Source organism: Strigops habroptila, chromosome 13 (genome assembly GCF_004027225.2).
Source record: "Strigops habroptila isolate Jane chromosome 13, bStrHab1.2.pri, whole genome shotgun sequence".
Classification (NCBI taxonomy): Eukaryota; Metazoa; Chordata; class Aves; order Psittaciformes; family Psittacidae; genus Strigops; species Strigops habroptila.
The window spans coordinates 13,375,645-13,662,152 of NC_044289.2; the positions used below are offsets into that span (position 1 = coordinate 13,375,645).

At 43.3% G+C, this 286,508-nt stretch overlaps 8 protein-coding genes across 18 annotated transcripts; 6 read left to right on the plus strand and 2 right to left on the minus strand.

Annotated features, from left to right (window-relative positions):
• The first annotated feature begins 3,335 nt into the window (after positions 1 to 3,335).
• On the plus strand, positions 3,336 to 60,396 carry NTSR1 (neurotensin receptor 1). The gene is made up of 4 exons (XM_030502700.1): positions 3,336 to 4,276; positions 41,860 to 42,061; positions 53,190 to 53,280; positions 55,643 to 60,396. Exons 1-4 carry the CDS (start codon positions 3,605 to 3,607, stop codon positions 55,890 to 55,892), a joined length of 1,215 nt encoding a protein of 404 aa, XP_030358560.1. The 5' UTR covers positions 3,336 to 3,604; the 3' UTR covers positions 55,893 to 60,396.
• Positions 60,397 to 111,245: 50,849 nt separating this feature from the next.
• MRGBP (MRG domain binding protein) lies at positions 111,246 to 116,368 on the plus strand. 2 transcript variants are annotated; one of them, XM_030502703.1, is made up of 6 exons: positions 111,382 to 111,470; positions 111,522 to 111,624; positions 112,164 to 112,285; positions 112,797 to 112,878; positions 113,799 to 113,873; positions 114,894 to 116,368. In XM_030502703.1, the coding sequence occupies exons 1-6, from the start codon at positions 111,402 to 111,404 to the stop codon at positions 115,082 to 115,084; spliced, it is 642 nt and encodes a 213-aa protein (XP_030358563.1). In that variant the 5' UTR covers positions 111,382 to 111,401; the 3' UTR covers positions 115,085 to 116,368. The 2 variants fall into 2 exon arrangements, with proteins under 2 accessions (XP_030358562.1, XP_030358563.1); XM_030502702.1 differs by having other exon boundaries at positions 111,246 to 111,624.
• Positions 116,369 to 117,745: 1,377 nt separating this feature from the next.
• OGFR (opioid growth factor receptor) lies at positions 117,746 to 129,038 on the plus strand. Of its 2 annotated transcripts, XM_030502682.1 has the most exons (8): positions 117,746 to 118,061; positions 122,007 to 122,051; positions 122,739 to 122,801; positions 123,139 to 123,223; positions 123,560 to 123,638; positions 124,125 to 124,191; positions 124,481 to 124,629; positions 125,603 to 129,038. In XM_030502682.1, the coding sequence occupies exons 1-8, from the start codon at positions 117,846 to 117,848 to the stop codon at positions 126,984 to 126,986; spliced, it is 2,088 nt and encodes a 695-aa protein (XP_030358542.1). In that variant the 5' UTR covers positions 117,746 to 117,845; the 3' UTR covers positions 126,987 to 129,038. The 2 variants fall into 2 exon arrangements, with proteins under 2 accessions (XP_030358542.1, XP_030358543.1); XM_030502683.1 differs by lacking the exon at positions 122,007 to 122,051 and having other exon boundaries at positions 117,753 to 118,061.
• Positions 129,039 to 130,426: 1,388 nt separating this feature from the next.
• On the plus strand, positions 130,427 to 165,811 carry COL9A3 (collagen type IX alpha 3 chain). Its single transcript, XM_030502684.1, has 32 exons — positions 130,427 to 130,713; positions 131,968 to 132,036; positions 136,149 to 136,184; positions 136,791 to 136,862; positions 136,953 to 137,006; positions 140,138 to 140,173; positions 140,773 to 140,796; positions 141,316 to 141,369; positions 141,751 to 141,804; positions 142,528 to 142,569; positions 143,927 to 143,983; positions 145,297 to 145,350; positions 145,822 to 145,875; positions 146,365 to 146,418; positions 147,153 to 147,206; positions 148,296 to 148,349; positions 148,747 to 148,800; positions 149,096 to 149,149; positions 149,710 to 149,763; positions 150,339 to 150,383; positions 151,297 to 151,350; positions 151,791 to 151,844; positions 154,491 to 154,544; positions 155,266 to 155,337; positions 158,931 to 158,966; positions 160,299 to 160,343; positions 160,708 to 160,740; positions 161,171 to 161,317; positions 161,976 to 162,030; positions 162,749 to 162,931; positions 163,194 to 163,271; positions 164,802 to 165,811. Exons 1-32 carry the CDS (start codon positions 130,648 to 130,650, stop codon positions 164,975 to 164,977), a joined length of 2,028 nt encoding a protein of 675 aa, XP_030358544.1. The 5' UTR covers positions 130,427 to 130,647; the 3' UTR covers positions 164,978 to 165,811.
• Positions 164,626 to 171,870, minus strand: TCFL5 (transcription factor like 5). 5 transcript variants are annotated; one of them, XM_030502690.1, is made up of 7 exons: positions 171,830 to 171,870; positions 170,548 to 171,277; positions 169,681 to 169,867; positions 168,897 to 169,056; positions 168,065 to 168,311; positions 167,498 to 167,639; positions 164,626 to 166,934 (listed from the first exon to the last, which is right to left on the minus strand). In XM_030502690.1, exons 2-7 carry the CDS (start codon positions 171,273 to 171,275, stop codon positions 166,815 to 166,817), a joined length of 1,584 nt encoding a protein of 527 aa, XP_030358550.1. In that variant the 5' UTR covers positions 171,276 to 171,277; positions 171,830 to 171,870; the 3' UTR covers positions 164,626 to 166,814. The 5 variants fall into 5 exon arrangements, with proteins under 5 accessions (XP_030358550.1, XP_030358551.1, XP_030358549.1 ...); XM_030502691.1 differs by lacking the exon at positions 171,830 to 171,870 and adding an exon at positions 171,600 to 171,788; XM_030502689.1 differs by lacking the exon at positions 171,830 to 171,870 and adding an exon at positions 171,596 to 171,788.
• Positions 171,871 to 173,052: 1,182 nt separating this feature from the next.
• On the minus strand, positions 173,053 to 225,570 carry DIDO1 (death inducer-obliterator 1). 4 transcript variants are annotated; one of them, XM_030502533.1, is made up of 18 exons: positions 224,696 to 225,566; positions 213,238 to 213,425; positions 211,449 to 211,650; positions 209,289 to 209,399; positions 208,036 to 208,942; positions 207,415 to 207,733; positions 204,283 to 204,495; positions 203,627 to 203,852; positions 189,819 to 190,287; positions 188,928 to 189,087; positions 188,112 to 188,228; positions 187,789 to 187,896; positions 187,196 to 187,331; positions 186,529 to 187,072; positions 185,531 to 185,684; positions 184,589 to 184,678; positions 183,739 to 183,934; positions 173,053 to 178,119 (listed from the first exon to the last, which is right to left on the minus strand). In XM_030502533.1, exons 2-18 carry the CDS (start codon positions 213,403 to 213,405, stop codon positions 174,761 to 174,763), a joined length of 7,479 nt encoding a protein of 2,492 aa, XP_030358393.1. In that variant the 5' UTR covers positions 213,406 to 213,425; positions 224,696 to 225,566; the 3' UTR covers positions 173,053 to 174,760. The 4 variants fall into 4 exon arrangements, with proteins under 4 accessions (XP_030358393.1, XP_030358394.1, XP_030358396.1 ...); XM_030502534.1 differs by lacking the exon at positions 213,238 to 213,425 and having other exon boundaries at positions 225,448 to 225,570; XM_030502536.1 differs by lacking the exon at positions 213,238 to 213,425 and having other exon boundaries at positions 211,330 to 211,650; positions 225,448 to 225,566.
• A 5,938-nt stretch (positions 225,571 to 231,508) lies between these two features.
• Positions 231,509 to 239,236, plus strand: GID8 (GID complex subunit 8 homolog). Its single transcript, XM_030502538.1, has 5 exons — positions 231,509 to 231,603; positions 232,779 to 232,908; positions 234,030 to 234,226; positions 234,858 to 235,055; positions 235,369 to 239,236. Exons 2-5 carry the CDS (start codon positions 232,791 to 232,793, stop codon positions 235,540 to 235,542), a joined length of 687 nt encoding a protein of 228 aa, XP_030358398.1. The 5' UTR covers positions 231,509 to 231,603; positions 232,779 to 232,790; the 3' UTR covers positions 235,543 to 239,236.
• A 3,095-nt stretch (positions 239,237 to 242,331) lies between these two features.
• SLC17A9 (solute carrier family 17 member 9) lies at positions 242,332 to 274,558 on the plus strand. 2 transcript variants are annotated; one of them, XR_003994031.1, is made up of 14 exons: positions 242,350 to 242,465; positions 250,522 to 250,719; positions 252,274 to 252,413; positions 253,070 to 253,169; positions 253,904 to 254,034; positions 254,854 to 254,950; positions 255,820 to 255,916; positions 257,924 to 258,011; positions 258,326 to 258,360; positions 258,913 to 259,028; positions 259,489 to 259,544; positions 259,681 to 259,710; positions 259,820 to 260,530; positions 274,542 to 274,558. XR_003994031.1 is itself a non-coding variant. In XM_030503456.1 (13 exons), exons 1-13 carry the CDS (start codon positions 242,371 to 242,373, stop codon positions 259,981 to 259,983), a joined length of 1,347 nt encoding a protein of 448 aa, XP_030359316.1. In that variant the 5' UTR covers positions 242,332 to 242,370; the 3' UTR covers positions 259,984 to 262,334. The 2 variants fall into 2 exon arrangements, 1 of the variants encoding a protein (XP_030359316.1); XM_030503456.1 differs by lacking the exon at positions 274,542 to 274,558 and having other exon boundaries at positions 242,332 to 242,465; positions 259,820 to 262,334.
• The last annotated feature ends 11,950 nt before the right edge of the window (positions 274,559 to 286,508 follow it).

Sequence of the window (286,508 nt, forward strand, 5' to 3'; positions counted from 1 at the left end):
TAGGGAGAGCTTGTCTACAGTGAGTCCACAGGGACCATCATTTACAGACATTTTAAGTGCTTGATGCAGTGGGAGCCTGCTCTAACAGGTATTTAGGGCTGTGTGTTGGGACCTCAATGGGAAAAAGGTTGATGCTGTCTCTCAGCACCTGCCTCTTGCAAAGCTTTCTCTCTCTTCTGTTTCTGGTGCCCTTAAGAAAAATCCCACCTGGTGAAATCAGATGGGAGCAGGATTAATATGAAAAATTCCTAGTAGTTCCCAACTGCGCCTGGAAAAAGCAAAGATGAAAAGCACTTGGGTCAATATAACAGGGAGTGAGGCAACCTGTTGGCCTCGCATCTTGGGCACTGTGGGACCCTCAGCTCAAAGTCCAGGCAGTTTTAATAGATGAGGTCTTTGGGTGACATTTTCCTGCAAGATTTTAAGTAAATGCCTTTTGGTAACATTTGAGATCAGGCGTCTCTTGGTTTCCATGATTCTTTTCCTTTTTAAGCCACAGACACACACATACAAAATACATTAAAACGAGCCAAGCTTAGCTAAAAGGTCGGCTAGTTCAGAAACAAACAGCAGGGATTTAGGTTGGAAGCTTTGGTGCACAAGAAGAGAGTGATGAATCTCCAGCTCCGCTTTTACTTGAAGGGGAATATGGATTAAAACCTTCCAGGGAGCAGAAGTAAGGCAAGAAGAGATCCTTTTGTCATTCATTTCATTATCCCACATGAGGAAAGAGCCTTCACACATCCTCAGGCCACACACCAGCAATGGGGGGGTAAAGAGGTGCTGGATAGATGTGCTGCGTGGTGAGGCAGAACTGGGATTGATGTTGTCCTTTGACAGGATAAACCTTTACCTATTCCCAGGCCAGGGTTTGCAGGGAGTGGACCAGCAGTAGGTGTCCAGCTCTGTAAATGTGATGTGAGGACAGAAGGTAGAACCTGCCCGAGTAAAAAGCTTTCTAAAAAGAGAGGAGAGGTTGGCCGCTTTCCTTATGGAGAGAGACAAGACTTCCTTTTACTTTCTCCTTTACAAGAAGTGACCCACACTTCTGCATGGGGCTGTATCCTTCTGTGAGGCTGCATCCCAGAAGATGAGCTCTTTGCTCAAACCTGTTCTATAAAAAACAGAACAGAGCAGATCTATCTGCCTGTGACAGTGAGGATGCTTCACGTGTGGCTGAGACAGACTTGCCAAGGAATTACTGGAATTTATTAATTAGCTCATAGAAACATGCTGCTGAGGGCTTTACAGATGGGAGCACCCAGCCCTTTTGCTGAGTGGTGGTACCCTTCCAGTGCACTTTTAGGAAAGAAGAGGTTTGGTTGGTACAAATTGCACCAGCCTGTGAAGTGTTGATTGTAAATCAACAGCCACATTATTTCCAGGTACGTGGTATTTCAGTGTGTAATTAGAATTATACTATATCTCTTGATATTCCTTGCCAGTACTTGGCATAGAGGGAAAGTGGAGGAGGCAGCACGTGGAGCACTCAGGAAGAGCTGCTGGGACAGAGCAGAGGGATGCAAAACTCTCCTTGTTTAGCAGTGTGTTTGTGCATTGCCTGTGTGCAGAAGCATGAGGCAACAGAATCCAAAACAGAGCATGTGTAGAGATAGCTATTGATATGAATGTGCACATCCACACTGTAAAATCAGACCAGCAGATGGGTATCTTGCTTGTGGGGATAGCAGTTGCTTTCTACAAGGCCAAAATTAAGTTACAGGACCAGAAAGGGACAATAACTCTTCATTATAAACAAAAATCCCACAGGAAATAACTTGCTGCCTCTGTAGGAGAAGTGCTTTAGTCCAGGAGCATGGGCTTGTGCTTGGAACATGGAGCCACAAGCTCCCCCCAGTTTGGATGTTAGGAATGGGGACACTGGGCAATGCCTCCCAGCTGAGTATCTCATTCAGACATCAGTATGACCCACCACTTCTTTCATCTTCTACTTTCCTTCTTCAGGACAAATATTCTCGATCCATCCCCAGAACCTATCCAAGGACCAGGAACAATGGGTGAGACCAGCTGACAACACCAACCCTGATAAACTTCTCTCAGCTAATAGAAATTTCATAACAGCTTTTTAAATGAAAGGAACATTGGTGTTAAGGGATTATTAGTCATTCTTTAAACCAGTGTGGGATGAGTACCGGAAAACATTTATCTCTGAACTTGTAGGAAAAATATGACAAAATATATCAGATTTTGGATAGTTTTCCATGATGATCCTACTGGATGGATTTAAGAGGAGGGAAGTTTGGAGGAATACTGACTTGGTGGAAAGTTCACTATTTGCACACAGACATGATTTGATTGACTGCAGGATTAGACATCTTGCATCAAATAGACCTCAGTCAGTCAGCAGGACCTCGGTGAACAGAGAGCCTACTGCCTGCTGGGGACCAGGTACTTAACATCTGCTGACGAATGGGACAAATTATGGCTGTCTTTGGATAAATGAGTGATTTCCTGAATGCTATTTTCCTACACCTCCTCTGTGCATTTGTAAAGATTTTATCAGGAAGACAAATGAGCGGAGGAACAGCTCGTTGGAGCTGCACAGGGCACTAGCTCTGTGTCCCAGGCCTGAAAGGGCAACCCCACCACAGAGTGCTCGTCCTTGGGGGGGTCCTTTCCTGGAGAGGATCCCCTTGTCACGTTGAGCATCCCCATGGCACCTCTGCAGCCCCTGCAACTGGTCCTCAGAGATGACTCCTCATCCCCAAATCTGAGGGTATAGGAATAAGGGAAAAGCCACCGATGGGGACCAAAGCAAGGCAGCTCACTGCTGTCACTGCTGTGCCATGGCACTGAGGGTGCCCTGGGTAGATCAGGACAGAAGTAGTTATTTTTAGCTGTTTTTTCCCCTCCTTTAAATGCATTTCTGCTAGCAGCAGCTGCAGGTGAGTGGGTATTTAGGGACTAGGAGGACATATGGATGTCCAAGAGTGATGGAGCATCCCTGGTGCTTCTCCTCTTCCTGGGGAAGGGAGTATCTGTGCTTGGACCCCCCACCAGCCCCGTTACCAGCCCTCAGCCATGCCTCTGAGTCTATTCGTGCGGGTGATGGACACCCCGATCTCCACTTTAGGGTCCGAGCTGGGGCTGCAAAACCCACCTCGGCTGCGAGGAGGGGTCCGAGCCGAGAGACCCCCGGGGCCGGGGGATGCCAGTGCCCGCGGGGTGTGCGCGGTCGGCGGCGGTGCTGCGGCTCCCGGTACGGCTGTGCGAAGCAAGCGGGGGGCGGTGTGATTGGGTGTGAGTGTGTGTGTGTTTTTAGGGGTGGTGGTGGTGGTGGGAGTGTTTGTGTGTGGATGCGTGCAGGGAGGCTCCTGCGCTTCCAGGGCACATCTGTGCGCCGGGAACTGCAGAGAGGACTGAGCCGGAGCTGCTCCGGGCGGGGAAGGGGAGGGGGCTGATGGTGGTGGTGCGGGGTGTGTGTCTCGCACACGCACACGCGCGGCAGCCCGGGACCGCAGGCGCCTCCTCCCCGCCGCATTAAAACGAGCCAAGTTTCCACGCCGCGGGCAGCGGTACCTCGGAGCGCGGCGCCGGGTCGGGTCCGGTGCTGCAGCCCCGCTGGGACCGGCCCGGCCCCGGGATGCACCTGAACGCCACGGCCCCTCCGGCCGTGACCGGCGGCCCCCTCCACCTGCACCCCATCGGCTATGCCAATGCCTCCAACCGCTCCGACCTGCTCCCCAAAGTGCCCGACGAGGAGGACCTGGACGTTAACACCGACATCTACTCCAAAGTGATGGTGACCGTCATCTATTTGGCTCTTTTCCTGGTGGGCACCGTGGGTAACTCTATCACGGCGTACACGCTGGTGCGCAAGAAGTCGCTGCAGAACCTGCAGAGCACCGTGCACTACCACCTGGCCAGCCTCGCCTTCTCCGACCTCCTCATCTTCCTTCTCTGCATGCCCATCGAGCTCTACAACTTCATCTGGGTCCATCACCCCTGGGCTTTTGGGGGGGCCGTCTGCAAGGGCTACTACTTCCTCCGGGACGCCTGCACCTACGCCACGGCCCTCAACATCGCCAGCCTCAGCGTGGAGCGCTACATGGCCATCTGCCACCCCTTCAAAGCCAAGAGCATCATGTCCCGCAGCCGCACTAAGAAGTTCATCAGCTGCATCTGGATCGCCTCCTTCCTCCTCGCTATCCCCATGATCTTCACCATGGGAGAGATCTATGGCAAGGACCAGAATCCCGACTCCATCATCTGCACCACCATCGTGGACGCCTCCACGCTGAAGACGGTCATCCAGGTGAGGGTCCGGGGTCCCCCTCTAGCAGCGAGGCCGGGCAGTCGCCTTCCTCCCGGGCTCGAATGGCCAAACTTTACGGGGACGGGCGGGCCAGGAGGGGGAGGCCTGGAAAGGGTGGACCGGCTCGGGAATAAGGTGTCCCGGGCAGCCCCGACGGGACGGACGAGCGCAGGGCACGGACAGGAAGGATTTGGGGCGGGGGGTGTGGGGATTTCGGCTGCGTCTGCTCCTACACTCCCTCCGGCCTCACAGCTTTAGGCTGAGACCCTGCACCGGGGTCAATCCTGCCCCGCGGTTAATCCGGCCTCGGGCTGATGCAGCCCCCCCGGAGCCCGGTGAAGCCGGGCCCCACTGCCGTGCGGCTGCTATCTCGAAGCGAGGATACTCGGGTCCTCCCCAAACGTGGCAGCTCATAGCCAGAAAAATCCATAAATCCCCACCCTTTCTCTGCATCTTCTTCATCTCCTTTCCTTCTGCTGGGAAGGGGCCAGCAAGATCGAGGGCAATAAAACCATCTTCCCCCTTCTCCCAGTTTCTTGGGTTGAGCCCATTTCCTCTGAGTAGCAACAGATCCGAATTTCAGAAAGTTTTGGGAACAAGGTGTAGCATAGGCATCCGAAAAGGAATTACATCTCCAAAGCCAGAGGCTGGTATTTTTGCTGGGTTTAGGGAAATCCAGAGCTGGCTTAACTAGCAGAGCCCCCCCTGACTTCAGCAAGGCTTTGCTGGTCTCCATGCACTACTCCATCTAACACACTTATGCATGGAAAGGGTTTCAGCATCAACACTTGCTGCGCTTCAGTGCTCTGAGGGGTTGAGGCATTTGTTTATTGGAGCATTAGGCTTGAAAAATGCAAGAGACATGGAAGGAGAGAGACAGAAAGAGCAAAACACCAACCTCCACAGTCACTTTGCTGCCAGGCTGGCATGTGATAGCTTCTCAATCTTTTATCTTGAACATGAATTTCAGCTGGGTTTAATCAGTGGCCAGTTAGAATTTAAAGCTGCAGGTGCACTAAAGCCTTTAAGATGTTCCCAGAGTTTATGAGGCGGTCTTTAAGGTCTCTTCCAACCCTAAGTATTCTATGATTCTATCATTAAAGGGGGGGAACTTAAATGGAAACTAATCAGAACCTTTTCTCCCACTAAAAAGCAGTTGAGAGCACACAGGTTTAGATTTAAGCCCAGAGCCTATGGATGTGTTTAGAAATGCCTCTCCAAGTTTCTCCCCGTACTGCTCCCATAAACCAAAATCCAGCCCCCACAGAAGCCCTGGATTCCCTCTGTGTCTTGTCTTGATACCAAACTTTCATTTTGAGATGATGGGGGCTTTATTTCTGCTGTAGGTGCTTTGTAGATGTTGTCAGTGGCAGCCCAGTTGTACTTAACCCAAATTCTGAGGAGACATGAGCTATCTGATTTGAGAACAATGTGGCTGAAATGCATTATTTCCAATCATCTTCCTCTCAGATTAAACTGATGTTCATTGCTACTATGGTAGGGCTAAAACCAAAGGATTATTTCTTAGCCATGTCTTTGGAGATTACAGTTTAAGAAATTCTTAACATATTTTATAGTCTGGCTATTATTCAGGCTATATACCTTATCCTGTTAGCCACATAGGCAGACGTGAATACACAGTATGTGAAGTTCACCTGTGGGTTTTTCCTCATATATTTTGTTTTTTGATTATTATTTCCCTGGTGAATGAATTCAAAAGTAAAAAGAAAGAGGCAGCTGTTGGGGAAGAAAAAAAGCCAAACCCTCGCCTACAGTTCCTTCTCAGGGGATCTGGCTACAGAAGTAGATTTGCTAAGATAGGAAGGTTGTTTAATGGCTTCACTCCGTTCCTCTGCGTGCAGGGAAGCAGCACACAATGTGATGCAGGGCCCTGGGCTGGGGAAGGCTCCACGGTGAATAAGCAAAGCAGCTGCAAGATAGGTTTGAAGTGTGTTAATGGAAAGCACTGTGCAGGGTGCGAGCGGGCGTTCTCACGTCGGAAGCTGTGCAGGGGCTTAGAGAAGGGCAAATAATGGAAGAGCTGTGAAGGAAAGGTCAGCGGCAGCATGGAAGGGACATGCAGAGGGCTCACCGGTTGGGAATCTGGAGCCCTGGTCTCTCACAGTGGATTCAAGATGGTTTAGAGCAGGTCTTTGCATCTCTTCGTGTTCATTTTCTGCCTTTAGATTAAGCAGAGCAATAATGCACTTGCTCGAGCTGGCAAATCACTTGTAATAAATCACTCAACATATTTCACTCCTCTTCCTGTTTGGCAAACTGTCTAAAGCAAATTCGGATTTTTTTTTTTTTTTTTTTTTTTTTTTGGAAGCCATTAGTTCTCTAAGAGGTTTTATTTGTTGACTGATTGAAAGCCAGCCCCAGAACAGAGCAATTGTAACCATTTATAGCCTCAGAGCCCAGTGTGAGCTATGGTTCTGCTGGGATCATCGCAGGAAAATGCTCCTCCCTGGACTGGAACAAGCTTTCTGGGATGAATATTTGAGAGTATTCATTTAACATCTCTGATTTTGAAACATTTAATCTGTATTTGCTTTGAATATTTAAGTTCTAATGAGCATTCCTGAGTGAAACTAGACTGTGTGTGAACAACCAGATTTCCCTATAATAAGAAAAAAAGTAACTGTTCAAACAACACTTGACATATGTGATTCTTGCCCATATTACTTAACTTGCACCACTTAACCTCCACAACACCTCTAAGAAGTAATTACTGATATTGAAGCAATTACAGGTTGCTCAGAGAGGCACATTGTGATAAGCAATAGGTGGGATGTTCTGTATGGTGTCACTGTGCGTCACTGAGGTTCGTACATCCGGGCATGACACATCTCGCTTCATGCCATCAAGCCCTGTGTGACCTCTGATACTTAATTCTTTAAAGCAGTATCATTTCCCAGCTTTATCACTATCCTTGAAACTGCTTAAAGCAGCCTGTGAGTCTGGTTTATTATATATTCTTAATCGCCAACTCGCCTGTTACTTCTGTCAGTCGGGGATGTCTGGTTTGAATATTGGCATCCGCGTGGGATCTGGTAGCAGGAATAAGTCCATTATAGCCACATTATTTAGGTCTAGTTAACACTTTGACTGGCAGGCATCCTCTAGAACACTCTGCAGCCAATTTTAGTTTGGCGGTTTTTTTTCCACGCAAATTAAACACCTCTTCAAGCCATCCCCATACAAGTAAATTTATGTTTTCATGCCACTTCAGCTGGAGGAGGTTTTAAAGCTGTTCATTGTGACAGCAAGAGATAAGAGAGCTCCAAGGCAGCATGAGATGTTTCCCATGTTCACTTGCAGGCCAGTACCTGTGGGTTTGGCTACTTCCCAGCCTTGCTGTTGGCTCTAGGGCCAGGTCCCCTGACCCTGCAGCCTGCCAAGTGTTCCATCCCACCACGTGCAGCATCACACACTCTCAGCCCTGTTTTCCGAAAGCTCTGCATTTTAATGGCCAGATGGCTCTGCAAGTCAATTTTCCTTTGTTGCTTCTTTCTTACCTTCATACCCCCTTTTCTGGAGAGGTCCTTAGTGGACCTGGGGAAAGAGGGGAAGTCGAAAGAAATATCTGGTACACCATCAGTACCATCACAGAATCGGGCAACATCTTGACCTAAAATCCCAGGATTTTAACTGAGCCTGGATTAGGCACACAGGTGAGGGGAGCCTGGGTGTGGGCAACTCTTAGGCACCCCATAATTGAAAGGAGAGAGAGGAATGTCTTTTCCCACCGGCATGGCACAGTCAGCACTTGGATGGCTCTGCTGCAAGATGTCCCCTAAGTTATGGCAACTGCTTGAGTAGGTAGCGCCTGACACATGCTAATGTTTTATTTGCATGGACATCTGGTGTGAACCCATTTATTAAAACACATGGCAGCAGGCCCTGAGCCTCTATAAACTGTCACAGCTCCATCAGCTCCAAGTTGCTCATTTGACAGGGCAACTTCTTGGGAAGTGCATTGGGAAATTCTCTAGATCTCAAACAGGTTTGGGTGGGCAGCTCTTCTGCTGTGGTTCTACTCTGCATCAGCCAACCCATGTGTGGCTGCAGCCCCCCATCCCTCTGCATGTTTAATATGTTTTATGAAGTCTGCTCATAGTTCAGGTGATTTGTAGAGTAAATAACTCTGCACATGAAACAACTGCTTGCCCAAGGAGGTCCCCTTCTTTGTTTCTTCCTATGTTTCTTCTTGTGGTGCCTTTGAAGGAATATCCAAAGAGCCCCAGGACTGAAGGGGAAGGAAGGACCAGGCATTGGAGCTGGTGCAGCTTGGCCTCTCGGCATCCATTAACCAAGTTTTCTATGCACTCTTCCAAGGACATATATTCAATTCCCATTTGTCTGAGAGGCCCACAAAGTTATTAATTCCATGCACGATGTTGCAAACACTCCCTTACACTTCCCTGTGGTGAGGAGCACCTTGGCAGGGCTGTGTAATGAGCTTTCTGCCACAATGCACATGGTCGGTGCTGAGGTTGGCAGGCCTCTGCCCACTGGCAGATCTGTGGTGCTGTGTAAATAAACATGACAAGCACCCCTCTGTATCACATGAAAACAGCAACCCATAAAACCAAATGGCTGCATTCTCTCCAGGTTTGTTGGCAACTCATATCCAGGATTATTCAATGGCTTTAGTTCAGGAATCCTGTGTTTATACTGATGTTGACTAGAGGAATTGGTTTCTTTTCCTTAGGTCACAGCCAAATTCCTACTATGGCTTTTAATAATGGTACTGTTTTAAATCAGTCACTACAGCTCCATGTAGTGACAATCCCACCCATGGCCTTGGCTGATAAAGCTATTTTGGCTACACACACAGGATCTCTGGAGAGAGACCCCCACCCCAGTGGGGAAGCCCATCTGTGGTGGTGTGAGCATCCCTAAAAAGCTGCCTTTTTTCCATCGACTATGCATGGAACGCAAGGCGTTAATTCAGCCTATGCATGTCAGCCCAGCCTACCTAATCCCAGCCCGTTTACACTGTGGTCCGTCTTGCAGCTACATCTAAATTAAATAAGCTCTTGTGTTCATTGCTTTACATAACCACTTGGCCTGCTGTGGTTTGCCAGTTCTTACATAATTTCTTCTCTTTTTTTTTTCCCCCCAATTGATTTTAATTTACTTGATTCCTTTTCCCTCCCCCTTTCCGAGATGTCAGCCAGAGGGATAATAAAAGAACAAGAAAATGTGGCCGATCAAGTCAGCTCTTAGGTTTTCCTCTTAACAGCAGTTTGCAAAGGCAGAAGAGACCAAGGTAATCTAGTGGCTCCTCTTCTGAGAGTGAAAAACAGCCCACAAAACCTGCAGCTGCCTTTAATCTTCTTCCAGATCATTTAAAAGAGCTATTTAATTGTCTTCTCCCTACTTCCCCCCTCCTTTCCCTTACAGGCTTTTGCTATCATCTCTGTGCAGCATCTGCTTGAGACTCACAGATGGCACTTTTGCTTCCTGATGTTTAGAAATGCTTCTGTGTCCTGCCTAAGGCACACGCAATGGGCAGCATCCCACCATGAGACACGTGGGTGCCTGGGCAGGGGACCGAGTGAGCTTGAGGCTTCCACAGTGTCACCGTCACGTTTTCCCTACTCTGAAGTTATCCCTTGCTGAGGGGCACGGGGCAGTGGGTGAGCAAAGGGATTTGGAGAGGCTGGGGAGTGTGGTGGGGTCCAGGGTGGAAAGTCGTGGCCATCTAGCCCTAAAGCAGGTAACATTAGATGCCAAAACCTTCAGCCCCAGTGCTGACATCCCTCCTTCCCCTTTCATTAAGCGGATGAGGCTGGGTTATGACATTTCCAATCTGGCTGGCTGCTCTCCGGTATAAGCCACTTGTGCTGTGTGAAGCTGGAGATGCTTCCAATGCCCATCCTGGCCGTATCTCCATACCCCATGTCCCTCTCACAGGGGTCAGCACCTTCAGTCTGGCATGGCAGAGAAAAGCAGATTGTAAATTCTGGGCTTTCCCAGCCTTTTCCCTACTTCTGGGGACACACAAGCACCCTGCGGTCACTTGTCTGGTGTGACCATCTGGGAGCATCCAGTCTCAGCTGCTGGCCCCCATCACTCTCTGTACAGACTGATCTGAGCACAGACCTGACCAAGCTGGTCTCCTGGCTTCATGAAGAGCTGCCTTTCTCTGAATGGTAGATTTTGCTGCTTTTATTATGAAATTTGAATGGATGTTTTTAAATTCCCTTACAAAACACAACAAAGTGTCCTCGCTAGTCCCAGACCTCTTTGAAATGCAAGCGAGGAGCATTTTGCATCATAATTAATGCTGGTCTGGCACCATGATAACTGGGGTTCAGCAGCTTTCCTCCAGCGGAGGGAGCATGGAGCTCCTCAAGCATGGCTGGGCATCGCCTCTGCCTCTCTTCTCAGGGGGCAAATGGCATCAAAAGCAGGGATTGCTCTTCAGCAGTGAATTAAGGGTGAATCCTGCAAGGCTGGATGAGCTTTGGAGGATGAGGGACAGAATAACCACACTTGCATGAGCCCTGCTGAATAGCTCCCTTCTGTAATTTCATGTGAGGGTGTGATCTCATGGAAAGGATTGGAGTTTCTTCCCTTAAACCAAAGTCTCAGGGGAGAGGGCCAGCTAACTCATCATGCTCCAGTAACATCAGCCCCCACATTTTGCCTCCCATGGATGACATTTCTTCCATCCAATTTCAAATTTATATCCCACACCTTAAAGCTGATGATAAATCAGTTGAGCTGATGAGTTATTCAGAAAACAAGTGCTTGGGGCTGGTTTAGAAAAGGTGGTGGTGATGGAGTACTGGATGGCAGAAAATCTCTGAGCTGCTGGTTCATTCCCAGTATTTTCCTGCATTCAAATGATGAATTGTTAAGTTTTCCATGGATAGGAGGAAAATAGCAGTGAGACGATTTTATATGCTGATACCCAAGTGCCTTCTTGGTCCACCTGTCTATGGAGGTCCCTCCTCCTCCTGCCTCCCTGGAGTACCAGAACCCCATCATCACCCCTTTCCTGCCAGGACAGAGGATGTTGTGGGACAGGGCTGTTCCTTACCAGGGAGCGCTGCTCTTGTTCTCATCCTTTGGAGAAGATATGTCTGGTGGGCAGGAGGAGCTGGTCATCCGCAGGAGGTTCGAGCATGTGAGATTTGCTTTTGGTCTCCTGTGGCTTTTCCATGTCAATAATTCTCAGTGCAGAGAGGGCACTGCTGGGCACAGCTTCACGGCAGCTCTTTTTCTCCCAAGGAAGAAAAGATAATAGAATGAACAAGGCCTTTTTAACAGAACTTCTTTTTTTTTTTTAAGAGAAAGTTCACTGAGGTTTCTTTGAAGCTTTTAAGTTCTCAGGGACTAGAAACAATTGTCAGTTGAAGACAGAGATCAAAGAGGTGAGATTTTCCTAGTGGAAACAGGAAAAAAAAACAAAGGGAAAAAGTAAACTTTCACAAGGTCTTCAGGATGTGAAAGGAGGGAAAAGGGCATCTCTTTTATTCAAATTGCTCATGAAAAAGCTGGGAGTACCTCTAAACTATAAAGCCACACACAGAGCAAAAAGCATATTTAGTGTCAGTAAATTAGAGGTTTTGGAGTGACAGCCAAGCTGGAGGACGTGCCCTGGGTTTGGTGCCCATGGTTGCTGGCTCCATTGGAGCAGCCCCTTGCTGTCCTCATGGGCAGCCTCCATGATTTACTCCCAGCCCATGTTGTACATCTCCCCACATGCTGAACCCTCTGCAGTAAATCTCTCCTTATGAAATCTTCCAGGTGTCTCTTTGCCAAGTGGATTCCTAAATATACAGAAAAGGAATATACAGCTTAGACAGGACTGGGTATATAGCCTGATTTCAGTGTTTGCCTTCTCTTTGAAAATACCTTCTGGTACTTTCCTGCCAAATATTACTCTCTCTACATAATAAAGAATAAATTTAGGGCCACTGCTGTTGCAGCCAACTTGCGCTCTCGAAGTGAATGGTTTACCTTGCTTCAAGAGATTTGTTCCTCCTCCAGAGGAAATGAAAGAGATTAGCAAACACTCCCTTAGCACGTGGTAAATCTCTGATAGACACTGGCTTACAGAGCCATTGCATGGACCTCTATTTTCTGAGCAGGCAGCGGGACTTCAGGAGAAACTTCAGTGTGTTTGCTTAGATTTCTGCCATGCAATGGGAGTGCTGGTTGCCTTCTCTTCCTGGGCATCTCAGCCCTGCTGATGGATCCTCTCCTGCCCTTGCAGGCGCATCCTGATGGATGCTCACTCACTGCCTTGGCTCTTCACCTCCAGGCTTTTTGGGGTGTCTAGCAGCAGGAGGAGCAATCTCATCCCTTAACTGACTCATTTTCTTCCTCCTTTAACCCTGAAGAAAGGGGTCTACCAACTTACCAGCTTCACCCAGACCTGAGGAGCAAAGACCTGCTCTGTATCAGCTATGAACTCTTTGATGCAGGATGGCATTTAGCTCAGCAAACCTCTTTTTTGGATCAAGACTCCAAGGAGCTAATTAATACAGTCACTGCAATGCCACATCCTATTAATTGTAACATAACCAAGAACAATGCAGGTCTGCAGTGCTGAACCAAATAAATGTGGTCTCAGTACTTGCTAGGACTGTTCTATCATCTTGTTCTCTCAGTGAAGTTGTTTAACAAGTCAATAACTATTCAAGTATGTTCAATACAAAATTAACCTGCTTTTCCCTCATATTCTACGGGGTTTTTTTCAAAACCATCTTATAAATATGCAACTCACAGCCACTGGGAAAGTTTAGCTACTTGCTTGCATCACTATTGATTCCTCCTGCAACGACCTTACATTTTATCCTCATAGGCACAATTTATACATTTTAATATACTCATTTCAGTCAAAAGAGAAACTCACAGGATTGACTTTCTCTCCCCAAAGCCCACATTTCATTTTTCATCCCTGACAGTCATGGGCTTATGACACTGTCATACTTGTTCTTTAACTCCAAGTGTGTGCAGTGTGATAAAGCACTGTAGGAGGGAGGGGAAATACAGGTTCAGAGCAGTGCAAAAGAGCTGCAGGATGGAAAAATCCCTTGGAAGGGCAAAAAACTATGCAGGAATTTGGTCAGAAAGCATATCACAGTGCAGCAGCCCAGGGCATACATCCAGCCTGAAAGTCCTGCTCCAGCCAGGACCAAGCCATGCCAGGGAACAAATCCTGTTATACCTTTTGCCTTGCTCTTGTCCTCAGCAGTGCAAGAGACACAGGCAGACCCTCATGCCTGCACCGTTGTTGTGGAGAAAATCCTCAAGTAGAGTGAGAGAAGAGGGAAAAGAAAGCAAAGGGATGGAGGTTTGTGGTTTTGTAGCAGGTAAAAATAAGCTAGCAGGGTCTGAAAGCTGCTAAGGGGTTAGAGAGGGATTAGTGGGCTGGGAAGCACCAGGAGGGCACAGAAATGTTGTGTGATGCTGCTTTATGTACCTTCCTCTGAATATCTGTGGTCTAATTTGTGTCCTGGGGAGAAGGTGTTCATGCCGGTGCTGCGAGAGAACAATGTTCTCTGCCACAGGTAAAACTATTGCTGGTGGCTGCAAAGCAAACCAGAACAAGCCCAAACCCTTCTTTCCTGTGCTCAGCTCAAGACAGTCATTCCCACCTTGTCCTCCTCCAGCCAAGGGTCCAAATCAGGTGATGTCCTCCTGCACCATGGAGCAATGGGGCCAGAAGCACTTCTTAATAATTTCTCATTTCTCAATAGTTTTCCGTTCCCCATTCTTAACAATTTTCAAACTGTCTGACTCTGTAAAAAATCACAGTACTGGCAGCTGTGCCAAAGGGTTTGTGCCACAGGGGTCATGGTCCTGCTGCTGGAACAACCTGTGTTTATTCCAGGGATTTTAGTTTTCATCATCCAAAGCTTCATTTCTTTCACTGTTATGCAGTTGAACCCATCTATCACTTCATGTACTCTGAGGCCAGAAGCAGTTTGCTTCAGTTATTTGCCTAAAATTCGTGATGAATTCATCTCGGTGAAGTTTAGCACAAACTTCTTTTTCCTTCCTGCCAGAAGAGCAAGGCTGACTGTGGTGCTATAATTAAGATGTTTATAGTTTCAGTGAAAAAAATGGTGCTCTTGAGGTATTTTGCTGAACATCTGCCCAGGCTAAAGTGCCCACAACACAGCCAGCATTACCAGAGGTTGGGCTGACACTACAAGCCTCACTCAGGGTGTTAATTGCCCCCCCAAATGAGTTTCTTAGGCCACTAATGATGGAACTTGCCACTACGATTTCCTTCAGCAAGTCAGGCAGCCACCCAAATCTGTACAGTCGACTGTTAACAGCTCTCATGCTTGAGCCTGCAGTCAACAGTGGGACAGTGTTGGACTTAAATATGGCCTTTAATTTATTTATAGCTCTATATCCAGCACTCGGTATCATATTTAATGCAAAAAACATTCAAGTGAAATCCCCACTGAGAGGCACATTATGAAGATTAACAGCCTGTCTTTTCTATTACTCTGGTTTTATATGGTGCTGATTTGTGTTTGGTGTTTTATAGGCAAGTGTTAAGAATATTTGAATCAAGAAATCTGTATCTAAAAATGCCATTTTGCAAAAATCAGTGCCTGAAAGCCTGCTTATGGCTCCGTGGCCAAAGGAAAGAGCTGGAGGCACAAAAACCTCTGGGAAATGCTGACATCCAGGTAGATAAGAACCTTGGAAGATAATCTCTGCTCATGCAATAGGCCGTCTGTTTTATTTCTTTTAATTATGTAGTCCACTTCCCTTTTAAATAAGCTGTTGAGAAAATGAATCTCACCAAGTTTAAGATGGCACTGAACGTATTCTCATGCCCTGCAATTACCTGGAGCTGTTTTACTCTTTTGTATCTTCATGTGATGACTTTGTCAGCTGTAATGCCATGGGCTCAGCACCTCATTATGGACTTTATTAATAGCTTGGTGTCTTATCTTTTGTCTGGGCTCCTCTTTGTCCTTCCTACCCTGTAGAGCACTGAATGCCCTGCCCAGGTCACTGCCCAACTTCACCTTTCATGGAGGAGAAATGTGGCCAAACCCATTAGTTGCCAGGACAGGAATCAGTTTTGGTCTGATTCTCACCATAGACCAGTCTCGCACTCCATCTCCACAGAGAAGCTACTTAGGGCTCCATCACGCTAAATATTGCAAAGGGCATTTTGCAGGGCTTTGGTTGAGATTTGTTTTGCCATCTGCTCTGCAGGATGCCATCGAGGTGCAGTTCTGAGATGCATAAGGGAAAGACACAAGGCTCAGGATCGGTCTAACCTTCTCCTTGGATATTGCAGTGAGACAGCCACGGCTGTGTACATCGGGACACCGAGCCCCAGGCCCCATCTTGCACAAAGAACATTAAAGGATGATGATGGAGGTGTTTAAAAGATGTGTAGATGTGGTGTTTAGGGCCATGGTTTAGCGGTGGACTTTGTAGTGTTAGGTTAACGGTTGGACTTGATGATATTAAGGGTCTTTTCCAACCTAATTGATTCTGTGATTCGCTGTGCCAAAGAGCTCACAGTCTAAATAATCACCAGAGTGATGCCACTTATTGCCCGTGGCATTGTGCAGATACTGGCTCTGTCACTGGTGTACCTGTTGCTCATTAAGAGATTGCCTCTTGTTGCAAAGGGGAAGGGAAACCTCTCTCCCCTTTTCTCTAAGACAGAGTGATGCAGTGCTAAGACCTCCTAATAAGGGCAGTTACTGCTTGAGAGCAGCATTGGGGTATTGGAAGGGAACAACTGGCCCAGCTTTAATGGGAGACAGGTCAATGCAATGGCAGCATGGCCAGAAAGACTGCCTGATCTGATCTTGTTTTCCAAGAGCATCCTGGAGCCAAGCAAATATCATTTATTCTTTAGTGTCTAGTGAGAAAAAGGTTTCGTTTGAAGACAGAGCACTAGCAGCTACAATAGCCATTCTTCTGAGAGTCAGAGAAAATGGCAGAAGCCCATTAGACATTCTAGCTCATTGCTAAACACACTCTGCTTGGGAGCAGCAAAAAGCTCAGAGAATTTCCAACAAGAGCTCCATTATGGATACATTTTCCCCCAGTTCACTACCAAGCCAGAGTACATGGGTGTCACTGACATGTGTCAGGGCAGTGAAAACAAAACCACTGTTATGCGAAGAAATGGACTTTTAAAAGGGGTGAGGGAAGAGAGGTGGAAATAATAATGAAACACAAAGTGGCCGTGGCTCCCAGCACCCAGCTGCCCATGCTCAGCTCCCAACCACAAAACTACCCTATCTACCTTCACCCTCCCTGCTCTTCCTAAATCCCATTGGGTCCTATCAGTGCTTCCCACAGTCTTGCCTTGTTTCACTGAGCTTTCAGCTTGGTGCAACCCCTTAGCAGCCTGCTCTTTAAATGCCCTGCATTAGTGGAAGGCTGGGGGCTAAAAGAAACGCTGGAAGCAAAAGGAGTATTTCAGGTTGCAAGCACTTGATAGGGCTTTAGGATAGAATAGCTGAGTGCTGTCAGAGGGAGCTACTCTGCTCCTTTATCAGAAAGAACAGGCATCTAGCTCACTACTGATATTAATGCTAGGGGTCCTCTAGGAAAAGAGAAGGAAGATGAAGCATGGCAGGAGCTATTTATTTTGAGAATGAGATGCCAGGTACATTACTGCTTGCCAGCTCTGTGTCTTCCAGCAAATGAGTTCTCCCGTCCCGGTCACTCCCTGCCTAGCCCAAGTTCCTCTAAGAAGTGTTAGATCTGCAGGGAACGGCTGTTTCACAGGGAGGTGATACAGAAGGTCTTCCACTTTCATGAATGCTTCTCATTTCCCTCTTCTCCCCCTTTTATCTATGGAGATGTTTCAGGAAAGACTACCACATGTATAGCGATGTTACAGCCAGCAATATAAAGCTGGCTTGTGTTGAAGAAAGTGTGTTTGGGAAAGGGGAAGATTGCAGGGCATACTCTAAAGAGGTTTTCTCATATCATGTAGTGCTATGCTAAATTACATCCTTTAAATATTGCCCAGGCAGAAGTTGCTATTCACATCTATCAGGGACTGCCCCCCTCATTGTGAGGTTATGTCCCCGTGCTCTTGCACAAAACAAGTTCAGATAATGTTTCTGTTTTCTGCTTTGAAGGTTGCTGGTTCCTTCCCTGTGAAATAATGGAAAACTTTGTTAAACTCATCAGCTATTTAGGGAAAAAAAGTAGTTTACTCAGTTTCAATTAAAACAAAAAACCTAAAGCAATAGAAAACCCACTGGCAGCCTGTTATAAGTAGAAGCAGAGAGACAAGGGCAGAAACAGGGCAAGAAATGACAGTTTTCTATACCTCCCGCTGGGCAGTGATAGAAAAGGCCTTTGTGTCTGTGAAACAAAACTGGTGTTCTGTTAAAGCAACTATTGACTCAGACTCTACAACTGCAGCTGTAGCTTTGCACAGAAGCTGTATGCCTGCAAACAGACCGACTTCCTCGCATCTGCTCGCCTCTGTTCAGCCCGTGCTCCTGTCTCTGAGCTGAATTCAGCTCTTTACAGAAGAGATGGGGGTTGGTCTCCATTGGTGCTGTAAATCAAAGTTGTTCCTTCAAATTCAGAAAGAAAAAACACAAACATTTCTGGTGATTTGCCAGCAGGAGTTGGTTTGGATCATTCGCATGACGTTTTACAGGGCTGGACCAGCGTGGCTGTCAGATGGCTTTTGCAGGGGCTGTGTCTGGCAGGGTGCAATCCCTGATTTTCCATGTGGATTTGCACGAACGCCTTTCCTGAGCCACCCTCATGACACCAGAGAGCAGCTTGGTTTTAAGGCCATGCATATCGATCCAGCTGTAGAGATTATTTTGACTTGTGGGTACTGGTGATATAAAAGCGAATCGCAGATGAAAACCTTCTGGACATTAATTCCTTTTCAGCAACAGACTTCTTTCTTTTCTGGGACTCTGGTCCACACCCCAATGCCTTACACTAAGGGAAAACCTTTATAGTTAGCAGATTTCCCTCTATTTCTGTCCTACAAATCTCACACAAGCACATTTGCAAAACCTGCTTGTGCCGCATGGAGCCATTACATTGACCTACTGGCTACTTCTCTTCAGATCCAACATCTCTTTAGTCGTGATGCTCTTCTGCCAAGAGTTAACCTGTGTCTTGGGCCTTTCAGGTCAGTATCTTGGCAGCAGGAAATCATTCAGGTGGAGAATGAGTCTTTCTGCCTCGCTGCCTCCACTTATAAACACACACCAATCCCAAATGCAAGGTTGGTGCTGCAGCGGTGCAAAGCTCCTTCCTCAGTGCTGGCTGAGCACAATGGTTCCAGCATCAATCCTGTACCAGCTTGCTAAGCTGCTTTTATTGCGCACCTGTGTTACACCAATATACCTACCGGCATAAAGCATGGATATGCAGTGAATCGACAGGGAGATTCCTAGGAATCCCACAGGGATGGGGATAGCAACCAAAGACCTCTTCACTCATGGTGAAGGAGAATGCCCAGTGTCCCATGAGGCTGATGGGGAGAAAATTGCCTAATCCTTTCTGGGAATGAAGCTGATGAAAATTATTACCAGCAAACATCAAGAAGAAGCTGTGAAAAATTACTCTCCAGGCTGGGACAGTCATTGTTTTGATAGAGTTTTCATCCCTTCATTCAATATTCCATTGAAGCTTTGCTGGAGATAAGCGATCTCATAGAAAACAGAGCTTTTGTGTCCAGTCACAAAGAATGAATTGCAAAGACTGCTGAGGAAAGCGGAGTTATTATCCAGGGAGACAAGAAATTCAGCTGAACATAAGTATGGCTTTTTTATTTAGAATTCTAGCAGCAACTTGTCTGAAATCTGGCTCCAGCCAAGTAGATTGGGCTGGAAATGGGGCAAATCAGTAATTAAATGAGCATTGGTCACCCCTAAGAAACCAGCTTGTTCCAAGACTTACAAAATGCTTCCAGCTTCTCCTTCTGCTCACATTCAGCTCTGTGTAGCACTTAACAAAAACGGGACGGTTTTTAGGAGCACATAGTTAAGGCAATAACATAGATATGGAGCAAGGCTGCTGCCCTGCCAGCCTCTCCCAGCTGTTGGGTAAAGGTTTGGGTTTAAATTGTTTTAAGGTGAATGAGCCAAGCTTGCCTGGAGCACCAGCATCTGTTCCAGAGCAAGACCAGACTGATTAAATAAACAGAGATTTCCCTGTTGTTAGTGCTGTTTAGATAACTTTGATATGCTTATTATTCAAAATAAATGAATTACATAACCTTTCCCCCTGTTTCTGGCTCAAAAAGGAGTCAGTGAATTTCCTTTTTCAGAGCAGAACTTTTGTGCTTTTTACCATGATTCAGGGACAGTTTTTACTTCAAAACCGGTGTGCGGATGATTCATGGTGACACATTTTGTGTTGGCAGTGGGCCTCATCTTGAAAGCCTCCGTACACCAGTGTGGTCCAGGCTGTGCCTCTCCAAAAGCTGAGATTGCAGCTGCAGTGACCCTGGGGAACCAGCTCCAAAGGGATTGATCCCTGGACCACACTAGAGGCAGTCTTTCATTACGTTTTGCAGTTAGAGTACATCCTTGTATGTGTGAAAAGTTTCATGGGTCACTTCCATTTTTTTTTTTTTTTTTAATTTTTTTTTTATTTTTTTTTTTTATCTTTTATTTTTATTTTTTATTTTTTATTTATACATCCAATAACCCCGTTGCTTAGCCTTAGGTAATGATGAGGATGATCCTCTCTGAGCTGTGGGGACCCGCTGCTTCTTTCTCTCTTCCTCCCCATTCCCTGGCTAAGTACACAAGACACACTGGCAATATGACCCAGCTCCTCTTTTAATCACCGTAGCTCCTCATGGTTTATGTGCTGTCCCCCTGTTTATCACTTTGTGGGCATCCTCCAGTTTGGAGCTGCAGGGCTTTCTTTCCTTCTTTTTTAATGCAAGGCACGTAACGTGGCAGGAAGGGTTGGAGTGTGAGATGGTTCTGCTCCCAGTAGGATGTCTGTTGAACTTCAGAAAAGTCATTTCCCACCCTGCTTGTCCCTGGTTTCTATCACTCTAAGTGAGAAGAGATGGAGCGGTGCAAAAAGTGCTGTGGAAACTCTGTTGTTCAACTCTCCCTTTAGTGCGTTAGTGGCTCGGGAACCTCAGCCTGCTGCAACGATATCATACTCCAGTAGCTTTTCTATTTCTATCTAATTAAAACATTATTGTTTCAGTTATGTTAGTGTGCACTTTAAACAAGGAGATAGGGACAGAGTGGCTGATTGGTAACTTCTTCCCTGCATGGGTAAAGAAAAGCATTAATCACCCTCTTATGCTGTACACAGACATCAGCTTGCAAAAGAAATAAGGAGTCTGGGTCTCAATGACACTTAATTTGCTTCCTCCGCTGGGTCTCAGGGAGGGATGGGGACATGTTCTTGCTGGCTTCCGGCTGCACATGAGCTGCATTTTGAGGAATGAGGGAACTTTCATCCCAAAACAAAGCTCTCCTTTGGAATTTAATGGGCTTCCATCTCCTGTTGTTTTTAATTTTGATTATGTTTTGTCACTGCCATACGCCTGCCCCTTTGGTGTCTGAAGGCAGAAGAGGGAGTAGAGCAAGACTGGGCATGTATGCAAACATCCGTTTTAGAAACATTATCTGAAATAACCTTCACCATAAATAATGTGGCTCAGCAGCCCCTCAGAGCAACGATTTGCTCCCAGAATGGCTGTCTTGCAGCAAGCCCACATCCACACCACGCTCAGAATCTCAGCAGCTTAAGACCCCATCATAGAATCATAGAATCACAGCATCCTTCCCCCCTCCCTAGCCATGAAGCTGCACCAGAGGTAGTCAATGGAGATCCAGGCATGTTAAAAGGGAGCAGAGGTGAAATACTCAACACAGCTGGGTTTTGAGGTGGGGAGCTGGAGCCTGACCATTTAAAAGCTCCCCTGCTCCAAGCATGCCTGAAGCACGTGTCCTTTTGTAGGGTATTTTTAGCAAGCTTCAGTTTACCAAGGGTCACAGAGAAGCAGAGCATCAGCATCTGGAAGAGCTGTCACTCCACTTCCAGTCTAGCAGGACTAACACATTGACTTATTTATGAGAGCAATCAGCTCCCTTCTCTCTGTGTATAACAATCTGCTTTACCTCGCCCAGCACAGAGAAATAATTCTATTGTCAACAATTCTGTGTCTTTAATAAAACCTTAAAGCAAGTCAAGCAAGAGTTGAGAGAAATGGAAATGTTCCCAGATTATTTTTTTTGCCCTATTCTTTCCAAAATATCCCACTCTTTCATTGTCTAAGCCAACGAACAGTGATCACTGCTATGGCCAAAAGGAGGTGAAGGAAATTATACAGCATGAAGGCTGCTAGATAAACCCTTTGGCCCAGCAATTCCCAGTGGCTGTGTGAGCCTTTGGGTGTTAATGCCATGGTGACGTTCACTGATTTTCTCCTGTTCTGGATCTAGCTCCATCTTCCACCTTGGGAGAGGAACTGGCAGCATCTCACCAACACCAGCAATTTGCAGTTAGTTTTCATTCCACCACTTCTGAGCTGCACCAAAAGCTCTCCCTTGCAGGAGTAAAGGAGCTTGAGTGCACAGCAAACTTCAAGCAATTCATTAAATCTTGCAAGGCAACATCCGAATACTTTGTGCCCAGTAGGAGAAGCTTTATCTGTTACTGGAAAATGCCCCTGTTCAGAGGAGTGAATGTACAAGGCCATGAAGGCTTCTAACATTCACCTGCAATGTTCAATGAAGTTCTGAAGTCTGACGGTGAGGTTTCTGCCTGGAGTGGACACTCTATCTATGGTTATGGGAATGCCAGACTGATTTAAAGGATTAGATTTTGGTGGTACATCAAACAGTGCTTGCCAGGAGAACGAACAGTCCAGAGCTGGTCAGTCAGGGTATGGTAGTTAGGACTGCCAACCATCAAGATGGGCTTGGCTGAAAAGCTGGAGACTCGAAGATAAGATGTTCTTGTGCTTCATCAATATAATTATTTTCATGAAAAATGCCAGTTCTTATTAAACAATTGCCTGTCACAATTGCCTCCAAAGCTGTCATTACCAAGGAGTCAGCTGTCACTTGCATAAATGTGCTTCTGGAGGGGTTTCTCCCTAATTCAAATGAAATTTCCTAGCTGAGCATTGCTGTAGAAGACAGAGATAGCCCTGGGGCACAGAGGAAGGTGATATAGCTCTGCCCTGCCTCTCCCTGGATACTGATGTGGTCTCTCTGGGCTGCAGTGGCAGGAGAAGCTGATCCTCCCTACTGTTCTTATTCATTCTTCAGTGCTGGTCACAGGAAAACTGGGGTTGGAGACTGGAAATTTATCTGCTCATGGCAAGAGCTGCACTCCTGCTTCCAGTGCTCATGGGCTGGAGCCACTGTTTCTCCTTCATCCTCTCTTTCCACTGGAAACGGTCCTCCTGCACTTGGGAGAACAATGGGGTTTGTGGTTTTGCAGTGAAATCATTCATTTTCAAAGGAGAAAAAATATGCTTGGGTCAAACCAAGAAGAAAGAGTGAAGAAACTTCTCAGGCATCAGATAAACAAAGCAATTAATTTGGGGCTGACTTACAGCACTTTGTTTGCAAATAAAACTTCCAGTTTGAGTTGAGGTGAATTGCCTCACTTCATTTTTGGCTTATAAACCATCTTCTTTTTCTTATTTTTTAGCTGAGGACAATTCTGAAATAAAACAGAAGTTCAGCAGGGTTTTTTTATTTAATATTTTGAAATGAAATGTGTTAGTGTTTCCAGCGAGAAAACAAGTGTTTGAAAACACTGAAACAGCTCAACATTTGCCCCCTTTTCTTTGTCAATACTCTTTATTGAATTGTAACACGAATCTTCAAGTAGCTTTTGGTGTCCTTCCAAAAATAACTGTTTTCATCAAATTCACCATTCTTGGAAGATGAGTTGTCTCAAGCTGCTGTATTACCTAAGCAAGGGCAGAATCCTGGACCTCCAGGCTTGTACTCCCCATCCTTTTGCGTCAGCGTTCACCTGGGTGACCTATGTGGGTTGATGGAGCTTGAACCAGGGAACTCCTGGAAGTAAGGAGCACAGAGTGCTACCACTTGCTTTAGAGGCTTAGAGGGGTCCTAAAAGGCTTCATTCTGTAGAGGCTTGTAGAGGCTTCATTCTGTAGGAGGGGTCCTTAAAGACACAGCTTTTGCAGCGAGGGTGCGTATAGCAGCTACTCACAGGTGTAACAGGCCTCAAAGGGCACAAGATTCGCTCTTTTTCTTAATCATGCTTCAATTATTAGAAACTCTTTGCAGGACAAAGACATTTTTCAGTTGTTATTTTAACTTGTATTCTTGCATCAACTCAAGCCCTGTACTTTTCCTCACCTTACAACAGCATGTAATATATCCTTAAATGCACAAAGCTTTTGAATTCTCCAAACAGATCTTTCTGGTTATATTTTTCTTACAGCTTGCACTCAAATGAGTCAAAGCATGAGCCAGGTTTCATCAAACCCTGAGCCAGGTTCCACTTCTTGTAAGCATTTTAATTAATGTATAACAAATAAGTAAAAATATACATAAATTGTTCCTTAAAAGTTAGGTCTTGGCATTCTCTCTTGATTCATTTTGTTTAAAGTATCTGTCTTTTTTTTTTTTAGCTTGCTCTTACTCCTTCACTGCTAAAGATCAAATGTTTTCCCTTCTCTGTACCACTTATGTGCCAGGGAGATTGTGGAGTAAGAGTATTTCGTAAGGTCTCTAATGGGCTCTAAATATAATCAAATACCACTCAACTGGCTGGTGCCTCTCCCTCTTTATGTTTGGTTCAGGTTCTTCATTTTTGTTCTCAGGTTGTGAGACTGACTGTATCATTAAAGATCAGACAAATCCCTTTTTTTTAAAGATCCCTGCTTTACCAAAAGCTGTGCAGCAGAGCAGAACATCTGAATGCCTTTTTGACAAGCCCCAGACAGGTCCTTGTCTGTGAGACATTTTGATGCATTTGATTTGGGTTTGAACTCTACTATTAGAATTAAAGCTGGGCCTGGTATCACATGCATGCTTTTACACAAAAAACCATTTCTTCATGCAAAAGGTGAAAAGCTCAGAGAAGGTGGTTTCACAATCACACTGAAAGAGCTTTTGCAGAGCCAACAGCCTTGGGTGCTTGTATCAACTGCAGCTATAGAGACCTGGATGTACCTGGATGCCCATGGGTTTGGGGTGCATGAGGACTGACCTACACTTCTGAGCTTCCTTGTACAAGCTGTAAACCCGATAAAGTGGTCAAAGTTGGGATAACCCTGTCATTGTAGCTGTGCTTTTCCAAATGAAGTACTGCGGGAAATAGAAGGTAAAACTGAATACAAGCTGTAAGTAATGGAGAAGAGAGGTGTTTTCAAAAACAAGCTGGGTACCCTCAGAGGGGGATTGCAGTGTGATTGGGGCTGGGGGTGGAAAGTTGCTGTGTGAACAAATCAGAGAGTCATAGAATAGCATCAGAGAATGGTTTGAGTTGGAAGGGACCTTAAAGCTCCTCAAGTTCTAATCCCCTGCCACAGGCAGGGACACCTTCCACTAGATCAGGTTGCTCAAAGCCCCATCCAACCTGGCCTTGAACATTGCCAGGACTGGGGATTATGACCCATTGCTTCATGAGAAAGTTCAGTGGAAAACAAACATATAAACTGGAAGCACTCATTTTCCTTCTTGCACATCCTGTTTTAATATTGCTCCTCCTTCTTCATCACTTGCAGTGTCAGTGGAATAACTGAGGACATGGATGTTTTAATTTCCATTATTTGGTTTCAGAGTTAGCAACATATGGAAATTAGAAGAGTTGTTTCTCCAAGATACACAAATTCCTTTAAACAACCATGAACATCACAAGCTGGCCAAATCCCCTCTGCATTGGTGAATAAGCATGATTTCTTCCTGAAATCTAAATCTTGCTTAATTCATTTACAATATCTGAGTACTCAATCTGCCAGCCTGGCATTTCAGCTCCCCTGTGGATGTTTTTATTGCCTTTAGTCAAAGCAATATTACTCAGGAGTTAGACTGAGGTATGGAAAATCAGGCTTCCCAGGGCTTCTTGAAAGCTTCATTTAAAAATAAACCTTGCTAGAAAACAGAGAAAATAATTATGACAATGCTTGTGAAGAAGAGATTTAGATCAGATCTATTCATTTTCTGCCTTAGTTTATTTACCCAAAGAACAGGAATAAGAAAAACTTTCTTGTATCCAAAAGGGAATGGAGAGTTTTGCTTAATGAATCACTTTGTCCGTAAAATGATGAATAAATTCAACATACTTCCACCATTGCAGTGCTATGCTGTTCTCTCTCCATGAAAATTCATTACAGTACCCGAATACTGAGAGCTAATGAGAATTCTCTGCACTTAAAGGGCTGAAATTAAAATATCGCAATTACTGAAGTATCTTCCATTAGATGGAATTATTTATGAGAACTTGTCACTTAAAAGACTCTCAGGTTTTACTGAATCAGAAATCAAGAAGTTTTAGGATCTTGTCATTTTTTTTTCCTACCAGAGTGAGTGGCACAGGAGCATCTCTTACTGTGTCACAATGAGTTATTTGGGAGAACCGTGTCCAAGATTTTTCATGTGTCTTCTCTAATCACTGTGGTTCAAGTGGAGTCTCTCAAAACAATTCAGAGCTAAAGAGCTTCATCTTCACCAGTTTAGATGCTCATCCTTCTCATGACTGGTCCTTCATGGGAAGTGAATCTGGAAGGAATTCACTTTATTGTCTTGGCATTCTATATAGTCCTGGGTGTTGACCATAGGGAACATCACCCCACCAAACAATTACAATTTTTAGTATTTTTGGCACAGACGGACCTGAACTTTGCCTCTCAGATCTTTTATGCCCTTCCTCACATCTCCAGAGCTTGGAGGGTGCATGTTCTAAGGCCATACTCTCATCCCAACTGAATAGGTCATCCCTCTAACACTTTGAGGCTTTGATTCAAGCAGATTCTTTTCAACTGGAAGAAATAAATAACATTAGAAACACGTCTGTCATCCATTGTAAGGCATCATTTTGTTTCTTTTATTAAAATAATGAACCGAACTGGAAAATAATCAAGAAAACGAAAGATCTTGGTGAGCTCCTGGGCAAGCAGGTCTGTCTTTGACATTAGGCAGGAGCGGACACCTCAGCTACATATCAGAAAATCAATTCTCTATTAGTTAAAATATTGGCAGTGGCTCATCTCAGAAGTAGGTGCTTATGCTTAAAATACATTCCTTGGTTTAAGGGTAGAAGGGTCACTGTGAATCTTGGTGGTTTATTAGCCTTTTTCAAATAGAACAGGTTTTGAGATGTGAATAGTAATACTGCTGGTTGTCTGTTCCTTTCCTATTGTTGAAGAGAGAAAAAAGACTGGAGAGATTAATTGTGTTTCAAAGAGATCAGATATAAAAAATTGCAGAAGCCATCGGTCACTGAAATGAGGAGAATGTCTCATTAGGAAGCCAATTTGCCCTTATTGAGACTGATGTGTGCAGGTACTGGCCTGGCAGTATCTGTCAGCTTTCGGCTGTGAGGCTCTGAGCACAGCCAGCCCTCCCTCCAACGTATGGGGTGATCCTGTCCCTCTTCCCACCCCACACCAACCCACGTTCTCATGAAATCCTGGAGAAAAATATAGTGTCTTTAAAACAGAGATCAGAAATCAGCCACCAGAGAGATCCACACCAGCGAAGGCAGGGGCTGGAGCATCTCACCTCTCCTGCTTCTCACCTGGGTTTCCGCCAGCAGCTGAACCTCTGCACAGGGAAGATGAATGGGGTTTGGCACATCACCCTTGGGAGGCTGCCAACCCCCACGTGGAGCAGCTCAGCTTTCTCCTTTGTCACCTAAATGGTGCCAAAGAGGCTGAATGAATGGGGTGGCTGAGAAGAGCTGCAGAAGCACACCTTGCCGTTCCTGCCAGAGGGTACAGGCGTGCTTCCTTAGCCTGGAGCCTGCCAGGTTTAACTGGGATGTTTGTGGTCAATGTGCTTAGGCTAACACAGTCACACTGGGAAGGGAAGGGTCTGTACATATGGGTGAGTTCATAGGGTAAAAGCCAGGAAGCACCAAAAAGGTGCTTTTCCACAAATCCCCAGGCATCTCTTTCCAGCTCATGCCAAGCTGGGGTTTGTGCTCACCGCGATGGCATTCAAGGCAAGTCAAGAACCTTCTGTTTGTATAACTGTGAAAGCCTAAATACTCTGCTTACCTGAGATGAGAAACCAGACACAGAGATGCTGGCTGAGGCACGTGGCAGAGGTTTGTGCCAACAGCTGCCTGGGGAGTTGCTTTTGTGATTTGTACTGACCTTTCCTCATTTCATGCAGTAATGGATATGGCACATACTAAAACAATGGCAGTGCTGCCCAAAAACTTCTACATAAAGGTGGCTCTTTGCAAACAGACGTAAGGAAAAGGATCAAAGGATGATTTTGCCATCCAATTTTGTTCAGCAGCAGCATCAAACAGAAACATAATGTGTCAGTTCATTGCTGGGGTAGCAAAGCCAGATGTTTCCTGTGCTCCAAAGAAAAGGTGCTTCAGTTCTCTCTGCTTGTTCTGAAACCAGAGTAGTGAATTAAAAATTAAAAAAATTAAAGACTAAATAGTCAATTCTTGGCTATGAATATTTATGACAATATTGGACTTGCAAATCTAAGGTAATTTAAATGTCAAAACTGGTGTAAAGTCTTTCCTTTAGAGGATAAGTCAGAGAAAATTAATCTTGATTACAAGTCATAACATTGGGAAATTAGCATCTTAGGGCATCAGTGATAAACACTTCTGTACATCCCCTGTTTAAGTCATGTATTTTACAGAGATGAGAATTAATTTTAATAAAAAAATAGCCCGTTAATTAAGCAGTTAGTTAATTAACAGGGAAATCCTGGTTGCATTCATGACACTGTGATTATTTCATCTTGGTAAATCAACCTCCCTTCTGCAAGGACGCTGCCTCCATAGCTGTTTGGAGAGGAACGGTTTCTACCTGAGGCTGAACCTTGTGTCTGGGAAGCCTGCCTTAGCGATAAAAGCAGCATTTGCCTTAGGGATAAAAAGCAGCATTTTTTGCACTGAAAGTCTTGTGCTTAGAAAACTCTTTTAGTTAATGCATAGCAAAGGCCAGTGTAAGCAAGTGCCGCTAACATCAGCTGCAATGCTCCTGTGAGCAAAGGATGATGTTACCAGCAGCCACGCTCAGATCCTTGAACAGGATCCTGAGTTCCTGGGTACCTACAGTGATTTAGCTCCTGATTCTTGCATTGCAGAAGGCAGGGTGTCAGAATCTGATTCCTGCTCCAGCTTCCAGGTCAATGTTTGCAGCCATTCCTCCACAGACCCTTGTGGGTTTTGAGAGAGATAAATCTGAAAAACAGCCCTAGTGTTAACAGGCTGCAAATTGCTATACAGGAGTTCGAACTGCCAGGGGGAAATAGAGATTTTTCTAAATTTGCAATCAGAATCTTAATATCAGGAATAGCAATTTCTATCTTTGCAGGCAGCCAGAGCTCCATGCAGAATCTGAGGAATTAGTTAACCTCAGACTTGCCTCATCTGTCAGATTTTGAGCCAATCTCTAATGCTAGCTGCAGCCAGATGTGTTGGGGTGAGGTCCAAAGAAATTTATTAGAGGAAAGAAGCCACCCCCCAGGCGAAACATCTTCCTTATACCAGTCATCTGGTGGTTGATTATGCCTTAAAGCAAAGTAGCAAAATAGCAAATTAAGGTAGCAAAAAAGCAAATATATAAATACTGTATTCAGTAATGAACTCCTCAGCAGCTGCACGAGAAACAAATCTGACATTTGGCCTACTAGTCTCATTAGCAGCTTTATCCCATAGTATTAAGTCCCACATGTTCATTTTGCACTTTAGAAAAAACCCAAAGAAAATAAATTTTGGGGAATGGAAATGCATTTGTCTTTGCTACGGTTTGCAGCGAGACCCATGACCTCTTGATAGGTTTTGCCTTGGAATCATTTTATGAAAGACCATGCAGGTTTGGGGTTATGGTGACCTTCCAGCTGACCAGTTAGGCTTTGGACATGCAGCTCATTTGGACCTGACCTATTCAATGTAGTGGATTTTAATTAGGCAACAGAGACGTTGTCACCAGGAAGGGATTGCTCTCATATCTGCTTCCCTCTTTATCTACGCTAGATTTAAGATTTCTCACTCTGCTCATCACTCAAGCCAACCTGTACTTCCATACAGTCCCTACTATATGTGTATTGACCTGCTGATTTACCCTCACGGTTTTGTGCAGCAACGGGTCAGCAGCCTGAAACCAATAGATCCTCTGAGCTTCCTGGAGGTGCCAGGTCTCTCTGCACCCCCTCTGTTTGTCTCATCCTCCTGGCAAAATGGCTTTTCTCCAAAAACATGTCCCCACACACACACCTCCTCAGGCTGACACCTGTAATTCTGCAGTAAGAGCAGCAGAGTGCATAGTATTACTGTAAAAATACTAAATAGGTCCTTTAAAGTAGTCTGGAAGTCTGTGCATGAATTATCACCCTGCTTTCTCTTTGGGAGTTCATGGTTTTCCATGATTCAAGAACCAAGTTGGTGCCTCCACAGCAACCATGAGTGCCCATCGCAGCAGAGGTAGATCCATCTCAGTAATACCCCTACTTGTGGACGGTGGTATTGGCTGTGGATGGAGATGTCCAAGATGACTATATCCACTCTGGAACCTCTTGCGGTAGCTGCTGTTTCCCCTGAAAGCCCCACTATTGCAGTGTGGCAGCCAAGCCAATGGTCACTGATGATCTCTCATGCCCCGCTGAGGCTCCAGCTCCCACCTGGGTCAACCCTTGTGTCCATCTTGCACGGAGAGTGACCTGTCTCAAAGCTTCAGGCATGGAAATTGCTCACTCAAATGTAAATGCATCATTGTGCCCAGTTCTCAAGCCTCCTTTGGAAAAAAAAAGAAGACAGCTCTGAGCATCTCTAGCTATGGTGCTTTCATTGTTGTCCCTTTCCACATTTATCTGAGTCATTTGTATTTCATCCTTACAACACAGAAAAGAAAAAAGAAGTGATACACACATTGACAGAGAGTGAATGGGCTTTTTTTTCCACCTTCTGGACAGATTTGTTCCCTTCCCTCCTCCAGCTCTTCTCATCCTCACCTTCCCATCTCTCTGTTGCTTTAAATATCCTTCACAACGGATGGACTTAGCAAATGTACTAAGGAACACGCAGTGCTGTGGAGAAACCAGCGGCCACACTCAGATCACATAGGCTGGGCTAGGAAAGGCATCAGGAACAGACCTAAAAAAACAGACTAATATAACAACATAATGATACATCTGGTGATTAAAGCTGCCTGACAAGGGCAGAGCTGATGCACTCCCTTTCATTCTGGGAACACAAGAGGACCAAGTCACTCCCAATTCATATTTTATTCCTATTTATTTCCCCACTGGCATTCAGCTTATGAACTGCGGAATGAAATGTAATTAATGTGGGACACACAGCAAGTGTGTGATACAGGAAGAAAGACAAATCTGGTTTTGTGTTAGATTTATGTGTTGCCTACAGCGAGAGTGAAAAACCGAAATGATATGGCCAGCATAACCGCGGTGCTCCATGAAATACAAATACATTTTCCTCCTTTGAAAATAGAAAACTGCGGGGAAGAGACTGAAATTTCTCAGGTTTGGTAAGATCGTAGAGAACCTGAGAGCATCATGAATAGTCCCATGATGATAAATCAGTAAAACAAGTCTATAAACAGAAGCGTGCTTCTTGTTTTGCCCTGGTCACACCGCTCAAACGCAGCAGAGGGAAATAATTCTAGTCTTCCTCAAGCCACTACCTAGTCAACACTTCTTTTTGGTAGCTCATCCAATCACTCTGACTAAATGATGCATAGTTGGGTCTCTCAGAGATGCAGGAGAGAGATTCAGGACAGATGAACGCACACTCAGTGCTACTTGACCTTGCTTGTTTTCGAGAGGTCAGCTGCATTTCCAAAGCAGAACATCTTGAAGGAGAGATGGAGATCTCTCCAGCCTGCTTCAAAGCCTGATGAGAAAAGGGACAGCTACCGCCTCCAGGGAAGGGCTGCCATGGAAATAGGGACCTCAAGAGGGTCTTACAGCATTAACATTAAGCTAAACTCTCACACTGCTTAATGTCACTGCTGTACCGAGGTTTTCATGTTGATCATATGTTAGACCAGGGTAGGTGCTGATTGCTACCCCTGGCTGTGGGACACTGCTTTGGGCTGCAATTAATTTATGTGAACTGGAAAACTATAAAGACAGATCTGCATGGCCACAGCTTAATAATGCAACTTGGGTGGGGAGGAAGTTGAGCATTTTCTCTGTAAATTGAGGAATGTTCAAAACTTCAGCTTTAAAGTTCAGACCCCCAGAGAGATTGTTAGATTTTAATTGCTACCTTAATCAACGTTTATTAGCACTAACCAAAGCTCCTCATGGGTTTAAAATTCAACCCAATTGTCAACTACTAATTATTTTAAGCAGACAAGCTGTTATTTTACCAGCTATAATAATGTGACTTTTCAGCATCTGTGAAATATTACAAATAGCTTCAGAAAATTTCATCCTGAAACATAATTCAACAGATAAATCATTCTTTTCCACGATCCCACTTGTCTCTCAGGCACCAATAGCACCTCTTACCCTCATCTGCCTCCACCTCACCTGCGGAACATGCAAAACCAGAATGAGATCCAGTGTGTTTTTCAATAGAAGAATAATTTGTTCTTTCCGTTTGTTGCTTTTTTTTTTTTAAACTAATTCTCCTCTGAATTCCTCTGTGGTGTGTGTGCCTCATGCATCAGGCTGAAGGTTTAGTGGCTGGCTTGGTTTATAGCAAAGTCTCTACCTTAAATCTTCAGTATCATCCTGGGGGATGGAGCTGGTTTATTAATTACCCTGCAGTCTCACTCCAATGAGTGTGTGCTCTCCTGTCATCCATCGCTACAAAGAACAGGAGAGGGGTATCACTGCAGCTTTGCACACCCATGCTCCAGCCCCAGTATGGGACTGAGACTTCCCCATGCCTGGACCCAGCTTGGAGCCCAGCACTCAGCTTCTGCTTGGCTGCAGCATTGCATATGCTGGGTGTAAAACTGAAGTTTGATAGGCACCACGTGAGCAGACCCACGTTCTTCTCTGTCATTATCCATCTACCAAGAGAGTATAGGAAGAAAGCAAGCAAGCACGACTTGCTTTAACTGTTTACAGCTCTTCACAGTTAGAAATCTTTCCTTATATACTCCCATGCTTGTGCCTTTTTTCTTTATTTAACTACTAAACACCAACTAGAAGTCCCCACGCTGGCTCGCTCCCTGTAAATGACTTCATACCCATGTAGGCAAAAGCCATCTATTTCGACTATCAGGAATGAAGTGACTCAGTATTACCAGAACAAGAAATGTTGGGGGATAATTGACTGTCACCATGGTTTGATTCTTTATTTTACATCATGTGTGCAGCAATATCCAAGTAAAAGTTTCCTCCTCAACAACTATCCCAAGCATGAACCAAAGAAGTATGGAATGACAAGCAGATGTTAGAGAAGCAAGGATCCAAGCATCAGCTCACAAAGTCAGCTGCTGTGATTTATTTACACGGGGATACACCCCTAAGACACACATGTACTCTGTGCTCTCATTAAGGCTGTGGTGGCTGCCACCCCTGTGTCTGTTCCAGGCTGCAAAACCTGCACAGCAGGAGCATTGGATGTGCTGAGCACTTGCAGTCACAGCTAACAGTATAGGAAAGAGGATGATTTTCTTAGTTTTGACAAGGACATCATTAGCTACCCTCAACAGAGAGCATCAGTTGCACCCGGGGAAGCACCAGCCGTGGAAGCACTTTCTTTGGATGAAGGTTCACCATGTGAGCCCCCATGGCTTGTGTAATGTCCAGTGGGAAAGAAGATGGGCAAAAGGATAGACACAAAATAACTGCAAAATCTGGATTAGGATTACTCAGATGCCAGGAGCATTAGGTACTGTATGAACATTTATTAAATATTTAGAGGGCTGACAAGCAGCTGGAGAAAACTGGAGGAAAGTAAATATATTGTGATAGGTGGTGGGCAATATCCCTTTGGTGAAAAGAAGAACCAAAATACTAACAGACAGTGAGACCTGAAATCCAACTGCACTGGTAAATTATTTAAAGCATATTTCCAACCTGTCATTTGAAGCTGTAGTATTATTTCCCCTTCAATAGAATATAGCTGCTGGGGAGGGTGAGGGGGGAATAGTAACAAAGACCTGCGTGTTCAAAGGGAAAATCCAGAACATTATTCACTGAGTTTTTGTTCAACCAAAAATATTGCTCTAAATAGGGCAATGGATAACTAGAGCTGAGGAGCAAAGCTGAGGCCAGTGAACTGACAGTGAACAAATTGACTTTATTCTTGTTTGCAAGCAAAATTGAGTAAATTTAAGTAATTTACCTTGTAGCTGAATGTACCAAATCACAGGAAACTAAGAAAGAAGGTTTCCTGAAGGAGGAAGAGGGGAAGATTTGAAGCTTTTGATTTAATGACAACGTGATGGAAGATCACCACTGCTGCTGTCGCTTCTTTCTCCTTCCCTCACCATAATTAGGGAGGCAGCAAGTGTCCAAAACCATTTCCATTTTAGCTTCCTCATATCCCTCTTAAATCAGTGGCAGGAAGCTCTAGATTAACTGAAGTGAGATGTACAAGACCCCCAGATCCAGCATCTTCATCAAGCATTATCCTAGTAAGCATTTTGTGGAATATTTTTGTTTGGAGTTGAGGGTTTTTTGGTAACTGCTTTACTCTTCATATTTTTTAAATCCACATTCTTTTATCCTTCAATTTTACCAAGTGGTAAAACTGAATATTCATCATGTACAACAAGGCATTCAGCAACACACAGTAGCAAACCTTAAAATCTTCCCCACTGCCCATTCTCCAGTCCATTACTTCCAGGATTTCCTCAATTTCACAGATTTTCTCTCTCTTTGGAAGCTTGAATCAGAAGAACCATTCAGGTCTGAGACTGGTGTCCAAAGATCAGGAGAGCAGGAAATTTTCTGTTATAAGTAGTTACAATGAAGAAAGTTCTCTGGCATTTAGAAAGGAAATGAAGAGCTCTGGGGTCCCCAGGGAGTTACTTAGGTATTACCCTTGTGTGCTATTAGAAGTAATAAGCTTTATATCAAGCACTTATGAATGAATCATACCTTTTTGCTATTACTTATGATAAATCTAAAAATACTTTAGGCCACAGGATTGTAATTATACATAGAAATGAGGCTAAATGAACTCTTCGGGTATCCAGTCAAGCTCAGGAATGCTGCCGTTATCCATCTTTGCCAACCCATCATGAGCAAGAGACCCATTTAAGTTGTTCTGCATCAGATGTTGTTTTTTATGAACAAAAGCTTTCTGCATGGAGGGAGATTTATGAATGGGAAAGCTGGTGGAATGTTTTTGCCATAGAGATATGATGGATTTTTTTGTCAGTATGCAGTTTATTTCCATCTGTTCCGAATCTGATTAACTCCTGCAGAGTATGTGATTAACTTCTTGAGATCATTAGCTGTTCTGCATTCCCATTATACTTCTTCAGTGTGGGACCACACACAGGCTTGAAAATGTTACATGTTGGTTATTCTTAATATCTTAATCCAGACTAACTGGTTATTCTCTCATGATAGCTATGGATCTAAAGAGAAGAGGCTTGTTACCAGGAAAACATCACTGCTCTGGAGCAAACACAAAATGCTAATGAAAAGAGTTTAAAATCTCAGTGCTAGAGCTAAATTAAGCCCTTTGGAAGAGTTCATGCTTGGTGTTAGCCAGTTGGAGACAGCACCAGAGGCATCCAGCCAGAGAGAGGAGAGAACCACTGGAACCTGAGAGCGGTTCCCATGTGTGACCGTGTTGTACTGAACAAGTCCTGTTTTGCAGTAGGTTGCAGGTACTTACACCTTGTGGATCTCAAAGTGCCAGCACAGACCACAAACAGTGCAGTGATTGTAAACCTTGCAGTAACATGTATTTTGTTCTGATGTACCTACCGATACAAACCCTGAAACATCTAAATAGAAGCAAGCAGCCAGAGCTCATGCACAAGTCCTTTGCATTGTCCCTTCAGTTGTCTTTTGAAGGGTTTTCCTTAAGTGAATAAGGCCAGCAAATGGATGTGTCAGTAACAGATGCTTGCCATGCAATGAATTACCAGTCTCATTGATATTAATGGCTTCAGGGCAGGAGTATCATAAGGACAGGACCTCATCCGGTCACTTGGGAGCATCCATCAGCTCCATCTGATAGTTTGTCTTCAGACCGGTCTGCTCTATTTCTTCTCAACCATACCTGCAGTCCCCTACTCCCAGGCCCCATCCAAAACAAGAAGAAAACTGGGACTCCTGCAGAGGTCTGAAATACACAGGTTTGTCCAACTCAAGCTCTGTGGTCAGTTCCGCCTGCGATCAGCAAAACTTGCTGAGTTATTCCATCTGAGACGGATTGGGCAGGATGCGCCCAGATTTGAGGCTTTTCTTGTCCCTTGAATGACATGTTTGATGTCTTGCTCATCTCCGTGTTTGGATCAGCTCACACGACATCACTGCCACAGCTCCCAGAGGTTTAGCTGTTTGTGACTGCCATCCATCCCCCTGTCTTCGTGCAGCTGTGTCCTAGCTTCAAGGTTTACCTCTATAATTCGTAGCTGATCAAAACATTTTGACATCAAATACCTGTGCCTGTGAGCAACGTTTCACATCACTGTAACCTTTATTTGAAATGTTTGGGTTTGGTATTTAACACTTCTGAAAAGGCCTCGCAGGGGCAGAACAAAGGTGCTCCTCAACCTCTCTGTTTAACAGCTCCCAGAGATGAACAGGGCAGCTCTCTGGGATGAGATTAGAGCAATTCACATGATCAGATTCTGTGAGAGGTGAGATGCTTCAGCCCCTGCTACTGCTGGAGTGGGTGTCTCTGGTGGCCAATTTGTGTTTCAAAATGTTTTAAAGATACTCCATTCTTCTCCAGAATTTCACACATGGATTGGTGTGGGAAGGGAAGAGGGACAGGATCAGCACATACATTGAGGAGAAGGCTGGCTCTGCACAGAGCCTCACAGCTTCCAGAAGCTTCTCACAGAAGCCACTCCTGTGTCCCCCCTGCTGTCACACAGACCCAATACAATATTTGTTGGGGTTTGGTATCTTGTCTTCGATTATCCATTAAGCTAATGATGGGATATAATGTCCCAACACCTGGATCTATATCAGATATTTGCATATCTGCTTGTTATGAGGCATGGGGATATATCCAGCTGATAAAGTCCCTTCTGGGCACACAGTGCAACCCTTCCACGTCACTGTCAGCCTCTGTCCGAGGGTGACGGCTGTTTCACACCGTATCACGCTGTCAGGGCTGCTTGAGATAGCAGCCACCAGAAATAAAACGTGACAGGCAAACCTGCCTGACTTAAAACTGGCAGTGTGTAAAGATTGAGCTCCTGCTCGAGTACGCTGTTAGAGCGCCAGATTTACACACAGGTTTCAGCACTTGGCCCTATTCCTATTTATCCAGGATTTGTGTTCCCACAGCAGGATGCACTTATCCGAGATAAGGACCTTCAAATTCCTTAGTTTATTCTCTCACTTCCACACTCTTTTAAGCTTCCTCCTTGAAGCGACAGTATTTATTAAATTAATGACGAGAGAAAGGAAACATTGAAGAGATTTTCTACTAAAATCCAGTGCTAATACACTCTGAAATTAATAAAATTCCTAAAAAAAAAATAAATCCAGAAGAGCTGAATTCCTTTCCTAGGCTGCAGTTTTTGGCTTCCACATTCTTCCCTGTAAGAGGCACTGGCTACAGAAGCAGTTGTTATTTGCTTCCATCACTCACAAATGCAGATCTCTCCTGCCCTGTTGTATCTAAGGAATGGCATTTACCTGATAACTGTGAGATACTTGGCATGGAAATCTGGAAAGCTATGCAGAGATGACGTTTAATTAGATGGTGACTCATTTACTGAGGGGGAAAAAAAAAAACCTTCGGATTTTTTGTCAGATGCATCCTGTGAACATTAAACACAAGTGCCATGGCCAAATGCTCCTTTTGGCATGCCAGTGCCATGTGCCTTTCCCCTTCCTGCTTTGTCTTCCGCAGATTGCTGTATCCAGGAATATGGTACTGTGCTTATTAAAGGCTGAAATTATCCACTGGGTGGTTAAAAAAATGCTAATTCCGGCCAATGAGTGAGATAACTGGTAATTTTGTAAAGTACTTTTAGTCAAATAAGATTTTTTGGCAGCCGAATGTTGATGTAGCAGAATGTGCTTTTCTGATTGGCATATGCTAACAATACTGCCTCCACAATCAGGGGGAGGATAATTTACTTTTCATTTCCATTGGAAATGAGGTGAACCAGAATGTGGTAGTTTGTTAAATCCCAGCTATGTGGGATTTGCTCAAAACCACATCTCAAACGATACTCTGCATCCTTGGTCCTCTCCAGCACCATTTCCAGGAAACCAGCAAAGACAAATTTCCTCCTGAGATAGTTTTCAGCTCCTTTTGGGTTTCTCAACCATTTCTCCAGGCATGTGCTCAAGGGGTGGCTGGACTGAAGCAGAGCTCCGCACTGAGAATCCTCCCCAGTGGAAAGCAGAATTGTTGACAGCCAGTTCATAGCACTTCCCAGCCAGAAGGCAGGTGCGCAGCAGGGAAACGAAGTATGAGAGAAGCTTATTCAGTCCTGGTGAGGTTTTACCATCTCACCATCATCCACACTTCTCTTCAATTTAATTGTCCTTCTCACATCCCTGAAGAAGAAGAGGGGAAAACTGCTCCGAGCATCCCAGCTCACAGCTGGAAGGGGCTCTGACTCCAGAAGATGTGGCACTGACAGAGAACAAGAACTTGGCTCTGCTGTCACCTCATTTATCAGGCAACAAGGGAACATCTCTGGTCTCTGCCACAAAACCACTGTCATAACCCAGGGCTGAAATTATCCCTAAATATTACTTGCTCCCCACATCCGCTCCTGCTGGCAAGGGATTCCAGCTGCTGCTTCGTGGGATGCACTATGCCATGCTGCTACTGTGACCAGCATTTCACTCTTCATTTGCTTTGTGGGACTTTATTTACTTATTTAGGAAAGAAAAAGCCTGAGGGAGAATACAAGACACATATTCAAAGATATTTTACGGTCTCAGTAATGGAACATTTTCTCAGCAAAACTCTTTCAATGAAAATATTATGAGTAGTTCTGATTCGTGGCTGTTTTTTATTATAAATACTTCCAGTGTAAGTGTTTAACTTGCTGCTGCAACTCCAGGAAAAACCTTTAGCCTAATTTTTTACTTTCAAACACTCCAGTGCTCCAAGACTTTGTAAAACCTCCTCAAACACACTCATTAGCAGTTCTGTACCCTTTCACAGCCACACGCTGATGGACGGAGGGAACAGTCATCTGAGGCAATGAGTTTTGCTTTAAATGCCTATAACTGATGTAGTATTTCCCCTCCTTTCCTTCAGATACATATATAACAAAAGTCTGGGCTTGTAGGAGGGATGGAAAAACCATCTTCTTCCAAGTGGTCTTTAAGTTTCTATTCTTCCAGAAGCTGCCTTGGAACACAAAAGAATAAACCTTCACAAAACTTCTGGTTTAGAGAACTCATTGAAGCCCCCCTGGGGAATCCCTACGTGAAGTTACACGCTCATCTTCTCCACCACCATTGTAAGTGGATGTCTGCTTTTAGTGGTAACCCAGGGAAACCACAGCAGCCAGGTAATTTGATGGACAACTTGGCAAAAACGAATCACATCAACATGAAGGTCAGCAGAGTCGGGGAGCAGTTTTCCTGTACAAAAGATTTAGGAAGAGTCACAAAGCCGAGACCTGGCTTCTGCTTTTGTGTCACTTGATTTTTCTGGTCCCCCCTCTCCGTGTCTCTCCCATATTTCTGTTTCAGAGGAAGAGGAGAGTGATTCGGGTCTCTGTGTGTTACTGCTCAGGTGGTTCTGGAAGGAAAGGCTGTTGTTCTGTATGAGACAGAACACTATTTGGTCCTGAGGACTAATTGCATCCCACAGATGCTGCCAGACTTTTAGGATTACTGGAATGCTGGCAGCATGCAAGTGGGTTAGTGTTTCATTCTCTCCTGCCAGTGGCAAACATTGTAGTATTGGATTTTCTCCTCTTTTTGGAGGATTTAGCACACAGTCACAGGGTTTGAGGTGCTGGGGTTTTTTACACTAGAGAGCAGCTGGTGCTAAGTCTTTCCATGCACAGCTTTGTGCTTCTGCACTGTGCTCATTCTGCTTGCCACTGTCCATCATGGTGGTGAGCAGAAACCTCGGATCAGGTGGGTTTACACTGATGCAAACACATGAATTGTAATGGAGAAATCAGACTGAACCATGCTTGGTGTCAGCAGTGATGAGGCCAGACCATCCTTGTTGTGCACCTAAACAACCCCGAGTACAGAATTAGTTTAGATTCAGCATTGCACAAGCTGTCCTTTCCATAGGGAGCTAACATAAGGCCTGAGACTTTCAAGCCAACAATGAACCTGGACACTGCCTAAATCCTCCTTCCCAAGGCCGAAGAGATCTGTAAAGGTACATAAGGACCCAAAGGCTCCCACAGGTACTCGTTGACAGCCATAGCCACTTTAGTCCCACTGATGTTAGGAGTTTCAGTACTGGGGTCCAAACTCGCACAACCCTGCAGGCAGCTTATTAGAAAAAACTCTGAATAAAGAGGGTTTACAGGAGGGGGATCAGCTTTTCTAGCCTTTCTAGTCCTCAAGAATTTGTGTTTGCAAATAATTCCTTCCACAAATTAAAACCTTCTGCTTCTGGGGAAAATATTGCTTATTTTTTTTAACTATAGGAAAGTTTTGGTGCAAATCAAGACATGGGGAAAAAATCTTTAAATACAGCAGAAAGCTTTCACTTTTACCATAACAATTCATAAAAAGGAAAGTCAGTGCTATTCTAGACAATTGGCCAAGCTCTTTAAAGACTTCACAATAGAATTATGGAGTCAATCCAGGCTTTAAAGAAAGCTCAGAAAAGACTTTTTGAGTTCTGTGTAATTACATTAAGCAAGACTAATTTATAGCTAGGGCAAAGGTTTTGAATGAAAGCGAATAAACTCTGAAGCTCAAGTGGCAGAGTGAAGCATTTTGAGAGTTGTTTCCTTTTACTGATGTGCAAACATTGTTCTGCAGTAGGAAAGAAGGACGTTCAGGTTCTAAACCCATAGAAATAGGAATGGGGAACTACAGGGCTCCTTTCTTAGTCTGACCCGGTAAGTCTGAGCAAATCATTCCACCTCCGTGTGTGCCAGCTCAGCGCAGCTACATTGTGAACAGATGAAATAGGTCCTTTACAAGCACAAATTACTTTCTCAGTGAAACCATGTCATTTTGTACCAGCTGAGAACTTGATCCTTACTGTTTAATGATCTTTCTTAGCATCTCAAGGTGACTCCAAAAGATAACTCTTCTTTATACTCAGGAGGCTTGTGAGATATCTTAAAAGCTTAGAAAACTGCTATATATATAACAAAAGAGGCCATTAACAGTGTGTAATGGTGGGGTGTATCTAGGAATTTCCGCAGTCCAAAGAGGAGCTCTACTATTATCACCGGCATAAATGAGAGATGATGTTCTTCTCACCATGTGGGTTGCGAGAGACAAAACGCAGCTGGTACTTTTGCTAAACGCACTGAGTTCTGGAGCACAAAACTGTACAGACACAGCAGCTCACCATCCCAACACAGCAGCTCACCATCCCACCATGGCACCTCACCACAGACATACAGGCAAATCCCACACATGCCTCTGTTTCCCTGGGCTGCTGTTTGTTAAGCTCAGCTCCAGCAGGGTTTCTAGACAGCCCACAAGGCCTGACTCACAAAGCCTTGTTTGAAATGAACATTTGAAATGAACAGCGACTTGCACTTGATTCAATCACTGCTTAATTTGATCTTCCATTTAATTTTATCAAAACTGTAGTAATCAAATAATTTGCACTAAAAACATTACAACTTCCACTTGTTTATTCTGGTCAATTTTAATCCTTTAAGGCACAAGGTTTATTGGGTAATTTCGTTATGAGATAACAAAACACTGTCATTAAATACACAAGGAAACGAGAGACCATAAAAAAAAGAAAGTAAAAAAGATCCCAAGGAGTGCTCATAACAAAGAAAAAATACAGTCACATGCTGTTGTTTAGGATTCATGCTAAGCACAATGAATGCTAAGAAGCATCCTGCTGTTCCTGAGATGAAAAGATCAATGGCATGTTTCAGTTGAGACATTTCTGGCAATGAACTGCACTGAAAAGGGGAAGCAACATAAATTACTGTGAATGAATTTGCTTTTTTTGAGTGTTGACCCATGTGAATGAATATATACCAGTGGTGTTTGAGTTTTCCCTCTGTGCAATAAGCCTTCAAAAGCCAAACCAAGCAGAGTGATAAGAAGGAAAAGATTTCCACTGCAGGCTGTTTCCCTGTTGCTTTGAGAAATAAAACCCAACCTCCTGCTCCACTGGTCCTGCTCATGCCATGACTGTGTCACATCTTTCCTCCACAGGCCAACACTTTCATCTCCTTTGTGTTCCCAATGGTCGTCATTTCTGTGCTCAACACCATCATCGCCAACCAGCTCATGGTCATGTTCAAGCAGGCTGCCCAGGAGAACCAGGTCTGCACCATCGGCGGACAGCAGACAATGCTCAGTATGTCCATGGAGCCCAACCGCGTGCAAGCTTTGAAGCATGGTGTGAGGGTCCTACGTAAGTACTGACGTATTTTGGCATGGAACTGGCTAGAGATGTCTTAAGTAAATACAACTTGAAGAGTAATAGGTTGAAAGTGATGAACACTTTCACCCTAAACCTATTTGAAATGAAAATTTGCTCTTTTGGGAAATCCAAGTTGCCCGCAAACACTGTGATATTTGTCAACATTGTCCAATTCTTGTCTCAAAGCCCCAAACTTTGGAAATTAGATTTGTTCTCTTGGTCTCTTTCCTTCTTCATCTTTTTCTTGCTGAGTCACTCAGAGTTTTTTAGGGAATTTTATCCTCTATTTTCTATTATTTTTTTTTTCTTCCAGTGCCATTTTTCTGAGTCCTAACCTTCCCTTAAAGGATTAAAAAAAATCATAGAGTGAAAGGAAGAGATTTAAATATTATTTAATTGATTGTGCTCAAAAAACCTCCCAACATTTAAATATATTTCATGTTCTGTGAAGCAGAAACAACTTGATAACACCAAGCTTTCCTGTTTCTTTTTCTATTTCTGACCATCTCCAGCCTGAACACCTCTCTTTCAGCTGGTGCTGGATTTAGGCTTTGAGTGTGACCAGGAGACTGATGTAGTTTTAAACCCAAACTTATTTTGTGGGATTGGGTTTGGAGAGATTAGGTAGAGTAGGCACATAGAGCAGGGTACACAGCTCCACTGGCATTGCCTGTGGAAAACCAGATGTGTACCAGATGTGGTAAACCCATCTCAGCTGTTAGAAGTAGAAATTTGGAAACCCAGTGTTGGTGGTTTCCTTCCCCTGCCCCCAGAAGCTGCTTTGAAGGTGTTCTCTGCTTCAGTAGAAGTGTGGGGAAAATCAGTTTTCCCCTGAAGATACACACATAGAATTGTGTGAAGATTCTTCATAGGAGAAAAGAGTTTCTCACAATCAATCACAGCTTTAATCCAGATTCAATTTTCCTTTCTGTCTTAGAAAAAAAAATGGCAGTATGACTCATTTTTATTTTTTTTATATATATTTTTTTTGTTAGTTCTGACTCTTCATGGTGTTTTTTCTCTTCAATACTCTGACAATAGCAAAACTGACTTGACAGCAAAACCTTCCTCATGTAATCCCATACACTTGATGTTTTATAATATCCCAGAAATAACTCCACTGCACACTTGCAAATGTGAAGCAAGAGAGTGGCAGGGGCGGTCCCTGTGTTCTCTACAGTGACAGCATTCCCCTGTTCCTGCCTGGCACAGAACATCTCCCCAGGTCAAATATTCAGTTCTGGAGTGAAGTGGCTCTGATTTATTGCCTTTCTCAGGTGCAAAATGTCTCACTATAATCTCAGCAGAGCTCCCAAGAGACATTGTACACCCTTCTGTGAGTTGTGCTTTACCTTCTCCCACCAGCTATTTGGCATCTAGTGTTTTGCAGACTATTTGCAGCCAGCTAATCACAATATCCAAAAAGACATTTTTTGTCCCAAGCCAAGTCAGTACGGCTGTGTTTAAGATTTATCAAAAATCCTATTTATTTATATAAAAAAAAATTTGCTGCTTATACGATTGTTAACTAAATTTTGCAGCCCTTTGAGGGCTGGCTATTGAAACATATTTCAGCCAAATTCCCAAGCCTTGTTCTGGAACATACCTTCACCTCTATTTCACGTATAACAGACGGTTCACGTCTGCACATGCGGTGTCTCAAACAATATTTACAGCTGGGAACACAAGCGGTCATTTATGACCTGCTTAGGTGGGTATTCATAACCTCATGGAGAAGCTACACAGAACTGTGAACTGAAGGAGATTCAGTTTAGGGGTTTTTATTCTTCCAAACCGCCACATTTAGAGTAATCACAAAGAAACTTTTTTTTTTTGCCTTTGTCTGTTGATATGTAGAGCTAAAGAACAGACCTGACCACAGAGACTCTCTGAAAAGCAAAACTAGCCCAGCATTTTAATGATTTAATCAGCAGCAACTTGAGCCTTGCATATATCTCTTTATTCTTTCTCTGCAGAGCTTTGGTTCAGATGAAGGTTAAATAAAAGATCCTGCACCCACGAACTGAGCTGTACTGCAAAATACTGGATGGCTTAATTAAATAAGCTAAGGAAAAGACCAAAGTGTCTGGTAGCTTAGACAGATAATAAAGCAAAAGTTGTTCAAAAATAGTACCCAAAAATAACTAACAAACTGTGATTGTTTGTTATTAACGAACTTTATACTGTGAGAGTCCTCATGCACATAAGATGGTGAGGGTTAGTTAGCAGGAAGCTTTCTGACTGGTGCTTTTCATGTCGAAGTTCTTGGTAGCTGAAGTTCTTTGGCCAAGGCCACATTTCCAACAAGGAAATAAATCCCTAGAGAAGGCACCAAGAATCTCCACAAGATTTTTCCAGCTGTTTTTCACCAGGGATGTGTCCTATGCAGCGCACTATTTCCACATCATGTGCATCCCAGCTCCAAACACCATGCTGGGAAATGCCTACTGAGAAAAAGGAGAAAAAAACCCAGAAGACATTAAATTCCCCATAAGTGTCTTGTTGGACGGTGATATTTACTGTTTCTGCACCCCAATTAACCATCATCTACAGGGGAATAAAGCGTGAGCCTTGCTTCAGCACTGAGCCTGCAAGGATGAGGCTCCCTGGTTCCCTGCTATCTTTATCTGCTTCTAAACACTTCCATCTGCTGCCATTAAGTGAGAAGATGCCTTTTCTCACTTGCGCTACAAACATCTCACACCTTTCTCTCTCCTGTTAGTATTGTATACTCTTTAAACATCAAGAAGAGAGAGCTTTTCATGAATAATAAGTGCGAGACCTGAATTTACACCTGCCATTTCCTGGCATTGCTTGGTGGTGGTGGAAGAGCATCACTCACCAACAGGTCCATGTTTCTTCTGAGGCACTGAACAATAAGGTTAATTTTCTTCTTCTCCTTCCTCAGGCAAACTTTTCCTTTTGTTATGTACTGCAAAAGCTGAGAAAAGTTAGCAAAAGTGAGGGCTCCAGTCTGGAGCCTGAAATGGTGCAGAAGAGGGTCAGACATGGCACCATGGGGCCACACGGGCAGTGATGCACAGATGTTAAAGCATCTCTGCAGTGCCACCCCGGCAGCAGGACTGAGCTCACTTCCCTGCTGGGAAGGCAATGAGAGAGCGGCTGCTTCCTCCTTCTCTGCACTGAGGAAGACCCAGCAGATAAGAAATTCATCATCAGTTTTGTCTGTGATTCACCACATCATGCAGAAAGGCTTTTTTTATCTACCAAGTGTGAGTGAAATCCTGCTGCATTTCATTTTTCAGATGCACTTGATTACTGGATGTGCTTGGTTCACATTTCCTTTTGTCACCTATTCCTCGCAACTTTTTTTTCTTTTAATAAATCAGGCCTTTGAGCTGTCTGAAAACTAGCAAAACACAAGGATGCACAGGATTTAACCTGGGATCCATGGCAGCCAAATCCATGTACACAGTCTAGGCTCGTTTATGGAAGAGGATGGGAAAAGAATAATGACACTTGTCTACACTAATAGAAATGTTGGCACAAAATCAGAGTTTCATAGGGGGCAAAGTATTTTCCATTTCCAAAAGTGAACTTTGGCTTGAAGTACAGAGAGCTTGATATGCCTTTTTAAGGGTGAAATGTTTCAGAACTAGTGCTCAGAAAAGACCTTTTTTGCAGTTCATGGTATGCAGAGCTGTTGGATGAGATCAGAGCAGCAAACACTTTCCTTCCTTCCTCCAGGTCTGCTGAGATTATGTATTTATTGACATTGAAGTAGGAGCTAAATTGGTCAGGTTAACAGCTTCATTCAAAACATGCACAACATAATTTGGTAGCATTTATGTATTATTTGGGTCTGTTTGACTTTGGTCATGTACAAAATAATTAGGGAGATCAGGATCAAGGAACGCATCAGCCTGGCTGCCTGGGAGCCACCTCGTTAATTCAGTAAGCATGTGATTCCTGATTGTAATTCCCTCTCTGCTGTCAGCATTCACCGGGCGTGATGATCCATATTCAGGCAGCTCAATGCACTGGCAGCTTCCCAGCCCTTTTGTGAGGATAACAGGGAAAGTCTGCATCAGCGCTGCTGCTAAATACCTCCCACCATGAGATTTCGTACCTTTCTTCATCCATGCAATATTCCATTTTTCCAATGACAAACCACCTCCAATCTTTGTTATTAGTCCATGGCTATACTGCAGTGATGGGAAGCTGATTGCTTGGGTGATGTGTTTTGCTTCACGGAAGGGTGAGTATGCTCTGATTGCCTGATGAGTTGATAACATCCTAAATAAATCTTAAACACAGCCGTGCACACACACACACCCTTCAAATAAGCAGCCTTCAGAAGGTAAAACCTCATGTATGCTGCGCAGACCATTGCATGCTGTATCCAGACATAGAAAGACAACATAAATCTTCCCTATCTGTCTCACATTTCCAAACAGCACTGAAAAATCAGGGGATATTTGAGCTCGGTTTAGGCTCAAAGCACTGTTTGGAGCAAAACTGTTTTGAGAAGCAAAACGTCTTCTCAAAATGGGACGGTTTTGTGACAAGGACTAATTGTCCCATCAATACACCAGCCTGCAGCCCATTCTTCCCTGAGCAGCCCTCAACACCTCCCTGACTGCCTGTCAGACTGGTTCTGGCCATGGATGGAAGGAAGAAATTATTGGATGGCACAGCTGAACTCTGATAACAACGATGAGACAAATTGATGGACATCAGGAGGAGGCTTTGCCTGTCCCTGGGTGGACATTGGCTAAGCCTATTAAAATGGAATCAGTTCCAGGTAGCGTTTGCTCCATTAGAGAAGCTGCTTAGTGAAAGCAATTATAAAGGACTTAGAAAGATTTAACCAATTAAAAGAATACCTTTTGGTCTCCCACAGCTGCCTGGGTGATGCCTCCTTAAGGTGTTTCTTAGGAGATGAAGTCAGACTATACACTTTTACTGAAATCTAAGAATTTGTAAATTACGATTTTGGGGTCTCTGCATTTCTTCAAGTAATACTAGACAAAGGCCAAGTATTACTGAAGCATCCATGCAGCCTGCATTTCATTAACTTGTGCATTAATAATTCCCCTTCTGCAGGAATGTTTTGAAGAGTTCATTCATTTCTCCTCTCCGATGTTCCAAGTCTGAGCTATTCGTTACAGTAGAATATTGCAAAGAGATTTAGTGTAATCATCTCACAAACAGGAATAACAAATAGCTAGGGCTTTGCGGCCACAATACACGGAAGAGCACCAGTCTGCAAATGTGCTCCTTAAACAGATGTAGCTCATAATTTCTACATACTAAGGAAATCAGATTTGTCTATGAATCATTTCTTTTGGAAGAAAGGAACTAAATTCATGGCAGTTTGTATCCCTAACAAAAAGTCTGAGCAGCTCCAAGTGGATTTCAGCAAAAGCCCTGTGATATTAAGAGTGAGTGGAAGCTGGGTTTAACAGCTCAAGTGTCACATTGAAATTCAGGAGGATAAATTAGCTATAGAGCAGTTGTATATATTTCCCCAAGATGTTTGTACATGTAGGTTTACTTTAGAGCCTGCCAAGTGACATCAAGAAAGCAGTATCAGAGCGCTCTATAAACACCCTCTGAGGAGCAGAAAGGGGTGATGGCTGCACCTCTCGGGACAGGGGGACTCTTTGTTCTCCTCTCCTAAGCCGTGTCTCTTCTCTGGCACTGCAGCTCTGGCTGCAGTGGATTCAGCTGGGATTCAGGCTCCCGTGGCTCCACCTCTGAAGGCAACTCTAGGGCTTGTCTTGCCCAGCAAGTAGATTTTCCAGGTGTAGAGCCCTGTCAATGTGAGCGTTTAAAAAGCTGACTGATGTGTTTTTAAACATGAAGTCTGGCCAGGGCCTTAGTCATTGCAGAAGCATGCAACAAATACAGCTCCAGGGTCCCTCTGGAAAACAGAAACCCTTCTTGGAGGAACAAAGGACACTGGAAATTCAGAACTGGAGAGAAAAGAAGAAAGGAGATGCAGAGGATGCTAGTTCAGGTTATACCTGATCTTACCAAATAGAAAGAGCCTTGAACCTGGTGAGGAGAAGGTGGGAGCTCTTATCTATCCTTCAAAGGTGAAATTTTCTTTCTTTCTTCTGTTTTCTCCTTCAAACACCCAGACATCCCCAGGGGAAATGGCAGGGATAAAGTTTAAATGGAATCAAGCAACTTTTTCTTTAATTTCCCAAAAACATAGTTACTTTAGAAGGAAACAAAGGATGAGACCCCAGTTTGCAGTGGGTCAGCAGTGATGTGCTGCTTCTTGGAGCCTGTTCTTGGGTTAGCTTTAACCTTCGTTTTCTGCCTTGCTTGTTACGGATGAAACCAGTGGGCGATGTAATCACCAGCGTGAGCAGCGGCAGGAATTCACATCCATTTTCAAATCTGTCAGCTAAAGCCATTGAAAATCAGGGCTGGAGAATATAGTCTGAGTAAAATATGCTGGTTTTGCATGCTAGAAGGTTTGTCTATTCACTCTGCTGTCTCACTGCCATTAACAAAGTGTTTAAGGGAACATGGCTTCTTTCAGGAGAGAGAGCATCTTCTACCTTTTTATCCAAAAAAGAGACAATCCTCCTGCAGTAGAAAAAAAAGAAGGAAAATGAAACAGGAAGATAAAAAGCAGATCTCTGGCTGCTGGGAATGGAAAATAAGGAGTCAAATCTGATGTTTACACTGCCCAGTAATACATGCAAGAGCAGAGGGGGATTGTATCCAGCAAATGCTCTGTGTTTTCAGGGGTGTCTAAGGGAGCTCAGGGCTCCCCAGGCCCATTGTTATTCCCAATTTCTCCTTGTTTGCTCTCCTGAATACTACTGGTGCATACTCGTGCTCCCCAATCTCCGCTGGTTATCATTGACTTTTATGGAAATCCTTTCTTCTGCAGCCTTGTGACCCAAATAGCAGCATAAGCAGTTTTAATTTTACTAGGCTCATACCCACCCTTGCAGCTCTCATAATCCCTACTTTGGGGCCCACTGGTATAAACATTGCCTACGACCCGTCAGGTAGTGCATCATGTTAATATAAACAGCGCCTCGAGGTTTAACTAGGCAGTGCCAGCTACATCTACACTTGGCCCAGCTTTTGCCATCTCTCATATCAAATGGCACAGTGACTCTTGCTCTACTTTGGGAGAGATTCTCTTGTAACAGCATCAACTAAATAAGCATATTAAACCCAAGAGCTTTGAATACACAAGAACTGTTTCTCCCAAAATCAGCATTAATGCAAATCTCTGACATGAGCTCCATAACACTGTCATATATGTTAGTAGTACCAGCTGCAGCACGTATTCCTTGGGCAGCATTGGAGGCACACGGCTGCTGATGAGCTGAAATGCAGAAAAGGCTGAGAGATGCTGTTCGGATGGGTCCATATGTATCCAAACAGCTCCTGCCTCTGCTCAGAGACTACAACGTGCTGTTCCCTAGCTGTATGTGTTACAGCTCCCCTTGAAATGCAGAGAAAAAGAAATAAATTGGCCAAAATAATTCGAATGAAACTATCAAGGAAGGGTGGATCTGAGCTTCTCTGGAGGCCCCATCAACAGCAGAGGTAGTTAAAAGAGGGAGTTGAATCTCTCTTCTTCCTCTTCTGGACAGAAAGGAGGCGAGATGAAGGGATGTCCTCACTAAGGGCCACCCTAAACCATGGAGTTGTGACTCAGCATGACCCTGGAGGGGATAGAAGAGCTAAAGTAAGGAGGAAAACACCAGCCAAGTGCTTTGTACTGCAGCAGATCCCTGGGGTCCCACATGAGTCAGCAACAGTGGCACATTACCCATCACTGTCCCAGTGCTTTGAGTCACACCGAGCCTCTGATGGCCGCAGAAGAGGGACCAGAGCTGAAGATCCCTCCCAGGCGTGGCTCCTGTGCTCAGTCAAACCAGCCTCCGAGCACTTAGCATGGTATTTTTACACGTGATATATTGCTCTGTGCTCATGTTAACCCAACATGAGTTTTTTGAGATGCTGGCCCTGGAGAAGGGCTGTCTCCCAGCCTCAGCCACAGGATACACACACGGTAAAATGAAATACTCAGTGCAACCTAATACAATTTAACTTCCAGAATTGCTTCCACATCCAGTTTAGTCTGAAAATCGAGACTGGCACAGTTTAAATCTCCTTTTGCACAATGAAAAGGATGTCACACAAAATTTATGTTTCCTTCTGCAGGACTTCCTGAGCAATAAACAAACAAGGACTCATCCTCCCCTGCTACTCCTTCCCCCTCTCCCCTTCTTCTTTGGGATGTGGTTCAAATGGGCAGAGAGTAAGGCCATTATATGACAAAATAGAAAGAAACAGGATGTAGAAATTCAGGTTTTAGTACACATTTACAGCAAGAGTTTGATTTAGAAGGATAATGAAGATACAGCTCATATGAGACTAAAACTAACACATTCACATGTTTCATATCTATCCATCCCTGGGGAGGGGAAACAACAGGGCAGGACTGCCACCTTAAATCTTCTTGATCTCTTGTATGATAAAATTGAAACATACAGATTAAGGGTGACAAATACAGGTCAGGGTCTCCTAATCTGTGCAGCAGAGGCTGGTGGCACAGAACCGCACAGCATGCTACCCAGCTGGGATTGCCAAATCAGACCATAAGTGTCTCTGATGCACTTAGCAATGTGTTTAATAGAGTTTTAATTGCAGAGTGATTGCATGTGATATTACAGAATTACCACAGATTACTTAATTGACTATTTGTTTGCTGAGGTTAAGCAGATATTTCTCCCAATATGTGTTGTTTCTGCTATAGATCCTTGCCTCCATATTATCTAGCACAGCATTGTCTGATCCACAGAAGCAGAGATCCTTTACCAGGAGAAAACCACTTTCATTTAATGTGTTGGTAAATTTAACAGGCTGATGTGTGAGACTTAAAATTGGCTGTAGAAAGAATCCAAATCCTGCTGTTCCTAAAGAGCTACATGCAGAGGAAACAGCTGGGAAGAGCCAGTGCGTGGAGGTTTCTGCAAAAATTATACTGTGCACAAACGAACTTGTGTTGGGAGCCCTTTGGAAAGCTGCTTGTGCAGCCTGAAAATCCAGCTAATCCTGTAAAGGCACTGGGAAAGCAGATGGACTGGAGCTGTGATGTTGGCTCATTCCTGTAGGCCCAAGGCTGATGGATGGAGGGGAAGATGCTGGAGAGCATCACTTCTCCTGTGACCTCTGGGAGGGATCTCTTGGGGGCTCATGGGTGGACTGCTCCACCTTGGGGAAAGCAAAGGTCCATCCAACAAAGAACTTAATGCATGGAGGCGGCCAAAAGCAGGTGCTCAGAAACATGGAAGGGCAAGGCAGGCATCCAGCGCTCCCTCTGATCTTCCCAGTGGATATCCTCACTTCTCCCGTGCAATGTGTCATCTAGGGGCTGTCCCCATCAACGTCCCATCAGCGCTCCTCAGGGCAGGATCAGATACAGGTCAAATTCATTCACTTGACAGCATCTGAAAAGCTGCAGGCCATCTAGTGATGAATTACATCTGTGATCACAATGACCATATAGCAGCCAGAAATATTCGGATTGAAATAATGAATTCACTTGGAAAAGAGAATAAAAACAGACCCTCTAGCCTTCTTTCCAAAACATGTCCCTTCAGTTACCTAAAACTTTATTGAATAAATGGCTTTTGCAGCATTCCTGGAAGATGCTCATACATCATGCAGGCTGATGCTAAAAGAATATAACCATCTGCTTTGTTAGTTGCGTGTTTAACATGAGAGACAGCACATGGAGTTGAAGTAAGGCTGCGAGTACTGAACTGGACACCAGGAATTACTTAATTTCTGCACAAATTAGGCAGTGACTCTGTTAGTGATGATACCCACAGAAATAGGGCTAAAACACTTCCCTCCCCACTATACTACCGAAGCCTCCCCTGTGCCTCTTGGCCGAGTAATGGTGATGGGGAGATGCAACCACAGCCAGACTTGATTTTCCTGGACTGTGTGTTTAAAGGGAAACACATCTTTCTACATGTCTCCTCTACAAGCTACAGCATAGTCCCTGTGGGATGACAGTGTCTGGGTTTGAGACATATCCACATAAATATTTTCAATCCCAAGGCAGAAGAAAAAGCAGCCTTTGCCTCTAAGTGCCAAATCCGCATTGCACTGGTGGTGTGTAGCTGTGTAAGAGAGCTCTGCTGCTTCCTAGCCCCTTACAGGTCACATAAAGGACAAGAGTGATGTGGCCCTTATTCTCCGTAGAGCAAATTTGGGATAAAAAATTAGCATAATTATTTTATTTAGCCTTGATTTTCTTCTTGTCTTTTATTGTGTTATGTTTTAACTGAGATTTCTTTATTTCCTGCTAGGATTCTGCCAGAATCTTGTCATTTCATGCAGAGGTTGAATTGCATATTACAAAATGAAACAAATGTTTCTCTCGATTGCCTGATCTGTCTAGTCTTTAATCTAGATTGACAAACGCACTCTATCCAACAGCACTTTTATCTTTCAGAGCTGTTGCATTTTATTTTCCATCATTTGATGTCCCTTGGCTAGAATTGGAAAGGAAAAAAAACATATCATCTTTCTCTGGTTACCCTTTAATTTATCATTTTTATTACGGCAATGTCTAGAGCCAAACATCTTATAATCAGTGTCTCAGGAATTGCACAAATGTAGAACAAAAGGATGAGCCCTGACACCAGAAAGCAGCTTCTGAGGCTGTTTAATGATCCCTAGCACCATGGGGACTGAGGCCAGTGGCTCCACATAACAAACTAATGGGATTACAGTGTCCCTGGCTCCCTGTCTACCTGGAGGAGAAAACATACACTAACGTCTCTGCAAGTAGTTTGGACGAAATACCCAGTGCCACAAGGGCATGAAGCACAAGGACAGATGCAAATACAGTTTCATAATGCAAAGCCTGAATTAGGCATCAGCAGTCCTTTACCTGTAACATCTTCTATTCATAATGTCATTTCCCCTGTGCTTATTGTCATTTTCTATTATTTCTGTTATGCTTGTTGTTCCTCAGGCTGGTTGTTCCTCAGGGTTATTAATTCTTTGCAATAGTGGGGCTTTAGAAAAACAGTTTACAGCACCACCACCCAGTGAAGAATTGCTCACAAAAAGTAATGGATTTTTTCATACCTTGCAGGTGCTGTGGTGATTGCCTTCGTGGTGTGTTGGCTCCCTTATCACATACGGCGCCTCATGTTTTGCTATGTCCCCTCCAGTCACTGGACAGAGTGAGTGCCGACATAGGCGACCAGCTCCCCCCATGATGGGATGGGGTTTGGGGATGGGATGGGGCTGCCAGGGTACCAGCAGACTTGGGGATGGAGATGGGGATCTGTGAGCAAGGGCGTTATCTACACGAGGGGTTAAAGCCTCAACTTCTTAATTGTTGGTTTGGTTTATTCTTTTGTATTTCTTACCATGTTTACCAGCCAAATTAAGAGTTTTACCATCTAAATCCCCCAGATGTGCGTGAAGGAAGCACTAGCTTGAACCAAAATGCATCATCAGTCCCTCCTTCTTCTGTGGCTGTGACCACAGCCTCGCCACTGTTAACAACAGCAATGGATAGTCACCTCTGACAGACCTTGATGAAATGACATTTGGACAGGGGGGGTTTATACATCTGAAGTGGATTGCTGTCTCTGTGACAGAGGTATTGATCACCAGCCTTGAAATGGAGCAGCTCCTGTCAACACATGATTTAGCTCCACAATGCCACATTTCCTTAGTGACAGGAGAGATTACACAGGTGGGGAAATAACTGCACTGCTCACTGAGTCTGGGGCAGGTTATTCACTGGGACTTACAGGGATTGGATCAAAATTAAACACTAGCAGTTGCCACTGATTGGAAAACACCTAGATTCTTGGAGAATTTAGGGATAACTGCATGCCTATGCTGAATGCACATGCACTGGTCACAGATGTGCAAGGGCACACATGCAGCTCCATGTAGCCTTTCTGTTGTGTCAGGCCAGGTTCCTCAGGAAAGCAACCACAGAACTAATTACTCATTTTAAACATGCAATTAAGCGCTAATGCTGTCTGGGGATACAAACCCAGGTAGCCTGAGGCAGCACGAGACGCACTTTCCTCCCATGGTGTTACATCCCTGTTCTCCCTGGGACCTGGTCTGTTCCCCGCGATGAAGAGGGAACAGACAGGGAACAGGAGAAGAAAAGAATCCACAACACCAAAAAGCAGAGGAACTATAAGACATTAAAATTTCATAAACTGCAAGCACAAAAAAGAGTAATTTACAATACAGCAGTCTATTGAATGGAATTGTACATCCATCCGTAGTAAAAACCACAAACTTATCTTCAATCATGAAAGCAGAGCTCTAGGCACACACTGGGACAAACTGTTTTTTCTTGGTTGCTTTCCTATAGGAAAAGCACTTAAAGCTGCAATCAATTATGTGATGACTGCATTGGCTTTGAGCGAAAGGGGTAGAGAAGTCTGTCTGCAGTTAGTGTGGATTTATGCATTGTGGTTGCATTCACATATTATTTGTTTCTCCTGTTAAAAGCCATGAGCGATTTTAGGAACACATTGAATTTACAGGCACATTAGGAATGGTGAAGTATCAGTATGGTACCTAATCAAGAGCTTGCAGCAGCTTGATGCGTTCATTTATAAATGCATTCTGCCCATGAAGATAACAGATTTTTGCTATATTAATTCTTCACATCTTCATAGAAAAACTGCTTGGAAGAACTGGATGGGTCACGCAGTACTTGGCAGTGCTGAAGGGGTGTGGAGGGATCGGTGATATACTCCAGCACACATCTATTTGTCTTTTGTTAGGCAGCGCTCAGCTAACACAAAGGTCTGCAATTTCCACTGAGATGAATGATCCTGGGGAACATCTTCCTGAAAATGAGACCCATGTTGTTTATAAATGTTTCAGCTCTGAGCTGTTGATCTCAGTTGTCCCAAGGAGAGGTATTTCCAAAAGAAAAGAAAAATAGCGAAGCATTTTCAACCAATTCTAGTTGAAAACATTATATTGTGATGGTCAGGGTGTGTTTCAAAAGCATGCTATCATCAGCTTGCCCCCTGAATAGAGAATGCTATCCCAGATACAGGATACAGATCCCAACCCAGAGGCCCACTGAATGAGCTGATGCAGATCTCACTGCTGGGAGGAGGAGACAGCTGCATCTGTTCCTGGATCTTGGCTCTTCTGTAGGCTCTGTACACTGAAACTGCAGCCAGAAAAGTCAAGCTAATGTATATGCATGACACAGAAACAGATTTCCATCTGGCTTCTCCTTTTCTAGAATGTCTATTTTTGAATTCAAAATGAACGCACAAGGTAAATACCACGTCTGGACCCAGCACATAAATAAGTTTCTAACTGCTAGTGATTGGGGTAAGACTGTCGTAGAGACATTTGACCTACGTTTGGCCAGTCCAAGTCGAAACTATAGATGTTTTCCTGGTGGTTCATGCACCATTGGTAAGTTCATGTCCCCAGCCAACGAGGATTAGCTGTAAAAACAGCTCGTGCTTTTCTCACCCGTGTGACTTTGAATTGAGTTCTCCACACTCTACTTAGATTTTTATCTTTCATCTGTTCTTCCAGTTCCCTTTTCAACTTCTACCACTACTTCTACATGCTGACAAACGTCCTCTTCTACATCAGTTCGGCAATCAACCCCATCCTCTACAACCTGGTATCTGCAAACTTCCGACAGATCTTCCTCTCCACACTCACGCTCCTGTGCCTGCCATGGAGAAAGAAGAAGAAACGACTGGCCTTCACCAGGAAATCCAACAGCATCTCCAGCAACCACACATTTTCCAGCCAGGTCACAAGGGAAACTACATACTGAAGCCAAAGGAGGAAGGGAAACGCATTTCATCGTGGAGTCAAAACTTGAGAGAGGCCTCTGTGACTTTCATGCATGGTCTCCAAATTCACGTAACACAAATGTGTTTAGCAAAGTCATTTCTGTTGGAAAAATAGGCTTCATTCTGCCAGTAACTTTGAGGTTATTTTAAAGCATTGGCCTTGCCTCTTGTGAGTAATGTCTACACGTTTTGTAACTTCAGTCTGGCATAAATCAAGATGCAGTGTTAACTGGGAAGCCAAAATATGTTAAACTTAGGCAAAATCATACTGCATTCATCCTTTTCTCAATGCAGAGATGCCATGTTCACATCCAAGGGTTTGAGATCCCATCTCTTGGTGGCGCTGAGCAGAGAGTCTGATGAGGAGAAAGCAGTTTTGAACAGAAAAGGATGTTTTTGGAGAATGGACATGCTCTTCTATGGGATGTTCAATGAACGAGGAGTGAAAACTCAGGGAGCCAGGTGGTTACTTTAGGAATATATCTACATTATGAGTAATATGACCTAGGTGCTCAAGAGAGCCTCTCTGGCTCCTTGGAATTAAATAACAACGTATGATGCCTTACCTAGGTTGGGGTGGCTGTGGCCCCGGGGAAGAGGGGTCACCTTTCACTTTAGGGCACCTATAGTGCCTGGCACAGTGAACCCCTTCTCTCGCTGGTATTGGTACTGCAACATCAATAAAAAACGAACTCTCTGGCAAAGTCAAGAATGCAGAAACTGTGCCCAGCTGGAGCACCAAAAATGAACAGAAATGGAAAATCTTCCTTTTTCCATACAGCCAAATCCTACTTTTAACCAGAGAGAGTGGTTAGCTGGCCTGCATTAAGAGGTGAGAAAATGTCAAGCTCTGTGGACCTTCAGATTTTTCCCATTCTTATTCCAGTTTTACTTGTTTCTTCACCATTTTCACAAAGCTGATGGCTCAGAGGTCACATCATTTGTAGGCAGCAGGGCCTCTTGTTCCGCCTATTATTTCTTTTTGCTACCAGACCTGTTGTCACCCTGATCTGCACAAAAGAATCTTCAGACAGTGCAAATGGAGAACACAAGAAGGTCTAAACCGGGGAGTCTTAGCTCTAAAATAGCTTTCTTTTAACAAGACAAAGGAACAGAAACAAGACCTGAAAATTCTTTTTGACATGTCTCAGTTGGTCAGGAGAGGTAGCATCAGCTTTTCCCCTATATGGTTCCACCTCTAACAGCCCACTGTGTGGTGTAGCAAATTGCTCCAGAGCCTTTGGTACCAGAAATCACAGGCCTCTGGGACAAGCTAAAGGGCTTTCCCTGCTGTCACATCACCAGATGGTGACCTGCATGAACCTGGAACCAACCCATCATCCTGAGCAGTCTCTGCTGTGATTTTGCTGGTGGTGACCTTGCATCTCCTTTCACACCACACTTTGTTAGGAGAGCAGGGCTTGCCTCTTTATGATGACATATGAGAAGAGCCACTTGGCTCAATTCTGCTTTCTGGTCCCATGCCACTCTTCAGCTAACAAGCACCCTTGGTACGTAGCAGAAGTCTTAATGATGGAGATGCGGATCTAGTCCCAGTGAACTACCACAGTGATGGAGACCGCTTACTGATCCACTGGGTACCGGTGAATTCTCCTGCTATAGATGTACTATCATAGAATATCTCTGGTTGGAAAGGACTTATGAGCATCATCGAGTCCAGCCCCCTGGGCTAGTGGTTTAAGTCTTATTGGGCTTAGGATGTAGAGAAAACAACCATGGGGCATTTGTTGTAAGTCGTTAGTGAAAGCCATTTGCTTTTGAGGAATTTATAACCTGGCAGTTGTAGAGACCTAGCTACCATCATAGACCTGGCTACCATCAGCCATGACCCCCAGCCACACCAGCGATGGGAGATTACTTTAATGCCTAGTACAGAACCACTCCAAAAGAAAGGGCTCAAAATAGAAGTCAGTGAGGCTTCAGTTTCAGTTTCTTCTGATTCAGCCAAACTGCAAGCTCTGTTCTGTCATGCCTTCTAATTTCTTGCCCCTGGTTGTACCAGAGGGCAGAGATTATAGCTGAAAAAGCACTTCAGTTGTTCATGCACAGCTGACTCCTCTTTGGCAAAAAAAACAGGTAATGGCACACACAAAAGAATAAAGAAAGAAGAAAGCAAAAAGGTGACTGGTCTCTTTGGAAGGAAATCAGAGAAATCAGCAAATGTCATCTGTCTGTGTGTTAGAGATGGCTTGGGCAGAATGGAGAAAGCTCTAGAAGATCTATACATACTGCCTTGTACAATGAGCAGAAGAAGAAGAGTATTCATGTCACACACTTAAAATTGGCCTTCCAGACAAGACACTTTCAATGTTTCTGGAAAGGACCCACATTTTTTAACTTCACCTCTAAAATGAGTCAACAGCTGGGAGATGGTTTTGGAAACCTCCCACGGAAGCTGTAACTGTTGCTTTGACTTTCTTTAGGATTTAACATCCTGCGTGTCTCAGTTGCTCTTGAAATGTTAAACATTATTAATATACTCCTTCAACACCAACCAGCCTGCTGAAATGTGCTGGGTTATCTTAGAAAACACTGTACAAAAAATTGTTGTTTCACAGAAGATGCTTGTTTTCTTAGATTTTCATTACTGAGATACACAGGCAGAATACAGAATATTTGATCACAGCTCAGAGAAACTGGTGGGTTTATTTCTGGTTTGACATGAAAATGGGAACAAGCTGGAGTAAAAATGAGCTTATCATAAAGTCCACAATGTTTGTTGGGCCACTCGAGTCCTGAAGAGATGACTATGTGGGGGGATTTATCCAAGCGGTTTGCTGGCTTCTCCAGCTCTGTTCCTGCAATTTAACATGGGAGCAGACCTAAGTCTATGGCCTTAATCTGAGATTGCAGCTAAAAGCTACCTCTTTCACTGGCCAAATCTGACTACCTTGACCTGAGAAGTGTAAATCACAGCTGATTTATCCTCTCCTCCCTCCTCACCTAGTTTTGCTATGTTCAACCTTGATATTTAGCTCCCTTGAGCTCAAAGAAGTGAGGATAACTCACTGCAAGATGCTGTGGTTTTGTAAAGGAAAGCATGATACCATAGAGAAGAAAAAAGTACCAACTGCCCAGTATATACCAGAAAAATAGTTCTTTCCATGCCTTTTAACAACAGTTGAACTACTAACTCAACAAGGTTTAGCTTTAAACCTAATTGAATATAAGTGGCTTTTGCCATTAGGCAAAATGCATACTCCCATCCTTTGCATTCCTGTCTTGTCTGGGGCAGAGGTGAGTGTTGGAGCAGCACGCTGTTAATCTATGCAAATTTCCTGTAAGTGTTTTGAAATGTTTGTTCCCGCTTTAAGAAGTATCTGTTGAACCCACAGATGTGAAGTGCTGCCAGATGGATCCTGAGAAATTCCCATCTGAAGAGGGTCTATCGAACCACCTCTTTCAAATACTATTTTGAGGTTTTGTTTCTCTTCACAGTGTTCTTGCTAGGGCCATCCATTTGGCAGCGTGTGAAATCAGCTTTACAAAGTCATGATGCTATTTGGAAATCTCCTCCAGACAGGACTTCCTCACCAAAGGCCCAGCACACATCAGTGTTTAAATGCTCTGCTGAGCTTGTCTATTTTGTAAAGTGCATGAGACCTCGCTCCAGTGACTGCGCCTGTAAAGGAGAAAACTAAATGGAAAAGCCAGAGGAGGGTTAGCAGGACACGTGCTGTAAACATGGCAATAGCAGGACCTTTGCATTTATAGCATCAAACATTCAGTGAAATAAAACCCAAGGTGTGCTGTTTCTACAGACAGCTTGCGTTGCTGGTTTGAACCCATCATCATGTGGCTGCCATCCCTACCATGCCCCTGGACAGACATCCACATGACATGAGAGCGCTGGAGCTTTCCTGTGAACACCTTGAGTGCCAGACTGATACCTTCTTGGCTGTGTGGTTTGGTAGCTGTTTAAACAAAGGTGTATCTGCAAGAGCTCGGGCTGGTTCTTATCATTACAGCTCAACCAGTTCTTCTCTTCTCGGTCTGGATTCGTTTAATATGACAACAGGAATTGCTAATCCAAAATCTCATGATGCTGTGTCCTGGCTTTGTGGTCAAGAGTCCTTCCCCAGCTGTGCCACCTGATAGTCCTGCACATATTGTATCTAAATGGCAAGTATTTTTTGAAGTGCACCTTTTTATTTTCTGAGAAACAAAATGTTAATGTGCTTTATTTTCTGTGGCCTGCTGTGCAACGGGGAAAAAAAATGAATGTTACAAGTGAGTCAGCGTCTCCTTTGTAATATTTTCTGTGATAAAAGGAAGGAAGAGGGTGTAAAATCCTTTTGTGTAGCAATGGGAACCACTCTTTCAATGTAACATGCTGTTATTGATACTGTATTTACTGATCAAGCTGTAATGAAATGGTTACTTCTTGATATAGCCTTTGTACTGTATGGTATTTTGTTTTATTTTGTCATTTATTGATCCTAAGAAATAAACATCCAAACTTAAGGCTTGGGCTGGTTGTGCTTGGCATGGCAGCCGTGCCTTTAGCATACAGCCTGCTTAGCAGTGCAGGCTGTCTGGTTGTGGTCTAAACTGGTGAAATCCCATCAAACTCGAGCTGACCTTTGCATTTCCTCTGCAGGAGGGCCCCTGGGTCCTCCTCTCCTACAGTTTCCAAGCAGGCTTCAATGCACTAGGAGCTGTAGGTACAGAGCAAAGGAGACAACCCTCACCCCAAAGAATCCGTTGCTGGAAAACAAAGCAGGTTTATTGTACCCTAACAGTGAGATTTCCCTTCCTACTTTCACTTCTTTTGCATGATCCACTTCCTCCCTGGCATCTCTTTTTCTGACAGGGATATAAATTTTGTGGGAACAGAATACTTGGGTATTGCCCACTATATTAAAGTGTCCTTACACTTAAAGAGCAAAAATCAGTCCTGTCCATTTCCCATGCAGCTCCCGGTTAACACCCTGTTGTGAAACAACTCAGCTGAGCACCAGGAAAATCCACAAAATATTCATAGTCTTTAGCCATTCAACCCTATTGCGTTGATTTCTAGTAGAGGGAAAGTTTGCTTGGAAAGCAGCAACAAAATAAACATTAAATATTTGGAATCGCTCATGCTTGGAAAATCTTCTAAAACCTAGCTAAAATCATTGCCTCTCCAAAAGCATTTTGGTGCTGCTTCTAGAGGAGAAGAGCAGGAACCTCTATTGTCCTTACACCATCAATTATTAAAGAATCATATCATTTATTTTATGGATCCTTTCATTTGGTGTCCAGCCCTGCTCTGTGAAAAGGTGTATCTTCAGTCCACTGCCTGAGTTGCTGCTTTCTTGCCTTCAGTAGTAAAAACCCACACCATGTGGCAATCTCCTTCTTTTCTGGCTGCAGGAGATTCTTGTGCAGGGTACGATGCTCCCAGTGGAGCCTCCATGTCTTAAGCAGAAACCCAGACCACACGAAGTGAAACATGTTGCCCTCTGCTCATGACTTCTCTAGCTCAGGGCTGACTCCTTGACAAGGTAAAACTCCTGGGAACCAGAGCTTCTCATTCCTCCCATGCAACTCTCCCACTCAATGTCACGCAATAGAGCATCACATCACACCCCACCAATGCAAAGGAAAACAAAATGCTTCATACAGTCAATTCATTTCTGCCTTTTTCTATTAGAAAGGCACAAGGGCTGTGCCTCAAGCAATGAGGAATGCCCGTATTTCTCATTTCAATTATAAAAGTAATTTCCATAATTCACAAGAGGAAAATTTCAGGCGCCTTTTGAAACAAATGTTACGTTTTAGTAAATGGCTTCATGAAACGTAATAAACATCCATCCAGGAGTTAATTTATTTAAAATGTCTTTAAATCCTCCTCTGCCTTATTGGATTTGTTTGAACTGTAGATCAAGTTGGAGTATATTCATGAGGGTATTTAAGCAATAAGGCAGCGCATCCTGGTTATTATTACAAGTCTCCTGTGGGCTATGAAGTATGAAGCAGAGCGTGAAGTGACTTTGGGCACTCAAGTGCGAAACCCCTAAAGAAGTACACAAGCACAGACACAGTCCTGAGTGCTGCGGGGTGGCCATACTGAAGTGATGGGATTGTTTCCCAGGAGTAAATCCAGGAAGGGGGAGCACAGAGGGTCCAGCCCAGCCTCTACCAGCTGTAAGCGCAGCACTGGGCTCACTCCGCCAAATGCTGCAGGAAAGGACTGTAAGTATCACAGATGGGTTTGTGTTGGAAGGGAGCTTAAAGCTCATCCATTTCCAACCTTCCACTAGAGCAGGTTGCTCCAAGCCCCTGTGTCCAAGCTGGCCTTGAAGACTGCCAGGGATGGGGCAGCCACAGCTTCTCTGGGCACCCTGTGCCAGCGCCTCAGCACCCTCACAGGGAAGAGCTTCTTCCTAATATCTAATCTAAATCTAGGACAGTTCAACTGACCCCACCAGGGACCATAAATACCAAAGAGAAAGAAAACATGATTGTTCTGTTCCTGAAAACAGACATACTGAAAGCAAAATAAGTGGGAAGAGTCAAACAAACTTAAATTAAAAAACCTCAGAGATGGCTAGAATGTCATCACAGGGGTGAATATGCAGCCACACACTCAAGTGTGCGTACATTCACTGTAAATTGTTGGTCTTTCCAGCGGTGAGCTCTTCCTCTTGAACATACAGGCTGGCTTGGCTGGTTTGCATCGCCAGTGACATGATATTTCATTACTCTTGGCTGCTTCTCTATGAAATCCTGAAGAAATAGGGAACAAAATCCTTCACCCTTTTAACACAAAAATGTAAAACCATCTTGTAAAGCAGGGACAGTCCACTCTGTGCTTTCACACTGCTGCTGTTCTGCTGCACACTGCTGGGATGTCCAGCTTTGCTGTAAACTGAAGTTACATAAAGGAATGATTATGAACTCAGAGCCTGGAAGATCTGCTTGAAGATCCACAAAGGTACAGAGAGAATAAAGCACTCCTCTCCTGCAGGTGACACTGGTATCTTGGATGGACCATTTCATCTTGACGAAATGCAGCATGAAGATGAAAGGACAGCCACACCATGTTTTGCCATCACATTAGTTTCAGTCGCATTAAGAGCTGAACTAGTTAGCCTGAGATTTCTTTGTTCCTTTCTTCTGCTTCTCCTTTCTCCTGTCATTGGAAGCTGCTCTGTAGGTATGTTCAAGACTTCTGCAATGCAGCTTTCAGCCTCAGGCACTACTATAACACATTAGAATTATTCAGCTCTGATTGATCTATATCTCGTCGCTGCTCCATAACTATGTAATCTCCAACGGAAACATTCACGTAGCATTTTAATCAGTGCTGAGGAGGTATCAGTACAGGTCACATAGGCCTGTGGTTCATCTCCCTGCCAAAACCAAACATGCAAGGGAAGATTCCCAGTGCCAGAGCTACAAGCAAGGTTTGTAAAACTCCTGTTTTCCCAGAAATGCATGAAGGGAAAGCTGCTGCACAGCCAAGCTGGCGCAAATGTAGTAGATACTCCGAATAACTGGAGTGTGGGTTGCACAACATGATACTCCTCTGAAATCACATTTACTGTAGAATAACCCCTCCCAGCTCAGCTGGAGAGCAAACACTGGGCCACTTCTGCATCCTGCATGCTGCACAGTCACTTGGGGACTCGCCAGCACCTCAGCATCTCATGAACATCATTGAGCTCTAAGAGCCATCATTATCAAGATTTAACAGTGTTTGTTAGCCCACTGCTAACAACCCAACACAGACCATACCTTCATTGCTGCAAGGCTGCTCTTGTTTTATGATACAGATTTCAGGCACAGAGAATTTAAGGGATTGACTCAATGACTGTAATGAAATCTTACAGACCAGAGAGTCAAACCCCAGTGTTTCCGGCACAGTCACCTCTGATTCATCTTTCCCTTCATTCAGCATAAGCGGGTAGTCTATGAGCTATTTTAAACCTCCATTCCAAGACATACATTAGCAAAACATGCCAACATTCAACCATTTAAAAGCAACTTCTTGCTGGTTGTCAGCAATAGCAACCACTTTGGCACAACACTTGGCAGGTCTCAGAGTGTTCTTGACTATGCTGTTATCCGTGGTGTCTTCATACAGACTGCAGGAGCAGGTGAAGCACTGTGCTCTGAATTTAAACAATATCCACAGAGGAGCAAAATCCATTGAATGCGAATGACCTTAGCAGTGCTATGGAGAACTACAACAAAATCTGTGACACCTGACATTTTCAATGCTTTAGTTCTTCTGTCCACGTGAAAAGCAGCTACTGCCGTCTACAGCATTTTTAGTACAGTTCTCACACAAGGTATATATCCTTACAGTTCCACATTACTGCAATAAATCATTTGTTTGTGTTCCTTCAGGCTGGCAGTTGGGTTAAGTCTAATTTCTCTTTGCCATCATAACAAGCATGAAATTACATTTTTTGTAACCATCCCAGAAAAACACCTTATGTAGCCAATGGTGTTCCCTGACTCACAACTTGAGACTTACCCTTCTCCTTTCTCTGGGCTTGATCTGGATTTGGACAAGCAAAAGGTACAGGCATTTTAAAGCTGGTCACCAATGACACCCCAGCAAAGCAGGCAGACTTGCCCTGAGAAGTGAGCATCCTTCCCGAGGAAGCTGATCTAGGAAGACGTGTAAGCACAAGCCTATAGGCTTTTGAAATTAAATCTTTTGCATCTGCAAAGAACCCAGTTTGTGTTTCAGTGACCAAGCCTACCTTTGTTTGTGAGGCTTTTTCCTTCAAACATCATTTAGCAGAAGACTGAAGCAGTTCATTATGTTCTCAGCTCCAGAGCCAATCTTAAATGCCAGAGGCACTGATCAGATTAAAACAGAAATCACAGTTCATAGCTTGTGCCTCGAAGGAACAAAGACTCTGTTCCTGATTTTAACTGGATACAGAATGATATCTGTTGCTTAATGTATATATTACAACTGCAAGGAGGGAAAGTATTTGTCACAGCACGCCTCAGTGCGTTTTAATACACTGTTTATCATATGGAGCTCACTGACATTCACAAAACACCCTTGCAGATTTCACATTATATCTTATTAAGTTTCATGGACTTTGGGAGATAGAGAAAAATATGTGCTCCCATGCTGCCAGCCTTACTCCATTTACACACAGCTAAAACCAGCTCCTCATCGAAAAGCACTGTCCTTGGCTTAGTATAGCTCACTGGTAGAAATCCCTCTCCCCCTTGCCCTAGGGATATGATCTCTGTGGGATCAGACATGTTGTTATAATCTGATTCCCGGGAAAGAAGGGCTGCCTTCTACTGGGATAACGTTTCATCAGTAAATTGAAGAAGAATACGTGTGTGAACGGCAGCTTTATACCTGTGGTGAACAGGAAAGCCAAAGCTACCCATAGGTGAACACTAAGATTGAATTTGTGGAGGGCTATTTCTGCTCAACTGATCAGTCTGGAAGGCAAATGCAAAATTAATGAAGCTTTGTACAGGGAGATAGAGGCAAGAAAGGTTTCCGCAGGAGAAAGTCTTGCTTTATTTGGCCCCCTGCTGAAATGCACGCCAACCCAAAAGCTACTGACTTTCCAGTGCTCAGCTTTAAGATAGATTGTGCCATATCAGCTTAAGATGTAGGAGAAAAGGTAAAAAGGACTCCAAATGTCTTCAGAAAACACGGGTGAAATAAGAGCAGAATAATCCTATTTGCTTTCTGTGTTTCTATATACATCATGTCATCAAAAGGATTTGCAGACTTTTTCCAACTGAAGACAGTTGTGTCAGCAACACCAGCATGTAACAAAAACACATGGAAAACGGAAAAGGAGGGGGAGAAAAAGAAAACATTCTGCTCCTGTCTGATTTTCACATCTTCACAAATCAGTCAAAAGCTTTCCTCTTCAACCAAAATCTCACTTCCACTTGTTTATGACAATTCATCCCCCTGTGCTATTCATTTTCCTTGCAGATTGCCTCCAGGGTTCAGGGTCTGCCTATTTTTTATCTTCATCTCTCCAGGAGGCACCATAGGGTTTGAAGATCCGTTGTCTTAATCAACACAAAAGGGCTGGTTTATGTCAGAAGGGGCTGTGAGTCACAGTAAGACTTTGATGAGCCCAATAGACTTCCTTAGTGGTTGGCACCAGAGTACTGGAGATTTAGGAGGTATAGGGCTGAAATGAAATACTGAATCAGATAATAGGATGGGAAAGATGTTTTGTTGGGGAGGCAATTGATAAAGATGAAGATACCACATTTTTATTTGAAATGGAGCCTACTTTCAGTAAGGCACAAAATGGAGTTTCTCAGGAAGCTGCTCAATTGTGCACAGAAAGAGAAATATAGAATAGGACCATGACCAAATGAGCTAGAGGGGAAAGACGGCTGCTCAGACAATGCACCCAATGCAGTGGAATAGAGGAAGGGCATTGGTACAGCCCAAATAACCTGTTCAGTAAAGCATCCCCTCACTAAGCATCAACCTAAAGCAGAGAAGCAAAGAGTTAAGTTTGTTAATGTCTCCCAGCAAATGCTGTTCCTACAATTGCTGTCTTTTTTTTTTGGCCAGAGTTCTGTATTTTTTAACTGTTCTCAACTCTCTTTCAGAGCGATTATTCCAAAGTGCAACTGAGGACATTTTCCCTTCTGCTCAGATGCAATTCATTTCTATTCAGTTTGGTAGCAGCTCCTTGGACCACCTAACAGCATCTCCTTTCTTTGATTTCTAATCTGCACATACCCAGCTACAGGGAGAGCTGCCAAGACACTTGGAAAGTCAATGGGAGAAGAGAAAGTGAGAAAGAGGATCTGAGCTGATGCTGCGGAGGCTGAGGAATGGGACATTCACCTGGCTTACAAGAGAAAGAGGGAAGTGGGATAGCAAGGAAGGAGCTAATCATTCAAATTTGCAGAGGTTTGCAGAATTATCTGCTGCCAAATACAGCTCTAGAGCATGTCAAGCTGCATCTTTACCAGCACCCCCCTTCCCACATCCATTTTTTCAGTTGTTTTTACAGTCATCCCTATTCTCCAAATGTTAAATGTGGAAAAAAATGGTCAGACCCTGACCCTTAAAATAAGTGCGTGTTTGGTTTGATGTATTTCTTCTCCACTGCAAATATGTTTCACATCTTTTCAACCAGCTCCTTTTATTCAGGATTAACAAGCAGAAGTTTCACTCGAGCAGCTGTGGTTATACCCCATGAATGTTTAAATTGAGGATAATTTCTGTTTCTGTTCATATCAAAGTATCTACTCTATAAAAAGGCTTAAGTCAATTCTACATTTTGACTGTTTGTGAGCAGAAACACTTCTGGCTCATTGGCACTGTGGACAGATTTATTCTTGGCTTTGTTTTCTTTAATAAGACTGAAACTTTAATAAGATTTAAATACTGAGATTTACAATATACAGATTTCAGATAAATTGTGCCTGGTCAAGGCACAGAAGAGAAAATATGTCAATTAAATTGACTGCTGGCTTCTAACTACTATTCTACCAGCAATAATGAGTTTCAATCTAAAATACAATTCAACCCTAACCATAAATATTCATAGCTAAAAGTCCTTATTTTCCCTTAAACTGTCCAGGGCTACTAGAAAATATAATGTTTCAAAAGTCAAGCACCGAGACCTCATCATAACCAGATGTACCCAGAAAATCTGTGATGCAGAAAAGTGGATTTCATCTCAAATAAATCACAAACTGTGGTGGGAGCGATGCTAAATACTGAGTTAATGCATGTAATTTGCATAGATATATAGAAAGTAAATCTGAGACAGGCAAAGCTGGGATTGCACAGACAGGATTAGGTGAAGATACTGAGGTATCACAGACATATTCTAGCCTCATCGTGGGATCATGAGCAGCCATTTATGGATACCACTTTTGCAGTTCATCTGAAGAACAGCACTTCTGTAAGCAGAGGTCAGCTTCTTTTTAAGCATTTTTTTGAAAGAGGAGCTCACTTTCCAGGTGAAAAGTCGCCTTTTCTAACATCTCCAACAGCTTCTAATTGTGGTTTCCCATCCAAGAGCTGACTCTGGCAGACCTCGCTTAGTTTCAGAAGTGTCACAACCCTTTCTATGAGTGGCTGTAATAGAGAACATACCAGTCACGGAAAGCAGGGGAAGATGCATCAGAGATTTCTGATAAGGGAGAAACAAGTTGAAAGTTCATGTTCTTCTTTGCAGAAAAGGAGATCAAGCTGCAAACAGCCAAGTTTCCACCCAAAAACCAGCCTCCACCACTGGAAACCATGAGCTGTTACTGCCTGTGTTGAACATCTGTGGCCAAGGGCACAAGCTCACATTCCCTGCAGCATCCTGGAGCCATCCCTGCTTGCTCACTTAATGCTGCCTGATGGTTGGAGGCGTGGTGCCAAGCAGGAGTGCCAACCTTTTCTGGGTGCAGCCCAAGTGATGGAAAAATATCTAGAAAAGGCCAAATCTAACTCTGTATCTCAGTCCTGTCAAACTTCAAGAGGTGATGTGAGATCCTGATGCATGAACCTTGTATTTTCTCCATTCTGCTCCCATCCCCTTGGCTGGCAGCTCCCCATCCCTTTTAAACCACACCAGGAGTTTGCAGTTTGGCATGCCCTGGAAGCAGGTAGGGGACCAAATCATTTTGAGCCAATGGTCCAATCCTTGGATGCAGAAACAGAGGCACATCAGGCTATTAGCTGTGCTCGTGCTCACAACTGCACGGGGAGGGGGGAAAGGAAGAAAGGGTGTCCTATAAACCCCATGACAAATGGGAACTCACAGGTAATTCAATTACTCTGCTCAATTATGTTACCAAAAAGGATGAAGAACTTAAGTAGATAATTGTTTATCCTTTGTTTTCATTGTTGATTCAAAACTAATACAATTATTTGTGCAGGTGATATCTCAGTTCTGATTCACATGGGGGAACAGTACCTCTTGTGCTTATGAACTGTTAATTCAACATGACAGGTTTGACCTGAGAATACTAATAATGTTGTTATGTCAGTTGTCTGTTGGCACAAAGCTGGACCAATACACTCTGTTTCAGGAATTCAGGTAATCTTGTGGAAGCAAAGATCTCTCAGGTGACAACTGTGTACACGGGGAATTTCTTTCCTCTTTAAACAAAATAATTTTCCCCATAACTGAAAGTTTTGGTCCTTTTTTGCTTTGGTTTCACCACCTAAGTGTTTCCTATATTATAGCTCCATTAAGGGAAGAAATGTAAGCAAGGAAGTCATCTACAGAGTGGACTTTGGAGTATAGACAACACGGCTGTGGCTGGGTTGTTCACTCCTCTGCCTCTGTCCTCTACTGCTAGCAGAAGAAAATTGTTTCCTTTCTCCCCTAATCATCCCTGAAACTCAAATGGCAAAATCCTCATGCACGTGTTTTCCTTTATTTAAATGCATATTCCTTTAAATGAAGGAAAACAGACAAGGAAGAGAGAATCCTCTTTACTTTCAGACCTCTCTCTTGAAACCTTTGCTTGGCGATCCTGCTCAGCAGTAGAGATGAGCATACACTTGCTTCTGGAGTACTGAGGAGAGGAAAAAAGCTCTGTGCGCACACAGAGCTACAGCTGTTGCTTCATGATCTTCCCTGCTGGGAACAGCTTCAGTTATTACGTCAGATTTCCTATTTCCCCTCATTGCCCCTAGCTGAAGTCATTATCGTGTCACTGGATGAAATGGATAAAAAGCAAAAACATACCCACACGCAGTGGGTATTCAGGACAGTTCCTCTTTTCTAGCTGATTACTATCCCTCACAGACCAACATTGTGGTACCTGGGACTTTCTGAAGATGGACAGCTCATCCCAATCATCTCACCCTACCTGTGCAGACCTGCAAAGCTGTTGTTAAAGCACCAGCGCATCTCAGAAGCTACTCGAGCCTAAATGCCAGGGTGTGAATCACAACAGGTTCCCAACAGCATCCAAAGGAAACCATTCCCAAACACAGAGCAGACACAAAATTTCCGCTAGGAACCAGAGCCGTGGGATGCCTCTTCGCACAAACTCCTCCACTCCTGCTGACAGCAGATGCTGAAATAAACTTGCTCAGATGTCACATTGGAGCCTGGAGACAGGCCAGTGCGAAGGGAGGAGGGCTGGGGGTGGATGAGAGGGAAGGATTTTTTCCTCTTTGCAAACATCCAGTTTCAACACTGACAAGCCTGGCAGGGGGAAACCAGTTTATAAAAACCCTACTCACTGATGCCCAGCTTCCACGGAGAAGTTCCTCAGTTCTCCCCACTCCTTTGTAGCAACTTTTGGGTGGTTAGAGGGCAAGTGAACTAAAGCAGCCTTGAACACCTGGTTTCACAGCCCTCTTGCTTAAACAGGGATTACGTTGAGGTTTTTCTCATTGTCGGCTAAGGGGGCAATGTGACCACAATCCCTCCATTTGCACACTTTGTGGGATGACACAGCAACCCCTCTGCTGCCCACACTGTTCAGAACAATGCTGCAGAAAGGTTGATTGCTCCCATTTTCCCATGAGATGCTAACAAATTGTCTCTGAAAGACATAAGCTATTTCAGCGTGATGCTTGGCAAAGCAAGGACAAGGACTAACCTATTAAGATGGGTCAATTGACTTCAAAATTTAGTATTCTATCACATACTAGAAAGGACCTAAGTGAAAATGTCTCTGTCAGAAAGGCAGGTCCTGTCAATTCATCATCAGACAGGCTTGACACAAGAGCAGAAGATGGGTTCTTCCCCTCCCAGGGTCAAGCTTGTATTTAAACACATGTATTCCTGGGAATCCACAACAAAGATCCTAATCAGCTCATAACAGAAAGAGCAAGATAGGGAAACAATGGTATTGTTGAGCTGCATTTACAATACCCCTATGCAAAATAAATGCACATTAAATTACTGCTGCAGCTTCTATGAATCACAGGCACCTTCATGTTTTAAAACTCCCCGATGAGCTTTGCTCTGCAAGAATCTAACAAGTTTCCCCCTGTCCCCTCAAGTCAGTAAAGAGCTGCCAACACTTCATAGGATGAAGTTTTCCTGAGAGACAAAAGCTTTTCCAGAAAAACAACTTGCTTTTTGTCACTTGCACTTCAGACAAAAGCCCCAGGAGATGCAAACCTTGCAGACCCAGGGAGAAGCAGTCTGGGTTTAATGCTCCATGTACAGATCAGACACCAAGGGTATCAGCTCCTCTTCAGCTCTGCAGCCTTCGGGAACATCTCACTGCTGGCTCTCTGGTTATGGTGCATTTCCAAGCTGCTTCCAGGCAGGCTGCACACTGAAATACAACAACTGTTCGCCTCTTTCCCATGGCGTCTTCTCACAAATGAGGTGAAGCTTGATGACAAACAGTTGGGTAACATCAGCAAACATAGAATCACAGAACTGTTTGGGTTGGAAGGGACTTTAAAGATCCACTAGCTCCAACTCCCTGCCATGGGTAGGGACATGGTCAACTGGCCACAGTAGTGTCAAAGAGTTTGTTTTCTTAGTATGTAAAATGATGGACTCAAATCCTTTCCTGTCTGGAGAAATCAAGTCACCTTTTAAATTTCTCCTAATGTCAGGACAGGAAAGATGATACTACTTATGGGCATAACAGCAGCAACAGCACTGTGAGTTGCTTCTCCTTAGGAAAGTATTCATATTAGCTGTGGAGACCCTGCTAATAGCAACCACAGAAATAAGCCACTGGCTTCAGCGAAGTAGTCTCAACTCAAGCAAAGGAAGCCCTTTCTCCCCCTCCAATAGCCTTGTTAGAAGCTCTATTTTACTTAGTGTTTGATCAGGGATGTCTACCTCTGAGGATGCTGCCCACTCATCCTTGCTCACATGTGAACCCATGAGAAATCTTATGCTGTGAGACATTTCCTCTTTAATGAGAGCCACTTCTCTGCAAGGAGCCACCGTGGTGATCAGTCAACATCCATCACCAGACACAGCTGCATAGCTTTATAACGCAACTTGCTGCAGTGAAAAGCTCAGTAACACAACCTGCATTCATCACTGGTCACTACATGTAGGGTCGACATTCTGAAATGCTTGGCAAATCACACAGCAAGGTCCCCCAATCCCGGCTTACTCATTCCTTCCCCAAAAAAAGGATCTGCAGAGTAATGACTGACAGAAGGTCTTATTCGGCAGTGTCTCTGAGTCTGCACTCATGAATTTTCACCCTGATGCCTTCTTCATAGGGCCTTCAGAAAGCCAATCTGATTTTATTTAATGCGACAGGAGATAACAGTGCCTTGTAATAATTGTGATGTTTTTCCATCAGGAAAACTATATAATGTAGCAACCTCCAGCTCTCTGATGAGCAAAGGGATACTTTCCTATGCCACAGGCTATAATGTAAGCAGCTAGGGCTCTGCTTAACCTCAGTACACCCCAGGTAAAGAGGATGACCCAGGAGGTTAGCACTGTCATCCAAAGCATCTTATTAGTCCCCTTATGGACAACAAAGAAGAAATAAGAATAGGAGAAGCAACACACTGAAGTGCACCTCCCTTCTGAGGGACATCCTCCTAACATGGAGAATGAACAAAATGGCTTGCTTTACCTAGTTATCCTGATTTATTCCTGGAGATAGGCAGCTAACTTTTGGATAATGGCAACAAGGGAATCTACTCCCATGGCCAAGAAAAAGCTTGCCTTCATTTGTGAGACTCAGAGGAATCAGTTGCTGAAAAGGTAGCCAAAGCCAAAGACAAAACTTCTGCCTACAACATCTGCCTCCCTGAGATGGACATCACTCACCATGTATCAAAAAGACAGGAGATGGAGCAGGTTGGAACATGGAAGGCTTGAGAACAAAGGAATTGGATCCACATATGCTTGAATTGTGTGTCCAGTTGCATGTGTTGATCAGGTACTTGGCTGCACAGCAGCTCCCAGGAGTGTTTGCAGTTCATGCTACAAGCACAGAAAAGAATGGATGCACGTTCTGTTAGAAGTAACTCAGGCAGTTTGGTGAAGATCAGAGCCAGAGCAGGAAGCAACATCACTCCCGAGTTCTGGTTTTTGTACAAAACCACTGGTGTGGAGATAACAGTGTTCTAGAAGAATGCTCTCATACTTCATTTCTTCCTTTCAGCCCCATCATTCTCCAGTGATTCTCAGTTTGCTCCACTCATAATATCTTTCCTCCAACAATGATGAAATTTCTGCTATTTTCATTATCCTTCAATTTGCTGCACATATTAATCAGCATTCTTGGCAACTCGTGCAGGGCGTGTGCTGCTGTCATTTGAAAACGAGAAATGATTAAGGGGTCTACAGCCAGCCCTCACATCTACTCCTTGCCTTAGCACAGCCCAAATGTGACAGTGGAAGGATTACATCTGGAAAAGGGAACAGAATCACTCCTACAACCTATAGCATTAAGCTCCAAATAGACCATGGCTGATTCTAGGTGCGTTCATTCAGCAAAACATTTTCTGATGCTGCATGTGGAGGGCATTGTGTGAGATTAATTCTACTACATTTAATTAGCGCTGTCTCTTTTTCAGGTCTGCTACACACATATTTCCTTTCTTCCTGTTCAATTATTCTACATTACCCTCTTTCAACTCCTTTTGTTATTTGCACTGTAGCTAATTCTGTAGCTGGTTTTTTACTTAGGAAAGTGGAACTGAGGCAATTTATATGGGGGAAAAAAAAACCAACATTCTGTGCTACAATATGCATTTCTAGTGGCAGTCACCAGACACAGACTCTTTCTGCCTTCGCCTAGACCCCAGACAGCTAAAATCATCCCTGGCTGCACTGCATGAAGCAGGGCTGCAGCCTAGCTTAGCTCTATGCCAATCTTACCTCCTTGGCAGCATTTTAAAATCAGGAGGAGCCAATGTCAGTGGCCTTCTGTCAAAGCAAAAGTAGTACATCTATTCACCTTTGGATAGGGAACATGTCCAATTAATTTTCAGCTAAATACCATTCACAGTGGAGCTGTGTTAATCCAACTGTTTCGACACTGTATCCTTGTTTGGATTAGCAGAAATTCATATTCCTGTGCTGGAGTGATTCTCAATACTCATTTTTCAGCTGTAACATGTGTCTTTCACCAGGCAGAAAGTTACCTTGGCAGGAACAGCAATATCATTAACACAAATACACCACATCCACAGACTGATGCAGGAATTATTGGCGGCAGAAGGACCAGGGGAGGAATAATCCAACGAGTGTTCACTAACTGAGGGGTTCGGATGAGCGAGCTCCAGGAAGGTGGTTAATGAGATGATGTGTGCTATGTAATCAAGGACAATGATACATTACCTTCTACAACTATGGGCAAATACTGGTTAGCAAGCATATACCAGTGTCTATTATTATATCCCTAGAAGCAGCCCAACCTGCAACCATCACTGTTGGATGACATTGTCTCATGAACCAATGACAAGAAAACCTGTGCAGCTTTGTTTTGCATCCACAGTGAAACAGCTCTGCTCCCCTCCCAGCTCTCACTCTTTAAAAACAAAACTTTGATGGGACCTTACCTATTTCTCCCTTCTCTCAGTTTTGTTAGAATTTCTTTGAGACATAGATACTGCCTTAACAACCAGCTGGAGTGACCTTCAATAAGCTCATATGTAAATCCAGGCTTCCAAAACTGGAATTTATGCAGAAAAGGAGCAACATTTCGAGTTCTTTTTGCTGGAATTTTAACTTTGAGGTGCACAAATGTATTTGTTGGTGAAGAAGTGAGTCAAGGTAGCAGTAGATGAAATTGCACTAATGCTCGCTTTTTTTTGCCAGTAAGAATTACAGCTTCAGGGCAAAGGTCTATTCTTCACTTGATTGTATTATGTGGCTTGGATTTAATTGTGAGCATCCTTTATCAGCTCTGTTCATTCTCGTCGTCAGACTCCAGATGCACACATAAGAACACACATTAGTCTTCCTCCACTATTTCGGCTGTCTCTGAAATGCTGAAGCACCAGTTTTCAGGGCAGCATTGATTGCTCCTGGGATGCCAGAGGGCATCTTAAATGAAGCTGGACCAAACATCTAGCCAGTTCAAAAACTGCCACCTTATAGCCACATTAAATAAACATTGATACGGTTGGAACAGGAGCATTTCCTAACATCAGGGTATAGTCCAGTGAGGATTTAAAAACATAAGGAAAGGATCTGTTACTGAAAAGCCAACCTGGGGAAATGATCACCTATTTTGTTTACCCAGGTTTCCCTACAGATCTGCTTTTTGTTTGCTTATTTCTCAGCTCTCTTATGTACTTCCTCCGTCTTGCTGCCTATACACTATCCAATTTGTTTGGGTTTTTCTCTAAAGTTCCCATCACAGGCTGCGATAAAATGATAGTGACAACATGATTTTGTAGCACAAAATTTCACGAGCTCCTTTTCCTGCACTGCTCCAAGCATATTAATTCAGAAGTGAAAGCCTCAAAATAGCACTACTGTCACAAGTTCATACTGAAAACTGAGGCCAAATACACAAGGAGTCTTTATTTATGAGTTCCAGTAAGTGTTAGTAAGCACAACCTAAACTTCAAATCCAGAATGCAAGGAGAGCATTTGTAATACATAAATACTCTTGGTCAGTGACACTGAATGTGGTATAAACGTACTGTAAGAGACCAGCTTGTCATTTTGGGTCAGAGCCAACTGAATTCAAAGGATGATTTCCTATCATCTCTGATAGGCTTTGGGATCAGGCCCAATTTGCTTTAAATCAGGCATCTGGCACTTAAATAAACTAAAAGGTTTCTTCGTTTGTGGGTTTCCAGCCAGGCTAGCAGCAATATGTTCTGCAAAGAGAAAGCTCCCATGTAATACTCCTTCCTGGCTGTAGCTTTGTCCCAAGATGACAAATGTTTTCAAATAGATTCACATGGTATAATTCTATTACAGATGCTCTGTGCATGTTTCATGATGGGTCTTTCTACTTCTTTATAATCCTTCTGGAAGCATATTTTCTATTAAGTGCATTGATTTATATATGTTAAAATCCATATGTTTAAAGGAAAAGGACAAAATAATTTCACTTTTTTGTTTAAAAAAGGAAAAAAAAGCAGGATATAGCAGAAAATGACATCATTTGTAACATGTTAGAGTAATTACCTGCTGAAAGTAGAGACACACCTGTTCCAAAGCAAGCTCAGGTAGATAGGAACAGATCACCCCAGCATGAAATTAGCCCTTGTCTCATCTGCAGAAGTGTCCTGTCAGGGATTTGTTTGTACAGTTGAAATATGGTTTCAGCTCAAAAAACTGGCCAAGCATTTGCACAATCTGATTGGCACAGATGACATGTTCACGTTGGCCATGCAAGAGAAGGTTGTCAGCTATGCTCCAATATACGCGGTCTTGCCTGACTCGATGATTAGAGACTCCTACATGTTGAGAGGATTTTGACAAGACCCTGCTGACACTGCTCTTCCATCAAGCTCTGCCAACTTCAGGGGCTGGTTATTTCAGTTCTACACATTGGGCATTCAAACAGTTCCTCAGCTGCTGCTGTTTTATTGGGAACGAACCAGCACAGCTTTGGTACGGGATCAAGCCCATTACTGCCAAGAGGCTTTCATCTTTGTTTGTGTATCACTAATCTGCACTTACCCTTTTTCATGCTGGGATGATCACACATAGAAATAAATGTATGCATAAAATAAATGTATGCCCTGGCACTCAATACCTACAGGATCTGGTTTTGACCAAGAATATTGTGCAAGGAATTTCATTTGTTAAATTCTTTGGATCCTAATTAGAAAAAGCAGTCCCTAATATTTACTCTTTTTCACATATATCTTTAGTTTTCACAGCCTCTTCATTCCCAGTGACCCAAATACTTTCTGGCATGTCTTGCTGATAATGTGACTGTGATAAAAACCTCTCTTAGTGTTATTAATCTCTCATGTGGAACCATGTGAGTAGAGCCTTACCAAAGCCTGTTTCAAGAGCCTTTGAAAGCAATTCTCTTGCTGCATCTGTCCCATAGGTCAGCCTTCAAATATGAGAGCAAAATCTCAAGTTCGTGTTAATATGCATAAGGAAGCTACCGAAAATTATATATACTAAGGTTAGGTATGTGATTACCAACTATCATTATAACAAAGGCATTCATAACTACTTCAGCTTTAATTATTTTGATTAAGCAACACAGGTACGAAGCAAAAGGAGTTGATTGCTGAGCACAGTGAAAAGCGCCTCCTTCATCTCAAGATCCCCAAGAAGATGCAGGTTAGCCCACAGTGCCCAGACTGTGTTAGGGCAATGGGCTGCCTTTTGCAATTTCTATTATACATCAGATTTGTCTCCCCTTGTTCTTGCTTCTCCCGGGTTTGTAGTGGCACCCACAGCAAGAGCTACTGAACCTTTGAGCTTTCTGCCATTCACTTGCTTTTTCTGATGTGAATTGGGTAGGGAAGAACTTAGCAATCAGCAATCACCTGCTGCAAGGATGAAACCATCTCAAGTAGATGTGTGTGGGCAGTTAGAAGGGCTGGTTTTTTGAATGAGGACTCTTATTGTGCTCTTGAAAGGGGGATTGGAGGGCAAGGGTGAAATGGGATATTTCTGGGTTGGTTATTTTGTTGTTCTTCTGTTCCCTCAGCTTCTCCTTTCAACAATGACAGGATGTAAGGTACATGATGAGGGCAGAAGTTGGAATAGAGGTCAAGCCAAATCATTCTTTAGAAGAAATGAAATTTCTCTGAGTTATATGTTTTTTTCAGTGTCTTTCTTTTGCTTGAGTAGGTAAAGAGAAGGAATCGCTTTCTTCACCTTTTGGCTAAATGGCCAGGTCTCCTGGTGCTGCTTCTCCTTCACTTCTCCTAGATGAGGAGTTTTTTCTGGAAGTGGGCTGTTTTCCAGGGTTTGTAGTGGCTCTGTTCAGCGTATAGCTGGTGTCTGCCTTGGAGGTGGAAGCACTACTGGTGCCTTTGGGAAGCAGGGATATGAAATGTATATGAGCCACAGGCATATGATGTCTCCATCCTGGCATAGCCAGTTAATAAGAAAAACTGGAAAAATGTTGATGCTATGGCCATTGACTTGCTGGTAGAAGCTGTTCCTCAGAAGGGTTATTTAGTTTACTATGGCACCTAAAGACAACAGCAAAGCCAGAGTGTCTCTGATTTTCTGTTGGTTTAACTGGACCAGTCCCATGCCTACATTTGGTTTTATCTTTAAGATCTGGAGGTCCAGGAGCATCAGATCAGGAGTACTATTTTTGGCTCATCACTGTGACGGGAAGGGGAGTTTTCTCCTTCGATGGTTTGAAGATGACAATTTTTGTCTCGAGTATCAGCATAACTTTTATTGAGTCTTCACAATAAAGATTCTATTGTTTAGTCAGTGTTATTGTTTCTAGAACAAGAATGACTGTCAGTGCTGCTGTGGACTGGTATTTTCTCTGGATTGGTACTGAATGAAAAGTCTAAATTAACAGTCTGCTATAAAAATGAAGAGATGGCAGCAGCTGTCATAAATCTGTCTCTCTGTGGAAAGAAAAGGGGAGTTTGCTGCTGATTTGCAGATGTTAGATCCGGGGTTCAGACTAGTATACAGTATACCGCATAGAGTTACACTGAGGTCCAATGAATTAAACAGCTGTAACTGCATTGGCGAGAGGATTCAAACCCTCTATTTTATTTATTATTATTTTATAATAGTAAAATATTTTATTATAATAATAAGATAGCCAGACAAATTATTTCCACCTTGCTGTCTCTTCTGGCTCATGGTATAGCCTTGTTCTTAAGAGAAATAATAGGTTGGAAGATGACAATCTGTATGACTCTAGAAACAATTGGATCAATTTCCCAGACATAGTGTATCATTTTGCATCGATTTCTCTCTCAGCAGATCCAAGGCAGATGGGGGTGATTCCCCCATTATAGAGGGATGTAATGGTGCCACAAGTAATGACTTGCAGTGACCTGCAAGATAGGGAGCAGAAAACTGCCAAAATCTAAGGATCTTTTATTGTGAGCACCCTGGGGAGATGGGGGTAATGCAGAGTCTGTCCCAGACAGACATGTGTTGTGGGGTCTGTGCATTGATGGGCAACGCAGACTCTGCAGTTCTAAATTCAGTGGGACATGTGGGGATGGATGACAGAGGCAAAGCCAAGGCACTCAAATTTTCCACAGAGTTGTCTCTCCGCATGAACTTTAGAGACAAAAAAGGGAATATGGGATTGAAAGAGCTATTGACAGAGCTTGGGACCCAGAAGAGCCATGGGATGTGCCAATGTTTTTTACCACAACATAAAAACTTCATCTTCCACCCCTTGCCTGCAATGTGAGTTTGTTGTGTCCTCTGCTTAGGAAAGGGAAAAAAACCCCGCAAACAGATAGATGCTGTTCTGCTGTTGTAGCCCATAGGAAAACTTCACATCTGATATGACAGCTGGGAGCAAAAGTGGGTCACTCTGCTACAGCAAGTGACTTTCATTAAAACTTCTTCGCAGGATCCATGAAGGCACTGTGTTCACACCTCTAATTTGATCTTTTTTGGGAAGTCTGCAGATGGTGACAGGATCTTCCTTTCTCTCCATCCTCTGCTGGCACCCTCTGCACCCTCTACTCTCTCTATCCAACCCATTTTCATATAAAAGTTGTGAAGAGTAAAGCTTACTGAGCTCACTGGCAGGGGGATGGCTTGGTGGCATCCTGAGGTTTCCTCTCTGACAGCTTTTCCTCCCTTCTCAGGGATGGTCAAGAGAGGACAGGGTGGCACAGAAGCAAGCAGCCATCCAGCTGATACCAGCAGGTGCCTGTATCAGCCCTGCAGGAATAGGCAGCCTCTTTACATTGGCAGGAGATGCTGGTGGAGAAAGAGAGCTTTTAAGTCAGGCCTCTGCAATTTTTGCAAGATAATGCATCCTGGTATACAATAGTGAGTCGTGTCATGGTGCATCTGACATCACATTGGATTAGATAAAGCTCAGCAACAGGACAGTATATTACACAGCATCATGGTGTATTAACCTGAATTTGTACTCAGTCTGTGTGCATCATATGATAATGGTTTGCTGTCAGCAAAGGTTGCTGGGAAATGGAAGACTATTAATACAGACATAATGAAAATAGAGAGAGTGGGAATAATGGAGTTTCCTAGCTCTTGTTAGAGGCCCGCTGGGGCTCAGGGAGGAGCATGCACAGCCCAATCATGGCAAGAAAGGAGCAATTAAGGGAATTTAGAATGAGGTGAAAAAGGAAGTGTTGTCACAGAAGTTGAGCCCAGATGGACAACTTCTTTTTCAATTAGAAAGGATCCTACTTCTTTTTCTATAACTACACACCACCAAGGAAATAACTATTCATGGAGATGTTCTTTGGAAGTAGCCTCATTTAAAAGCCCTGTCCCCAGTAACAGACAAGCATTTATTGGGTTTATAGGAAGAACAAGGTGTTTCTTGGGTAAGATCTAAAGTTTCAGCCACCTTATTTCTGTCTTCGATGGTTCTCGTCAAAGGAATGAAACTTAATTTAGCACCAGATCGCTGCCTATGTGTCACCTGTAATTTAGCCATCATTGATTCAGAGAGACATCAAGCATAAGTGGACATGGAGGAAAAGCCAATATGCAATTGATGTTTTTCTGTCAGGGATAAAAATTTACAGTACTGAAAACAGGACACAGCTGATTTTAGAGTGATCTCACTCTTGCAGAAGCAGTAAAAACTTTTTAAACTGTATCTCCTGCAGATATATTTTCAACATGTAGATATTCAGAAAAACCCAGAGGAACAGATTAAATAGATCAAGTTTTTAGGATGCCACCTGACAAGTGAATTTTGTGGTCAAGATAGGAGACTGTGAGCTGCAAGACTACGTTTTAGTTCCTGATTCTGCAAGACATGCTCCCTGTCACCTTTAACATCTCATTTATTCTCCTGCTGTCTCCAAAATAAATAACATAAAAATCTTAGTATCATTGGCCAACCTCCAAAGGGCACTACAGAGATAAATACATTCATGCCACTAAGGCACCCAAGTATTGCCATGGCTACAGCCTTATTACAGCCAAGACAGATGCTTCGTGCTTTGGCCCATCACTCACCTATGGGTCACCAAGTCAATCCCTTTCCTATAAATGGCAGTGATAGTTACACAACAAATTGCAGGGCTGTGGGAGAAATGGATCTGTCATGTGCTTTAACCCCGTCACCTGCCCTCTGCCCGCAAACGCATTGGTTTCATCCTTCCCATCTTTGCAATCTCCAACCTGCTGGTATTTGACAACTGAATCTCAGTGCTGATGAGAAATATTTAGGGAGCTGTTTTGTGGTAGCTGCAAGATGAGCACTCCTCGAATTCAACAGTGCTCAGATATCAGTGTAGCAGGGTGGGAATCATGTCCCATCTTTTTTTTAGCAATAAATTATTGCTTTGCATTTAAAGAATATACAAATGAAAACCCTGCAATCACCAACAACCAATTTCATTTCCAGTGTCATGGAATAAGTTACTATACATTATCAATAAAGAGAGGGAGAATGTAATAATACTAGTGAGCCATGTTGTGCAGAAGGAACTCAAGTGGACTCGAATGGAATAATACAGCACAAAAAGATCACTGCCTCTACCCTCATCACCAGCTATTTGTAGCAAGCTCAGCGTCAGCCATATTACCCCAAGGCAATCCTGTCAGGATCAATGACACCTTTAATTAATCCAGTCAAGGCAAAAACAGAGGAAAAATCTCTGCATTCAATATTTTCTTTGTGCTTTTTTTATTCCACAGAAATGAACTTTGGGGAAAGCAGTGTAATGAGGCATTTAGGTACCCAGGCATCTGTCAGCACTCCCTGCGCTTCCCTTCCAACTGCCTTTCAGGTTCTAGTCTTTTAAAAGCCTGTTTAATCACAAAGATTTTATCAGCCCTTTAATAAGGGCTGACCTCCATCACTTTTGGGGGCTCATCCCCTTCTTATGAGGATATTTGCTTGTGTGCATTCAGTATCCCACCTCTACTTCAGTTTCTCTGAAGCAATCTAATGAAATATATTAATCTCTCAATCTCTAGTCCCTGGCTTTTCTTTTTAATTATCTCTTTGCTTTGCACATGGAAAGTTTGAGAAGTGAAGCCACCAGAGGCCAAGATTTAATTTGGGTGGATCACACATCTAAGCAGACCTGATAAACCAGGGTATTGGCAACACTACCAGCCCCGAGACGATGCTGCAGACGGCTCCATGAGCTCAGGTAGGCCAGGTTGTTATTAAACATGATCTCATTGCAGCCAACGCTTTAGAAACTAGAAGTTTATTAGGTTCTGTATTGACATTCCAGTCTCCAGCAGTTGACAGAACAAGCACAAATTCACCTTCTGGCTGACTGGGCAACCCTCTGCTCCTCTCATGTTGACAGATCTCAGCTGAAGCACATTTTCAGTTTTCTTGGCAGATAAGTCAGGGATTTTTGCCATCTGAGCTGTCTCAGACCAAATGAATTCACCGCCAGACACACGCTTGCCCAGCTCAGGACACTGGGCATATTATCTTGGTGCCAGGAAGCATGTGCTAACTGACGGGTAAAGGAGGACAGCTCAAAACCCAGCTGACCCTATCCCACACCTCTGAAGTTAAAGTGTGGTTCCAGTCCTGCCCAGTTGTGGGCACTGAAAAATCAAAGCATTTCATTCAGTTTTGTTTATGCACATACATATGTATGTAAACGTACACTCAAACACACACACGCACATATGCAGAGGTTTGTATGTGTTGGAGTATACTCATACAAACAACCTAAGTAGAAAACAGAGCACTCCACTGAAGTTGATTGGATTATGAAGAAATACTGCACGGTACACATATCTGAAGGAAAGAAACAGTAATAGAAAGCGTTTTCCCAATTGATCCAGCCTCCCCTGATGCCATTCCCTCTACTTAATGGAGTATTATTTTATATTATATTTCATTTTCTATTATATTTGGAGTTGTTGATAATTTCTAACAATTATCTGCATGACCATGAAGGCTCTGGATGGATCATGGGGCTTCATGAATGGTGCAATCAAAACATTTCAGATAGCTCAGATGGCTATAGGTAATGAAATGATTAACTAGGGCATACAGCTATTGAGAGAGCCTGAGGGGCTTAAGAAGTTTCTCTGCTTTTAAAAATGATCATATTTTGCCAGAAGAGCTTGTTATAAAGCACAGTTTAACAAAGCGTATCTCAAAAAACCTCTTGCCACCACCACTTCACACCTTGTTTCACATTGTACAGGGTCACTGTATGAAGCTGAGCTCTCTCTGGCGCCTTGGGTTTATGTGATTTCTCAAGAGCAGGCAGAAAGGCAGATCTCCCCAGGAAGTCACACACAGGAGGTCCAGACAAGGATTTTTCTCATCAAGGGAACTGCCTGCTGTGTGTCTGTGCTGTTTGCTGGAAATTTGTGTATATCTTTCATAAATTAATGTCAAAGAAGATGCAAGTCAGACATCAACCACTTCTCATCCTAATGGAAAGAACTCTAAGAAGCTGTGAATATTGGCTAATCACACAAGTGAAAAGGGCAGCAACTCAATTAGCCAACCCATTAATTATTAACCCAGTATTTGCTTCTTCACTTTTCTGAGGAAAAGCAGCAAAACACTATCATAAAAATCAAAATGCATGATAAAAGCAATCTCTCAGCATTTTTGACATTCAGTTTTTAATTTGCATAGGGCTGCCACCTATAAGGAATAAAGTCCTTGTTTGAATCTCATTTCAATAAAACCTGCACGATGTGCAGAGGGATACCCATCCTGCTGAACGTTGGTGTCTGGCAGCCACTTAAGCTGGTTCTACTTCCAAATACCTGCTGGTGGTAGCAACAGCTTCATCTGCAGGATTCCTCTCTGGCTGCTTGACTGAGCTTTTATACCTTGTCATCCCTGTGAGATGAGGATGGTCCCATACTGCCCATCTGCCTGAGGCTCCAAGAATCAGTTGTCCATTCTTTTGCCTCTTACAGCACAAATCTGTGCAGCTCACTCAACTCACACCTTTCCTGCATTCCCTATGTGAGTCCCATAGTAACAGTCACTGCACAAACTTCTACTGAGAAGCAGGACCTGCTGGAAACATGTTGCAAACCAAAAGGAGATGGTACCTAGGAAGAGTATCTTCATTTTATGAGTGCACAACTGAGGTACGGAAACAGGGTCTACAATCTCACTCAAGTTCAAGAATTAAGCTTAAGGTTAACTCATTTCTTGACTCTCAGCCCAGGGTCTTACCTAAACCCCATTTTCTGAGCTGTGGTTATGAAGGGATAATTGAAAAACTACCCTTTTGTTAACTTCATCATTTTGGATCCCATTCTGTTCCCTTTCCCTAGATGGGACAACATTTAGCTCTGCAATTCATCTCACTTAAAGCCCGGGAAAGAGCAAGTCACTAATCAACTTGAGAGCAGACAGAATTTGGCCTTTAGAAAGGGATAGAATGAAAATGGGAAACCAGAGGATCTCTAGGGAGTTTAAAGTGTCTGTCAAACACACACCAAAGCTCCAGTTAAGTGGGCTGTGGAAAGTTTAATCGGATGGCATTATCCCAAACTGAATTCATTTGCTAGTGTACAATGTTAATGAACCTCGGCTGCTCTTGCTGAAAATAGAGTATGAATGTGCATTATTTTGAGTGCATGCATTAGCCACCACTAGTTCCTTAATTAGTTTTTCAAAGACCATGTCTGAACGGAAAGGTTATGGAATAATAAGTCATAATGGACTCTTATTTTATTTGGTGCTCTTTCCTAATTTATGCGACATTAAAAGAACGGTAAAGAGAAAAAATTTCATTTCATCAAAGGTATCCATGTTGTGGGCAAAATGAAGCATGTGTGTTTTCCGCAAATGATTTGAAACTCTCAGACCCAGACAAGTGCAGCTTTGATATAACTTCCTTTTCAAGGGACAATTTGCCTGCCAAAAAGGAGTGTATTTTTCATAAAGCCTTTGGGACCTGCCAGCTTCGCTGTAATCCACTTGACTGATGCTCCAGTTCTCTTTAAAGAGCAGATCTGCATCTAAACTGCTTCAGATGTAAAGACAAAGGAAACAGTGAAATTCCAGGAACTGAAAGCCATCAAGGCACTGGCACATGCATTGACGTCCATGAAAAGAAATGGATCTGGAGCTACAGGGCCGGCTTTCATGGAGAAAGTAGGCTGATTGATGGAAACACAAAAAAGGCCAGGATCTTGGACAAAGACAGTGTCAGATTTCCTGTAGAAAATGGGAACAGTTCTTGAAAGAGGGGTTTTTTACTAGCAAAGACCTTTGCATTTTTGTAAACCACATTATGTAGCAGTGCTCACAAAAGCAGAGACAATGATCTACCTGAAACAGGAGACCCAAAGTCTTACCACGGAGCAATCTCCTGACAAAGGCACTGAAAAGGCACCTGTTCTTTCCTGACTCCTAATAGGAATTACTACTCTACAAGAGTTCAGAATGCAGAATGCAGATGCCCATACACTGTCTTTAATCTAGTTTATCGTGGGTTTGGCTCTCCCCAGAAAATTAGAGGCACAAACTACACCCGCAGGAAGGTTTGTATGGATGTCCATGTATGCTTCCCACTCTCACAGAGCCACCTTTAAATCACATAGAGCTTCCTGCATCAGGCAGGAATTAATCAGATCCCAGGGCTCGTCTATGCATGTGGCATGGGAGGATATGCTTAAAACTCCGCCAAGGGATCATCCATTCCCTGTGCTCCCTCTTTGAGGATCTCACAGTGCCGGGTGAGGTTGTCTCCACTGGATTGCCCTGATGGGAAAGTTCAGATTATAATTTTTGATATTAAAAAACCCCAACAAAATCCCCAAAACCCCTCAACAATTCCCAGGCTGTGCCTCAGACTCATGAAAAGTACTTTATCAAATGGTACCTTATCAAATAACATAAGGATCATCAGCTTACACCGACACAGCATATGGCTTGATAATAAATGACTTAATAAAACTGTAGTAGCCATTTCTATTTGTACAAACCTCTGTTCTGCACGAGAGATCGTCATTCTAGAAATATTTGCAATTCAGTCCCATACCCTCTGGTATGTCATAGCTGTTCTGTTCACATCCATTTCCTTCACCCTCATACATAACCTCTTTTACCTTCCTTCACCCTCATATATAACCTCTTTTACCTTCACGCCTTTTGCTGTCACTTCCTTAATATGAACACTTTACTGATGAAGCAAACTGTGTTTTGACTGAACACATACAAAAAAAATTAAATGTCTCTATTTATTCCACGTAACTGTGCCTCAGCTTAATTGTGTAAGGCTTGATGTTGCTTGTAAGGGGTCCATTTGCACACAAAGACTCCCTATGTCTGAGCTATTTTCCTTTGCTTTATTGCTTAGAATAAAATATAAGCCCCACAGTGCCTGCGTGGTTGTGCATTTCATTGTACCTCATTTCCATACTTCAGGCTTGCTAGCAAGTCACACTCTGTGATTTATAGCAACAGAAAAATATGAGACTAGTCTGTCAGCCCTGTCACTGAAAACCTGACACATTATAATGTCTAGAGAATTGTCCCAATCAAACAATTAGTTAAATTGCAGTGTATTTAGTTATTGGTAAACTTTCCAGATACTGTAGCACACAGAGCAGTCAAAACCCCTTCAGAAATCATTTTCCTTTGCAAAGCTGCTTTCTTTTGTCAGGATAATATTTGCCGTGTTCAAACTTCTCACCCCTGGCTAGTAAAGCCTTTACTGTAGACAAGGATTACCGTATGATTTGCAAACTTAGTCGCCAAATACTGATGCCATGATGAATAGAAGCAGTATTTTCCTGAAAGTCTGGGATATAAACTAAACCCCGAGGGAGGCTAATATCACCCCAGGCTGTTCTGAAGATCATGAAGGGACAGTGAGGCTTACATAGATGCTCTTTCATTTCAAAGAAATGAAATTTAATTTTATAGAACACTAGCACCAATCTCTGACAAAAGCTTTACACAGACTGGTTTTTAAGGCTCCTGTGCAGGAGTTCTTTCCAAAGGACCTGCTTTTTCCACCAAAAAAATATTTCCCAACAGCTCCTGTTCACAGTCATGTCCCAAACACAAAAGAAGTAAGGGGATGCGCAGTATCACCCACGAGAGACAAAACCACCTGCAGCCAGATGCAGTGCACCCTGAAATGCCCCGGCTATTCTGGAGTTTAAAGATGAATCACAGCCACCTGGAACTGGCAAAGAGGAAGAGTGAAATGACCAGATTTAAGCACGGAGAGCTGCAGTCTTACAGGCTCGCTCTCATGGTTAGAAAAGAAGCCTTATCAGCTGACAGAAGGCATCCTTGTTACTCCAGTCTCATGGGCCTTTCACTTCTAATACAGGACTTTAATAGAAGAGGGGAGAAGAAAGGTTGGAAACAGGAGATGAAATGAAAATCCCTTCTTAAATCCAAGTGATTCAAGGATAACATTTTATTAAGGTTTTTCCTGCTTCCACCTGCCAATTAAAATGACAGTAGGTTGTACCAGATGCTTTCTCCCAGAGTGTGAGGACTGAGAACTGGGAGATGCACATACATACGCAGCTACAGAACCTCCTATGCAGCACCTCCTTTGTCTTGTTTTGCCACACAATAGTGAATTACTGGCAGAGGAAAAGTGGAATTGCCCGAAACCTTCTTTAAGGGTGACCATGGTGGGGCATCTCAGCTGCCTCTAATACCTGATGCATACTTGGTTCTGGGTTGCTGTCCCAGAGGCACAAGCCGACTTAACAACTACAAGTTGAAACCAGACACCGCAATAAAGTAAATAAGATCTTGTTATCTTCAGATTAATACTGGGTATCTTCTGAGCCATGTATCAGTCAAACAAAAAGAGGTCAAAACCAAGGTAAATGGGTGAATTTTCATTTTCTTCAAACTAACTGTCATACCTTTTTAGTGTTGCAACTCTGAGAAGGAAGGAAACATCTGGAAATTTCATTTAACAAACTTAAAAACTAGGCCTGTTTTTTGGGGCCGCATGTTCTCACTGGAACACCTCCAACTCCTTACTCAAGGCTCTTTTTGTCTCCTCTGGGAAAACATTATAGCAGTGCTGATGTCCTGATGGATTAGACAATTTCTTAATAATTGATGACAGTTTCACTGTGCAGCTTGGTCAGCATCCCACTAAATAGCACAAAACAAATGAGGTAACAACAAAATAGTTAACCGGTAGGTAATGCATGGCAAGAGCTCTGACAACTCCTTGATTTTCCCATGCACCTTCCAAATCCTAGAGCGGGAAGCCTGTTTAGGGTTGTATTTTTTTAAATAGGTTATTAAAGACCATCAGGAAAATGAGTTCAATAATATCCCCTGAAGTACTGTAATTTATGTCCTTCGGTGCAATATGCTGGCAAACCTCTATAGAGACTTCAATGCAGTGTTCTTCCCACCTAGAAGATCTGTAGATGGAGTAGGGCTGACTGCCTGCAGAGGAAGAGCTGAGCCTCTCCATAGGACAAGTCAGAGGAGTCTAACCTAAGCTACCCTATGGAAAAACCTCTCCATTTCCCTTAGCTGAGCATTTTCTTATAGTTATTATTTCCATTCTTATGATTTCTATTTGTTATGTTTCTTATATGCACCTTTTGCTGTGTAGAGCAGAAGGTCTGGACACTCTTTACTATTATCTCATGGGGGGGGCAACTTTCAATGAAAAGAGCTGCCTTTTTGCCACTAAAAAGAATTCTCTTGTATCACAGGTGCTTCCATTGCCATCTCATGAATAAATAAATATGATCACTGATTAGACACTAATAACAATCTCATGCAATTTTCACGCAAAAACTGGTGCCACCATCTTTCTGAAAGCATTGGGATATTGTAAACTTGGTGGGAGTTTGATTAAACTGGAAGTGCTGAGCACCACCACCAAAAATCTCCCTGCAGCTGTGGTCCCAAGTAGTGCTCAGTCACCTGCAGCCATTCCGTATAATAGCAATTATAGAATTCCTCAATCAGAATCAGGATTCCTGGTTTCCCAAGCAATACTCTGACTGAGAAGTCTTCAAATATGTGACAGAGAAGAGGCAGATCCCTCTGCAGATGGATGGATGGATGGATGGATGGATGGATGAAGCTGAGCTGTTGCACTTATGACTGGGTAGGTCCTATTTGTGGCTGTAGCTCTAAATAGGCTTGAGCTGGCTTGAAACCACTGAAGTACCCTGAGCACTATAGAACTCAATGGGGGCTGGGAAACTCCCTGGAGAAATTAAGTGTGTATTACAGCTGTCAAGTAAATTATATATTGGGGCAATGCCTCCAATTACTCCTGATTCAGCTAGTTATAAAGTAATCTACATAGAACTGTGTGACCTGACAATTTTCATAGTATAAATATAATCAGGCATAATTAGGGAAAGATGCCAGCTGTTTGATTTAAACACAGGTATCAGTTAAACCCATTCTGTATAAGAAGAGGGCAGTTCATGTCAATTGGTTCTTCAATCTTTCCTCCACACTTGCTGTTTGCTCTCTGTCATGCATTCTTCTCTGCAGTGAGCTGGAATTTCATACTCCAGTTCATCCAGCATTTACTTTTCAGGTCTTGCCAGTTCTACTGTAAATTCACAGGTTCTGGAGGATGCCCTTAGTGTATTCCTGTTCTGGAGATGAATCCTGGTTGGTAAGTGCCATTACAGGATAGAAAAGGAGATGAAGCACTGAACTACATAGCACTGCCCCAATCTTTGCAATGTGCTGTAGCCGTGCACTGTCTTTGGGGAGTTGCCAGCACTGCTTTGTGACTGCCTTTGCTTTGATTGATGGTTCTCGTGTTGTGCTCTCTGGGACAAGAGGTTCAGAGAGAGGTGCCCAGCACTGGCTAAAGGGGTTAATTCACACCATTTAACAGCCATCCACTTGGCTGACTCAGGAGTCATGCTCCCCTGAGAGCATCATGAGACAGAGCTTCACAATATGTCTCTGTCAAGCTATCCCAAGCCTGAACAATGCCAGTTCTGGGAGAAAGTTTGAAACCAGGGTCACGGATTATGGCTGGGGGAATGCTCCCAGGTTATAGAGCCCTGCGGCAGATCCTGAAGGAGCAGGGAGAAAAGGAAAGTTCCTTTTGATGTTCACCAGGCAGAATAATCTCAGCCAGCAAGATGCAGATGACAAAGATGCGCCGTGTTCCCATGTTCAGTAAGATACCTGCTTCATAATTAAAGACTTTCGCAGCAAGAAGCAGTGCACAGTGGATTTTACAACAGTCTATAAAGAAGCAGAAGGGCACTGTTCGCCTTCCAAGGTCAGCTGCGAAGCCTGTACTTAGAAAACTTGTCTAACTGTGCCTGCTTTCCACCATCTAATGCCTCTGCCCTGAGTAGCTCATGTGCAAAATCAAAGTACTCATGGGATAATAGCTGGGGAGAAGAAACCTGAATGCTCCCAGGGTATTCATAGGCATGTTGTTCTGTGAGCAACGAAGCCTGGTAGCTTACAAGCTGGTGTTGTGTGGCTGGATTCTCTAGCATTTATTAAGGCATATTCCTTTACCTGAAATTGTCCCCAGAGACTGCAGTATTTATACTGAGTCCTTTTTGTGTGTCTTTTCTGATGTCCCTTTAGGGCTGTGCTCGTACTGCAACCATTCCCCAGTAAGAACACTAACAAAGTCCATTCCCCTTGCCAGGCTACCTTCTGCTGAGAGATTTGTCAGACATTAATTTCTTCAGGGACTCTTCCTATCATGTGAAATGAAATAAATCCAAAACTGACCATTTGGGACAGAAACTCAGAGTTTGTTTACACAGGAATTCCTATGGAAAATGAGTTACAAGCTGAAAGATGTGAAATATATTTGATCCACCCGAAGTCAGCCTTTCCTACTTTTCAGTACCTTCAATACCCAAGGATTTCAAGTCTTGTAGGGCAGCCATGGCTTGCTGTAATACCTGGCTTTATCCACCCTTTTTCTTTCAGTACCTACAGACTACAGGTCTTTTTGGTCACAGGATAAGGCAAAAAATCATTTGGAGTGTAGCTGGGGCAAAACAGAATTAGTGCTTATGATCTTTTTACTTTTATATTAAACACTCTCTTTGCTACTCCTTCCCCCTTGAAAAATGAAGTAACTTAAAGATTTTTGAAAGTTTCTCTTTTTCTGGCTGCTTGAGAATTGCCTCAGGTTAACAATAATCAGAATAGAGCATTCTGCAAATGAGCTCAGGATACTTTCCCCAGGACATCTCTCAATCCATCCTTGGCAGACCATCGTTTTCAACTTCCCTGTCTGTGGCTCTGCAGTAACAAGATTTATATGGGTTTCACTCATCTTGGACAGGAGAACCCCCTTTGGTCATCCATCACTGCTTTTCACTGAGTAACGTCAGCAGCAGCAGTGTGTATCCTTGTGTTGGAAGAAATAATGCACTTGCTAGTCCTTCGTGGTGTTAATTTACCAGATAAACTCAATGAAAGCCCACAGGGACTCAAGAGTAGTCAGCAGTAGCCTGGGGAAAGGGCTACAGTATTGAAAAGGACATTGTCTTGAATCCATGGCTGCACTGTGTAGATAGCATGTGTTGCTTATTTAGCTGTCAACAGTAATGAAGATTTTCTTCCTTGCAAGCCAGTATCAGTAAGTGTTAGCACATCACTGAAGTAATTCTGGTTTGGATTTTGTTCTGGTTTGGGGTGTTTTGGAGGTTTGTTTTTTCTTGGGTTTCTTTGTTGGCTTCGGTTTTTCTTCTAAAATAACCTAACAGAGTGGGCAGGGAGAATAAATACCTGCAGAAGCCAATACAGAATGGAGTGTAAGACAAGCAAAGGGAAGGATAAAGGAAAATCCATCCTGAGGACACTTCTGCTCCTGTTTTCATTGGTAACATGACAATTTTGGACTCAGACACGCATGCAATAGACTTGCTGACTACACATGCTGGTATTCAGTTTGCAGAAATTGAATAATAATGAGTTAGCCAGAAAAGGCAGAATAAATGCATTCAAATGTATCTAAAAACCAATACATAACGAGAGTAATACATCATTAATTCAGGAAGAAGCTTGAGAACTGTTTTGATTTCAGAAGAGTTGCTCTTAACACACACCACTGAAAGCCACATGTGGTGTTTAAACAGTTGCAGGTGTCTTTTTAAAGCTTCTGGAGGAATCCCTTGTGGTTTGTAACATAAAAATTACACCTCAAGTGAACTTCTGCAATACCTGACAGAACCAAAAGACCTTATTTGCCTTTCATTTTTCCTAGTAGAATTACTCACAGTAAATAAACCCAGGTTGTGCTCTAACACTCCAAAGACTCATTAATCATAGAATCATAGAATGGTTTGGGTTGAAAGGCACCTTGGAGACTATTTTGTTCCAACCCTCTACCACAGGCAGGGACACCTGCCACTAGAGCAGGTTGCTCCAAGCCCCTGTGTCCAACCTGGCCTTGAACACTGCCAGGGATGGGGCAGCCACAGCTTCTCTGGGCACCCTGTGCCAGCGCCTCAGCACCCTCACAGGGAAGAACTTCTGCCTAAAAGCTCATCTCAATCTACCCTCGTTCATCCTAAAGCTGTTTCCCCTTGTCCTGTCACTACAGGCCCTTGCAAAAAGTAATCATGGCTTGGAACTAAATGATCTTAAGGTCCTTTCCAACCCTAGCTATTTGATGATTCTATGCTAATTTTGGCTTCTTCACAGGGGCCTGATTCCAGTCTCACCTTCCTGTCCCTAACCAGCATTGCCAGGAGCAGCAGAGTTTGTTTTATGAGCCCAAAGCTAGCATGAAGATAAGTGCAAAGGAAAAGCATAGGACAACTGAAATGCAGCCCAGCAGTAGTTTTAATACTACCACACTTCAGTTTGCTCCCCATGCATATGCAAGAATTGTAATGTCTGCAAAGCACTCAGTGGGACCATATTTCCTCTGAAATGTTTATCACAGGAGGCTGAATTACGTCTCTTCATTCAACCCAGAGCAGTGAAATCTGCATTTGCAAAATGAGTACCAATTTCTTGGTGATTTTTCGCTCCTCAGAGACTTCTTCAGGGATGTCACATTTCCATCACACGCGCAAATTCCCCACCCAGAGTTGTGGCTGTTTATTTACCACAACCTTGTGCGCACAGGCCAGTTACCTAATGGAGAAATAGCATCTCTATTATAAATACTAACATGCAAACCTGGCATGTAGATATAAATGTTAGTCTGAAATGCAGGATCTGTGTACCTTTAATTTTAATGCAAATAAACAGAGGTGACCTACTTCAGTGCATCAGCTCATCCCTGGTATAGATGGTTCTTCCAAGCATTTCTTTCCACTCTAGGTTAGAGTTTAATCTTCATTACACAGATGTGACTATGGATCTATTTAATTGACTTCACCAGCTATCCCAATTGATATCACATTGATCCCAATAAGGAGATTTGGACTGTACGGACTTGCCCAATGTGTCATAGTGGATTTGTGACAGAGAGGGAAAGAAAATCCATGAGTCCTGATGCATTCCCTGCTGTTCTCCTTACACAACACTTTGTTACATAAAACTTTTGCTGGAAAAAAAGAAGAAAAGGAGGAGGGGGGAGAGATGGAAAAAAATAACATCTTTCTGGTTGTAAGCCAGTTTTCTGTATCAACATGGCAGTAGCGTGTGAAGTGAAGCAAGATTTCCTTATAGCACCATGTGACAAGGCTAATCAAAATAAACATCTAAAAAATAAAGGAATTAAGGATGAGGTAGCAGACTGTGGGGAGAGCAGATGGTTATTTAAAATAACAGCAAATTTTCCATGCTGACTGAAACGATAGCTCTTGTCACAAACCATAGTTGTTAATGGCAAAAGAGAAGGCAGAAACATCAGCAGAGTATTTTGTGGGGTTGGTGGAAACAGGAGGATGAAAAATATATGGGGAAGAGGGTATTTTTAGCTTTCCACATTATCTGCCCCAAATATCAATGGCAGTAGAGCAGAGGCAGGGGAGACTGAAACGCAGTAGGTGGAAAGAATTGATTGTATTGATCAAATTTGTCACACAATATAAAAGGTCTCCCACAACCCCAGGGATCAGACACTAAGCTAAAGGAGAATCTTTTGTCTCCCCAGGAAAAGAAAACCACAAAATCTGTAGTTTATAGTAGTCTGAAACACAGAAACGAGGGTCCAGACCCTGAGAAAGAGCTGGGAAACCAGGACTTCACTAGCAGCTTAGCTCAAGACGTGATTCAACTCCAGCCACTAGCACAGTTCCCAGCCCTGCACTCAAATCTTGTGAGGGTTTTAATGTCCCTTCCAACCCAAACCACTCTACAATTCTCATATTATTGCTAGGCTGCAAAGCACATTAAATACAAACTCTGTACCCCTAAATTTGTATCCTATAATCAAGGTGGCTCATAGACTCTGATCAGGAGCAAAACATTCACTCAGAGAGGCTACCACCACCTCGGATGGGCTCCCAGTCATCTGAATATCCCCTATTCATCTTGCAGATGCCATTGCTTGGGCTCGCTCCCTGAAAATTACACTTGAAATGTGCCTGGTTGAAGAAAAAAAGCAAACACTCTCCTCCTGACATGACTGTTGTGACAAATTGAACTGCAGGAACAAAAACTTCTCTCTGTACAAACCAGCCATTTGACAAGTGTGTGGGAAGGTGGGCAGGAGCAGGAGGGGAAGGAGGCTCAAAGCACCCCCAAAAAAAATCCATCTTTCTCTACTCCAGCCTGCAGCAGCTGCTGTGGGAAGTGCTCTGGAATAGCAACCTCCCTCTGCGCATCCTGATGATCCATCTGCTCTTGGAGACCTGATCTTCCAATGTTCTGCAATCCAGAGGAGCTGCAGGTCTGAAAAACAAGGCAATGAAGAGTTTATCTATGTGGTCATCTCTGACCAGGCCATGGTTCAACTCAGATCAAGGAGGAGAAAACACTTCACTGAAGACCATACCCAGATAATTCCATCCTGCCTAGAGCCACTCTCCCTATGCCTAAACATTCCACATTGATCTCTGAATCTTTCCTAGTGAACTGCAAAATAATGTGTCTTTGTCCATCGAAAAATGGGCAGCTACCAATCTGAAATAAATCCCTGTGTTTTAAACTCATACTTATTTCATGCTGCCTAGCCACTGCTAAGTGCATTCTCCCATACAGGCAGCACCATTTCAAGGGCAGTTTATCCACCAGGATGTTCTTTGTTTACAAATTCAAATTTAAATGTGTTGCTGGAATCTCAGGTAAAAACAGGGAGATGCATCTTCCTAAAGGATGTTGTCAATCAGCTGCCAAGCAGCATCTTGGATGTCTCGGATTCAACAGAGGGGACCTGGGAGCCTCTGCCTGCAATTTCTCTCTGCCCTGGCATGTGCTGTTTGCTATTTGTCTGGTTTTATCTCTGTTAACTGTGAATTCATTCCTGACCCTCTGGCAAGGAACGCCAGCATATTGCTGTTGTCCCACCACCCTGTCCCCTGGGACCAGCCATCCAAGTGGAGGTCAGTGAGCAATGCTATCAACTCAACAATAGACATACATGCTTTTACAAGCTCACAGAAAATACCTGTTTCCTCCTGAGCCGCTTTTTACCATGAATCCCCCTTTAAGGCTGAATAATAAAAATAAAAATCAGAAATTGCAGACAAATTTCTTCCTCTCTACAGTTAAAACTTTCAGAAGTGAGCTGTCAGCACACTGAAAGAATGGAAAGCAGCCGGCGCTGCTCTATGCTATTAAGTGTTTTTAGCACACCAGACACTTTAGGATCCTGGCACAGTGAGTGATAAATGCAAAAGAAGCATCTTTTCTGTCTCCTGCAGAGGAGGGGGAAGTAGAGGAACACAGTGTAAAGCCCCAAAAGCTGGAGACGACAGTAACATAGAGGATGCAGCTGTATGCTTTTCCCAAGGATGATGGGTTTCCATGGAGTTCATACCACACATCATCTGCAATTCCACTGGTCATGTGTGGTGTTTTCCCATCCTTCTAGCTGGTTTTCTGCCCTATCTAATGTAAACATTTGTTTCCCATGACTGTGAGACAGCTTTTCTGGGAGTTATTTCACTCCTTTATATAGATAAAAAATAGGGTTCCTGAGTTTTCCATTGAATGGCAGCTTCAGATCTGTTGCATCAGCTTCTCCTAACTCAGACAAATCTCAGTTCTTGTCTCACACAACTTCCTAGTTAAAAATACTTCTAGCAGCTATCTCAGCAACAGAAAGGACAAAGGCAAAGGCTTATTGCCTGCCCAGAAACACAGAAATGTTAATCTCTATCCTGATAAACTACCGCAGCTGAATAGCAAATGAAATTAAAGCATTTGTCTAATTCTCTTCCTCCTAAGTGATCATCCTTGCAAAAATGAACGGTGTGGATGCTCACAGTGTTTGAGATCATGGTCTAATCAAAGATGTTTTCTGAAGAGAGAGGAAAGTTTTGCTGAGTCTCAATTCCTGGTGACTGGACTTTATACAAGATCCTTCCGCAGTATTATGTAGATAAATTATAAGTAAATTTCCTCAGAAGTCATAATTTTGTACTGGCTTTGTACACCCTTTGTTTTAAACCTCTGATACTACACAACCATTTGATAACATCCCTCGTCAGCTGAGATTTAACTCAGTAAAACTGAGAGTGAATGTAAGCTGCAGTTAATTCTCTGTATTTCTTGCACATAGAGATAAAAATTCAGCTTTGATGTCGGTTTTATTTTCTTTCGGATGATATTATTTCTCTTTCATTTAATATTGCTTGAATAAAAGGGATTAATTGAATAGAACTGTTGTTTCCTAAAGCTGATTGTGTTTACTGGGGCTCAGAGCAGGATAAATCTCATCACTAGCCGACAGAACAAGGATATTTCCAGGGTTATGATACATGGGTGGGAAAAAAGATGCTGATAATCCAGAGCAGAATCCCACATCCACAGCTTGTAAGGCAGTTGAGCACAGTTAGAAGGACCCAGGACAAAGAGCAATAAGGAAAGCTGACAAGGACAGTGTTTAATCAACTCAGGAAGCCTTGTCTGCTGTGTGTCAGAGTCAGATGTCGTGAGTCATCACCCTGCTCCCGGGGAAGCAGAGCTGTCGTACGTATATATGTATGCTAATACCCAATTTTCTAGTTCCTGCCAGAGGATTTGACTGGAGCTTTTTAGTCTGTTTAATTCAGTTTTGCAAATATATCCGACCTCTATGGTCTAATGAAACAAAAGATTATTTCTTTCCCCATTGCCAAAGGCTTTGAAATTCAGCACGGCAACTCCATTACAGAATCAGTCAATCAGATTACATTAGAGTCCTTCAGATTCCAAACATGGACACCTGGTGAGCTTCTGTATTATTTCCAAAACTTAGCAGCATTTTTCAATCAGTTCCATTGCAAATGAATTGGCAGTGTGATTAAATCCTTACTCAGTACTGTACACAATGATGCACGCGCCCATGTGAATATGTAATGAAACATAAGATTAAGACTCACTATAGAAGCAGAACAGGAACATTGACTGGCAATTTTTGCTTGGATTTTTTCTTTGGAGATTAGAGTTCTTGGCTAGTTTTACTACTTCCAGAAAGTTACACATCAATGCCTCTAACACTCTAATAAACCATTGCTTTGCAAAACAGCAGACTTGAAAGATAAAGAATTAAACTCAACCCCACTAGATATAATGGAGGCTGTTGCCATGTTTAGACTTCAGTTTTTGTTATGAAAATTAGGTCTTCCCATCTAAGTTTTCTGCCTGCAGCTCCCTGTCCTGCTCAGTCAAGTACCATCTAGGTAACAGGTAACCTTCAGTTTATTCTCAAACCATCTGGCCTTAGGGGAACTGTATACTTAAAATATCCACGAAACATTGTTCTTCCCTCTGCTTATAGGGCCTGAAAAATAGAAGGAAATGACCACGAATCCCCTGCCCATTGTCTAGATTTGTCTGGGTTCCTCCTGCTCAGTGCCACATCTCCCACCCATCGCAGGAACCAGGAAGGCCAGACCATCAGGATTTTCCAAAGGGAAGCACCCAAGTAATTCATGGGGCAGAGAAGATGTCATTCCATTTTTCTCTTAAGCTCAAATCCCCCCTCTCCTTTTGCTTTGCCACTCAGCAAGAAACCCCTCTTGTTATTAGTGGCATCTCTCGTTGATAGTTAACAGGGATTATTCCATGCCTGTTTACAGAAAGATATGCAAAAATACCTAATGCTTTCTGGCTGGAAATGAAATCACCTAATCTGCAGACAGCTTCTTTGTAAATAGCCTGATCAACAGTCCACAAGCATCTATGGAAAGCCGTCATCTATTTCACTAACTCCCAAACTTGGATGTGGCTCCTCTGAAACCTGTCCTTAAGGTAGCTATCTAATGTCACAAAGCATCACCAGCACTGATGGCAGTGTAAATGCAGGTAATAGCAGTCTCAGACTACACAAGAAAAACAAGTGGTGGTAACTGCCCATTAAGCCTGATGAGCGGTGCTTATCCTCCCAATTAAGGGAATAATAAAGGACATCTGGATTTGTTGTTGCTACCAGAGCTCAGGTGCCAGGCCTGAGCAAAGCCGCCTCCTTGGTTTTATCTCCAGGCACCTAAACTAGAATCATTTTCCCCCTTCTTGCTGCCCACCAGGATCACAAACACACTGGAGGCATCACGGAGCTGCTGTCACTGATGCCACCCATCCACGGTAAGACAACCACAGAACTGCTGTTGACATGCCAGGGCTTTGGATTTGCCTGGTGAGCCGATTCCAGTGCAAAGCTGCTGTCATTAAAGCCTGTTATTTTCACAGCACAGCCACACATGGCACTTTGTAATTTCCCTCTGTATACTAAACTGTTGTTATCTCAGTGCTATGTGTCTGATTCACATGAATGCTGGGGTGTAGTTTGTTATGGAAACAGAGAATGCAAAATCAGTGTTTAGGAGGGCTTTATAACAGAAAGACCATGTCCTGGGCAGAGAGAAAGTGGAGAGATAAGAATGAAAATGGAGCTGTGGGAATACCTGAATCCTGCCCCACTTGGATATTAGTGTGGTATCAAAGAAAGGCAGTTATGGGTTTTCTTCTGTTCATTCGTTTGAGAAAGACTGGAGTGTTCTTACCTGTGAAGCCTTTGAAGCTCTTCTTGTCTAGTGGAAGGTGTCTCTACCCATGGCAGGGGTTTGGAACTAGATGAGCTTTATGGTTTCTACCAACCCAAACCACTCTGGGATTCTATGATTAATCTGTTATTATGAATTTTTAACTATTACAAATTATTTGAAAGTCCTGTAAGCAGGCTTTGTTCTCTACAACTTGCTTTAGAACAGGTTTACTACCAGTAACAGTCCAGCAGAACCTGAAATACAATCCATTGCCATGGGATAATTTGTAATAACAACTCAGAACCCAGACCCTCGCTCTTCCCAGCAGGATTGCTCCTAAAACAAATGTCCTTCAAGAAGGTTTCTCACTTCTTGTGGCCGTTCATTTGGAAAACGCTTGTAGCGATCAGATAAACTACTTAAAGAAACTGTGATGCCTTTTATAATAAGGCATCACATAGCAAAGGTAGGAACACATCAGCCCAGGGCAAGGCATGAGGAACAGTCCAGAGGCAGGGAGCACTGAGAACTGCACAGCCCGCTGCTCCAGAAACAAAGGCACCTCTGGGGCTGTTTCCAAATGGCTGCTAATGCGACCAAGGGGACTAAAAATCAGTGGTTTGCATGTAAAACAGCAGTCAGAGGCAGTTCCACTTAAATACTGTGAAACCAAGTATTTTCCACTTATGATTACAACCCATAATGTCATTTCCTAAAGGATCTTACCGTGCTGTTGACACAGGCTAGAAATGAATAGGATAGTCCCAGTAAAGCTGATGTCCAGTGGGTTGCTGGAAATTATTTATGCTTAATGATTCCCTGTAAAGCCTGTTCTGCAGGCATCAGGCAGGAGCCTATCTCCAGTGTGACTTGGCTACTTCATCTTGCTGTGCCCCTCCACATGCAGCTCAAAGGAACACAACAGTATTCAGACAAAAAAATGCCTAGTCACAGACTTCCATGTAAGGATGTGTGGGATTAGTTATATAGGAAAAGTCACACCTCGGGAGTCATAGGCCCGGGCTATTGTGGAAGAAAATCACAGCAAATTAGAACATTTGTTTTCATTAGAGGAAGCAGAGCATGTAATCATCATTTTTACTGCACTTCATCAGTGCCAGGAAGATTGACACTAACACCTCTCTTGCAGCTTCTGTTTTAAGATGTAACCCTGCAGGTATGATAGGGCTGTTGGACAAATTCACCCCTGCCACTGATGCCAACACAGCACCACTACTGCTGTGACTTCTAAACCTCCAACACAAGTGCTTCTTTTCTGCCAAAGCTGCTCTTTTGCTTGTTTGAGAAGTTTAAGAAAACTCCATGCAGACACTAAAATCTCAATCCAAATTCCCTTTGAAACTGTTTATTTGTATTAATCAGACTTCTTAAACATGTTGTTTGTTACTTAAAACAGTTTCACTCCAAACATTTGCAGCTACATAAGCGTTACCTCTGTGCCAGTATTTCTTCCTAGAGGTGGATTTAAGCGTGAGGACTAACACCAGATCTTTTCTGATGTCAGATATTTGAGTCCAAACCCAGGCTGCCTGGCTAAAATCTATTCCGGCAAGAACACAAATCAGAGTACAGTTCCAGCTTATAAACCAATGAACTAGGCATTTGGATTTGTACCCCAAATTCCCTTCTGCACTTCAGCCTCATCCCTTAAAATCAATGAACAATCGTATTTTTCAACCACCCGTATCATCAGCAGAGCTGCACTGAGCTGCTTGACTATTCTTACAAGAAAATAACTTCTGCATTATATAGTCAGAGCTATGTTTAATAACTTGCAAAGTTACACTGAATTTTGAAAGGAAGAAACTCTCAGACTGTACCAAGAAGCCAACTAATGTGCTCACATTAATCTTTGCTTGCCCCCACTTACTAAGGTGACTTGAATTTGTGAGTTATGTGAGCTCTGAAATCTCTGTAACCACTAGGTCAAGCCATGAGGATTACAGAGAGTTTTTATTTTGAGGCTGAATGCAAATGCACAAAAACCAAATGATGATTCTGAAGAACATTCAGGTTTCCAGTTGTTGACATCAACAGAGCTCATAAAGCAGCAAAAAGACAGCTGCTGCCACCAAACAACATCAATTTGAGATCAGATGCTTGATCCCACTTACCTTAATTATAACCTTTCATTAACCATCTAAAGAGAAAAACAATTTTAATATAGTAACTCTTGGCCAAAGACTCAATTGAACGGTAAATTGAGGAAAAAAATCAGACTCACAATGCAGTTAATAGTCATAATGAAAAGCTTTTTCCCTCAGCTGCCCTCTCATTAGTATAGGTCACAAAGGTTTTAAATTACATTATCTTCAATGATAGGTTATTTTTTGCAATGTAAATAGCAACCGTTGTTCCAGACTGAAAATTAAAATGTAGGGTTTGGAGACAGAAGTTTCTTATATTAGGACAATTATATCGATACCACTATTACTTCTTAACAGAGTTTTAACAATCTTTATTGTCTTGTCTTAGACGTTTGAGGAATAAGGCAATTTAAACCTCTTGGACCACCCCTGCCCTACTGTGAATCCATCAGAATGAAACTGCTCCCAGTGTTGTCCACTTAGGAGGTTGTTGTCTCTCACGCACAGGGAAGGGTGTTTTCCAATCCTTTAGCTAGAGCTGGACTTGGACATGGAACTGCCCAAAAGAGCAAATATCAAAGTCTGAGGGGTTGAATTAGATCCACCAATAAATAGAGGATAAACAAAATAGCAATGTGTAAAACAAGTAGCTACATGGTAGGAATGGTACTGCCATCCAGACACGGCACCTCCTGTTTGCACCGCTGGGAATCAGTTCCGATGACTGAACTTAGTAGATTTAGTCCAGTGTCATAAACCACACGATCATCATCACGTTTAATTGCCTGTTGTTTAAAGCACTGTCTGTTTGTAACTAAAGAGTAAAGGGAGCAGCACACATTGTGTATTCATTGTTCCAGTCAGCTTGTGATTTTCATTTTCTAGAAATATATTTGTCAGCAACTTCCTACGATGAACCTGAATAATTCCTGTATTAGAATCAGGAGCTTCATACAGCTGCTGTCAGAATTCATTTTAGAAATGGGTCTGGAAGACAAGTATAAAGACACCTAATCTGCAATCCTATCTAATAAAACTGATTTGAAAAGCACCATTTGCATGAGCCCACCTTGATCACAGTGAGAGCAAATAGGAACCATGCTGAATTTGGAGAGATTAGAAACAATTCCATCAGGGTACTGAGATAAGGTAATATACAGAGATGAATTGCAGCAATAAATATAAACTGGAAAATGAGATAAGATTATTTTTCTTAACAACTCAACTAAGTTGATCCAAGAAGAATAACTTAAAATATTCAAAGTGGTAAATACAGCTTATTACGTTCTTGGGTTCCTCTTCCAGAACAGACTATAGATACAGAGGAAAATTCATTAGCTTTCCCTAACTTTCCCACCTGTGTTGAAGACAAATTACACTTCTGCACTTGCATACATAAACAGCTACACACCTTATATATGAAGCTATTTTCTAAGGGTAAAAAGGTTCCAGTTTCATCCCACCTTTGGTCATGGAAAATTTTCAGATGGAATCAGACTCCCCTTCAATGGAGAGAAATGAAGTTTCTTTCAAAAGTAGGAAGACTTCCAAAACAGCTTCAGAAACCGCTACATACAAAATGGGGAGAAACTGCCACTTCCCTTGCTGTCCCCCTGTATGAAAGCCACCACAGATCACCACGGCTGGACACTTAGAAAGGCAATGGCAGCTTAAATGTTGTCCTGTGTAAGAGCAGAGCTTCTGAGATGAGAATACTATCAAAATCACCTCTGAGGATGAAAGTCTGGCAGCTGTATAAGGACAGCAGTAACATAGACCCAGTGCTAACTCTGTATCTATGTTTCTATCAATTTCACTGATGAAAATCCTTCCCATTAAAATCAAATATAAAAAATATGAGAGTAGTTTAAAGGGCATCATTTAACAAAGGCAAGGAATGACCCAGCATTTTCAATTTACCACAAACATCATTTTTACCATCTCTCATTTTAGGTCTTTCTCCAACTATTGAACATTTAGTCTTCAGGCTAAGAAATAAAAGGGAAGACAGCAGAACCAGATATAGGGAAAACACAGCAGCATGAGAAAGGCCACTATAAAAGGGAATTTCTGAGACACCCAACTGATAACCAGATTTGGTGGAAAGTTATTGTACGCAACAGAGCTGGATGACTCTGTCTGCTGACCACAGCCAGGTGGTTCCTCTAAGGACACAAAATTCTTCCTTTAAAAGCATTCAAACATTGGTAGATACAAGTTCTCTTCCAAACTAACCACAATTATAAATATTTTCTAGTGTAGACTTAGTCATTCAAAAGAAAAAATGGTGATGATTATGTTTCACATCACCAAAAGCAGAGAGTACTCCAGGTAATAGCTTACAGGAAGGAGAAATAAAACACTGGGAATAAAGCCATCCTTTTAAACTCGTAAGTATTTATTATCATCGCGTAAACACAGAGTTCTGGTGTGCAATGTTAATAGGACCCTTTATAGTTCACCTGAGACCCAAATTTCCTACTCTTCAGGCAAAACTGATTTTTTCTTTTATTCTTATTGTTTTCTTACAGTCCATTGTACTCTATTATATGGCAAGGTGTGGGTGGATTCCAAATGAACTCTCATCTGCTTCTAATGCTGAGTAGAAAAAGAAAATCTTCTGAAATCAGAAATGTAATGTGATTGAATAACTCCTATCTCAGGACTGCTGGTGAACCCAGGGCCTAATTTTGTGTCTCTGAAGTTGCTGCAAAAAGAATTCTCTATTTATTTTTTAAAGGCTTTGATATCTCATAGCGGGAAAGAGCTGTGCTCCCAAATACCTGGAGTTAGCTCTGAGGTATGGTAAGTTTGGCAAATATAAACTAAAGACATGGAATTTTCCTTCACATATATACAGTCCCTAAAATACAAAGCACACAGATAGCTGATTTGAGGAATGTGAGTTAACAAATCATCCCTCAATCAGGATGATGTTAGCAGTTAACAAATGCATTGATTTTGTGGGAATGAAAGGTCAGCTTTGCCTCTACCCCATCCAGCCAGATCATAGAATCATAGAATAGTTAGGGTTGGAAAGGACCTTAAGATCATCTAGTTCCAACCCCTTGAGACACCTTGGTAAATATGAACACTAGTCAGTGAAGGAAAATGAGAAAAAAAGGAGGATTTTTCTCTTCCTTAATTCTTTAGACCATGCAATAGCATCTCTAGTGTGCTAAAGGACCTGCGGAGCCAAAGATTGACAGAGAGGTATAAAGTGGTTGGGGAATCACAGAGCTCTGACGTTCCCCGGGATATTCTTAAATTACTTCTCCAACTCTAAGAGGACAATCTGTAGCAAATGCTACTTCTCTACCCCCCACTGTTAATGGCTTCCTAAGGGCTGAACTTAAGATCAGGAGAAAGACCCCCACAGATATCAGTACCTTCTGTATCAGCATTTCCTTTGCACAGTGGAGGTCCCTTTCTAATGGGAATGTAAGTGTGAGTAATTCAGATCAGCAGAGGTGGTTTTAAGAATGGGATAAGAGCAAGAGACACTTGATTACTCTTACATGGGCTGGAGGATGTGACTCAGTAGCACTGGGATGTGTAGGTGGGATCCAAAGCCAGCCAAAGCATTATATGCACCCGAGCATCAGTCTCTCCCGGCTCACCTTCCTGTTCCAAACTGTAAAGAAACAGTTAGCAAGCTTTTAAAAGTATGTTCCCCAGCACACATGATAAAATCAAACAGATATTTTCTTTATAAATTTCTAACATATTGAAGTTATCTATTGTGAAAGAAATAGGGGCCTTCCTACGGTTTAGAAAATTGCTTATATTTCATAGAATTATAGACCAGTTTGGGTTGGAAAGACCTTTAAGATCATCTAGATCAAATGTGATACTTTGCCTCTGATATTGTCTCAACGAGCATAAAACCAGCATGAATGGATGAGGCAATTGAGAAATCCTGAATAGGAAAAGCTCTGTGTCTTTCTAAAAAGCTTACTGCCGCAGCTTGCTGGGACAAGCTGTGAAATGCGCTAACGGGCTTTGTCACTAACATGATTATGCAAAGCAGACGATAGCAATAGCACTGCCCTGCCATCACTTACAATGGCATCTGCTCTCTTTCAATTTTCTGTAATTTTCATTGAATTTAGGTCCGTCAGGTTGCCCTGCCACAGGATTCATGTGAAAATGAAATCCTTCTTCTAAACAGCTGATGCAGTTGAAGAAATGGGAAGTGTTAAGGCTGATATCCATTATGCAAAGGGAGGAAGATTACGCAAAAAATGCAGAGATAAAATCTATTTAAATGTGTAAGTTTTCAATTACTTCTATTTCAGAAAAAAAAACGAGGCTATTCTAAGTGAGAGGTCTGTGTATCACAGCTGGCCTGAGAATACTCTAACATATGTGTTCAGATGGGAATTATAATACATATGTAAAATTGCTTACAGGCCTGACCAAGCAAGGAATGCATTTTGATAGAAATCTGAGTTGGAGTTTGGAGTGAACACTTGCTTCTGCTAGCTTGAGATAGCAACTTTGGGGTAAAGGCCACCGAGTGAAATAACTAAGGGATAAAGCAGGACCCGTAATTTAAAGACGGATGGCGATCTTAGTGGCAGAGCACATTGGCCTGTATCAATCTACTACAACTTCCTCCAACATAAGAGTCCAGTTATGATGGTGTTCCTAGTAGAAAACAGTGCAGAAGGCAGTGATTAGAAGCTTGGAGTGTAGTAGAGAACTGCTGATCCAGTGGGCAGGGTTATGCAATTAAGTCTGTTATGAAGGTAACACACAGCAATAGCCCATTGGCATCATAGACTTCAACTTATATCACCTCTGCAGAGTTTATAAAATCACTGAGTTATTGTGTACAAGCAGCAATGCACTGAAATAAAGTTCTGCCTGATGAATCAGAAAACAAAAAGTGGCCGAGTATATCAGCCTGTAACAAAAAGAATTGCACATATTACCTTGGTAATACCATTAGACGTATCTGTTCCTTTTTACAGGAACAGATTTTATGTGTATATATATATATTTATATTCTTAAATAGTGATGTCAGTCATGCCAGTGTTGTCTGCAGCTTTTCTTTAAACCTGTTTATTTATTTGAGGTTTTTTTTTCCCCCTTGAGACGCCCTAGGCATGCACATGGTGAAAACTGACATTTCGTTGGCTATGAAGATGGAAACACTTCCATGCTACAGATCTAATCCAAATACTTTAAATTACCAATATAGTTACTTTGGTATTTTTGTGTTGTTTTAGAAGGAATAACTGGCTTTGAAATATGTGCTGTAAGTTAGAGCAAAAAAAAATAAGAGTCACAGGCCTGAAATATCAGCAACCAACTGTCTCCTGTCTCCTCTTCCAGGTGTCTCATAAACTGTCAAATAAATAGAAACAAGAATGTAGTCTATATGAAATTACACCTTCACTGAAATCAATGGAATTTTCCCCCTTTGATTAACACTTGAGCATAAGACAACTGTTTTTTCTAGTTTCTTTCTTTTAGTGGGTCTATTTTAGGATTAATTAGTGGATTCATTGAAAATGGTGAAGGACAAACTCAGAGACCTTTGGCAACACCAGTCGAAGTTCCTCCTGATCCAGGTCAGTAGCATCTGTCTGGTTGAAAAACTATGACCCACGTTAAGAGCATCTTCTACCAATAGAACCACTGCAAATATACCGGTGATTTCTGAGAATCTGATTTCTTCTCCTTGTGATGGACTTCACACACAGCGAGGAATTTGGCTCAAAGATGAAGATCCATCATAAGATACGTTGGTTTATTAAGCATTCCCTACTGAGAGTAATTATATTCTTTGCACATAACGATAAACCTGGAATTATACAGCTGTGGTTTGGTTCTAGAAATCAAATGCAGGCTTGAAATTTTGGAATCAGAACAGAAGTGTTTGTAAAACAAAACAAGAGACAGGACAGGCCTCTTTTCCATGAGCAATGGAGAAAAAACAGCCTGTTATTAGCACTTAATGGACTCCTGTTTCAGAGACATGCTGAATCTAGAGACACATTCCTACAAATCAGACAAGTTCAGACATTCCTTACAAGTTACTTAGGCCTGGATGATGCTATTGACTTATCATGATTGCAAGCCGAACTTCAAACTAACCTGTTGGTTTCACAGCTTTCTGTAACAGCAGCATTGCCTGGCTGTGGTTTGTTCCTAACACATCGTCTATTGCCAATGCATAGAGCTTATCATAGAATCATAAAATTATAGAATGGCTTGGGTTGGAAAGGACCTTAAGCTCAATTCATTCCAACCCTGCCATGGGCAGAGACACCTTCCACTAGACCAGGTTACCCAAAGCCCCAGGACTAGGAAGCAATCTTAAATGTCACTCAAATGTTGGAGCTTAAAGGATGATGCTGAAGGCTACTTGTGAATGCCTCCAGGTAGTCAAAGCCGACATGCAAATAAGAGGGTACTAACAGAATCTCCCAAACCCCTGACATGAATAGTTTTGTCAAGGTTTGTATGTGCTTAAAGGAGCACATGTACTTCATGAAAATCTGCTGCCACCCTCCGCCGCAGTGAAAGGCTGAGCGCGGTTGTCGTTTTAATGTCAGCTAGGCAGGCTTAGCGCTCCTCTGCTTGCCTTCTGAAGATCCTTTCTGTTTTATTTTATTATTTATTATTTATTTTAAAAAGTAGTATTTTTGTTTTGAAAATGATGATCTGAACAATCCTGATCACGACACTGAAACTGTCAAGGAAGGGAATCCCTTCCTAATTTTCTGACCAGCTAGGCTAGCATTATAGTCTGGCAGGCATGTTAGTCGCTCTCAATAAAAACCACCTTCAGGAAAACATGCTGTGGTCTTCTGATGTTGGCCAGGGATTCATGAACCAGTTCTTGTACTCACCTTGAACTGGTTCATTCTAAATCCACTGGTTCTTTATGCTTCTCTATAAGCCTGGGATATGATGGATTTATTAAACTGTAAAATCAATAAGATGGCTTTTCCTTCTCCAATCACCACTCTGCACTGGGATATTTTAAAGTGCACAGCACAGTTAATGAACAGCCTCTGTGTGTGCTTCAAGATGATTATTTGCACTGTTTTCAATCTATTTTTCTAAGGCTTGCCATCTGATGCCCATCTAGTATGTAGCCTCTCTCCGCTGGGAGAAAGAGCACAACTGATCACAAGGGAAAAGTTCAGCTCAAAAACATATGTCTTAGCAAACAGAACATATCTGCTGGCTGACAGCTGCTTCCCTCCTCTTTGCTGCTTCTCCCCCCTCCCTTATTTTGAATAAAGTTCCCTATTTTTGCCCCTATAAGAAGCCACACATGCCAGATCTGAGAGTGTACCCCCCCCCCCCCGTTCAATGTTCTTGTTTAAAATAATCCAACACACTGTTCTGCTAAGAATTTAGGTAACTGAAAGTAAGCCGGGAAATATCTCCTTGCCAACCCCTGGAAGGGGCAATGCTGCTCTAAAGATAAGATTCTAATAACAAATAGGTTTATCTTTTTGATTCTTCCTCCTTGACAGGTTTAAGAGGGAGAAAAGCATGTCTATATAAAGCTGGGAATGCAATCTGGGTGTCTCAGGAGGTTTCATTCACCTATGCAAGCAAGATTTTGTTAGATTCTATGTCAAATATGCCCTAAAAACGCCCAGCCAAGTTTAAGTGATTGGTTTTAATGTGAAAGTATGCAGATGATATTCTTTTACAACCGTTCATGTGGCATACCAGAAATTAGCCAGGATTTGGAATGAAGTTTTTACTTTAAGGGCAGTAACACATGGTGTTCTAAAATAATGACAGAAATAGTTGTAGTCATATTGCTCATCCCAGAAATCCAACGCTTCTAGAGAGAATGCCAAGTGCTAGGCGTTATTTCTCAGTTGTTGCAATGTCTTATGAAATATCAGATTGTCTCTCCGAGGGACACAACCTGATCCAGCAAACGACTGAGCACCCTTAGATGATCTAAGAGGCAGACGTGTTTCTAGGGCTGAAAGCAGTCTGAGGAGTGGGAAGGAAAAGAGAGGAACTGAATTCTGCACGTCTGACACAGCCAATATCAGCTTAAAACCAAAAGTAAGATTTAAACTTGAACAAGAGGAGGGTAAATTTTCAGAATCTGAAAAATCTGTTCAGTGAGAGTGAAAAAATCATCTAGAGTTTAAAGGGAGAAAAAACTAACTCTGGTCTGACTCCAGGTAGAGGCTGTATGTGGCATTTTTACAGGCTTCCGTATGTTTCCTAGAGGCATCGGATGAGACAAGGAAATTCAGACACAGGGAAATGTAATTATTTGTGATTGAAACAAAAGAGCAGCCAGTTTATGCATATACTCTTCCTGTTGAATTAACCTTATTCTACTGAAATGAATTATTTTCATGTTCTATTGTACTTTCAGAGGTAGCCATATGTTTTTTCACATTCTGTTTCACATGCTACTTCTTTTAGTGATCAGAACTTAATGACATAAAAATTGCTATCTGAGTTGACACGGTTATTCCGTCGTGATGATAAAGTAGAAGCATAATGTGACAGATGAGAGTGCTGTAGCTCAGTGTTTCACACAGACTTAAAAATAATAATACATAAAACCCACTCCTGCAGAACTTGGAAAACTATTTTAGAGGGGAACAGTTTTTATACTCTGTCATTTATTTGCTTTGTATTTCTACACCTAGAAACATGTGTATGAAAACAGGAATTTAGTTGTTCAGGAGCTCATTTACTCCTGCTGTGCAGTCATCACAGGAAATCACAACCCTCTCTTTGGCAGCAGCTTAAGACTAGGTAAGAGTATAGATCAAACAAACATTGGGAGATTAAAGAGGTCTGAGATCCACACTGGGTTTAGGACTGGGTTTAACTGGAAAAAGGATGGATGCTTGTATTTGATATTGGCAGAATCTTGTTAATAGCTAATTTTGGCTCAAAATAAGGGAAGTTGTGTGAAGCCTGAGCTGTGTAAAGGCAGGTTCAGAACAACCAAGACTTGTTGGTACAGAGGTGACAGCAGGCAGAGGAAATATTTCTGGAGACTCCATCGCTCTGAATGGAGCTCTCACAGAAACAGTTATTCCTGGAAAATGTCAACAGCGTCTAAATCAGAGTGGAGTGAAAGAGTCTTTTCAGGAGGGTAGCCTGAACCCCGTTGGAAATGAGGATTTGTACCCGGGCATTCAGGATCTGCACTGCCGAACTTCCCAAGGCTTCACACGTGAGGTTTTGGGCTCACGTGTGAATTTCAATTCAATTTGACATGAGTTGACTCATGTTAGATTAATCTGTTTTGGGTAAAAACATTACATCAAGCCCCAAAGAATGATAGGAGTCAAGTTAATTCTTTGGGTATCAAAGGTACAGAAAGTTTTCCATTTCAGAAAATTGCATCTTTCCTTTCCTGCTTTTCATTATTTGCATAATTTGCATGAAAATAATATCTCCGCTTGTGAGCTTTTGCCCCCACTGCTTTATTATTCACTCAGAACAGTTGTTCTTTGCACATGATAATATTGTTATTTGCTATTGAAATAATTTCAATGTCACTAAAAGGATTAAGATTTCAAGTGAGGAGTGAGCAATAGGAAAACTTGATCACCTCAGCAACAGAAGTCCTGTTTCATGCCTGTGTCTAATTATACCTAACAAGGCAAAAAACCCTGTCACTGAGGGAGTGATACATTCTCCTTCCTGAACAAAATGTTTTTCTACATGATGGGCAAAAGCTGGTGGGATGTGCATTTAATTAAACCTGCCAGGAGAAGTTATTTGTTAGGTTTCAATGTCAGGTTGATATAAAGGGATCCTGTTGTGACAAGGTTTGTGGGATTTGGGGTGCTTGGGCCCTTCCCCAGAGCAATCTTCCACCTTGGCAGCAACTTAGAATCGGAGAATCAGACTGGTTTGGGTTGAGTTTAAGGGATCTTAAGCTCATCCAGTTCCAACCCCCTGCCAGGGGCAGGGACACCTTCCACTAGAGCAGGTTGCTCCAAGCCCCTGTGTCCAACCTGGCCTTGAACACAGCCACGAGTTGAACCGGGAGGGTGAGCGCTGGGACGAGCGTGGCCCTCCTAGTGCCACCTTCCCAGTCCTCCATTCATCTCAGCAGCAGCAGAACAAGCCCACAGGGGACATTAGGGATGTCGCATCACGCTGCCCCATGACCGGCCCAAGAAAGCCTTTAGCTTGACAGCGGTGGGTACCGATCTCCCCCGCAGCACCCTGTAGCCTCGCTTCATCCCTCAGGGAACTGGCTCCGTGCTCAGCTCCCGCCCCCCGCGCTACGACCGCGGCGCTGCCCAAACCCGAGGTAAACTCCCCTTCCCGGGAACCTCCCCTCGCTGCAGGGAAGGGGCCTAAACGGGCCCGTCCCGCCCCTCCCCGCCCGAGGCGCGGCCCGCCACCCCCTCCTCCCGGCCGGCAGGAGCCGCTGCGGGCGGCGCGGCCATGGGTGAGGCGGAGGGCGGCTCGGCGGGCGCTGTGGAGAAGCCGCCGCTGCCCGCGGCCGGGCCCGGGGCCGCTGCGGCGGTCGCTGCCGCCGTTGCAGCCGCCGCCGCGGCAGCGGCCGCCGCTCCGGAGCCCGGCGTGCCGGCGGAGGAGGCGGTGGTGGTGTGGAGCCCTGAAGTGGAGGTTTGCCTCTTCCACGCCATGTTGGGCCACAAGCCCGTAGGTGAGAGCAGGCCGCGGCCTCGAGTAGCGGCGTTAGCCGGGGAGGAGAACCAGGCGCTGGGCCCGGAGCAGCGGGGACACGGGGCGGTGCTGCGGGCCCGGATCCGCTGCGGCTGCTGGCCGAGGGCCCCGAGGCTTCTACCGAGCGCAGCGGGGCCTGCGGGGAAGGCGGTGCCGTGCCCTGCCGCTGCCCTAGCCGCCCCTCCCGGGGCACGGAGCCAGCCCGCTTCGCTCCCCCCGCCATCGCCTGTCTTGACTCGCTGCCTCATGCTTTATTAACCTCGGCTGTTATTCACACAGCCTCTCTAAAAGCTCTGGTGGTGGCTACATGTCAGCGTTACCCAGTGGGGCATCCTCAGCCCTTCTCCAGAGCAGCACCTGTAATGCAGGGTGAAATACCAGCCCCGCAGAGCTGCCCATAATGTCACACGTTTCTTCTATCATGTATGACTTCCTTGTAACAATAGGATGGGCGGGTTATGATTATGTGGCGTAAATAAAGCTGTTAGTAGTGTTAATTGCATTGAGTTCTTCCCCCAGGTGTGAATCGCCATTTCCACATGATTTGTATCCGAGATAAATTCAGTCAGAATATTGGACGGCAGATTTCATCCAAAGTGATTTGGGACCACCTGAGCACCATGTATGACATGCAAGCTCTTGTGAGTATAAAGAGTGGATGCAGCCACGTTCTTATTTCTTACAGTAGGCCAAAATCACTGGGCCTGGCATACCTACTAAGAATTACATGTCATTCCAGTGAGTTGATAGGGTTTTCCCCATATAAAAGTGCATTAGGTGGGAGACAATAAAACCTGCACTGCTTTGTGTTTTGTTCTGTTTTCCATACTGTGTTGTGACTTAGTTTATTAAAGTTGCTTAAGTGCTGATCCAGGAAATGTTTACATGGGTAACCTGACTATCAAATAAGGAGGTTATAGTGTGTTTGCATAAGAATTTGCCATGTTTGGTGTCCAGAAATTATCTCAAGTATCTTAACCTTAGTAATCAGTTTGACATCAAGAGCCTCCTGATTCTCTAGTGTCTGAAGTGTCCTGTTAGGAATGATTTAGCTTCTAGTTGCATGTAAAATAGAACTTGAGATTGCACTTCTAAATCCAAGTTAAAGTTTTTACCAAAGTAATTCATAGAGACCTTTCTTTTCTTTCTCAGCACGAATCTGAGATTCTTCCATTCCCTAATATAGAGAAGAATTTTGCTCTTCCTGACGAAATGATTCAAGAAGTGAGAGAAGGTGAGATGTGATAGGAGTCTCTTATTCTTGGTTGCTTGGACAGGAAAGGATCACAGTGCTTATGCCATTCATATTCTCAGCCTCTGTGATTGACCGCTGTAGGAGACAGGCTAGCATGAGATAGAGACCTTTAGTCAGGTGCAGCACAGTATTTCTGTATTCTTAAATATAATGTTGATGTGATGCTAATGTAACACAAACAGCTTCTATTTATACCATTTACATTCAGCTTCTCCTCCTGGCTATACACAAAAGATGCTTCACTGATGTTCATTTGCAGAATGAAAGGCAAAATGTAATTCATTGCACTGTGAAATGATCTCTCAGTGGTTTTACCTTCTTGGGATTCAACTACCTAGCTCTTCCAGATCTCTCTCACTCATAAGCCTGTCTGTATTATCTAATCTAATAGAAATGTGCAGCAGTTTGACAGAAATCTTAGGTTCAACAGCAAGAGCTGGATTTTCAAAGTTTATCTGTATGTGTGTTGCTTGGTACTGTTCTCCAAGGTAGGAGCTATGAAGTTCAAGCATCACCAAAGGAGTCCTAGGGATGCTTTAGACTACAGTGGAATGCAGCCTCAATTACTGGGTACACTAAGCTTTACGCTAAAAATTCAGCATAAAAATCACAGCATAGCTAAGACACTGCAATATGTTTTGCCTAGTTAGCATTTCACTTGGTTCCTGTTAATTTCAGTGGAACTTCTTGACATGAGACCATCTTGTTCAGTGTTTCAGTATGCCTGGACTGTTAGCTGTATTTTTCTGGCACAGTGCTGAGAAACCTTTCTAAATTACTGCTGAATATTCCACTGAGTATTTGTTAACACCATGCACATATGCTGAGGCATACTAATCCTGAAAGAACTACATGGCTCTTTAAGACAGTCTAACCATTGCTAACACTCCTTTCTGTAGGAAAAGTAATGATAGAAGAAGAAGTGAAAGAGGAAATAAAAGAAGAGATGGAAACACATGCAGGTCCAGAAGAAGGTAAATTTGTAACTCTCTACTGTGTAATACGAGATTAAAAACCAACTGTAACTCTGAGAAATTAATGTCAAAATGTAAATCCCAAATCCAATGTACTTTGTGATTTGTATTCAGACTTAGCATATGCTTGTGCCAAGAACTAGCGTAATTTCAGAATGCACAGAATAAGCAGTTGCCAGTATCTGATACTTTGAAAGATTTCTCCTTTGCTCCTAATTCGTATGTGCAAAGTTGTATAGCTTTGGAGTTCTTTGGTTTTAATATGTACATGACAAAACCCTGGGAGCCTGAAGTAATCGAAGGATCTCTGAGAGAAAGTTGAGACTGAAATACTCTGTGTTAGGATCTTTGTAGTCATGGGGAAAAACATGGGCCTATAAATCAAAAAAGATGCTTAAATGGGAAGGTGGGGAGAGTGGGGTCTTATCTTATTTGCATTATCTTGCTTCTTACAAATCTAAGGCTTATTTTCCTAACACTTTGCTGTAGAACAAAGTCAAATGTGAACAGTAGAGATCCTGCTATTTCCCTTAACAGGCCAAGCCAACTGTTAACTATATAACTTTATAATATTTATATCACAGAATAAGTGGTGTTCTAAGATATGAGTGTAATAAAAGATTTAAGAATGTATTTTAAAAAAATATATTAAATTTCATATTTTGGGTGTTCAGCTTTAAAATCTGTAATACCAAATGTACTGACTTCTGCTGATGATAAATCTCATAGATCGGTCCTCTGTTCTGTAAGTGTTCCTATTAAGTATTTTAAGTGCTGTTTAATTCCACTTACTGAATTTCATTCTTTGCCTGTCTTTAAAGCAAATAATAAAAGCAAGATGTGCCTTTCTTACAGAAGATTTTTCCTTGAAACATTAAAGTAATATTTAAATGGTGGTTAATTATGCTGAGAATTGCTCGGTTTGGAAAGTTTGATGTAATATAAAGAAGTTTGATGTCACTTCTTGTTTGCCTATGTGTATGACTCTGATCTGGAATCATTACTTTGATCCTATTTCAGTTTTTGCACCCTCTGGAAGTTTAGGAAAAACAACTGAAAAACCAAGCAGCAAAGAGAAAGAGAAAACTTCATCAGATCCTGGGTCCAAAGAAGGATCTGATAAGAGGAAGCGCAACAGAGTCACTGAAAAGGTCTTAAACGCGAACAGTAATCCTTCCAGCCCCAGTGCTGCAAAACGACGCAGAACATGAAGCAAGCTGTGAAAGAGAGAAGTAAAAACTGGAATGTGAGGAGGGAACAGTAAAAACGAGTAGCAGGATACTCGCTACATAAACTTTTGGAGGAGGGAAAAGAGATCTGAGCCAGGTATTTGAAGAATCTGCACATTGGCTTTATAGACGCAAGACTTGGGTGTTCCTGATGCGTTCTCTGCTCAGCAGCGAGTGGCTGAGTGACAGCTACCTTCTCAGGGCACTGGGAGAGAAAGCTGGCAGTGTCCAGTGGTCATGAGTATGTAACAGTTCCTGTGGCTGTGTTTCAAATGGGTAACACACCCTGTGTCAGCATGGTTCCTCCAACAAGTGCTCAGTGAAACACGGAGCCTTGGTTCCTGAAAAGCAAAGGTTGTCTCTGTAAATCTGGCGTGGTTTTTTCTGCCTTTGCTTTGTTGCTGTCTTTGAATCTTACAGACCCTTTGTGGGTAACGTTTGGCCATTTTACTTAATGCAGACATAGTGTTTGTATCAAATGTCTGAATTTGTTGCTTCACTAAAACCAAATTCTTCTAAATCCACATAACCACTGAGTTATTCTCACTGTATTCTCTCATTCCATTTGTTGGAGGAACCTTTACTTCTTTCACCCTTAGAGATGTAACATTTTTCAATCTTTATAAGTTTATATCCCTAAGTGAAGTGAAAATAGTAAATGCCCCCAGATAGAATAATTAATAACTGTGCCAAGTAAAATACCCCGTGATGTCACGTGTAAGGGATCTGATGAACCTGGAGGTGTTGCTTCATCCATTTATAACACAGTAGAATGTAACAGCGAGGTTTGTACTTCATTATTTATTGTTTTTTTTAAAGCAGTTTTAGTAAATGTTAATGGAATTGGTATTCCAAAATGTTACTTTAGTTGTACAACTTAAGAATCTTCCTGATGTTGTAACGCTTATCTTTTATATGCTAGAATATAAAGATTTGATGAAGTTCTTATTTTTGTGTTGTGCAAAGATGGACCGCAGTCAACAAACGTGTTAAATGGTGAATGAAGTAGACTGAAAAGTTACTGAATTGGTTTCACCATGTTAACTACCAGTTACTAAAAAGAAGAATTACTTCTTAATCTGTCAGTGTTGCCTTCAAGGTGAGGAACTAGGAACCTACTAGTTTTTGCTTGTGTTCTAGGTACATAGCCAAGTTCTGGTCTGCCTTATTTGCTTCACTTGTTTTATACCAAGAATAAATTTGACTTGTTTTTATTTTACCAAATGGTAATTGTTGTGCAACTTGATTAAAATTTGGTCCAACTTATTCTGGAAGTTATTTAGATATCATGTGCCTTTAGTGAAATTGGTTTTACTAACTTTGCCTGAGTCTTGCGAACTATTACCCTGTTATTTCTAGAAGATACTTGATAAGATGTCCTTGCCTGCTGAGCTCAAGAGTCAGGTTGCTCTAAGCTTCCAAACTAGAGGATGTTCTCTGTTCTAACTAGCAAGATGCAGTTATGAAGTACAGAGTTAGAAGGTCAGAACTCTTGTCAGGATGCCAGCTGTAACCACTTACAGCCTGATTCAGGCTCACTGGTTTAGGGTCTGAAATAGTGGTGTTCATGTCACCAAACATGAATGAAATGCTGTGAATTTAGGGCCACACTCCGATAAGCCCTGCAAAATGTCCAGTGAGGTACCTGCCAGCTGCAGAGTTTGTGAGGGAGATGCTTCTGGTGTCTCAGAGATTTTCTGGGTGGGTAGAGACTGAACTTTATAATCGTGAGTGAGGAAGCTCCTGGGCTTAATTTTAAAACGAATATATTTGATCAGATCGGGTTCCTAGAGGTTGTCACTCCTCAATGTCACTTCTCGATCTACCATCAGAGCAAATGCTGGGAGATGAATGCTGCTGTTGAGTTTTGCTGTTGCCTTAAGAATTAAAGTGCTGGTTACTTTGTCATGATCTACATACATCTTGGCCATAAAGCGCAGATTTTGTAACTTCCAAGCCTCACAGCCTCGGGGTAAATCCTTTGCATCCTTGGGATTCTAGTCAATTTTTATATATATACACACTAATGAAATGTCTGTAGAGCTAGAATTGAAGCAGGGAAAAGCCCACTTGGGATTTCATGGTCAATCCAGCAACACAGATATTTTAGGAATTGCTTGGTTGAGAAGCTAGGTGTTGGGCAAATGCGAGTGCTTTAAATGACCTGCATGCTGCTGCTCCTTCACTCCCTTCCCTGACACCGAGTCCTGGCTTCTTGGGAAGGTTGTTCTTGTATTCATTTTCCTGTGAGAGCAATATTGCCTCATGTTGTGTAAGGAGTCAAGTTTTTAATGTGTGGCGAAGTTGAACACCCAGGACTTGCTGAACTCCAAAGGGAAGAGGAAGCTCCGTTACTCCAGTGTCGTTTCCATCAGCAATCACCCGGGGCCACACACACACGCAGCCTATTCGGGACTCTTTACAGCTGCCCATCGCCGAGTTGGATGGCAAAGAGCAGGAATACGTTTCCTCCCGTTTTTCCCTCGGGTGGACACACCGAGGGGATGGGAAACGCGGAGCCACTGGCAGCGTGGAGGGACGGCGCCGGGCGGGCGCAGGGACCGCGCGGCGAGCCGGGCGGTGGCCAATGGGGCGCGGCGCCGCAGGAAGGGGGCGTGGCCTTCCAGCGCTTCCTTCCCTCCTGTCCCGCCCCACGTGTTCGCGCTTTGTGCCGCGCCGCTCTTTCGCTTTCCCTTTCCCGTCCCCTTCCCTTTCCTCTTCCCGTCCCTCCCGCCGCGCTCCCATGGCGGCCAGGCACAGCTTCAGGGCGGAGGAGGACGAGGCGTGCTACTGGGAGTACGACTCCACCTGGGAGGAGGAGGAGGGCGAAGGAGAAGAGCAGGAGGAAGAGGATGGCGGCGGTGGCGAAGGCGAGCTGGAGGCAGCAGCCGAGGAGGAGCCGGAGGATGAAGCCGAGCAGTCGGTGCTGAGCTGGGCGCAGGGCTCCTGGCAGGCCCAGGTGGGTCCGGGGGTGCGTGGTCCCTGCGGTGAGGAACCTCCTCCTGTCCGCGTCCCGCTCGCTGCAGCTTTCCTCACGTTAGTGCTCCGCAGCGGGGTCGGTACCGTCAGGGTTACAGCGACCCTCGGGATCAGCTCAGATACTCGCGTGTGCAGGTGATGTGCACCTTGGATCCTGCTCAGCCACCCCCTGCTCTGCTGTCAGTGTATGTGGGCTCCTCGTCTCCAGTTCCTAATTTACTATCAGGAACTGGAGCATCTTAAATTACTTGCAAAAAGTAAATCATTTTTTTGCCCTGGCAGTGATTTATAGCGTAGAATTTTGTCCTCATCTCCATGAAGCAAATCCTCAAGGAGACATGACCTGAGGCCCGTTCAGAAATGAGTTCTGGGGTGGTGAAGGCAGAGGTGTGATGTGACTTTGTGACTCTTAGACCACCATGAGTTGGGTTTTAATATTTTTCCCGCACCTTTCCCTGTGATCCGGATACTTTATCCCATAAATACAAGTTCTGTGCCGCACCTGCCTGTTTGTCACATCCTAATGGCTACTGGATGTGATAACATTGATGTTCTTCAGCTGCTCCTTGCTTTGAAGCTCTTTGTCAGTATCTTCATCTCTGGATGGTGGCCTTTCATATGCTCTTTCATGCCATCCAGAAGAAGCCATCACATAACATGTTTTTTCCCTAGGGAACATATTTAGAGCCACTCCGAAAACAAATACCCATCAATGTTTTAAAACCTGCAGGTATGTGCGCAGCAGTTACAGTAAGTGAGGTAGTGCTGCATAATGTGAGTGCTTGTGCTCGGTGCCTCAAAATAATCTTGATTTGAAATAAAAGGAACTAGTTAGTCTTACCTGAGGTTCCTATCTTTGCCGTCAATGTGTTTGAGTTTGACATGGAGTGTCAGTAATTTCTTCTACAGCATTGCTTTGGTAAATGCAGAACTTGTGTCTCTGTTCTTCAGTATTTCTTGGGTCACTCAGAACATACTGATTTTAGTCCTTTAACTCCTCCCGTTTTGGGGAAGGGGAAACTGATCATTCACTTGAGTTTCATTTCAGCTACTCATCCCTATTCTTTGACTATAAATAGGCAGGTAAAGCTTTCGAAGTAATACACTTGTAAAGGAGTTTAATATTAAGCTTTAAATTTTTTTAGTAAGCGTTAAGATATTAAAATAACCTCCCTTTAAAAATAATAATTCTGTACAACCTAGTATTCCAATAACTCATGACTCCTACAAAAATACACACTCTATCCTTTGCAAATACAATCAAAGTTGGAATGCAGCAGATGGAGATGCCCATGCATGTCTCTGCGTCTTCATGGAGCTTGCTGCAGGGAATGTGGTGAGGCCTTGGCTGTGCACCCAGGTCTGGGAAAGGTCACAGGTATTTCAGGTGGAATAGTTGTAAAAGTTAAAGAAAGAGGCAGAGATTCCCTTTGAAGTGTTCTGCGTTGTTTGAGGGCACACTGACAACTTCCTTCTGTATATTGGTGGAGTTCTGGTCTTGTCCACAGGTTTTAATGCCTCCACAACATTCGCATTCTTCTTGATGAGTTTCTTCCTCAGATGTTTTTGTTTTCTTAGAGCTACTTCTGGATTGTGACAACTCTAAAAGCAAGGACCAGTTTCTCACTCCAGTGAGTGGACTCCTCAAACTTTGCCTCACAAAGGAGGATGTTGTCCCTGAGACTTCCAGCCCCTGCAATACTCTTCTGCATCTCTAAAGAGTTCTTCCATCAGCAATGAATGTGTAGTCACCTCTATCTGACAGTGCCTGAAACATTTTTAAGGCCAGCAAGAGTGGATGCAGAAAGAAACAGTAAATTCTGTGTTATCCATTTATGCCTTTACAACCTGCCAAAGGCTCGAATCAATTTCCTGAAGTAGTTCCTACTTCTGCTTTTATTGCACTTATTCTTCTCCCTTCTGCTTTCATGGTGTACTTTATTGCTGAAGCTGCTAATGTTTTTATTCAATATTGAGGTTAGAGGTTTTTATTATTCTTATTTTCACTGCGTGCTTTCAAAACCAACCCAAAGTTCTGCTTTTGTCTTTGCATTTCACTTGTGTCTCTGCAAATCCTCCATAGTAGTGGTTTGAAATTCCTGCAGGTGTATCTTTTCAACTCTTGCATTTTGGGGCTTTTAGTGTCTTAAGAGTGAGCATTGACAATCTTGGGGTTTGTGCTCACTTTAAAAAGGTCTTTTTAACTTGGAAAGGGAAGGTTATGTTTCTGTGTGGTTTAAATAGAAGCTTATAGAGACCCAGAAGCAACACCTGCTAAGAGGGAGGGCTGAGCTTTGCTTCCCCATTCTGTTCTCTTCTATGCTGAATTTCAGGCAGAATGCCTTTGTGCTGAATCTAACTTCTTTCTAGATAATCCATACAGCACTTTGCATTGCATCTGTCTTGGTATCCGCACTTACTCTGCAGTAACCCAATTGTTTTTCAGTCTACTGTTAGCTCTCCCACCTGACTGTGTTAAAGCATGTTATTTTAGAACCTGAGGTGCAAAGAATATCAGGAAATTGATGCTTCTATAGCTGGGAACAAAATGTTCATTAATTCCACATGTGTCAGAATTTCATCCTTGCGGTTCAGAAGTCAATATCTTTGATGATTTTCAGAGTGGTAAACCCCAGCCTCTGCTTACATCTTGAACAAAAGAATGGTATTGATCTGTTCTGGCTGAACACATTTCTTAGTCTTGTGTTGGCAGCCACTTGCTTTTTTAGCTGTGTAGCAAAGCTTTTTATAGGTGGGTGCATTTCTGCAATCTGGGTGGGTTCTGGGGATGGACACCAGCACTTGGGATTGGGCCATGCGCCTGTGGGAAGTTCTGCCACCTATTTTGGTCTATGTTGTCATGTATAAAATAGAAATGTGTTGCAATACAGGCAGGCAGTATTTTAGGTCATCACAAGTTGCTACATTTAAAAACCAACTTGAGCTTTGTTTAATTCCTGTCAAAAAGTATGGGGGAATCATAGTGCATCTATGATTAGTAAATATATGTTGAAAACTCTGCGTTGATGACTTCCCTCTGTGGGTAAAGGTTTGATCTCCCAAATGTTGTGCGTGCTTCATGAATTAAATATTAACAACAACAAGGCAGCTGAATGGATGACTTTATTATAAGGCATTACAAAATCTAATCCAGTTCCTGCCTTAATAATTAATGAACCAGTGATCAGTGTTCACTAGACAGTGGTTTTGTTCTAAGAAGTATCTCATTAAATTAAGGAATAACTTAGGAGAGCATTTGCTGCTTCTTTCTTCTAAGTTTCTTAAAATGCTTGTTTTGCAAGAGTTTGCCCATCTTATCCCTGTCTCACAAAGACCCTGCTCTTGCTGTGAGCTGATGTTGAATGCTCTAACTGCACTGTGCTTGGCGTTGGGTGCATCCTTATATTCATGAGCAGTCTGGTTCATTTTGGTGGTTCTGCCTTGACAGAACACTTTGAAGCACTTTAATGGTTTGGGACAAGATGCTTCAGCACTCAGCGATGTTAAACCTGTCTGCGTGGCTTGTGAAGTGTAACAAAATCTCTTATCATTCAACTAATCCACTGTAAAAATGCATTTGAAGTCAAGTCATACTTGCAACTTCTATTTCCATGGAATTCAGAGGAAGAAATGAAGCTGGTATTTGTGATTTCTGTCGAAGTGCTCCATTTGAGATGAGTCTAGCACATGTGTAGTGAGGAGAAGCTGACACCTAATTATCAGGTGGATGTGGCACCACAGGTTTTTCTCTATAGCAATTTGAATTATGAATAGAATCAAGTGAATTCAGCTGTAACTAGGTAAATCTGTCACTTGGCAACTGGTAGGGATCATGTGAGTCACTGCTGTGGGTATTCTTATTTCACTTGTTTTATTAGTCAAGTTTGGTTTCGGAATGTTTCAACTAAATGCCTTTTATTTGTAGGAGCCAAAATCAAATTCGTCACCGCTGTTTCAGAGGAGGTTTCAGGTAGGCTTGACATAAAGTTTGGTTACTTGGAGACATGAGCAATGATGAAGATGATAATTGGAACAGAAGTCCAATAAAATAAATATCTTAATGTGACCATATGGCTCTATTATTGTGCGCTGTCTAGATCAGCATGGTGTTGAATCACCAAGGCTGCTCTTGAGTGTAGAGCAAAGATGAAGAAAACCTTATTTCAATGTTGTCTACAGGGAATGAGAACCTTGAATTTAAGGAATATTTCTCCACCTTCAATTCAGCAGTTTTAAAGTCTGATCTCTGTCTTGCTCAGACACAGACAGACAAACAACGCTTAGTTTGTCTTGTTTTAAAACCATTCAGTTAAGGCAGAAAATGATATTTTACTGGTATGGATTTCCAGCTAGTTCTGAGCGTATCTATAGGAAAGCCCAACTGGGATAAAAGATATGCATAAAACATGAAGACCTTGCCTTATAAGATTAGAAAGAAAAATAAATGTTTTGGCTAAAGGAGACAATGGGAACTTCTCATAGTCCAAAGTTGTCTTCTGGAATGTAGAGAAAGGACTGCAGTAACAAAGTGGCTGGTTTGGGGGAGTGGAGAGTGATAGGGGAACGTGTGAGAGGTGCCAAATTCAGTCAGCGGATTTTATTTCTTTGGGTTTTCTTCAGAAGGCAGCTTTATTCTGGATCTGTCTCTTTCCTCTAGTTCTCAGGCAGGCGCAACTGGAATGCAGCAGAAGACTTGCAGAGATACAGACATCAGTACCCGGTATGGACTAAACGATGATGGTCGGACTCTTGCGGCTCTTCCTCATCGCATGCTCCCTTTAGGAACGCTTTCTAGATTTTAGTACACCTTTTTGTCTTTCCATTGACAGGCTCAGAGCCTTTAAAGGATTCATTTGTGAGAGGGAAGGGATGATGTGCGTGTGGGTGCATCAGAAACAAGCTGTTACTTCCCCAAACACATTTCAAGGATTTAGCTTGAAATGTTTAGGAAGAGTGAGGGAGTGCAAGGAGAAGCGCTGAATAGTGCAGTAAATAGGAGCAGTGAATACTGCCTTTTAAAAGATTGCTGCTTGTTGATTTCTTGTTCTCATTTCCAGGATTTGATGGAATCAGAAAATGAGGAGGAAGAAGAGATGTTGAACTTAAGGTTTTATAAAAATAAGACTCGCTTTTTGCCCCAGGGTGAGTACCTTGTGCGATAACAGATGCAGTCTGCTGCATCTGGTTGCATTGGTGAGAGAATAGCTTGATCCTTATGGGACAATTACTAAAAAACCCAAAACAAACAAAGCACCACCAAAAAAATCCCCCACCTGAAAGAAATTCCATTTTAAAAGTGTCCTTGTCCCTTCTCTATGTTCCTTAATTTTCTGTTTGGTGATAGAAAACTAAGGTGTTTTTCCTGGCTGTCTTGTTGGAAAAGCTAATGCCTGTATGCAAACACCTTGGATAATTGGCTAATTGTAATTCTTATTTGGTGTCATTTCTTCTTGCCTGACTTTTTCCTTTTCTATTCAGGTTTGTTTATTGAAACTCTGCTTGAATCTTGGTGGGACAACTATGAAGTTCTGGAAGAAAACCATTCTTACATACAGTGGTAAACTGTCTGCATGAATATAGTGTCTCTCTTTAGCTGTGCCTCTTAAGAGTCACTTCTATCTGTATTGCTGGATTCAGCTTCCCAAAAGACCCAGAATTGCTCTTCAATGAAACTTGAGTCCACTTCATTTCAATTGAGTTATATTCTTCTGGAAACAATGCAGTGGAAACCCTGAAGACACAGGTTTCCAGCGTAGCTGTGGCAGTAGATCTCAGTCATCCTTGGTTTTACAGCATACTGCAGAACAAGGTATTAGGTCAAGGAGAGAGATCTAGATAAGCAAAGTATGTTATCATTGGTGTAGACAATGCTTTTATGGGAGAGATTTGCTGTATAGTAAACTACTTCTGTGTCCATAAGAATGTGAGTTCTCCAAGAGATGTCTGATATCACAATTTCTGGAATCTTTTTAGTTTAAACAAGTGGGTGCCCTGGTTGGATGTCATCTTTGCTCATCTGCACTGAATATTTCTTTCCCTTCAGGCTATTTCCTTTACGTGAACCTGGGATGAACTGGTATGCCAAACCGCTCACGTGTCGAGAAATCCAGGTATTTAAAGCTTTTGTCTTTTGAGATCTGAAGGATAACGGGATTTTCCCTAAATGCCTTATATTTGAAGCAATTTTAAATTGCTTCCTTGGGCTGTAGTGAGAAGGGAGCTCACTTGAGCACTGTTAAGCATTCCTCTGTCTTGTGTCTGCCAGTAGCTACACAAGCAAATTAAACACTTAGTGATACAGTAATAAAATAAGCCTTGTTTATGATTTAGGTGCAGCTTAAACTTGTGCAGGTCATTCGGGAGTTGCACCTTGTACTCATCGCCCTGTCTTGTTTTCAGGCCTTTAAGAAATCCAAGGAAGTTATGCAAAGATTCATCCGTGCTTATCAGCTCATGCTGGGATTTTATGGAATCATTCTGCTCAACGAGGAAACTGGAGAACTCAAGAGAGCAGAGAATTGGGCTGAACGGTTTCAAAACTTGAACCGGTGAGTGTTTATACTGCTGCTCATTACTACAGCCAGGCACTTTGAGAAGAAAAAGGAAGTCAAGAAAACCCTCAGCCCTTGAGGAATGGAGGCTTTTATTACTGCTAGGAAAGCTAGTTAAAGTCTTAACTTTGCTCAGCTGCTGTAGGTCATCATGATCTCAGTGACCTTAGGTGACAAGTATAATAAGTAAACCAGCTGAGCCTGGTGTTCTTTTTTATCCAATGCAGCTCTTAAAAGCAGGCATTCTTCATGCAGCTCTGGCTGAAATACAAAATACGGACTTGGAGATGTTAACATTTGCTCTAGCAGAGCTTATGTTTTAAACCATATTTTAAGTGAGAATCACTGAAACATTTTCACAGGTAGGCAAATTGCCTTTGTAGTATTTGGTTAAGCTGCAAAATGGGAGTGTTACCATCTGCTTCCCTGCTTGTTTATAAAGATGCCTTAATGTGTGTAAGATGCTTGGAGTCCTTGGTTGAAAAGTGCTCTGCAACTTGGTGGTAATGGATTTATATTATTGCAGGTGTCATCACAGAGATCGCAATGACCCTTTATTCTGGTTCCCCTCATGATATTAAAAAGGGCTCTAAAAGGACTGGGTATACTCACAAAATAAAAACCAACTGCAGGGTCACTGTCAGGGGCACGAGATTGGACTGCATGGACTTGTGTGTCTGACCCAGTATGGTAGCTGTGATCTACTGGTGGGTGATGCAGAAGGGCAGAACCTCCGGCTGCTAGGTAGGGTTGATCACCTCAACTACATGGAAAGAAGGGCTAGGAAGGTGCTGCTGAAGGCAGCAGTAGGTGCTTTAAAAGTAAACCCACCTATACTCCCATCTGCATTGTCAAATTGTCTTTAATAGGTGATGGTCAGTAATGCACAAAACGTTTTGCAGATAACCTGGCGGTTCATATTGACTTATAAGACTTTCTCTTAACAGCTTTGCTTCTCTGTTTCGTCCAGGTTTGGCCACAACAATTTACGGATTACTCGCATCCTGAAGTGCCTGGGGGAGATGGGATACGAACATTATCAAGTGCACTTGGTAAAGTTTTTCCTAACAGAAACTCTTGTTAAGGAGACGTTACCAAATGTCAAGAGAAGTGCCTTGGATTACTTCCTGTTCACCATCAGGAGCAAACAGAGGAGAAGAGAACTAGTCCACTACGCTTGGCAACACTTCAGACCTCAAGACAGCTTCGTGTGGGGGCCACACCACAAACTCTTGAAGTACAAACCCCACTCTGCCAAGTCACAACTGCACCAAAAGGCTGAAGAGAGACAGGAAACTCCTGGTAGAAAATGTGATGATTCTTTGGAAGATCAGAACCAGTCTCCAGAGGAAGAACAGAAAGCTGGAGATGCTGCAAGCTTGCAGCCTGAAGTGAATGATAAAGGTGTAAAAGAGAAGATAAGTGAATGTCCTTTGAAAGGAGGAGGTGATGAGGAGGCGAAAGAGGCTTCGTTTACCCAGCAGGAGGAGGAGGATTTAAACAGCGAGGCTGAAGAAGTGCAGGGTGCAGCAGAGAATGATTGCACGAAAGAGAGCAAGAAGAGAAAACTGGATGCAAATATGGTAGATGCTAACAGTGGACCACTGAAAAGCCCTACTGATATTGAAAACATTTCCCATAACCTGGGAGAATGTGCAATTGATGCAGAAATCCCCTCCTCAGCTCCACTCGTAGAAGCAGAAGAGGGCGAGGAAACATTGAAAGAAGACAATGCAAGCACCAAAGACTCAGCAGTACCAGAGAGCACTGATGCCGCTGTGAAACGGAGGAAAGTCGATAAAAGAACGTCGAGAAACAGAACATTCAACTTGGCCATAAACCTGAACATAGGGACCTGTGCCTCTGGTGCCAAGTTAAATCCTTCTGTTGCAAATGCTGAGGCTGAAAATGACAGTGAGAAAAATGCTGCTGTGGAAGTGACAAGTGAGAAGAGTGGTGGTGATGCAAATGGTGGGACTGTGGGACCCCCAGTTGATTCCAGGCTGCCCAAGACTGGCTGGACTTCTCCAGTAAGTGATGGCTTGGAGTCAAGTGGAGATCAAGTCGCAGCAAGGAGCGATCGGCACCACTGCAACAGCACGTTCTTGCAGGGTGAAAGTAAGGTAGATGGGGTAGAACAGCATCAAGAGGCAGAAAATGCAAGTGAAAAAGGGCAAGCAGAAGTCACGGGCAAGAAACAACCTCCAGAGAGTCTTAAGCAAAGCGTGGCATCCCCTTGTCCTGAAGAAGACAGTACTGAGGTTGCAACACACAAACCTGAAAGCTCTGAGTGTGCAGCAGAACCTGATGAGGAGCAGGTAGCAGCAAGTGACACCAGCACGGGAAGCACTTGAGCAAGCAGAGATGGCACTGCCCTAACTGCTAGGAGCCAGCTTGGTGGTTTGGATAGCAGGAGTACATGGAAGAATAAACTTCCATTGGGCTGACCCAGGCTAGACCCTGTTTGACTTCCACTCTTCAACTCCTTTTTAATCATCTGTAGTAACTTCACTGAGATCCAGCCCTTGGCTACACTAGAGAGGAAAACTGATTTAGTCATTCCCGGTCAGGCTGTGTCCTGATCCTGGTTTTTATCTGATTTTCAGGACTATCTTGGAGCAACAGGGATTTTTGCACTTTGATTCTGGTATGTCCCCTCTTAAAGAGGCGAGGAAAACTGGTCTGTTTCCTTGTTTGAACTAGTCAAGTTCTTATTAAATACATGGTGTTTAATGTAAGACAGCATGACCTTATTTGCCAAAACTTTCTATTACCATGTAACTTCTGTTTGTTATTTTGGAAGGCTGTACCTTCCCAGGGGATTTATTCCTGGCAAAGGTGCAGTTCCCCCAAAAGAGAAGAGTATATATATGCATTTCACATCATGTAAGAGTATTGTTGCCTCTCTTCCTATAAAGAAAGTAGGTTTGACTTTAGGCTGGGATAAAATGCATAGTCAAAACAGATCTCTGACCAGTATTAAACTTTGCGTAGAGATACTGTTCTCTAGGGTGCAAAGTGCTGAGTAATTTGTTCCCTTTACCACTGCTGAAGCTGCTTTGTAGTGCTTGTTGGAGTCAAGTATGAATTGTCTACTGGCTTCTAAGAGAAAAACCCTCAGACTTTGCATAAAGCTTTCCATTTATAGCCACTGTTGGTTCAAAGACCTTTACTTCATTGTCAAAATAGAACAAAGATTTGTCACTGCATCTTTTCAGACTTTGCTGTTAATTTACAGTGGCCTGTTGGGGATTTATCTCTTTTCTGCAGTCCCATTGCATGATGTCAGATGTGTCAGATTTAACCCAGTTCCTAGGAAGGGCAGGATTGTTTTGCCATTAATGATCAGTGAGGGCGTGTTGGAGCACAGCATGTCTGGAAACCACTGGGCTTTGTAGGGCAGATAATTGAAGCTTTAATTGCAGGGGGGGCACTTGTCTGCTTCATTTATTTACAGCCCTCAAGAATTTACTTTCAGACCTTGCCAGCTATTTGCCTGCCTTAATGTTCCTGACCTCCCTGTTAGCTGTTTTGCCTGACTTACACAGCATTCAACCAAGTCTGAAGGAGCATTAAGCAATTTAGCACTTTGGCTCCTAGAGATTCACAAGAGAGGACCTGTTTCATGAAGCAGAGGAAACCATTTCCAACAGCCAAAAGGTCTGGACTTGTTTGCTCAGATGGTTTGGTTTAGGTCTGGGGGTTTTAGGTGCTGTTTGTTTTGTGTAGGAGATGGCTAGAGGTTTGCCCACGTTTCCAGGGGAAGAAGCAGTAGCCTGTGCAATGTTAATGTTTTTCCTCTCTGCTACAGCTCTTAAGAAGCTTCGTCTTTCAAGGAGTTTGATCTGTGATTTTCCTTCCCAGACTAATAGGTACTGGTCCAGCATGCCATATACGTGTGTGGGGGAATAAAAGTCTGCAAGCTTAACATTTAATGTTCATGGTCACACACATGCTGGCAAAAGGCTTTAATGTTTTTAAAATAATACTACTTTTTCTTATGGAGTTGCACAGTCAATGAGAGTACACTGAACTACAGATATAAATACTTGAAGATGTTGAGTGAAAATTCTTTCGTAAAAGAGTCATAACAAATTGTTAATTGTGGCTTTTGTACAGATTTGTAGTAATTTTCCTATTTAATGAAGTTTTCATTGTGAATACGTGCTCAGCTGGGGCACAGATCATAACTCTTGTTAGGGTGATATGTGGTTTGTCATTGTGTTTAATAGGATTTCACTGTGAGCCCTGATTTGGAGTACTCAAACCAAACCATTCCCTATTGTGATCAGGTTAATTTTGGCTGTAGGTGTTTGCAGTGAGTTCACAGGATGTTTCCAGCACTCAGAGCTGTATCACAGAGTCTGTTATGTTAATGTCACCTATTAAAGCATGACTTTAATGCATATCAGTTTCCACTTACGGTTTTTTCATCTTTGAGGGCAGGACATGACCATCTACCCCATCACCACCACAGGACACAAGCACAGGGGTGTCTTTGTGGTAATGGCTTCTGTAAGTCACTGTGTCCCTTCAGCTGTGCTCCCTCTGCCTGGGGATATGGAAGGAGAAGAGCACTGGTCCTTCTGTTGGGTGGGCTTCATAGTGAATATTCCCAAGGTTCTTCTCTTGTTGGTCATAAGCAGGCTCCTCTTGTAGCAACCCTCGTTCTGGCTTGACATGAGCAACGTGTGGCTGAGGAACTTGAATATTCTTTACCTTCTCTCTTGACATAATTGGCCTCAGTGTGAAGGAGGAGGTGCAAGCTCTGTGCAAAGAAGTTGTGACTGCGCTGCTTGCCCTCCATGGGGCTTGTGGTGTCTAATGAAACATTCAATTTACTTTGAAGCCATCCAAACCAGACACACACACACTCCCTTTCTGTCCCCAGCTGCCTGTTCCACAAAATCCCGTAGGAACTTAGTAAATCTTTGAGCCCTTTATTCCTCTGTCAGGGTTAATATTGGCTGCTGTGCAGCTGGACAGGCACACACAGTGTGCTCATGCAAGCCTCCTGGCGCAAGGATGTCAAGCTGAAACCTGGTATTTCATCTAAGCTTCGCTTTTCCACTTCTGCTCTCCTCTTGCTAACCAAATGGGCTGTGTCATTTCAGTCCTGATGATTCTTGCCACTGTTCCTCTCTGCTTCCCAGCCCAAAGAGTGAAATTCTTTCATCAATAAAGGGAAGCATGAAGTTATGTGCAGGAGGTGCATCTTCGTGAATATATTGCCATTTGGGATCACCTAGCTGGGAACTGTCATCCTGTTCCTTTCTTGCAGCTATTTCAAAGGCAATTCTTCCTTATATATTTTTGTGGCTCTGAGAACGTTTCTCCTTTTTTCTTCCTCCTCGTATCCATCTGCAATCATCTGTTCTCTGCTCGGGATTCATCACTTCCTCGAGTTGGCATCCTTCAGATCTCCCTGCAAAAAAAAAGCAAACCCCAATCAGATGTGAATGCACCTCCAGAGCTAATAAACAATCTCACAAAGCAGTAAGTGCATTTCTCTGTAGTGCATCTCACACTCGTTACAGGCATATTAATCTCCCTAGTGAAGTTGAATAGCCTCCAGCACTGAATAACTCACTTTGTGTTGCTTTAGCATCTGTCCAGCACAGAGGTGGTGATGGGCTTTGAGAAATGGTCCGTGTGAGACTTAAGGAACATCTTTGTATCTCCTGCAGCATCCCTAAGTCCGGCCCATCTGTAGGCTCCCTCTGTGCTCAAGGCTGGGGCTGCTCAGCAGGGCATGAATGAGCTGCTCTTCCTGACTGCCTGCTGCTGGCCCTCCTGCTCCCACCTCCTTCCTAAACCTCCTCTCTCCCTCCTCCAAGCTCAGCCCCTCTTGCCTGTGCTCCTGAGCTCTGCCCCTCGAGCTGGAGCCGCAGGTTTATCTGGAGGAGAGGAGTCTCTGTTTGTAAGCTGAGACCCAGGAGGAGGGATCTGCTGGACCCTGGAGGAGAAAGGGTTTAGCTGCCTTGGAGGAAGGGAGAGAGGCAGAGCCTGGGCACCATGGCTGGATTCTCTGCTCTTGGGCTTCTCTTCCTCTGTCAACTATTAGCCACAACATCAGCTCAGGTAAGAAGCCTCATTGATGTCTTATGCTGCAGAAAAAGGTCCATAAGATAATGTGGTGTGTGTATGTTTTACCTGCAGGGTGAAATGTGGCAGTTTGCAGGTTATTAGAGTCTGAAGTTTATTAAAAATGTGTGTTGCTTGCACTGTTACACACAGAGTGCCAGGCAAGCACATCTGGGTTTGTCCCTGCGTAGGTAAGACTTTCAGTTTGTGTTCTCATGTGTAGAAAGTGCTGCTTTATACTTGATGTCAAAGTATTGTCATCCCATTCAGGACTGCAGTTACAAGAGAGAAAGATTTGAGAAAGGGGAGACCTGTGGATGTAAGAGAAAGAGTTTTCTTTTACAGTGAAGTACAGGTTGCCAGTGAGACCGATTTGATCTGGGTCTTATCTGAATCAGAATTCCTTACTCCTTCCCTCAATTAACTTTCAAATTTTACACTTATAAAAATAGCATATTTAACCCTTGGTCACTTCAGATGTGAAGTTATATTAAACTCCTCTGTATGTTATTAATATTATTGCCTGGGGAAGTAACTCCTCAGTGAGGTTTTTCATTGTGTTAGTGAGGAATTTTTGCAGTCTGGCTTGGGAATTCAGAGCTACCCTCATCTGCTGCGAGCAGAGCTGCTTCTACAATGAAACCTTTGTCTGCTGAAGCTGCAGCAGTTGCTCTCTGGAGCCCTCTCCATACAGAAGTCATTGATTGGACCTTTCTTTCCTTCCCCCCACCTCAGACCTGCTCCAAAATCCCAGATTTTCAAATGGCATCGTGCTCAGAGAGGAGAATTTCCCTTTCTCCTTCTGTTTTCAGCAGTGTCTGCCTAGCTTTTCCATCATCCCATCAGACTGAGGCTATAAATTAGTTTTTAATGCCATGCACTTGGCACCTATTTTCCATGGGCTTTGCATTTCCCCCTCTGCCCCAAATGAACCATGCTTGTAGGCAGTGAGAATTTCCTATACAACCAAACCCATTTGCCACCCAATGACCAGCTTTGATTCCCAGTATAAGCCACCAGTTAAACAAGCTGGGAGCCCTGAGGATGTCCTCAGTCAAAGGGTTTTTCCAAAGCACCTTACACCTGACCTGAGGTCCTCCAAGTCCACCCTGTTTCGTGATGGGCCCTGAGGGATGGAGGGTTAGTGCAGGTTTAGGGTTCAGCTGTAGGATTTAGCCATTGCTTTCTGATATAGCCCATTTCTGATGCGAAAACAAACTCTTCTCCCTCTCTTCCCCCCAATCCTTTCAGAGAGTAGGACCACAAGGCCCTCCTGGACCACGAGGACCCCCTGGACCATCTGGGAAGGACGGCATAGATGTGAGTGACGTATGGCAGAGGGAGGGAAGGGGAGGAGCAGAAGCAGAGCCAGCTGAGCAGAGAAGCTGCTCCTGTTCTCCAGAGCCCCAGCCTTTGGGCCATCCTTTGGAGGTGGATGGACCTGGAGAAGCAGCCTGCTTGCAAGAGTCAGCGCAGAGGGTAGAGGTGCTGAGTGGCATCAGGTTCTTTGCAGGATCAATCCCCTGTCTCAAGAGACAGTTCAGGGCAAAGCTAATGAATACACAGGGATTTGTGACCCTGGCTGCAAAGTGGAATATTTCTCTATTGGTGTCTAGCGAGGAAGGGGAATAATACATAAGGTTGAGTGCATGGGTATGATGTTTGTTGGAGTTACTGTTCTGTAGCTCAAGGAAGGTTTATGTGACACTTCAGAGCATCCATGTTTCTAGAGAGGCTCCAAGAAACTCAAATTTGCAGCGCTGGACACTGCTTTTAATAGTATTTGGTTTATTTCATCATTGTCGGTATGGTTATCCCTAGTTTACATCAGCACGTGAGAGGTCAGAATCTGGCTCGTGTGTTGCTAGACATGAGTTGCCTGTAGTGGCACCAAAGGCAACTGAAATGGGCAACCTTTATTTCAGCAGCAGTTCCTTATTCGTACACCTCCTGCAGAGGTAGAAGGCTGCATACCACAGCACTTACCGGAGGAGAAAAGCTTGTCCTATTACATTTAATTGATGTTTCCGTAGAAATGAAAGATTTTTCTCCTGTGCATCTGTTGGATAAGGACTGAATTGTGTCCTGTAGCTGGCAGAGGATAAAAAGAGTATCAGATGGACCTTCAACAAGACCACATCAAATGCAAAAGGCCAGATTCCTGCTTCGATACTCAGTTTGAGTAGTACTTGTGTCTCTAAGCTGCCTATGGAATAGGGCAGGGTGTTTAAAGCTCGTCTGAAGGAAGTTTATTGGAATTGGGCCTTTAAGCAGCCTTGAAAAAAATCTGTTCATTCTATGCAGGTCATTTTCTTTTGGATAAGAAGGTAAAAAAAGATGTAGGAGTTCCCTGGCATATGGTGAACAAGGAGCTTTTTTGTCTGCAGTGGTGAGCTTTCACAGTGGCTCTGTGAGCAAGGCTGAAGAGAGAACCTCATTGATTGCAACTAGTCCCTGTGAAGTGTCCTTTTGACTAACAGGCTGTTCTACTGAAAATCTCACTCTGGTTTTGTAGCATGAAAAGTTCAGAGCTGGTCCTTGATGGTTTCTCTGCGCTGTTTTTCGTGGTGTGATAAAAGGCTTAAAGGACACCGTGGAAGAGGGCAGAGGATGCGTGTTCACATTGGGAGCAGTGAGTGTCTGGAGTCGCTGCAGCAGGACATCAGCATGGCCAGCGGGCTCTGGGGAAGGCTGGCTGTGCTTCTGTACAGAGTGAAAAAGAAGGGTTTAGGAGGGATCAAGCCCTCCAGATGTCAAGGGCTATACAACTTCTGTGTATAGGCAATGGGAAAGAAAGAGATCCCTATAATTGTGTTGTTCAGTTCCTGCTTTCCACAGGATCTTTTACACCTTAATTCCGGAACAGCATCAGCATCACTCCTGATTGCTTTTGGAAGCAGGATCCTGGAGAGATGTTGGTCATGTGAGCCTGCTCCCTTTTATCCTCTGCCAAAAGCTTTGGAAGCTCCCTGTGGGATAGAACCAAATAACAACATCTAATTATCATGAAGAACTTTAGTCCTAATACATCAAACGGCTGAGTGAAGTATTTAAGGTGCTGAGTCTTGTAGTCCCAGCTTGAGCCTGGAGTTTATACTGTGCAGGATCAGTGTTTCTTTTGAACAGACCTGATCTCCTATGGATATAGGTTCTCAGGTGCTCTGTTCATATGAGGTGGTCCAGCTGGTCAAGGACAGGGTCTGGGATGGTTTCTGCCACTCAACAGGACATTGAGTCCTTTAAGGAATTGCACAGGAGAAGAGATGCAGGGCTGTGGCTTGTTTGAGCACAGTCACACACTTGCAGTACCCTCCAAAATTATGGCATAGAAAATCCAGCACTGCTCTGCATTTTCATAGTGCTGCATGGAGAGGATCATGTGGAGCCCAAGTGGAAGCATCAATTCCACCAGTGCAAAGAATGAAACCCGTTATTTCTTTAATGATGAGACTTTTTCTAAAGCACAACCAGAACTTTTCTGTACCGTATCTATGCAAGTTCCCTGAACTCTGCAAACCACCAGCTGGATCATCTTCACAGATGGCTTTGGATGAATGCTGTGTGGGAAGAGCCGCTGAATGGTCTCTGAGTTGGATGAGCACTGCTGAGGTGTTCAACAGTCCCTTACCATTGGATGCAAGCAGTGAACGGTGCATAACATACAGCTGAATTATTCAGGCTATCTCCAAACAAACCCTGGATGAACCCCATAAGCACAATTTCTAGAAGCTCCTGCTTTTATTCCTGCCTTTCCTCAGAAACAAAAGTGGAGTTTGCAACGTGAAGTCCCTCTGAAATACTTTATAATTACAGCCTTTAACACGCTTCACGTTTCATACTCGCTAACAAGCAGCATCTCTCCCTCCCAAGAATAGAAACAGCATGTTGTGAGTGAAAAAATTGGCTACAAGTTCCTGTGAATTATTTCTGGGGATGTAATTCCCCAAATTGCTAATGAGCAATTGTCACTTTGCAAAAATCAAGTTGTGTTTTTTCTCCCCACTCTCCGTCTCCTGGCTTGACTTGCTGAGAAAGAGTAACCCTCCCTCCCTCTCGCCTGGCACGAGGAGAGCATTTCCTCTTGCTGACAGCCTTTGCCTCTAATTCCCAGTGATCTGGCGTTAGGGGTATAAACTCTGATTAGGCTTTTGATTCAGCTGACTGAAGTTCTGGTACTCCTGCAGAGTCCCACAGGGGTCCACGATGGCAGGGTCAAGGTTTAAGATGGTCCCAAACAGCCTTTGCTGATGCTGTGACCCTGCTGCATAGATTGCCATCACACAGGCAAGAAAACATGCAAGGGCTAGCAATCTCAGGTGATGGAGGAGGGAGTAAACCACCTCTGCTGCCATTTCTAGCTGCCTTTTCAAACCCTTCATTGCAAAAGAACTGGTCCTTTCATTTCCTTGGCAGGGGACCTTCCCCACCTATGATAATGATAACTATTTATGGAAAAATCTGTGGGCAAAGGAGTTGCTTCAGCAAGACAGAGCATAAAGATCCCTCTGTTCAGTGACCCTCTGGTCTGTGTTGATCAGTCACCAATGCAGCACATAAATCCTCGCCTGAGCAAATCAAGGCAGCCAGTCTTGAGAGATTTGACCACAGACTTCACAGTTGCTGACACAGTAAATATAGAAACACACTATAAATTCCACAACTTTGCTGACTGCCATCTGACTCCTAATTATCAGCCCCACGGTGGGGAGGGTGTTCTTTCTGTTAATGAACTCTTTTTCCATATAGATTTTCTTCCAGGGTATCTACATGCCCCTTCCCCTTTGCTCACCCTCCATACTTGAGCCTCTCACAATATTTAGTGCACTTCTAAAGCCAGAAGGGGAGGGAACCATCCAGACATTGGGAACTGGGACTGCAGGATGAGATGGGAAACCAAGCTGCTTCACTTTCTGATAGTCATGAACTCCTGGTAGTGCCACAGTTCATGTTGTGTCCTGGATACCTGGAGCTTATCGTTGCATTCCCCTGTTTCATCAGGAAGATGTTTGAAAGCCTTGCTAGACGCCCAGCTTCCTCTCTGCCCCACTTGCAGACAAGCCCAACCGCACATACCTGGATAAAGTTGGAGGTGCTGGGTACCATTCGGAAGCACTGGTTCTCTCTGGAAGGCTGAGGATGTGGGTTTCACCAGATCTACTATCATGGATATGGAAAAGGCTATATTCATAGAATCATAGAATGGTTTGGGTTGTAAGGGGCCTTCAAGATCATCTAGTTTCAACTCCTAAATTTATCCTGCTTTAGGGGGTAGCAGGATTTAGAGCATCAGCTTCAAAAGACTGAGTGTGGTAAATCTTGGAGTGGCCATGAAGGGGGACTTGGGTGCTCTGACAGTTGGAAACACCATTGTGGCAAAAAGTCAGCAGAAGTAGGTTTAGCACTAACACTGATGTCTTTCTTCTTTCATTTAGGGAGAGCCGGGCCCTCCTGGTTTGCCAGGCCCACCAGTAAGTATTCTCTGGCTGACATTGATTTGCTCATCCTTTGGGAAGGGACACGGTGTGAGAGCTAAGACTGGCTCACCTTCTGCTTGATCTGCAGCAGAATTTCCTTAAGGGATACACAGGAGTGGAGATGCTCAGCACTGGTCCTGGGGACAAACACATTCTCCTACTTCTTTGCTAGCGGAGGATATCCATGAAATAAAGCTCATCTGTCACCAGTGCAATGAAACTGGCACCGAGCCGCATACGTGCGGTTGGTTTTGGCATTGGTCTGAGTCTGCTTCAGCTCCTCAGCCTGCCAAAGGCTGCTCAGCACTGTACTATGTGCCACTGCAATTTGCTTTGGACCACTTGCCCCCCAACCCTTTCTACCCCTCTGCTAGGAACAGCTTATGAGTATGTGGAACTGAGCCAAAGCACTGAAGTGAATTTAGGATTTAGATTCATGGCAAGTTTCATCTCTTTGCAGGAATTCTTCCATGTTGCATGGTTTGAGATTAACACATCGACAAATGAACTTACATGTTGTAGCCTGTATCAATGCTCACCACATTTTTCTTGTTACTGTGTTAAAAATAACCTTCATAATCACAGCTTTATCTGATTTAGGGGCCAAAAGGTGCACCAGGGAAGCCTGGAGCAGCTGGTGAAGCCGGATTGCCTGGCCTTCCTGGAGTGGATGTGAGTATTTTGTCATCTTCTCTTAAATGTCTCATATAGGCATGGGTGTTTTCCCAAAGTGCCTCATCAGCTTTCTTTGTGCTATTTCAGGGTTTAACAGGAAATGATGGCCCACCTGGCCCAAATGGGCCTCCAGGAGACCGTGTGAGTAGCACGTTAGATCCTAAGTCCCTTTAAATGAACGTTATCACTGATTGCATTGATGATTTCTCATCCCTTTGTAAATTGGTGACATTAAAGTGTTGATTACAATGCTTTATTTATCCACAAACCCTGGCAGAACACTTGGGCCCTTGAAATGAAGCCCCAGGTGGCTTTTCACTAGGTAGGGCATGAAATCCATCTTTCTTTCACGTGGCTTTGAACGGGCCTGGGTAGCCTCAGTCGTGGGAGTAACAGTGCAGAACAGCTCTGGTGGTATTTCAAGTGTCTAAAAAGTTCCTTGAAGCAGTCACTAGGCTTAATGATGAAGTTTATCAAAGTGAAGCTATTTTGGCCTTTGTTTGCAGTCTGAGTACGCAGCTCTGTTATGTTTATAATTACTGCTGCTGTGTGTTAACTGTTTAAACTTTTGCCTTTTGCTAATTCTGGGGCTGTCCATATGGTTGACATTATTAGTTGCTTTGGCATAAACTTCCACAGCCAGCGCAACAAGACATAAGAGGTTTTTTTCTTGCTTCTTGCATATTACTGCTCTGCTAAGGGGCACCACAGGGATAGAGAAATGGCTGCCTGAGATGTTACAGATGTCCTTCAGATCATCATAGGGCTGTAAAGGCCTCCTTGTGACGTTAAGAACTAAACATTAGTGAGCCATTCAGCACTGATTCTTATCCAGCATGGCTATTTTCCTGTCTCCTGGTGTGGAAAGATAAGGCTTGTATCCACAGCTGGTACACCGGGCTCTTGAGCTCGAGCCTGCAGTGATGGGATGAACACACATCACAGCATGCAGAGGTTAAAAACTGGATTTTCTAACATGTTCAGTATATTTCAATAATCCATTTGTTGCTCCAAGGAGTTACCCAAAGCTCAAAACTCTGTGAGTTGTCTCATTTAGTTAAAAGGATGAGTGATAGAGCCATGTATCCTTGATATGTTCTTTTACCTTTCCCATGTGCAAGGCAAAGCTTGTGGCAGGACCCCAGCATCCTGGTCACAGCTCCAAACCTCCAACCATTGGCACTGCACTAAAACCCTTCTCCTTTACTTTTCCTTGTGCCCATCTTTCTCCCTAGAGATCCAGGGCTGCAAAATCTTGACAACTCTGACAGTCTGTGGCAGGAATCCAGCACCTTCTGGGAACTGATCCCTGATTTCTAAAATAAAAAAGCTCAGGACTGCACACAGAAGACTCTGAGCAGTTTTGTGCCTTTGCTTTATGTTCAGTGGTAGTATTTACCCATGCCCACTTTAGCACACAAGCTCCTAGTTTGCAGGGTAATTGAGCAGATAATATCTAGGCACAAGAACTTCCTCTTCAGCTGTTTAGTAGAAGCACACAAGCACGGTTACCTTAACTACGTGCTCTGATTTCGTGTGCTTTCCTATGTCTCCTAACTCAATTCGTCAGCATGGGGCAAACCTGGGACCTGTTGTCGTTTATGGGAGCTTTTCAAGGTCAGTGATCCATCTGGAAAATTGTTTTAATTGGTCTAATAAAAGCCTGGAAAAAAGAAAAAACCTCTAAAAGCTTTAGCACTCTAAAAGGACACCATCGTTATCCCAACTTTCTTTCTTCTCCCCAACTTTTAGAACATATTTCAGTCTCCCAGGCATCACTGAAATCAGCAGGTGTCTACCTACTGTTGTGGGATTGAATCCGTGCTTAACACTATGACTTCTTTCTAAATAAGCATATTTATCTAGAGTGTCTGAGAGCGAAGGTGTTCAGCATATGGAAGGGGGCTCATGGAAGACAGTTTTTAGTTATGTATTATTGCTAAACATTTTTTTTCCTCTGTATGCCATGCTTCATTGGTCCAACAGCGATTCATGTGTGACCAGAGCGAGAGGACTGGAAGGCAGCATACCAAGATGGGTTTTATCTTAAATATCTCCTGCTGCTGCCATCATCCATTGGCTTTTCTCATGGTTCTGCTTCCAGAGTGATTAGATTGAACCTACTTGTTTTTCCAATCAGAAATATCCTTTATTTTTAGCCAGGAGCGAGCTGGGTTCTGACCTCAGTGCTAACTGAGTGTCCTTCATTAGAATGTTTTCAAAGACCAGATTGAAATTTGGTGCTTTACATTATAAACAATGAGGAAAACATAATTATTCATATTTATTTATGAATGTCACATCAATCAAGTCTTCCCTGTGCTCCATAGTTGTGTATTCATAAAGTACGTTACTTTAAAGTGAGAAATTATGGCGAGATTGTTTTTTAATCAAAAGAGAAAGAACATTGTTACCAGGAGAATGAGTTGAGTCAGACAATGTTATTAAAATCAAGGTGTAAATTAGAGTCTCTCCTTTGAACTTAATGGAATCACATCAGCTCGCTCAGGGACTTGATGATCTTTTACCATGCCAGGAACATTCACTGCTGCATGCTGCACCTTAAACACACAAAGAGAGCAAAATTAAGAAGAGTAAAGTGCCAACACTTGGCACTTTGAGTACTCTGCCAAACTTTAGGCATGTTGGCCAAAGCAGAAAGGGGCTGTGCAGCTGGTTTCAGTGAGGGCAGGATTAGGGTCTAAGTCAGTAGGGGTCAGGAATTCAATGTTTTCTTTGCAAGAGGAAATCCCAGCTTGTCCCTTACAGCCATCACTAGTTGTAAGGACTTCAGCCTAAAGATGAAAGTGAGTGGAAGCAAAGCAGAGTAACCTGCAGCAAGAGGAATGAATGAGCTGACATTCGCAGCAGAGTTGATTTTTATTGGATTACAGCCCTCTCCTCACAAGGCTGCTCTTAATGAGGCCCTGGGTCCTCTGTATCTTTCTCCTTAAGCTTAACAAGGGGAAATGTTTCTAATCTTGTTTGGTATACACAGAACATTAGGAAAGGGCCAGCGTCTTCCCTGGGATCACAAGTAGCAGTGTGTTGGGATGTTTTCCAGCTCCATCAGGAATGACAGAGTCATTATCCATAAGTTTCTGTCCTATTTGTGAATGCAGCTGAGCATCTCCAGGTAGGTGCTGTTTCTGTAAGACACTGCTGGAGCTCTCAAGCAAAGATTGATGTCAAGGAGGGCAGGCCTTGGTGCCCACCCATACAGAGGTTTCTCTTTTATCCCTGCTAGTTTTCACTCTGTTTTATTCCTGTAGGGTGCATTGGGACCTGCTGGGCCACCTGGACCTGCTGTAAGTAACTCCTACAACTGCATATGTAAAGATGGTGTGTAGTATTATACCAAACCCATCACCAAGAGCAGATAGGAAGCCTTGTATCCTAAACAAAGGGATCAAAGCCTGATGAGTGAAAACATTGTTTGAAGTGTTTAAATATGAACATATGACCTGTTCTGTTCATACAGGACCTGGGTTTAGTCTCTGAGATGTTATAAAGCAAGCCAGCTTGGGATAAAGACTAACATATTAAATGCTATCAAAATTATTAGACATTAGATAATGTCTATTTAAAATTAAAAGCAAAAAAGGAAAAGTAGATGAACTAGAATGTTGTTTTCAGAACTGTCTGTGTCCCACTATCATGTCATTGTACATGGCTTTACTTTGATATGTCTCATAGGTAACAGCGATGTAAAGGGAATACAAATTGCTAGAGGCAACAAAAGGATTCATCAAGACTCCAGCTTTGCTCTGATTGCAAATTACAATAATTGGGGACAGGAGAGTGCTAAGGAAACTTAAAGAATTCAGCAGCATTTTCTGATGTTTGCTTTTCTTCCTGTATGTTCAGTTTCTAAATGATCTTTCACTGGTTTAAATGTTGTTTCTAGGGAAAAGGACTACCAGGACCTCCAGTAAGTAATGAGGCTCTTTTTCAAAGAGTTTTAAATTATTGTACTCTCTTTATGGGATACCCTGATTGTTACAAACCTGTCCCAGGCCTTGGGTCCCCCTCTTGTGCCAGACAGAGGGATGTGGAGTCCTGCAGGTTGGCAGCCTTATGGGGTTTTTATGCTTATCCTAACCCCAGGGAGGCTGGCACTGACGTGAATTCAAGACACAGCAGCCTTGTAATCACTGAAAGCAACCAATTCTGGGGCAGCTTTTATTTAGTGGGTTCCTAAGGCATCCCAGAGCTGCCCTGTGTTAGAGGGGATGCAGATGCTGGCAACATGCAGCAATGAGAAAGACCTTCCTCTGTGGGAAGGTGGAGTAAAAAAAGATGGGCATGGGTAAACTGATTGTCTGGGTGCAGGATTGAGCTCCTCAGGGGGATTAGACAGTGAGTACAACCAGGCTGTTTGGCTGCTCCTGGGCTTTGGTAGCTATGCAAGGTCTCCATGGGTATAAAGGCTCTTCTCTCTGTTCTACAGGGGCCTCCAGGACCCAGTGGGCTCCCAGGTGGAAATGGATTTCGGGGTCCTCCTGTGAGTTTCTCCTACCATTTGATCCTCATTTACTGAACATGCCACGGCCACAGAAGAATGAGGTTCATTTCTGGTCTCTTATCCCATTGTGGAAACGTGATGCACAAGAAGCAACACATGCCCACATGCAATGCTATTCCTTGCATCAGGTTGTGTAGGGTCACTCCAATCAACCAGTGCCTTTACTTCCATATGCATCTGCTGTTCTCATTCCAGTCATAGAACCCTCTGCATAAAGAAAGGTGCAGTTTAGTCCCGTTAGAGATATCTTGTCCCACATTCACAAATCTGCAGTGGTGTTTGGTAGCCACCTTCCTCTCCCTTTGTATTTTCACTGAAATGGTTAAGAAGGGGAATTCTGACTATTTGCACTCTTTTTAGGGACCTTTTGGTCTGCCGGGATTCCCAGGGCCTCCTGGACCACCCGGACCTCCTGTAAGTTGATACTTGCAAATGAATGTGTGAAAATTCCCACAAGGCATCCAGAATGTGCACTTCTTATTTGCTGTGAGTGCCATGAGCGCTCCCTTTCCAGACTAAGCTTCAGCAGGCCATAAACACTGTACCCCGAGGAGACCAGTGACTTTTCACTGGCTGCACTTCAGTGTATTGATGATCTCCTGGTTATTATTTGTGCTCTGTGGGTGGAGGAACCCAATGACATCCAGGCTTTACGGCATAAATGGATTACAGGGTGGGCTTTCTGTTCTCTCCAGGGTTAATATGGTTTCTTGGATCATGATGTGTTCTTGTAGGACCAACAAGTGGGGCTTGAAACCAGCAAGTCTCTGGTTTGGGATTGCTGTGGTCTCTCTGGAAGGTTGAGTAGTGGGATCTGGAGGTCTTTCCTAAGGAGTTTTTCCCTAGGTCAGGAGGAGGCTGTGCACAGCTGCTCTTCTCAAGTTGCTGCCTTCATCACCTAAGGCTCAAAGCTCTTCCCCATGCTCAGCTGTGCATCTCCAGAGGGTGATCACACCCCTGACATGTCTGTTTTGAGGACTGTTCTGGGTTGAGGGGCTGCATTTTACCCTGTGGGGCTGGGTACCTGCCTTGTGCTCATCCAACTGAGCTGAGTCTGTAAAGTCCATTTCCTGCAAATTTTGTTTCCTCCTGGTGTTTATCTTGATGTATTTAAAAGACCACATTTCTTTACTGCAGGGTCTTCCAGGCGCAATTCCTGATGGCGGTGGGGACCTTCAGGTAGGTTTTCTTTATGGAAATACACTTTTGGTTTAATCCTTGCTGTGACTTTTCATTAGCATACTTGGGTGACCATTTATTGTGCACCATTCAGACCTGCAGATGTGTGTCTAAACTGCCTTATTGCAGAATGCATAATCCTTGTGTTTGTATTTACAAGACTGAAATGTTCTTTTGAGGAGGGAGATGTCCTGGGTTTGATTTTTCCCTTATCTTTACTTTCCAGTTTGCTTTTCAACAGGCTTTGCATACATTCTTGACTTACAAAACAACTTTAGCATTTGGTAAATGACAACAGCTTTTCATGCCTCTGCTTCTAATCCTGCTTTACAAGAGAAAAGGTTGTGCGTGTAGCACTGTTTATTTCCATGGATGGTGGCACCGGGTTCCTCTGGGCATACGCTTTGTTTAGACATCCTTACGAGAAAGTCCTGATTCCTTTCTTTCAGGGGAATGAAAGGCCTGTAAAGCCCATGAACGATGGAAGTGACATTTCCAGATTTCACAGCTGTTGTTGTGACAGCATCTTTGGGTTTCTAATTGGTGTGCCCCAAAAAAGCTCAATTTAGACTGCCTAATGGCAAGTCACGTGGAAGGTAATAGAAAATGATACTGTTTCTGCAGGTTTAATTTAAGTTACCCTGTAGAATATACCAGAAAATTAGATTTCTGCTACAGAGGTGTTGCCTGAGCTTTTATTAAAAGAAAAATCCAAAGAAATGAAAGAAAAGCTGCAGAAGAAAATCTCATTCCCTTTTTATAAAGTTTTTAGAGTATTGCGTTTTGAGCTCCCATTACATTTCCATGCATGTTCTGATTTGTTTCCAAACCAGAAAGTCAAATTCCCACCCACCCCTAGACATCTGCGGGTCCCAGCTTGTAGGCATTGGGGTTATTTTTTTATAGGTCCCCTTCCAATATGCTCTAATGCTTGCTCTCGTTTCAATTAGATGAGTAGTCCAAAGGAAATCCATAGGGGTGAATTAATTAATGCATAGGATAAAATATGTTCTTAATGATTTACAAGGTATCGATTCAGCTTCGCTGGGGAACTGTGATTCTTCAGCATTTTGGCCTGTGAATAACTGTCAGCCTTCAGAATTTCTCACAGTCCATGCTCAAAGTGAAGCAGACCATAAATCATTCTTTTGTGGGTTACTGGGGGCCTGAGGACCTGTTTAGGACCCTTTGCCATGAGGAAATGCTGGTCAATACATGATGCTGTAAGTCCATTAGATTTAATGGATTTATTGCTGAAACCCACGTGACTTTTCCACCTCTCCCTAATAATGAAACCAGCTTCCCTGGCTGTGTTGTATGTATTTGATAAGCCAAAGCGTGTTTCTGTTCCTTGCAGTGCCCAGCTCTGTGCCCACCAGGTCCTCCAGGTCCCCCAGGAATGCCAGGGTTCAAGGTAAGGAAAACAACACCTGCAGGTACAAGAATAAACACCACTATGAACCCCTGGGATTAAACTGTTTTACACACAATGTATAGCTCCACACCTTCAAATCAGCCACGCATTTGCCTGCATTTATGCTGTTGAAACAGAAAATCCTTAAAGCAGCCAAATATGAGACAAGAGAAGGATGGAGGATGTGATCCTGCCCCCTTTGCATGCTGTTCCCACGCTCATAGCAATAGCTGAAATTAATACTGTGAAGTGTGAGTGCTCTCCCTTCACCTTCAGCAAGAGGCTTTACATCCTTCAAGTACCTGCCTGCACTTACAGGCACGTTGTTTTGTGGTTCCATCCCTTGCAGCCTTTGTTAGATGGAGGATTTAACTACAGTTGCTTATTCCTACAAATGAAATTCAACCCTCTGCATAGGGCGAGCAAAACCAAGCAAGACATAACTTACATGATTAAATACAATTTAACTGTCGTTTATACCCAGTGTAGCACCAGCCAGCTCTCTGATTATGTTGTTTGATTCTGGTACATAAATTCTAGGTTGCAACCCTCAGGAAACCTCACTCAGGAGTTAAACTTCTCCTTCTCTGTCCCCTCTATGATTCACATGAATTCTGTGCAGGTCTATTTGGTCTCTGAGCTGAGTCATAAATGTTGTTCGAAATACACAATGTTTAGGATAGAACTATTCAAAATTCATAGCTTATGAAATGGGAAAAACCTGTGTGGGTTTCCAATTATGATGCAAATGATGCCCGGGACCTTTTGCGTGGTGAGGAATAACATCTGCCATGGCTGAAATTAGTCTGGGGCTCTCCCACAGTCATAGGAAGGGAGCCAGGAAGCAAACAGGGTCTGAGTTTATAGAAGCGGTTTCAGTGGGACATGGATTTCTTTGCAAGCTTGAGGCTGCAGACATTAAGGTGACTTAAATGAAAAGGGAGGTTAAAGACGCAGAATGGGGTTTTCAGAAGCATCTCAGCCCCAGTTTCAAAAGCGATGGGAACCAAGTTCTGGTCCCTAATCTGTAACTGAAATCCAGAGACCTGTAGCCTTGTCTCACCACAAGTCACTCTTGAAAACCAAATCTGGGCATTTCCTGAAACTAGACCAATTCTAACACAGTGATATCAAACACAGGGATTGTGCGTGGCCAACTAGCCCCAGAATTGACCTCCATTCACATGGTTACAGCACAGGTATAGGTTATTTCCCCAGTAGGTCATGTTGTGTGGATTTAGGTCTTACAGCTACCTTTACATTTTGAAATGGTCCTGTACTAGAATGTGAATAATCAGAGCTCTCATTTCTAGGGACACACTGGTCACAAAGGAGAACCTGGTGAAGTAGGAAAAGAAGGAGAGAAGGTAAACTTCGATTTAATGGGTACAGGGGAGGATTTTTCTCTTTAAAAGCAGCATAACAAGTGATTTCTTCAAGAAGACAGGGGGAAATGATGCAATTGGCTGAACAACAAGAAGTTACTATGACTGAAGTGCACTGGCTTCCGTTGCTCTGCATGTGTGCTAATACTTCAAGAAAATCTATCTTCCCAATAATCATAATGCTCAGCTCAGTTTGAGAAGTTAACACCTATTGTTTCACATGCAGGGATGTCAGCTCAGGAAAAAGCCCTGCATTAATCACTCAGGTAAATTCCTGACTGATCAAGTGTTCTTGCATGTAGAAGAAATTGCCTGTAAAATAGAGATGCAAATTCTGAAGCACAAATCTGGGTGGGAGGGAGCTCAAGGAGGAATGAGATGGGAAGCTCCCTGGCTTTGTGCTGTCAGGCTCGTGCTGTCTCACCTCTTGTCTGATTAATCTTTCTCTCCCAGGGTAACCCTGGCCCTCCAGGTCCTCCAGGCATCCCCGGCAGCGTTGGCCTGCAGGTAACAACTGCTCTTCAGACCTGTTCCCATGACCTTCTTACTGTGAAACTCAATGGTGCCATCAATCACCTTGTGTTACACAAACAGCTCTTGCCTCCACAGAACAGATGTGAAAGTTAATGGTGGTGAAAAAACAAATTATGCTGCTTTCACCAAACTTTAATTCAGGCCCTCCTTTTGGTACCTCACCTTGGTTGAGACATCCAAGTGATGGCTGCTCCAGTAGAGTGCTGGACACCTTTCGGGTGGATCTGAAGCTGAGCTCTGAGCTGGCTTGTCAGCTTGGGCAGGCACTCTGTTTGCTCAGTCATCACTGAAGGGGAAAATGTCTTGTCTGTGCATCAGAAGTCTGAGCTTTCTGCTGCTCCTTGCTATTTCTTAATGTTCTCTGTGTTGATGAGTTGTTACCTCAATCTGTTCTGCCATTTTATGTGTAACAGTTTTAACTGTTTTTAACTGGGGTTTTAACTGATCTGTTTTCTTAATTAGGGCCCAAGAGGACTAAGAGGACTTCCTGGTCCAATAGGTCCAGCTGGTGACAGAGTAAGCAAAAACACCTTCTGATTTTATTTCCTACTCCCTTCACCACCAGTTTGTCTTGTGCAAGGTCCAGGTTCTATTTGTCTTTACCACTGGGGAACTTGTAAAGATGTAAAGTGCTGGCTCTTTCCTGTACCCCCTCAATAGAACAACCTTCCAAAGGCAGGAGGAGCCTTCATACCTGAGGGGTTGACAGGATCAGACGCAACCTGGTTTAAGCATTTAGATCAGAAGGACAAAGTGCTGTTCCTGCAAGACTGACAGTGCTGAAGAACCTTGTAAAAACCTGAGAAACGTTTTGTGAACACTTCACTTTCTGTTCTGTCTCTTTACAAGAGAAAACCAAAGTCACTGATGGACAAAGGTTTTCAGGACATGAAAAGGCTCTTCGGTGAGAACAGGGTCAGTCTGTAGCTCATCCTGGCTTTGGACTTTTGCCAGGGTCCCTTGACCATCAGCCTAGAGGCTGAATTGCTCTAAATTGGATAAAGTCATGCATTTATTTAGGAACAAGTGTGTTATCAAGATAACAAAGCCGTGAATTGCATCAGTGTATCACAGAGATAATGGTGGGAGATCAAGAGTAAAAACCTGCTATTTCAGAGTTGCAAATTAGCAAGAAACATGGGGTTTTTTCCAGGGCTTTTGTGTTTGCTTAGATTGCAGTATAAGGTAGGGATACTGTTACTGCACCCTCTGCCAACCACAGCATTACAGTGATGTGCCATTCTTTGCAGGGTGACATTGGTTTCCGAGGGCCGCCTGGAATCCCAGGACCTCCAGGGAAAGCTGTATGTATCTGTATCATTATGACACTGCCTTCCACAACTAAAGCCTCAAGTTTCTTCCTCCTGCGCTAAGCTTTGCTTCCAGTGAGCAGGAGCGTGCTCGCCATCTCCATCAGATCGTTCCCTTTGCCTTTTCCCTCCAGTTAGAGTGACGTTGTTTCACCCGACCCAGATCTGATGATCTTTCCCTCAGTTGTACCCCATGCCAGAACAAGTTCACCACATTTCCATTGCTCTCTGTTCCTCACTGCTCTTCTCTGAGCATCAGCAGCTTGAGAAGGGCATCTATGTTGTTCTTGGGAAGGAGAGCTTTGGGGAGGGATCAGTAAGCGCTATCCTGAGCTTACATTCTTTGAGCCTGGTCTATTCTCAAGTGTCCACAGCTACCAGCAGAAATAGTTGTGTATTAAAGATGCAATCCTCATCCTCTTGCAGAGCTCTGGGGTGAGGTGTAGAACACTGAACCTGCAGACTCCTGTACCCTCCATACTGTGCCCAAATAGGAGACGTGAGCGGCATCTGCAGCATTATCACCTCTCTGAGAGCATTTCCCACTGGCCTGCCACCCAGGCTCTCCTTAGTGTGGGTAGTATGACATCTGCTTTATATATGCATATGGCATTATAAGATTCCTACACCAGCCAACACATCACAGTCTGCATGGACCCTGAGGCAGTACCACCTCTGGAGACGCCTACCAGGTCTTTGCAATTATAGAAGATATTAATCTGAACTAAAATAACATGAGGTACTTGCTGTCCACCCAACGTTTCATTACGCCCAGCAGGATCTAGACAGACAGCGTTAAAGCTTTTCTCCCACTCTGCTTCTGGTTAAAGAAGCCACTTCATTAAATGATGGTCTCTGCCTCGAGGGATTGTTGGCTAAGCCCCTGCTGCAATTCATCTGTGTGTCAGGAATTGCAAAGTGTAACTGAGGAAGTACAGCCGAGCTCCTAAGGGAATGTGAACACTCACCCCTCTGCTAACACCAGCAAACAGCACAAAAACCTTCATCATTTACACCATTGAAACATTAGTCCTTGTCACTGTGTGGTGAAGGTGCTTAATGGCTTTTCCTCCTTTGTCGCAGGGAGAGCAAGGAAACAAAGGACCTCAAGGATTCAGAGGGCCCAAAGGAGATACTGTAAGTGCAGTAAAACACCCGTCTGCGCAGATTTTGGGTGTGACATTCAAAGGTGTCTGTTTCAGGGGTTTATTGTGGCTTGTCCCCACCTTAATTCAAATGGGATGAAAGTATTCCTCTCAAAAATGAGATGCTTGAGTCTTGTTTAAGATGCTCAAGTGCTGCTTACAGCCTAGAGCACAGGGATCAGATCGATCTTCTCCACCTCTTGAAATGAGCAAGAGTTACAGCCAGCACTGGGCCTGTTTTCTGCTGTGTCCTAAAAGAGCAGCTGTGCCTACCTGAACAGGATAGGAGCCAATGAAATGTCCCTACAGACTTTGAGTATTATCTTTGTGGACTGATTGTTCCTAAGGGTTATGTCCTGGATAACACAGGATTTGTTGTTGATTTCTAGGGTAGACCTGGACCGAAAGGAAACCCAGGGGCTCGTGGACTCATAGGAGAACCTGTAAGTCAACGAAATAGGTTGCAAGTCTCACTACTGTCTTGCTTGCAGATGATGAGATAAAACATGATAGGAAAAACTTACATCTTAATCTTTGCTATCAAACTTCTCCTCTCTGGGTCTCTGTAACCTCCAGTGTAACCCCAGTTGTACTAAACCCTAGTTGTATTGCTGTTAATGAAAAGTCTCCCAGTACAACTGTAGCTGGACCCTTTGCCAAAAGGTTCTTGGATGTGAATGTATTTTGCAAACCACGGAGTCTCCTTATAACCTTAACCTGTGTTGTGTGTGGTTGCAGGGCATGCCTGGCAAGGATGGACGGGATGGGGCTCCTGGACTCGATGGTGAGAAGGTTTGTAAAGTCCTACTTAACCACCGCAGGGAAGAGTTCCATCCCATGTGCGCTGCAAAGCTCCTGATGCTTGTCAAGACTGTGGCTGGAAAGCTTTTGCTTCTACAGAGTTTTCCAGTAGTGTGACTAGTGAAGAAGAATGAAGTTGGCTTCTATTAATTAATCCCAAGGAAATTCTCTAAAGAGAGAAGATGCACATATGGGCCATGCAGAGATGACTTAAACTCAACTGTGTCCCTGTACTTAGTGGTTCCTACTGGCTGACTCTAGGCCTTCAGAGATGCCTTTTCAGAGCTGTTTACAGAGACATCTGTTTATTTTAATTGCCTGTAGACAAAGTGCTGTCAGATACAGCACTGGATTTTAAACAGTGATGCCACAGGAACGTGGACTGTTTGCTGCACCCTGTGACCCGTGGGTGCCCACCACCTGTAGACACAATGTGCTCTTGGTCCTGCACATATGGGGAGGGATAGGACAGCAAATGCCTGTTTGGGAATGTGTCTCCTACCTGCGTCAGACCATTGTCAAAGGTCCCTCTAACCTCTCGGTATCCACAGGGTGATGCAGCTCCCATGGGTGCTCCTGGAGAGAAGGGGCCAAATGGACTTCCTGTGAGTATGGCAGCAGGACCTGTCCTTCTGGGTGAAGCCTTTGGCTGCTTTGGTTCTGTCTAAAGTTAAATTTGAGAGGGGTTTTTCACATCCCAGTGACTGCATCCCTTATGCAGGGAGATAAGATCTGGGATACAATATCCTCAGCTCTGTCCCTGTCTTACTAGTGTTCATTGGCAAAATGTTTCATCTCTTTGGTTTTCCACCTATTTAAATAGAGGTAAAGTATCCTTCTCTCCCTTTCTTCCTGTCTTACAGAATATTCTGAACACCCTTGTAGAGAGGTTTCTGCTGTGCAAAATGTTGCTGCTGTTGCTCTATTTGTGTATTCCTTCTCTTTGATCTGTCAAAGATTAGTGCATGTAGAACTGTCAAGGATTAGTGCATGTAGAGCTGCGAGGGCAGTGAACAAGAGAGAAACAAAAGCCATAATTTTCATGGTGAAAGCTGAGGAAATGTAAATCCTCCCTTGCTTCAAGAAAATCCTGCTCCTTGTGTGTCAGATCAGACCAGAATAACAAATTTAATAACTCTTATTTCTTCTGACATTGATTTTTTTTTTTTTCCCCTTTCAGGGACTGCCTGGAAGAGCAGGTCTTAAAGGCTCAAAGGGTGAACCAGTAAGTGAATCTCTAATGATGAGTTTTGGTGGGGAAGCTACTAAACTTGTCACTGCAAGGCTTCTCAGCTTTGGGGGATTGGTGCTCACAGGTAGACAGTGAGAGGACTTACCCCAAAGTGATGGGGGGCTGAGCTCCCCTGGCAGTGAGGAGCAGGCTTTAGGTACAAACATGTTCCTGCTCTTGCTGACACAGCACCTGGTTCAGCAAAGACGTAGCAGATACACAGGAGAGTCATCAGTGGTTTAGTAGCCTTCAGAAGGAAGCGTTCACCCTTTTGTCAAGGCTTCGTCTTTGGGAATCAAAAGGCTGAGCGTCTGCAAGCAGGAGCAGGAATGTTTCATCTTGCCTTTGGGGGACTTTCCCTCTACCTCAGGAGCAAAGCTTCCACAGAGCTTTAGATTGGCACCTACCCGTGAGATAAAAGGAAGTCTCAGACCAAAGCAGTCCCGCACAGAGCTGTTCTGGAAAGTGTCTTTTCTAGTGCCCCCCACCCCTTCCTCTCTGAATTTCCTGCTCTGCATCATTGTTCTTGCTAATCCTCATCCATGAGAGCACACTGCAAGGAGGAGTTTCTCCTCGCATAAAGGAATGAATGAAGTGAGGTGTCCCGAGCATGCCTCCAAAAGAGCATCCCTGTATCATTGGTCCACTTCAGTTTGAATGAGCTGTGGTGGCACTGCCCTGGGGCTGGCAGCCCTCCCTAGGCCCTGGTCCCAGGACAGGATGCACAGTTCTTTAAATGTCTGTTGCTGAGAGTTTTGTCATCTTGGTCTTAAAGCTGTAAAAGCTTAAAGCTGGTTTTTATTCCCCGATCCAGGTTTTAACTCCTTCCTCTGTTTGTTGCTCTGCATTAGGACACAAATGACTCTGAAGTTATGCCCTAACTGAGTGTTTGCTTCCTCCTCTGCAGGGCAGTCCTGGAGAGATGGGAGAGGCAGGTCCCTCTGGAGAGCCAGGCATCCCTGTACGTATCCCCATCATTCACACTTGTCATGAGCAATGTTGAGTGTGTTTTAAACCAAACTGCAGCGCTGGACCTTGTGTGCTGCTTCCCTGCAGCAGGTAAAGCTGTAGGTAAAACTTTCAGTAATGCAATAGGTGCTGTGCTGCCTGCAGTTCATGGAAGTCATAGTGATGAGCACTCCCAGGCAGCCCCATGGTTACGTGGAGCTACCCAGGGATGCAAGTTGGATGGGAGGACACCTCCATGCACAGATACTGTGCTGCAGCAGAGATCAAAGCCCACCAAGGCACGTGGTGTGACCTAGTGGATGGGCCAGTGGGGCAGGAAGTTTGGGGCTGAAGTAACCTGGGATCTGGGAATACACTGTGGCTCTGCAGGGGGTTGGGAAGGGTGGATTCATGACTCCTAAATGGCACAACTGACTTTGGTGTTATTGCCAGGGCGATGTTGGTATTCCTGGTGAGAGAGGTCTGCCGGGCCCCCGAGGAGCAACTGTAAGTACAGCACTGCTTGTAGGTCAGATAGATACCAAAATAGAGTTCAGTACATGGGGGTGACTCTCTGGCTAAAGTAAAAGGCCACATTCTCTCAGTATTGTACCTAGGGAGGTTTGGCAGCAGAGGAATTACTCCTTCAAAGAGGATCAGATCCTGCTCTCACTGACAGCTCAGTACAGATGCAAAGTGATTCCTCCCATTTTGTTGGCAAAGAAAGCTGCAGTTGTCCAAGAGGTTTGTGGAGCTGCTACAGGCAGATGGGAAAGACTGGACAGTCAGCAATTCCCTCCTTAGGCAGTAATAACAACGTTCAGCTTGTGCTGAATGCAGATCATTAGTGAAGCAAAACTCCTGGTAAGCTACTGCAAGGTACGCAGCACAAGCACATGGAATGTTAATCCTTCCCTTTCTTGTATCGCTTTCCTTGGAGCAGTAGAAGTTCACTGCAAAACCCAAAGCCATACAAACAGCATAACTGGAAAGCCTGCATGTCACCATGGTGAATGACAGGGCTTGAGAAGTCTATCTGGTTGGTATGAGCCCCTCAGAAGCAACTCCCCTTACACACTTTTACTCTGAACTGATGACTTTTTGACGCTTCTGGGTTAGAAACCGCTGTAGTGACCAGTGGAACATCTTGTTCCTGCTTTCATTGTGTTCCTGCATCATCTCAGCCTGAGAAATAAACTGGGGTTGCAGTGCAAACCTGAAAGTAACTGCATGGCTACCTGTTGTGTCCCTGCTGAATAGCAGAGATGGCAATAAATGATGCCAGGACAATAAAAGCCTGATTCTACTACTCAAAATGCTAGGATACCTTTTATTTTGTCACTCCCCATTTAGTGCTGCTGTTGTGGTTGGACCTGACCTTCCAGTGGGTTTGTTGGGCTTTTTTCTTTGCTTTTTTTCCCCCTTTTAATCTCATTTTGAAACCCAGAAGCCTGCTGACATGATTTCTGGTATGTGCCACTTAGAAGAAATTGAACTGTATGATGATTTATTGTTTGGGAGCAGCTGCTCTTTAAACTTCCAAGGAGAGGGAAATCAGCCTTAGAAATCACCTGAATTCATAATGTTTGCTTTTATGTCTGCAGTTTTTCATCAAAATAGCTGACCCCACAAAAGGTATCATAGTGTTATGGCCAAAAATCAAATGCAGTCCAGCTAATTGCATTGGGGTGGGCTTCTGATGTGGGTGCAATAGCAGCTGAACCAGTGTTTGGTTCTAACCTGAGTTTCTAATTTCTGATTTGCATTATTAGAGTCCTAATTCGTCTGAAATATAGTTAATCCTGGACTATTCTGAGAGTTGCAGGGTTTGTCTAGTGTTAAGGCTTTTTGGCTCTGAACAGTCTGCCTTTATTTAGCATAGCACCAAGGGTTTCTTCCCATTCAGAGGCTGTTGATTCTACGAGGTCCCACCACTTCTAAAGACACCAGCAGAGTCAGTTTTGATGCAGTTTAATGTGATCTTTCCTACCTGTATTTATAACTCTCACAAGTTTATTACTGAATTACAGGCAGAAAACAGAAGTGGAAGCAGAAACCACAAATATACCTGAGCAGTTCTGTAGCCTTTTGAAGATGCTGCTGCTTTGTTTCAATACATTGGCTCCTTCCTCTGGGCAGACCCTGATAAGGGCAACTGGTTTACATCATGCACTGGGTCACACATCGCATGAGGGTTTCCTCTTTGTGATGACCAGGAAAAATTATGTTCAGATACCATGGACAATTTGTAGAGCTAACAATGAGGGAAAACATACTTGAGGGAAAACATACTTAAGGGAAAAACACATCTGCTATTTTAACACATACCCACTGCAATCCAGTGGGCAGCTGGTTTCTTGGCTATGTGGAACAGTCCCTGCTGACTGATCCTCTGCCTGGGATGGCCAGTTTGAAGTTCATTTATGTCCCTTAACACTACATTCAGCAGAGGCGGCTGTGAAAGGAGACGAAGGTGAAGTCCCACCTTGTGACAGGAGCTTGCCAAAGGCATCTATTTCAAGAAGCCACTTTACAAATGGAATTTAGATGTCTAAATTACTTAGGGTTTTTTCACCCAAGGTCTTCATTGTGTATGTGATTTTTCTCTGTAGAAAGCAATAGAGACTCCTAATGGTAACATTCATGTTCTGGCTGGTGAGCCAGGCTCTTAAAAGCACCTGCACTGACAGCATAAGATATTGCCTTTTTCTGTATTGCTGCTACCAAGTGTGTCTAAGCAAGTGGATGCAATTGCCATTTTTCATTTCCAAGTGCCTGTAGCATATGTTTTACAGTAGTTTCTTGCGGATCTGGATCAATTAAAAGCATAATATTGGGACAGCAGATCCCCTTTGATGTATATTGTCTTTGCTCTGTCAAGCTACCACTTTCTGTTGTCATTGATCTGTACTTCTCATGAGTGTGGCATGTTCTTAAGCATTAATATATGAGCATTTCTGTGAGTATTAACAAAGCTCAGTAAACATCAGGCACCACTTTATGGTGGCTCATGAGGTTCATCAGCCATGGCACTGGGCAAAGTCTGCTGCAGTACAGAGCAAGTCTCTGTTAGAACTGAGCCAATTGAATTACACAAGTGACTTACCTGACCTTGTATTATTTCCTTACCAAAGCTTGTCTTTCTCTTTCCAGGGACCACTTGGTCTGCAGGGCCCAGTGGGAGCCCCCGGTGTCAGAGGTTTCCAGGTCAGTGTGCTCACAAGGGTAATTTAATGTACATTGTGTTTGACAGGCCATTTCTCTGCAAACCTTTGGCAGGACAATTGCATGATGGCAACAAGCAATAGGAAGAAACCTTTATCTATTTGCCAGAACCAATCTGACACCTCTATTAACACAGTGCAATAGGAAGAGCAGAAGCCCAGATAAGCTGCCTGCTGGAGCTATTTATATTTAGTAGCTGTTGGCAAAGGGTTTTAAGTTTGACCTTTGTAAAGACAATTTAATTCCTCCTCAATCGGGATGCTTCCAACCTATGTGACTTCAATGAACTCCTCCTCCCTTCTGCTGCACTGGAGACTCCCATATTCCTCCCTCCCATCTCCAAGGGAGTGCTCACAGACATTCCCCCATGAAACTGGATGAGACACAGCGTGTGGTGCTACCTGCTGGGAGCATCGCTTGGTCAGGAGTCGCAGATGGGATTTTACTAGTGAAAGACCCAGGCCAGGCAAAGCTTGGAGCACTTTGCCAGGGTGGTTGACCTTGGTGGTGAGTGCTGTAGAAGGTGGAGTGAGCTGTACCAACCAACACAAGTGATCCCAGCAGTCAGCAAGCGGTCCCTAGGTCCTTTGGGGAGGCAAAGGAGAGACGAGATCTGAGTGACCTTAAACATGTTATGGAGACTGGTGAACTTTGAGGGTTCCTGGCACTGTAAGCTGTAGCTTGGTTTTTGTTTTCCTAACAGGGTCCCAAAGGTGCCAGCGGTGAACCTGGCCTGCCTGGTCCAACTGGAATTCGTGGAGAGTTAGGTGACAGGGTAAGGAGAAGACATCTGCAATTCCTGCTTGGGAGAGATGAAATTAAGGTGTAACGGGGCCTCAAACATGGTGTAGCTGGTGGCACCCCAGCAAACACAAGCAGGCTTGATAGAAGGTGGGTCCGTTGGGTGCCCTGGTCTATCCTCTGTGGCTGCTACAGAACCTACAGCAGGAGGCAGGATTCGTGCATCCTTTCTCTTCTGCTCCTTGTTTCTGTTTCAGTTCAGGAGCTCCCACTGTTTTTAGTCAGGATGGATTGTTTAAAAGAGGCTTTGGAATCCTATGCTAGCCGGAATAGATGATAGGTATTGGTGTTTTCCTTGCTCTGTATGCTGATTTCAACAAAGCCTTGCTCCCCGTGAGCAGAGAAGAGCTGATTGATGCATTTTTATTACTCAGATCCTTGATCAGGCTTTCTGTATCTTCTTAAAAACACAATTTGCCCAGTGATTTCCTTTCTGAAGAGCAGCACACCTGAGCCCCACACCTCAGTAAATGAGACTATTTCAATGAATTCATTCTCATTTAAAAGAAGCCAGCAGGGCAAAGTGAACACTGTTTTTTGGGGGTTTGCAGGAGAACAGGAGCCCTGTGTTCACCATTCCTCAACTCCAGCTCTAAGGTGAAGTTTCTGTGTAAGCAATCACAGCGGCACCACGGGGCTTTCACAATGGCCCTTCTGTGACAGCTCCAGGCAGGTTTACAAAGGCCTCTTGGAAGGGACTGTGAGCCTGGAAGTGTGAGACAGGAGGGTTATTGTGGAGCTGCAGGGTTCTGACTGCAGGCAGGGCTTTGCTGTGGTCAGAAATGTATGTTCTGAGGGGAAGAGGCCCCTGCATAGAGCAGCCTGGCACCCCGAGAACAGCTCAACATCCTGAGAGCTGCTCCGAGAGAGGGAGGGAAAATGTTGTGCTTAAAGCAAAATATAATCAAAAAGTCTAGGTTTTATATAGGAGCAGCTCTGCTCTGGAGACAGGCTGAGAGAGCTGGGCTGGTTCAGCCTGGAGAAGAAAAGGCTCCGAGGAGATCTTAGATCAGCTCCAGTGCCTAAAGGGTCTCTCTGGAGAGGGGCTTTGGACAAGGGCCTGTAGGGACAGGGCAAGGGGAATGGCTTTAACCTGCCAGAGAGGAGATTGAGATGAGCTCTGAGGCAGAAGCTCTTCCCTGTGAGGGTGCTGAGGCGCTGGCACAGGGTGCCCAGAGAAGCTGTGGCTGCCCCATCCCTGGCAGCGTTCAAGGCCAGGTTGGACACAGGGGCTTGGAGCAACCTGCTCTAGTGGAAGGTGTCCCTGCCCGTGGCAGGGGGCTGGAACTGGATGAGCTTTAAGGTCCCTTCCAACCCAAACCAGTCTGAGAGTCTGATTTCTGGCTCTGAAGTCAAGTTTAGTTACTCTAAGATAAAATTGTTGATTGTTTCTTAACACCACAGCTTGTTAATAGGAAAAACCCCAGGATAGCACGCTGTAGCAGGAGACTTTTCCCCTCCACATACACAACTGGTACTTGGAGCAACATCCATCTGCCCATCCCATCCCTCTGGTGTCAGTGACAGCCATGTGTGCCCACAGTCCTCCTCCATGCAGGCAGTGCCAGCAGCCAGCACTGCAGAATTCCACGCTTATTAATGGGCACAAGATTTGGGCTGGAAAAGACCCTAAAACCTCAAACCGTGTCTTTATGCCTAAAACAAGCAGCGTTTGCTGCGGGGGTGATGATGGCTGCTGGGGATGTACAAGAAGCACAGCAGACACTGCCCTGGGTTTGCTTTACAGCCAACGCAGCCTGCTGGTCCTGATGTGTATAGAGACAACTGCCAAGACAGGATCAATACAATCAGAGCAGCCCACCCTGGAATCCACTGTGGCTTTTATTCTTCACTTAAGAGACAAAACTATTCCTGCAGGCCTGTGTTAACAGGTTCTAATCCAATTTTCACAGTCCTCGGACTGACTGTGGCGAGGAATATAAACCAGCTTATCAGTAAGTGTGTTTGCTGGCATGAAAAACACAAGAGGTTTAGTGCATTTGATCATAAGATATAAAATAGCATTGAGATGATGTATAAACCATCTTGTTGGGTGAGATACTGGGGAGGGGTTTGATGGTTATTGCTGATTCCTGAGGATTCTGGATGGTGGCAGCCACTGGGGCAATGTCTCAGCTCCATCCTGGCATCATGAGATGCTTGGCCAAGAATGTTGGTTGTGTTTAACTGATGGGGTGCCACCAATGTGAGGGCAGCCAGTGGTCCTAAAGTCCTGTCACTTATTCCTGCTTCTGGGAATCACCACTGCTGTAAATTGCAGTTTGAATCTGAGCTTTTCTTGAAGGGAGTTCCTCACAGGACATGGCCTTTGGTGACTGAGCTGTGTTTTATTGCCATAAACTTCCATGGAGCCTTGAGACTCTGTGAAGGCAGAGGTACAAATCCAGATGATAATGTTCAGAAAAGAATCTGTCATCTCCTTTGTCATCAGCAAACACAAAACGGGAGTTATAAATAGCTGTGGCCATTTGTGCGTTTCCACATTCCATTGTCTGCTTGGCTGAGGGTTATTTTTTTCTTTAATAAACTCCCCCTTTTTTAACTTATTCAGTGCTTGACTTGAGCAAAATGGCATGCCCTGGTTATATATGATTCTCTTCCTCGAAGCTTTTGTTCTGCTGAGCCATCTCCAGATTTAGTTATTAAAAAAGACCATTTTGCAGATGCCAGATTGATGAATGTGCCATAGAAATCCTGTTTGAATGGTAAAATGATTGAATTTCCCATTTGTTTGCAGTAGAGAAAAAAAAACCCTGTGGTTCTGAACTCCTTGTTGGCCCCTATGGACCTAAAGACAGGAATGGGGTTGAAAAGGTCTCATGTCCTCTCTGTGAACGCCAGGGAGATAAAGCTGGAAGGATTGTATCTCCTTCTCACATCTTCAGGAGTGAAAGGCAGGGATCAATCCCCACCAGTCCCATCCTGGACCTCGTCCTTTAGCTTGGGCATTAGTAAAATTGCTGTTTCAGTCACGATAGTGACAATAATGAAAAGCAGAGGGGAAAAGCAGAGTTCCTGCCCCTGGGATGGATGTGAGAGATGGCTTTTGTAAACGAGGTTTTAAAGACTAGGATTAAAAGCACAGAATTCGTTGTAGTTTAGTATCGGAAATTGAGGAGGATGGTCTGAAAAGGGCCAGCGTAGGTAACCTGTGCCAGGCAGGTGGGGAGCAGTGCGTTGCTGAGCCATGACAAGAAGGTATCTCTGGTCCGGTTGATGAGGAGCTGGTGGGCAGAGGACCACTGTGCTTGAGTTGGGAGGTCCTGCCTGGTCTGGCAGCAGCAAGAGGCCTGAGAAATTGCCCTATAGGGCCCTATAACCACCCTATAATAAGTGGTGATTGCACAGTGCAATGAAGCTAGCAAGGATGCTTAAGATCTCTTCCTATTTCTAACAAGTACGAATGAGATTCAAATGAGATTCAAACCATCCTACTTGGCAGCTGGGGTACTAATTCCCAACCCCTTGCTGAGCGAGTGAACGTCTGACCACATCAGGAACTCGCAGTTTGAGCTAATTTGCCTGCTTTCTTTTACTTATTCTCAGGGTCCTACTGGTGTTCCTGGTCCCAAAGGTAACCAGGTAAGTGATGACTTTCCTGCTGGAGTCAGCAAAGGTATATAAAGTGTGCCATAGGCGCAGCCTGTGACAGCACAAACTGCTTTTCCTCCCTCAAATGAAACGATTCTGGAGCAGGCACCAACTAAACCCTCTTTGGTCCCATTTTTCCTGTGTCAGTGGAAAAGACGCAGTCTGCTTTAATGGAGACACATGAAAATGCTGTCATAAAAACACTGGTTTCTTGCTGTGTATTTCATGACCCCGAGGCATGCTGTATACAAGCTCCTCACCTCATACTCCTGAGTTATGTTGGGAAGCACATCTTTCCACTGAACTTCATGTGCCTGGTGAAGAAGATTCATTGTAGCCTCAAAGCTTGGTGCACTAATAAGACTTTAATCTAGTAAATAGAACTTAATCTTTCCCTTTCGCTGCTTAATTTCCATAGTTGGCTTAATCTCAGCAGTGAGTTTTTGAGCCTGTTTTCAGGCTTTTGTTAATGCCTGACTGTGTTTTTGCAGAAAACAAGAGCTTCTCCAGGAAGTTGCTTGTTTTGTTTACCAGTGTCAGTGCCTGTGTGATCCCTGTGTTGTTGCTAAGGGAAAGACCAACCTAATCACTGCTTGTCTTGAAATAGCTTCCTCTCTAAAACTATAGAGGCACCAGAGCAATGTTCATTTTCTGCTCTGGTTGCTGTGTAACAAGCTCTGCTGCAGTGTTGGGGTGGGATTCCTGCTGCCCCCAGCGATGCTCAAATGGCACACGCTGCTGTTGGCTTCATGGAGGTGAGCAGCAAATGGATGCTCCTTGTCACAGCTGGTAAAGAGAATGTCAGCAGAGCTTTAGCTGCTCCCCAGCCAGAGCAGAGAGGGATGGTCCTCACTAGGTGATGGGTTGCTCCTGTTTAAGGGTGGGATGAAGCTGTTCTGCAGATGGCTCTATTGAGGAAGCCCAGTTACACTGAATATTCAGCTGTCATTGCAAACCCACATTTTTTTTGTGAGACCCAGAGCCAGCGAATTTGAAATTTAGATTTAGTGTACGAGGAATGCCAATAGCAGCCCAGTCTTTCACCCCATCAGGGCTCTCATCTGTATGAATTGAGCCTTTCACCCAGGTGCCAGCTTGTTGCAAAGGGCATCAAGTCCTTGCACCGCAAATGCTGGTGTCAGCAGGGGAACAGCTACTATGGAGCTCAGATTTGGGAAGAGAGAACTTGCTTTTGCTGGAGCAGTTGTATAAACTGCCATGTGTCCCCATCTCCCTTAGGAGCTGAGGTTATCCAAGTCTCAGTGAGCATTATTGTCAATAATCCTTGTGCACCAATAATTGTGGTATCTATCTGACTTTCAGGGCATTGCTGGAGCAGATGGTCTCCCAGGGGACAAAGGAGAACTGGTAGGTGTCCTGAAGTCCAGTAGAATTGACCCCTCAAATAACAGAGAACCATGTATCAAGGACTAATATGGTCAGTCAGAATTAACCATCATGGGTTTTGTCCATCCCAAGAAGTAGCCAGGTTGCTGCACCTGCATTCAGCATTGGTACCCAGGGCAGGTCTTGGCGTTGGAGTCCCCTCCCTCTTGTGCCAGGGCTCAATCTGGTCTCCAGCATCCTGCTGTCATTCCTGGCCCCTTTGCTAGAAAAGCACATGAGGTGCCACGTGTGGGTGATCGGGGCTTCCCACAGCTTGGGGGATTTGACTTCAGATGTGTGTTTGCTGAATGATCATTCTTTCTTATTTCCCTTCTCTTTCTAACAGGGTCCCTTTGGTCCCCCTGGCCAAAAAGGAGAGGTATGTGTCAGACATTGCAGGCTCATGCCCTGAAAGCTTTGGGATTAAACACGTCCATCACATCTTTTGATGATGTATCTCCATAAACTATGTTCTGGCCTCATTTCCTAGAAGCATGTTTTCTTCCTGGTCATGCTATAAAATCTATGTTAAGGATGACTTTCTGTGGCATTCAAAACACTGAGATGTGTTTGATAATTTTGCTGTAGGAACGACTCCTGTTGTCATGACCTATGTATGTATTGACCTACGATGACATGACATACATGATTCTATAAGTGTGTAAAACCACCCATACATTGTAGGAAGTGTACATGCCAGATGAGTCAGGGAAACCTGGAGAAAGGCTTAACTAATCCCCATAAGAAATGAATGGGCCATGTCTTCTCGTTTAAGTGTTAGTGTTTTTTAATCTCCTTCTTCATTACAGCCAGGAAAAAGAGGAGAACTTGGTCCAAAAGGTGCCCAAGGGCCTAATGGGACAGCTGGAGTACCGGGAATCCCAGGACATCCAGGGCCCATGGGCCGTCAGGGAGAGCAAGGCGTTCCCGGCATCACAGGAAAACCTGGGCCTCCTGTAAGTATTCCCTGCTTCCGGGCACAGACAAGGAGTCTCCCAAGTGAATAAATAATGGATTTTGGATGCACATTCAAAGAGTAGGGCCCTGCATTTGGGCAGACAAATGTAGGTAACTGCATGCAAGAGAACAGTCTTGCACTGGGAGTTTACCAGTTGCAAAAACGTGAACAGGTTTGCAAGCTTCAGAATTAAAGTCTCTGTGGAGAATTAGCCTTTTCTCACAGTGATCCATGAGCAGATTATCTGTGTCCATTGGCACAGGCTGCAAGTCCCTGTTCTCATTACAAAAGTGAGTTAGAAGTTGGTCATTTAAAAATATAACTCCTATTTACCACTTCAAATGTTAGAGCTCTGTCTTGGTCCAGAGCTCACGTTTCATCATTCAGGAAAGGTCAAATAAACCCCAGATTAATTTTAACATCAGGCCAGTTATTTAATCTATGCCATTATTATGGCATCTATTATGAATAGAGCTTCTGAATTGAAGCAATCATCTTTCAAAGAGTGGGGGAAGAAAACCACTCCTCTTCATGCAGGATCCAGTGCTTCTTACTGAGCTGCTGGCAGTGTGTTTTGTGTCCTGAAGCTTCTGCCAGGGATGATTATGGACAGCATGGTTTGTAGGGAGGTGTCCTCATTCTTCTGTTAATTGCAGGGCAAAGAGGCCAGTGAACAACATATAAGAGAACTCTGTGGGGAAATGATAAGTGGTGAGTATTACTGAGAGCAAATGGACTTTAATTACCACGCTTAGCTGAAGATGGGTAGATGCTGAACAGAAGATGGCTCCTGAGGGTTGCTGGTTTTGTGTGTCAGTAAGAAGAAAGAAGCTGACCTTTAACGTAAGAAGTTATTCAGAGGTCACTTGTTGTCTGGGATGAATTTCATTCTTCTAAGATTAGTATTTTTAAGTGATTCATCATGGCAACATGCAGCGTGTGCTGAGAGCAGCTTTGACACAAGTACCACGCACAGATACCGCAAGCGCTGACTACAAGTGTCTGCCCTAGCCTGTGGTGTTGTGAACTTCCATTGCCTTGGAGCAGGGGTCAGGCCCAAGGAGGAGGGTTCTTCCTCCAAAGTTCTGCATTTAGAGTTTATGTTTGACCATTGGGGTGAAGTTAAACTCTGAAAGCTTGTTTCAGAAAACTTGTTTGAAGTATTTTCTAGAATCCTTGATATTTTTTGAAGTGGTTTAGGAAAAAGGAAATATCAATGGCTTAAAAACCTGCAGATTTCTGACCAAAATCTGAGTGTGTAGGAGTGCAGGGAGCAAGCTCTGCCCAAGCACTGCTTTAGTGCCAGGCACTTGCTTTTCTGCTCTCACTCAATTAAGCACACTCAGTGGCAGACAACAGCCAAGCAAAGAGTGAAGGTGGTGGATGTGGGGTTTTTAATTGTTCTTTTTGTTTTAATTGCTCTTTTCAGATCAAATTGCACAGTTAGCTGCTAACCTGAGGAAGCCCTTGTCTCCTGGAATGACGGGTCGGCCCGGCCCCGCTGGTCCCCCAGGTCCACCTGGAGCTGTGGGAAGTGTTGGGCATCCTGGTCCTCGTGGTCCCCCGGGATACAGAGGGCCAACAGGAGAGCTGGGTGATCCTGGTCCCAGAGGTAAGAAGGACTAAACCAACCTGTTTCTCTTTTATGTCCACATAAATAAAGTGCAAACATGTACTCATTTCAGCAGTGGAAGAGGCAAGGGCAGCCCTCGGGGTTGTAGAGGACAGTGTTGCATCTTTAGGGATGCAGTGTAAGCAAAGATCCCAGCAATGTCCTGAGGATTTTAAGCTTCTCCTGTTCTTTCCCCCTTCCTGACCTTGGATCCAGCTGCAATTCACAACCCATTGTTGAAATTGTCTGTTTATGATTAAAGGTGACACTGGCGAGAAGGGAGACAAGGGACCTGTTGGTCAAGGTATTGATGGGCCTGATGGTGATCAAGGACTTCAAGGTAAGGCTGTGCAAATAACTTCAGTCATGGCTTAAGTGAAGGCTTAAGAGGGACAGCTCTGCGTAGTGTCAGCAGTGCTTTACAACCACTTTGTCCCTGTCACTGTTATAGTGGGGTTGTTCTCCCGGGGTTGGAGTAGGTGGGGAGAGTTGGAACAGCAGAACTTTATTAATTCAGTTCATGTTTCTGGACATATTTAACTTTACCAGAAACACACCTTCCCAGCACAGTGATTTTGAGAGGCAGTGGTGCTATTGCTCTGTGCCTGGCTCGAATCCCAGTTCCTGAAGTCATGAATCCATTCGCAACAGATTCAAAGATTAATTTATGCAAATTAATGAGTATCTGTTAGCAACTTGCAAGAATAGTCTTTATTTTGCTCACCTATTAAAGCAGTTTCTCTAATTGTGATTACATCTGTACAATGAATAAGCTACAGGCAGCAAAAGCAGGCTCTGCACTCATATGATTTCATAAAAGCAGAATATTTATACCCACTTGTCTTAGATCCTTCCATAAAATAATTGCATTAATCCATAAATGTTTTCTTTTCCAAAGCATGTAAAAAGAGGCTGTTTCACATATTAGATACTGAGAGCATTTGTTCTACTCAGGAAACCTAAGATCAGCAGCAGATGCAGCTCATCACTTCCATGGATAAAAAGAATCAGGCACCATCTCTCTACCATAATTGAGACAGAAAAACAGGTTTATAGCTGATAGAAGTGTCCCTCAGGGAGACAGAATCCTATTTTAGGAAGCCTCAGTAGCTTGCTGTTAGAGCAATTAGTGTTTTGTGAATTATTTTTGGCATCTGAAGGAGAAAAAGAAGTAACAGCTTGAGTCACCCAAAGCAGAAGCTATTTTTGCCAATAAACAAACCATGTATTTCACTGTGAGCACAGTTTTGAAATCGGATGCAGGTAGAAAGGAAACTCCTGATCTGTAATGGCAGGGAGATGTTCTTTATCATCATTCTCTCCACTCTCCTTCCCTCACTCAGAATCTGAATTACAACTAGACTTAAGGAGGTGCAATGAACTGAAGCAGGTGAGGGCCACAGCTTCCCACTAAGGAGGAAGCTGGTGGCTGGGAAGGAGGGACAGTTGTGAGCGCTGCTGCTGTCACAATAGTAAGGACATCCCTTGAGCAAACTATTCAGGATGCTGTAAAATAATCCTGGTTAGTAATTACTTGGTACTACTATGACTGAGGCAGTACTGAGATGGAATCCAGTTCTACAGTGGTCAGCAAAAGTCAAATTAGACACACTCAATACTAAACGTCCATCCTCAACTAGACCAAGGTGAGTCCAGTCAAGGCAAAGGCACTCTAAGAAATCCAATGCACATACTCCAGAGTCAGGCTAAGTTTATTCAACACCTTGTACTCAACAAGTCTCATGTACAGACACTTAAAAGTATTTTAAGACTTCTAAAAGTAACACATATCTTTACACATGTATTAAAAAAGGAAAAAAAAAGGAAATAAGGAAATCATTCATGTAACCTCTTTCCCCTTCTTGTTTAGGACCACCTGGTGTACCTGGAGTCACTAAAAATGGTCGTGATGGTGCTCAGGGTGAACCCGGTCTTCCAGGGGATCCTGGTACTCCTGGTGCTATTGGGGCTCAGGGAACTCCAGGAATATGTGACACGTCGGCTTGCATGGGAGCTGTCGGAGTATCAACTTCCAAAAAATCATAAAACAACAGTACAAGAAGTGGAGAAGTGACTGAATATTTAAATAAACAGTGCATTGTAAGAAAACAGAATCCTCCTAGTGCTAAATGGACAGATGTGCCTTCTATTATATTGAGTGGAGACTTTGACACAGTTCTATGAAAAAGAAAGCATCAGATGAAAACTTTTCATTAAAAGATGCTTTATGAGTATTTTCTCCTCTCCCCCAATTATTTTCCAGAATTTTTACTGCTTAACAACCTCACCTTCCCTTTCTCCCTTTGTTCAAGAGACCTGCAAGAGGAAGCAGTGTTCCTTTTCACTGTGCGTTAAAGATCACAACTTCTCTGTATCAATCTCTGAGCCTTGTCGCTTGAATCCCTTGGTGCTGCTCCCACTGACCTTGGTTGTTGCAGGTTTGTGCACTAAGACAGATGCTATTAAGGTGTTCAGGCACCAAACTGCTCCTTCCATCAGTGAAAATTAGGCATTTAAATATCCTGTATTTCAATGTCTTAAGATTCTAGCCCTAGTAAAGCCCACAGCTTATTTCTATGCTGTCAGTTATCAATTTTCAGATTGCACCTCAACTATTTGCCAAGACCAGTAACTAGTAATCCTCCTGCAGTCAAATTCTATCAAAGGTGAAATGTATATATTTTAAGTTACAGGGGAGAATTTCTGTATATTTCCATATGATAATAAAGGAAATGAAGTAACAGCATTTTCATGACCTCTACTTAAGCTATTTGCACAGTAATTGTGAATGAAACCCCCGATAAGAAAGGATGCTCGTCTCAAGTCCAGCCAAAAAGCCCTGTATGAACTGTTGTAAAAATAAAAGGAGATTTTTTTTAACCTTTGTGATGTTGTAAGTGTCGTTATACACAAACTAACTCAGCTGAATTCCATTTTCCAGAACTGGTTTTACTAGGATGGTTTGGAAATAAACTGGTGCAAAATTGTCCATGTCCGTGATTTAAAACAGTATTTCTTTTGGGAGACCTTTTTTGTCCTTTAAAACCTACTAATATCATCTATTTTAAAAAGGGAATAAAACCACTCTCAGCTCCCACACTATTCTGTTTCTGCCCTGTATGCTAAAGCCTATGAACAAAGGAGTCATATTTAGCTTTAAATATGAAAATAGTTTGTGCCTTTAAATAATCTACTGTTTAAAATGTGCCACTCTTGGAGTAAAGTAACAACACAAGAACCTTTTCGACAGTTGTGTGATAGACATTAAAAACAGCACTGTATTTACAGAATAATGCTAACACCATTGTATTACTTTTTGGGGCCAAGCATGTTAAAATGTGTATAGCAAATGTACACTTCATCATAGCAGCACAGTTTAGGAACTACGCACTTATTCCATTAAACAATCTAACCTTTAATTTTTTAATGGAAAAAAATGGGCATTCTAATAGAGTAACTTCAATTTCTTTTTACACTTGAAGAGTACATTTGCATCTAGTCATTAAAATAACGGGACAGATGGATGTTCTATAGCTATTCCTAACTCTACTGGCTCATCTCTTAAATAAAACAAATGAAAAACCCCCCAAAGTAGAATGACAAACAGAAAAAGAACATGTTTTTTTATAACTAAAGGGGAAAAATACTTAGCTGTCATAACATTTTCTTGTAGGTCCCAAAGCCCCTTTAACAGAGCACTGATTTCTATTGCTAGTACTTCACTCTCATTTCCATTTTGAATAAAGAATGTTTTCTTTACAGCTCTATTTATATATTTTACAAGTTACATTTTGTAATTCACATTCAGCATGTAAATGGAGAAAATAAAACACAGTGTGGGCCATTGTTAGCCATGCCTGTCATACAACTCAAGGTGGTCAGGTCAGGCTACTTGGTCTCCGTAGCCATACGTATTTTCCTGCGCTGGACACGTTACAAATGAGTCTGACCTTGGGATTTTTAGTCTCCTGCCTGTTTTACCACAGAACACAGTCTCAAATTCCTACAAATCAAAATACAAAGAAAGAAATAACAATTATGTTTAATGTAGATATTTACTAGAGATGTGTAGTTTTTGTTTCACTAGTATCTTGGGGGGAAAAGAGCTGAGGGGCCATCACACTATCACACAAGCAAGTTATCCTACACAGACTCCATCAACTCTCTTAAGATACTTAGCAGAGTCAGAATTGCAACTACTGATGTGGTTATATGGGAGCTGCTCGTACAGCACATAATCCTTTACTACTGTCATCCCCTTTGAGGTGGGAAATCAGAGAAAATTAAGGGGATTAGAATGACTGAAGAGAACCTCAGTTCTACATTGTTGTCCAGATAATATCATGCTCAGGAATTAATATCTGACTCGAAAACCCTGCCTGAGGACAGCCTATGATTTCACACTGCTGAACTGAACCAGCTAACAAAAATAAACAATAAAGGAAGGTTGAAGGATACAGCAGTCCTTCACAAACAGCATCACGCAGAAGCATTCCACGTTGTGATAGCTTTAAACCGTTTCATGTTTTTATCAAGAACAAGAATGAAGTTAGTTAGAGTTCAAACCTGTTTCAGAGAATCCCCGTGCCTCTCCTGAATGTACTTCAGAAACGCAGTTGTCCACTGTAAAGTTGTTGCCTTATCAGTATCAACAGTACAGAATGGAACCAGAAGATTCAGTTCATCACAGCAAACCCGGATCCTGCGCCTGCAGGCAAATACAAAAGGTTAGCAATGATGGGAGAGAAGAAGGGAAAAATAAAAGGAGACTACTCGCATGCACTACAACCTGTGGGCTTTGGGGATTTCCTTTTGTTTGCTACAAGCTTTGTGTTTGTGTATCAGTCATGTTTACACAAGTTACTTTGTCTTTATAGAATTGCTTAAATGTTTGGAAATCTCTCTTTTTGTTTGTTTGTAGAGTAAAAACCAACCAACCAAGACAATCACAACGAAACATACATCATGATTTCCTGTAACAAACACCCAGCCCTCACCACCTGCACTGCTTGTCCTTGTAGGTAAACCAAAATGTGCCCTATTGACATTTGACTCTGGAGAATGACAGGAATATTGCAGCGTCAGGATTTTAGGCTTCAAAACCTTTGTTCTGCCACTCCTCCTAGAAATTACCTCCTGTCTCTCTCCATACGGTTATGCCTTTCTCTTCGCTGAGCGATTCCATCCTGAATACCACTTTGCATCTGCAGACTTGAACTGGACTGTGCTGCCTGCCAGGGGCCCTGGGCAGCTGTGGCACTCTGGCTACCATCACGGGTGTTCTGAATCTCACTCAGAGGTTTGCGATCTACATTAGGATCCAGTGGGCTTATTTTGCTGCAACTTCTTCTGTTTATCGCTTGCTTGCACAAGCTGTCTTCTTGGAAAAAACAAAAGAGGAAAAGAAGAATCTATTTATGACCCTCCCATCGATCATGGGATTTTTTTTGTGTTGCTTTATTTACGTGGAATAATCTTTGCAGTTTTATTGCCAACCTAGATAGACTCATAGCTTCCTTCAGAAGCCCTAAAGCACCACTTGCTGTTTCAAAATCCACCCAGCTTCTGTTTTCTGAGCAAAACCACTGAGCTCATGCCTGCCTTTGATCAGCACTTGAGGCAGTCCTTTACAGGTTCCTCAGTTTGATACTGAGGGGCAAAACAGTGTAGAAAAAAACCGGTTGCTTACTCTAGACCCAGATTTTCCAAGGCACTTTGCAGCCTCTGGGTTTTCTCATTTTGAGCTAGAAGTGCTAAACCATTTTGAAAGTACAGCTAAACTCAGAGGTGTTGAACCTTTCTGGACTAATCTAGTCCCATATTGCCTATAGCACATCTCGGACATAAAACCCACGCCTGAGATGATTCGCTAAAATCATATTCATCCTAGAAAACACACAAACTCAGAAAAATTGTAGATCTAAAGCCAAAAGAAAGCGAAGTGAAAAGAAGATAAGTGGTTTACCTCCAACTTTAATCCAAACTTCGTCAGGCAAAGCTTTATTCATAGCACCTGCTGCCTGTTTTGTGGAGTCGATTTCCTGATAGCAGAAAGAGAATGTCTTGGATATCCCAAGGTCTTGATGTTTGGCAGCTTCCAAAATAGCACAGGAGGCTCCAGAGCTCTGTGAAAACCAATAAGGAAATACTTAGAGGACTAAATACATAAGAAAAGAGACTGTTTTGATACCTTCATGTTAACTTCTTAAGTTTTAGCCCTGTGATTCAACGATGTGCTGTGTCAGAATAAATCCCCATTACTTCTGCCTGCAACCACAGAATTTTGACAGACACATGCTTTTTTTGGGGATACCTCTGACACTTCTAAAAGTGCCACACTATCACTCTTGATTGGGGGGGGGGGGGGGGGGAATCTATCTTTTTCATCAGAATTGATTAGAAAGAAAGGAATCATGGAAAATGGTATCAAGTGTCTCCTTGTCTTGCATAGATGAAGCTGATGATGCACTGATGAACTTAAATTAATCTAGTAATAAATCTAACAACAGCCTATTGATCATACCTGGATGCAGGTTGTTACAAATGCCACACCATCGATTTGAGCAAGGATTTTTGATGGTCTTAAAGATTAATATAAGAATAAATAAATCACATGACAGCTCGTTCTGACCATCCCTGTTCAAGTCACGCTTCAACACAAACCTTTAGAATTACATTACACCTAAGAAGTTAACGCTATTAGCTTTTGAAATCAGCAGAGCACAACTAGAGGTGACTACATTACCTACCTGTGCTTGCGAAGGGTTGGCACCTCCAGCAGTAGAACATGCATTCATAGTCAGTACTGGGTATGGGAACTGTGAAGAAGGAGAGGCAGGGGATGTCTTATTTTTCCCTAGTGCAGCACACTTTTTTTCTTGCTGATGGAGAGGAACACCGATCAATTCGGACGGCTGTCGAATCAATGTTACTAAACTTAAAAAGAAACACACACACACACACACAAAAAGAAACAACACAGAAAAACATGCCAGGCTGACTACCTGAAAATGAGCACAAAAAGATGTACAGCTACACGTACTTCTAGTAACTACCACTACTTCCATTTACTGTAAAATCATTCTTATTGCCATACTGCCTACTTCGGGGACAAAAAATCAGCTGAGCAGGTATTTCATTCTGTGCAGTAACACAGGCTCTATGCCTCAATAAAACATTTCATCAGCACACTAATACAGTTACAGGGCCAGGGGTGAAACAGTATCTTTGCTCAAAGTTTTCCCCATGGTCAGGCCTCCATGTTATCACACTAATCAATAGCTCTTAATATTTTATAATGATTAAAAAAATCTCCTTTGTTTCTAGCAAGCTGCATATTAAATGTTCTTCTCTCACCTCTATTTACATTGCATGTTGTTACCAAGAATAAAGCTGTAAAGTAATTCAGTTTGGAACTATATGCTGCACCATTTATGCAATGTACAGAGGGGCCTAATCTGAGTCAGCGGAGTTGCAGCCACCTTTTAACAAGCCCAACCCATCATTCTCATGTATTAAAAAGAAATACTGTTCTTAGGTTTCATTTAGAAAATCAGTTTTGAACTCTACGGTGATACACAGTCTAACAACATAAACTAAAAGTAATTGCAACACACTTGTTAAGGGTTACTCCAGATTCTTGGGGTTCTTGACATCTGGGGTTTTCTGTCTGGATGCTGTTGAATCTGTCTTCCAACCGAACTCTGACTGCAGATTTAGATCTAGGTTCTGGTGCCGAATTTTCAACAAGTATGTTTCCTTTATTGCTCCCAACAAAATTTTCACCATGTTTAACTTTTACTAAACTCTGTCCTGGGACTTCTACAGAGCTACTGTTTGGCGTTTTATCTGTTTGGCTCGAAGGGAGGTTAGACTCGCTAAGTAACATCATTCTGAGCTCCTGAAGGTCAGCATAGCCCAGCCGTGGGTTTGAACTTGGCAAACTGCTGTCAGAAGGTAACCCTGACTGGCAGCTAACCGGGTACACCGGCGGGTTCCCAGAGCTGTTTGGTAAACACCCCTCCTGACTGGTGTGCGGTGAGGTCTGCTGCAGAGGGGGGTCTGCAGAGTTACCAGGCGAGGAGAAAGCACTGAGCCTGGCTTGCGCTTCACCTTCGCTAGCTTGTGCCTCGGCGTGTGAGTAAAGTATGTGCTGCAGCTGGGTGTACTCAATTTCCATCATCTCCACCAGGCTGACGTCTGGGGTGGTGAAGCTAAGATTTTGCTCACCAAAGGAAACGTCACTTGAGCCTCCAGGTCCGACAGCAACCGGAGCGGGATCAGGAACACTAGCTGTGCTCTGAGGGATGGAGGTCTGAGGCTCCTCCGGGGCTGATCCTGACATGACTACAGTAAACCTAATCAGTTACCAACGTCTCTTTCAACAGTAAACCACAAAACCCTGAAAGAATTAGCAGTGCTATCCATTTAAAAAGGAAAGCAAAAGGGCAATAAGAAAACACCCATGCACGTAAATACCGAGCGTGCAAGTCGGTGCAACTTGTACAACACAACGCTCGGACAGCGGGGTACCACCACACACGGTCTCACCACGTCTCCCCCCACCTCCGAGGCGAAACCCTCCCTCCCGCTCCAACGCAGCCGCTCACAGACACGGATCTCCCCTGCCACACGCCCCGGGGGAAGAGGGGCGGCTCCGGGTACCTACGGCTCCCTCACAGCAGCAGCGCCCATGGGCCTGCGGGCCCCAACGCGGCCCCAAGGAGAGAGAAGGGGAAGGGGAAAGGAAAAGGCGGAGGGGCAGGCCCCGGCCGGCCGGGGGTAGCGGTGTCCCCGCAGCGCAGGGACGCGGAGGGCCCGGTGTGGAGGCGGCAGAGCGGGACCCGCCACCCCTCAAGCCCGCCCCAACGCTCCGCCCCAACGCTCTCCCGCACCGACCCGCCGCCCGCGCGCCGCCGCCAACAGCCGCCCCTCGTGACCGCCCCGCGCCTGCGCCCCGCCCCGCCCCGCTCCGCTCCTTGAGGCAGTGGTTGAGCAGCGGGGAAGGGGAGCGGTGGATCCGTCGGGAATGGTCGTTATCGATCCCGATCGTGGATGGGGACCCGGTCCTGAGGGGTTCGGGCTTTGTCCGGGTCAGGATGTGGGAAACAGGCCGGGAGGGAACGGCCGGGAAATTGACAAGAGCAGGGAGACACCCGGCGACCCGAACGCAGCTGCACAGCAAGACGTTAATCACAGAACCATAGAGTGGTTTGTGCTGGAAGGGAGCTTAAAGCTCATCCAGTTCCAGCCCCCTGCCACGGGCAGGGACACCTTCCACTAGAGCAGGTTGCTCCAAGCCCCTGTGTCCAACCTGGCCTTGAACACTGCCAGGGATGGGGCAGCCACAGCTTCTCTGGGCACCCTGTGCCAGCGCCTCAGCACCCTCACAGGGAAGGGCTTCTGCCTAAAAGCTCATCTCAACCTCCCCTCTGGCAGGTTAAAGCCATTCCCCTTGTCCTGTCCCTACAGGCCCTTGTCCAAAGCCCCTCTCCAGGTTCCTTGTTGGCCCCCTTTAGGCACTGGAGCTGCTCTAAGGTCTCCCCGGAGAACACAGGAACTGGCTGCAAGATCCAAGTCCATGTCATTATAAACTATTTAAAGCTGCAGTTTAAAAAAGTCATTAGTGCCTGGCTCTATGCTGTTGATTTTTTGGACACTACATCTGTGGGAGGATGGATTTACTGTTCTGAAACCAGAAGAGATTCCCCAAACTGATCTATGATACAGGAGTGGTCTTAGATGAAAAGCCACACATCTATTTCATAAGAACATAAAGTTAAGGAATTCATAAATGGTGTGAATTGAGTTTTTCTTAAGCTCAAAGCTGACCTGAATTTATTTTTATTTTAGGTATTTTTGGTGTAAAATCTACAAATCACAAACTTTCCAATTCAAACGAACAAAAAAACCCCCTCTTCAGAATAAATTAGAGGATGTTTTAGAACCCAAAGAAAACTCAGATTTTCCCATGCTTTTTAGAATGCCTACAACCAAACCTCACTTGGTAGTGATGTCCTGCAAAGCATCTTCTTTTGTTAAACAATGAGGAAATGAAACCTGTGTGCTATCAGTCTCCTGTTGTCTGCTGAGAAGCAGCAATAGCCAGTAACATTCACACAGAGATTTAAGAAGAGGACAACAGTTCTCCGTAGATGTTTATTCTACTTTACAGTAACAAAAACCTGCCAAGTCCCATATTTTCATGTACAGTGATATATCTTGCCATATAAAATACAATTTACAGAAATTTCTATCAAGTAAACCTAACCAAACACACCTCTTGCATACGTTTATGTATGTCTTTAAATTAGAAACATCTCATTAAGAAAAGAAATCTTACACCGCAGTAGATGTTTGCATTTCATACCACCTCTGCATTTAAATGTTTTGCCTACAGGTGCAGGATATGGATGATCATTTCAACCAGCAAATGCTCAGTGTAGCAGGACTTCAAAGATGCACCAATGTGAACTGTGATACACGGCTTACGCGCTACTCGTAGTCTCCAAGATGTCAATGTTTATAAGGAATCTCATTTTACATTTCCAAAACTATCTTATAAAAATATCAAAATATTTACCCAACTGTCCATGTACACGGTCAAATAAATTAGTGAGGGTTTATTTCATACTTCAGAATGATGTACTTGAAGAACACATTTAAAGTAGCCGCGTGATGGATTTCACAGTGAAAAAAGTCCCGCTTGAATCCCAACACGAAGTTCCACCGCTCTTCTTTCCAAGCTCAATGAAGTTATACCTTTTTCAGTGGAGAAGTTTATATACACTACCAGGCTAAGCAGGGTCTAACAAAAAAAAAACCCCAGGGAATTTCTTACATGTATGGGAAAGTTCTAGAAAATCAAAGCAAACCACGGAAATGCTCCACTAAATCAGTTCCATCAAAGGAACAGATTTAGTGGCCTATTTAACCAACTACTTCCCTTTGGTAAGCCAATTCATTTGAGGCTTAGCCTCGTTCAGAGAAATGTCTGATACTTTCCTAAGTTTTGCTGGTTGTAAAGGTGCTACTCTTGTATGTTAATTACAGATCTGTAAAAATGGGACATTTAAAACCCCTCACCCTCATGAAAAACCCCCAAGGACGACTTGTTTCTTTGCTGTACACTTAACAGATGGATTCCAAACCACAAAATACCTGTATATAAAAAGGAAGATAGTGCACTTTAAGCTTATAACATTCCATTTTCAAATCCTCCCATCAGTCATGAGTAATTATTAACACTGTTCTTCTGCAGCCTTTTCTTAAATAGACACAACCCTTCTGTTATCAAATAAACAAGACAGCAACGTTGGACTCCTTTTTATTAAAGCGTGTGCTGTAGGATCAACTTTTGACACCAAAATATCACGTAAATGAGATGTAAAGGTATGGCTCCTAAGGTCTGGATTAAATTCTCTTATAAAATTACAATTCAAGTTACTGGAAAACATAACTTTATAATCTTAAAAAGCAATATGCTCTTCTTAGACTTTTTCCATTTCTGTATTGTAAATGGAAATTTTAAGATAAAGATGCAAGTAGAAAAAACAAAATTTCAGTACAGGTAACGCTGTGAATTCCGATAAGAAAAACATTATGCACAAAATGCAGCAAGTGACAGTCCGGTGTGTTCTTGCCTTTTACCTATTCGAGTAGTTGCATTCACAGTTGTTCAAAAATTGCTAATTTGTCAGGACATTGTGTAAGGCTAGTTTTACAAAGGGATTCCTGTAAAGGTGAGAATATACAGTATGTACAAGATGTTGCTTCAGTCCTTGCTGTGTTCTAAAAGTCTATTATTTATGGGTAATAACAATCATATTTCTATGATTGATTAGTGGAAGACGAAGCTTCTGTTTCTGACGGTTTCTGAGCCTCCTTCGGTGTTTCAGGCTTCATCTCTTTACCAGTTTCCCTGCTCTTACTCCGATCTTTGCGATCTTTTCCTCTGTCTCTGTCACGATCTCGATCTCTTTCTCGATCTCTGTCTTTTTCCCTGCTCCGATCCCGGTCCCGGTCTTTGTCTCTGTCACGATCTCTGTCTCTGCTTCTCGATCGATCTCTATCACGTCTTCTGTAGGATTCTCTCTCTCTGGTTCTTGTCCTATCTCGGTCTCTGCTTCTTTCCCAGTCCTTACTCCGGTCCGAATCCTTCTCTCTATCTTTGTTTGGGTTTCTATCTCTATTTTTGTCCCAATCCTTGTCTCTGTGTCTCTCCCAGTCCCTGTCTCTATTCCAGTTTCTGCCACGGTCTCTTTCCCAAGGTCTGCTGTGTTCTCGATCCCTTCGTCTTTCCTCAAAGGGTCTACCTTGTCGGTTATCTGCTTGCTGAGACTCTGGCTGATCTAAGCCCTTGTCTTTATTTCCTCCCTCATATCTGTCTCTCTGTCTCCCTTCAAACATCTGGCCTCTAAATTCAGGATTTTTGCCTTCTCGGAAGTCAGATGCTGACCACTGTCCTTCCGAGTCAGGTCCTTGTCCAGGAATATTGGAACCTGGTGCAGATGGTCCAGCTTCCTCCCACATCTCTTTTCTATGGGATGGATGGCTTGGAAGGTCCAGGAGTGGTCTTGGGGTTGGCTTCATGCCTTGTGATTGACCCTGGAAATGAAACCTAGAAGAGGGAGGTTCATTTTCTTCTGGAAACATTGCAGGTGCAGATCCTCTTGGTCCTCCAAACTGAACTGGCGCTGGACCTCTCTGGTTGGCAAATCTGGGTGGTGAATTCCCTCTCCGTTCTTCAAATGGCTGTGGCAAAAGTCCTCTTGGACCAGGGACATGATTTGGAGCTGGTCCTCTCTGCCCTTCAAATTGATTTGGGTGAGGCCCTCTTGGTCCCCCAAAATGACTCGGGGCTGGACCTCTTGGCCCTCCAAACTGAGGGCCTCCTCTCTGTCCTTTAAACTGAGCTGGTGGGGGTCGTCTTTGACCTCCAAAAGGGAAAGGTGAAGGTCCTCTATTTCCCATAAACTGAGGTTGATCTGGTCCTTCAAACTGCCCTGGAGGCCTAATCATTTCATTATACTGGGAATCTGAGAATTCCCTTTGTTCCATGTGAGGTTCCCTGTGATCTTCAAACTGAGATGGTGACATTCCTCTTGGAACACCATGATAAGAAGGGGCAGGGCCCCTGTTATCACCAAAAAGAGAGGGTGGTCCATGCTGTGCAGAAAATAAGGAAGGAATGGGACCCTTCTGACCTCCAAATCTTCCAGATGGAGGTCCTCTTTGCCCATCATTGTTTGGAAAACCATGCTCTTCAGGGAATTGTGGTGCCTGTCCTCTAAAATTAGGTCCATGAGGTCCTCCGGGTTGCATGAGTGGTTGTGGAGGTCCTCCTTTCTGCCCAGACAAAGCAAACTGAGGTCCAGCTCGGTTTTCTTCAAAGTGCTGTTGGGAAGGTCCACCCTCACTCTGAACTGATGGAGATTCAGCTTGTTCTACAAATTGATGAGACTGAGGATTCCTTTGCTCATCATAGTGCACTGCTGAAAGACCCCTGTCTGGTTCAAAGTGACCGGCTGCCTGTTCCTGAGAAGTAAACATTGGATTTGAGAAAGAATCTCTTCCTATCATTTCCTTTGACTCATTTGACCATGACACTTTATGCATATCTTGCAAAGACTGGCTGTCGGTTGATGTGGGGAAATTAGGCTGGAAAGATGTACTTGGAGGCGTTGGAAGCAGCACCTTACGTAAAGGTTTGGATGAAGGTTCTCCAGAAGCCGTTTGACTCACGTTTTCCAAAGTAATTTGAAGAGTGTTCTCAAATTTGCTATTAGATGACTCTTTCTGGGGCACTGTAGAAGCCTTGATGGTTTCACTTGAAACCCAATTCTCACTAGTAAAACCAGGCTGAGCAGCTTTATCCTCCTTACCAAGTGACGTCTGCAAAGCATTTGGAAAACTGGCTGGAGCAATTTCTCTTGTGGGCATTTCATTCTGTACCACCTGGGGCTTTAATCGAGCATCAGCATTGTCATTAGTCTCTGTTGCCATTCTCCGAGCTTGTCGAGGATCTCTGTTCTGCCTTGGATCACAGCCTTGGTTTACAAGCTGTGCTTGCTGATTTAAAGAGGAAGGTAAATCTACTTTTTGTGTACCTTGCTGGTCCTGGTGGAATAATTCAGGCTTTAGTAGGGAAGATTTTGGTGGTGGAGACATTAAAGCATCAGACACTGAAAAATGAGCCATTGAAACACCAACAGCTGCTCTTTGCTGCCTGAGGGCTTCTTCTTGCTCCTCTAATTGTCTTTTCTGCTCTTCTATTTGTTTGTTCAATTCCTCCAACATTTTTTGCTGTTCTACCAAGGATGAGGATGCAGATAAGTCAGGGACATATGAAGCAGATGTTTCTGAAGAATTGCTTTTAGTGTCTGTGTACATTTTGTTAGGTAAATCATCAACAGTCACTTTTGCTTCTTCCAAGATAGTTTCATCTTCTGGATCGTAGGCCTCATCCTCTAGTTCTGCTGTATTAGATGGCTTTTCCACATTAAATCGCTTTTCACTTTCACCAGTCTGCATTTCAAAAGCTTTCTCCGGACCATATTCTTCTTCAGGATCATATGGTCTGTCATCCTCCTCCTCTTCTATAGCTCTGTCTTTTGACATCTGGCCAAACTGCTGCACAATGGGATCTAACAAAGGAACGGCTGAAATTCCCCCATCGGCAGCAGCCTGACCTTCTTGATTTGAGGACTGGACAGTTTCAGGATCCTTAGCAACAGGCTCAAAAGTTTTCTTTTTGCCAAAAAGTGTCTGCAGGATGTGCTCGAGCGGCGTGGCGGTTTTGGTGGATGAAGAATGGGTGGATGAAGAAGCAGCGCTGGCAGAAGCAGTAGTTGAAGTTGGTGCTGTTGCAGTAGTTGTGGTTCCACTTTTGATTGAGGACAGTATCTTTAACACTGAGGGTGTGACTGCTGAGGTGTCTGGAGCGGGAGGTGGAGGTGGTGGTGGAGGTGACCCAGGTGGTGTTGTACTTATGGTTGGGTCTCCTGAATAAAGGGTGTACTTTGGAGTTTTCTTCTCCTGCGATGCAGCTAGCGATCCGCTTTCCTCATGTGCTTGAACTCGGCTTCGCTTTTCCTCTGGCTTTTCTGCTTCCATGCCAGTGGCAGGACGCTTCCCCTTCTGACAGATCACCAATCCAAGAATTAAATTTGGCCGAGATGACTCAAGACCTGGAAGGAAACACAAAGATTGTAGATGTAAAAACCTAGTTTTTAATTATGCTTTCAGTAGAAACTTCATATTTTATATAGTGGCAGCTACAAAAGACATAAAGATACCAGGGTTTTCTAAATTCCATGAGATGACCTATTGGCAATATTCATTAGCATATGCATCTGTATTTCTTTACTTTTCATATATATTTGTGTATAATAAGTAATGTTTTAATTCCTTCCTTGATATTTTAACTAAAAGATTACAGCAATGGGTTAGAAATCATTTCAATAGTTTGCAAACATGCTGTATACACAGAGATACTGAAAAGTGAGAAAACCTGGGCTAAACTTTGTAACTATTTCTGTTACAATCTGTGCTAAAACACTAACATTGACACCAGTCTATAAACATTTTGTCTATTTCCAAGTTAAAACAAATACCAGTAATCGCTGAGAAGATAACTTCAAACAAACCGTGTTTGGAAACAGTATAAAAGCTTGGAACCCACTCCCCCTCTTTGGGTTTTTTCCAGCTAGACATTAGAAGCAGCGAAACTGCTGAACTACCGAGCAAGCAAAGGAGGGCTTAAGCAGGAAGGAGTTAAATGTGTGGGAAGGGACCCTGGCTGGATTCGCTTTCCCTGCAAGAAAAGAGTTGGTGACTTTAAAACCCTGGTGACTTTAAACCCCCTGCTGCAGGGCTCAGTTTGATGCCGTAGGCCTTTCTGTAAGTAAAAAATAGAATCACACCTCTGGGAAAGCTTCAGGCTTGAATCCTTGGAGAGGTATACCCTAAACTGATGGGAAAGTTTCTGATAAATAGGAAAAACGCAAAGGGCTGTAGGTCTGTTATTGCCTTTCTTCCTTCTACACGGACAGTTCCCACTCGCACTTATGGAAGATAAACATGTATAGAATGAAGTTCTGTGCTTAAGAGGGTACTGGACATGCTGCTTTAAGAAGCTTTCATTTTGTAGTATATATTATTTCGTATTTGTATACCTAAAATTCGGTGTCCAAAAGACTTTTTCCTCCAGGTACAAGATTTGTGATTAAAAAAAGGTGAAAAGTGTTGCAAATTTTCACCTGCTTTCATATTTAGAAAAAGCATATAAAATTCATGAAAGCATAAACAAAATTAATCACCTATATTACCAAAACTAAGATTTGCTAATAATTCAGTACGTGCTTAAGTCTGCCCTGTAAGAGAGGGAGGGATGCTGAGATGTACAATGAAAGCACCAGGACAGGAACTAAACGAAGTATTATCTAAATATCTAAACAAAGTGAATTTAAAGCTATTCAAAAAGGACCGCATAAATATGTGACTTATCCAAATACTCATTTGCATCCACAGCCTAAAAGCAATTCTAGCAGTTCTGTTCACAATGACTTACTACCTTAAATGAACTTACATTAACATATAAGATCAAGACATAGTTCAAAAGTAAGACAACCGGGGAAAACCCCACATTCACAATTTACAGTGAGAAGAGACCCATTATCTACAAATGGTTCACTGTGTGTGAATCTGCTTTATCTTTTCTTTATCAGGATATGAATAACGATTCCATATCTGGTCAGTGCTGACCAGTGCAGAGTATCTCACAAATTTGGGTTCAATCAAACCCCCTTAGTAGGCACTTGCTGTTCTCATGTTGTTAATGTTTTGGTTATTGACTTCTGTGCAGAGACGTGTGATTTCTGCAGTTAGTCACAATGAATCTCAACCACTGAGTAATTCATACGAACAAAAATCCATCAGACAGGATATCTAATAAACAGCAATTACTGAAAAATCAGGTTTGAATCTCTGTAAGAAACAGAGACTGAGGAGCTAATTAAAACAGGGTAAAATTTTAACACACATTCAAGACAATAAATTCCACTAGTAAGTTAATAACACTAGTTGTAATTTAATCTGTTTAGAGTTTAGTCATCATAGAAGAAATCCCATTAAAATCTTACATTTTGATACTGTAATTTTACACAAATACTAGAAGTTTTGCCTGACCTGGCTTCTACATTTACTCAAAGTGATCAAATAGTAAATATTTCTTTTAAACAGGAGCATACAGCCAGAGCAGCATCTCAATGGTCAGCCTAATATCCATAAATACGTGAAGTGCCTAATTTTAGGTAGTAAGGAAAATGGTGGCTGCAGTCTCCAACTACTGCTCAATGACTTGTCTTTCACAAGCATTTTAAGTCTTGCAAACTGTGACAGCACAGTTAGCAGCTTTCAGTGTGAAATTATTTAGAAAATAGTTATTATCCTATTATGTATTTGAAGTCCAGACACTAGTTTTATTGAGTTATATCCTATAACTGAAGCTATTAAAACAGGATGTACTAAATATCAGTGTTGGATGAGTATTTGGGGGTTTTTTATCCTTAAATACATTAATTACATCTTTCCCTACCACCACCAGCAGGTAAGGAGTTACCTGTTAGAGACCTGTGCCTGACTTTGTACATCGATGACACAGTTACAGGAGTAGACTAAGCATGCCCATGGTGCACAGTTTTAAACTGCAGAGACTGATATAAGATATTCTTTAAAATGTTATCAATACCATTTCAGTGTTTGTCCCAATTAATCATGACAGCAACTGATTGGTATCATCGGATTTGTGCACCCGTAATTCAGGGGTACAGATCACTGTCTGCATGGCAACAGTGCAGCCCAGGAAGGCACATGGTGACTTTCCGAATGTCATGTCCTTCTACAACTGCTGCTTTTCCTAATGATTTCTGCTGAGTTAAAGACACCTAAACTCCATTAAAAGCAGTTAAAATTTGGTTCCAGTTGTTGCAATTTTTAAGTGTTCTAAATAGCATGAGACTTAATGCTGTTTAGAATGCTCCATACTTTAAAACCACACTTCCTATTGTAAACTACCAGATCTATCAACACTTGTGTAATTCTTTGCTGACATATAGCTGTGTTATTAAAATTAATTTATTTTAACTACATAAGATACTTGTTACATTCCCAAAGTTGCCACTAAGTCCCTCAATAAATCAGTTCCTATTGGTAATTAAGTCTGATTATGCTTTCTACAAAATGCTTTGAGATCTACAGATGAAAGCACTAAATAACCTTAAGTATGTATGTGAAATAGAGGCGTAAATTCACATACAGTAAACGACTGCAGAGACAATGCAGAAGAGCCCACTGATACATGAAATCTGGTAATAACTGAGGTGAATTAAGTATAAATATGGATAACCTTCCATTTTCCTGTTTTTAAATCACCCATGTTAAAGTTTTTTGTAGATCTTCTAGGTACTAGCGCTGTTCAGAAGTCCTCAGTTGTGTTCCCAATCCAGTCCATCAGAATACAGCAGAAATGCATAATCCATATGTGCCTGATGGAGCTGGGTGATATAGCTGGAATATCTCCTAAGCAGGACTTCTGGAGTGGCAGGGGTTTATTGCCCTCACCCTCTTCCCCCCTCCAGTCATCTTAAGATGATTTGTTAAGTATATCTAAAGCATAATGCTTTCTGAGTCCTTGCTCAACTCTATTTGAAGGTACACGATTAAATTTAAGGAGACAATGACCACTTTCCATAAAATATTTTTATTGATTGTGAAAGAAAAAGCAGTGAATTCCATCAGATGTCATTAAGAAGTGTGCATTACATGTCTTTTATACCGTGGTTTTAATACATACACAAAACCAGAAAAACACCTTACCTGAACACAACTTAGAACAACTATGAGGTAAAGCTGTTACAGAAGTTTCCAAGAAGTGTGAATTGATGGCCAAAGTGTAAGTCAAAAGAAACTGTTACATCTTCTGGCCTCTCTGCCTTTGGAACCTTGTTCCTATTGCTATCCTTTACTCCACTTTGCCTACAAATAGATATTTCAATCTGAAAACTCTAAATTTGCCTCCATGAACAACACCTGCAAATGATACCTGTATTTCTTGTAAGAATTCCATTTTAAATGAAAACTATAAAGGAAAAATAATAGGAAGTAAAAAGGAAAGCTGGTCTTTCCACAGGAATGCAAGTAGGTGACAAGTAGGGAAGTGCCTCCCTAAAGCAGGTTATTTACCAGCCCAGCATTTACAGCTGATTCAATGGCCAGCCCCTTTCTTGTGTTACTGCCCAGAAAGGAAGGTGGTGCTTTTATTCCGGCTGGAAAAGCCAGTCCAGGAGTCAAGATCCTTGGCCTATATCCCTGTGCCAAGTGTTCTGCACTTAGTGTATTCACATCTTGGCTATGAAATGGGAGTACCAGCTTTTGCCCACCTTTCAAGAATTCAGTACATTAAAGACTATGAGGTGCTGAGATTCAACAATTATAGCTAATTGTTATAATTCAGATAGAAGTAAACCTGCCTTTTTTGCTATAGCCTAAAAACAATGACGTAGACTAGACTGTGCACTGTTCAAAGATGGGTAAGACAGACTTGGGAGTGTATGAGAAAAATCTTGTTTGAGGATTCAGCGCAAGTGCCCCTTGCAATCTCACAGAGGGAGAGCATTTAACTAATGATGTATCATTTCCTGTTGTTGTTGAAGTCATATGCCATCAACACATGAAAACCTGTCCCAGACACTGTTGCTCCTGCAGACAAGCTCTGAGAAGGCTTTATTGAGTTTAGTCCTAGACTTGTATTTGAGTAGAGGACAGTCAGCTTCTCAGAAAGGTCAGCTCCTTGCATGTTTGCTGTTTCATACCTACCGTTTCATAGTCTGCAAATCATTGCTATGACAATGAAGTAGGACCTTCATTGTAACCTGTAGTTCTTCAGCTTCTCAATCTGTTATTGTGTGTAAAACCCCAGGCACTTATTTGGAAACTATGCACAGGCAACATCTCCATCCTCAGAGGAAGACGACTTCAAGTTTTTTAATGGGTGTTTCATGGCTGAGTTCATTCTCAGTTCTTCTGTCACCATGTTGAACACACAAGCATGGAGCAAACTCAAACTAATCATTACCAACGGTGTTTTTATCTAAAACCAGAAGTTTATAATATAACCTGCCTATACTAACCACTGTCTGCCACCTACTAACCCTATGGAATGTGGATCCCTTTTCCCCTCATCAAACCAATTTTCAGAAGCCAGTGATTTGGCTAGAATTTTCTCCAACTAGAATAAAACATTTACAAACCCCTTGTGCACCACATTGCAGGTACAGATTAATACTCAGCATGAGACAACTACAACGTAGTGAAACCACTATAAATATTACCTTTGTCTTCATAGATTTCTTGACTCCTCTGTGGGTTACATTTCCTGCTTGATTTAAGTGACAGTGAATGGCTTGTAAGGGCCTAGCTTTTGTGGATTTATGGGTTGATGAAGATAGGGTAGAGGGGGTGTGTGATGTTTTAGTTATTTTTCCAGTAATGTGGCTGGGTTTAGTTGATTTTATAGGTCAACTCATCCTCTTAATAGTATAAAAGCATCTTGTTGGAAAAGCTATGGAAATTTCAGACAATTTTATCTCAGAGTTGGATTTCCAGATTTTCCCTATTTACATACTTTAAAATTGGTTTTATATAGAAAAATTTAGTAACACTTACATTAAACATTCAACAATTTGTCTTAGATTGACTTCTGTGTTGTGATTTTACCTAGCATTTAACCTCCCCTGTTTTGTGCTTACCTGGTCCCTCAAAGGGCAACAGTTTGGAAGGAATTGGGTCCTTAGTACTCAGGGGGATCAGGTAGAGATCCTTGATATGTCTGTTGTTATTAGCTACAACACCAAAACGACCACGACTGCTAAAATAGGAGTAGAGAGAGATATAGGCAACTTCTTCTTCTTCTGTTGCAGGATGGAAACGAATCAAGCACAATTCCTGCAATACAAAAGCAAAGTGGAAAAATTCAAGCTGCAATATACCAGCAAATAAAATGGAAAAGGACAAATTCCAGGGGTAAAAACTAACTGTACATTTATCGCTTCAACTATGTTTTCAAGGCAAGACTCTGGCTTTAAGAGAGAACTCTTGTTCAATTTGTAATACTAAAACAGAATTAGGCTTGCCATTTTCAGAAATACAAGTTACTTGGGTATCTTACATCAAAGTAACCATCTTCAGGCTTAAATAAATACAAATGAAAGGGAAAATTCTTAGTTTCGTAATTATATCTGTATATGGTGCCTCATTTTCTCACTTCTGAAGTATTTTTAATAGTAAAATCTATTACATAGAGTTCTTTTTCCTTAAAATTTGGTTTTATCTTCAATGTTGAATAAATTATTAATGTTTAATCATTAAAAATAAATAGTATGAAGATCTAACTACTATGCAGGAGAGAGAGATCAAGAGGATCTGCAGCTCAATAATAGTATTTCTTCAATAAATCAAAACTGTCAAAGGAATAAGTGGTGTTGGTAGTTTTCCAGGTGTGATCTATGTCAGTATTTGCTGTTTACTAACTATAAAAAGTTCTTATTTCACATTGCTGTATTTTTCTTCCGGGTTTTGCAAAGGATTTTAAGTGAATACCTTAGACAGCGAAGATTTGAGTTTGCCAACATAATCCCAGACCGTCTTCGGTGAGATCCTCCCACCAATATGAATTGTATCTGGTAAATCCTAAACAAGAAGTATTACATGGTAACATGAGAAAAACCAAAAGAGACTGATGTTCAAAAGCAGTGCAGGTTGCCCCATCCCAGCAGCCCAGTGGATAATACACCATTATATTGCGGGAAACTTTCATACGTACTTCTCTAACTTCAGACAGGCTATTTCTAAATATCAAGGTGCTTAATTACAGCATGTTATCAAAAGGCTAATGGTACACATGGAACAGAAAAGGCACCCCCAAACAAGGACAGCAGCAAAATGTAAACTAGCTCTGTATGCCCATTACTGGCTTTGTTTTTATAGGGAAGCTGCCATATGAAATAGAGCTTTTCCTCCACTTTTTTGGTTTCTCAGGAAATGCTGCACTCGTGACTACAAGTCACATGAATTCTAGCAAGCCTCTTGTCATGGGGACTGTGAAACTCACTTTAGCAAAAGCAGTATCAAAAAGAACCACCAACTCTATTAATAAAAGTCCTAAACCACACAGTTGTGTTTGAAACTTAACAGTGACATACAGTAAACTTCAGAGAAAAGGGAAAGAAAAGCTTGTTTGTTTTAGCTCAAACCTTTACACACTCTCATTATTTGAACGTACACTCTCCCAGAATAATATCATCCAACTGTTTTCAGTTGAAGATTATTAAAAAGGATGACATTTTTCATAAATGGACAAACAAAATTTTGTAATAGATAACATCAGGAACCCTCTAGCTTGAGCTACCTATTACTACAGGGATGCTATTTACCACTGCTACGGTTCTAGAATAACAACATGTATGCAGTGACCCCAGCCCTTCTAGCAACAGGAACTGCAGTAGGGATTTATTCTAAACACATAAACGCATCAGTGCTAACCTCACTAAGATAATCAAAGCACCCGGAGACAGGATATGCTTTAGTGACAAATTTGGCCACACTTTGCATGTTAATAAATCCTTTCCAAATGGTGTTGAGACGAGAGAGAAAGAGGGAAGTGTCGCTGTCTTGAGGTGAGCGTGGCTCTGCAACACTGCAAAACAAATCCAGAACATAAAGGTTACAGAATACGAATGAGAAAGAATCTTCTTTTTCTTTTCCTCCCTCTTTCTATTGATCAAATACTTTGCTTTTAAACAAATAACAGAACTTTTACTTAATCCTTTGTTAATGTTTTCCATTAACTTGCTATTAGTGAAAAAAGCAAGGAGTTAACAGTAAATAAACTCGTAGTTGCAGACAGGAAAAAAGATCCCAAAAGATATTACTTTATAGAATTATATTAGCACTATAACTATTGTTATCCTGACTCTACAACCAACTAATATGAATTCTACATTTCCCACTAACTGGGTCAACAATATGTATCAGAGATTCTCAAGTAAAAGAATTTGCTATGAACAAAAATCTTTTCACTGCAGCTGCATAAGGATATACTTAATATTTATTTTTACTATTGTATATACCCAGAATATGAAAGAAATCCACTTCCTTTCAAGCTGGTCAATTGGTTAATTCATAAATTCAGATGTAAAGTATTTTAATATAGAATGAATAATTTGGAAATGCCTTTAAACCATCTCTCACACTCACTTTCTCTATATTAATGTACATGCAGACTGTGTAATACTTTGTTTTATTTATCTGCTGAAACACTTTGTAGAGTCTTTGTAATCAACATCTATTGATGGTCTGAAAATTTTACCAACCAGAGAAGGTAAATTACGAGATGGTAAATTAAAAATCTGCATCAGGCTACCTCAACACTGACCATGCCTTTTAACTGGGAGGAGGGGAACGGGACATTGGACACACGGGATGTTGAAGATAACCACATTAAAGACTGGATAGCTTGAGTTACAATGAAGTATACGCACTTGACATTGGGTGAGTGATGAACTGCTAAGTATCTTGGATCTGGTGAGGACGATGGTTTTGTCAATATTGATTTGGGGACGGTCATAATTGGTTTTGAAGTTTCCTGTTTTGTTTCCGCTGTTGAAACTTTATCAGAGGCAGGACCAGAACGCAGGGCTGGGGTCACAATACCAGAGGAGCTGCTCATCGCTGTCCTGGGGTCTCTGCCCGAAACTGTTACAGTTGTGACAACTACACCAGCACAAGTCACAGGAAAAGCAGAGACCTCTTCAGGTACAGAGGAATCTGCATTGGTAGGGGCCTGGGTTGTAGGAATGCAAGTTCTTTCTGCGCTTGACTGAGGAACTGTTTCTGCTACTGGTCCATCTTCAGTTTCCATTGTGTTTTCAGAGATGGCTTCTGTGGCAGGCTCTGCTGTTGAGGCTGGTGCAGAACTTTCATACTTTGGCTGAACTTCTGGCTTTGATTTCGACTCCACCTTTTTAACAGAAGCCATTGACTTTTTCTTAGGTGGCCCTTCATCTTCAGATGCTGAAATCTGACCTGTAAATTGATTTCAAAGGTGCCTGATTACTATTTAACAATGAAATAGCTTAGAGAAAAACAAACACACTACTCTTAACATAACAGTTCTTTTACTTTGCATGAAGTCAGCACTGTAGGTACCTGTACAGATTTTGCAGTTCAGGTCAAAAAGATGGGCTCGATGTTGACTTGTTGTATCCTTCAACATACTGCTAAACACATCTAGAGAAGCAGCACTGTTTGAATTTGATGCAGTTCGGGCTGACTCTTGCTGCTCCTAAAAGTGAATAAACACGAAAGATATTCCAGTTGATCATTAATTCCAACTATTAAAAAAACACTTTGGAAACCATTAATTAACTTCAGTTCTTTCAAAAAACAGATTAAACGCCTTGGTTAAAGCACATCATGTCAGATAGAGCTCTTAAGTAGTATTTGTCTTCATTTCATTCCACAATGTTCTGGGGTAGATAGCTAATATTCAGAAATAAAGGACTGCTCTATAATTTGACAGCAGGGCTGAAAAATACACAGCATTTCAGAAAAGCATCCAAAAATGCCCATCATTTGGTGATTATACTCCTTCAAACTAAAAGGAAAAATGCTCACAGCACACCTCCTAGGTAATAATATCCTTACAGCTCACTGAAACAATCTGCACTTCTGATGAGAGACTGGAAGCCCTGATTTATCTCCCTCGATGTCTTCATGCTGAAGCAATAGCCAATACTTACATCAGAATCAGACACTGGTGGGGAATCTTCCATATTTACAGCTGGCACATGTTCCCGTTTTACAGCTGTTTTCTTCACTTCATGAGATTTGCTTCTTGACTCTGTAGTCTGAAAAAAACAAGTTATTTTATAATTTTATACTTTTATTTTGTACTTTGTTATCAGTTGGCTGGTGGTAGAGAAAAAGTGTATTGAAACTGAACGTTATTAGTATTTCATTAGGAAGAAAATGGTGCATTAACATAATATGGGTGGTAAGGGTTAGTGAACTGATTCTTTAATTTGCATCTATTCAAGATACAGGGGAACATTCTGTTACTTACTGTTTTAGTTGGTTTCTCTTTCCACATCGACAGTTCTTTAGATAAAAGTTCCTCTGGTTTCATTCTCACTAGTTTTGACAGTGAGATTTCCTCACGAAGGACACGATGAAAGAGTCCCTGAAAACAGAACCCACTTTGTTGCTATGCTGAAGAGAACCTGCTTAGGCAACTAACAAGATTTGCAGTGCTTAACACGCAAAAGCTGTTCCAGTCTCTCAATTCTCTATTACAAATACTGGCGACTTATAAGCAAATTAGGAAAGGTGCAGCAACCAGACAATAAGGATGAAATAAACACAAAGTATGAATTTTTCTCGTTATCATCAGTAACAATCAATATAACTGAATAGAAGTGTCAGAATTTGCCACTTCCTATTTCATATCTATTGTAGAAACTAGAAAACTTAATAAATTAAATTTCAAGTGTTCTCTAGTGAGTATTTTCACCTGTACCAGCATCAGTTTTTTTCTTTTAAAGCATAAAGATGATCATGTACATGGGCAGTAGCTAACAGGTAGTATAGAATGTCACAAGAGGAGAAATTAATAAAGTCTGTATTTAAAGAAAGCCATTCTGTAGTAAGTATTTCACACCAAATGCCCACACTTAATAAAAACACATGACCAACTAAAGTAGACTTTGAGCTCCTTGGATAAAACCATTTTTCAAATATTTGAATGGTTTTATAATAATCTTTTATAGTATAATTCATAAGTCTCTGCCTTGAAACTCTACATGTTGAAGGCAGAGTTTGACATATTAAAACCCAGAAGTCTATTTCAGTATATATTTACTGTTTTAAGGAAATTCCAAACCTGGTTTTTGGGGTCCTTGAGATTGAACATGATGCTACGGTATTTACTCTTGTATCTGTTGTCCGTAACTTGGAACAAGTTAAACATCTCCTTTTCAATATTGAGTGCTACTTTCCCTACTTCACTCTCTGTCATGACCAGATCATCACTATCATTGACTCTGTTAAAAACAAGAAGGGTACGTGCATTTATGTTAGGCATGAATCTTCAGGTAGCATTCATAAAAGCTAACTTTACACAACTAACCTAGGCTCATTCTCCCTCAGTGAGGCTCAAGTAGTTGAGTCTTAGTCCTAAATTCTCCACTGTAATTAGCATTTCCATTTCAGAGACACCACCAGAGCGCAGTGCTCTGTAATAAGCCTTGATGGCTGGCATTAGCTTTAATAATCCTTGTGGGAATGTTTGCTTTTTGTTTTTTCCCTTTCCTAAGGGATACAGCTGTCTATTGACCTGGGTTTGTTGTTGATTTTTATGTTGGGAAGGAATCTTTACTTCAGTAAGCATCTAACCTTTTACTATGATGTTTCCTGTGCTATGTTCTCCACAACCTCAACATCTCCAACACTGCTATCACCAGATTTTAAAGCTTCAGAGCACCTGCATTATAAAAGCTTCTATGCTGTAATTTAATTTAACTGTAATTGCCTTGCTATAAATGGATTAGTGAGGTTCCTTTTTTAATTCCTAAAGGTTTTTTCACATGCACATTTATTTAATAGAGATTATTTTTTTTAATATCCACCTGAAATACCCATTACACTTGTAGTAATTTTCAGTATAAATTCAATCCCTCAATATCCCTTATCAAGATGTAAGCAAAACTCTTCAGGCTAAACATTTACGTCTAGTTGTAGCTTCCTACATAAAATAAGTGCTTTGTATTCCCACCTCTTCCATAAAATTTCTTTTAGGGACCGTCGAATATTTTGTCGAATCTGAGAGTTGGGTTGTGACTGGATAGGGCTGGGTGATGCCTTTGCTTGACTACTTCCAGATGCAGCAGACATGGAAGACTGTGAAGGCTTTTTGAGTCCTCCACCTAAACTGGAAGATGTAGCTGGTTTTTTGGAAACTGATGAGCCATGAGAAAGAGATGAATGCTTTGAAGGAACACTGCCTGATGGAGAAACACTGCCTGATGAAAGCCAAGGTTTCTTGGGAATGACACCTTTGAAACTTCCAGCAGAAGGTTTAAGTGGTTGTTTAGCTAGTGATGTGTTAGAGAAGGATGAGGACTTCTTTGAAGGAAGACTTTTAGAGAGAGAAGACGTCTGTTTCTCCATTATAGATGCAACAGCTTTCTTCGATGTCAGTGGAGCCTCTGACCGATCTTCATTCCTTTTCTCTTCCCTGTGAGCTGTTAGAACAAAGAAGAGAATACAATATTAAAGGCTTAACTTTAAAACTTCCTATTCATGAAGACCAGGAACCAATCTATAAAGAAGTCTGTGAAATAACATCTCCAGAGCTTAACTATCAAGTAGGCAAAATTCAAGCTGTCTACTTTCACTAGCATTAAAAAAGTAATTTCAAAAACCATGCAGAGATTCATATGTTTTTTTGTGAAGAAATTTGTCTTTGATCCTTCAGATGCTTTGTCTCAGAGGCCAACTGAAGAATTTAAGAGAGTTCCACTTTGGCTCTGAAGGTTGGAAATTTTATTTATAACCTACGCAAGAAAACTGAAAGGAAAATAAGGCACCACCTTCAAAGATTCCTGAGTGGCATTTCATGGGTAAGCTTCGAAAACATCCCAAACTTCCACGAATTTAAGAAAAAGGCACAATACAATCCACATTTTAACAGAAAAATCCTCATAGCACCTCACAGAACCACGTTATTACAGTGGCTGACCTGATCAGAGTCCATGAATCTGAAACTGCATTACCTTAAGTTTAATATTATTGAAGATTAATGAACCCTTTCACCTACATTTTTTATTTTAAAGAGCAAGAAAACATAAAAGTTACTTAAAAAACGTGAACACAATCTGCTTGGTTGCTAGCATCCATATCATACTGATGACATTGCCATAAACCATTCTTAGATCTTCCCATTCAGTTCCTAGCTAAATTCTAGATCTATAGAGTAAGCAAACATTGATATTGCTGCTCAGGCTGTGGTCATCTAATTCCCACTATTCTCAAACTACTCTATTCACAATATACTGATTTTCTATTAAATGTTAATAGAATAGTTGATACATGCTATACACTGAAAGATTTAGAAGTGTAAGTAAAGGCTCCAGCTCCAGTGTGCTGAAGTTACACTTGTCCACGACTTGACAAGTAAGCATTTCTTCAAGTCTCATTTCATCTGTCCACCTTGTGGCACTGATAGGAACAAGTCGACATAGCAAAAAAAGCCAAAACTACCACACACACACACACAGAGCAAACAAAACATCATTTACAAGACACCAGTGTTACAGTGGGAGAAAACAAGCACATTTACCCTGACAGCTCAAACGATGAAGGGTTCTGAGGAAACGACCAAAAGACAACTCCTGCAATACAACTGTTTCAATTGGAAAAGCCTTTCTTCTCACAAACCCATAGATAACCACTGACCATTAAACAGGTTCATTTTTAATCTGATGGTTTTAGCTAGTGAGGGTTTGTCAATGAAATAGCCCAAAAGTTACAAAACACAAGACACTTCCTGGGAAATCCCCTTCCAGGGATTTAACTATCAGCAACTTTACCGAGGACCAAACGGTCCTTCTTCACCTTCCAGATCTGCTGTAGGAAGAGCAGAAATTACTGGGATGGGTCTGCGTTGTCCAATGTCTGTTCAGAGATGGACTGGAAGGGGACAAAGCACTCCTGTGAAGTCTGGTTCATGCAACCCCACAAACCAGTGCAAAGTTCCAACGGAAACACCCCTCAAATTGGGGAAGTCTTGGAATGCTTAACGGAATACTCATTTCAGGAGGAAATGGCCTTGCAACCTTCCCCTATACTTAAAAGTTTGGGTGCCCCCCAAATATTGACATATGCTTCTAGCAGAATGACACTCATAACCCCAGTTCCTATAAATGGGCTCTTGCTGCTGGTGGCTTCACCACAAACACCAAAACCTGTGGTGAAGATGAACTTTCGTATGGCTAAGTATAAGGGTGTGTGCTGAACTTTTGCTGTAACACAAGGAGAAGCAGCCAGAAGACCCATAACCACTCCATATTTATCCCGATTTTCTTTGCTAGAAGCATTTTACAAGTAGATGCCTTGAGAATTTCCGAGTGAGATTTAGCTATTTGAAGTGTAAAATGAAAACAGTTGCCGTAACACATTAAATCGAAGGATGTGAAGATTTATAAAGTAGAAGATCTATATAAATCTTCACATACAATCTTCTACTTTAAAGTAGATTAAAATTATTACTCTCACACTATTCCCATAGATTTCCCTAGAGACCCTTCTCGTTCACGTTAGAGGCCGAGCTAGAGAGAACTTTGGTGTGATCCACATGGTCTCTCCTTGTGTTCCCACTCTCCCCTACCCCACCGACACCATTCTAGTTGTCAGGAGGGCTCTGGCAATCCCAAGGGGAGGAAGGGGAATAGGAACTACTCCTATGATGCTATTTTGAGTTAATAGTCATGAATAGAGAGGAGGTGAATATCCAGAAGGCGCGCAGTGAGAACAATGCAGGAATTACTTTACTTCCACTCTCTTCTTCCTGGTTTATTGCATCTTCCATGCAGCACTGCACCTTTCCAGGCGGGTTGGACAGGAGCATGTTCCTGTGACTCATCAGGGAAAGGCAGGACGGCACAGCTCGGGTTTCAGAATGATGACAGCAAAATTCAGGCCTCTGTGCCTTAGTTATTTTGGTTTAGACAAGTACAAAATGTGAAATTCTAAATCTGTGTTTCCTCTTCTATATGCTAGTTTTTAATGGTTAGTTCAAATTCATTACCAAGAACTACATTGATAAAACTAAAAATAGCACAACCTCGGTGTTTTGGGTCAATCACATGATGTATGTGTGAGAACTGTATCCACACCACAAACCTATGTCACGAACACCGACATCATAGTAAGGAGTTGTACTCGTAAAACAAATATAAAAGGTACCAGCACAAAGGTAGATCAAAGTTCCCAGGGCTGAAGGGCAGCAGAATCAGCAAGTGTCCAAGAAGAAAGATGCAGAAGCACCCTTTATTCTACAAATTGACATTGTGGCTGTTTAAAAAGGTTTCCAAACCAAGGCATACAATTCTGTGCTGCTTTAGCCAACAGAAAATATGCAAACGTTTGATAAGCTTCATGAAAGTTTAACAGTTTCAAACTACAACACTCCTTTATACCCATTAAAACTGTCTGCCGAGCAGTACTTGATTAGAGGAATCGATGGTACAGATTTTGTATGTACTAGTTCAGTCACGTGTAGGTCATTCAGCGCTTCACAACATCTACCAACTACATGTTCAGCTTTGCAGGACATGCCACTATTTGAAGGACACTGCCAAATCATGGGCACATTTTGACAAAGAATCAAGACTTCTTAAACCCTACATATGCAAATAACCTGTGATGGCTGCAGATGAACCTAGCCCAATAAACTTCTTACCCTATTTTGACTATGAGAAACCAGAATTCTTCTCCTACCAAGTCTGGGGTTTAGTGACAACATTAATGTGCTGCCATGTAATTCAGCAGAACGAACTCACTGTGTTGTTACATGGGGTGGGATCCAACGCACAGGAGCCCCCAGCTGAGCATGAGGAAGGAGAAGGACTGCCTCTTCCGCTGGCAGATTGTTCTTCCGTTGACTTAGCGGGGACACGAGCACGCCCCAAAGCTCTCCCTTCCTTCTGATAGCTATGGAACCATGGAAGTGCATGTTTGGAAGAGTTAACAGAAACGTGGATTCTTTTCAGAGAGCAGTATAACAATGTACGTGGAATTTAACTTCTGAACGGGTACCACAGCTCAGCAAATTGATGGGATATAAAATGAAGCAGGTATTCTCTCTCAGACAACGGGTTTCAAATTGCTTGGCCTTGGAGTCCACAAACAACTTGAAGACGCAGTCAATGCCTAGCACACAAACCAACCACTGTGTTTTATACAGTCATGTTTCCAGTCCTTTTCATCAGTAGCTCCAGCATAACTACAATAAACGCTCTTCAACAAATTGAAAATAAAAGGAAAGATGACTAATGAGCATCAGCCTATCCAAGGAGTTTCACCGCAGACAGAAGATTAATGCCAAAGTGAGGCATTCAAGTGGCTCTTCCACTCTCCACTTTTGAACACAAGTGTACCTCCTTGGCCTGATGTTAGAAATGTCACTTAAAAACCAAACCATTAATTCCTACTTTCCCCATTTGGTCCTGTGAGCAGCAGGATTCCTGCTGACTGAAGAGGCATGGGCTAAAAGACTGAGAAGTTCTGATGGAGCTAATGAGTCAGCTCACTGAATCCTCCGGCAGGGAAAGAAAGTGCATTCCTTGCAAGGCTTAACAAACAGCATTACTATGGTATGATCACTACAGACATAACTATAATCTCTCCCACCAGATGTCAAGAGATAGAGAACCCCTCCAAGGAAATTCCCCATGAAGATAAGCCAAATATTACAATATGCAGCTAAGAACGAAACTCCTGTAAGGGGCAGATGACACAACTTCTGCATTAACTGCTGTGTTATGGACGAGCCTGTTGAAAGCCTGATGGTTACATATTTCACTTCTGTATACCTCAACACTGATGTTTCAGCACTGTAATGTGGCTGTTGAGGCCCGATTTAAGAATGATTTCCAGTGTAGCAATGCTGTGTGAAGGATCTGCAGGATGCACTCACCATAATCCCTCACCTACACCAGGAGGTCGCTTTACACCCCCAGCACAGAAATTACTCAAAGGAAACATCGCTCCTCCTCTGATCTCCTAAAAATATTTCTGTACAGCATTCTAACCTATTCTGGTTCTTCCCCCTTCTCTCCTCACCCAATCTTCCTTTGGAATAGTTTTGGAAAGCCACCTCAAAAACGCACCACCACCTCCTCTAGTTTCTATTTAAGTTACCTCATTCGTGACATGCTATTTTGCTGGGGATATTATCTACTGCTCCCAGTTATTAAATACTGAAGAAGTGTGCTATTACTTTTCTTCATATGATGTTACTCAAATCACAGTTCTTTAAAGATATTTCATTTCTTGCTCTAGTCAATGCTGTAAGTTTTAAACGATGTGTAGAGAACTCCCGGCAATTACACCTGAGGAGCCTGTTTTGTAACGAGTCTATAAGGCTCAGGTTTTCTGCTTTTAAAATACCTTTTCTAACAGCAAAAGGCATCACAGTTACTACTGCACAACACTAAAAAGACACTTGTGAAAAACATCTTGCAGCCATGAAGGCTGATTGTTTGTGACAGTACTAATTAGAAGAAATCTCCCTATAGAATTAAAAATTTAGCATAAAGCTGCTCATACCCCAGAATTATTGCCTTTGCTGTCTAATAATCCCAGACTGGTTTGGGTTGGAAGGGACCTTAAAGCTCATCCAGTTCCAGTCCCCTGCCATGGGCAGGGACACCTTCCACTAGAGCAGGTTGCTCCAAGCCCGTGTCCAACCTGGCCTTGAACACTGCCAGGGATGGGGCAGCCACAGCTTCTCTGGGCACCCCGTGCCAGTGCCTCAGCACCCTCACAGGGAAGAGCTTCTGCCTCAGAGCTCATCTCAGTCTAAATATCATCTTTAACAATTCCCTGTGCTCTCTATGTGCACTGATGGACTGTTTCCCCCCTCCAGGACAGAACTCCTCAAGGCAGCGGGCAGCACAGGCCGACGGCTGCATCATCTTGTCCAGCGCAGAACTGGCCACAGTGGGAGCGTGGGCCCAAGGGAGTGGGATGTTGGCAGCCCCGCGCTTTGGAAGACGCTGCCTTGCACGCCGGTGAGCCTTCAGCATGGGGCTGCTGAAGCACGTGTGGGTTCTACAGGTACTGTTCATACTCCTCTGCCACTAAAACAGAGTGGTTTAGGGGAAAAACAACACAAAAGAAACCCCCAAACCCAACAAAACCAAACGAAAACCACCAAAGAACCCAAGCCCCCAAAATTCAAACAAAAACCAAACCACGACTAAGTTTCAAACTCATGCACAGCACACAAGTTTGTGTGGCACCAACAGGAAGAAAGCTGGTAGTTAACATTCTTTTGTTAAAAAAAATATAAAATTATGTAAAATTCCACAATATGAACCAAACCGATGAAGCAGAGTACAGCTACTTGTGATCCGCCTCTTAAAGTGGATCATTTACTACTTAAAAGGAATTTTGGCTTAAAATTAGGAGGCAAATTCCCACTAATGCAGCTTTGCAGTTGTTAAAAAAGCAAACCCCCTCGTTAGCAGGTATTTTCCAACAGCCCCTGTGAAGGCTGGGCCAGAGCTGAGTAATTCTGTGTTTCGAGAAGAGCCAGTCTCTAAAGATAGGCACCAGCACCGGCCTCTATGATAGCTCAAACATGCAACAGGAATGCAGGTGGGAAACGACAGCCAGAAGCAATAATCTATTTAGGAATTCCCCAAAACCCAGCCAGCAGTTTGAGTGTCTCTCAAGAACAGGCCTGTGCAGTGGCACTGTGAAATCCCGCATGGTCCTGCACCCCTGGTGCTCAGATGCAGGTACCTGCCCCATCCATCTCCCCGTGCTGTCGCTCCAGCGTGCCACTGCTGTCCAGTTGGAATGGCAGGAGAAAGCAGCCCGTGTTGGCACATACCACAGTGGAAAAGGACAGGCTCTTGGCTCAGGGAAGATGAAGTATCTTGTCCCTATTTGCCAATATCTGAGAATCACATTTTTCCCTTTGTGAAACTGTTAAAACAGGCAGGATTTCTCCAATTAAAACCAGTGGTGTTTCCACAGCGTCTCTCTGCCTCACTATGTCCTACATGGACTGTCCGATGCATTTGTGGTATGATCTCCTTCTGCACCACTCGTGATAGAAATAGTCGTAACAGAGCAGAATTTACCCCAAGCCCTCCACCCCAATGCAGTGGCTGATACTGAACTTTAATCCACAAGTTCTTCTGAAGTGATGCATTATCCAAGTTAAAAAAACTGAACAGAACACATGGGTGAGCTGGTGCTTTACAGGTCAGTTATAAAGCACTCTACAACGGGATGTTACTTACCAGTTAGGAGACCGGTTCCTCAAGAGCAGCCTTTACAGTCACCCATGGGATGCATGCCTGACATCTCAGCCTCAGACACTGTCGGAGAGTCAGTCCTGATCCCGTCAGGTGCCACTGAAGCACCCTCTTGTGGCACTGAGCGTTCAGTGCCCAGGGCTGTGGAGGTGAGGTGTAGTTTGTAACCGCTCTGCTTCCACGGCCGTTCAACTGTTGCTCTCTTGAAACTCTGCCAGATTTTTTGCCATATCCCTCAAAGACACCTTAGCATTAGTCCTAAATAATTCAGAAGTGTCGCACTGTTCTGGTGTTAGTTTTCACTGTTATCTGCCTACAGAACCACGTGTCTGCTTCTCTCAAGACCAAACCAGACTTTATTACCTGGTGTTTCAGTTGTGCCTCCTGCCCTGCTGCTTTTCTTCTAAAGCCTCTATCAGTTCTAATCTGCACCACAATGAGAAGGTGGTAATGAAGCTGCCTGTGTGCCGAGCCTTTACATTCAGGCACACAAGAAAGTAAACCTGTCTTTAAAGTTAATTCGGTTAGGAAACTCCAAGACAAGGAGCTTTTTACAGTGGTGATCTGTTTGCATTCAAGCCAAGCTGTAGCTTTGCTCATGCAAATCTGCAGCTTAGACATGCAAAGCTGGTTGGTTTGATCCACATGAAATGATAGTGATTTATCTGATCTGCATCTTCACAACTACACCACTCCGGAGAGAGACAGGGGCACTATCTGCTGAAAAAAAATAGGGCTCCTTATATTCCAGACTGTTCATGGGTGGTATCATCACTCCTTGCAGTGACAGGCCATCTTCAGGTTCCAATTCAGTACAGCTCAGAGTGAATCATCAGCACCAAGATCAGCTGCAAAACTTGACTCCAAAGTGCAAGTGATCACCTTAAAAGAACCCTTCTGTTTGGGGCTAGCAGAGAAAGTTTTTCACTGGCTATACAGTCAAGTGAGCAAGTTCAAAGAACTAAATATTAGTAAAAGAAAGCAAAACAGCAGTAGAGGGTGGTGAGGTTCTTTTAATCAAACTTTCATCACTTTCAGTGTTGATGACAAGAGATAAACCACCCTAATATTCATAGTGCATCCGTATGTTGTACCAGGTTTCTGCCCCCCAGCCCTTCCCCTCAGCAGTGGTTCCTTAACACTGAAGCCAAGCATCCATTAAGGCAAGAGGGCTGGCTTTTTGATGTCCAAGGCCCTGGGGGTGCTAGAGGCAAGAACAGGCCACATGCCAGCAGCAGGGACGAGCCTTCCTAACTTAAGAGACACTGCAGAGATCTTCATGCGGCTGCCAGCCACAGGACAGAGGTGACATACCTTGTAGAGCAGAGAAGGGGAGCTCCAGGAGTTCACAGGCAGGAGATGACAATCACTCCCCAAGGATCCCACTGCTCCTTTTAACTGGCTGGCTCCTGGGGCATGCTGGCAGGCCAGTGGTGGCTGCTGGAGCCTCACTCCACAGCCAGGGTTTGATCCTGCGCCAGCCCCCATGCCAGCACAGCCCCTGCTGCTGCAGTACACCAGCCACTCCCGTACTATGGTCTTTCCAAAGCCAGAAGATCTCCAGCATGGACTCCTTGGAAGTTCTGGCAGACTCATCTTAGGTGTATCATTATTTGGTCTGTCAGCAGCCTTCCAGAAAAATCCTCTAGTTACAAAGCGTTAAGGGTAGACCTGCATACACAGCAACCATGTGTCCCAGAAAATGGCCAGGAACATGAAGTAAGTAATTCTTTTTCTTCCCCTGGTACTACTCAGTGTCTCTTAGTATGGGTCTATGTAGCAGAACCTAGCATTGAGCAAAGACACCTTAGCTTTCAAGGAGTTAATTCAGATGCCAGAAGTAGTTGAGGTGTAACAGCATGGCTTTGCACCAGCTAGTTTTTCCTACAGGGAAGCACTCACACCAAAACAATAGCATTGAGTTTAAGTACAATCAGTCGTTGCAGACAAACATACTCGTGACTTCAGAACAGCTCCTCAGTTTAAATAAAATACTTTTTTAATAGTTAAGCTAAACCAACCGCAGTATATGCACATACACTGCACTCCACTGAAGAGTTACAACTTAAGCTGGTACAATCTTGCCTGATGAGGAGCATTAAATCAGCACCAGCCTGTGTGCAGACACGGTATTTATTGCTTCCTGCATCAATTTGCCCTCCTAAGTCCTGTCTTGAGTGTACTACATTTCCCACCTGCCCTCTTTATGGTGATCTATGTTTTTTTCTTTCCTGTCTTCGTACTATTATTATGGCAAGAAAAAAATACCTATATTATATATGCTATAATCCTAGCATTTTGGTATGCACATCACGTCTTCTGATGATGGGCTCCCAGTATCATTATTCCCTTTACAAAGTCTCCACATTTTGTTAGAGGTGTGTAGGAACAAAGCAGTCCAAGTGCCCTTTGTATCTGGGATCAAGCAAACACTATTCACTTTATGAATAGCTCTTGGGTGCAGAAAAGTTTAGCTGCAGAAGAAATGAAGACGACTGAAAGGGGATAGTAAAAGGAAATTTGGATCACCAGAGGCAGGGCTCCTCAAACCTGGGCTCCCACTTCCAGAAGGTGGCAGCGTTGTCTCTCTGTAATTTCCTGCTGTGAAGCAGAACAGGTACCACAAACATTGTGATGAGTAGTACCAAATAGATAACTCAAACTATTTATCTGCCTACAGTTAAGTAAACAGAAGTTTTTCATGTGACAAAGAACTGCCTTTTACTCAGGAAGTTGTACTCAAACGCAACACATTTACTGCTTATTTCTTATCTAGAAACTCTCTTCACTCTCCTGCGCACTTACTGTTATCAATAAATGTACTTGTTTAAGTAGCTTTAGCACCTGAGTAAACTATCAGTTTGTGTATTTCTTCTATCTCTAGTAGGTCAGTTGAACTTCAAAGATTTAAAGCACTGATCATTATTTAGCACACTTATGTGGGTAGTTTAAAAATGGGGATATTGCAAATGTCTATCTTCCTCCCCTCCTTTTTTCCATTTTAAAACTGCTGACACATTTGCTGCTGGCTTCTGTTTGAAAGATAACAAAAATATAGAACCAAGTCTCTTTCAAGTGTTTCTCTATCAAACATAAAACTCGAACTCAGGTGCTTCAGACACTGATACTGCCGACAAACATTTGCAGCAGCAAACTTCATATCTGATGTTTTCCTTTATGCCCTTTTTACAGGGCAGCAGTGACTACAATGGCCAAATCCTGTTAAAAATACAGTATGTGATATTAAATAGTGTAAAACTTTATACTTAAAGTTCTCAGCAGTCAAATAGGAAGTGGACACAAACTGCTTCTGCGCTTCCTTCTGGAAAAAAACAGGTTTATATTATGTTGTTTAAAGTCTGTCCTCCTCCAGTATAATTAAAAATCAGGCTTCCTATTACCACACAATGTATGTTAGTCTGCTAACAAAACTGAAACATTCAGAAATCATTTTGGATGGTGCTTCCCCACAAACACCTAGATGATCTTACTAGATAAACTGAAGTCTGTTTTGCTTTGTTATGAATTTTACATCTCCTTTGATATGACCTGAATACAGTAACACTAGCTCACATCACAAATTCAGCATTTCTATCACAACTTGAATCCTAAATCTCAACAACCCATATACATATGTGTCAATTTGGAAGCTTTTTGGATTTGGAAAAGGATGACTTTTGAAATTCAATATAAAAGTCGAGTACTGCATATTAAATTAATACTCATTTTCCTAATGAACTTAAAAGCGACACTTCTGAAAGGGAATGTAACACCTGATTTCCTCTTTTAAGTATAGTTCAAATACTGCCTGCAACTTTAAAAGTACTTGTCCTTAATATTCACTACTACTTGTACTTAATATTCACTAAGTTCAAGGTATTTTCCACTCCAGTTATTAAACAAATAGGATTAGTTTCACTGTGAACATCAAGTGTCATTAACCAGCCTCCAGATTTTGGTGTACAAAGTCACTTCCAGGTTCAGCCCTAACTCATTCCCCAGAACAGTTTGGGGAAGGGGGCTTGGTGGCAGGGTTTAGATGGAAATACACCATATGCCCCTATCACCCAGTACATCTGTAATAATGGCTTGTTTTCTTCTTGCTACTACTCAATAAAACTACTGTCATATGTAACAACAACAAAACCTTGTATCTTACAAGTACAGAGTAAATGTATAAAGTAAATCCATGTCTGAAAGATGATGACCAGTGGAAGAAGCATTACAGAGACTAGTTCTACTAATCATGTTAAGTTTCCTCAATTCCTAAGTCACAAATCAGGATCTGCAGGACACAGCTTGAAGCTACTGGGAGAACGTGGGAGGTACTTGCAATATTGTGTATGGAAGAATCCCATCCTTAGCCTCCTCTAGGTGCCCTTAAGTCCAAACATCAGACACGTAGATGCTTGAACCAGTCATCTTACACTTTTCATAAGCAATGTACAGAAATACACGTTTCTAAACAGTGAGTCATTCTGTTCTCAGATTAGTGTCTAAAATAGATAATGTTTTGTGAAGTGAGATGACTCTCACGAATTTCTGTAACACCATAACCTCTATGCTTTGAGCAGCATCTAGGGTTGTTAAATAAATAAAGTCTTGTAGAACACTCCTAAAGATGATGCAATGGCAGCTTCTCAGGAAGATAACAGCTCAAACCCATCCATCAAAAATCAGGATAATTTTCTTCACAAAGACACAAACAATTTACCTGGGAATTTAGTAATGGCACAGAGTCCCCATATGAGTACAACTTACCTTGTAACAGCAAGCTGAAGTTCTTCCTTGCACTTGATATGAGAGCTCTTCATCACACAAACTAGGTTGGTTTCTAGTCATAACTAAAGTCTAACATGGTTTTGAACCAACTAAACAATCTAGCTATAGGAATCCAATTTTCTACTGGAATTGGTTACATCTGTAAAACCTCTGGTGTGGTGAAACTTAAGAGCAAACCCCTTTAAAATACACTGAATTCTCAGCCTCAAAACTTGTATATTCCTGTCTCCTAGAAAAAACAAATAACAGCAAGAAGGACATTTTAAGTGATATGATTATATGGACACTTGCAAGTATAGGGAGATAGAAAGTGTCATAAGAATTTGACGTGTAAGATCAGCCCTTATAGTTTCATTTTCCTTTTCCTCACCTAATTTTAGTTATGTTTTAAATACTGTTTCTGCTAAAAAAGCTACAGTTCCTCTAGAAGAAGCTTAAAAAAAAATGCAAGTTTATCAAAACACGTATCTCAGGAGTTCACTATAAAAAAGGCACAGGGCCCAAGTAACAAAACACATAATGAAAGTACGCAGGGAAAAATTATAACCATTTAAATATCTGATGTGGGTAAATACAATTAAAATATACCTACTATGTCTGCTATGTGCTATAAAAATAAACAGCAATTTAGGGTAGCTGGTGTTCTCTCAGTGTTCCAAGTTATATCTAAAAAAATCTCATCTTCGAGGTAACTTATAAACTTATCAGTTACTTTGCATACAATGTGTTTCTGAAAATAAAATGTAAATGGGCTAATTTATGGTTAAAGCTGTGAGAACTGCATTTCTGAATTCATTAGTCTTCAAGTGAGTAAACATCTGACACTTGGTTATGTGTTTTGCAACTGTGAAATGTAAGATTTTAGCTGAAGTTCCATCACTGCATTATAAAACTACCTAGCTGGAGCGAATGAAAAAATGTCATTAGCAGAAAGACTTGTTGAGGCTACAAAGTAGTAGTTACTTACCTTTGTATGAGTTACAAGGATGCTATTCAAAACCTGCAAAAATATGCAAGGTGGCATCTCTGCCTCATATCCACTTAAGATGTGTTCTTGTGTGTGTGGATAATGTGTGAAGTAAGAACATATAAAGGGAAAAAGAAAAGCAGAAAAAAATAGTACTGCCTCCCCCCAAACTTAAAAGTAAAGAATGGTCCTTAAATCATTTCATGTAAGGAAGAAAAGCAGCAGGAAGAACTTGGATATACGTGACAGTTAAAAGCTGTTTGCAGAAGTGTAAAGTATCGTTGGATACCACGGTGAAGATTTCATTCTTGGCACCAGCACTGAAAATGCAAGACCTGAGGTGCCCAAATAATTACAAAAATACAATTCAAATTAGTACAGTCAACTGCTGATTCATGGTGCACGCTGTGCAACCCTTCTGTAAAACACAGCACAAACATATCAATACTTACCTCTTCTACATTAGAAACAGTTATTATCTTTATGGGAAAAAATTAAAGCTTAATCACGTAGTTTTCCTCCAGGAATCAGCTGGGTAGATTGATAGGCTCTTAATCACACAACTGGCATATGATACAAATGAAACCTCTAAAAGTGTTTCCCGCTCGTGTGTATCTCTGGGTGCGGAATCTTTGAAGGTGGAGAAAAGTAGTTTGGTGCCATATCTTAAGAAAAAAAACCAACCCCAAATCCTAAACTTCCTAGTCTTGCAGAGCCAAGAATGGATGGGTATTCAAAGAAAATGTAAATGATTACTCAGGAATATCCCTATGCGATACATACATTTGAACAACAGTGAAGATGAAATGGCAGCAGTCCTTTCAGGCTTTACAGCATTGTAATTATGATCGCTTGCCCAGGACGGTGTGCTGTTTTCTACTGCTGGCTCTTTAGCAACAGGTTGAGTGTTTGCCTCAGTCTTGGCGGTTGTCAAAACAGTCTTCTTCGTGTTCACCTCTCTCTTCTCAGGAAATGGTCTCTTTTGGTTTGAAAGAGGTTTAATACCTGCCTGTATGATTAAAGAGGCTTCGTTAGTAATAATCATCAGGTATATTTTACAAGCAAGCAGAGATATAGTTACATATATGTACATAAACGTCTTCTAAAGTAAACTCCTGGAAATACACTTGAAATATACACTGGAACTTTAGGAAAAGGCAATAGTAAAGACACCACCTCAAAACAACAGTATTATCAGTTTGGTGGGGGTGAGGAGGTGGTATTTGTTTGCAGAAATACTGCCCATTTTACAGTGTTTTCAATAGGTAAAAGAGAAGGCTTTAATATTTTTCCTTCTCAAAGCACACATACAATGCAGTCACATTACTTCACAACTAACAGTCATTCTGAATTCACTAAAATTCTTTAAAAGAACCTCAAACCTGTGCTGCCATCTAGGAGGCCCTTGCAAGAAACACAGATTATGAACAGAAGTTTACCTGCAGCTGAGATTTTGGCATGCCAGGTTTGTCAGGTTTCGGTTTGATCTTCTCTTTCGGTTTTGGTTTGGCATCTTTGCCAGAACTTAAAAACTTCATGGTGGCTGCAGCGTGTTTGAGAATGCAATCATTGCTGCAGTACACAGAATCAGGCTGAGCCAAATTAAAACAGCCAGGACCAATGCACTTGGATGCACCAGGAGCGTCAATTACCTATGGATTGAAACGGAGTGAGTTCAAAGAGGAAGTGACAGAAACATACCTTTGTAACAGGAAGAAATGCTTACATAGCATATGTGCAGACCACAGCTATGACTGTGACTTGCACAACTGCCAGCATGAAAACAACTTTCATTCCTGATGTAACAGAAACAACACATACAAATGTAAGAATTTCCCTCCTGTAACACACTGTTTGCAGAATGTGTTGTGTTTTAAAGTGCTTGGTGTGCCAGCAGTGAACCAAGGGAGGCTCATTTCCTACATTTTCAGATGCCATAACCACACATTCTTTTTTCTGATCCTCTGTATCATGTGAGAAATCTCCTTAATAATGCAGAGCTGCTTTCTCAAGAGCAAGGTTTCTAAAACACATCTTACTTGCGTTAACACCATCAGCCACTGCCCTCAACCACGCACACATGCAAAAAGGAAGGACTCAGCTATTCAGGTGTACAAGTAATTCTTGCTCTGGAGGTTTTAAATTTACCAGTTTTAATTTTAGAAGTCCCCAACTTACATAAATACAACCATTCTCTCAATTTACCATAACCTAAGCTTCTTAAACATTGAGACATTTGCATATGTAATCTGTATTCCCCTCTACTTCACAATTACTCTCCATTTATACTGAAGTGTTACATACTAAACACGTCCTCTTCAAATATTAAGATGTAGAAAATAGCACATTCCTTGAAAACAAGAGTACATTAGGTCCAAGTATAGAAACATTTGAAACCTCTTTAGGCTGTACTATATTACCTCCAGATATTATGCCTTTAGTCTCACTCTTCTAGATTACTCCTAAAAATGTTATACAACTGACCTAACACTCGGTACTACTCTAGTTCTACACAGCCTCTCCCCATCAATAAACTGCAATTTGTAATTACCAAAAGGAAGTTTTACAGGAATATTTCTGGTAAATATATATATATATAAATTTGCATAGCATGGCTGACTTTTCCCCAGTCAAAAGTCAGTAAGGCAGCATTATCTACTGCAGTCTGATAATAGCTCAGTTTAGCAATTTTCCCATAAAAATTAAGCTTATGCTTTAGAGTACTTTTCCATCATGTACACACTGAACTGTGAAGTACAAGAAAGAACTATCAACTCATGCTACCCAAGAAGCACCTCAAACTTCAGGTTAACTGAGCTGTCATTTCTAATTCAGGGCATCTTTCTCAGATGGTGACAAGATCTGCAGTGCTGATGTCTGTACTCATACAATTTCTAGTTTTAATCACAACCCAGAACTCTGCAGCTATAGGTGCTCACGCACAGCACCAAAAAGGAGCCCTTCTCAAAGTGCTTAGAACACTGGTGCAAGAGAACAGGTAAAGTGAATAATGAGACTGTTCAGTCACTGTTAACAGAGTTATTTCAGCACATCAACATATGAAATGAGCTTTTTGCCTAGAACGGGCAGGGAATTCTGCAGAGGGAGAGCAGTGCTTGTTTATCCAAGCCATGGAGGGGTCTTAACTGAGGTATGAGGGACAGCATGGGCTAAAAAATGCATAGATTTGACTGTTCAGTCCCCTCAGGGCATGGCACCCATTGGCAAACACGAGTAGAGCAGTTCCATTCCATTTCCAAATGCCAAAAGAATACCTAAAATATGAGCAGTTCTTCCAAAAGAAGCAGTAAGTTAATGATAATTATGTTTTTCCTTCAGTAGAGATGCCCAACACATTCAAGTAACTTGCTAGCATGCTAATATCAAAGAGTAACTGGTGATACTCAGAAGCTGAACTTAATACTGCAGTGAAATACAGTCCAACACAGAGAACTGGACTTGCAAAAATGGCTTTGTGTGCAAAGAACTCCAAATGTATTTAAAAACATTTTGGAGAAAAATACCGTTTTCTGCACACAGTAAAATAGTAAACACATACATTAAGCTCAAACTTCTGATCTATACATTATGCTCACTAGACTAATACAGATAGCTCTGCTATTTAAATTGACTAAGTGTTCCATAAACACTTTGTAGAAAATGTACTAAAACACAGAGATTCCTCCAGAGAGATGCTTATACTCAAACTTGTAATACTTATTTTAGGGATGATTTCAATGTTTCAAGAACAGGTGTGAAAGAAGAAATTCATACAGAAAAAATACATAGATAGCTACAGCATTCTAACAGCAACTACACTAAACATGGTTTTAAAGGCATAATAAGAAAGAAAATGTTCAAGACTTTGACATTACTACAGTAGTTTAGGCACTACGAAGACGACCACTGTAGCATGAAGTTTTTAAGTCTGTGTACACTGAGGTGAAGAAGCTCAGTGAAGTATTTTTTGCCTGGATTTTGAACTGGGCATGGAACTCGCTATTACAAGGGTTTGAATTTGCAATAATTCAAAATACACAGTTTCATGTTAAAAAGGCTGTATAGAACAATTTTCTATGTACTAGTAACTTGAAGCAGCAGCATCAAGACAAAAATCAGAACTTCAGAGACTAACTGGATGTACAGGAAAAGTACAGCTGGAATTAAATCCAACAGACGCTTGTCAGTGTTAAGTAAACAGTTTGACTATCATTGAAAATGTCCAAAATTGATTATTTTAAAACTAGTATAAACCAGTCCAGAATTCTAGTATTTTTGTTAAAAGGTCACCTTATTATTTGACTTCCAAAACTTTATTTAGGAAGGGTAGAAAAGCAAAAGCATTTCCTTACCCCTACATTAAACTTTTAAATCTCCCACTTCAAACTAACACTTTCCTCCTTCTAGTTCCTGTACTGACAGAACTATGGATAACCAGCAATATTTAGCAACTTGTTCAGCTTCATATTTAGCTTTAAAACAAACAAGCCAGATTTACAGCCATACAAGAAAGCCACTGTCTCAATGTACTCAGTGAGGCATGGAAAGTAAGAAACTACTAATATACTTACAGGTTGAAAGATCTTTAGTTTTTTCTTCCCGCTTGGATTTGCGGCTTTTTCAATCCTACCCTTGATTCCTTGGTCCTCAACAGATTTTTGTTCAATTGTTCCTATGCTTGTGAATTCTGTGCCATCCACATTTACTTGGCCAGCATTAGCTTCCTGCTGGTCCATTTCTGAAACAGGCTCATCCTGTCCCTGGAGAATGGTGCAGTTTGGACAGATATAGTCCTCACCATTCCTTTCCAACAACCGCCCTCGAGCCTCAGAAATACCCACGCAGTCACCATGAAACCATTCCTCACATCTATCACAACAAATCATAAACCTGGAAATAAAACAAACAAGGAACAGTAAAACATCATGAAAAGACAATTAAAGCTCAACACGTATTTCAAGCAGTAGATCTTGAGTACCCCACTAAAGTACCGGTTTACTGCTCTTCCCCACTGTTCGCTTCCATATTCATTTATCCTCTCTTTAAAACATTTCTGCCCCCCAAACTTCAAACAAACCCAACAGCTCATTTCCTTACACTCAAAAAGTGAGCATTAGCATTTGGTTTCATTTTTTCATCACAGAAAAATTCCAACTACTTGCTCTGTGTTCTTAGTTGAAACCTTTGCCTACCTGTTGTTGTGAGGCTGACGACAAATACAATACAGTGCATTTGGGTCATAAATCTCAGACTCAGGTTTGCTTTTGGGCAGTTCCTCGGGTTCTTCATCTGCGTTCCCTTTTGCAGCAAGGGCAGGCTTTGCCTCCTTCTGAACCTCAAGATCTTCAGTGTCTTCTTCAGACACAACCACCTGACTTGCAATCTCAGTGCTGTCTACAGTCTCGGGTTCTTCTTTGACAGGCAACTGAGGCTCAACTTCTTTTTCAGGCTGGACATCACCAGTTTCTGTAGGATTTTGTTCTGTATTTCTTTTCCCAAAGCGCTTCTGTATATCCTTTATTGTCAGCTGCACAGGTTTCTGTTCAACACGTTTCTTTCTTAGTCGATTCTGCAGTTCCTTTAGTGTTAACCCATCGCTATCACTATCAGAAGTATCATCTTCCTCTTCTTCCTCATCCTCCTCCTCTTCTTCTTCTTCTTTTGTACGTCTTGTTTTAGAGTCTTTCTGATCCTTACTGCTCCGAAGGCCAATCCTCCGAGTTAAAGGTTTTGTATCTGGAGTGCTCTCAACACTATCTTCTGAAGCAGTTTCAGCATCTGTAGCTGGACAGGATGCTGCTTCACTTGAATCTTCCAGAGTAGTAGGAATAGTCCTCCTTCCTCGGCGCCGTACTGTGGTAAGAAATTCTTCCACTCTTTCTGTTCTCTTTGGCTGCCGTCCACTTCTCCTGAGGTTTAAGCCTTGCTGCTGCTGGGGCTGTTGCTCACTGGAGTCCACATCAGTATCTCCTACACCTTCTCGCTTAGCAATCGTGGTCCTTCGAAACCCCCAGGTTTTCCTGAACTCTTTACTTGTAGGCTTGATAGTTTTTTGCTCCTCCTCGTTGCTTTGCTCACCTTTCTCATCCACAACTGATGCTAAACACAAGGGAATAGGCATTAAACTGGTGGTGAAGAAAGATGGCATTTCTTAAGGAGTTTTTTTCAACATAGTATATTTTCTTTGTGATAATGTATCTTTTTACCTCATTCTATGTCCCCGAAAACAGATAATATGCTTTATAGTCAATGTAATACAATAGCAGCAATTAAGTACCTCATTGAACACTGTGCCAACATAACCCAGCTGTTACAAATGTAACTTCTTACTTAAAAATGTATGTATATTCTTCTTCTTACTTAAAAATGTATGTATATTCATATATATACACACAATAGACAAATAAGCATATTTTCTGCTCAATCTAAAAGGAAGAAATCTTACCAGGAGAACTATTTTCCATGTTGTCAGTATTAGATTCAGATTCTAATGACACTGGCTGTGAACTTACAGCTTGTTCCATAGTATGGTCACCACTGTCCTCACCCTGAAACGCTGAAGAGAAACATAAGGTTCAAAACTCAGATTCAAAAACATTCATAGCTTAAGTAATTATTACATATCTGACGTAATCTACATTTTGCTATTGTAACAAACAGTTACCTTGAATTTCAAGCCACTGATAGTCTCTGATGGTCAACAAAAAGTTGACTGAATCCCTTCAAATCAGTAAGTTAAATATATGGGTCTGGATGCTATATTGACATATTTTATTAAACAGCCTTAGGACTTGTGATATTTCTGATATTTTCTGGTATTTCTCAAAAAAATCCTTTTTACGAATCTATTCCCTGGGATTTATCTGGGGAAAAACCTCCAGCAGTGCCACTCCTTATGTGGACACAGGAAACACGGATGCTGTAGTGTGAAAGACCACAGAGCAGAACAAGGAGTCACCCAAACAGACACTACAGACACAGTTATTGCTTTAAAGCTGAGGATGGTCTTTGATATCAATAATATTTTCTGGTAGAAAGGACTGCTGATTACCTACAGCAGGTAAAAACAAGGTAGAAACAGCCACCAGTTTAAAGAAACTGCTGTTTAGGTAACACAGGCTTAGCTAAAGAATAAATGAGGTTTTGGATTCTAAACAAAACGTAAAACCAGAGAAATCCCCCAGTCTTCCCTGATAAAATAAACTAGATCTGTATCTTGGCTAATAGTTTAGCTGCTATTTTTCAGGTGTTTCAGAAACACTGGTGGGTATTCAAGATAAGGCAACACACTTTCCCTTTGTTATTTCTCTAGCAAGGTGTAGTGGATAGAAGAAATTATATAGACAAGAACAGAAATATTCTCAAACATCTCTTTGGGAAGAAAAAATAAAAACCTGTGTAGAAGGAAATCTGAGAAAGGCAGCTCCTTGCCATGGTTATTTACAAAAAGGTTTTCTGCCTGTATGACCTACAAGAATGACTAATGAGCCATAGAGGAAAAAGAAAGTAACTATGCTGACAAGCAGGATCCCTTTCTTCTCTGAAGTCTTTCCCAGCGTACCAGGAGACTCTCTTATTTGAGAGAAGCAAATGAGAGAAAGAAATACAAGATCTGAGATTATATTCCAAGTAATTCATGACCAAGGATTGAAGTTTGTATTTATTACATCATGGTGCACTGCTTTAAATGAGTTGCATGCCATGTAAATGCTTACGTTGCTTATGTGAAACTATACTATGCAGTTGTAAGTATACCTTGAACCGGGTAAACAGAAACAGCACTTTAAAAACAACAAGAAACATCCTCTAGCTCTCCCCCAAGAATGTTTTTGGAGTAGTAACGTGAGTATTCCTGGCTCAAGAACTGCACAGGAAAGCCAAAAGGGAACATTAACAGCTGTACATACTACTCCTACGAGTTTTCAGAGGCATCCTTCAGTAAGCTTTTCCCAATCTTGCAGTGTGCACTGGTGATAAATGCCTCTTTATTGCACATACTGCATCAGTGGCATTACTGTTATGCCTTAGCCAACATGATCTCTCTATCGTGCAACTCCTCTGCTTTCTAGCACTGCATTTAACAATGCTACAACAGAAACGTTACAGGTCAGTGCTACAGAAACATCAACATCCAGGCAGATAGGTTAAAAAGAAATTAACATTTAAGTGGTAACTTAATAGTCATTTCAATAAGATACTATAAATGTTGTTGTAAAAGCAGCAGACTCCAGAACATCCATTCAATAGTAACTGATTACTTTTAGCATAACATCCAGAATAAAAAGTGAGTTTTAAGCCTGTAGGACACAGGTCAAAAGCTGAAACTGCTTCAATCCAGTATGAAATTTCATTAAGTTCCCCTGTTAAAAACATCACTAAGTATAGTTTTTTTATAAACACTACTAAAGTTATATTCATATCAGAAAAAGGCTGCAACAGAAGTAAGGGAATAAGCCAAAACAGTTCAATATTACATCTTTGTTTACCTTGGAAGACGAAGAAATGTTAAAAGCTACAAGAAGAGGTAATCCAAATCCTGAGATTTAAATTCCAGATAAAATGTAAAGAACTAAGAAGTCTCTTCAATGTCCTCTATATGCTTTACCTGACACAGCATTAGAGGTTTGAATGGTTTCTCCCTGCAGAGCTGAACGAAAAGGAGAGCCAGAGGAGGGCAGCAAAGGATCAGAGTCATTCAGCATTATCCTTCCAGCACATGCTGGATTTCCCGATTCTGAGGTGCCAGACGGAGTCTCTGAGCTGCCAGCAGGACCAAATCTTATCAATTCTCCTTTTCCTGCTGTCTCCTGGGGGGAAAAAAAGGGAAATAAAATAAGGCACTGATGTATTTATGAACTTAGTTACTGTTTTTTACATAAATTTGGAATTGTTTTGCCTCTATCAGTGGTTTTTTCACCTTCTTGAGTGTTTTCTACTTTCTGAAAGACATTGAAACTGGAACAAAAAGTCCAAATAAACTAATACCACCTCCACCCGCTGAGACCTCTGAAATAAATACCAAATATGACTGTATTCTCATCAATTCAATTAGATCCCATTAGACTTCCAGAACAGCAACAAACTGTAATCAACAAGTCTATCCATTTACAGAATTTAAAAGCATTCTGAGAGTGAAATTTAGTAAGGGCATAGAGTGCAGTCAAACTGCACAAATGCTTTTAAACCCCACCAGCATGCCCAAGGTTACAGTAGGCAAGATTTACCCATTTGTACTAAAGACACCTGCAGCTTTGAGGATTTAAATCCAAGTGACTACTTGGTGATTTTGTAACAAAAGTACTAAAAATTTACAGATGAGCTTCAGATTTAAGGAGAATATTCCTTATTACTGTCCTTTTCACTAGTAAGGTTTGCAATATAGAACATTTCAGAAGCTTTATTTCAAGGACAGCAGATTCTATCAATAACAATAAAGTTTCCCAAAAAGCAACCCTTGGGAACCATTTCCAAATCACCAGGAATTCACTTAAAGCACCTGAACAAAAGCAAATGTATAGTCCAAGGGTCCCAACTTACGTGCAGAATGGCAATGGAACAACAACACTGACTGCTTGCTTCCAAGCAGGTGAGCTTGGCTAATCAGTAGGATTTAACCCAAGGTACTCTATTAAACTACAAGAACGCTGGACAAGAATTTGGGAGGAAAAGGAGGACCAGACAGACAGAATAGAAAATGTCACTTTTGAACTGGCCTATAAAATACTAGTGAGGACACAAGAACAATACTGGACAGAGTCTGCATGTTGTGTTCTGCTATTAAAAGATGCAGAACTCCCACAGGAGGTGAAGGAAATAACTAAAACATTCGTAACTTTCAAAAGAGTAAAAACTGGGAAAGTGGGGAAACATAGAAATTTAAGAACAGATCAGATAATCCTTCACAGACATGCCAATACACAGTCTTTTCTTTTTAAAGAACACTTTTTTTCCCCTCTCCAAATCTCTCAAGCACCCAACTCTTAAAGCATCTTTGCTGTTCAGGAACACTTTTTGCTTCCAAAGCAATGATTGTCTCTAGGTGTCCTCCAGTGCCATGTCACCGTCCCACAAATAAGGAGAGGGGGAAATGACAAATCCCTCCCGAATCTGATTTTCATCAGTGGATCACTTTATTATTTCATGAACAGTAAATTTCAAAATTTGCATGACTGTGGCAAAGCAGAATTAGGAAAAACATCATGGGTTTGTAGCTAGATCCACACCAGGACTTCCTTCCCCTGGACCTTCTCTATAGGGGATTATGTACATTATCGACATTCTTTCCCTCAGCCAACTGTTCCCACTCCAGAGAGAGAAGGAAATAATGAAACAACAAAAAAACAGAATAAACTGCCTTTAAAGGCTCTGGTGCTGTATCTCATGGCATTGAATACCTGCTCTAATACATATTTTGCTCCATTGTCTGGATCAATGATTATATCCAGGGAGTCAGTCACTGATGGCTGAAGACAGTCTGAGTTTAAAGCGTCTTCTTCCACGCTGCTGTTCTGCAATAACCTCTCAATCTCCCTGTTCAGAATCTCCAACTGATCACACATCATGCAATTTTTAAGTGATAGGCCTATAGGAAGAGGGAAAGTCAGCTAAACACTTCTTGTTCAGCTCTCATATTAAACTATGAAACAAACTCTAAAATAGGCAAAAAAAGTGCATCCTCTGAGTAACTTATCCAGTAACAGATGAAAGGAAGAATTGTCCAAAGGATTGCCTTCACAGTGCACAATTATGTATTGGTGCATTCAAGGTCTTGCGTTCAATGCGCTCTTTCTGGTTACATTTGAGTCACAGAGCTGATACCACTAAAGAATTCCCAACGTGAAATCGGGATCCTCCTCTCTTCCCAGGAGACGTTCTGGCTCGTTGAACGCAATCCTTTATACAACGCTACTCATACCCCACCCAGCGGCAAGGCTGCACAGTGCAGTGCACAGCGCTGATTTAACATGAAACAGCATTTTTAACACAAGTAATAACTGAAACCCAAGAGGTTCTATGCAAGAATTATGCTGTTTTGCATTAGTAGATGTTAACTTATTATTATTATGTGTATTCTTATCTACAGAAAAAACTCTAACAGTTTGAAATAATTCGAAAATAATCAAATTTGCGAGGTATAAAAATTCAGTACATTTAAAACACTACAATTACAGTGCCCCTACATTTGCTGTAACACTCTTGGTTGTTCGTTATTATTATTCAGTATCTCAATTTTTTTCCTCCCCCATTTGGTCCAAATTACTTTTTCATTAAAAACAGAGGAAGATTCAAACTTTTTTTATATAGATCTTTTACAAAACTGCATTTTAATACAGTTAAATGACTAAAAGAAGCTGAAAAATCAAATATTATCAACATACAAAAATACAAAGCCTTAACTCAATTATAATTTGCACTTCAAATGTTCTGACAAAAACCTAAGCTGAAGCAGCAAATTGGTTATCTTGTTTTACAGGAGCTGAAGATCTGTGATGAACTTAATCTTATTCCTCCTAACACAGGAATCACATTTCTGAAACTGTGAGTTCAGAAACAGAAAATCATTGTAGTTCCCCTAATGGACAACTCCCACCGGCATCGCCCTGCCTTTCTGCCATATCTCCTTTAGAAAGGATATTATATAGCTCCAAAAATTGAGGCAAGAATCTCTGTAAATGACAGGACAGAAAGGCAAAATACTATTAAACATATATAGTGTTGCTTATTCAAAAATTGGGGTTTGCTTTGGTTAACAACGTCTGTCATAAGCAACTGCCAGAGTGAAGATGCGTAAGCTCTTGAGAGCAACTATTAAGGAAGTTAGAATCACAAGTCAAGAGTTTCTTAAATGAAAAATCCCTTCTGCCCTCACAGATGTGGGAAGTTTTGCCAGCACAAACCTTGGCTTGATTTAAATGGTTACACAAGACAGACAGTAGGTCCCCATTAAACAGAGGATTCACAGTACTTATTAAATCCGTGTTTATCAACTACAAAGAACAAAATACAGCCCTGATGCTACTTGGGCTGCTACTGTCCTGCTCCCTTCTCCCATGCTCCGTTACATGGTCTATGCCACATCCACCACACACAGCTCTGACACAGAAATAGTCATCAGGCTCCTTAGCAAATGCTCAGCTTATGAATTCAGCAGAAAATGAACCCACCAAAAAGTGAGCCAAAGGATAAAAAAGATGATTATTAGAACTAGCATAAAGACATCCAAGAACAGGGATGGAGAACACGATCCCCTCAAGCAGGCTGAGCTGGTGTAGCACCATGCTGTCATCTCACTCAACACGTGCACACCACCATTCCACGCAGCATGTGCCCATTAGATCTCAGCCAACACTATTTCAACTGCCCCCTCAGTCAAGGTTCTGTTTTAAGCTTGCAAACTGTAATAATGGGAGCATTCCAGTGAAACCGAAGAGTCACTTATCACAAGTGAAGCATAAAGCTGCTGCATGGTATCTTCAGAAAGAATATTCAGCCAAGAAAACATTCAGGTTTCCCTCCCTCCCCATTGTTTTGCAGATAAAATGTTTTCTCAGAACAAGTTCGGCACTTGAAATCATTCTGGACCTAAAGAACAGAAGCAACTGAAGCACCAAAGTATCCTACCCAAGATAAAACTGTCACAAGCTTTTGGTTTCAACATGGTCAACTATTCTCAAGTAATGACAAACCCAAACCCCCAGGGCTGCTCACTCTGTAAGACTACAGGTGTCATCACCCACATTCAGCATCCCTGTGGATTCTCTAACTACTGTAAACCTGTGTGGTTTGGTATACATGGCTTGAAGAAATTCCAGGAGCTACCAGCAGCCAATTTAACATGAGACAGAAAAGATATACCCAAATTCCAAATCCTGCTACTGCGATGCAGTTCACAATCACACAATACATGTTAAAAATCTATTCTTCCTTAAACATCAACAACAAAAAGCTTATAATCTCACTCCTTTTCTTTATCCCCCTCATATTCAGAAAAAACCTCAAGAAAAGCATTCTGCTATCTACAGCCATCTCTGTAAGCCAACAGTTTACACAAATCTCAGGCAAAAGAGAGATTATCCATGCCAGTAACATAGGGCTGAGAGGTGTTAAGTGCAGGACATGCAGCTTGGAGACACCTAGATCTGCTGATGTTGACTTCATTAAGCCCTTTTAAGACACCTCAATATAACATCTTAAGCTGATGATGACAGAGCAAAGCTTTTAAAGAATGCCAACATTTCCCACTCTTTTTGTGTTTCTATTATTAGACAAAGGCCAATTCAACAACTTACCAACAAATATACATTCAGGCAGTGTCTCCACTGTTATTTTTTCTCTCATTTCCCTTATCAGGTAATAAAACATTCAGTGGCTCCACCAACTGCATAAAGATTTAGCCTTTCCTAGAACTTACTATTTTAACTACATTAAGAATTCCTGCCTCAGGTAACTGGGAAGCCTTCACTCTAAAAAAGGATCTTGAAAGACAGCTTAGTAATAAAACCTTTAACATGAACTAAAAAAAAACCCCAAAGAAATAATTTTACCTTTCTCTGAGGACTTGTGTAAAAATAACTTGTCAGAATTGAGGGTAAAATCCTCAATTTCTGCTTAACCAGCTGTTATATTTAGCTTTCTGAGGATCCTATATGAAAGACCAGTGATCTTTATCCTGTCATGAATGTTAATTCTCATTGTCAACAGCTACATGACGAAACATGCTGCACCTCATTCCATGTTCTTGGATGTCAGCACTCTTCAATACTCAGCCAATTTGCTGCAATCTGCACAACTGCTGGTATCTCATTATTCAGAGGTTACACAAGCACCTTGCAGGAATACTTTAGTCCAAGTATTAATATCTGGCACCTATTAGTTCTCTTATTCCCTACTCATCCTAAGAACTCTACAGAAGGATGTCTTATTGAAGCTCAAGTTAACGTTTTAGGCACATTTTGGAAATTCAATGGCCACAGCCCAACAACAGGACAGAAATCAAGACCACTATGGCCAACATAAGGTTCTGCAAACTAGGGTCAGTGAGAAGACCAAAGACAGTTTGCATCTGCAAAGAAATTCAAAGTGTATGAGTCTTATACCTTCTATCTTTCAAAAGCAGGTATCATTCAGCAGTTAGCAGTTTCATCTCCATGTCCTGACACAGTTAATGCCAGTATTAAAAACACTAGCTTCAGTTTGAATTACTTGTAACTGGCCTCTAGGAATATTTTTCTGTTTCTTCAAGAATTAAAAGGCTTGACATGCAAGGTATTTGGCTAGAACTAAATTATCCAGGACAGGTTTCTTAAATATTAAAGAAACTGCACAATGTTATGGACAAGACAGAAAGCATTCTTTCCAGAATGATGTAACAGTTATTCCAATCACAACTGACACTGTTTGCACATTTTATTCCCTATAAAAGAGGCACTGGGCTTGGCCAGTGTTAAAAAAATCTTAATAAGCAAATATGTTAATATCACATGGAAAAAAAATACTAAGAACTCATCCATGGACATAATTCCTGATGCAAATAAAGAAACATCGGTATGGCTTAGCTGACGCCATTCCTACTCAGAAGACTGATCCCATGAAAATTACTTTGCATCCCTATTTGTCAAAGATGACATCTGGGAAACCTGCACTTTCTACTGAGCAGCAGCAAAATTAATCCCTTGCATCAAGCAGCATTACAAAAGCGACCCAAAGGAAGCCAGCAGGGCAAAACCTACTTTGTACACGAATGAGCAGTTCCATTCAGACATGGACAAAAGGAGCAACCCACTGGCCCCCAAGGACAGCAGGAAGCAGGTTCTGCACTAGCACCGGAGAAGCCCTGTACAACCGGGGTTGCAGTGCAGTTCTTCCATCTGCTCATCCGTGGGAGATGCAAGAGCAACTGACTTCCATCAGAAGTGAGAGAAAAAATTGGATGACCGAGTACAACTAGCATAGAGCCTTTTATTTTCATACATAACGTATCTACTGCTTACCCATTTAAGTATCTTCCTTCTGAAAGAAGGAAAACACCTTTCAAAAAGTTGTGAAATGGGAATGCTGTGATGAGAGAGGAGCAGTGAGAGAGGCCACAGTTCTATGGCTCAAGTAGAGATAAGGGGAAATGCAAGAAAATCATTGTGATCCTGAACTCCTCCTCTGCACCCCAAATAATTTACTCTCTCACTACTTGACTGCTACAGGCAGCCACAGTTCAAGGTCAGGAGTCTAAAAGCATCTCTGGTAAATGCGAAGATTTTATGCCAGAAGTTGCTGGCACATTTGAAAAATCATGTTAAAAATAAAATTTGCATAAATTCAAAGTATTTCAATGCTTACAGTTAGACCTGGAAGAATAAACCCAAAGAGAAATAATGGTACAAAAACTGTACTACTGGTCTGTAACTGCTTTGCTGGCGATCATTAAATACACTACATTAATTCCAAGATAATAAACAAACCCACCACCTCATATACCCACAACATTAACAACTTCCAAGTAGCAGTTACTTCCTTGCTATTCAGAGTCAATACATGATACCCATGTAAAAACTTAACACATTAAAAGGCCTTGAAATTCGCATGAAGTAGATTCAGGAATACATAATTCAGTAATACTGCCACATTCCTCAGAAATGAGCCATCCCAACTTAAGGAATGTGCACTCTTCTTAAATATTGCACAAAGTAGTAATAATTTCAGGCAAATATGAACAGTGCTACAGAGCCAAATTACAACAAAGCATCACCAGGATCTAGTTTTAAGGTAGCTTTTAGTATCAGAATAGCATTTCACCCCCAGCTGTACATAACACAGTATTAATTTGTCAGGGATATCACCACTGACATCTGCAGTAGTGTCTCATGTCCCACCCTTACACTCAGACCTGCTGCTTCCCTCACCTTCCCATGTCTCTTTACAAAGACAGGTTCTAGCACTTGTAAAGCCTCATTTTTCAGTGTTGGGTGGGACCCCATCTAAGCTCCTACTAAACGTAATGGAAAAGAACTGATTCAAGTGGCATGGGAGATCATGCTCCCCCCAGATAGAAATATTTGCACCAGATGACAGGGAATCTGAATCCTTTGAAGACGGTGGAGATAAGTGTCTGATGGTACCCATAATGCAGGAATCTCCAATGCAAGGGAAAAACTCTACATGGACACCTTAGCACACAAACGTGATCAGATCTCCCAGGGGAATGCCGAGGGGATTAATTCAGAGGCTTCTACACCTCTGTTGAGGTTCCCCTTCCTCAATCTCCCTGACATTTTATGAAGAAATCTTTGAAGGTACCATAAGACCCTGTGGTGGTGTGATGCGGTATCACAATTAACTCAGAAGTGTCTGTCACTACCACTCTTCCACCATTAGACACCCCTGGGAACTCAGATTGACCATTTCAATGATGTTCTGTGGTTTGCAAATTTTCTGACTTTAACTGCAGTTGCTTTTTTATTTGGAATTGAAAACTTATTTCAAATGCCCAGTAAATGGTGCAAAACACTCATCCTGTCTTGGTACAGAAGAACCTATTATGTGCACATCTACATGATATCAAGTACCACCAATTTGCAGTGCTGCTGCCAATCAACTACTGAGATTTAAAATGCAAACATCAACTACTCTTTTTCTTTTCTTTCCAGAGATGTAGAAAGAAGTGTACAATTTTCTTCCAGATTTCTCTCTTGTGAAAAATAAGACCAAATACATTTATGAATTTCCCAAGATCACTTTTTTCCACTTGAGAATGGTACTGAAGAAACATTCTAAATTAACAATAAACTTCACAGCAAAGGAACTTGACAGCTTACTTCTTAAAATCATTAAGCAAATGGATTAATTTTAAGAAGTTAGAGACAGAGCTTCCCTTAAAAACAATACATACAATCACTTGGTCTCTGTACTTCTATAGATATTAATCTTTAAAAATTAAAATGTCTTTAGTAACCCATTACTATAAACTCTCTCTACTGTATGTCTGAAACGAATACATACACCATCATCCTTCTCCACGGTTTCTGTCAGGCTACTCACTTACCTTACGTAAGCCTAAGAAGGCCACTGCCTCACATGGTGGAAAACTGCGCACAAACAGGACAGCAATCCTGCACATTTGCAGTGAATGAGGGACCTCCTGGAAGTGTGGAATTTAATGTGTGTGATAGAGCCATGTTACCATGCACACACAGCCAACTAGGGCACAGCAGCAGTTAGAAAAGACAACGAGCAACTCCACAGAACATAACAACTCCGAGCAAAAATGCATGAAGTAGCTTCCTGATTTATACAGAACAGATACACACACACTCAAGTTTATTTCTATGTCTTTCAGACTAGAAAATCATCTTCTCAAGCAAAAAATCTTTAGAAGTTCTGATTTCAGATTGCATCCTAGAGGATCAGAACAGTCAGAAGAAAAAATTCAAGGAAAGAAGGGATGACCACTCAGCAGACAGCGCAGCGGAATATAGACAACACCAAGTATTACACATGTATTTTATTCCGGATAAGGAGCAAAAAGTGCTTCTTTGAACCAAAGTTCCCACAACTAAATAGTGATTTCTCATAGAAACATTCAAGGCACTTTAGCAGCAGGACCACCAGAAATCTGGCAAACATGAATATTTTATTTAATGACAGACAAGACTATGATCATACCTACGCTACAGATGTTCACTGTCACAATTGCTCAAGGTGAAGGGGTACAATGTCTAATCAACAGAGCTGTGCTGGTGTAAATGCCTTGTATCGGTGTTGATTACACCTGCAAACCTGTACTTTCACCTCAGTCATTCTGTTTGCAGGGTGGGGTAGCAGGTGTGCACCATCCTGGTGCAATGGAGTTTTATCACTGCGGCTGCACATACAAGAAGAAAGTTCTAGCAACACACTAGTACAGGCCCTTCCAAGCAGGGCAGCAGTTTATCTCAGGAGGAAGCAAGACTTGGAAAATTCATTCAAATTCCTTGAAAGAAGTTACATTAGCAAACAGATTGCAAGGTATTTGCATACATATTAGAGCTTTTGCCAGCACAGCTCTGTGAGTAGCTGGGGAAAGGACTGTAACTGACAACTCTGCTAACACAGCTTTAGTAAAGGCACTTACACTATGCACACCCTCCAACCCGAAGGCCCATAATTGGGTTCAACGAACAAAATTCACATTCAATTTAGTGTTTTCTGCATTTGAGGAAACATTAACTAATTTTAATGGAAAAATATTACAGACATGCCATTGGTATTTTCTAGGCCAGAGCTTCATGGGCGCTTAAAAGACTATGCACATACACTCTATTGGCTTACTAACAGATTGACAGTTGGCTGGTTTACTACTCCTATAATACCTTCTGAAGCCTTTATTCACATTCTTCTGAGTAAGCTAATCCCATATCTGCCCTAACAATGAAAATTTACCCAAAGACAGCAAAATAAAATTGATTTATTTTTGCTCTGGTTTACTTCTGCTCTCAGGGCCTGAACAGTACGAGCGAAAATGAGATAGCAAATAGACTCTGCTCATTAGGAGAAGTTGTGAGCAGAATCACAAGCAGTGTAGATAGCTCTGCTTTTTTCTTTTCTCCTCTTACACACATTAAGAAGAAAGAAGGCAGCTTTCTGTGGTCAAAAGCTTAGTTTAAAAGAAACAAACAAGCATCTCTGTGCAAGAAACCTTCTAAAGGCCCCAGCACAAGCCAGTTTTACAAGCCATGGTTCTAAGTTTAGGCAACAGAAATGTCAATCACAAACTTTGACTGTTATTGGGTAAACTCAATACATAATCTCTTTACCATTCCTTTTCTATCACCTTGACTGAAAATATTTTACAAGTACACACTACTTACTTGCCTAATGTTCGGTTTCTGCTACTGAACCTGACTTTTTCAGCAGCACTGAAACACTTTTTCAGCAACTGCCCAGGAAAAAATGCACTTTGGAAAGGTGATTCACACAATCTGGCATTCATCCACTGAAGTAGCAAAGAAATGAGTTGTTCATCATGGCTGCTAGGAACACTGCTGTTAACTGAACAGCCACAGTTCAGTGGCTGTCAACTGGTAATGGAATATTCACAACACTGGGGCTAAATCAGAGAACCTCATAGTTTAACTCTTCAACAGCTCACAGCTTAAATCTTCAACAGCTCACAGCTTGTTCATATTTAAACATATAAGATTACAAGGCTACAACTGTCAGATGTCAGCTTGAATACTTACACTGTACTTAAAAAATCCCCCTTCTCAGATAGTTTTACACCAACTAGTAAAGCTGTATGGGCTTTTTATCAAGTTGGCATTATAACAGCACATAAACTAGTTACACAGCCTAAACTGTTGTATGTAAAAAACATTAGTTTCTAATTAAACAATCTGTATCCTCTGGCATGTCTAATTCTTGCTGTCACTCAAACTGCGTATACAAAATGGACTCAAAACAACTGCAGGATTATGATTTCTGACCCCATCAGCACAGCTGTTGAAGAAAAATAAAAATCCTGTGGTTTTATACTTTTTCTCTTATTTCATTTGTAAAAGGTAAGCTAAAATACAACATCTGAAATCAGCTACCATTTCCATTCTTATTCCAACAAAAAGGCTTCATTAAATGAAGTAAAATGAATTAATTTATCCTTCAAAATTTAGTGAAACACAGTAACTACAGCACACCCTTACGGTATTAACAATGCAGTAAACAGTTCAGTTCCCAATTTTGGTTAGGGTTTACCGTGAGAACACACATAAGGCACATTTAATCTCTGTTTCTTACTCCCTAACTGGAAAATTAACATTTTTCTTAACCTCAAAGTCTATGAATGCTCTTGAGACTACCACCACCATTAGTAACTGTGAAGTTTTCACCGATTTCAGAAGCTGTATTAGATACAAACTTAATAGTAGCACAACCCTTAAAACTCACAGTTGTCTGAAGATCCTCCTCATGAGGAGACAAGCTTGACGGCACACGAAAAGCACAACCAGCTCTTGCATAAACTGGCTAAATCTTACTTATACTAAAATCTTCTCCTTAAATCTCCTATCACTGTCCTATATACGACACTAACCAGAGAAAGTGCACCAGAGAATAATACTAGTTTAGATAGACATTACCACAACCACCTAATCTTACTCTTACTGAGTACAGTCCCTTCTTCCATCAGTTAAATGTAATAAACTCTTAGCCTAACCCCTATAATCCTTGCCCTTCCTCTCCCCACTTGATATTTCTAGCTGAAGTTTCAGGCTGTACAGAATTAAAATCCCACAGTTGTAAGTTACAACTCTGAGGACAATTACTATTTTAGATGGGAAACAAATAACCTCCTGCCAGAAAATCTTAGTGGTGAAGCAGGATTAAGTAGAACAAACACCGCCTTTTGATGAGTCCACGAGACACTGAAAAATTCCTCTTTACTATTGTGGACTCAGACAATTCTATTAACATTGCTTTGGGGAGTTTCAGGGTTGGATGGTTGGGTTTTTTCCAACTCAAAAGACGCATAATGTGTGAATTACATGTATTATTTGATATTTGAGCAGTTTTGAGATTTATATCTTGTTGTGTATGTGCATTTGCAGCAGAGCAAAAACTTCATTTGCACACCAACAGCAATCAGCTAAAAGATACACCTTAAGAAAACCAAACACCACAGAAACTTTGTAAAAAAAACCCGTATTTAAATGCTGGTCTTGAAATCAACAATTACTTGATTTGCAAATCACTGGAGTCATGTGGTCTCCAAGTAGGCTGAAGGTTAACATGAGCCTTTATTCTCCCACCAAAACGCATTAAAACTCGTTTTGGAGCAATGTTTCTGCAGCCATTAAGGGAAAAATAAATTGAAGGCCCAACTGAAGAGCTATTTTGAGTGTAAGTCTATATTTATTCCTATAGAAAGTTCCAAATGACAAAGAACAGTAACAAGCAGCTGGCACACATAAAAGTGGAGCATAACCCAAAATATCTATTACAATTAACACAGTATGTGCTACACTTGTACATTAACTACACATTATCATTTGTCATTGACCAGCAATTAAACTGCTTGAACAACTTCTATATTTTGTTTGTAGAAGTAGCAACGAGACAGTTGAAGCTAAACCAATTCCAATTGCCACTTACAAGAAAACTGGGTAAAAGAGAAAGACAAAAAAAAGCAAATTCTCATCAAATAAAGGAAAATATAGTCGAGTAGCAGCTGCCAAAGAATTTACTTAAACAAGGCTGTGCTGATTCAGTATTCAAAAGAGCTATTTCTGCAAAAATCTTAAATAGATCGAGGGGGAATGACCAGGAAAAGCAGGAATACCATATATATCCTTTGAGTTAAATAAAAGGAATCAGCGTTTTTTTTGTCTCCCTGAAGTTCCTAGAAGGAAATCATGAAAGCCCATGCAAGCAAAACCAGCACATTACACCGTTTTGCATTACTGAACGTACAAAGAGCAGGGAGAGTGTAACACACATGCGTTTCGTAACACGTTAAAAAGATGGTAAGGTTCTTTCCAAGTCAAAAATGACAAGATAAAACGGTAAGATTTTCTTAACCCACTACTAAAATATAGCTATCGCTTGGAGGTATAACACTGAAAACTACTTAATTGTATGAAGCAACATCTGGTCAGCATCAAAGAATGGCTTTTGCAAGCCAAATGAGCAGCTCCACACTACCAGCACCTCCAAGAGACAGTGCTTCAGTACATCAGAGCAAGGGATGAGGAACAGTTATTGACACGGAATTTAGTGAGTATTTAAAGCCAGCCAACAATCCCTACTGTCTAAAAATCCAACCCCTCCTCTTTTCCCCTACAAGGAAGTCACCAGAGCACGATAAAGTTCCACTTTCCTTGTTTAACTCACCAATAAAGAGATCACCTCCACCGCCTACAGATAATAACCATCGCCTCAGGGCAGGTGAGCTCTAAGCCCACCCTCCGAGGGCCCCCAACTCCAGCACTGAGTTTCGGGGAGGGGGGTTCCCAACGGCGAAGAGCACCGCCCCGGCGGCGGGCGCTACCCCCCGCCCCAACCACCCCTCGTCCGGTACTAGGGCAACGGTGGAACTGAACGGGAAAGGCGGTTAAAGTCGGTCCTGACGTTACGGAGCAGCTTGCCGGTGTCAGCTTGGTTATGGCGTCGATCGCCTCAGAGCACACCCGTCCTCTCTCCTCTCTTTTTTTCCCCCCACAACATGGAGGATCCCGCCTTCCAGCCCGCTCCGCCCGGGGAGGGCGTCCTCTCCGCGCCGGCCCAACCACGTTATGAGCTTACGGGGCGGCGGCTCTCAGCGTCCTCCGGGGCCCCCGCATTGAGTCGCCGACCTCCTCTGGAACCGGGCCAGACCTCCGGCGTGCCCGTGCCCTGCTGCCGCACCGACGATCCCCCTGAAAACAGCCCGCGCCGCCCGCCGCGGGGTCCCTGGGGCCGCCCTGACCCGCACCACCCGCCCGCCTCCATTTTATAGTCCGAGCCCAAAGGCGTCCAGGCCGGAGGAGGCGGCCGCCCCTTTGCCACGACCTCTCCCGCCGCAGCGGCGGGCCCCGTTCCCCTTTCTCCTCCCGTCCCGGTGCGTTCTCCGGCTTCCTGCCGCCCTCCTTCCCTCCCTCACTCACCGCGGGGAGGGGGTGCGGGGATCTCGGCGCCGCGGGTCTCAGCCGAGCCGAGCCGCCATTTCCTCCTCACAGCCGCGCCAGAGCGCTGGGCGGGGGCGCTCCTCCCCCGCTACCATAGAGACCGATATGGCGGCCAACGGCTTGCCTAGAGCGCTTGGTTTTGCGCACGGCTCGCGGAGGACTTCGGTTGGCGGCGGACCCGCGCGCCCCCTGGCGGCTGGGCGGGTAAGGACGCAGCCACGGCCGCGCTTCCCGCCTCCCGCTGGCCGCGCCCGTCCCCCCCCACAAGGGAGGCGGGAAGCGCCGGTTACCTCAGGGCTTCCTCCAGCGCCTGCTCCCGGCTCTCATAGCTAAAACACGGGGTGATCTTACCTCACAGAACCCCAGGTTTTATTCGTGAGCAAACCTGCACATTAACAGCGCTAAACACCGGTTTGCTCGCGGTGACCTCTCCCAGAGGAGCAGCACAGGGTCGTGACAGGATTAACATGGCAGAGGAGCTCCTCTGCTGCTTGCAACCAGCTGGCTCCGTGCTCCCCATCTGTGCGTATTCCGTTGGGGTTTGGTTTATTCCTATTCTACCTGTTTTAAAGAATGAAACAGCAATTGCTGTTTGTTATTTATTCCACCTGTTTTAAAGAATCAAACAGCAATTGCTGCAGGAATGCTCTTCTCTGGGTCCAGGTTATGGAGTGCTGTGGAAGGGAAGTTCGCCGATCAGCTCATCCACCTCATGGAGGTTCCCAGTGAACACCCTTTAAAAGCATTAGGCTACCCAAAAAACTCTGCAGGATCCAAGCTGCTGTATGTATCTACAAAGAGTTAATTCCCATTTACATGCTTTGTTCCTACTGCCATCATTTGTCATATAAACAACCTGCAACTTGCAATCACTGAGGTTTACAGGAGCATCCATGAGGCCACACAGACACCCTGACCTGGACACCTGAAGAGCCTTTCAGGCAGCTGGAAGTGAGAGGTTTGGCTCTGATTGACCCTGATCCTGCAGATTTTTCCTCATGGGTTGATAACATTGATTTCAGCTGGATCCCAGACAGGCACAGTGTTTACTAAAATGGATTAAGGAATGAAAACATGAGGAAACAAACACACACTTAGCATTAATTCTGTAGAATTACAGGATTCTATAAAATAACTTGATTTGCATCTTTTAGAAGTCTACATTCTATACAGGTGACTTCTGGTCATAAAAGCTCAGGATAATGATGGAAAAGATACTATTAGCTCTTTGCCTGATGGCACAGTCAGCCTCTTTCTCCACCCGTAAAACTGGGCAGTATCAATACTTACTTCACACCGGAACACCAAGAGGTAAAAAACCCCAACAGATTCCTGTTCAAAAGTACAAGACACCATGATTAAAGGCAAGCAGACGTTTGATTTTCGTTCTGCAGCTACAGAGCTACAACAAATGAAAAGCACGTGGAGGGGAAATACCTTATGATTTGGTAGAACAAGCTGCACTGTGATTTATGCCCTAGGAAAAGCTAAAACATGTTGTTAATGGACAAATTTAGCATCTAGGGAGTGTTCAAACCCAGGAATTACACACCAAGGGAAAGGGAGCATGCAAGACATGGAATTGCACACCAGTGGTGAACAGGGGATGCCCGTGATAGAGGATGCAGCAGTGAAACAGGTATTAAATTCCTCTTACACACTTTTGGTAAGAGGCTAACACCATCTTAACGTAATACTCATTCACTTTGCACACCCAGTGAATACCATCTAAAGCACATTACACTTTTCAACCCACATCTTTGTGTTAAAGCCCAAGTCAGAGTATTTACCTTTGCTGACTAAACACCTGCTAATGGTACCAGTAGCACGTCAGTTTTTTCCCTTCCCAATCCTTTTCCTGTAAAAGCCTAATTTCCCTTAATTAAGGAAGTTTTTACTTCTGCGTTACTGCTCTGAATCTGCATTGTCCTGGCAACAAGCAGAAGCAACTTTTATTTTGGTTTAGGTCTCCTCTCGTATAACATGATGATAATTTCTAACTGGTTTAAACTGAAAACACTGCTGGGAAATCCTAGCAGAGATTAATGACTATCAGTCACCTTCAAACCAGTTTAATAAGCACCTTGACCACCTCTCCTTAAACACTGCAGGAGCTTATGCTGAGGTATCCGCAAATCTCTCAGCACTAACGTCCCTTAAAACTTCTTTCCACTGCTTCCAAAACCTTTCCCGCTATTAGGCAGTCAGAACACTGAGACCTTCCTCTGCAGCTGACACATCTTTATTTGTTTATCCCTTGGGCTTCCCTATTTAGTTGTTTTAAACTCTACAAATTGGCCTTCCTTACATTTGCAGTGTCTCACACAAGGGTCTTTATGTGTGACCTGTAAGACTACTATTTGTGGGACACCTTCGTGTTGCACAGAGATGGTCTCCTTAAATCTGGGATGTCACTTCTGCTCTCACATCCACCTTTCCCTTCACCAAGATATTAACCTTCTCCAGTGTCTGAAGATGCAAACCCCTTCAATAAAATACTTACTTTACATTCACCCCTTCTCTCAGTTCTTTCTCAGTGAATGTTCTGGTGAGCAAATTTCAGCAGCCAGGTAAAAACTGGAGACAGAGTTAGCCCATGAAAAGAGTAGGGGGGGGAAACAAATGAGCAAGCTTTCTTCCTTCCTCAATCTCTGGCATTTTTTATTGCTTTTTAACAGATAATCAACCATTTTGGGTCAGAAGAGTTTAATTTCTGTTGACTGTGCTTCAGCTTTACCTTTTCTTTGTGGAAAAAGGCCTCTGTCCCTGGAGTTCAGCACATCACTCAAAATAGATACGTCAGACGTCAAAGCAGTGTATCTTCTGGGTCCTTGATTCTCCAAGGCTCCTGATGTTTCATTTGTCATAAAGACATAAGGATGAACACACAGAAATACTTTACTGAGGGTTTATCGTATTCACAGAAATAAAGCAATCCCCTGCCCAACCAGCAGACAGAAACTTGCAGATAGTTTTTACCTTCAATTCTAGGTAAGCTCCACTCACCCCATGTGCCTTTTTTCGCAGGGATTTTTGTGAGAGCTCCAGGAATTACTGATTTTGGATTGGAACTCACTCAACTCCAAATGGCTGTTTGAGATTAGGCTTTATCAAATCCTAATTCATATAAGAATTCTATAAACTGCACTGAATTACAGTTATTATGTTTCTTTTCATCTCAATTTTCTAGTCTTACCCAAGAATCCAACTTTCCATGTAATTTCTGCCCTCATTACTGTAAGATTCTTGTGGCATATTGAAACCATTGGGATAGTTTCTTAAGAACAAAGTAGTTTATTTCCACACATTTTAATCCAACTTCGGAGTCACAGTAGTATCCTGCAAGGTCTTCCCTAAGAAATAAAGTAAAGGTTTGGTTCCAACTTTGGGGAGCATGTGAGGGGGTTTCAACAGAAGTCAGGTGTTAGTGCCAGGAAAAGAGGGAATGATGGAGGAATTGCTGCACAGCTTTGTGTCTTCCTACTCCCTTCTTAATTTTGTAAATCTTAACAAAGAAAAGCCATGCCAGATTGGTATTTCCAAATCCTTAAGTATTCCAGGTTATGAAGCAGAGGGAACAAAAGCATTCCTCTTCATTAAAGACAGCCATGGGTATTATACAGGGGAACAATCAAGCATTTATTCAGTGAGATACAAGTTAAAAAGAGGGAAATACAGAAGGTCACGAGGCAGCTTTCTATCAGGAGTTACTATAAGATGCGTCATTTATTACTCAAGCTACTGCTCCATCCCCCAAACATGCAGAGTTTTCATTACACCCAGAACATCAGTAGAGAAACAAAAGGCCTGGATGAAGATAAAGGAATAAGAGTTGTATAAGTTCCTTTAATACACTTAGGATTTTATCACATTGGGCTAATGCTGCCATCAAAAACAGGTGTCACTACCAGGAGTACTATTTAGTAGTATTTAACCACATAAAAACAATTCACGCATTGGAAAGTCACTGTTTTCAGACTCAGTAAGGAAACGCTACTATAGTAACCTTCAGTGTGTTTGTTGCAACTGAAGTTGTTGTAACGCCTCTTCTCCCAAATGAGAGCTTCGTTTCTAAAAAGGTTTGATGTTAACAGAAAAATCCAAAAACTGGGGACAGCATATTAAAGGAAAAAAGATAGAATGCAGCTGGCCAGGATATTCTGCTCAGGAACACTGCAAACTTCTTTTTGTTAACATTATGGTCAGAAAAAATAGCAACTCCTACAAATACCAGAAAAAAACCCAAGCAACAAACTAAACTATCTTTCATAACAAGCAAACCCACAACTCAGGAGCTGCTTTAAGCCCCTTCTTACTTTTCTTTAGCTCAGGGACAACAAAGGGGTAAAAGGAAACCTCAGGAAAACCAGGTGCCAGCAGCACACAATCAAGCATGAAACCAAAAAGCAGCTCACACATTTTTACCTTACTTATTCATTCTATTATTCTACTTACTAGAAAGCAATTACACCTATTCTTTACCTGTAAACAGCAATTGTGGTTATGAATTATGCTCTGTTGCCTCCTCTCTTGTTAGGGGTATGTCTACCTCTACTGACAAGTCAGGAACCCCTCCTAGAGAGGGACATCTTCCTCCTCTCTCCCTCTTTATGGAAGTCTCCTGAGAAACTCCACCTTTTAGGGAGGAGCTAAGAAGAACCAGACTAAACCAAAGCAAGATTTACAAACCTACTGGTTCAAATATAGAGCCTGAACATTTATGTTTCCCAACGAGTCAAATTAATTGAGATTACTTTTCCGATTAAAGCCTGAGGAAGAGCCCTCTCCAATTAACAGGGACACTTGCCAGCTGTAGCTTGCTTTGTCATAACTAATGGCATCTATTACTAAATATTTTAAGTTCTTTGACCAACATTCTGTGTTTATAAACTTGGAGCTTTGTTTGGGGAGTTAACATAATAAAGTCATTACATTGTGGATTTTCTTGGTTTCAGTGTAAGAATCAATCAAAACGAGTTTGTCGGACTTTGTTTTGGCTGCGCTTTATTGGGCAGTTACAAAAACGAGAGTGAAAAATGAGTGAAAAAGGCAAAGCTGAAGCACAGCCAACAGAAATGAGTCTCTTCTGACTTAAAACGATTATCTGTGTCAGTGAAATTACATCTTTTGGAGCAGTTTCATTTGCAGTATGAAAGTTGTACGTCTTAGCTCACTCTCCACATTAACACAGCAACTGAGGTGTGTTGTTTTCGGCAGAGTGCTTTGAGTCACCAACCCCACTGGGTCTAAACATAATCAGTTTATTAACTCTCCTGTTAATAAGACAAATTCTGACAGAGATCACAAACCACAGCTCTCAACCAGGACAGTTCATATCCATGTATGTGGAAACTGGTGGCACTTCACTAGTTGTGAGCCACAGAGACCCTCCTCCCTTCCCACTATCGCGACAGGGCCAACGCTGTGGGCAGCAGCCCGAGCTCAAACGGCCAAACTTCGCCAGGGAAGGCTCTAGAACAAGTTCTGCTCCTGAGGACGCTGCCGTGCCCGTGTAGGTGCTCACATACGCTGCCTGTGCCCCGAACCAGGGACCGGACCAGCGGAACTGTCAATTTCTGCTTCGGTTGTCACTGCCGGTTGTCGTCCCTCTCCCACCGAGCGGCGTTATTAACGCGTCACGGAAGGATGCGACCCGCAGGGCAGCCGCTGGAGCTCCCGCCTCCGGTGCTCACCACCGCAGGGGGAGGCAGCACAACCCCGGCCCCGCCGCCTGCCCTGCGGCCGCGACAGGTGGTGGGTAAGGAACGAGGCCTAGCCTTCTACCCCGCCCGGCGCAGCGGCCTCCAGTGACCGCGATCCCGCAGGCTGGCGCTGCTGCCCGGCTGCCTGAGCGGCACAGCGGCCGTGCTGCGGCCAGGCCCGCCCCGGCCGCTCCACCAACCTCCGCGGCCCTACAGCGCCACCACCCCTGGGCCGCCTCTATGGTACCCGCTTGCGGGGTGGACCCATACGGACGGGTGTACACTCTATCCCGCGGGACGACTCTATGGTTAGAGCTGCTCGCTGATTGGCCGAGAGGACGGCTCTCGCGAGATCCGCGAGCCAGCGGCCTGGCGGAGGCGGCGGAGGAGGCCCCCGCGTTTGTGCGTCGGAGCCGGCACCGCGGCGCGCTCGGTAAGATGGCGCCGGGCGGCCCGCGCCTGCCCTCGGGGGGAACGGGGGCTGCCGGGGCCCTTTCCGTGGCCCCGGGGTTCCGAGCGCTGCGGGTGGTGGGGAGGCGCTGGGCCTGTACCGAGCGCGGCTGAGCGCTTCGGTGTCCCGGGCCGCGGCTCGGCGGGCCGGTGGCGGGCGGGGGTTGCGGGGCGGCGGAGGAGGGAGGTCGGGGTCCCCCAGCGGTGGGCGTCCCGTGGGTTTCGGGCCGCCACGAACGAGCCCCGTTCCCTCGCCGCGTGGTTGGGAGCGGTGTGAACGCGGAGCCGGGGCCCGATCGGCTCCTCGGCCGGCCCCGGGCCGATCGTGCCTCCGGCCGCCCGGCTCCCCTGGGCGCGGTGGGGGTTCGGCGGTAGTTTAGAGAAGGAGGAACCTGTTGGAAGCGGGTGGTGGTGGGGAAGGCGCGCTGCTGCTCGTGTTTGCCTGGGAGGGGTGGCGGTGCCTGTTGCTGTTGTTGTTGCCGCCTCTCCTCCCCTTTCGCTGCCCCGTGATCGTGACTTGGCGGTAGCAATGATTAAATGCCGGGTTTAGCGAAGCGCTTTGCTTACCAATCGGGAAATAAATGTCGAGAAAAATACCGGGAGATAACATTTTAATGGTAGCATTGACAGGAGCGCTTTTGGGGACAGAGAAGCTAAGTGTAAGCCTTTAGTTGTACATTGGATAAGGTAATGTGTAGTTTTATAGCTGTACAATATACGGAGCTGCCCTGTTGAAGTTTTAGGGAAGACTTTAAAGCAAATACTGTTCACGTAGGCTTTGCTTTAGATGTTTGCTGCATTTTTTTCTGGCTAGCTGTCAAACTCTTTGATTCACTTGTTTCACACTGTCATGTTGCGTGTCTTGTATTAATTCCAACCAAATTTTATTTGGAATAAGTAAAAGAAGATGGTATTTGAATGTTTTATTCTGACGACTGATGAAAGCAGCTTTAGAGGCTGGCTGGTAGATGTGAAGGTGTGCAGGAACAAGGAGAAGGAATATATGAAATTGTGGTTTGAGATAAAAGGATCTCATTTGGATCATTAATGTAAAAGATCTCATAAAAGAAGATACAAAGGTGGTAGTAACACAGTGCTTGCACACATTAAACTTGCTTCCTGAATCCTGTTAAATGAGATGCTTTTCTTTTCTTGTAGTAAGAGTCCAGGATGAGTTATGCAGAAAAACCTGATGAAATCACAAAAGATGAATGGATGGAAAAACTTAATAACTTGCATATCCAGAGAGCAGACATGAACCGCCTTATCATGAACTACCTTGTTACAGGTAACAGTGAGTAGTGATGCTTAGGATAATGCTTAGGAGGCTCTTGAACAAAAGCCACTTACTCTATCAAGACAGTTTTGGCTGGAATATACCACTCCAATTAAGGGCTTTGAGGACTTGGGGGTTGCTGTTGGTTGCTCTTAGCAATGTATGACTGCTCTTGTGTAAACTGACCAAGATTCAGGTTCTGAGCGGTTACCATGTAACAGAAGTAACATTCATTAACCTTAACTCCTCTGCTAAAAGATACACAAAAGAAAGTGTTTTCTGGAATGCTGTAAAGAAACACAACCTGGTTTTGTTCGATGTCCTTTTTTGTGCCTTAAAACAGAGTTCGAGATATGTTGCGCTTGTTAAATAACATTCTGAAAGCTGCACAGAGCTATCAGAAACAAGTTTTAACTGGCTGGGAAGATAAACTCCCAAAAGGGCACTGTTGACAAAATAGCTCGAGACCAGAAATATTAACCCTTACAGCACATTACGTAACTTTATACTTAGAACAATCAAAACTCTTCAGAAATTGTCCCTTGCAATTATGATACATACCATGAGACTAAGCTGTTGCCTGGGCGGAGGCATTTGTGTCCCATCTACACCCTGTTTACACTGGTGTGTAGGTGAAGCCTCTGGGATGAAGGAAGAGCATCTTAGTGGGTGGTGTAAATCATCTCTGTGTGTATGAAAACATGACTTTGCATTGAAAACAGCTGTTAAAACTTTAGAAAAGTACAGTGTTAGTGTAAGAAAGCAATGTTCTGTTGTTAAAACTGCTAGGGCTGTGGAAACAGATTTGGGGGGGTGGAGGGTGAAGCAAAACTGCCCAAATCTTGGGAATCCCATTTTGGAATAAGCACACTGCTCTATTTAAGTATAAAACAAGCTTTCAAGTTAAGAGGTGTGGCACTACGAGTTGCATGCATCTTTAGAGAAGGCACATGAGAATGAATTAAGGATGTCCTGTTTGAGAAATGCTCATTTAAATAGAGAAGAATTCTCAGAAGTTCAGATTTAATCTTTAAACCCCCCAAATGAACAAGCAGTACTCAAGTCTCTTCATTTAAGCTGATATTTAAGTGTTGAAGGAAATATATTTTATAGGTAAAACGTTTCTGTTTCAGAGGGCTTTAAAGAAGCAGCAGAGAAATTTCGAATGGAGTCGGGAATTGAACCCAGTGTTGATTTAGAGACTCTGGATGAAAGAATAAAGATTCGAGAAATGATATTGAAAGGACAGATCCAAGAAGCCATTGCATTAATAAACAGCCTCCATCCAGAATTGCTAGATACAAACAGATACCTTTACTTTCATTTGCAGGTAAGGACGGGTGGCAAACTTTGTCTTTGTTTTAGAGCTTGCTGAGAGACTGGGCAAAGCAGTGCAGACCTTACCAGCGTGTTGGGAGGTTTGTGACTGAACACGGATGCAGTTTCAAGTGTTTTTTCTTGGCATGGTTTTGTAGCGATAGGAAACTTTGTGGCATGGGGCAGGAATCATCATGTACAATTGGTAACATGAAAACTTATAACAGTTTCAATGGTCTGTGACTTACCAACTTGAGTTACTGTTAGGCTGAGTTTTAGTAGCACTGCTTCGCAACAACTGAAACAACAGCGTGTTATCAACATTATTCTCAGACTAAAACCAAAACACAGTCCTGCACCAGCTGCTAAAATGAAAATTAACTCTATTCCAGCTGAAACCAGGGCACTTGAGTAACACTTCTGTTCAAAACATGTTATTCAGAAGGATCAGGTTACCTTTTGGAGTAGATTTTGGAGATAAGTTTGCTTCTTGTCTCGCACATGAAGAAGAATTGACCTCAAACTGTCAAATTATGGGTTAGTGTTTGTCTCCAATTACACACTAATGTCTGACTGTTACAGCCTTGAAATAGTGAAGATTCGTTAATTCCTTTAACTAATATTGCTGTGTTTTCCTTATGTAGCAGCAGCATTTGATTGAGCTGATTCGGCAGCGTGAGACAGAAGCAGCTCTGGAATTTGCTCAGACCCAATTAGCAGAGCAAGGGGAGGAGAGCAGGGAATGCCTGACAGAAATGGAGCGCACGCTGGCTTTGCTTGCCTTTGATAATCCTGAAGAATCACCATTTGGAGACTTGCTTAACATGATGCAGCGACAGAAGGTAGTCCTTTTGCAAAAGGAAATTGGTGTCTTTTGTTCGTGTGTGGTGATAATAATGTCCAAATATTTTTGATATGTTTAGAAAAATAATGTATCTAATGGTTACAAAAGAACAGAAGTATTTCTTCAGCAAGATTTAAAACCCATGAAGTATTCAACTGCTTGGCTCTCTTGTTTTCTGCAGGCTGAGGAGCTTTGTCGTGCCCATGTTCTGAGGGATGAGCACACTAGGTGTGATCTTTGCAATGTCTGTGTGACATTAGCAGCGTTAATCATACGCAGACTATTACTGAACTCCAGTATTTCTTTTCCAGGTATGGAGTGAGGTTAATCAAGCTGTTCTAGACTATGAAAATCGTGAATCAACACCCAAGTTGGCAAAATTACTGAAACTACTACTGTGGGCTCAGAATGAGCTGGACCAGAAGAAAGTGAAATACCCCAAAATGACAGACCTCAGCAAGGGGACGATTGAAGAACCCAAGTAAAACGTGTGCAGATGGACACCAAACAATCCTAGTACTGCACAGTATACATTTATATCAGTCTGTGACTGAAATATTTTTACTACAGTACAGCACTCAATTCAGATTTTTCAATGAACATCGAATTTGAAGGGAGAAAAGTCCCTTTTAAATGCTGCAAAAACTGCATTGAAAGGCGCTGTATCTCTTTGAAAGTCTGACTTAGGCTATGCACTATAATACGTTTTTAAAAACCAAGTAAACAGGACAGGAACAAGAGCATTTTTAAAAGTACAGAACTCAAACTTTCTAATTGGCTACTGATGCCTAGTTTAGTGGCCAGTGAGTTAATACGGAGTTATATTGGCAACTGTTCAGTTCAGTTTAACTGTCTCCTGTTTGAAATGTGTATATAGAACAGTGAATATTTTCTACCTTTAAGTTATAGCCAGATATACATTCCCCTTCAAAAGTAACTGGTCAAGTTTTCATCTATTAACTTTGCAGTAAGGTCAATGTTTTGCTTAGGAAATAGTGTACGAACTTGTAAATCATAATTTAAGGAACTATTTTGGTTTTGTTTTCCTCGTTTCTGACTTTTTTGGTGCTTTATATGGTGAGAGCTATGTTCATAATGGATCAGTGACCCATCTTTTCAGGAGGAGTATTGTTGGAAAGAAGTTTCTTTTTCCTTCATTTTCACAAATGACCAAAAGGGCCCCCAGAGGCATTTGTGGGTTTTTGTTAACAGGGGCCTTTCCCCGCTACATTCAGTTTGCAGCTGTGGACGCTGCAGTGATTCCAGCAGGCTACAAAAGCTTTGAAGGCTGCTGGATGTTTGTAAGCTGAAAGACATCTTGTGTTAGGAAATCCAGTGGAGGGGAGAGGTGCTTGTTGAAGCCTCTGATGCATCATCTTGTGCAGAATCTGCCTTTGTGCTTGCTGAGTAAGAATTGTAGTTTTAGAGCTCCTTGGGCTGGTTTTATGCCTTGAGGTGAGCAGAGCAGGGCTGTCTAAAACCAGAAATTCCCTTTCTTCTTTTTCCAATTCTTCCATACCTTTCTGAAGAGATGCAGTTCATCTTCACTTGTATTTGTTTAATGACTGTCCTCACTCCACTTAGGATTATAGTTTTAATGTTTTACATGTGAAGTCCAGACTTTCAAGTCAACAAATTGTGATCTTCTGGGTATGGGATGCTCTGGTCGACTTAGTTTTGCAGCACTGGAGTATGTCCAGTGGTAGTAAGCACTAATCTTGCCAAATCGATCTCTAGGTTTTTAGGTCTGTGTATCAAGTTATTACAGATTTGCTTAAACAAAGACTGAGCTGATGGGTGAAATAGCTTAACATCATGAAACGCAGGCAGTTGTCACACCAGTCCCATACTGTACATAATCTAGTCTTGTATGGTAGATATTACCCTGTAGAAATGAAACTTAGTTTTCACTTAATTTTACTGGAATACTTAACGCATTAAACTGTATAAAGCTTTGCAGATACACCTGATTTAACGGGATCTAACAAAACCTGTTACTGATTGCATTACTGTGAACACTGTTTACTTGTGGAGTTATTTTTTTGGGGAGGGGGGAAGCCGTTGTTCGTTAAGCAGCTATTAGAGTTGTGGAGCGCCAAGGTTAAGCTAGATGATGGATATAACAAAATTATTTGTTCCCATTTATTCCTGATCGTTCTGTTCTCCACTTTGAGGCCATTTGTGGTATGGAGATCTTCAAGTTTATACAGAAGAAGCTGACAGTAGCCCCCCAGTTACAGCAGCCTTCACCCAGGCTGGTTATTCTAACACCAAACGTTTAACAGTTGTGGGTTTGTTTTGGGTTTTTTTTTCCCCCCTCATTTTTTTAATTTTACTTTATTTTCTTAAGTTTATTTTCTTTTTTCCTTTTTCAAGTCGGTTGATGTCTGAAAACCATGTATAACTTTTAGTTTGTGAGAAACTGTATGGTTCATGTAACTTTGTTTAATAACAAACCGCAGAAACAAAACTGGAATAGCTCTGAATTTCTTCGTATAGAACAGATCAGCATTCCCTCTGTTCTGGCACTGGCGGTGGTGGTAAATGTCATGTAAAGCTTCTCCCGGTTGAAGTGGAAAGTGGAGCATTTTTGTGGCATTTTTCTCCATGAGAAATGCAGTATTAGAGCCCTGGTTGAGAAGTTCACTGTACTTCTAGAACGCTACATTAATTTCTTATAGTATTTGGGCAGAGATTGAGCATAGATTACTTGAATTCTCACTAGCTTGTGCTGTTGGTTTTGGGTTTGTTTTTTTTTTCCCATTATAAAAGAAACCTGTTTTTTAAGGGGTTTACTATCAAATTAGCATAGAACTATTTCCCTTTGTTTTTATGAACATGCCACATTGATAAGCAGCTTTAATCTGTAAAGTTTTTGGTAACTGCAAGAAAATATTCGAAAGCTATGCATTTTAGAGAAAGCATAAAGGTAGTGATATTGGTACTTCTAAGGATCTTTATATTAGTGTATATAAAATAGTTTGCATATACAAATATAATATATAATCTGTTTGAAATATTCTTGAATGGTAGGGGCTGTGAAACATATTATAATTTATGGAAATCTTGTACACAGTAAACAGACGTCTCAGTACGCGAATGAACTTTTGTCATATGCATGAGAAGTGTCTTCTTTGGTGACTACTAATGAATGGGATTTTGCTAACCCATCTTTGTTAGATAACCACTTGAACAAATACTATTAAATGCCACTTGGATCCGTTTGCTTTAGTGTAAAAAAAAAAGAAAGTACCTATTTTGTTCCACTTAATTTAGAACAACGTGAGAATAACTTTTGTAAGAAGATTTGTTCCAGACTCGACGGTGGCAAACAAAGCTGGTAATGAAACATCGCACACTACAGTCATTCCTCCCCCTCCCCAACCTTTCTCTTCTTGAAAGCAAATATGATTTTTCTTTCATTAAGACACAAAGAAGTTGGGTTGTAAAATATCCTGTCTTACATGCCACTGCAGAAAGGCTCTGTGTCAAGTGTGGTTTAGGCTCCAAATCTCTCTGTTTGCAAAACCTATCACCTCCTTAATAACGGTCGTCTTCGCTGTTGCCATGTCTCTTTCTGCCTGTCAAATCTAAGCTAAACTGTGGTTGCTTCTGTTGTACAATGGAGTCATTTGTGAAGGGGGGGATATAATAGGTTTCCATGAAGATTGGTGATAACTCTCTGAGAAATACTTACCAAACGTTAATTTTATATAGCTGAAAACAGAGGCTGCTGCACAGGAGCTATCAGAATGCTAAGTAAAGCATTTCCTCTCAAGACTTTTGAAGAGGCAAACACACTGCTTGAAACCAGGTGAAGTACCTCTCTCTCTGTAAGATGATTTCGTTGAAACACTTTGAGCTCCTTCCACCCACACTAAAAGAAAAATTGAAATGAATGTGGAGAGCACTTATGTAGCATTTAAGATGTGTGAAATTACCTGGAAAGAATTCTGTCTCTTTTCCACTCCTTGTACATATAGGGGAAGCCATTACATTATTCTAGGATGATTTTACTGGTTTTAATTTGTAAACTTTATGCTTTGTATGCTTGAGTATAAGCTTAAAAGCATTACTTCAAAAAAATCCTTGACTAGTAGCTGAGTGTTGCTCGCCTTATTTCAAACCACTTTCTGTCCAAGTTCGTTAAGAAGCTTATTAAATTGAGTTGGAGCGTGAGCCTGTGTGTGTTATCTTCACGGGTAACGGGGCCTCCTGCTGTCAACCACAGCTGAAAGCATCCTGGAGATGCTTACCTCAAAAAGTAGAAAAGGATATGGAGTCATATGTTGCCATAAATCTACCTTTAGCAAGTTGAGTCAGGCTCCGGCCTGCTGTGCAGGTTTCTCTTCCGTCCAGAAGTGCTGTCACTGGTCAGTGTTTGTTTCTACTGTCATGTTCGTGATGACAGGGGACAAGTTGGGTTTATGGCTGTCATGTGAGGAATAGTGTCCTCAGCCCTGCTTGATGTCCCCAGCCCAGTTCATCAGCTCCTTGCTTTGTGTGCTCAGCCGAGCAGGGACAAAACACAAAGCTGATGAACAGCACCCTCGAAAGGATTTGTGCTCAATGGACACATTGGGGTGCTAGAAGTGATTTTTATTCATTTCCTATCCGTCCTGCCTTCGTATGATTAAATTGAGGATGAAATCACCCAAACTACCTCTGGGCTGCATGCAGATTTATTCATCAAATGGGAATTCCAACAATATGCTGCTACCTCACACCCACTTGGGGCAATTTCTGCGTGGGAGCTGCTCTTCATTTAAAAGCAGTCTTCATTTGCCAACCTCTCTCATCATTTGCTTGTTTTCAGCATATAGTTGTCTGCAGTGATTTTGCAAGGTTGTGTTATTTAGCACTAGAAACCATACTTGTTTTCTTCAGCCTGGACAAGTCACATTGAAACTGCTCTTGATTAGCAGAAGGCTTTCAGGCTACACTTGGACTGGCCTTTCAGGAGAGAGTTGTCCCTTAGGGAACATGTGAGCTTATTTCTCCGTTCACTCTCATTCATGATTTGGTCTTGAGCTGTGCTTAACTTCATGAAATCTCCAAATACAACCATTATGTGCATAAACTTCAGTGATAATTCAGCTCATATATTAAACCAAATAATCTTTTTGTTTGGTTTAATCTTCACACAGATTAAGCTGAACATGGGAAAAAATAGAGGAGATGATTGTATTCTCGCACCTATCTTCTGAACTAATTCCATTTCCTATTTAATCAGCTCAGTGGGAGGTTTGCTTCCAGAAAATGATGCAGTCTGGTTTTACTTCTAAAACTTATTTATGTGCATGCGAGAGATGCTACGCTCAAATGCTTTTTATAGCTGCAGCTATTTTGGACAGTGAAACTCGCTGCTGATGTGAGGAGCAAATTAGTCAAAGCAGCTGTTAACTGGGGAGGTGATACTGAGTGGTACAAGGGGAGGAACTGAAGAATACAACAGAGAAAACTGCACTGTGCTTGATTTCCAAGCTGAATCCTAATTTTGGTAAGTTAGCAGCTGCTGTTGTGTCTTGCATCCCACTGCAGTGAGACTTAGCGTAGTAGTAACTCATGCAGGGGTTCAAGTTACTAAGTCGTATGAATATGTGATTACTGTCCCATGCCCAAGACTTCTTTAGTTCTTTTCCGAGCTTGTTACATGCGTTTGACTTGTGTAGCACTCATGTCCCCTTCTGCCTTGAATTAACTCCAAACATACACACCCCACGTTGAACAATGGTTTTGGGTTTTGGCTGCATTTTCCCATGCCTTGGCTCCCTCTTCTGGAAACGGGCACAGTAGCAGAGTGAATAAGAATACTTTATAGTTTCCAGTTTCCTGTCCAAATAAAGGGAGGAAAGCCTACTGCTGGATGGAGGTTAAGCCCTGTGGTTCCTACACATGGTTCCTCTCAGTTTCCACTTGTAGCAAAGCTTGTATTGGTTTTCTAAGCTGGCAGCAGGTCTGGGTGACTGTGCCACAGGCCTTTTGGAGTAGATCTCTTTGAGGAAGAAATGCTAAAGCAAAGGACAAAGTATGATTTTTATGATTTTTGCTTTGGTCAGCCCTAGCAGCCTTCTCCTTCTGGAATTCTCAATGAAGTGTGAGGAACCTCTTTGCTATTCGACTCCCTGAAGTTCCACTCAGTACTGCTGTTACCCCTCTTGATTTAAGTAGCTAACTGCTAGCGACCTGCAAGGTATTCATGTTAGAAGAAGAATGGGTGAGTTAGCTAAACATCAGTCTGCTAAATTTCAATGAGCATTTACAGGTTCCTGGCTGCGGGAGCAGCAAAGGGGAGATGCCTGCCCTGCACCTGCATCCTGTACTGCTTAGTGCAGTTTGGTACCCAGAAGCTGGCACCTTCCCCAGGGTTGTGTAAGACCTTGGTGAGCCTGTGCAGGAGCTCCTGAGTCCTTTGCTGACCTCAAGATTTGTTGTGCTTGCATCCGTGCTGCTGCCAACCACAGAATCACCTGGATGATGCTTTGTAGTGCTTTTCTGCCGGCTCCCTTGTATTCCTGAAATGAGTCACGAGTCCTCTTAATTTGACTGAAATAACCACCATTTTAATGATCTAATTTGAGCTTCTAGCAACCTGGTCTAGTGGAAGATGTCCCTGCCTGTGGCAGGGGGGTTGGAACTAGATGATTTAAGGTCCTTTCCAACCCAAACCAGTCTGTGATTGTATTTCTATGTGGGAGGCTGGTCCTTTCTTTCAGTTACAGCAAGACAACAGCCCTATCCAGCAGACTTAAATCAAGCTGTAACAACACTGATTCCTGTTTATTTTTTTCATTAAATTCTTTGGATAGGAATATAATATTCAGTTCTAATCCCGAAAAAGCAGAGAGCGAGGCTCTTCTGCTGGCAAACCCGCGAAGGCTGGAGGAGCAGGGGCTGGCTCCCCAGGTATTGCACTCCGTGGTATCAGGTGAGGACAGACGCTGTTCAGCCCCTCTCCTAACCCCGTTTGGTTTTGCCGATGGCGGGATCAGTATTTACCGGAGGAGAAGGGAAAATAAAAAGGGGAAAGAGAGCTAAAACGCCGCAGTTTAGTGGGTGATGGACGGGGACAACGACCCCGCCGCGGGCCCGACCCGCAGAGCCTTCAGTACCGCGGGTTCGAGGCCGCCCCGGGACCGGCACCGGGGACAGGGACCGGGACCCGCCCGCTGCGGGACTTCCCGGAACGGGGCGGCGGGAGGCGGCGGGAGGCGCTGACACGTGGCCGCGGCCCGGCGGGGGGAGGGAGCCAGCGGCCGCCGCGATGTGAGCGGAGCGGAGCCGAGCCGGCGGAGGTGAAAGGCGCTGCCCGCATGGCCGCGGGTGGCGGCGGCAGGAATGTGCCGGTGTGCAGCGCCGAGCACGGCGGCGTGAGGAGGGATGGCGGCGGGGACCCGTACTGGTCCAGGTAAGGCTGGACCCTGCTTCCCTGCTCGCAGCGCTCTCCCGGGACATCCACCCACAGCATCCCTCGATCCCTTCCCGCTGCCACATGCGGCTACCGGGAAAGATGCAGCTTCGGGATGGAGGGGGTCGGGCAGCCTGAGCCGTTCCCCGGAGAGGCGGTGTCGGGAGCACCCGATGCTCCGCGCCGGGACAGCGGCCGGGATGCGGCCGGTCCAAGACCCTCATCGCCCGGCCACGGTCCTGCCCCCCCGGGGGTGCAGGAGGATGGTAGCGGGGGACGCGGCCCCACCGCCCCGGGCAGTCCCCGCTGCCGGGCTCCAACGGAGACGGTAAAGGAAAAGGGGAAGATCCGGGATTACTGTGAAACACGAGGGGGAAAAAGCCTTTTGAGCTTCTTTCTGGCCTGCAGTCATACTGCTGAGACCACTGAGAGGTTCTTATCGAAGTGTTCCAGCAGGGATTCTTGTGCTGGTCATGATAATTAATTAAGATAAAGTCTGGAATAGTTGCTCTGCAGCAGCACGAACTGTTCTTCAAGTTAAGTAATTAAAATACTTAAAAACATTATTGAACCCAAACTGAGCACTTTTAACAGTCAGGGCATAAGCAAACGGGCCAGGTTAGATGGGGCTTTGAGCAACCTGGTCTAGTGGAAGGTGTTCCTTTGAAATCTGGTTGTTTAATGCTGCCATGAAAAGGAGCTGACTCCTGGCTGCACCCATGGTGGCCTATCGTGTCCCGGCTCCCCATCGCCTCCTCAACATGACCCCAGTGCTGAGCTCACCTCGGTGGGACAGTGGAGGAGCAGCCACAGGGACAGGCAACATCAGTGCCAACACACAGGAACACCAAAGGGAGGAACTGCCCCTTCCAGCAGCCATCAGCCACTGGATAAATTGAGGTTTACCATCAATCATTTCCTACAGTGGCAGCAGGGCGACGGCTGCTTTAAACTGCTACCTCAAGGGAGACTTTTCCCGCTGTCAGAGACCTGGAAGTCTAATCAAACCGATGCTCATCTCATCTAAGGGGTCTCAAAAGGAGACCTTTGGCACTGGGGTTGCTTAAAATTGGAAGACTCTTCCCCAGAAGCTCAGTCTCTCCCTTTCTAACTTTTCCCTGAGTGTCTGTGAAATGGGAGTGCGGGGAGAGGAAGAACCTCGCACCAAATTTCCATGAAGCAGATTTCCATTTAGGTGTTCTTCCTCTAGTGAAAAGATCGACACATTTGGCCAGAATGAACCCTCCCGTTTCCCAAATCTCTTTGAAAAACATTGATAACACTTTCTCAAACAAAAGGGGATGTAGATGAAGACAGTCTATGGCTCGAGACTGACATATGTTGAAGCGATTCTGACCACCTTAAGTGCCCTTAGTAACAGAAAGAACCCGGTTATTGCGAAGGAGCAGCAGGATAACCATAACTGCCATCATATCCTTATCTCTATTGCTGTAATTTATAGAAGCTGAGCTCCCATCCCTGTTGTTTGGTGTAGACGCACACTTGTGGTCACAGCCCATGATTGAGGAGGCTTTATGGAGGCTTTATGGGCAGGCAGAGGGTGGGAAGGGCAAAGGGAGGAGCAGAAAGGAAGAGCGAGCTGCCAGATCATGCAGAAGGTTGGTCGAGTGTATAAAATACCACATTGGGTGGTTTAAAGTCAATCTGGTGAGCAGTTTTCAAACAGTATATGCAAATAAAGAGCTCTCACCATTTCTCAGTGTGCGCTATTGCCACGAAGGCAAGGTTTTATCAAGTGGGGGAAGTGACATGGGTTCTCCTTTCAGGCTCCAACAAAAGACATACCAGGCAGCCTTCCAAGATCTGTCTGCACCGTCAGTGCAAGGAGGGATCAACAGTTATCTTGGCAGGTTTATTTTTCCATCTTTGTTCATCCTGCTTCTTCTTTTGCCCGCCTTCTTTTCAGCTGGCTTTTCCTTCCTCGTCCATGTCCTTGCCCTGTGTTTTATCCTGCTTCTCCAGCTGCCTTTCTCAAACTTTTCTGCAGGTTTCCAATGGCTCCGTAATCGCTCATCTCCTCTTCCTCTTCCAAGAACAACACTTGGGGATTTATGTAGTTCATCTGGACATTTAGAGCGCACTTTTTAGTGGAGATCTTAACATGCCAGAGCAGGACTTGGGCATGTAGATGTGCTTCAGCATCTCTGGTTTAACTGGGGGAGGTCTGAAGCAGTATGAAGATAGATGAGTTGCCAAAGGCTGCACACAAAGTGGACCCAGCAGCAGTCATGGGGCTGGCATTTGGGATGGTACCTCCAGGAGAGAAACACAACATGGAAAAGCCAGTGCGTGTCCTGGGAAACAAATGACTCCCCACACCACTCTGCATCTTCCAGCCTCTGGCTACACCTGAAGACAAGGGATTATTATAGTGGTTTCTTTAATCTCCAGGGATAAAAGGAGTCGTACCACTGGCCACAAGCTGGTCTTCAGTCTCCTGACTGCGCTCTTTGCCTGGAGCCAATGGTCATGTTGTGTTTCTGAGTTCTGTGAATAAGATGTTGCAGCTCCAGTTGCATTTTTTGGTGGTTGGGTTATTTTATTGTAAAAGTTCCTCACCCTGATTTTCATCGTGACCTTGTTGGGAACTTTATTCATTTGGAAAATGTAAGGAAGATGCGTTTCGTTCCTGGCTGCTCCATGTATGCCCTTAGATCAGCGTGCAAAGCATGCATGTGCTATATTATTCTGTTTTCCCACCACCTCCACCTGGACTTAACAACTCTTTCCAGCTCATATGAGCTGCTGAAATCTGATTTCATCTCTGCTTTTGCCGAAAGCAAGAAATGAAGAGAGGGAATAAACCCAGAGCTGCTCTTGCTGAACACCACTTTGTTGCCATCTGCGGCTCTGCACAGGGAGTTTGTGCACAGGAGGTGGGCAGGAAACCAGCAACTTTCCCAGGAAAAAAAGCCCAGTGTCCTCTGTGCTGCTCTTGTTGACTGTTAGCGGGTGGATTGGGAGAGAAAAACCCCTCCTCTAAACCCCAAAGCTCCTTTTGACAGCGACAAATCATTAGCTTGGAGCCAGTCTGCAGCATGACAAAATCAGCTCGAGGAGGGGGGGAATTAACCTCTCTCTTGACAAGCATGATAGATTTCCAAGAGAAGGAGGAATTTTTCCTGAGGAAAACAAAGGGAGAGCAGTGAGGGGACTGTCAAACTGCCTTAGAAATAACTACCTGGGTATTATCTCCCTGCACAGGAGTGTTTGCATGGCTGATGTGTTTATGCCACATCAGTCAGGCCATGGTTGTGGTGGTAATTACTGTAAATTAAAGCCATAGGCGGGTAAGGTGGGAAAGAGGTTTTCAAAGGGGGATGCTCCCATGGGGCTGGGAATAGGTGACAAGGAGGGAAAGATCCCATGTTGAGGCAAGTGACCAGGCACAGGGTGTCCACAGGATGTTCCCCTGGGAGGTGGCCCCATGCTTGGGCTTCTGGGTGTCCTTGGTCTGGAGCTGGTGGCCCTCCAGTGTGTCTGGGAGCTGGGTACCACAACGTGGGCTCACCCCCATCCTGCTCTGGGGTTCTAGGAGGGATGGGCGAGTGTCCACTGCTGGTGGTGGGGATGAGCAAGCAGGTTGGGGGCACTGGAGGTGGCTCCTGCTGATGTACCCTCCGTGCATCTCCCACAGAGCTATTTCAGTCTGCTTTTAGAGAAGGGAACTGAGGTGAAGATGCTGTAGGGGTAGGCGGTGTGCCCCGCTGCCAATACTTGTGCCCACATTGGCCATGGCACTGCTCCAGTGCAGATCAGGAGCTGCAGCTCCCAGATCTTCTCCCACTTCCAGTTATGGAAAACACCCACAAACCTCAGAGAGAGCTTCTGGCCAAGAGCTGTTGTGGGGACAGACTGTTTGTGGTATTGCTAACACAGCTCTTTTAGCACCTGAAAATACTCAACAGTCCAAACCCGTGCCTTGAAGGGGATACTAAACTGTAATCTAATTGATAGCCTAAACTCCAGCAAGTCCAATTTAACAGTGCCTTGCAGTGTCTGCAAACAGACAGAGCTGGGGGAAAGGAGGGAGGCAAGTCGAGAGAAATAAAGTTAAATAAATATTTGCTCTGTGGCATCTACTGGAGAAATTCCTCCAGCAGGAAAACACACTGCAAATAAAGGTACCCTGTGCTGCTGGCTCTCCTTCCACCGCAGGACAGCTTGGCTTGGGTTTGCTCCTTTAGGACTCTTGGGCACCTTTGAAAATCAATCCTAACCACTGTGCCGTGGGCAGGGGACCCGTTTGGTTAGTGGGAGCTGGGTCCCAGGGGCATCACTGGGTGCTTCAAAGCAAAGCTGAGACTACCTCCCCAGCACCCAGGGCTGAGTTTGGAGGACAAGGACCAAGGGACATCAGACAGAGCTGCTCAAATGCAGGGCTGCTGCCATACAAAAAGCCACCCAGGAAGAGTCATTAGGGCTTGAACTAATTATAGTCTGTCTGGGTGGTGGCTGGAGGTTATGAAATAGGAAGTGTTTTCTTGCTGCATGGCTGCTTCATTGAGTAAAGGGGATCTTGCTGCCATGCAGAGGGGATGCACCTGCAGTGCCTGTAAGCAGAGAGGTACAACAGGTCAGGACAGCACAGGCTGGGCACCAGGGAGCCACTGCCACCATGGGCACCCAATTCAGTGAATTAGGTGGCTCCAGACAAGCTCTGGTGATTTGTCTGCTGATGGTTTGGGGGTTGCTGCCCCTTCTCATGGATGTTTCTGTCCCATGTAGCCGGGGCTTGGCCAGGACCACTGAGGGAAGATGCTCAGTCTGTCCACATGGCCAGTGGGATGGGCTTGGTCGCACTGATGACACCAACGGCTGTGACTTCCTTAAATTGAGATATGCTTCATTCTGACTTAGTTTTGTTATCATCTCCAGCACAGATTATCTCCCTCCTCAGTTAATCCATTAGATTTATTTCCTTAACACTGATAAAGCTGCACTTCTCGGAAGGCTGATGTTACCTCCAAAAACTATTGCTTGAGTTGCCATTATTCCTTACTTTTTTTCTATTTTCCCCCCTCTGTGCTAGCGGTGGTTTCTCCTGTAACCTTTGCTGTTGTTGTTTTGCACTGAGCAGAACATTGACTCATCGGCAGCCTCTGTGATAACTATAATTAGGAGAAAATGCATTTACAAAGCTCTTTCCTCTGATGCAAGCACATCATTGTCCTTGCAGAGGAATAATTCTTGCCATGCTTTCAGGTGGGTGTGGGCAGCCAGCGATTGCATTTGACACTCATATTGTTGGAATGGATTTTCCTAGCTGGATATGCTGCCTGCCGAGCAAGTGGCAGTCTGAAGCCGTCTTTATAGTCTCCACTTGTTTTGAGCATAAGTCTCTACGGATACATTTAAACATATAGGAAAAGAATATGAATGTATAGAGTGGAGTAATCGAAGCACTGGGACTGTATCATATACCCAAGGGCTTATTCAGTGCTTTTGAAAAAGCATAAAAGTCAAGAGAAGAAATTCACTGGAGTTTTGTCCAAACATCAGCTGGGCAGGAGGGCTATTGGCAGAGCATCCCTGCTTGGGAATCCCTTCCCACTGCTATATCTGAGCTGTGTTTTGAATGGTGGTTGTCCCTCCACACCCCTAAATCCCTCTGAATACCCCAACACAGAGGCCGAGGGTTTGGGTGACTCTGCCCACCTCATCAGGGTGACAAAAAAGCTTGGGAGCTCACAGCATCCCCTCTTACCCCTCTGCCCTGAAGCCAGAGCTGCTCTGCAGTCTGCTCTTTGCTTTTGGGGTTCAACCCATTAACACCAAACTGTGCCTGCACCTTCCTTGGACACTGCCATTGCTGTGTGTGGGTTCTGTTTTTCCTAGTTGCAAACAAGGGACAGACCATGGCAATAGTATAAAGAGAAGCAGAGTAAAGACTAGTTGAGCTGCACAAGTCTTTTTCTCTCCATCTCACATCTTGCACCGCCATACAGCGTTTAGGACCAAGGAAGAAATGTCTTTCTAATATCCCATTAAATGCTGCTGTGCTCATCAGAATAACTGCTGGAAGAAGAGGCAGAGCTCGGCTAGTGAGAAAACTCATAAAGCTCTCCCTTTGCTCAAGGGGGAAAAGCACAATGTAGAAAACTATCTTGGCAGCTAAATAATAGGAAATACCTACGCACACCTCAGGCTGCTGCGTTTTACTTTGTCACCTCAATAGTTGCAGGTTCAATAGCTCAAACTAGTCAGTGCCACGCCACTGGAGATAACAGGAGAGATTATGGGCTTGGACTGGCAGCAGCCCATTTTGGTGGGTGCAGAAGGTTGGTTGGGAGCATCCCATCTTGGATTGCCCTAGGCACCCCCCTGAGGGCTCTCCAGAACATTTTGCATTGCCAGTTACCCTCCATCAGCCCTCTGCCTCTGATGGGGAATTTGTACCCAGAACCTCCCTGTATTGTCCTGCTGGGGTTGGTCTGACCCGGCCACGTGGCATCCAGGAGCCTTTGGTTTCGTTGTGCTTTCTCATGAGAAGCTGAAGTTGGTGGATCTGCTGATCTCAGAGCTGATTAAAAACCAAATCATACCAAATTCAGGTATGTTTGCTGCATATCTTCCTCTTGCTGTGAAACCAGGAGGGACTCAGAGTGCTTATCAGTTCAAACGGCTGGGGCAGGTCAACCCTTGGTTACTTTTTCCTCCAGCAAAGATACGTGAGGTTTTCTACTTCCTGTATTATTTTGTACATGTCCACAGTAACAACGGTTCCAACCTTCAAAGCAGCAACTGAAACACTTCCAGTGCCTCCTGCCAGAGGTTGGCACTGAGCTGCTTATCTGCCTTGTCAGGAAACAGCAATAAATTCACCTCCAGCGGGTACAACTGCCCTGCGTGTTCTACTTTTCATTGTTCCTTTGCCTCCCCCTGTGATGGACCATTTGACACGTTTATAAATGGTTTTGTGCTATGTGGGATTAACCTACATTTATCATCATTCCAGGACAGAGGAATAAATGCTCAGTTTGATACAAGAAGTGACCCAGGTTGTTTCCCGCGCAGGAGGTCAGTATGTTTAGTAGGGTGGAAAGCACAGAGGATAATGCCCCGGTACAGCGAATTCCCCAGTCACCTCTGGAGCAGAGAGAGTCTGTTTGCTCAGTGCTTTGTGCTCTGGCCTCTAGGCATAAAAATAACCAAATACAAAGAGTGGGTGTTCATACCAAGCTTTTAACTCCATAATTCATGGGCAAAGGGGGATCCAGACTGATGCTAATAGGGCTGAGTGGAGGCAGAGGAGTGCAGATACCGCGGCTTGAAGTTCACAGCAAAATGTGGGTCTCTGCTCCAGAAGCACATCACTGATTTGGAGCAGGAGAAAATTGCCTTCCCACTTATTTCCAGCCTGTATCTTCTGCAGAGGGAGGGCACTTTTCTTGTGGCTGAGTACTTATGTACCAAAAAATGTATTCTGTTAACATATCATTGCTCACATTATCTTAAGCTTCTTATCAGGCCAGCCTGGATTATCTTGCTCCTCTCTCTGGGCAATTTAGCCCCATCATATCTTGGCTCTCACTAAAGAAAATCTCTGTCTCCCTTCTACTTAGGAAGAGTAACACACAGCCACCCTCCCTGGGGAATGGCTAGGAATGCCAAATAACAAATGTTTGCTATCAAGACGGTGTGTCTTATGCAAATACTTCCAACCTCCTGCGCTGACCTTTCCTTTGTTATCCTTATCTTTTAAAGAACAGTTTCTAAAGCTTTTGTTTGGGGAATAAAGCAAACAGGTTCCCCTTCCTTTCCCTCTATCCACAGAAATGCAGGAGCAGCTTGTTCCACCTTGCAGCCTAAGGACAGGCATTATTTTGCTGCTGGGGTCAAATAGCGTTTGGGATGAAAGTTAGCATCATTCATACAGTCACCAGATGTGTCAGAACCCCTGTCCCCCGGGGGATTGCGCTGATCTTTATCAAGACAGACTCAGCTTGCAAGCAAACCAGACTGACCCATGAGTCCTTGCTATGCATGGATCTACCCCACAGACCATTCCCCATCTTCCTCTCCCTCCTTGCAGGCCTGAGGCCCGTGTCTGGACGGTGATGTTGCTGCTGGGGACGTGCCTGCTGTACTGCGCCCGTGTCACCGTGCCCATCTGCGCCGTCGCCCTGAGCACCTACTTCGACTGGGACAAGAAGCAGTCTGGGATAGTGCTCAGCAGCTTCTTCTGGGGCTACTGCTTGACACAGATTATCGGAGGACATATCAGTGACCGGTACTGGAAATCATTCTCATGTTTGCTTCTGCTTGGGCTTTATTTAGTCACACTTAGCTTGGCTTTGACCAGCCCCAGATCCAGTCTTGGCAGTGGCTGTGCCGAGCATCACCCTGGGACAGTGATGGGGTGGAAGGGTGAAGTGTCCCCATGGGGAGATGCTTTAGGGGCACTGCAGGTTGCTCTGTAAGCAGTTGAGGTCTCTCCATCAGCATCGCTCAGGGTCTGTAGCTGTGATTCAGAGAGGGCACGTAGCTTTGACTGTCTGATTAGATTCCCTTGCCTTGAAATTGCTGCTCTGCTCACAGGGCAGGATGCACTGACGGACTTTGCATAGCCAAAATCCCCAGCAAACACAGGGGGTATCCACACAATCATTACTGCCTTGAGAGCTCCTGCAGAGCAGCTGCCAGGAGAGATCTACAGTCACATTAATGGACACTTTAGACCAACATAGTTTTTTTGTCACCTGGAAACAGTGAAGAGCACTTTTAGACCAGCGTAACTCTTCTGATGGAGGTTGTTTTTAGCACTGCTTCTGTAATTGGAGTAAAAAAAGCAAACCCACAGGCTTACATGAAAGAAATAGTGGGTGTGAAGCAAGCTTTATTTTAGAGAAGCGATAAATGCTGATGCTTTTCACATAGCTCACGGCTGCTGCTCACCAGGAGTGGTATTTGTCCATTAACAAACAGTTTGATCCCAGCAGTGCTGGACAGGAAGGGTTTATAGCTGCAACCACTAACCACAAGAAAAAAACGTTTCCTTTTGCAAGCACAACAGCTTTGATTTGATCTGCACAGCCTGTCTTCATTTTCAGCTCAGCACCTCCAGTTTTTCCACCCTATATTCTCATGCACAGGCAAACCCCCATCACAGTTTCCATCATGTTTGGGGAAAACAAGTACCTCCATTTTATTATATCAACTAAAAACCAACTTCCCCAGCTAACTGTAAGGAAAGATCTGAGTAATCACCTGCTTGGGTTCCTTTCCCCAGCCGCCCCATTCTTAGTGAGGAGGGCTTTCCTATGAAATCCTTTGTGAGGAACACATGCCTGGAAGAGGTACATTATCCATGCAGTGCATTATGCTATTTCATTATGTTCCTCAATAGTTTGCAAGCAAAAACCCACATGTGAACAGGCAGAGCTGGTGCAAAGGAGCAGATGGAAGAGAAAACACTGTGCCTGGTTGAAAAAAGCAGGATGGTGACAGCAGCTTGAGCTTCCCCTTCATCAGAGGCCTGAGCACATCTGTGCAGTGATGTCTCTGCGGTTGGTGTGTGCTGGAGCTGGATGGGAAGCGTTTGTGGCCAGTGTCCTGGTGGGAGCAATCCCAGCTTGCTGCCTGCTCCAGGGAAGCCCGAGGTGGGAAGGGACAGGAGGTCAGAGCTACTCCCCAGAGGGTTAAAGACATTTGAGAGAAGAACAGGTTTGACTGAAAGGTCACTCTTAAAAACAGGCTAAACTGGGAAGAGCCCTTGAGTCTTGACTGGGGGACTTTGCCCTTTTGCCCTCCTCTTGGTTTTGATAACATGGTTTCTGTGTTCCAGAATAGGAGGTGAGAAAGTCCTTCTGCTCTCAGCATCGGCCTGGGGGTTCCTCACGGTGCTCACCCCGCTGCTCACCCACATCACTTCTGCACATCTCGCTTTCATGACCTCCTCCAGGTTCCTTATGGGGTTATTGCAAGGTGAGACCTGTGTCCTGAGCATGTGTTTGTCTGCCCATGGGCTTCCTTGCACGTGGGCTCATGCGCAGTGAATCTGGATGCAAGCTGCATGGTTTGCAGTGCATGGACCCTTCTCCTGCATGTTTGAGCCATCTTCTGCCTCAAAACTGCCTCCACATCCAGAACCTCCATGGGGAAAGAAAGTCACATGCCTAGAGAAACCCATTGACAACCATTCCTCCATAGAAATCTCTGTGCCAGGCAAAGGCTGCTGCTTCTGAAACCATCCCTGTTCCTGTTTGGTTTTCCACATCTTAAAACCCCTTCAAAGCACTTGGCTAAAATCAGTCCTTGCTAAAACCTTTAGATCATTTGGGATGATTTTCCTTCCCTCTTGCCAAGCTGCAGCACTTGGGAACTGTTGGGATAAGTGCATTGGCACTGATGGATTTACAGTAGCTGAGGTAATGATGAAACGGGGATTATGGAGAAGGCACAAACAAACCTTCCATGGTTATGGATTCACTTACATTGTTCTGTATCCTGTTTTGAATTCACCAAAGGTTTTGGTGCTTGTCTCAGTGTTTACCTCCTCTGGATCCTTTACATTTGCTTTTGGTTTGCTCTCAAGGGCACAGGAGCCTGACTGCTCCGTGCCTTGTTCCCATTGCTCATAGGAGTGTATTTCCCATCTCTGACCAGCCTGTTATCCCAGAAGGTCCGCGAGAGCGAGCGAGCCTTCACCTACAGCACAGTGGGGACCGGCTCACAGTTTGGGTAAGTTCAGAGGGTTTGAGCAGTGAGTGGCAGTCTCCAGACACCCTACGTGATGAAATGCCATTAAATAGTTGGAGGCAAAACTCACAGCCCAAACTGCACGTGGATTCCTGGGTCTTCGAGGACACTGGCTGCAGCTGAGGAAGCCTCAGGCAGTTGCTGTCGTGCATATCAAGGATTTATGTATGTTTTTAACTTTCTTTTCAAGCCAGACTTTGAAGGGTGTTTACAACATTTAAATTACTATGGGAAACAGCCTGATTCAGTAGTAAGAGCAAGGTTTGGCCTGAAACTGGTCACCTGTCCTCTCTGATAGATGGGGATAATATAACTTCTCACACTAATGTCCATGAGAATATTCTTTCTAATGAAGTTTTGCTTAAAAGCCAAATAGAAATATTACTGTGTTTAATCACTTAGCTTTCCAATGTTCTACATTCTCTGAGATACTTTCTGCACACCAGCAACCCCATGTTCTTTCCCTGATGTGCATGTTCCAGTGTGGGGTGAGGTTCTTTCATGGTTTCTCCTGCTCAGGTGAGGATCTGGCCCAAGATGCCACGCGGGGAGCAGGGCATGTTGCAAAGACACAGTGTGATGGGGCTGGTGTTCAGCAGCTCCTTTAAGTGCATTTAGTGACACACAGCATCCATCCTGGGCAGTATCTCCCACTGATGCATCCAGTCCCAATGCTCTTTGCCAGACCTGTAATCCAAGGGTGGTTTTCCTTGCAGGACGCTGGTGATCGGCGGTGCTGGATCTCTCCTCCTGGATTGGTACGGCTGGGAGAGCGTTTTCTACTTCTCTGGTTTGCTCACTTTGCTGTGGGTTTACTGCACCTTCAAGTACCTCCTGAGTGAGAAAGGTAAATCCAGTCACCTCTATCCCTTGGACTGGCAGCTGTGGGACCCAACCAGTGCCTCTCCCTTATTTTCTGCCAATCCTCTGCATTTCCAAGATCATTCCTGGTTTTACACAAAGACCTTTTATTCAGATGTCTTCTGTAATACACACTGTGTCTCACCCAAGATGCTAAACCCAGAAATGAGGTTTTGAGCTCTGGCATTGCTGATTTCCTATTCCAAGTCCCATGCTGGATTATATTGCTATCAAGAGCCTGATCTGACTCCTCAGTACTCTTAAGCACCAGTGAAAACACCAAACAGAGCATGATCTTCAAAGTGGATTAAACTAAAGCAGAGCAAAATACTTATTCCAAACAAAGAGCATCTACACATAGAGCTTTTAAAAACCAGTTAATCCTGAATGTATATTCCCAAATAACCGTCTGGGAGTAATTCCACACATGGGGAAACCCTTACACCTGGCTACAGCGCTATTAGTACAGCTCGGTATGTAGAAGCCCAGCTCATCAGGAGCCTGGTGTGTGCTTGATGCTGCACAAAATCCAGTCCTGGTCCCTGCTCAAGGGATATTTCTTTACTTCTAACAGGAGATATAAGAAATGGGCTAAGGTGGCTGGATGGAAAAAGTATGTGGATACAATGGAAAAATTTTGGTCAATATAAAAAGGTCTTTTCATGAGCATTCAATAGTGGTATAGCCAAAAAACAAGGGTTAGACGGAGATTAAAGGTAGTTGTAGAGCAGTCTCCCAAGGCTCCCTCCAGCTGCACAGAAAATTACTGATCAAAGCTTCCCTTTGTATGTTTTCTTCCCTGCAGAACTCATCATCCCCATAGACTATTTAATGAGAGGCCTCTCGATATCCAAGCAGACCAAAGTTCCCTGGAAGCAGCTGTTCAGGAAGGCACCGATATGGTAAGCAGCTGCGGTGGCCTTGAGCATCAGCAGGGCTGGGGAGCAGCCTTCTTCCAAGGGCTTTTTCTCCCCTTTGTGCTTATTTCTTCTGCTTATGTGTATTTTGACCACTTATTTATATATTTGGGAAACACGACCAGATTTTCTAACCCCTTCTGTATAAATAAAGAACTAAAAATGTAAGCTTGACGGAAGGCAGTTTATGTTCTGTCCAGAGGAATGTCAGGCCTGAATGTTACTGGCAAATCCTTCTCCTCCACAGGCTGTTCCCTGGATGTGTCGTGTGCACCTCTGGAGTGATATTCTCCATCAGTCTGGTTAAAAATGCTGCTTGCAATGGGCTCCCAAGAAGTGCTGCTCAGGGGCACTGGGTGTTCTCATTGTTAGCAAAACATCTTTTTAATAGCCGTTTTTTCTTTGCGATGATGCATTCGGTACTGAAGCTCATCCAAGCATGTTCCCAAATGTTGTATTCAGACAGGGAGGAGAGCGGTGGGGCTGCAGGGCACCAAACCCATTTCTGCCTTGAATAACCATGGAGCATCTGCTGATAACAAATCCCTAGAAAGCTCTAAACACCTCTTGGAGCAGGCCAGCTCTCACAGCACTGGGAAATGCACTCACACAATCACTGCTGTGGTTAACTTTGCCTCATGATGGGCACTGGGTGATGATGATGAGGAGGAACGAGCAGTGCTGCGAGTGGCAAGCCGAAAGGAGTCATTGTGTATGGAAAAAAAGGGAAGCAATTGTAGCGCTGTGAGGGATTCCTTTGTCAAACAGGAACTGAAACACTGTGTTGCTCGAGTGCCCGTTTCCCGGCGTGACCTGTCACTCCTGATGATTTCCTCTCCACTGTGTGTTTTCAGGGCTGCCATCATCGCTCAGCTCTCCACGGCCAGCACGTTTTTCACTCTCCTCTCCTGGCTGCCAACTTTCTTTAAGGAAACTTTCCCCGAATCAAAAGTAAGTTGGCTCTAAGATATTGTAGGTCTCCGTGAGAATGAGGTTGTGCTGGGTACCTGCTGAAACAGGTTGTTAGGGAGGGAGATGGTGGCAGAGGGATTTGGTGAGAGCAGGTTGGGAAGCAGGAGGAGGTGGGAGTTTTCTCTGTGGATTTAGGAGCTGTTACCCTCCTGCACATACATTTGGAGGTGCATCCTCCCACCAGGTAGGCACAGGCTGTTTTCTAGTTGCTTCTTTAGGAGTGCTGAAGTGAGGTGGAGCTGGAGCACTTTTCATGCAGGGAAGAGAGGGTTATATTTGCTTTATAGACTGCTTTTCTTTTGAGGGAAGGATGGTTTTCAAACGGCACGGAGCTCATGACATTATGCAGTTGCAAATGACCACCATTCACATCTGGGTTTTTAACTGTAGTGACATTGTGTAGCTCAGACCTGCCTGAGGAAATCATAATTACCTTTAATAACGTGTACTTCAAAAATACTATAACAGCTTCCCTCTCCTCAGCACTAATGATGTTCTCATTTTTCAGAAGCCTAGGCAATACTCATCTGGGCTGAGAGCTGCTATTTAGATCTCGTTCTCAGAAACTCAGACAATCTCTACACAATGGCTCTGTTAGGTTTTTATAATTTCCAGAGCTGCTTACAAATGCCTTTTCATATTACATGTGTAAGGTGCTTTATGGCAGACTTGATATTCATATGAAAATCATGTATTAAAACAAGCAAACATATTGTAGTGACAAGATCTGTGCACCTCGAGTAATGTGCTTGTGCAGCAGTAATTTACCATCTGTTCAGCATTATATCATGGTGCCTTTATGTAAGATGCTCTATGAGTGCTCCTGCATCTGGTAATCACTTCATGTGTTTTAATACAATGGGGCTCCAGGATGCTCGATTTTAAAGGATAGATGATAATCCTTAATGTGGGAAACCTGTGTCACCTACTGGTCAAAGTCCCTTTCTGCAGGTGGGCTGCCTTCACCACTGCTGGCAGCCCATTGGGATGGAGGTGATGGAGGGTTTTGGCTCAAGGTGATGGGCTGTCGGTATGAGACAGTGGTTCAGTGTTGGGATTGACTCGCTGAGCAACCCCAGATGATGTTAACAGGCACCCCCACAAGTCCTAGTTACCCTAGTGTTACCCTACCAAGTGGGGTAACACTTCCAAAAGTGACCAAGACCCACAATTCCCATGGCACTGAAAGCTGGAGATGGACCCTAGTGTGATGTCCAGGAACAGGATCAGTCCTCTGGCACATCCTAAAGCCAGGCAAGGGAAGGAGGGATGCCCCCATGGGGTGACAGGCTTTGAATGAAGTGGGATACACCGGGCGTGATGGGTGGTTCAACCAGCTGAGATGAAGCCCAGCCCAACCCGCACTGCTTTCAGCTCCTTGTGGGATCTGGGCACCAAAACGTCTCTGAGCTGCTGTAATCCAGATGTCCGGTAATCATCTGTGATTACAACTGTAGCAAGCTCACTTAATTGAAAATAGGCCAAAGTATGTTGCTGCCCATAACGCTTCCTAATCCTGGCGTTAGAAAATCCAGCTCTGTTCCCTCAGCTTCACAGGGATGCTGCTAATGAGGCTGAAGCTGATGGCAGAATTCTGCCGACAGCTTTAACGATGACCCACAGGGCAGACTAAAATCTGCACTTGCTTTGCAGGGCTCTGTGGCTCTGCCACATCATCTTGTGGAGCAGTAAACTTTAATCCCTCTTTCCCAGAGCTTTCTGCCTCTGCAGGGTCACCAGGGCGAAAGGAAAGGCAAGAAACCTACAGATGCTACAGCCCCGTGATGCTCCTTCTGTTTTAGAGACTTTGGGACCATGCAAGGTGTAGCTGGGAGCTTGCTGTGCAAAGAGGGAACAGATCCTGCAAGAAGTTCTGATCACTCCATTTGTTTTCCTTTCTACAGATATCACAGACTATCACATAAAATGTTTGCAAAGAAACTCCGCTCTGACAGCAAACCTCTCTTGACTTTTGCTCCCTTTCAGGGTTGGGTGTTTAATGTAGTCCCCTGGCTGGTTGCGATTCCAACAAGCTTGTTCAGTGGATTTCTGTCTGATCATTTAATCAGCCAAGGTAAGGGCTCTTTTGGCTTTTCCTCAGCTCCTGCTTTATGTGATGTGGGAAGAGGACCTGGGTGGGAGGAGGTGGGCTTGTTTGCAGGGTGAAGACCCAGCAAATAGACATGAGGTTCTGATATGAAAGCAGAATAAATACTCCAGGGTCCAAATCCCATCCATGTGTTTGGGGCTCCCTTTGGTCTCAGTTGCGGTATCCACCTGGAGGTGAAATCTGGCCATCTGAAATCCACTTACCCTGTGGTGTCCTGGCTGGAGAACAAGGAGACCTGGTGAGCTGTGCTTAACTCCAACTCTCCCTTTCTCTTCCAGGGTACAAAACCATCACCATTCGTAAGTTCATGCAGGTAAGAGAGCTGAAGCCGCAGGAGAGACACCCGAGTTACCTGCTGGGCTCTGCTTAAATGACAGATTAGACCTCTTATGGAGCTGAGTTGGTGGTTATAGGTGGAAAGAGGGCAGGTTTGCAGATTCATTGGTGATCAGTACATATGCCAATGAAATAAGTGCAAAACCCTGACTGAGGAACAGAGCGTGGACCAAAGGTAATGCTGAGCACAGAGATTTGTGAGTGCTCTGAAGAGGTTTTGCTTCACAGGCAGAAGCCAACCATACACTGTCACTCCAAATGACCCTTAGATACTTGAGGAAATATCAGCACAAGGATGAACAGAAATAGGAATGCTGGGTGAGAGCAGAGCGTATCCTCCCTGCTCCGCAGCATCCCATCCCTCCCGACAGACGCAGAAGGACAGGACACCAGGGAAAAAAAAGGCTTGAGAAGCACCTGGTGCATACGAGCTCTTGCTGTTGTAGAAGGGAACAGTTTGTCCATGAAAGGACTCACTTTATTCCCTACAGAAAATGTGCTGTGGTGTTTGATTTTCCCTTTCTTCCAGGTCATTGGTTCTGGTGTCTCGAGCATTTTTGCTTTGTGCCTGGGCCAGACCTCCAGCTTCTGCAAAGCGATAGTGTTCGCCTCTGCCTCCGTTGGCCTCCAGACCTTTAACCACAGGTAACCAGTGGCAGCAGCAGCAGCTGTGGCCCTTAGCTCTTATCCCACACTTGGCATTTCAGGGTCCTGGAGGAAGCTGCCTCCTTTGTGACTGTCAGAGCAAGAACTGGTGCTTGTCAGAGCATCACGTGTTGGTCCCTGCAAGGCCAGTAGAGTTTAGTGGGTTGGAAATGATGCAGCAAACCTCTAGTGTGGGGAAGGGCTGGGACCAGCGGGTATTAGGGAGATGAAGCAGGAGAGGAATTGCATTTTTGATCCTCTAAATGCTTTAAGCTGAATCCTTTTCCTCCTGGTGCTCTCTGGTGCTGCTTCACTCCCAGCCTCTTTCCTCCTTTCTCCCACCAGTGCCATTTATTGCCTAGGACCCTTCCTTTTGTTTGACAGACTAAACTCTGGGTGAATGATGGAAAAGGAGTCGTGCTCCATTAAAACAACCATTTCCCTCTGTGTTTCTCACTAGTGGCATTTCAGTAAACGCACAGGATCTGGCCCCCTCGTGTGCTGGCTTGCTGTTCGGTAAGCATTCCCATGGGAGAGGCGGTGCGTTTGTGGGGAACGTGGTCAGCAGCAAGAAGCTTTGAGCTCTGTGCAATGTCTATTCCACATGTGCAGCCTCAGCTTCCTCCTGTGATATACCCGCTTTCCTTTACAGGTGTTGGGAATACAGGTGGAGCTCTCCTAGGTAAAGTACCTTCCTCAAGCTCAGCCCCTCCTCGGCAGTCCTATCCTTGCAGGCAAAGAGGATCTGGACCTGGAGCCTTTGCATTTCTTTCTCTTCTCTCCCATCCCAGGTGTCGTTTGTGTGTACCTGGCTGGTTACCTGATTGAAACGACTGGCTCCTGGATCTCTGTGTTCAACCTGGTGGCTGCTGTTAACAGCATTGGCCTCTGTGCTTTCCTCCTGTTCGGAGAGGCCCAGAGGGTGGACACAGACTCTGCATATATGGACCTCTAGAGATGAGTCCAAAGGGCAGGAAAGCGTCACGTCTATGTGTCATCGTCGCACAAGTGCCAAAGAACATATTTTTTTTAGGTGTTTAACAAGAAAAAAATATATTGGGACCAAATATATTGTGGGTCTGGATGGAACCCATGGGAGAAAAGAAATTTAGAGTCTATTTTTTGCTCAGGGCATAGCTGATGGCCTGCAGAGCCATCCAGCTCAACATCTCCAATGAGGATACAGCCAGTGTGACCAGTTTGCCCCAGTCTGTGTCTAGTGGACAAATACCATGTGGCTGAAGCAGCTCACACAGTGTGTCTCCAAAGGCTGCTGTGGTTTGGGACTACAGGGAGGGCGGATGGTGACACATGTCCTCTGAACTACATGAAAGGAATAATCGAAATGGATGTACCACTGACCTTACCCCTCCCTCACGTGCCTTCGTTTTGCAGCCTGCTTGACAGGTACAAGCCAGGTTGAGACGAATTCAAGTCTTCTCTTCAGGGGAAGTCTTCTGGCTGGATGTCTACTGTGGACCCAGAGGCATGAGGTTGCATCAGTGCTGAGTTGGAATGCAGCAAAGCAAATCTCTCACACCAGCTGAGCCCATCTTTGCTCAAGGGCTCCCATCTCTCCTGGTTGGCTTTACTCCATCCCTGAACCAAGGTAGAGCAGCTCCAGCATGACAGCAGAGTTAAGCTGCAGTCACCTATGGCCAGGCATAGCTGGGTTGACCTTGTGGTGTAGGTGCAGCCAAGGAATCCCCTGGGAGCTGTTTTGCCATATGCTGTGAATGTATTTGAGGAACAGGTCATGTCCTGTGCTATGGATTTATACTCCCAAATGCTTTTTGCTTGATTAGACCCATCCTCCATGTGCTCTCAAAGGGACACAGGAGACTTTCCAAAGAGCTTGCAACGGGCAGGTTTTGTTTCTACATTAAGCATAAAGCAAATTTCTGCAGTGGGGATCCATAGTACAGGGTGTGGATCCCTGCGGTTCCCTGTGTCAGAGGGAGATACTTGGCTGTACACGCCTCTGAGCCTGAATGTCTTAAGTTATTTATAAATATTTTTAAATCTAAGTACCAAATTCTATATTTTATGGACTTGAGGCCTGACTCTGCTTATTTTGTGTGGTTTTCCCACCAAACCCCACAGTACCTCTAGAAGGGAAGGATTTACCAGCCTCTGGTTTCTGGTTTTGTAGGTTCTATTTTAAATGCGGCATTTCATATTAAAGCAATTCATTGCTTTCCCTCCCACCCCCTGCTTGCAGTCTGAAAGGATCTCTTTGATTGCTCCAGGAAACTTCAGCTGAGCCTTGGGAGCAGATTTCCTAAGGGACCTCGTTGTGCAGGAAAGCTTTAGGTTACCCCCTGCTTCTCCTTTTGTTTTGGCCAAATTTATTCTTGGAGGGTATGATGGAGCCATGTTAAGTTTCTGAATAGCTGAGTTTATAGTGCAAATACTGACAGCCTTTTAATTGCAGAGCCACTAATGGGTGCCACTAAGCTAAGCTGGGTTACTTACTGGGGATATTAAGAGGTAAAGATGCAACTACCTGATGTCTTTGCAAAAGAATATGGGATCCCTGTGACCTGACTGGGGGCTGGATTGATAAGAAAGTGGGTTTTTTCCTCCTCCTGTGCTTTTTCTCTCTAAAAGACTGGTTGCTACAATCCTGTATCTGAGGTGCTGCAGAACCAGGATACACAAATGCTGCTGGGAAGCTTCTTAAAATCAGTGGGTAAAATGGGGAGGGCACACAGACCAAATGCAAGCCAGGCTTGCCAAAGAGGCCCGAGGCTGTGCAGACATCTCTGCCAGCCTTGTCTCTCATCCAGCTTGAGCAGATTGTTTGCGTGGCCTTTCTATAGGGACATAGGAGAAATCCAGATGTGACTTTCTTTTTTAACATCTTCCCTGGACGTTCACTGTTGTAGGCCAGGAGCACAAGGAGGTGATTCTGGTTCTCTCTGCTAGTTGCACCAGCTCTTGGGAAAGAGCTGATGAGTTTAAATCACTGGCATTCAAAGCAAGCAGCTTGGCCACCCCTTGGCTCTGCAAGCTGGGAAAGTTGGAACTCATCTTCGATGAAAAGTCAGTGTTGTTGCTGTGTCTTCTCTGTCAACCCAGCTAACACTTTGGTGCGCAGTCCAGATTATCTCTGTAAACTGGTTAGTAAGTTAAATATTTCAAGTACATTTGAGGTTTCATTATGTTCGTACCTCTTTGGAGAAGTACTGAAACCATTTTACATAGCCATGCTATGATTTGTTTAAGCAACCTTGCCAAAGCTTGCTGCCTGAAAGGTTTTGTTACAGAAGGACCTGACAAAATAAAGACATTGAATCATTTTCACACTGTCTGACTTTCCTCTGAATGCAGAGGTGCTAATCTGCATGATCAGTCAGGGCCAGACAGAGCTCAAGTGCATTTAATGTGATTAACTCCTCAGGGCTGGTGCTAGAGGATGGGGAGGCTCTGCTAGGGGGATATCAGGGCTGGCAGATTGTCACAGCATCCTTGTGTGTGTTTGTACATTGGGCCTCGGAGCACATTCATCTACATCTTACTATTCAGCAGCGCTGTGGTCAGTACAGCATCAGGAGACTTGCTCCAATATCGGTTGTTTGAGTAGCAGCACAAATGGAGCAAGGCCTTGGTTAGGTGGGATATCCCCCTGCAGATAGATCGCTTTCCACCTGGAGATTGTGCTGATAAAAATTGATCACTTCTTTGCATCCTCACTGATAGGTTCGAACAGATTCCAACAGAGGGAGCTGTTAGATTTGGGATGTGGCAGCTCCTGGCTGGTGAGAGCTGCTGAGCCTGGCCCTGGCACAGCTGGCACAGCTGGCATGGACAGTATGGATGGTATGAATGGTATATCTGGCACAGCTGGCACAGCTGGGCAGTGATCAGAGCCCTGGCTGGTGGCTGTCACCGATGGAGCCAGCGCTGGGGAGTCCCAGGACCTGCTGCCCCAGCATTCGCTTTCGCTCATCATTTGGCAATTGTACAGTTAGTATGGAGGGAGCAAAAGTTTGGGAATACATCTTCAAAAGAAAATAGCCACTAAATTCTAAACCTCATCTGCAGGGCCATGCGATCAAGAAAATGTCTTTAAGGACTGCAGAGTCCACTCATTTTCTTCTCAATGTGCTCAGAAAAAAGCAACATGAAACTCTGTGGCATGAAAATGATGCCTCATCTTTTCCTGTCCCTTTGCTCCTCTTATCAAGGAATAGACAGCCTCTGACACACACACTTGAGCTATTTTGGCCTGAAAAGCTCTAAGAAGCCACAGACCTGCCTTAAACCCTTCCCTGTTGTTCTTCATGGGATCCTGCAACTGTGTAAAGCCTGAGACAGAAGAATAAGCTCTGCCACATTCCTTAAACTATCCAGGTCCCAGGGCTACTCTGCCTGCCAGGCTGGATCCGAGCTTTCCAGCGTGCCCTGAGCAAGCAGGGACAGGTACAGTGTAAAAGGGACTGGGAATCTGGGACAGAGCTTAAAGGCTGATTAATCACAGTTATGTTGTATTGCTGCTGTGGGTTGGGATTGATGGATCAGTTTGTATTTAAATAGTTTGGGGCATATTCAATAGCTGGCATTGGAAGGATTCTGTTTTATTGCACTTTGCATAACACAGAATCAATAAACACATTCAAGCAGATGGAAAGCAAAACAGGGGAGAAAAATAGCACAATTTGGGGGAGGAAAGAAATAGCAAAGAGCATTTCTCGCTGGTACTTTCGCCTTGAAAACACAAGCAGATGCTCTCCCAGCAGAGACTTGATCTAACATCCACCTGCCAGCTCCCCAGGGCTGGGACATGCCCCAGAGACACTACTGCTCTGCAAAGGGCACCCAGCACCGTAACAAGCAAAATATCACCATTTATTGCAGCTGTGACCTACTGCATGGCACATAATGAGGAATTTTCCATTTCAAACTTTAATGCAATAATTAAGATGTCCATTAAGGTCTTTACAGTTTGACTGCTTGTAATTAAAAATGGGGGTGATGAGGGGGTGATGACAGGGATGCAGTCCAGGGCATCAAGCCCATGCCAGCATCTTTAAGTGCTCTTCCCTTTTTAATTCCCTGTTTTCTTTCTTCAAACTGATTTTCCTGGTTTTGTTTCTAATTGTCCTCAGTGCAGGTGGCCTGAAAACATGTGAAAAAGAGTCTTAGTTCCATAAACACAATTTGGTTTTAAAAGAGAGCTATTCCTTTCTACCTTCAAAGTATAGGTGCTCCTAGGCTGTGGTTTTTGGGGTGTCTCTGAGCAGGGAGCCCCTTGGGGCCCTCAGGCATCACCTTAGGCCAGGCTGTCCCATCTGATGGCCCCTCAGCAGTGCCAGGGACATGGTGCCAGCCAGGACAGCCAAGCTTCGTCAGCAAAGAAAGAGTCACAGGAATAACAGAAACACAGCATGATCATCAGCCATAGGAATGGTAACTGGGGTTTATGCTGCAGTTGGTCTCCAGACTGGTTTAGCTCCCTGCATACACAGTTCCTGGTGCAGGATTAAGGGTGAGGTAGGTTTTAATCCAATAATGGAAAGAGAAGAAACCCCCCGTATAAACTCTCATCTTCCAAAGTCTCTCTGCTCCTGGGATGCCAAAGTCCCATTATCCAGTAATAGGATTTGGCGTCCTAAAGCAGTACTGAAATACTGGTAAAATTTTGCTCCCAAATCAGTAGATTTTTGCAAAGGATTAATAAAAATTAATGATTTGACTGAGGATGTGGCTGCCAGAAAAGCTTCAGCTGATCCCTTGAATCCCTTCCCAAATTGCTTTCCCCTGCTCTGTGTAACTACTAATTTACTAGTGACTTACCCTTGTTCTTCCAAACACAGCGCTGGGTGTGATCTCTTGGTGCTTTGACATTAATTATTCTCTAATAAATTGTTTTTAATTTCAGCTCCAAAAAAGCCCCACTTCCATGGGAGACAATGGAAAGTTATATGTGTAATAACCATGGGTATGACTTTGCACAAAGAAATTAGCAACCTACTCGCACACGTCCTGCAGCTTCATTAAACACAAACCGTTTGAGGTTGACAGGGGATTTGCTTGTGCAACCATTTAGGCTCATTGCAGCTGTTAAGTTCCTTTCATGTTGGGTTTTTTTCCCCCTTCCTACCAAGTCTCAGACAAACCCACTCATTTACAATCTCTCCTGTGTACCTGAGTTACAAGTGAGGTGGATGCTTTCATGAGGTTCATCCTTGTCCCTTCAGATGCCTGGAGCTGGTGTGAACCTCAGCTGATCATGGGTGATTCTATGGCTTTGCTCTTATTTTGCCCCAAATGAGACATGCTCCATAAACCTGGTGGCACGTATTTCCCAGCTGCAGTTGCCTTCATGTGGTTTTGCTGCTAAAACTAACCTGCCACATCCCTGGCGTTGTTCAAGGCCGGGTTGGATGGGGCTGGAGAAACCTGGTCCAGTGGAAGGTGTCCCTGCTCATGGCAGGGGATTGGAATAAAATGGTCTTCAAAGTGCCTTTCAACCCAAACCATTCTGTGATTCTATGATTCTATGAACCTGATTCTCAGTGCTTGCAGTTCTGCTCTGGCATCCTCCAGCATTCTTCCTCTGTCTCCTCCATCCTGTGGTCCATCCCTCTCCAAGCCCTTCTTCACAAGCCCATTTAGCAGGTTTGGGGGAGCTGACAAGGCTCCCAGATGGCCTCAGGCTCATGGCAGGGAGAATGTCCCCTCTTCTTCTGCCCTCCAGACCTGGTTATTTAGCAAAATAATGCCCATAAACAAGTATATTATCAGCAAGAGCATAATCAAATATCAGAGAGGAGATCTTCAGATGAGTAATTGATCGTGATCTGTTGTATTTCATTGTATTTCAGCCCATCTGGGGCACAATTGCACTTTGCAAAGGGCTGGAGGCTGCAGTTCCCACTGCAGGAGCCACCTGGAGCAGTGAGAGCTCAGCAGAAAACCTTCGTCCTTGCAATTTCCTTTTACAGAAGCCTCTAAGTAGGACACACACTGCAACGAAGTGAGTGACCTGAGAAATGTCAGCACAGCCCTGGACTGCCCGTCTAGGAGAGTCAGCGCCGGTGGGGACGAGCTGTTCTGCACCTGGACAGAAAGGTTTGGACCCAGGGACCAGGACAAACCTTTCCAGAGGGGGAATTTTGTGCCTGGAGTCAGTTGGGAGTACAAAATCCAAATTTAACCCATTTCTCACTTAAACGAAGCATTTTTCAGGATTAAAAACTATGGGGAAATTTTGATTCACCTCCAAATCAGATTTTTTCCTGGCTTGTGGCTCTGTGATGAGTGAAGTGAAAAGCTTTAGTCTTTATGTTGCCAAACTCTGGATGAAGCTCTTCATCCTTTGAGCTCTGCCAAATGCCAAGTATCTCTCTCAGCACCTTCGGATCACTTCAGTATTTTCAGAAGTGCATTGTGTAATTTTGATTCAAGTTAGGGTAAAATTACTGAAATCCAGAAGCCGAAACGGAGACTTGAAATGGACAAACTCTTCCTGGCAGGTTATGGAAATGAGAATAGCTTGTGGTTGAAAATGGGAGAGCTGAAAGATAAATGTGCCTGGAACCAGCTGTATTTTAAAGGGTTTAGGATAGAAACCATGCCTGAAAGAGGATCATTAAGATGTATTAGCCACAGGTTTAAAGGATATGGCATAAAGCTGTTCAGGATGGAAACTGAAAGAGATTCACTGTTGTTTCAAAACCAGCTATGCTAATACGCATGCAATTATATGCCGAATTTGCCACGGTAGTTAGCCTGGCTGAGACCTGACTGTGTAGGTTGTATCTGTGTGTGCTGTCACACTTCAAACACATGCCGAATAGACACATGAATATCTGGCTTGTAAATGTAACACCAAGGTAATGCAATTTGGGGTATTAGTGGTTGGTTTCGCTGCTTGGATTGAGAGGGGGCTAAGGCTGAGAGCTCCAATAAGGCATCTGCCTCCAGGAGTGTCCCAGATCATGGAAACCAACAGGGGTTTTGCTTTAGCACCTAGCCTTTTCTGGCAGGTTTAATGCAGAGCCAAAAACTACATCATGAGTAAGAAACAGCATGTTTAGGCATTGGTCAAAGCTTCAGTGTTTGTAGGTGAATCTTTACCATTCGACTGGTAAGAACATGCCATCACAGTAATGACACTGTTTTCTCTCTTTTCCTTAAATGCAGTGCCAATTTTTATCCTTTTGTGATAGTGTCGGTTCATCCTCCTCATCCTCCCCCTCCTCCTCCTCCTCCTCCTTGGAGATTTCTGGATTAAAGAATAAAACACTGAATTTATTTCCTGAATGTGCATTAGAGAGGATTATTCCAGGAGATTCAGCTGTGTTTGGTGGATTAGTATTTCCAGGGAAGGGCATCTCTGATCTCAGCCAATACTTCTCTCAACATTTCCCAAAACATCTTTTTCTTTTGCAGGCAAGGAGAAGCATCTGTAATGGCAAAGTTCTGCGGAACTCCTGCGGAAGTTCACAGTACTGGTGTTTAAGCTTCAGTATCTTCTGTAACTACAGTATTTTCCATGTAATGTATGAAGGGCGATTTGTGTGAGTTCTGCCTGTCTTTACTCTCTTAATAATAAGGAATAAAACAGGCACATGTCAGACAGACACAGAAGTCACCACCACCACCACCAGGGAACTCAGGTACAAATCTCTGTGTAGCATCACTTGCTGTCTGAGACAAGGGCACAGCATTTAGATGAAATAGGTGCCTGTCCAATTAAGCAATTTGGCTCAAACCCCATCACAAACATAGCAGATCAAGGGCCTATTATGTTATAAGAGCAATCTGTGAAGCCTTTACAGCAATGTGTGTCTCTGAATTATGCTTCAGAGGTTAACAACTGAAGTAGAGCGCAAGCTGCCTCCCTCCTGGTCTATCTTGCACATGAAGGACACTGTGTATAATTGTGCAGAAGAGGCAAAGCCTGTTCCCAGGAGAGGTGGAGGTGAGTCAGGCCAAACCCTAATTGAGACCTTGGAGACCAGCCTTTAGATGTCAACCAGCTGGACAAAACTGATTGCTCCTCAGTCATACTTCAACACATCAGCTGGGCTCTACTTGCTCTCGGCTTTAGCAGGGCTTGGTCTGGGAACGGCTGTAATGAAAAAGAAGAAAGGAATAAAAACATCCCATATTTCAGCAGGGGGCAAAAGAAATAATTCTGAAGGACTGTCTGTCCATCCCTGGGGATTTTAAGCTCGGTATTGACTCTACCCTTGCGTGGTCCAAGGTTTGCAACAACACTGCCGTAAGGCAGAGTGAGTGTTAGAAGCAAGCTGGGGACTAGTACCTGCAGGATGCCTTGCAAAATCATCCTGCCCTGTTATCAGCACATCTGGCAGCTGCTTCAGAGACAAAAAGGGTCTTTGCTTTTATACTGCCCTCCAAACCGAGGAAGGCACTGTGTCCTGTAGCCACAGTTTCCTGAGAGTCTGAAATGCTTGTTTTCAAGAGCTGGTGTGATTTTTGCTTCAAGTCTCAGTCTAGGACAGAAGCAGGAAATCCTGAAGTGTCAAAGAAAACCATCTACTTGTCAGTAAGGATGGGGAAGAAAACTGGCAGCAGTGGAAAGGTTATACTAGGAGGGATGGAGTTCCGCTCGCCCGAGATGGTTACCAGCATTTGGAACAGGAGATGCTGAAATGCAGAAACATGACCTGACACAAAGAACAAACACAAAACACATGATTTATTTATTAGTCCCCTCACATGATGTGCTGTTAGCTAATGCCTCAGCAATGCATTTCCAAAAGGCAATGTAATGAGTATTGTCTTGCTTGGCTTCAGATAGAAACTTCAAGTTGAGACGTGGATTGAGACATCTCCTTGTGGTCCCTCTTGCTTTCCTCCTTTTTTCCCACAGGAATCTCCATTTTTCTTCCCTGTTCCCATAGCAGAAGTATCCCACACCAGGTCACCATCTTTTTTGCTTTCTACAACAAGTCATATGAGACTTCTCTATACCTCTGCGTACCTAAACAATAGGGATAGTTGAACAATATCATCCTTTTCTTCCAATTTCTGGATTTCTGTAAATAATGTTTTCTCTCTAAAAGATTCCTCCCCCTCCCCAAGGTCTTCCTGAAAAAAACAGCTCTCCAAATAAACCCTTTGGGGTTCAGGATGGATATATTCCACAGGAATTTCACTTGGTTTCGTTCTCCGAGTGTTTCAAATGGAAAACCTCAAGCAGATGGCGCCCGAGAGAGCACATTGCAGCTCTGCACCTTTTAGGATTGATGTAACTTACACTCAACTGCAAAACAGCTTCTTTCCCACTGTTCCTTACACCAGCTTTTAACAGGAACCTCTTTGGTGACACAGCTCTGTAATTACAACTTGCACTTGAGAAGTGATACCTTTAACCATGGAAATTAAACACGTTGCTCCAAGCTCCCAATTATTTGCAAAAGGTTGGGATGACCCCTGAGGACCTGTCCCCAGGCAATTTTAGCATAGGAAAGGGAGAGAAAATGGGAGAGGGATGCAGTGCTTGGCCCTCAGAGACTGAAGAGCCACCTGCAAGTGTGTGTGCTCCAACTGCAGCCTGGGCTCAGTATAAATCTTCCCCCCATGCTGCAGCACCACTTGCTTGATAAACGATGCTGCAGCCTCAACTGTCAAAAGGAAAGAAAAAGATCTAGTTTTTCCCTCCCCCTACTTCTTTCTACTGATTTTTGACAAGCTGGAAGAGAACAGGGGGAGAGGGAAAGGCTGACGCATGTTTGATATACACTTTTGACGGAGCTTTTACTTTATTATGTTTAATTGAAAAGTGTTAACGGAGTCCGACATGAATATTCAGCTGATGCCTTTTGGTGCTGTTCCAGGAGTTACGATCGCCTGTGATTCCACTACGGCTTCTCAGCACGGAGCCCTGTCAAAGCCAGAGTGACAGTGGGGAAGCTATTAATTGAAATAGCTTCATTAATTAGTAATTAACAGCAGGGTAATGACTATGTCACACATCGTATTTCAATGAATGCCCTTCATGTGTTATGGGGCTTTTAATTAAAGAATATGCATTTTAATTAAAGGCAAGTTTGGCCCTTTGGCCTCTGGAATACAAAAGATGTTTCTAACTTTCAAGACTGGGAGGAGGAAAGGTTAGTGTAGGGAAAAACAGGCTGAATGCAAGTCATTTCAAAGTTAAATCCCTGCTGCTGCCATGCCTGGAGCGTGGCTCCCGGCTCCTGGATGGGCGAGGAGCAGCCGCTGTGTTTGCAGGACCAATGTGTAAAGCTGGGTTCAAGCAAACCACATCTCTGCACCCAAGGTGTTACTGGAAGCCACGCCATGCTGTGCTTGACATAGTGGCCACATTCATATCTGTCCGAGGCAAAATGTGGGCTTGGGGGATTTTGGAGCTGCTCAGTCACAGCTCCCATCCATCCCAGTGGTTCCTTGGGAAGAAAGTACCCATCACTCCTGAAATGGGCACAGGGGTTGGAGACGATTGTTTCAATGAGCCAAATGGAATAAATTACAACAGATTTCATTCTGATTGGGATTTACTCCCTGGGACTGGAGTGGGCACAGTGTTGGGTTTCTGTTGGCTGTAAGCACGGCTCTTTCTGGAGTGATCCCACGCATATGCTCAGAAAGCAATTTGGAGGTTTGGAATGTAGGGACTATACAATGAGCATCAAGGGAAAGTTTAGGAAAACAGATCCAAGGGTGTCTGAGAGTTATTTACAGTCTCAAGCAAAAAAAAACCCTGAAAACCAATAAAACCTCAACCCAGCCCAACCAGAAACAACCACCAAAAGGGTTGCTTTACATTTTGATCAAAAATGCATTTACATTTTGAAAACAAAAAACTTCAAACTGGCCCTTTTCAAAAATAACCTCTACTCCCCTGACATCCTGATCTGAAAGCCTGAAGAGAAGCTTCCCAAATGTGATGAGGATTAGATGAGTGAGACATTACATTTCAAAGGGAAAATGGCACATCAAAAACGGCTCCAGCCTGATATTGAAGTACCCACCCAGGAGGGCTCTTGCCTGGAGGATTGGACAAGGCAGAGGCGGTCGCTGCTGCTGGAAGCATTCAGGGAGAAGGTGGGAAGGGCAAACGGCAGCCCCATGTCTTTCTGCAGGTGCCTGGGGTCTGGATCGGGCTAATGCAGCTTTGGGAAGCACATCTGCCTCTACTGGGTAATGATGCTGGTTGGAAAGTCACCACTTTGTCCTGTGCTGCCTAAATGTCATTGTGTCGTTAACCAACCCCAGAAACTGATTTAATGATGAACTAAGAACACCTTCTGCCTCCCCTCCTGGCCATTTCCAGGAGGTCTTGAGGAGGCATCCTTTACCTTGCTGTTACCTTGCCAGTATATAGGGGATGGCCAACCCCATCGGAAGCACAGGCTGATCCCTCGGTCCACCGTGTCATGAGGACACTGTTTCCCTCAAGCAGATGAGATGTTGTCTCGATTTATGGGCTACAGGAGAAACTGTATTAAAACTTACTCATAAAAGCCAATAGTTTCACCAAGTGAAGATAATTTATACTATTATCCACACTAAAATATGACCCTTTTATTGCGCCAGAGTGCTGAACTCCTCCGGTATCTCTTCAACCTTATTGCAGAGGTTGCAGAGAGATCTGTGAGCCCCTCACACCCAACAGCACTAACTGCGCACACCCTGGCTCTCGGCATGGACCAATCCCTTCCAGACCCCCCAGTATTCCTATTGATATAGCTGGAAACTGGGCCACAGATGTATGCACCAAACTGGGACTTGGCGACTGTGGTGCAAAAGGAGATGCAGAAGAAATCAGGTTTGGAGCAAAGTGGACTGGGATGGTGAGGTACCATCTGCCAAATCCCTTCTGCTGCTCTAAGGGAATAAAGGGAGAAAACAAGTGGATGTCGAACTTCAGAGTTAAGCTTTGGAGGAGAAGTTGGGGGAGGGAAAACGTGTGAATCACTCAGGGTGTCCAAGTATGGTAATTAATAACATTAAATAATTTAAATGGACAAGCAATATTTTATATTATATTTCTTTGGCATTTTTACTGGTGTCACACTGAGTTTGTCCTTGTGTCCTGCATCGGTACGATCCCATTCACTGCGAGTAAAACCAGGGGTGACTTTGGGGTGAGAGGCTGTTTTAAAGATCATCTGAGTTTTTTTCTATTTCCCAAAGTAAAATTCCAGGTATGAAATTCCCAGCCAGGTGAGAACACAAATTGTATAGACATAAATGATTTACTTACTTTGCAACAGCAGGTATTCTGTGCAACTGTGGGAAGATGGACCATGTTTCTGCTCACCACAAAGGCTTATGTGTGTACATTTTGCTGTTACACTTGCTCAGATACTCAGAACAGCACATTTTATTTGTATTTTCACCTTTAGGAGTTACACCCATACGAGACCCTCTGGGTTTGGTTTCACAACCTGTGCTAAAGTTGCGACCAAGCTGGAGGTGAAAGAGCCATCACATTGTGTGTCATAAAAAGCCTTTGGTTTTAAGATGCTGGTGGTGTGCTCAGCTGCGTATAAACACAGAGATCAGGTTTGCCTCCTGAATAAGGCTGCTTGAAAAATCATATCTGAATTTTTAAAGGGAAAATTGCTCCCCAGGTAAATAAATCTTGGTGGCACATAGAACAGCAGAAGATGTTCTGGCTTTTGTAAAACTAAGAATTAAACCCTCTTGTTTTCCAGTTATTCTAATGCTGGCTGGATTCTCCTTAGTAGGAAAACCCCTTAATGAGTCTTCACTTTCTTCAACAATTGTAATAAAAATAAATCCTGATTTAGGGTCAGTCTTGATGGACTAAACCTAAATATACTGAGCATGAAATGCCTGGATTGTCTCAGCCTTATCCCCTTTCTTGCTGCAGAGCAGAGGGATGCTCGGGGTGTTTTTAAATGCAGCTTTTGGCAACTCCAGAAAATTCCATCAACAGCTGGAAAAATTCATCAAAATACAGTCAAATCCCTGTTCAGCTGCAATGCAGACAGGGGGAAGGGAGCCTGGCTGGTGTCTAGGGGACATCTTGGCCACAATTTCCCTTTTTATTTGCAAACGCAACAAGAAAATCCAACCTGGATGTGACCCATCCTGTGCAGAGCAGAGTTTGTCCCTGACTTATGGCGAATGAGATTCAGGTCTGATGATCACAGAATCCCAGACCGGTTTGGTTTGGGAGGGACCTTAAAGCCCGTCCATTCCAACCTCCTGCCATGGGCAGGGGCACCTTCCACTAGACCAGGTTGCTCCAACCCCCCTCCAGCCTGGCCTTCAACACTGCCAGGGATGGGGCATGATGATGATGATGTTCATGAGGTTTCTCCCACCTAGAAAAGTCTACCACTAGTCTGCCCATTAGGTGCAACTCATTAAGCTAATTGCTATTGCTGCAAGAAGACCACCCAATAGCTCCCACCCCCAGCCAGAGGACAACATCTTGGTCTGCCTCCAGTGCCAAAGCTGGCTCTGGAGTCAGGCCAATGCTGCTTTATGCTTTAGCTCCATGTTGGAAGAGCATCACGGCAAAGACAGACAAACCTACCCTATTTACAGGTTTAAATGAAACCCAAACATCCCTGCGACTGGAAACCCACATCAATGCCTGACCTTGCTCTGCGTTCCCTCTGTTGTACAGCTTCAGGAGAGCAGCCAACTTGTCCCTTTTTTCCTCTGCTTTTTTATTCTTCATACCTTGTTTGTTGTGTACCACAAGTCACCTCATCATCATCTTCTTCCTTTCTGCTCCCAGAAATTAAAACATGGCAAGGTCTTTCCTTTCTCTTTTGGTTTGGTTTTGAACAGCGAGATTAAAAGTTGTTTGAAGAAGAATGTTTTCCTAAGTTTTAGCTGACATTCAATTTTAATGACTTTTTAAACAAAGTAACTATTAACTGTGCATCCTTTTATAGTTGCCTGATGTCTGACAGGTGTTTTTGCCCATGTGGGAAACAGATGCTAATAACATTTTCCCTAATAGCTCATAAATAATAAGCATTTAGCATTTTCCTTTGTATACTGCTCTGTCAATAGCCAATTTACTTTTCAGAAGCCACAACGTTTTCCTGTCAATCAGTTTTAGCCTCGGGCACTTTTTGGTGATTAGAAACCCCTTAGAGAGCGAGAACTCCAAATTAGTTTTAAATAAAAAATAAGAATATTCATGCTGTTGAACATCTAAAGGTAGAAAAAAAAATAGATCTGGGTACATAAATATCACTGGTGGGGTATTAATACTTTATAGAAATAGAGTGACCAAATGCTCTCGGGAGAGATGCAGCAAAGACAAGCACATGACACAAAGAAAGGAATGTGTGCTGGAGAAAAAGAACTTCTTGTTTAGAAAATGAAGTAATTTAAGGGTTTGCTAAAAAGCTTTAACTTTAGGAGAGCTTTATCACCTTCTCATTTGGAAAATAAGCAACAAATCTAGCACTCAATGCCTCGTTCCTTCAATGTACCTTGGATCTGGTCCTGACATTTTGTCTCTTTCCAGAAAGGAAAAGAGGTGAAGTCAAAACCTTTCCCTCTAAGGGAGAGCAGATGCAGAGCTGGGATGTCTGCAGTGGTAGGTACCAAAACCAGAGGTGCCTGGTAGACCACAGGGAGTGGGGACTGGCTCTCCAGGCAGTTGTCTTCTGCTGGTTCATCCGAGCAGAATCTCTCCCTTTTCTACAGTCACAAGAAGTGCCAGATAAGGGTCCAGGTATCTCCTGCCAGTCCCTTTTAGGCTTCCCTGTAACATCCATGCACCTCCCAGGTAAAAACAGTTTCAAGAAAATCCATTTAAATCACCTTTTTCCCCTCAATTATCACAATAAACAGCACATTGGAAGAGAGAACCTTGTGCTCCAGGTTTCAAACCTATTTTGGGTGGTGGTGCACCAGCCTTGCATCGCTTGACCTTATCGCATCAGCATTTCAGGGGTTGTTGGACCTTTAGCAGAGCTCTGGTCATTGCTGGAGACCGGACACTCATGTGGATGGAGCTTGGCTCTGACACAGTTTGTTCTTTTCTGCATAAATGAGCTGAAATTCCTTGATTTCACTGTTCATTTGCCTTACATCATCACATTGCATTGTAATATGCAGCTCTTCCACAACATTTATCTTCTCATTCATTTTGCAAGAGCAATGGAGTGATGCAGCATTCACTAGCCAGTACAAAAGCCAGCAATTTCATTCTAAGGGAAAGTGGCCTCATTTATTCTAACATATTGACCTGAAACTCTGTGGCACACTGACATATCTGCAGCCTCACTGAATAGCGTTAAACCCCAAGGGGTCTTAGTTAATCAAATGTAAACATGAATAATGCAGCGACACAAAATGCAGGTATCACATACATACAAGACAAAGGGTCAGACAGTGGGTTGGTTCTTCTGGTGCATTTTTCTTCTTGAATGAAGGAATAGGAAACTTTTGCCCTCAAATGAAGTGATTCTTCAATCTCTACCACCAAACATGACAATGGTGACGTGACCCACGTTACTTCCTTCATGAGCTCATTTTGTAGCAGCAGCAGTGTCGCATCAGCTCCTGTTGAAGTGACAGCAACGAAGTGGTTAATGGCAGTGTTAAACACCTATCCTTGGATTTAGCATTAGCACTGAGGTGAGGCAGCCTGGATTTCTCTAAGCAGTTCAGGCTGCCTGGTTGCCCATGCAGAAGGCAAACATGCCTAATATTTCAATTCACATGTGGTAACTTGCTAATAATAGGGGTGTTAATTGAGAGTAAAATAGCTATAGCAGGTGAGTAAAAATTAGCTGACACTCCTGCTTTTACAAAGCCATGGCATATCCATGCAGAGTGGCCTGGAAATCACTTTTGCATATCTGATTTTTACAGCTAAAAGATGGTTGTTCTGGAAGCAAAAGGTCTTCTGAAACCAGGCTGGGGCATTGCATTAGCACTCATTGCTCCGGAAGAGTCCCATTGAAGAGCCCTGGCATTGCTGGCTGTGCTGGCTTTTATTCAACACCTTCTGTTCAATTCCTAACTTGACAATGTCCTTCAAGGAGTTCTTACTAGGAATAGTTGGACAAAAGAAAGACAGATGCTTGGCATTGCTGGGATCATAACTCCTTGTCATGGTCTGGGTGCTTGATGGGGTATCAAAACCTGCGAGAAGTTTTAAGACTTGCTCTGCAGATGGTTTTGGATGGGAATTGCCACTGCTGAGTAGCTCAGCGTTAAGCGTAAGAGGTTTGAAAGAAACTCATGACACTCTTCTGCCTGTTATTTTCATTCATTCACTCCTTGGTAATCTTCTCTTACCCATCCCCACCAGTCCAAAAGCCCTTACCATTGCTGCTCATGGGAAGAGTTCAAGCCAGCCTCCTTGGCCAACCTCAACAGCTTGAAAACAAGGGAAAAGCTCTTAAAACCCACACACATCCTTAAGAGACTTTCTCCTACACATCAAAGTGATGGAGAAGAATCAGAACAATCCTAATGAACTACTTCAATGTATTTAAAACCAATTCTTTACATCCATGCACTAGTCAGGAATAAGGCCTGGGTTCAGTCTTCTCTCTTCCTTTTTAAACGGGCTTAGTACACACCAAACAGTAAACTGCCCCGAACAGCTACCTTGTTAGTTTTTCCTCTCTGAGCAGTTGGGTTGAAACATATGCCATTAGACCTGATGTCCCCAGTTAAAACCCCTGTCACATCACTAAATATTTTAGCAAATAGAAAATTTTTTAACCACGCGGCCAGATGTCCACATTGACATAGTGCTTAAGGCGTTTGACTGATAAAAAGCCAGGGCTCTTGGTAAGCGGGGATTTAAAAACATGTCCTGAGGCAAGTGTGTGATATTAAAAACATCCTGGGCTCTTTTGTATGGAGATTTGCATACGTTGAGGTTTTAAAGAGAGTGTCCATCTGTCACTGAGCATTCTCCCAATACAACAAAGCATTGATAAATATTTTGAACCACAGTCACTTTTCAGCAGGCACCAGCAAGGAAGCAGAATGGTTTCAGCTGGGATATCCATCGCTTTGTGCAATAAAAGGAGCTGTAGTTTCACTTGGAAGTGGTGTTTAATATTTATGAGGATGACAGCCCTGTACAATTACAGAACTACAACCTAGCTCTTGAGTGATTCCATAAAAAGTAGCAGCCAGCCAGAGAGAAAAATAACCCTAAAGCTTTTGTTCTGGAAAGTCTGGTTGCTGGACGCAGTGAGGTACCATGTTTGTGCTTCAGGGACAGTGGCACCCACTTTCAACGCTCATGGAGGCAGGCCTGTTCCAGTGAGGAAGTGATGGAAAGAGTCCTGCCAGCTTTATTGAGCTCTGGACCAGCCTGGGTGCAGCTGACTTGTCACCGAAGTGAATGAAATTCATCGGGTTTAGCATACATGTTGGGAAGAAAGGGTTAAAAATTCAACTGACTGAAGTCCTGCTCAGGTCCATTGCATCAGCGATGGATTTGGCTCCTTGGAATTAAGACCATATTCTGTTTTAAAGCTCAGTCAGGGATGCAGGAAAACATAGAGGCAGCAAGGATGGGGGTGAGGGTGCTCTCGCTATGCTGGAAGGACCACCACATGGGAGGTATTTTACAGAAGGAAGAAACAAGCAAGCAGGCATCGCTCGGTGCCTTGAGGAGCTGGCAGTTTCACTCAGAGAGGACAGAGAGTGACATTTCTGAATTTCAAGTTTTCCACATCAAGAACGTGCACGAGGGAGTGTTAACGCTTCCAGCACAAGCAAGAGCCAGGAAAACAAATGGTGATTTTAAAGCCTTTGGGGATAGTCTTGGTCCCTTTTGCAGAGGGGATGCAGCTGTACATTGAACCAGCTTGGCTGGGCTTTATTTGATTGCCAGAGCTGGCTCGGGTGTACCAGTCCTGTAGCCCATGCAGCTGAAGAAGTGCTGGAAGACTTTTATTGATCATTTAACTACTTGCTGGTTGGTGCATCCTTGATCCAGCACCGACTGCCTGGGGAACATGCACATCGTGCTCGAGCCAGGCAGAGCCTCAAGTTGGTAAGCCAGCGGAGCAATGCCAAGCCATGCTGGCTCTGACTTGCCAATGGCTATGCCATAGAAATGAAATGCTAAATCCTTTTCTTTTTATATAGCAAATTAAAGTCAATTAGGCTATTGGTGTGAGCTGGGCACACCGGTACTGGGGTAAAGACAAAACAATGCTGCATGCCTTCAACAAGCAGAGCTAAATTACTCTGTTTCCCCCCCTAAATGATTCAAGCTAAGGGAAGAGGCACTAGCCTGGGAGGAGAAGCATTCCAGAGAGAAAAAAAATCAGCCTTCACTAAATATCCCATCTCCTCGAAGCTTGCTTGCTGCCAGCTCCTTAATTTATGTAAACTGGTCGTCAGAGCTGAATTAAAACCTACAATTAGCAATCCAGGAGGGCACGGCTGTAATTCAGACAGATGTGCCACTTACAAATATTTACATAAAGCTTGTAGGATAACCAGCACTCCCAGAGGAGCCGTCAAACAAGGCTCCCAGCACACTATTGCAGCCCAGGCATTGGCAACATGGCTTGGAGCTGGCTTTGGGGTGATATTCACCAACCCAGCCTGCCTGTCCCAGTTTGAAAAGCACAACCACAGCTTGGATTTGCAACCACAGCCATAGCTGCAGCTCTTGGGGCCAAAAAGTATCAAGAGCAAAAGAAACTATCAAGAACCTCAACGTTTTCTGGCCTTTTTCTCAGGGAAAGGAAGTGGTAGTGTTCAAGGCCAGGATGAATGGTGCTTGGAGCAACCTGCTCTAGTGGAAGATGTCCCTGCCCGTGGCAGGGGATTGGAGATGGATGGGCTTTAAGGTCCCTTCCAAAACAAACCAGTCTGTGATTCTGGGATTCTATGGGATTGGAGAAGATGCTCTTGAGCCAACATGAGTTTGCTTAAGCTGCTCAGAAAAGCTCAAAACCATCTTAACCTGGAGACATGGAGAGCAGCTTGGCCCAGTGGTTAGCGCAGAAGGAACGGGACCTGATTTTTGGTGGCCATGCAAAGAGCTGGCGGCTGCCTCTCCACTCACTTTGTTGCTTGTAAGGGCCAATTCAATCTAATAATTTCTTCTTGGAAAGAATTTAGAGATTGATTTGCATTGTTCAATACTTGGGATTATTGACCAGACAAGAAAGGTTTCCCTGTGACCTGGCTTCCACTTTTGCTTTAACCAGCTTGTGCCTGCAATGTGCTTTTGTTAGAAAGCATGAAGAACCTTAGGTAAAAGTTTTAATTTGCAAAGATCCATTGCTGTTATGGTGCAAAACTTAAACCTGTTTATATACAGCCTTAGCCATTCTCCAGTGCAACTCAGATGTGAAGGAAATCCCTGTGAATGGATCCTGGGTTCCACTTGTTGACCTCTTTCTGGTGCATCCCCTTTTTAATCTCCCAAATCTAATGCCAGAGAGAAACTATCTTTGGAAAGCAGCACTTCTATGTGTTAAAACCCTCTAATTTAAAGGCTTTATCTCCAATTTCAGATTGCTTGAAAGGAATTGTGTAGGTGGCATTGGGATGCCAGGAAGGGTCTTTCTCAGGAGCATTTGGGAGCCCTGAACAAGCACATCCATGTGAGTGTTTTAAAGCTAGGAAAAATATTTGTAACAGCCAGTTATAAAATGGGGCCATTTCACACAGACTGTCACAGAAGACTGTCATGATATTTGAAATCCACAGCAAAACAAGTGGCTAAAACTGGCTCAAACAGAGCTCTGGTAGAACCAGTAAGAACTATTCGCAGATGTCAGTTTATGGAGGTAAGCTTTTTGTTAAGTCCACCACCCCTGTCACTACTGATAATCATCATTTCCACCTTTCCAGTTCACATTTAACATAAAGAAATTTCAGCCTGGAGAATAAAACCAAGATTTTGAAGATACTTCTTTCCTATTCACTTGCTCCTCTCATCACATGCAGAATTTTCTGCTCCCTCAGTGGTAGCCGACACCTCCTCTGGCACTGACGTGTTCCAAAATGATTACAAAAACCCATGAATTTCTCTCAAATATCTATGGGAACACCCAGAATATTCACAGCAACAGATGAAAGAAGTTTGAGGACCAGATTCACTGTTTATTAGCAAAATAGAGGATAAAGAGAAAAGTGGTTGTCCTGTTTTGTTTCTATTCTATCTGCAGCTTGCTCAAAACTTTCCGCATTTGAATAGACTTTCATTTTAAAATGGAAGTGATTTACACCAGGCTTGATTCATGGGTTGGCCTTGGCGGCTGGAATATTCCAGCAATGGGTTTGCTTTGTTTCAGCACAATAGAAGCTGAAAAAAATATACTGTAGATGAATTTTATTATTGCAGCTTTTATATGGGACATGAAAGCGCACTAGTTTAATACAAAGTCATTACTGCAGTTAAAACCATTAAGTTAATTAATATGGACATTTATTACTACCGATAAAAGATAATACCAGGGGATTTATAGAAACAATATATCTGTATATTCTACCTCCTAAAGGCTCCGCGACGACAGGACTTTCATAGGGGCGGAATATATTGTAATGGCACCTGTTACTGCACTGAAGGTAGGTCAAGGGGAACACTTGCAGGAGAGTCATTAAGATAACCCCGGCCCCGAGAGCACGAGGGCTCGCAGAATAAATCCTTCAACCTTCATAATTAGAATACATTGAAAGAAGCGGAAAGTCCCTTGGTTCTGCCAAGCCTGGAGTGGTAGAGAGGGAGTTGTCAGAGTAACCTATTTCTTTTATCAGGAGCAACTCCTCCACTACCCAACGTGGAGTATCAGCGCCTGTCCTCAACACAAAGATAATCCTGTACTCCGTTTTTTAGCTAGAGAAAAGCCAGCAAAGCCTCAGCTTTCACCCCTTCCACCTCCCCAGGTCTTTGGAGCTGAAAAACCTCAAGATGTCCCTGACTGCTCTTGGTCATTTCCTTGTACTGATGCCGGATAACAGTTGGGAGACGTGGTAATTTAATAAAGCTTTGCAAATGTAGGCAACTGCAGAGTGTGATAGAGGGGCTCTATCAATCACAGTAATGACAGACATTAGCAGAATGCCAAGTGTTTTGGTCTCAACAGATCTGTCACCGGTTTGCAGGCGGCAGTTGTAAGTACAGGTCTGCTCAACGGCCGCTCTAATTTAGTGCTGTCTGCAAAGCTGTCATTTTGAGAGAAGATTTATTGGGCTGATAGATGTGATTTATGTCAGATGGTTTCAGCTTTGCTAACTTGTGTGCGACAATAGTAGTTAACAAGCAATTAAAATCTTTGGTCCATTGTGCTGGAAGCTACAGGATGGTTCCCCGGAGCCATCATTCAGCATTATCCCTTCTTTAAAATCCTCATTTTGGAGGCTGGGGGGAACTTCAGGGACTGCCTTCCCTGGCATAGAGAGTTTCTTTCTCTACTTCAACTCATAGAATCCCAGAGTGGTTTGGGTTGAAGGGACCTTAAAGTCCACTCAGTTCCAACCCCCTGCCATGGGCAGGGACACCTTCCGCTAGAGCAGGTTGCTCCAAGCCCCTGTGTCCAACCTGGCCTTGAACACTGCCAGGGATGGGGCAGCCACAGCTTCTCTGGGCACCCTGTGCCAGCGCCTCAGCACCCTCACAGGGAAGAGCTTCTGCCTCAGAGCTCATCTCAATCTCCCTCTGGCAGGTTAAAGCCTTTCCCCCTTGTCCTGTCCCTACAGGCCCTTGTCAAAAGTCCCCTCCAGGTTTCTTGTCAGCACCCTTAAGGTACTGGAAGGCAGCAATAAGGTCTCCCCAGTGTAAATCTGCTCTTAGGGAGGGTATTTTTAATCCTGATTTTCTCTAGGTCCACTTGTTCCAGGATTATGCTGTGGAAGTCTTTAGGTGATGAGAGATATCAACCACTTATGTGCCAGCTCCTGCATGCACATAGCGCTGGTCTGCAACCAGCAGGTAGTATCAGTAGATATAACAACCCAAATAAAACATCACCTCGTCTTGTGGCTAAACCCAGGCAGCCTGTGCACACTTGCTGTGACCCCCTAAACCAGAAAAGTTCCTCCAGGACCCTCGTCCCTGGCTGCTTTTCCACTTTCTCAAGCTGGCAAGCTGGTCCTGGTGACCCTCTTATTGATGCCCACACACCGATAATACTGCTGTCAGACCCATCCTGGGAGCAACCAGGCAAAAACCTGGTGTAACCACACTTGGATAAGAATAATAAAGAAGAATAATAAATAAATAATAAACAATAATAAACCTGAATTTGGGTAGATCATTTCAAGCAGCACCTCCACTCTGTACTGGTGTTCCCACTGCCGTCACCCCAACACCGTGCTCCATCCTTCCCGTGGTTGTGGCTGTCAGGAGCTGCAGATGCTGATGAGCAGTATCAACCCTTCCCACTAGTCCCAAACCCAGCATCAGGGCGAGGGGCTGAAGTCAAACTGCTCTGACTGCAGCGTGGCCAGCCCCGCCGTGTGAGCCCCGCTGCACACCCACTGAACCAGACTATTCTAAACCAGACAGGACTTTGGAGACAATTAGCCTCATCACATAGACACAGCGGCTCTGCCAGGAATGATGCAGGCTTAATTACTAATGACAGAGCTGGCTTTTTTCTTGTGTCCTATTACAACCATGAGTGATGGTAAATACACACCTTAGTGGGTATTTTCACCCACTGAATGCTGCAATCCTTTTTTGCCCCATTCTTTTTGTGGTCTTGGAGATGGTATTTGAAAGATCTGATTTTTTTTCCCCATTATGAAATGACTACGGAGGGCTGCACCAGAGTTTTCTCTCTGTAATACCTAGTACATGCTTAAATCTCCTTCTCCCTTGTTTATATACAAACTTCAGTTCATATTAGAAATAACATATTTGTGTTTCTGCACTTTTCAACCTGTTCTAATCACAGGGAAATTTTACAGACAAGCGCGGGGAGCAGCCATTGGGAAATGTTGCATCTCACTTCTTCAGCAATAACCACAGCTTTTGTGCATTTCCCAACACTTTGTCATCCTGCAGGGACAGTGTTTATATGTTGCAGGTGAATATTTAATGCTTAAAAAATCCCTCAAAGCTCTTCCCCTAACCCTTATTCCTGCTATTAGTCACTTATGGTCCACACGCAGAGAGCCTTGACCAGTGGAATGTGTTACAGGAGGGCAAACTCCAGTGACAGGCTTAGTTCAGGTTGTTGACTCCAGCCCAGCATTACTAGTATTCAGCCAGGCTTATTTGGTATTTACAATTTTCTAGGCTGTTTTTCCTTCTTCCACCACCCGAGAGGCTGGATCCTCCCTTTCCCCCCTCCAACAAGCCAGGATACCCTGGGGCATCAGCTAATGAGGCATCTGGATCCTTTAAATCCATTTAAAATGTTGAATGGATTCCTCCTTTTCAAGGCAAAATCTATATGCACCCTCTTGGCTCATCTTTTTTTGCCATGGGGCTGAATTGTCTGGTCCTTTTTACACAAGACCTGGGTGTGAAGACTCAAGTAAATCCAGGTTACAGTCAGCATCCAAATGCAGTTGGTGGCACTGAGCCTGTCTCACACATCAGGTTTGGAAGAGGGCATGTGTTTGCTTAAGGTAAAGCTAAAAACCCTAAGGAGCAAACCCTCTGGAAAAACTTCTGCTGAGCAAAGGTGATCCGAACTGACATTGAGAATTGTTTGATTTACAATAACAGGAGATAATATTTTGCTAAGCCTCTCTGTAATACAATGTGTGTCGTTTTAAATTTCCCATTACACTGAGCAATCTAATAAATAAATGCCCCGGCTGCAATAAACATGAATCATTCAGTGCAGAGAAGCTCTCGGCAGCCCTGTAACACAGATCTTCTTCCTAATGGTCTTTGGAAGTCACCAATTAATTTGACTTTCAGCTGACTGGCTCTGAAGCAGAGGAGCCTGGCTACTGCCAGACAAGTGCCTGCAAGATGCTGGGTCAAAGTCTGCAGAGATTTAGTGACAAATCAGATTTACAAATCAGGGATGTGCCACTCTGTAAAGGATACAGCTCAAGCCTGGTGATTAGCAAGTACACGGTCAAATAGAATTGGCTCCCGGGTTTTCCGGGGTTTTCCAGGGTTTTTTTTCCATGCTGGAAAACAAAAGGAGTTGTTTTATCTGCTGCAGCAATGAAAGCCACCTTCTGAGAACAAGAAGAAGTTCATATTGTTTGTTCCCTAATTTCGGCTCTTAATCTTTCACCGGATTATGCGCTCGTGAAGGTATTTTAGCTATCTCCTGCCCTCATGCCAGTATTTGTTAGAATTTGGGGTGGAATTTAATATGAGTAATGTCAGGAGAAACAGGTCAGGGTCTCAGATTAACACCAATAACCATAATGAGAACAGATGCTTATATCCATCTGGAATGTAGATTTAATATGTTAAATTCATAGCTCAGCCCATGAAATGCAATCATCAGATGTTTACTGGTCCCAATTTAATGAGCGATTCTGGATTAAAGAGGGGCCAAACAACAGGCCACCAATCTATATTAAATCTCTGCAAAATGAAAATTGCAAAGATTTACTTAGGGTCATTACACAAGAAAATTTAATCACAACCTCATCCATAATGTCACATCGTCATCAGACTGATAATTGAAATGCCATGTGAGGGATTATAAATAACCCTCTGTTTATGAAGATAGCTTTCTGATTATCTCTATGTCCTGTGAGTAACATAAAATATGATTTGTATTAATGTACATGGTCCTTGCCTAAAAGAAACCCATTGGGGATCTGCAGAAAATGTCTGATTTCTTTTACCTTTACTATTACTGACAGGAGATGTTGTTAAGTGACATTATTGCCACAGTTTTAAAGCTGCACAGTAAGGTGAAGCTTTGCATACAGACTCGTGCTGTGTTTCGTGGCAGCACAGGGAGATATTGCTTGCAATATCCCTGCAGCTGTGCGGGTGCTATAAAGTATTCAGCACATGATTTTAGTAAGCAAACATTGATTTGTCTAGGCTCAATATTAATTTTTCAGACTGTGTATTCTCTGGGGCAAGAAATGTATCTTCCAGTGTTTACCAAATGCTTAGTACATTTGGGTGTTAATATGAGCACACTGGATTTTGGCGTGTTACAAAAGATTACATCCTTGGATATCTGACAATTATATAGTCGTGCATTGCACTGGATTATTACAACAGCCAAATTTCTAATGGCATTTGGTTTCAAAAGTTCATCTAAATATTTATAGAGCATGTGCTGAGGAACTCTGTGTTCCATCCCCTAAGGTGAATGCTCAGTTGAGATACTCAGAAACCACACAAGAGCAACAGGCTGTTCTTGTGAACTGAAGTGCATGTGCTGCTGACATATGTGTGCTGTTCACATACATGGGTTGCTACCACCCCTTTGGTCCAAATTGATGCCCTGCTTCAATACTCATTTCATACCTACATGGTCCAGGCAGTCAGAAGATGATGCTCTGCCACTGATCTCCCTGCTGGCTCCAGTCATGTCACCTCTTCCCTCTGAGATGGCATCATGAAGCCAATGTGCCTGGGTGCAGATTGACCTAAGACACTGACAGCAGAACCAGTAAGTGCCCCTGAATGGGGTTTCCCATTCTCCGCTCCTGCAGATGAGATCTTAATTTGAGTAACTAAGCTAAGCTTCCCTCTGCCAAGCCCAGCGCAGGAGTGAGGGATGAACTGAGCAGCTCATCTCCAAAATGTGACCTCCTCCTCTGAGCTGCCTGACCTCGATCTGAACGTGCCACACACCCTTGGGATTTACCTCCATTTGGAGCAAGATAGGAAGGCAAGTGGGAATGTGGCTTTTTCCCTGTTCAGGGCTGCTTTCTGTACCACCTCATGGTCAGTGCTGCAAAACTGATCGCATCTGACGTGTTTTAATTGCCCTGCATACGAATTAATTAGCTCCTTTGTCAGAGAACAATTAAGCAGCAAGCTCAGGAACAAGAAAAGCCAAAGCAGAATAAAAACTGGAGTCTCCAGCCTCTCAGGCAGAAGCCGGCAGTCCCTGATATGAGCATCTTGCATCTGAGCTGGAGAGCGGTGCCCATGGGTGAGGCATCTGGACAGTCAGGTCTGTCTGCCACTGCAGCCCTGAGCAAAGGTTTGGATCAACTCCCCAAATCCATTAGCTAGACATAAATAACAGCAATGTGGATGGGGAACCCCACAGGCAGTGACACTGCTCTGGCAACCTCACTCTAACATTCACTTCTCAAAGGGGTTGGCCCAAAGCTTCTCTCACGAGATGAGACCAAAATCACCGCAGCACCGTGAAAAGGTTCTTTGGAAGATTCCTCAGCCTTGAAAAGAAACATATTTTCCATTAAAGCTACAAAATATTCCCTGACCCTCATTTACAGGCTGTTTTAATCCCTTATTGGCCAATAGCATTTTTATGGGATTAGCATAAGGAATGGACTGGGTGATCTCCTCTATGCCTGTGGGTTTGTCCTTGTCATGCCACCCAAAATGCTGAAAAATGAGCAATTCAGAAAATTTCTGCTACCAAAATTGCATGACCTGACTCTATCCTGACTCAGGAGAAA

What these genes read in the sequence shown, in the direction of transcription:
- TCFL5 (XM_030502690.1), bottom strand. Translation starts at nt 171,275, where the DNA reads ATGTCAGGATCAGCCCCGGAGGAGCCTCAGACCTCCATCCCTCAGAGC. An exon ending in CCAACCCTTCGCAAGCACAG is followed by an intron (nt 169,057 to 169,680) that starts GTAGGTAATGTA and finishes TGGTTTTCACAG; the next exon opens with AGCTCTGGAGCCTCCTGTGC. An exon ending in CGTATGGAGAGAGACAGGAG is followed by an intron (nt 167,640 to 168,064) that starts GTAATTTCTAGG and finishes ATTTGCCTGCAG; the next exon opens with GCGCAGGATCCGGGTTTGCT.
- NTSR1 (XM_030502700.1), top strand. Translation starts at nt 3,605, where the DNA reads ATGCACCTGAACGCCACGGCCCCTCCGGCCGTGACCGGCGGCCCCCTC. An exon ending in CGCTGAAGACGGTCATCCAG is followed by an intron (nt 4,277 to 41,859) that starts GTGAGGGTCCGG and finishes TTTCCTCCACAG; the next exon opens with GCCAACACTTTCATCTCCTT. An exon ending in GCATGGTGTGAGGGTCCTAC is followed by an intron (nt 42,062 to 53,189) that starts GTAAGTACTGAC and finishes CATACCTTGCAG; the next exon opens with GTGCTGTGGTGATTGCCTTC.
- SLC17A9 (XM_030503456.1), top strand. Translation starts at nt 242,371, where the DNA reads ATGGCCGCGGGTGGCGGCGGCAGGAATGTGCCGGTGTGCAGCGCCGAG. An exon ending in GGGGACCCGTACTGGTCCAG is followed by an intron (nt 242,466 to 250,521) that starts GTAAGGCTGGAC and finishes CCCTCCTTGCAG; the next exon opens with GCCTGAGGCCCGTGTCTGGA. An exon ending in CTCCAGACCTTTAACCACAG is followed by an intron (nt 259,029 to 259,488) that starts GTAACCAGTGGC and finishes GTTTCTCACTAG; the next exon opens with TGGCATTTCAGTAAACGCAC.
- OGFR (XM_030502682.1), top strand. Translation starts at nt 117,846, where the DNA reads ATGGCGGCCAGGCACAGCTTCAGGGCGGAGGAGGACGAGGCGTGCTAC. An exon ending in TGTTTCAGAGGAGGTTTCAG is followed by an intron (nt 122,052 to 122,738) that starts GTAGGCTTGACA and finishes TCTTTCCTCTAG; the next exon opens with TTCTCAGGCAGGCGCAACTG. An exon ending in CGGTTTCAAAACTTGAACCG is followed by an intron (nt 124,630 to 125,602) that starts GTGAGTGTTTAT and finishes TGTTTCGTCCAG; the next exon opens with GTTTGGCCACAACAATTTAC.
- COL9A3 (XM_030502684.1), top strand. Translation starts at nt 130,648, where the DNA reads ATGGCTGGATTCTCTGCTCTTGGGCTTCTCTTCCTCTGTCAACTATTA. An exon ending in ATGGCGGTGGGGACCTTCAG is followed by an intron (nt 142,570 to 143,926) that starts GTAGGTTTTCTT and finishes TGTTCCTTGCAG; the next exon opens with TGCCCAGCTCTGTGCCCACC. An exon ending in GAGGGCCCAAAGGAGATACT is followed by an intron (nt 148,350 to 148,746) that starts GTAAGTGCAGTA and finishes GTTGATTTCTAG; the next exon opens with GGTAGACCTGGACCGAAAGG.
- MRGBP (XM_030502702.1), top strand. Translation starts at nt 111,402, where the DNA reads ATGGGTGAGGCGGAGGGCGGCTCGGCGGGCGCTGTGGAGAAGCCGCCG. An exon ending in GTTGGGCCACAAGCCCGTAG is followed by an intron (nt 111,625 to 112,163) that starts GTGAGAGCAGGC and finishes TTCTTCCCCCAG; the next exon opens with GTGTGAATCGCCATTTCCAC. An exon ending in ACATGCAGGTCCAGAAGAAG is followed by an intron (nt 113,874 to 114,893) that starts GTAAATTTGTAA and finishes ATCCTATTTCAG; the next exon opens with TTTTTGCACCCTCTGGAAGT.
- DIDO1 (XM_030502533.1), bottom strand. Translation starts at nt 213,405, where the DNA reads ATGATGTGTGATCAGTTGGAGATTCTGAACAGGGAGATTGAGAGGTTA. An exon ending in CATGGAAAATAGTTCTCCTG is followed by an intron (nt 208,943 to 209,288) that starts GTAAGATTTCTT and finishes CCTTGTGTTTAG; the next exon opens with CATCAGTTGTGGATGAGAAA. An exon ending in TCAAATCTTCGCTGTCTAAG is followed by an intron (nt 183,935 to 184,588) that starts GTATTCACTTAA and finishes TTTGTATTGCAG; the next exon opens with GAATTGTGCTTGATTCGTTT.
- GID8 (XM_030502538.1), top strand. Translation starts at nt 232,791, where the DNA reads ATGAGTTATGCAGAAAAACCTGATGAAATCACAAAAGATGAATGGATG. An exon ending in ACCTTTACTTTCATTTGCAG is followed by an intron (nt 234,227 to 234,857) that starts GTAAGGACGGGT and finishes TTCCTTATGTAG; the next exon opens with CAGCAGCATTTGATTGAGCT. An exon ending in ACATGATGCAGCGACAGAAG is followed by an intron (nt 235,056 to 235,368) that starts GTAGTCCTTTTG and finishes TTTCTTTTCCAG; the next exon opens with GTATGGAGTGAGGTTAATCA.